The sequence below is a fragment of the Haliotis rufescens genome, unplaced genomic scaffold (assembly GCF_023055435.1).
Source record: "Haliotis rufescens isolate VD_foot unplaced genomic scaffold, xgHalRufe1.0.p SCAF_9, whole genome shotgun sequence".
Taxonomy (NCBI): domain Eukaryota; kingdom Metazoa; phylum Mollusca; class Gastropoda; order Lepetellida; family Haliotidae; genus Haliotis; species Haliotis rufescens.
In genome coordinates this window covers 35,704,133-35,921,454 of record NW_025964383.1, presented here as the reverse complement: position 1 = coordinate 35,921,454, position 217,322 = coordinate 35,704,133, and the positions used below count along the sequence as shown (strand labels likewise).

Below are 217,322 nucleotides of genomic sequence, written 5' to 3'. Positions count from 1 at the left end.
ACCCTACGCCTCATACTCATTACCAGTCGTTGAATGCTTCTCTGAGGCAAACGGATACATTTTCCATGAAGTGCGGCTTCAAGTCCAACGAGATTTTGAACTGGGAGATCACGATGTCTAATTTTCCGGCCAAGAATGTCCCAGAGATGCTCAATCGGATTAAGATCCTGACTACAGGCCGGCCAAGGAAGAGTGTTACGTTGCCTCCAAACACGTATTCGACCATCAACAGTTCGTAGCAGCATTCGACACTCGTCAGACCAATTGATCCTTCTACAGTTGGCCAAGTTCCATTGACTACGGGCACGACACCATATCAGACAATTAGCGTGTGCCTCTCAATCAGTTGAGGACGTTTTACTGGTCTTCTGGCGTTATAACCAGCCACTCGGAGGCGACGCCTTACGGTCATCGTCGAGAGTCTCTGATGGGTAATCCACTGCAGTCTTACATCTGTTGAAGTGGCAAATGGATTTCGTCTGACTATCCTGAAAAGACGTCTATCCTCTCTGTTAGAGGTCTTTCTTGGCCTACCAGACCTATGCCTGTCATTGACATCATTGGTTTGACCATGTTTGACAATCAAACGAGTGATAACACTGTGATGACGACCCATTTGTCTTGCAATGGCCCTGCATGACATGCCAGCATTTTTCATGCCTATCACTTGCCATCTTTCAGCGTTCGTTAATTTTCTCCTCACCATGGCTGATTTTCAACCTCTATTGGAAGGGGAATCTCACACAGGAGCAAAATGCAACCACATGTCTGAAACTTGAATTTCACTATTTATAGGGTAGGGGAACTGCAGCAACACGTAAGGCATGCTTTCCTTGTGGTATCTGGACAAATTTGGGTTCATGAAACTATGGAAGCCTAATTCAGTCATACATCATCATATTTCGTATTTCTGATTCCCACACGTGAAATCAAGAGACTATGAATATGGTGGCGCTTAACTTTAGTGCATGTGTATACATCCAAATACTTACAAAATACATATACCGCCAGTTTGACAAACTGTCACATGGAACTTGACCAATAATAATTGAAGACTGCAAATGTTACTTTTGCGAAGATGAACTATTTACTTTCAAAAACAGCTTGAACTGCCGCTGGATGTGGTGAAGATTATTTTGGAGAAACTTGTATGCATCTAAAAGACCCATTCACTGTGCACAGACAGCAAAATCGAGATCCAAATGTATGTTGTAAAAATGTAACATTTAGCAAAATTCATGCATATTCATTGTCCAAACAACTCTCATAGACCGAAGGCCGAGAAGGAATGAAACAGCAAACGTGCAGGCTCGCTCGCCTGTTTTTTTCCTGCTCGCCTGGTTCCACAACTTCCATGTCTTCGGGTTTCATTTCTAACGTCACCTTCTCTCTGATATACAACTGTGTCACCTTTGGCATGCTCATCTACACGTTGAATGTCAGATGGTATGTCATCCCCAGTTTGGATATATCTTACTTCTGCATCTTTGGCATATACAGATATGCTTTCTTGACCTGGTGATATTTCATCACAACAGTGATCACATAGTAACATGGCATCAGAACAGGCTGTGATTTACATGGCATCTGAACAGGTTGTGATTTACATGGCATCTGAATAGGTTGTGATTTACATGGCATCTGAATAGGCTGTGATTTACATGGCATCTGAATAGGCTGTGATTTACATGGCATCTGAACAGGCTGTGATTTACATGGCATCTGAATAGGCTGTGATTTACATGGCATCTGAATAGGCTGTGATTTACACGGCACACTTCAATGTGAGTTGAGTGCACGGCCTTGTATGGCGCAGAGTTGTGTCAAACTGTGTTATACTTCAACTCGTATGAACAGTTATACACATTAAGCAGCGCTCGACTAATCACGTGATTCACAAGTCACGCATGTTATACACACACTAGAAAACACCGAATGAACCACCCAACACCCGCTGAATGTAATGGATACACCTTATTCCAATGCGTAGTGTTCAAGGCGTTTCGTTTCAATAAATTTAAGAGAGGGAGTATCTCCCCTCTGGCAGTTTTCTGTGTAGGCTGTCATACATAAATGTACGAGTATCTCTAGCTGGCAAACAGTCCTTGAAGGTTTAGTTGATGTTTATATCTCAGAGCGACGTTTAGTAACCGTGATATTTTCTCTTCCAAACTTGTACCGTTCCTACACCCACTTGATAAACACCAATGCGATAATATTGCCACGAGAACAATAGATCATCAGATGAACTTGACTGTTAAATGCTCAAGCTCGTCGAGCATTTAAACAAAATAAACGCAATCATGGCAAAGTTATGTCTCTAAAATAAATTCCCGTACTCCAATATCTAAGGTTTGGAATATGGTGCAAAGGATAAAGAGTAAAGGATCGAAATCTGGTGTTCATCATCTTAAGGAGGGTGATACACTATTAACCGATAAATGTGACATAGCAAACAAACTAGGAGAAACTTTAGCTAAACATTCTTCCTCATCAAATTATACAACAAAATTTCTAAAATTTAAACACCAGCAAGAAAAAAAAGACATTTTTCATTCTGATAATGGTGAGGATTATAACGAAATTTTCTCCATCCATGAGCTGCATACCGCCCTAGGGCAAGCTCATGATAACATTTACCCGAGTCATGCTTAGAAACATTATTAAATATTTTCGACCATATCTGGACAACTGGGAATTTCCCTCCATCATGGCGAATTGCTGTTGTAATACCTATACCAAAACCTGGCCGTGATCATACTGATCCTTCGAATTATAGGCCGATATTGCTTAATAGCGGTGTATGCAAGACCATGGAAAGAATGGTAAATAACAGACTTATATGGTATTTAGAAACCAATGAATCTTTTAACAAATATTCAATGTGGTTTTAGAAAAAATAGAAGTACCGTTGACCATTTGGTTAGACTGGAAACTTTTGTGAAAAATGCTGTCATTAATAAACAACATGCGGTATCAATATTTTTCGATTTAGAAAAAGCGTACGATACCACCTGGAAACATGGAATTTTAAAAGATCTTTATGAAATGGGATTGAGAGGGCTTTTGCCAAATTTTGTATCTCAATTTTTAACAGATAGAAATTTCCAGGTTCGGGTGGGATCAACCACCTTGTCTGATTTTTACGATCAGGATCAAGGTGTCCCACAAGGTAGCATATTATCGGTAACGTTGTTTAGCATAAAAATTAACAGTTTAGCTAAGGTTTTAAATGACTCTATTGACGGGTCTTTGTTTGTTGACGATTTTAATGTATCATTTCGAGGTAAAAATATGCACACGATTGTGCAACTTTGTTTGAATAAAATCAGTGTTTGGGCAGAGCAAAACGGCTTTAAGTTTAAGTCTAAAACTAATTGCATTCATTTCTGTCGTAAATATAAACCACATAAGGACCCAGATTTACATCTACACTAGATTTATTAAAGGTTGTTTCTAATTCCAAGTGGGGAGGAGATCAAACGACACTCCTTCACTTATATAGATCACTTGTCCGTTCTAAGCTCGATTATGGCTCCATCATCTATGGGGGAACCTGTAAAAGTAATCTTAAATTACTCGATCCCATACATGACCAGGGTCTAAGACTTTGTCTTGGATCTTTCAGAACTTCTCCCATTGACAGTCTGTACGTTGAGGCTGATGAGCCGCCACTTAAACTCCGCCGAACTAAACTATCTTTGCAGTTTATCACAAAGGTATATTCTAATCCATCTAACCCCGCTCACAACTGTGTGTTTAATCCTCTTTATGAGGACCTGTATAGTAAGAAGCCCTCTCTTATTCCGCCTCTTGGAATAAGAATAAAACCTTTTATTTCAGCTGCTGGTATTAAACTGGAAAATATCTCTCCTTTCCGCCTGCTTTCTTCACCTCCTTGGCAATTGGTAATGCCACGGGTGGATCTTACATTATCTAAACTAAAAAAATCGGACACTAATCAACTACAATATCAACAGGAATATAATCGGTTAAGGTGTGAATATGATACCTATAAATCTATCTTTACTGATGGATCCAAGGATGATGATGCTGTTGCCAGCGCCACCGTCATTGGATCCAGAACTATATCAACTAGATTACCGGATGACTCTTCAATTTTTACAGCAGAATCAAAGACCATTTTAACTGCTTTAGAATATTTTAATAAACAATCTAAACATAAACAATTCATAATTTTTTCAGACTCTCTCTCTCTCTCTCTCTTCAGGCTATTAATAACACTTCGTGTCATCATCCGATTTTACTTGACATCATAGAATTACATAATAACCTTGCTACTGGCCAACACGACATCGTCTTTTGTTGGTTACCAAGCCATGTTGGAATTGTTAGCAATACAATGGCTGATGCTGCTGCAAAAGCACCACTCGACAAATCTGTGACAGTACTTCTTATACCATACAGTGATTATAAACCTGTCATTAGATCTTACATCAGAGATCTAATGCAGAAGAAGTGGGACACCCAAGTGGGTATAAATAAATTACATGCAATAAAAGCAAATATTGGTTATACCTTCTTGGGTTGTCAGTCCAGATTTGAAGAGGTTGTATTAAGACGATGTCGTATTGGCCATTCTCGCTATACTCATGAACATTTGTTAAAAGGTGAGGATCCTCCATTTTGTATCCCTTGTGATGAAAGAATCACGGTCAAGCATGTCCTGCTTGACTGCATTCATTTTTCCATCACAAGGGATAAATATTTCAAAGTATCATGTATCTTTTTTATCAGTTAAGTAGTCATTTAATTAGTTTTTTTTAAGGAAATAGAATTACTTCATAAATTTTGATTGTTATATTTTGCAAATGAATAAATAACTTTTATAATTGGTAGAATTAATCAGTAACTGAGATTGTTATTGGCTATATCCTCGAAGGGGGTTAAAGTAGTGTAAAATATTGTCCCCCTGAAAGGGTATGTAAGACCACGTCTTTCAAAGTATGTTTATTACTGCTCGTTTTTAGACGTAGTATATATGTTCGTTTATTCGGCTAGATTTGTCCTTAATCGCCAACAGCGGAAGGGATGATGTAAATCCCGCTGGGGGTCCATGCAGGTACAAAAGTACTGTAAGTCCCCATGGACCGTAGCACGGTGATCTACCTTCAGCTGCTGGCGATCTATAGCCCTTTTTTATATTGTACCGTTATATATAGTGATATCTTCTATAGTTGTATGCTAGTTTTAAATATTAATCTGTGATATTCTAGTAATTTTACTGTCCATCGATGACAGGTTTTAATTTCGTTAAGATATATGTATTAATAAGTGAAGTTTCTCGTCACGATATGGCTGACATATTGCCGATGTGACGTAAAGCTTTTTAACCCACTCACTCACCCAAAGTGAAATTAACTGTGTGAAAAAATGTATAAAAGATATGCAAGAGCAACACGAGATTTTTTGATTTTTTTTTTTGGGGGGGGGTCCAACTGAGGGAAGGGGATCAGGGAGAATATTTAATATTTACCTCAGAGCGTCAATCCAAGACACGTACTGTAGCCAAACCTAGCGACATGGATCCAGTGACATGCTATATACGATCAATCGGGAAAATCGTCCTACTTCATGTCCAACCAGACAGTCCTTTTTTCCTCGCCATCAACCATGGAGGAAAGGCAGAATCACTTTGGTACAAGAACTCTGCAATGGGCCTAAATAAATTGTACAGCATAATGAATGTTTGTTTGTTTGTTGCTAAACCCCGCACTAAGCAATATTCACGCTATATGGCGGCGGTCTGTAAATAAATCGAGTCTGGACCAGACAATCTAGTGATTACTATCATGAGCATCGATCCACGCAATTAGGATCGATGACATGCACCAACCAAGTCAGCGAGCCTGACCACCCCATACGGTTAGTCGCCTTTCACGGCATGCATGCCTTTGTGTTGCTGAAGACCTATTCTACCCCGGATCTTAACGGGCCGGTTATGTGCAATAAAATCATTTTAAGTTTTCTTTCATTGCCCATTAATCAAATGGCTAATAATTTGAATAAGTATAAAAACTTGCCATATTAAGTTATTTCTTCCCAGAATAGTATACTTGATAAGAAAATAATACTTGATGAATATATGTGTTACTATTCAGCATGAGAAAGCACCGTGTACAGAAACTGGTGAAAGAAGGTGTTTCTCCTAATCAGATCATGAAACATACAATTGAAAAAAGGCCCTATCAATATGAACATAACATATATTAAAACATAAGCACACGTTATGTATTTTTCTACCATAATAAAAATGTATACTTGTACACATGAACATTATAGCAAATTGGGGTGATAATTAGCAAAAATGTCATTTTTCAAAGAATTATATATCGAACAGTATCTGATAATTTCCAAAAATGTCATTTTTCAAAGAATAATATTTATCTAACAGTATCTATTCCGGGGTAGAATAGGTCTTCAGCAACCCATGCTTGCCGTAAAAGGCGACTATACTTGTCGTAAGAGGCGACTAACGGGATCGGGTGGTCAGGCTCGCTGACTTGGTTTGATGCATGTCATTGATCCCAATTGCGTGGATCGATTGCTCATGATATTAATCACTAGATTGTCTGGTCCAGACTCGATTATTTACAGGCCGCCGTCATATAGCTGGAGTATTGCTGATTGCGGCGTAAACCAACCAATCTAACACAGTATCTAATATAGCTAAAATAAATGTATCTAATATAGCTAAAATAAATGAATGATAAACTGTTCTCCCCTTAGGGCACGAGAACACAAACTCCATCCCGAATTACTCCAATCTGAAACCTGATAAGCAGCGTAAAAACTCCCACTTGTCGAATGTTCAACTGTCGCCGCCTGCCTCGTCCGCCGTCACATCAGCCTCACGAATGTCAACATCCGCTGCAACCGCTTCAATGAACATCACATCAAATCAACTTGAGCATCAAGGATTGGTTTGTTGTTTTACGCCGCACTCAGCAATATTCCAGCTATATGACGGCGGTCTGTAAATAATCGAGTCTCCTTTACAGCATTCTGTCAAATAATTCAATCACTGGAACTATCAATATCTGTATCTCTCAAAGTGCATATGGTTTTGCAAGCAATGACCAAACTATTGCTAAGCGAAGCCGCAATCATCAGTCGACCGACTAGGCTTGTGTCAAGTTGATCTTGTGACTGACGAAGCACGTAGGCCAACACGAGACAGCTCGTACACAAACTGTTATTTGGTTGGTTGGTTTTTTTCAGCCGCCCACAGCAATATTACAGCAATATTTCAGCAAGTGCAGTTTTCCGACCTCCGCGATCGTTTTCAAACATATATTTTGCTTTATTTCATCTAGACGCTGTATGTATATTTCTCAGCTGAGTTTAAACGTACGTAATGTTACAGGCATCTCATAACCTGTATACCTGAAACGTAAACACTATCCAATATGGCGGGAAAGTTCTCTTCGGCGTTCGTGATCGCGTATTTTCCAAAACATTCTAAACGATTCTTGGGTTTTCGGCGACGTTTTGGAATGGACATTGTTGATTTGATCAAAGACAGATACATGTGATCACTAATATGCTATTTTTGAAATTCATTTCTCCAAGTAAATATTCCCCTGGATGCCAGAGGGACATATATAGCTGACGTGTGTAGTTCATGTGTCGAGTTAAATATCATGTTTCCCTAATCGAGTGAAATCGGGGGAAAGGGGATATTTTCACGAGTGGCGTAGCCACTTATTACATTACAAATGAAAAGGATTCTCCCTACCTAACACACAGAGACGGTTTACCACCCCCTGCAATTACGACTTGTGGTTTCCATCTTAGCCAAATATTTGATATCACTATAATTCTTTTCATACATTTGGATATGACTATATACAAAATCAACTTCATCAAAAAATAAATTTTAAATCGGTTGTTGGAAGCGAAAGACAAGTAACAAAATGGCACTTAGCGAACCGAAATTTCTCGGCTGACAAATTAGTTGAGAACTTTACAGTAATTACGAATCAATTTCAACAAAATAACAAACGGCTGGTCAGGCTCGCTGACTTGGTTGAAGCATGTCTTTGTGATACCAATTGCGTGGATAGATGCTCATGATGTCAATCACTAGATTGTCTGGTCCAGACTCGTTTATTTATACAGACCGCTGTCATATGGCTGGAATATTGCCGAGTGCGGCGTTAAACAACAAACAAAACCAAAAATACACTTAACTAGTGCTAAGAATAGCGGAGTAATGCCCTCTTTTCCTTGTACGTGTGTAACCTCTTTGTTGTCTTTTAAAGTCATAAAAGAAAATCAGTTTATGTCATTTACGGCAGGCTATGTTTGGTATTAAAGCGTAAAGCTGCTAAATAAAACAAAACATCGCACAGTACAAGTAGTGAAATTTGCTGTTTTTCAACGCAGAAAACACTTCGTATATTTTTTTTTCAAACCATATTAATATTAGCAGTAAAATTTACATCATGCGTACTTTTACAGCTGGAGAGGTCCTGGGACGCGAGAGCGCAATTCTCGCACAACACCCTCATGGTGCCTGGGCGTCAGCTGGGGCGCGTTGCTAGCCACGAATCGTTCAGAGTAAGTTTTGGTTTGGATTGTTGTGTAACGCCGCACTCAGCAATATTCCAGCTATATGACGGCGGTCTGTAAATAATCGAGTCTCGACCAGACAATCCAGTGATTGACAACATGAGCATCGATACACGCAATTGGGACCGATGACATGCATCAACCAAGTCAGCGAGCCTGACCACCCGATCCCGTTAGTCGCCTTTTATGACAAGCTGCTGAAGACCTATTCTACCCCGGATCTTCACGGGTCTAAAAACTGATTGACTAATATAGGTCACATGACAAAGCAAGGGTAAGCAACAATTGTTAAGAATGTTGGTGAAGGAAACTATCTGTGTAGACTGGATGGAATTGACTACGAAATGGAGCTAATGGAGACTAGGATCAAGCTCATCGGCACATCAAAGAGATCAGGTGGGCGGCCGTCAGCGTTAACGTCATCAAGGTCAAGTTCAAGATGCACAACTACTTGGTCGAGTGAGTCCCGTACACTCCCTAAAGCCAATCCCAATCCACGCTTTATCGAAGTCGTTGACAATGATATAGACAAAATCATTGATATGCAGGAAAATCAAAACACTGCTAGAGAGACCCTTCATGACATGAAATTGTTGAACCAGTTTTTATTGTCTATCGGCGAAGGTCGTCTTATTAATATGAAATTCCACCCAAACATCGAAATAAAATAATCTGCAAATTCATAATTTCTGTGCGGAAAGAGGATGGGAGTGAATTTGAAACTAACAATGCTTGGTATAGGATCATCACTTGCGAGATACCTGCGTCGACACAATTACGCCTACTCGCTGCGAGATGACACTGAGTTTACTCGAGCTCAGTATAGAGACATCGTGAAAGAAAAACAAAAACAATTGAAGTCAATGGGTAAAGGTAACATACCAAACAGGTGTTACGCTATATCCGACAATGAAATTGAAATGTTGTGGGAGACCAAACAATTAGGAAATTCGTCCCCAGATGCCATAATTAACACTCTTTGGTTTAAAATTAAACAACACCTAACATTTTGGTCTCCGTGGATCCGACGAACACTAAAAAGGTGTTGTGGGGGAGATGTTGAGCTTTGCGTTGACACAAATGGTCTGAAGTATCTCGATTTCACAGAGAGGGTATCCAAATCAAGACAAGGCTCCGATCCCAACGGCACTAGGGATGTTACTCCTAAAATGTTGGCAATTCCAAAAAATATAGCTCGTTGTCCCATCATTGAAATGTACAAGCTCTACCGTACTTTGAGATCTGACGATTATTCCACTCCAGATAGTCCTTTCTACATTCCAAGCTGCACTGTCAAAAATCAAGGTTCATTATCAAACGCCCCGCCGTCTCATGTTATGCAGATATTAGGCCACAAAAACGCACACAGCATCAATAATTATTCCCACATTAACTCTGAACAACACAGGGAAATATCCTCCATTCTTTCAGGATCAAAGTCCAGAGCATTTGTACCGCGTTCTTCTGAGGTGAACAGGGAGGTAAACAAATTGCCAGCTATTCGCGGTATAGCCAGGTGTGTCCGGTTGCTACCACGACGCCTGCTTCATACGTTACATGCGCTTCTTCAAAGAAACGCGACCCAGTGAACTGTGTCTTTAGTGCCGATAACGGAAATTTCATTGCGCACTATTTGTATCCCCCCCCGGCATATAATGCGGGGGGATATACCGATCAGCCAGTCTGTATTTCTGTCCGTCCGTCCGTAGGTAATTATTTCCTTTTCCGGGGCATAATTCGAAAACCATTCAGTGTATTTGATCGAAACTTGGCACATACTGAAGTGGTGCATTTTGATATTTTGGGATTTTTCTAATTTTTATTTTTTTAAATTTGTATGGAATGAAGTTGGACATAGACTCAATTGGGGATGGGGTTCGTTTCCGGGGCAGAATTCGAAAACCATTCAGTGTATTTGATCGAAACTTAGCAAAGCTATCAGGCACATACTGCAGTGATGCCTTTTGATATTTATTTTTTTACGAATTTTTATTTTTTACAATTTTTATGGAAAGAAGTTGGACCTAGACTCCATTGGGGAACGGGTTCGTTTCCGGGCCAGAATTCGAAAATCATTCAGTGGGTAAACAATGTATGCTTCTAAAAGAACATTCAACTGTTGACTCATTACATACAGAATTGCACATTTACCAGTTGTTACTTTACAGACAGCTGCCGGGGGGATATGGCAGATATGTCATCTTTCTGATGACTCTTGTTTTTATAAATGAAGGTACACACAAAAAGTCGTTTATTTTTCACATGACTTTGAGAAATGTATTCATACGGCAATAATATATGAAGTTCGCTCCCGATTTAAGAATGATAATGGATGATAAATAAAATCTCACCCTCGTGTCTTTTGATGTCAAATATATCAACACTCCATCACTCATCCCGGGATCTGCAACAGTTCTAAGCGCTTGCGCACTCTTCCAAATTGGCGACGCAACTATACCGCTAGGTTGCCTTGTCCTAATGAAGAACGTAATGAAAGAGGCTCGGTGACGAACTAATGAAATTTATGACTACTTTGAAGATGTGAAGCAGACTGAGGATGATGGTTGGTTTGTTGTTTAACGCCGCACTCATCTATATGACGGCGGTCCGTAAATAATCGAGTGTGGACCAGACAATCCAGTCATGAATATCATGAGAATCAATCCACGCAATTGGGATGATGGGTTGGTACCCGCCTTGGCTCATTTCCCCGTTGATCCAGGGGAGAATTTCTTGTTCCGCTGTCAAACTCGGCCGCCATTTTGGTTTGAGAATGTAGCGACCTCAGCCAGCGATTGTTGGTTGCTTAACGCCACACTCAGCAATATACCAGCTCTATGACGGCGGTCTGTAAATAAAGGAGTCTGGACCAGACAATCCAGTGATGAATATCATGAGCATAGATACACGCAATTGGGATCGATGACATGCATCAACCAAGTCAGCGAGCCTGACCACCCGATCCCGTTAGTCGCCTTTTACGTCAAGCATGGGTTGCTGAAGACCAATTCTACCCCGGAATCTTCACGGGTCCCGGTGCGCAACAATCGCTGGAGACCTGTGAGGAACCCGGGGTAGAATGTCTTCAGCAACCCATGTTTGCCGTAAAAGGTGACTATGCTTGTCGTATAAGGCGACTAACGGGATCGGATCGTCAGGCTCGCTGACTTGGTTGATGCATGTAATGCTCATGATATTAATCACTGGATTGTCTGATCCGGATTCGATTATTTATACAGATCTAGACCGACAAACCAACCAATGTTGCGCACCGTTGTAAGGCGAATCGCTGTGCATCACTTTGAACAACGCTCAGTGCCTTTTATGGCGGTATATTCTCTACACCGGTAAATAATCGAGTCTGGACCAGACAATCCTGTGATTAATATCATGAATATTGATGTGCAACCTCCAAAGAAGTTAACTACAGGGGAGGAGCTCTAGAGAATTCAGGACAGCAGGATACTGACAAAAGAGCAGACAAAACTGGCTTAACTGAAACAGAAATTAACAATTTTAAGCTTTGACAACTTGACCATTTTTTTATTGTTTGTTGTTTAACATTAGACATTACTAAGTAGTTGACGGATGAAAAAGAAGAGACAATTTATGAAAAACAACTTATCGTGTGTTCTTTGGCCATCATGTTCTTACAGTATAATTCTGTTGTCGTTTTGGCGGTCTGTTTAATAATCGAGTCTGGACCAGACAATCCTGTTGTCATTGTTTAACCTTCTCATGTTAATCTCTCTGACATGCAATTGTTGTTAAACTGTTAATCCTCCGTCTACTATAAGTATTCTGTACCATGTACATTATTACCAAGGATCTATTCCTAAACTTCGCCATTACAGTAAATAAAGGAGTTGTTAGCCATATAATATTTCTACTTTGCCAACCTGTCAGACTGATTTGGGTTTGGTTTTTTTCTAACTGAAGTAGCTCTGGGCAATGTGGTCTCTGATGCTAAATCCATCATTTCTCTATAACTGCTGCTGTTGCTGAACTGTCACCTCACCTACTTGATTAATTACTATATCCTGTTTGAAAATTCCTACATATTTACATGCTCTGATTGGATTGGTTTTCAATCTAATAGATAGACAAGGAAAGTGTTTCAGCAACCCATGCCTGCCTTAAAAGATGACTATGCTTGTCGTAAAAGGCGACTAACGGGATCGGGGTATTCAGGCTCGCTGACTTGGTTGATGCATGTCATCGATCCCAATTGCGTGGATCGATGCTCATGATATCAATCACTGGATTGTCTGGTCCAGATTCGATTTTTTTTTTTACAGACCGCCGTCATATAGCTGGATGCGGCGTTAAACAACAAACCAACCAACTTTAAAATACTTACAGATGGATCCACAGTTGCTAGTGCCACCATCATTGGATCCAGGACTATATTATCTAGAATTCCGAATAGCCTAATAAAAAGCCATATTAACAGCACTAGAATACATCAGTAAACAATCAAAACATAAACAATTGATTCTATTTCCTGATTCTATTTCCTGTCTTCAGGCAATTACATATCAGTCCACTAAACATCCACTTTTAATCGAAATTGTTGAATTATATAATGAACTTGCTACTGGCCAATACGCCATCGTTTTCTGTTGGTAACCCAGCCATGTTGGACTTACTGGGAACACAATGGCTGCTGCTGCTGCAAATGCAGCACTCAACAAATCTGTGACACCACTTCTCATTCCATACACAGATTATAAGCCAGTGATTGGATCATATATCCGAGATCTGATGCAGATAAAGTGGGACACCCAAGTAGGTATCAATAAATTAAATTAAATAAAACAAACTATCGGCTACACCTACTTGGGTTGTCAGTCCAGATTTGAACAGGTCATAATACGACGATGTCGTATTGGCCATTGCAGGTATAGAAATGAATATTTATTGAAAGGCGAGGATCCTCCATTTTGTATCCCTTGTGAAGAGAGAATCACAGTCAAGCATGCCCTGCTTGACTGTGTAGATTTTTCAATCACAAGGGATACTTATTTCAAATCATCATCTCTTAAGGATCTTGTTAATAAAATATGTTCTCATTTAATTATTGCTTTTTTAAAAGAAATTGAACTAATTGATAAATTTTGAGATGTGTAGATAGTTATATTTTATAATATTGGTAGCGTGTAATTTGTAACTAAGATGGTTAGTGGCTGTATCCTCAAATGGGGTTGAAGTAGCGTAAAATTATTGTCCCCCGAGAGGATATGTAAGACCACATCCTTCTAAGTACCTTTATTCATGCCACAGTTTTAATCGTAGTATCTTTGTTATTTAAATTGATGGCTAAAATCCGGATCATCGCCAGCAGCTAAAGGGATGGTGTAAATCCTGCTGGGGAACCGTGCAGGTAAAAGAAGTATCGTAAGTCCCCACGGTCCCTAGTAAGGTGGCCTAACTTTGGTTGCTGGTGATCTATAGCCCATTTTTATATTGTATTATTGAATGATAATATATTCTTTTAAAAATATTCTAATCTAGTTAAAAATCGAAACTGTGATACTCTAGTTATTATACTGTCCATCGTTGAAAGCTTTTTATACATCTAAGTTTAAATTGTATTAATGTTCTCGTCACTGTATGGCTGAAATATTGCCGATGTGACGTAAAATTTAAACTCACTCACTCACTTTAAAATACCAAAAGTTTGTTCAATAAGAACATGTGTTCTGCAGAGAGAATAATTGTATCTGTCTCTGTGTCTGATATTGCCAGTGTTGTGGTAGGGAGTCATCAGGTATCGCTCGTCTACAGGGGTATCCAGAGTCACCCAGCAGGAATCCATCATGAAGGCCTGAAACATATGTGTTCAATTTGTTTTGATGTGTTTTCAAACTTTGGTTCAGAAAGGATAACTATGATAAGGGACCTCTTTTACCCAAAACTTCTAAATAAGAAGAGAAATTGACATGAACTTGGTGCTGTAGTTATCAAAATGTTCACGTTAATAGTAATTAGTCTTTGGATGTTTTGGACTTGAATCAACACTGGATATAGATGCTTATATCCAAAGAAATCCTTTCAGTATTGTTGACATTTCAGGGAAACCTTTACTGATTTTCTAAGGATATGGATAAAGAATTCATCTTGGGTCACATAATATCTTGTAATGTTGGATATCATTGACCACATGTATTACCGTTTGCAAAATGTCGATTGGAAACATATTTACATTCTAATTTGCAGGGATATTGTTTATTGTGTGTTCAGGATTTGTTAAATTTCAGTGCTCCCATATTGATCATAAATCATGATATCTGGCATTGAGACATATCTTAATTTGAAATCAACATGCAAAAACATCATATCCTGATTTATGAAATTTATGTAAAATATATTTGTGAAACTTACAGGTTTCAGAAGCAAAATCTGATGATTTGGAGCGAAAGAAGCTCATACTAAATACAACAGTTATTGAATACATCCAGGGTTGGTTGGTTAGTTTGTTGATTAACGCCGCACTCAGCAATATCCAGCTATATGACGGCGGTCTGTAAATAATCTAGTCTGGACCAGACAATCCAGTGATTAATATCACGATCATCGATCCACTCAATTGGGATTGATGACATGAATCAACCAAGTTAGCGAGCCTGACCACCCGATCCCGTTAGTCGCCTTTTACGACAAGCATAGTCCCCTTTTACGGCAAGCATGGGTTGCTGAAGACCTATTCTACCCCGGAATCTTCACGGGTCCCATTCATGATTTTAGCAAATAATAAGAATATTGTATCATAGATAGTAACCTGGAAATGAACTTCATACATCTGAGTCAATTTTAGGGGGCATGTTCATTGTTCATAGCTATGTTTATCCATCACTGAATGTTCGCGCCAGCAGCACTTGTCAGATGTTTGTTTGTTGTTTAACGCCGCACCAGCTATATGACGGCGGTCTGTAAAATAATCGAGTCTGGACCAGACAATCCAGTGATTGAAATCATGAGCATCGATCCACCGATTGAGATACGATGACATGCATCAACCAAGTCAGCGAGCCTGACCACCCGATCCTTAAACGACAAGCATGGGTTGCTGAAGACCTATTCTACCCCGGCATCTTCATTGGTCGCAAGCATATATTTAAAAATGTTAGATGCTTTTTGCACTGGCACAATATTTATAACACAGCCGTTATGGCACGTAGAAAATATACTTCTAAGAATAAAAATAGAAATGTTCAATACACACACACATATTTTGTGTAATCTAATGATAGTCAAAATTATTCCCAATGTGGCCTTAATAACATATTTACTTTTATAACAGTATATAACTAAGAGATATGTAAGTATATGACCTCATCTTACCCCTCTTCCTCTCTGCCCTTGTCTTCGGTTGGTTTGTTGTTTAACGCCGCACTCCGCAATATTCCAGCTATATGACGTCGGTCTGTAAATTGTCTGGACCAGACAATCAAGTGATTAATATCATGAGCATCGGTCCATCCAATTGGGATCGATGTCATGCAATGCATCAACCATGTGACCCGATATATTTGGTAGGAAACAGTTCCTCCATTAAGACTTTGTTAACAAACTCAAACTCTGCATGCATCGCGCATGAGTAGTTCTCGTTAACTGTGTTCGGATGATGCTGTATGTAGTTATGATGACTGAAAATACTGAAAATACTTCGAATTGGCCTCAGCCAAAGAGAGTGAGTAAGTTGGGTTTTACGCCGCTTTTAGTATTATTCCAGTTATATCACGGCGTGTCATCTTAATGTGGGAGGAAAGCCCGAAGTGATGCTTAGTTGATACATGCCATCGATCCCAAATGCGTGGATCGATGGTCATGATGTCGATCACTGTATTGTCTGGTCGAGACTCGATTATTTTACAGACCGCCGTCATATAGCTTGGATATTGCTGAGTGCGGCGTGAAACAACAAACCAACCAATCACTCTGTGAAGATCCTTAGTAGAATAGGTCTTCAGCAACCCATGCTTGCCGTAAATGGCGACTATGCATGCTTGTCGTAAGAGGCGTCTAACGGGGTCGGGTGGTCACTCTTGCGTCCCTTTGCACGCCAGAAACGTATGATTGTGGGTTCGAATCCCGGTTCGCCCCAGTTATTATTCTAAGTTTGTCAGCACCATACCCGTGCTCGTGGGTTTCACCGAAGTGGCAAACGACATGCATCACTTCGGGCTTTCCTCCCACAGCTGACACGCCGTGATACAACTGGAATACTGTTAAAAGCGGCGTTCAACCCGACTCGGTTGATGCATGTCATCTATCCTAATTGCGTGGGACCCGTGAAGATTCCGGGGTAGATAAGGTCTTCAGCAACCCATGCTTGCCGTAATAGGCGACTTTGCTTGTCGTAAAAGGCGACTAACGGGATCGGGTGGTCAGGCTAGCTGACTTGGTTGATCATGTCATCGATCCATATTGCGTGGATCGTTGCTCATGATATTAATCACTGGATTGTCTGGTCCAGACTCGATTATTTACATACCGCCGTCATATAGCTGGAATATTGCTGAGTGCGGCGTTAAACAACACACCAACCAACCAGAATATCCAAACATGTTCAAGGGGGTTTCAAATCTGGGCTCATTGCTGGCCAGGGTAGAGTCGCTATTGCAATGGCCCTCATGTAATCCACAACTGCATGCGAACGATGAGGCCTGGCATTGTCATCCATGTACTGAGGTCGAGTAGCAAAAGGTTGGTTGTCAAAATGAGGAACGACGACTGACCAAAAACGTCTCGGATGTAATGAGCCCCTGTTACGTTGCCCCGTATGATGACCAAATCCAACCTGCAATCATGAGCGCTACACCCCCTAACCATTACCGAGCCCCCGCCGGTTTAATGTTCCTGGGGATGTAGGCCGTGTTCTTGTGCCTCCAAACTCTTGTTTTTCCATCAGTGACGTGGAGCAGAAAGCGACTTTCGTCTGACCAATGGATCCGTCTCTAAATTCTCAGATTCCAGTTCTGTCGCGCAATACACCATGATAAACGAGCAGTTTTGTGGTGATCTCTCAACAAGGGATGCTTTATGACTCGTCTAGCTGCTTTCAGCCGATTCCTGACGGTTCTGGTGCTGAAACGACGATTGGGCAACCACAGCTGTTTCACAAGAGTACTTCTTAAAAAGGGTTCTAGGCGTATGAGACGAAGAAGGTCCCTGTCTTCGCGATGCGTCGTCACAGGAGGTCTCCCGGATCTGGGACGGTCCTGTACATCACCGGTCTGAGCATGTTTCACGACTAAACGGCAGTGTGAGGATACCCCAAATTCCGACAAATGGCATTACAAGACATTCCTGCGTAATGCATGCCGAATATTTGCCATCTTGTGGCGTTTGATAATCGCCTTCGTGCCATGGTCAGACAACGTCATGGAATAACTGTTTAAAACCGAGCAATTTTAACGTTTGGATATACCGCTTTTAGAGATACTGGAGGGTAGCATGCGGCACGGGCAGTAATGAAATATATTGGGGTGTGCTTAACTTTTTTTTCTTTTTGTATATCATACAATGTGCATAATGTTACCTTATGTTAAAGGAACGCGATAGTGTGTTAGTGAGTGAGTTGGGTTTAACGCCGCTTTTAACAGTATTCCAGTTATATCACGGCGTGTCAGCTTAATGTGGGAGGAAAGCCCGAAGTGATGCATGTCTCAGACGTTTACAACTTCGGTAAAACCCCCGAGCACGGGTATGGTGCTGACAAACCTAGAAACATATTTCGAACCCACAATCATAGGTTTCTGGCGTGCCCAAGGGACGCAACTCTGCAGTGCGAATCGTGGCGCCTTAGACGAATGGGCCACCCGGCCACCCGCACCCTCTAGGAACGCGATAGGCGCCACCCCAACTGGGCAACACCTGTTAAAGGAACGATTCCTTGTCTAAATTGTTGTGTGGGGTCTGGCATTGTCGTGTTGGAAGATTAAACAGGGTCCATGTGCTGCCATAAAAGGCAGAAGTTCTGGTGCCAGTACCTGGTCGCGGTAAGCAGCAGCGTTGAGGTTGCCACGGATGACAAAAAGCCTGGAACGTGCATTGCCACAGAAAGCACCCCACACCATGACACTTCCGCCTCGAAATCTGTCCGCTTCCTGTGCACAACACTGGGCGTAACGTTCATGACGGCGCCTCCACACCCTCGCCCTACCATCAGCAAATCGAAGATAAAATCGGGATTCATCACTGAAGACGACTTGATTCCATTTCCATCGTAAGTGTCGCTGTGCCCACAATTGACGTTGACGTCTGTGTAATTGAGTCAGAATCGGCCCGCAGTTTTGGCCGTCGTGCTTAAAGGTGAGCAGTTTTCAGACGGTTTCGAACAGTTTGCGCACTCAGTCTACCCCTAAACAGTTCATTTCTGGTTGATGTAGCCGTCAAAAATCGGTTACGGAGGTGACGTAAGACATTCTTACGATCCTCTGCATGTGACGTCACACGTGGTCGACCTGGCCGAGGGCGATCAGCGGTGGTACACGTTTGCTGTAGACGCATCTGTAAATCATAAACAGTCCATCGACTACAACCCATCGTCCTTGCGACTTTAGCTACGGACGTTCCCGTCTGCAACATGCCGATGGCACGTTCACGTTGCACATTTGAAAGGCGTGGCATGACAAATGACCGTAAAGACTTTTGTTTTCTTGTGTTTTTCTTTTTTTGTTAATGACTGCTAAAAAGTATGCCTGAAAACACGTGCGGTATTATGGCCACGTGACCAGTTGCACGTGAAAAAACTCTTTTGCCACTTAGTGCTGTGCACGGGATTTTGATCGATTCAGCCGCACAAAAACGGGTGTTATCTGAAGACAATACGTGGCCATTACTGTTTAAATACACAATAAGGGCCCACAATGATAACTGGTCAAAATGTTAAAATTTTAGGATTGTGAAGTTTTTAATTTGGTTCAGTATACATATCAATGTCCCGCATATTTACAGGCTATAAACAGTGAGAAATATTGGTATGGTTACCACACGTTGTTTAGAATATGTTTAATTTGATATAAATACTTTGAGAATTCAATAATTGTGAAATGCCACGTTATTTCATCATTGTCATTGTTATCTGCACCAAGAAAGAATGCTAACATATCATGGTCTTCCATCGTCTCTATTTTAACATACATTTCAACATCAAGATTATCAATTAGAGTTGAAAAGAATACATCTCTCTCTGAAAGTAGACATTCACAGTTTAAGATGACATGGTGATAAAAATCATGAGCAAAAGTATTACATTTTGTACATTCTTTTGATAATTTGCTTCTGGATCCAATCCTTATTACATACTGTATTTCTTCTCTCAATTCTGGATATAACATTACAATGCTGTATAACACATGAGGAGTAAGTGTTGTGTGAATTTTAGAATATCGAGATAGGTCAGCTCTACATGATAGTTTATATTTCCATACTTCTTCCTCGTGGGTAGTTATTTCATTTAGCACAATCTTTCTCCACTTAGTCTTCGCGGGGAATTCCCCTGTGCGAACGTAGTGAAATACATGATGAAGTATGTTATATTTCTTGGCTGTTGAAAGTAACACTCCACATAAACTGTGTAAATTATTGTTATGAAAGAAATAGAGTGAAGTTGATAGGCAGAAAACAGTTTTACAAATTGAGACACATGAGCAGAGACGCCCCAGCAGCTGTAGTCTACATTTATCTATATAGCCAACCATGCTCCAAGGTCCCAGATTAGCAATAGTGGCATCAGTGGGGGAACGTTTGTCAAAACCTTGTACAATCCTTGCAAAGTAACGCTGTGTGCTTTCAGCTAATTCAAGATCTTTACCATGCAAAGGAGGTAGTAATTCACATCCATAAAAACTTGTTGTTAAGATCATTCTTTTCCATATCTCAATACTGTCATACTGATGTAAGTCACTACTATTTAGACCAACAGAGAGGAGAGAAATAATAGTACGCCTTGCTTTTGCGCAGCTCTCGTTAATATATAATTTGAAAGAAAGATTATTTTGTAGAACAACACCCGCATATTTTACATTATCAAACATAGGTATGTCATAGTCCCCAAAGTGATAAGCATCCGTACACAATAATTCCTTCTTTTTATGAAACACAACAATTTTACTTTTCGATGCATTATAAGTTAATCGCCATTTGAATGCGTAATTAACAACTGTATCTGAGGCTGTTTGTAGACCTTTAGGGCTGTAACTGATAAGAGTAGTATCATCAGCAAGTACCACGCATGGTAAACTAACATTATATATACATGTTCCTGCATCTAACTGCCGAAGCTCAGTTATAAGGTCAGACAGCAAATGTATCAGATTGTTCGCCCTTAAACTGAACACACGCATACATGGAAGTATAACAGTGATGTAACAGAGACCACATTTTACCTGTAATACCAAGATGATAGAGTTTTACAAAGAGAGTGCCATATTCGATCAAAAGCTTTCTCGTTATCTAGGAATTCTGTGTAGATACATGATCCTCTGTTAACATAACTTTGTACACATTCGATGAGGGTAAATAGCGAAATGACAGCACCATGCTCTTTCCTAAAGCCAAACTGCAACATATCGGGAAAATTACAGGCATTTCGGGATGTCCACGTTTCTAATCTTTCTGGGAGAATTTTCTCAAAAAGCTTACTAAGGCAAGATGTTAGCGTAATACCTCTATAATTGACAGGGTTTGATTTATCTTTTTTACCCTTATAAATAGGTATAATTAACCCGTGTCTATAGGCTGCTGGTGTGTACTGAAGTTTAAGTGAGTGAGTGAGTGAGTTTGGTTTAACGCCGCTTTTAACAGTATTCCAGTTATATCGCGGCGTGTCAGCTTAATGTGGGAGGAAGGCCCGAAGTGATGCAGGTCTCAGACGTTTACCACTTCGGTGAAACCCATGAGCACGGGTATGGTGCTGGTGTTGTATATAGTACCTTTCACACATTGTAAGTGCATTCAGTTAAATTTTGCATCCCCTGTGTAATATATTCCGTATTTTCAAGGGTGTAAGTAAATACATGTTGAGTGGCTCGTCCACGGTCTAAAGGGAAATCACTCTGTCAGTCCTCTGGAAGTTGTGCCGCTTAGCGCACTGTCAAATTGAATGCGCTTACGTCATTTGCTGACGTCATTGACTGACGTATCTTTGTCAGCCATGTTTTATGGAACATAAAACAAACGTGACCCAAATTCTTTGTTGTTTTCAGGTATGTATGATAATTAACGGTAGAGATAAGACCACAACGTAGGTATTTATGTAGATAAGAACATGTAGATTTTAAATAACCATATTTGGCTGTATAGATAATGTTGTAATTAGATAATTACTTGCGTAACGATAACGCTTCGCCCAGTCAGTGTCCACGGACGACATGGTAGCGAAGGACAGTCAAGGTCATTTGTCGTTTGAGTACTCACACAAATATGTATGATGTGTATCGCTGTCAAACATGTACACACACTCCTCAGGCAATGTTTTCAAGCAAAAGTTAGGATAAAAAACTATATTTGTTGTATATTTTGTAAGAACACACTTCAAGCATATAGCATAATCATTGTAAATATAACTTTACTGCATTAAAACATTATAACTGAGCTGAACCAAAATAAGTTACAGCACATCCCATTTCATAGCATAGCATCTGTCTCAGTTAAAGGGAGGTAATTCTTGTTGTCTTGTTTACACACTGATTTTACGACACTTCACAATGTAATGCAGTTTGACTCAATACTCATTTATAAGATAATCTGTAATTTCTTAGTTTTCATTTGTAATAACAAACTATTGGAAGTATAATTCGTTAAGGTATTATTTTCACACATAACATATGCCAAGTATATAATTAGTTCACTTTTATAGAGTATTTGATATTTATGCAATGTTGTAATACAGTATGGAAATTTAGCATCTTACTGGTGTTATGGTTACCATGAATGCATGGATTTATCTTTTATGGTTTCTTGAAAGTTGATATTAATGTTATCAACTACATTGTAGTTCCATAGCAAGTTGTGTTGATGGGTCTTGTCATCTAATGTTGACATTGAAAATATAAGTAACCAAGAACTAGTTGGGTATTATAATACTTTATTGTATGCCTAGTATAGTTAATGAGTGTTGATATTTTATCCGTTGCGCCACACCAAGTTGAAAACTTGAAGTATAAACATGTATAAACATGACGTATCTTTGTCAGCCATGTTTTATCGAACATAAAACAAACGTGACCCAAATTCTTTGTTGTTTTCAGTTTTAAGTCATTCTGAGTGAATGTGACCTGGGTTACACTGACAAACCTAGAAACATAATCGGGGCGAACGGGGATTCGAACCCACGATCATAGGTTTCTGGCGTGCTCAAGGGACGCAACTCTGCACAGCGAATCGCGGCGCCTTAGACGACTGGGCCACCCGTGCCCCATGAAGTTTAAGAATAGCGTTAAATAATAGTGCTAACTTCCCTACTAACAGCTCACCACCAAACATCACATGTTCATTATTAATCTTGTCAGGGCCAGGTGATTTGTTCCTCCTCAGTGTCTGTACATATCTAGTCACTTTCTGAACCGATATTTCAGCACATAGTACATTATCAACACATGAGTTAGATTCGTTACTGGAGGCTAATTTCTCAATTTCATAGTCAATACCATCTTTAAAGTCTTGATCGAACTGGTCGGAGTCATATGGTTTTGCTAAATCCGCATAGTACCTACCCCAAGGCTGACATATGTCAGTGGGGGTTGTTACATTACGGTCATCATATGTAAGTTTTTCAACTCCGATTTTCTGCTTACGTAGTTTTCTCACAGATTTATAAAACGTATTCACATCAGTATCACAAGTTTTTTTTCTAATTCCAAACAAAATGTCTTTGAATAGGCCTGCTTTGACTGTCTGTGACGACGTCGGAATTCTCGCTTAGCTTGCTTGTATGATGTATAAGAATGGAAATAACAGCGGCACGTGGGTGCGTTAACTGAACAGCAATACTACTGTCAGAAGAGACGAATGTAAACATTGCGTCCTCCATTTAGAGTGAATGTTCTGTCGAAGAGCTATACCACCGGACCCTCTCGTGGAGGTACATGCATCGTCACATATGTAGGACAGAAGTTTAAGATCTTTGAATCTTTGAATATTGCATGTTTTTAGCCAGTGTTCTTGTACAGCAATGATATCGACATAGTCCGGTAAAATAGAGTTGATATGTTCCGTCTGATGAGACACACCACGCACAGTCCAGGTCAGCACACTTAGTATCGTCACAGTAGACAACAAAGTCAATATGAACCTAGTCATTTTGTTAGTAGATGTTCCTTCTGTATTCTTGCTGTTGTTGTTGTTTCGGATCAGTTTGAAGCTGCCTTGGCACATAGTCTCGACACATGTCCTCAGGTCAGAAGTAATCGTCATTCACCATGACGTCATAATCATCTAGTGGCAAGTTTACCTGTACAGTGTAAGTTTCAGACTTATCAAAGTGAATCCGTTTCTTCATGAGTCGGACATATGTTACACGGACGTGACGTTCATGGGCATAGCTGGATACGATGTTCTTCAGTTCTTCGAACGACTTGTCCGCCTTGATGTTAGGCATAACAATCCGTCTGATACGTAGACGGGAGACACCTTCTAGCTATAGAGTGTTATACGATTTGCTGAGGGATCGTATTGGATAACCTTTGTTCTGAGGGTTACTCTGATTATTCCGCTGGGCAGATTCCTTCCGTGGTCCACATATATCACTGTTAGTGTTCACATGAGTATTTCCACTGAATTCAAGGCCATGGGAATTATCTGTGTAGTGGGAATAGTTATAAGGGCATTGCCGGTAGATGCTCTGTCATCAGTGATGATGTATTCTAACTAAAGATACATATTCCAGTTTATCATTGTCCCTTTCCTATGTTTACAAGCAATGTAATTGTGCATAAAATTACTTGTCCCCAATACTTTCCTGCTATTTTTTGCATACAAGTGTTTGTAATATGTACATACCTTTGTATTTGAAATATTAATGATAAACGTTTATTTGCACTTTTGGTTTACAGTGATATAATCTACATATATATGGTATCATATAATATCATATAATAAATGAAATCTGTTGTGTGGTAACCAGACTTCACAGGATCTGTACAATATTATGTCAATATGGGGATTTTCTCACTGCTTTTCAATGGATGCCTATGGCTATTAAAGTGAAACTATTATTTCTGCTACATGGCTCCAGATAAGGACTGTGTGTACAAATGCAAATATGCGAGATAAGATGTTAAGGACATGTGTGAAGCTTTGACGTTGTCGTTAAGGACACATGTGAGGTTGGGGCATTGTAGTTATGGACGTGTGTGGAGCTGTGACATTGTCGTTAAGGCCATGTGTGAGAGTAAGACAAAGGTCATGTGTGAGAGTAAGACAAAGGTCATGTTTGAGAGTAAGACAAAGGTCATGTTTGAGAGTAAGACAAAGGTCATGTGTGAGAGTAAGACAAAGGTCATGTGTAAGAGTGAGACAAAGGTCATGTGTGAGAGTAAGACAAAGGTCATGTGTGAGAGTGAGACAAAGGTCATGTGTGAGAGTAAGACAAAGGTCATGTGTGAGAGTAAGACAAAGGTCATGTGTGAGAGTGAGACAAAGGTCATGTGTGAGAGTAAGACAAAGGTCATGTGTGAGAGTGAGACAAAGGTCATGTGTGAGAGTGAGACAAAGGTCATGTGTGAGAGTAAGACAAAGGTCATGTGTGAGAGTGAGACAAAGGTCATGTGTGAGAGTGAGACAAAGGTCATGTGTGAGAGTGAGTCAAAGGTCATGTGTGAGAGTGAGACATTGTCGTGAAGGCCATGTGTGAGAGTAAGACAAAGGTCATGTGTGAGAGTGAGTCAATGGTCATGTGTGAGAGTGAGACATTGTCGTTAAGGCCATGTGTGAGAGTAAGACAAAGGTCAAGTGTGAGACTGAGACATTGTCGTTAAAGATACGTGTAAAACTGACAGAATTTCGATTACGCAATGCATAAAACTGTGACATTGTCATACGCTAAGCTGTGGTTTTGTTAAGAAAGCCATGTGTGAGACAGGCATTGTCAAAATGGTCATGTGTGAAGCTGCGAAACTGTCTATTTAAGCAGGGTAATCAGAAACTGCATAACTAATAATTGAAGTAAGTTGTGCTAGAGGAACTTATCCAAATTTTAATTGGACGAGCACTATCATAGTGTGTTATGGTAAACATGTGGATGACATTTCAAAGTTTGGTGGCCAAAATGCAATTCCTTATTTTGACTACAATATGTTCTCATGACTGTTCAGGTGAAAACTTCCCATATTTGTGCATGTGATTGTGGCGGGTGCACACTTTTCGCGAACACCTGTTATAATCACTGATCACCATTTATGCATTGCATAGAGGAAAACATTAGTATGGCGTATTCTTTTTCAGACAACTGCTATAACTTTGTTACTTTTAGGATTAGGGGGAACTGAAAGTGCTTGAATATCAATTGGATTATGACTGGATTATTTAGGAAATTGACCTGTTGGCATCATTTTTGGCGTTTTGCGACGTCTCTCTGCATAGGTAACCAAGATAAAACCATGGATTGTATCGGCTGTTCTTTCCAGAAAATAACTGGATTTGAACCCGAGGCTTGACTCTAGATGACGGGAGATACATTGAGTATATAACCTGCTGATCTGTGTTCATTAAACGTTGTTTCAACAACATTTTTACTGTATTCATATAGTCCCCGGTATACTTGTGTAACACTTCAGGAGTTCCCAGAAACATGGCCCCGCCCACCCATACACTGTTCCCTTTGATTACGCTTTCTATTGTAGCTTTATCGTTAAAACCATACACACGGCTATAAGCGACTCTGTCTCTGTCCCATTCGTGTGGTATTTGAAGCTTGAACACCGAGTTATCATCAGCAAGATCACGAAAGAGTCCAATATCCAACCAACAGAAATATTTGGTAGGAAACAGTTCCTCCATTAAGACTTTGTTAACTAACTCAAACTTTGCATGCATCGCGCATGAGTAGTTCTCGTTAACTGTGTTCGGATGATGATGTGGATAGTTAGGCTGACTGTAAATACTTCGAATTTCCCCAGCCAAAGAGAAGGACCAGAGATTGGCCCTGTCTATAAGGAAAACCTTTGTCATGTTGCTGGGGAACTTCCGTCTGAGGTTAGTAAGTAAATTAAAGGCATCTCTAGAATCGGTATATGCGACAAGGTTGTTCCTGATTCTGCCAAAAACCTTCATCCAGTGCATATAACGGCTTGGTGTGTGCACGTTGGATGTTTGACCCTTGGCGAATGAGCCAATGTTAAAATATGCTGTAACGACTGTGATTTCAGGTTTCAGAAGGGATGGATCGTCGATGCTCTGTGACAGGATCTGAAAGAAAGTTACTCGGGATAGACTTGGAGGAAAATACTCAATAAACAGTACCAATGGCTGCTTGTGTGTTGTGATCTTCTGTCAACTTCCAGGTCTTCATGAACACAAGTGAGTTGACTATATATGAACATATATGAATAGTTAGAACATCAAGAATTATATTGTAAGGAGACCAGAGTAATCAAATTGGAAGTAAGACATTTTTTTAAATAATTATTATTTTAAGACATGGTAACACATGAGCGTATCTACTCACTTTGTTGGTTTTGTTGTCTATGTTGAAGGTCACTTGCAGCCCAGATGGGAGGATTTGTGTTCTTGACAAAGTCTTGATATGAAACATTATAAAACAATGTTAGATTGTTCCTACAAAATACGCCACACAACTGAAACAAAAAACAGTTGTAAGTGGTAAAATCTCCAATTAATGACACATAGAAATGTTGTTAGTGTATATTCGACCATGAATGCTAAGCGTCACTTGTTAATCTCGCCCCGATTTGCTTGTTTACAGGCGGCTGTGACGTAGTTGTATGAACTCAAACAGTTTTAAACTGATGTGTTCAAACAGAAGAGAGTTAGATAATACTCACTAACATTATAATTATAATATACATTCTGACAATAGAGTACAAATGAACATAACATCCATCCATCCACACCCATACAATCATCTATGGATGTATGTTTACATGCAGTGCACGCGCACACACACACACAGACACACACACACATGCATACTTGCATACATACATACAAATTACAATCGTGCCGAAATCTGAAAATAGAATACCTCGATAGTCATTTTAACTTGGGCGTGATGACCCGTGAAGATATTCGGGGTAGAATAGGTCTTCAGCAACCCATGCTTGCTGCAAAAGGCGTAAGAGGTGACTAACGGGATCGGGTGGTCAGGCTCGCTGACGTGGCTGATGCATGTCATCGTAACCCAATTGCGTGGATCGATGTGCATGTCGTCAATCACTGGATTGTCTGGTCCAGACTCGATTATTTACAGACCGCCTTCAAATAGCTGGAATATTGCTGACTACGGCGTTAAACAGCAAATAAACAAACAAAACAAAACTTGATAATAACGTTAGAATAAACACAAGACTAATAATCATAATGTGTTTTTTGTACTTTGCACTTACCGTTAAGCTCAGGAACTCCGACCTTTTCAACCAAACTGTCACTGAAGAAAGGTGATGTACAAAACATTAACTGTAGGAACTGAATTTAATCAGTAAATTATGGCACTAAGAATTTTTACATTTCTGTATGGTTAAGGATTCTATGGATAGTGTGGTTGGTAATAAAGTGGCATTTGGTGACGTTCCGAGTAGAACCATGCAACTGTTCAAGCAAATGGACTGCCATATTTTATTCAAATACATCGTCACGATATGGCTGAAATATTGCCGATGTGACGTAAAGCATTAACTCACTCACTCACTATTCAAATACAAGAGGATGGAGCATACAAAACGCATGTTGATTGATAATGACGAACCACGCTAGGATAGTAACACTGTAGACTGTCTCACATTAAGTAACAGATAAGTTCCTTCTCGCAGTTACATACATAATCGCGTCGACATAAGAAAATATCATCACAAGCATTTTCGTTGCTTCAGTGACCAGTTCAACCGTTTGCTTTAGTTTGGGTTGAGGTGATGAGGTGGTTTTAGTGACAGGTTGGGGGTCAGGCAGGTTTATCATCCGACAAAATATACTTAACAGGTGATTGACAAGAGGGATGACTTCAGCTTTTCAAACGTCAACTTTCACTTAATGTGCAGCTCCAGCCTTTGGTGTCTACACTTCACAACTTTTGAGATACAATCAAGCATGCCCTTTCTACCAAGATTTCAAAGTCAAAGTCATACACCTTTTGCTGAGAAGTTTGATCAATGTTACACCATTCATGGCCTCGGGGCGGTCGGGTAGCCTAGTGGTTAAAGCGTTCGCTCGTCACGCCGAAGACCCGGGTTCGATTCCCGACATTGGTACAAAGTGTGAAGCCCATTTCTGGTGTCCCCCGCCGTGTTATTGCTGGAATATTGCTAAAAGCGGCGTAACTAAAGATCATAACTTATGACACCATATAAACATGCCAAAACGTCAACACTTTATCTGTTGTTGGAATAAACAGTTTAAGTTACAATGTATTCAGCAACATAGCTGGAAAACTTACATTGCAAGGAGAACAAACAAGGTATACAAGCTTCTATAAATCTCGAGAATGGGGAAGTCAAAAGCATTTATTCACTTATTTGGGGATTATAAATATGGTAACACTAATAACGGGAAGCGGAATGGCCTGTAGTAAATACATCGTACTAATAATGACACAATTAGTATGTTTACGTAGACACAAACACACGTGGTGTGGTGTGGTCTGGTCAGTAACTGACAACCTGCTGATGACAAATGTCAATACACCTGGTCAGTAAACTGACCACTACAATGATCGAACGATGTGTGACGTCTACTACTCATCTAACAGTTGAAACATTTGTACATCAACGCATTCGTTTTCTCTTTGTTTGAGAGGCATTACTTAGAAGTTGACGGATGACAAGGTAGACACAATTTTATGGATAAACTTATCCACACAATTGTGTTTACCTTGTCCTCCGTTTTCTACCAAGGATTTAAGATTGGGAGGCCTCTAAACGTGTAAGTTATTTTCTTTTACAAAAGAATAGGATTTCGATCAAAAGGCTACAGTTAAAATGACAAATACAACGTTTATATCTATAAGGTTATGGTGAATTTCAGGCGAAACAACCACTACTTTGAGAATGGATGTTGAGAGTACGCGATAAAGTGCTTCACCTTGTATACATGTAAATACATTTGATGATACATCTGTTGATTTTGACAGACCAGGCCAAGTCGGACCCAACACAAGCCACTTCTGATAGAGACTATGTTGAGAATGTAGAGGGAAAAGGGCTTCACTTTGAGCAGCTTGTTGTCTTTATATACCGCGATCTGAGACACTATTACGTGGTATTTAGGTAGATATAACAATAGTCTATAGATCTAAACACATTTGAAGATACATCTGTGCGGTTTAAGTTGATTTTGACAGCCCGGGCCAAGTCGGACCGAACACTTCTAACAGGGATTTTCTTAAGGAAATACAGTAAAAATGCTTCACTTTGAGCATCTTGTTTTCTTTAAATACGATGTACCGTGACATTATAAAGTGGTATATAGGTAGATTTAATACTAATGGGGATGTAAACACATTTGAAGATACATCTGTTTGTTAATAGAAGACTTTGACAGCCCAGACCAAGTCGGACCCAACACAAGCCAAACACTTCTGATAGAGAGAATGTAGAGGGAAAAGGGTTTCACTTTGAGCACCGTGTTTGCTACCGCAATATGAGACACTAAAGTTACTTACTTACTTACTTATATTAGAGATTTTACGTGCCCTTTCCGACTCCAGCGTATTTCGCACACGGGCCCGGCCAGGCAATTTAATGTGTTTCCGAAAAGGGAAAAGTTGTTTGGCAACCCAGCAGGGTGGTTTTAGTGAGAATTTTTGGAAATTTTGAGATTTGGAATAAATGCCGAGAGGGTTTGGGAGGAGAACTAAGGGAGCTGGGTATGGTAGTATGTTTGTTTATGTGATTTGGATTTGGTAGTCTATGTCTAAGGCTTTGAATTTTTCTAGTTTATTTTGTGGGTTTAGGATTGCTTCTAGAGTAAGATCCTTATTTAGATTGAGGGTGGTTTGTAGTATACATGTAGTTCTGTAGTGGGCGCAGTGTACGAGTGCGTGTTCTGGGGTTTCTAGTTGTTTGCAGTGTGGGCAGTTTCCTGTTGCGTGTTGTTTTTTTTATTTTGAGGTGGTTATTTAGGTTGGTGTGTCCTGTTTGGAGTTTAGTGATTATTCTGTCGATTTGTTTTGACGGATGTAGACTTTTTTGGTTTGGTAGTGGTATTTTGAGAACTTTTTTTATTTGGCCATTTGAGTTTAGATATAAGTTATGCTATTTTTTGGTGATTTTTTGCTTGTTGACACTTTTAATTTCTGATTTTGAGATTGGTAAGTTTAAGCTTATTTCTAGGATTTAAGGGATAGTTTAGCTGCTTTATCGGCGTTTTCATTGCCGTACATTCCTACGTGGGTGGGGATCCAAATGAATACTATTTGTTTGCCTGCCTTAGATAAGTCGTTTGAGCTTTTTAGTATTTGATTTATGAGTTTAGGGCGGTTTTTGGTGTTTTTGTTGTTTTTAGGGCTTGCAGTCCACTGAGCGAGTCGGTAAGTATTAAGATTTTTTGGTGTTTTTTAGATTGTTGAATATGAAGGGCTGAGGCCATGTCCATTAGTTCGGCCGTGAATATGCATTGATTGTTTGGGAGTCGGAAGGATTGTGTGGCTTTAGTTCGTTGTGTTGTGTGATGTGGACTCCGAAACCTGTGTGTTTTGAGATCGGATCTGATGACCCGTCTGTGTAAATGTGACACCAATTTGGCCAATTTTCGTGTATGTATGATAGTATGATAGTGATGTTTGGGTCGGTTTGTTTATTTATTGTGCTAGCTAGTGTTATGCCTATTTTGGGTGTTTTAAGTTTTGGGGTGAAGATGTTTGATTGTTAACAGTTTTGTTTAAGATTGTTTATTTGGTGTTCATTTAAGTAATTGATTATTCTTTAAGTAGAGGGTGTTTTCGAGCTACGGCTTAGTTTTTTGGGCTGATATTTTTGTTTATTAGATTTTGGATTAGGGGGTTTGATTGAGACGCGGCCCAGAAATTTAGGGTGAATTGTTCCCTACGTAGAGTGGCAATTCTCCTCTTAAGGCCTGGAGTGAAGCGTAGGAGGTGCCATGTTGAGTTCGTGTTATTAGTTTTAGAGCCTGATATTGGATTGAGTCTGAGGGATTTGTTTAGGGTGTCGTATATGGCACAGCCGTAGTCTAGTTTGGATCTGTTTAGTGATATATATAGTGAGAGGAGGGTGTCTTTAGAGGCCCCCCAGTTTGAGCCAGTTGGGCATCTTAGCGTATTTAGATCTTTGCTACATATTAGGTTGTTTATGTGAGTGTCCCAGGAGAGATGTTCATCGAAAATTAGTCCTAAGAATTTGGTTTGTTTTAGGAAATGGATTGGTTTGTTGTTTAGCTGGAGTTTTGGGGAGGCGGGTTTCATGTTTTTTGTATAAATACTATTCCTGTTGTTTTTTCCGGGTTAAGGGAGAAGCCCCATTTGTCAGCCCATTGCTGTATTTTGTTTAGAGATTTTTTAAGTAGATTTGGGGCCATTTTTATTCCTACACAATCGTAAAATAACCGAGTGAGTGAGTGAGGAAGTAAGTAAGTAGATATAATACTAGTCTATAAATTTATAGTATGTGTTGTAATTTTAGAAGCGCTTTGACAGTTTTAACACGTGTCGTGTCAGTCCTATGACATTCACTTGCAGGAAACAACCTGTGTTGGTTTAACATGAATTAGTAAAGGTTAATTAGGGATGCCAAACACGTTAGTTAATTAAAGAAGAGTACTCAAAACACTGTCATTTCCTGCCCAGGACATCACATCCCTACACGCTAAGGTCGGTGAGAAACCCTCTCATCAAAGAAAAGACACTGACGTTTCGTTATGAACTCTCGGTATGTAGCTATAATTATCAGTTTATTAGCCTCAGCCTCATAGTGTGTATTTCTAACACAGGATATGTACCAACGCAAAACACTATTAAATGATAACTTCTGCGTGTGTACATGTTACTGTGCAAACATATTCGTCTACGGACATATTGACGTTGATGTATGGACATATTGGCGTATTACATGTTGGTGTATGAATATAATGATGTATGGACATGTTCATGTATGGGCATTATCATGTATGGGCATGTTCAGGTATAGATATACTGATGTATGGGCATGTTCATGTATAGATATACTGATGTATGGGCATGTTCATGTATAGATATACTGATGTATGGACATCTTCATGTATGGGTATACCGATGTATGAACATGTTCGTGTATGGATATGTTCATGTATGGGTATACTGATGTATGGAAATGTTCATGTATGGATATGTTCATGTATGGGTATACTGATGTATGGACATGTTCATGTATAGATATAATGATGTATGGACATGTTCATGTATAGATATACTGATGTATAGACATGCTCATGTATGGACATGTTCATGTATGGATATACTGATGTATGGCCATGCTCATGTATGGAGTGAGTGAGTGAGTATGGTTTTACGCCGCTTTTAGCAATATTCCAGCAATATCACGGCGGGGGACACCAGAAATGGGCTTCACACATTGTACCCATTTCGGGAATCGAACCCGAGTCTTTGGCGTGATGAGCGAACGCTTTAACCACTAGGCTACCCGACCTCCCTCATGTATGGACATGTTCATGTATGGATATACTGACGTATGGGCATGTTCATATATGGATATACTGATGTATGGACATGTTCATCTATGGGCATGTTCATGTATAGATATACTGATGTATGGACATGTTCATGTATGAATATACTGATGTATTGACATGTTCATATATGGATAAACTGATGTATGGACATGTTCATGTATGGATATACTGATGTATTGACATGTTCATATATGGATATACTAATGTATGGACATGTTCATGTATGAATATACTGATGTATGGACATGTTCATGTATGAATATATTGATGTATGGGCATGATCATGTATGGATATACTGATGTTTGGGCAAGTTTATGTAGGGATATACTGATGTATTGACATGTTCATGTACGGATATACTGATGTATGGACACGTTCATGTATGGATAGACTGATGTATGGACATGTTCATGTATGGATAGACTGATGTATGGACATCTTCATGTGTGGATATACTGATGTATGGACATCTTCATGTTTGGATATACTGACGTATGGGCATGTTCATGTGTGGATATACTGATATATGGGCATGTTCATGTATGGGTAGACTGATGTATGGACATCTTCATGTATGGATAGACTGATGTATGGACATGTTCATGTATAGATATACTGACGTATGGGCATGTTCATGTATGGATATACTGATGTATGGACATCTTCATGTGTTGATATACTGATGTATGGACATCTTCATGTATGGATATACTGTCGTATGGGCAAGTTTATGTATAGATATACTGACGTATTGGCATGTTCATGTGTGGATATACTGATGTATGGACATCTTCATGTATGGATATACTGATGTATGGACATGTTCATGTATGGATAGACTGATGTATGGACATGTTCATGTATAGATATACTGACGTATGGGCATGTTCATGTATGGATATACTGACGTATGGACATGTTCATGTATGGATATACTGATGTATGGACATGTTCATGTGTGGATATACTGATGTATGGACATGTTCATGTATGGATATACTGTCGAATGGGCATGTTCATGTATGGATATACTGATGTATGGACATCTTCATGTGTGGATATACTGATGTATGGACATCTTCATGTATGGATATTCTGTCGAATGGGCAAGTTTATGTAGGGATATACTGATGTATGGGCATGATCATGTATTGAAATACTGATGTATTGACATGTTCATATATGGAAATATTGATGTATTGGCATTTTCATGTGTGGATGTACTGATGCATGGGCATATTCATGTATGGATATACTGATGAATAGAAATCTTCATGTACGGATATAGTGATCTTTCATAAAATGGGTAGGTTGCCCGGCAGGGTAAAGCCAACGGATAAAAACTATATCCGTTTGGATAAAAACTATATCCGTTTGGGTCATGAAATTGAAAATCAATAGAAATCGACAAATATTAATCTGTTAACGAGTTAACCATGTTTTCTAAATGTCATTATGTACCATCGATTATACCAAATACACCGTTTGTAGTGCTTTCAATCTCAAGCTACTATCGTTTAATTGTATCTAAATGTTATCGAGTAAAAAGGTGTTGACATCTGTCATATAGTCAAACGTATTTACATTTAGCTTCTTACGCTGGGCTTTATGTGTGAATATTCATGTCGTTTAATGTTGAAATGTTGTATAGCACTTGTATAAGAAACACATTCTTGAGAAAAAATAATTAAGCATTAAGAAGCCAGACACATTGTTAAGATGTTCACTACGTACTCTCTGGGGTTGTTAACTTAATATCCATGGGTAGTGCACTGCACCTCTAATCTGTTCAATCTTACCCGACTGCAGTAAGATATTCTACACATCAATGGTCACATCTAAATTAATAACACAATCGTTTATAAAATTCATAATTTGAAGAATGCCATGCTACAGTTGACTTACTTACTTACTTACTTTGGAGATTTAACGTGCGCTTTCCGACTGATGCGTATTTCGTATTTCGCCCGGCCAGGCCATTTAATGTGTTTCCGAAAGGGGCGAAAGTGGTGTGTGCAACCCAAGAGGGGGCTTTAGGGGTTGCTTATATAGAATTTGGGAATTTTGAGATTTGGAATAGATGCCGATGGGGTTGGGGAGGAGAACTAAGGAAGCTGGGTATGGTGGATGTTTGTTTGTTTATGTGATTTTGATTTGGTAGATTATTTTGTTTTTAGATGCGTTTTATTTGTTCCGTTTTGATTAAGAATACGCCTAAGGCCTTGAAGTTTTCTAGTTTATTTTGTGGGTTTAGTATTGCTTCTAGAGTGAGAGCCTTGACTGAGGGTAGTTTGTAATGCGGTTCGATGTGTGGTGGTTATTTAGGTTGGTGTGTCCTGTTTGGAGTTTAGTGATTACTTTTTTTTGATGGATGGAAAATTTTTGGTTAGGTTAGTGGTTTCCTGAGTAGTTTTTGGATTTGGCTATTTGAGTTTTTGTGATTTTTTGCATGTTTACACTTTTAATTTCTGATTTTGAGATGGCTACAGTTGAACCACTGATTGCTATATACTAGTATACCATACGCCATCTTCCGAACACACACATTGAAGGCAGGGACAGAGGGCTAAAACCACTAATTACACCTTAAAGCAATACACTGATGATCAGGGGAATGAGGACATAAAGCTGTTACATAAGTACTTGTTGCATAATAACATGTTGAAATTAACATCTGCTCGTTCATGTTAAACAAACATTTAATGTTTTTTATTCGGGAAGTGGATACTTTCGAATGTCAAATGGACTGACACGACACGTGTTAATAACTGTTAAAGCGCTTCCAGCCCTGATAAAATTACTACAAGTACAATTAAAAAGAAATGTGCATCCTTAGAAGTGTCTATGTGCATAACATTAACTGAATAACATCTAAAGTGTCTATATACTCTCAATACAAGCATGTATTTAAAGACATCCCACTAAAGACATACATATTCTTCTTCTAATGTCTTGATTGACACAGGGCACTATTATGCCTTATAGTTTATAATATTGCAATAAATATTCGTGACAATACGCTAATTGGCGTGAAGCATTATATTTTCAAAAAACTCAACACCCTATAATTAGAAATACTCGTACGTTTGTACAGGATTTATCCAGTCAAACAAAAGACACATGTGTATGTGGAAATGCGTTTAGATTGATAAAATATATGTACCAACCTACCACATTACAGAGTCACATCACGTGGTTCCATAAAAAAATTCCTTACAGTAGAGCCACTTTTCCTATCTATCAGAAGTGTTTGGTTAGGCTTAGTCAAAACCAACTAAAACATCACATACGTATCAATGAAAACGTAAAGATATTTAGAAAAATATGTCATCTACCTAAATGCCACCTTTTCGTCACAGATCTTTGTATTTAATCCAAACACGTTGCTTTAAGTGAAGGGATGGCAAAAATGAATGAAAAGAGATGATTCTTCCCACTTGAAGATAATATAGAGCCATAATGAGTGAGTGAGTTGGGTTTAACGCCGCTTTTAACAGTATTCCAGTTATATCGCGGCGTGTCAGCTTAATGTGGGAGGAAAGCCCGAAGTGTTGCAGGTCTCAGACGTTTACCACTACGGTGAAACCCACGAGCACGGGTATGGTGCTGACAAACCTAGAAACATAATCGGGGCGAACCAGGATTCGAACCCACAATCATAGGTTTCTGGCGTGCCCAAGGGACGCAACTGCACAGTGAATCGCGGCGCCTCAGACGACTGGGCCACCCGTGTCCCCTACAGAGCCATAACGGAGTCCGTGCGCCAAAGTGAATATTTTACCATAAGTTTGTTTTGTCTTTCCTTTATTGTTCTCAGAAAATTAGCTTTGTTCATGTTCAATTATTTGAAATACTGTTCTTGTAAACCTCTAGAATCAAACCTTTTGTAGTCCAAAGCGGCGTTTGCATTACTTGTAATTACACAGTAGTTTTGCATGGGCACACATACTACTTAGAACGGTCGTAAATGTTCAGGCCCACTTCAATATGATCTGGGCTGGGAAAAGGGTCCTAACTGGGTAGCCCTTTGTAGACCCTTTCGTATTGGTCCATAGGCTCTGAGTTGGTCCTGAGTGGGCATATATGTATAGCATATATGGGACATAGATGGGTTGTGTCTGTGAATGAATTTTGCATGTATGTTTATCATTGGCAATCCTTTTGTGGCATCACTATATATTTCACATATATTTACTTGTATGTGAAATTTGAGGCATATATTCCATATTTCATGTTTATACGTGTACCATTTTCTATAACACATTCTATTAATACTGCGCAGGTCTCTTTTAAAGTATATATAATATGTAACTTTTTTTTCGAGCAAATGTTATGATTCAAATTCAAAATTTTCAATACTTAGTAATCTTTTCTCTTTTCTAATTAAAACGGTCTACTTACAGCGGTCCTCTTATTTATCCCATCTCTTTGATGAACAATATAGTTGTGTACGAACAAAATGAATAAACTTCAACATATTTTACAAATGAAATCAATGATCATGAATTCACCACTGTAAATTGGTCGAAATTGTTTGTTATATATGAATAAAACACCCCGTTCTTCACTCTAATAACACAAACATACATGGTAACATTTGTTTCAGTCAGTACAAAGAACAGATACATGTTTGGGTTGTAATTTGTTACTTTACCAACATCATTCATGCATATTGTGACCGTCTTGTTATTTTTTTATACTTAAAGATAATCCATGAAGGATATGATTAAGAAATCAACTCGTAACAGTAGGTCTTAGCTGTTTGAATAAAGGTTTCTCTGAAATAGTAACTGTATCATTTCATGCAAACTCAATTTATATGTATGATGTTACTATACAGTCTCAGTTTTATTGACTTTCTGTTACAAATATGTCACTAGTTTAATGGTTTGGTTGTGTGCTGTATACCGATAACACTAATCTTTCAAGATCTACTTGATCCTAGATCACCGTTATTAATACTTTAGTCTTATAATGCGTGTACCAGCTGTGCACATCAAATCTAACAATCAGGGTGGCTACACAGTAGACCACGTAAAGTTCTCGATTTATTGTTGACTCCGTATTGCCACTGTGGCTAAGGTATGCGTAAACGCTGAAAATTCGCTCATGAGATTGTGCTTATTACTTAAAATAGCACACAAAATAAGTACCTTTTGCAAAAATAGAGCCACAAGGCTCTGTAGCTCACCTGAATAATGAAGTAATTATTTGATAACACATCAACCTTAGTTTGGTTCAAATATACTCTCCCAAAAAAGAAACGCAAAGCCAGATTTGTGCTAGATAGGAAAAAATAATTATACGAGGAACCGTACAAGGTATTGAGACAAAATGTTGTTGAGAGACGACTTGGTGATTGTAGTCATCTCAGTTATCGGTACATAGGAAAAGTCCAAGGTGAAGGTCAGCGTATGTCCCTCGTTGGAATCCATAGCGGCCTGACAATGTCCTGCCCATGGAAGACGAGTATGCGAGTCACATCCTGGGGAATGGTAGCCAACTCGGCCTGCTACGCAAAAACCAACTGTTTCAACGTCTAGGGTTGTGGTTGACGTCGGTGTAGCCGTCTATCCATTTCATCCCACAGGTGCTCTATCGGGAGACCCAGAGGGTCAGGGAAGAACATCAACGTTGTCGTTGTGTCAACAGGCTCTTGTGATCCGTGTTGTATGCGGTCGAGCGTTGTCCTGCTGGAATACACCGTTGCCGTTTGTTACAATTGGGAGGACGCATGGTAGGAGAATTTCGTTGATATGGACCAAACATGTCCTGCCATGATGAGAGATAGCCGCCCACATCATAATGCTACCCCAACCAAACCTGTCCACTTCCTGTACACAGTTTCCGGCCTAACGTCCTCCCCGACGTCTGTAAACCCATGCTCTTCCATTCCCTCGACGGAGGAGAAATCTTGATTCGTCGCTAAACCAACTGATCGGGATTCCCCTGCCTGCAAGCGGCCTATGACGTTGTTTCTTTTCACTTCTGTTATCTTGGTCCGCCATTTTTTCTTTTTTGGCCAAAAATATCCGTTTTGCGTTTCTTTTTTTTAAGAGTATATCTTTATAGCTACAATGGATAAAATTATCATTAAACCGCCCGCATGTTATCAGAAATGAGCGGGCCACTGTAAGTCAATTATATTAGCTATGGTGTCTTTTTACTTGCTGCATACAGTTTCATATTAGGTTAGCAGAAAAATATTAGGCGAGGCGTATACGGCAACTAAAGACGCCATAACGAATTTATTATGCCGAAAAGTTTACATTATTTGGTGTCTTTAGCGCACAGGAAAACTTTACACTTACAACCGGTCCAAACGACAGGGCCAGTACATACCTTTCCGATACAACTCTTCAATGTAAACATAAATGCTAACAATGGAATAAAAAATATGAACGTTTAAACAAGTATTGCCAGCATTTTATCTGAAATCTGCGGGCAACTGTTACTTGATAGCCTTACCCTTACGGTCTGCTATCTATTCTATTGCTGTGTGACGTCATTCGCGGCCATCTTGGATTTTTACTGACGGTATACGTGCTCATATAGGGTTAGTAATTCTACTCTCTGATTGGTCAATCTCACCTTCAAGCATAATAATGCATGATATTGCTTGACAAGAGGCCATTATCACGCTCGTTGTTAGGTGACGTCATATTGATGTTCAATAGTGACGTCATCTGGTTTGTTCTACGACGTTTTCACATTTGTAAAAGTGGGGTAGTGATATTTGTTGTGTGTTGATTACAGTAAATGTTTTAAAAGCGATATTGTTCTTTATTCTTATTTGATAACAAATTCTATCCATTTTAGCTATAATAACGGCAGCGCTTTGTGTCAGAGCATAATCATTTGCAGACGTTAATGGCAGAACTATATTAAATACTGGATTCTCTGAAAATGTTGGTTTTCATTTTGTTTGGATAAATATATCAGCATGCAAGAGTCTTGGATTCTAGTGAGGTACTTATTTGATCTGACAAGTTTTTACTCTGGCGCCCTTGGTTTTGAAGCTGTCCTATTGTAACGATCGCAAAACAAAATATTTCAGGCAAATGTCTCAGCAAAACTGACAGAAATTTACATCATGAATATTAATATTCGTAACACAATTTGGTTGTGAACACGTTTAGATAATGAACATGTTTGGGCTTTAAACAATTCCAAACATGTGTAGGACATAGACATATGTGGTGATCACAACACGCTGTAATTATCGGATAAGGGAATAAACACGTCTTAACAACAGTGTGACCTATTAAACGTCTTCTGATAAAATTACATTAAGTATCTTGGGGCCAAATCGGACTGAACACAGCCCGCACACATCTGATGGAGACTATGTTAAGAATGTAGAGGGAAAAGGGCTTCACTTTGAGCAACGTGCTTGCTTTAAATAGCAAGATCTGTGACACTTTAAAGTGGTATATAGGTTGATATAATACTAGTCTATATATCTTGCCACGGAGATAACGAATCGCAAATGGGGTGTACCATTGGATAACGAAATGTTATCCATCTTGTTATACGCGGATCATATTGCGTCGTAAGCTCCAAAGGATACATATCTCCAAAATATGTTAGATATTGTAAGTACTTGGTGTTTAAAATGGCGTATTAGTATTAATGATGACAAAACCAAAGTTGTCCATTTTCGGAGGAAATCTGTTGCTAGATCTTGTTATCACTTTTCGTGTGGCATTACTCACATTTCTTATGCTAGCACTCATGGTTATCTATGATTGTGTTTAAACGAATATTTAGACAAACATAAGACCGTGAAAGAATAGTGTAGGTCCTATAGAACAGTGCTATCTCCTCTCTACACTAAGTATATTTATTCTGATGGAACGTCATATGATGTTTTTACGAAGTTGGTTGAACCAGTTTTGTTTACTGGTTCCAGTATATGGGGCTTACATAGTTTGAAAGAAGTTGTTGGGCAAAATAAGGCTGCCAGGATGTTTAAATCAATATACTCCTGTTCTTGCAAGTAGAGGTGATATGGGCTGGTGCTCAGGTTTGGTTACTCAGAAAATAGAATGTTTCAGATATCTTTTTAGACTTAAATCTATGCAGCAAGAGCGTCTGTCTAATATATTTCACCGATGGTCTGGATGTTTTACAACATCTTTGGATAGTAAAATAATGAACCTTTTAAACCAATATAATTGTACTCACTTCCTATATTAAAAACTTTTTCTTTCAGGAAGACGCGGTTAATTGGCACACTTCGCTTTGGACTGATACGGGTAACGTAAATTGAAATAAGTTACGTACTTACAGAAAATATAAGTGTGCACTTTCTGTTGATTTCTATGTTCAAAATATTATGTATAGAGACCACCACCGTTTATTAGCCAAGTTTCGATGTGGAATTTTACCTTTGTTTGTTGAGACAGGCAGTTATTCCAAGCCTTATATACCACTATCGGAAAGGTTATGTAAATATTGCGATTGTGATTTGGTGGAAGATGAATGTCACTTTTTTCTACAATTTAGTTTTTATGAAGATTTACGGTATGATTTATTTTGTGGAGCTGAAGAAAACAACCAAAATTTTATTGTGATATACGAAGAAGAGAAATATATTTACTTACTACTGCTGCTGCTGCTACTACTACTACTACTACTACTACTACTACTACTACTACTACTACTACTACTACTGTAAACACATTTGGTGATACACATGGGAGGTTTAAGTTGATTGTAACTGCCCGGGCCAAGTCGGACCGAACACTTGTGATGTGACTATGTTGAGGGTAGGTATGGCGAAATGAGATTCACTTTAACCAACATGTCTGTTTTAAATACGATGAACAGTGACATTTTAAAGTTGTATTTACTTAGATATAGTACTATGCTAAAGATGTAAGTGCTGTGCCGGACAGATGAAAATTTGTATCATGATAGTTGGAAGCATTGGATACATTTCAAATCCTATTTCGTTTAACGATTACTGCTTTACATATTGTATGGACATGTTGATGTATGGCCTTACTGGTGTATGGACATATTCATGTATGGATGTATTGGTGTATGGACATATTCATGTATGGATGTATTGGTGTATGGACATATTGAAGTATGGACATTCTGATGTATCGACGTACTGGTGTATGGACATATTGATGTATGGATGTATTGGTGTAAGGACATATTGATGTATGGGTGTACTGGTGTATGGACATATTGATGTATGGATGTACGGGTGTATGGACAAATTGAAGCATAGATGTACTGGTGTATGGACATATTAAAGTATGGACGTACTGATGTATGGACATATTGATCTATGGACTAACTGGTGTATGGACATATTGATGTATGGGCCTACTGGTGTATGGACATATTGATGTATGGATGTATTGGTGTATGGACATATTCATGTATGGATGTATTGGTGTATGGACATATTGAAGTATGGACATTCTGATGTATCGACGTACTGGTGTATGGACATATTGATGTATGGATGTATTGGTGTAAGGACATATTGATGTATGGGTGTACTGGTGTATGGACATATTGATGTATGGATGTACGGGTGTATGGACATATTGAAGCATAGATGTACTGGTGTATGGACATATTAAAGTATGGACGTACTGATGTATGGACATATTGATCTATGGACTAACTGGTGTATGGACATATTGATGTATGGGCCTACTGGTGTATGGACATATTGATGTATGGATGTATTGGTGTATGGACATATTCATGTATGGATGTATTGGTGTATGGACATATTGAAGTATGGACATTCTGATGTATCGACGTACTGGTGTATGGACATATTGATGTATGGATGTATTGGTGTAAGGATATATTGATGTATGGGTGTACTGGTGTATGGGCATATTGATGTATGGATGTACTGGTATATGGACAGATTGATGTATGGACGTGCTGGTGTATGGACATATTGGTGTATGGATGTATTGATGTATGCACATATTCATGTATGGATGTATTGGTGTATGGACATATTCAAGTCAATCTTTATTTCAAGTACTGAAAAGGCCATAGGCCTATAGTACATATATACATACAGTAGCAATGGGTGCAATAGGAATTACATATATCGTAACAAAATACCACATCTATAGTGCAGAGGATCTGATGTTCATTGCATGATATATACACATTGAAAGATATTTTGTGACTGTTTCATTTTGGGATGACATGAGGATATAAAATTTGTCTATTCTAGGATTCAGATAAAAATATTTATGTATGTATTCTTTTCTGATATTTGCAAACAATGGACAGACTAGCAAAAAATGGTATTCATCTTCTATCTCTTGGCAAGTACAATATTTACACAATCTGTTTTCCCTTGGTATCGCTAAATGTCTACCTTTTTCTATTAGAAGGTCATGAGAACTACATCTGAAACGGGATAGTGCTGTTCGGAATTTCTTAACATTTATATCCAAAAGATATTTTTCGGTCAGAATGAATGGTTTAAAACAGGTGTAATGCTTTAACTTATTATGTAAGTTTAGTGAAGAGTACCACTTTTGAAAATACATATCTTTTAGCCTTTGTCTTAAATTATATATAAAACGATCTGGTACTGTTACATGTTGCTCTCTCCAAATGTACTCATACCCGCAAGATTGGAGTATCTTTTTGACACCCGAGGCCCAGTTATTTTTACCTCTGCTATCGTAAAGAATCATCATGTTATAGCATTTCTTTGGGAATCTGGTATTTGGCATTTTAAGCAATTTTATCCAATATTTTATTACTTTTATGTAACTGAATATATACATTGGGTATCTCCCAGATTCCCCGTAAACTGTAACATTTGGAGTGTTGGAATTTACTCCTAGAAATCTTTTATACGCAAATAGATGTACCTTCTCTATTGTATCATAGTTCTCTAGGCCCCAGACTTCAGCACCATAGAGTAAAATAGGACTGATCTTAGTGTCGAAAATCTTAGAGAATGTTTCAAAGCTAATATTTCCAAGGGGTTTTAGGTTTTGTAAAATGCCAATTAAAATCTTTTTGGCTTGTAGTGCAGCTTTGTTGCAATGCAGTGACCAAGTAAGTCGATTTGTAAAATGTACCCCCAAATATTTGTAACTTCTTACAACCTCAAGTTTTTCACCTTTATATAGCCATTTTTCTCGTTTTGATAATTTCCCTCCATTTTTGAAAACTACAACCTTTGTCTTATCGATATTGACCTTCAATTTCCATTTGTTACAATAATACTCAAGTTCATTTATTAACTTTTGAAGTCCAGGTACTGTGCTCGAGAACATAACTATATCATCAGCAAAAAGGAGTAGGAAAAGTTTAATAGTTTCTGGATGGAGTTGGATACCCTCGTTACAATTTTCAGATATTTGTATCGAAAGTTCATTTATGAAAAACGAAAAAAGAAATGGACTTAGAATACATCCTTGTCTAACCCCAATATTACAGTAGAAGGAATCAGATAAGGTGTTATTGTTTCGAACACAGACCTTCACATTGTGATATATACAACATAGTAATTTACAAATTTTAGTACTGATACCTTGAGATTTGCAAAGGGACCACTACATGTTTCTGTTAATTGAGTCAAACGCCTTAGCATATTCATATATGGATGAATTGGTGTATGGGCGTATTGATGTATGGATGTATTGGTGTATGGGCATATTTAAGCATGGATGTACTGGTGTATGGAAATTTTGATGTATGAATGTACTGGTGTATGGACATATTGATATAAGGATGTATTAGTGTATGGACATATTGATGTATGGACGTACTGGTGTATGGACATATTGATGTATGGATGTATTGATGTATGCACATATTTATGTATGGATGTATTGGTGTATGGACATATTGAAGTATGGACATTCTGATGTATCGACGTACTGGTGTATGGACATATTGATGTATGGATGTATTGGTGTAAGGACATATTGATGTATGGGTGTACTGGTGTATGGACATATTGATGTATGGATGTACGGGTGTATGGACAAATTGATGTATGGACGTACTGGTGTATTGACATATTGATGTATGGATGTACTGGTGTATGGACATATTGATGTATGGATGTATTGGTGTATGGACATATTGATGTATTGTTTGTTTTTCAGTTTGAGTTTGATATAAAGGCTGGATTCCATCACATTTGTTAAAATGTATAAATAATGAGAGGGAGACATCTATTTCTGAGACGGTTATGGGACTTACGGATAATTGAATATAAATTACATCATTTGTATCTTTTTAAACAATAGTTTGTAACGTGTCATCTTTGATCTACTAGTTAAATATCTCGATATGTTATTTGTTCAGTTATATTTGTATTTAAATCCTGAAATGCATAACATTATTTTTGAACATTTACCGAAACAATGAGATGGAGACAGTGGCTTCGTGACGGTTCATAACAAGCGGCTTCATCTAGTTTCTGCCTGAATAGGCTTCTACGCTCATCTTCAGTGGAAAGACATTTTTTATTAAATCCAGTAGTCGCATAGTAGTCAAAAACGTTGTTTTAGATATAAAACACGAAAATACACTGTTCATTTTGTTTTAAACATGCCATTGTTGTTGAAATATTTGCGTAATATTTTGTATTGTAAATTTAATCTCATGAGCAAAAGAATATTCTTTTGTTTGTACATCTTAATGTATGTATTTTGGACAAAATAATTAACTGAGCATTGTTACGATCGTTACACCTGCACATTAATGTTACAAAACATGCACTTTTTGTGATACATGACTTGCGAATGTAATTATTCCAGAAAAAGAATACAGTTGGCCAATCATTCTGTGTAGTATTCGAAATAACTATAATATTTGAAAATAACTAACTGAGAAGAGTATGTAATTAGTCCATTTTAACATATCCATTTTCCGATGGTTAATAAGCGACTTCACACAATATCACCCTTTGACTGTACACACTCACGCAAGTCATCAGGGGCTACTTTCCCACACGGTTACAACAATGCAGTTTTGTTTGAATTTTCTGAAAGTATGTATTGATTTCAAGAAAGTGAATATTAGAACTGTTGATAATTTCTTTCACTTTTTATTGCTTACAAAAACAATTTTCATTTCTGCGGATTAACCAAATGGTGTAGGATAAACTACAACAACCAAAATGCCTTATGATAGTGAGGTATTATGGATACGATTACTGGCGTCTGTCAATAGAAAAAAGTTGTCCTAATATTACCACCGACTCGACCTGGAATCCTCATCCACAGACTCAAAGGCTTAACTAAGGATAATTTGTGCATTATTTGTAACATATAATATCAATTATCTAAATAAAGTGTCATTCGTGCATAATGCCGTTTTTTTATGAAGTATGACACTGAATTTGACAAATGTTTCCACGCGCATGTACACATTGTTGTAATTCTATTATATATCTCATAATTTTAATTATTATTCTGCTTAAACACAAATCTTCCCGATGGCAGTCAATGTATATTTAATGATTTCTACCTTTAATCAGCAAACGTACCGATAGCGGCCAGCAACCAGCTCCGCACAATTCTCATTCCGAGTGAGGAAAAGCATCTATGTAGGTGAGTGAGTGAGTATGGTTTTACGCCGCTTTTAACAATATTCCAGCAATATCACGGCGGGGGACACCAGAAATGGGCTTCACACATTGTCAAACATTGTACCCATGTTGGGAATCAAACCCGGGCCTTCGGCGTGACGAGCGAACGCGTATAACCATCAGAAAACCACACCGCCCCCTTTCATTTAAGAGCACGTACATGACTGAGTAATGAATAATACATTTTCTACGTTTGCAAATAAGTGTAATATTCTGTGATAAACACCAGCTTCAGTACATACTTACAGCAAGTAGTACACCTACCAATGATAGACGCCACTACCAACAAATACTTCCAGTAGGTGTTAAATCCAATGATTGACAGTAACAACAACAAATACAATAGGTTAAAATCCGTGATTAACGCCAGCACCAACTTATATTTACAGTGGGAGTAACATCGAGTGATTAACACTAGCATCCATAAATACTTACAGTAAGCGTAATATCCAATGATAAACACCAGTGCCAGCATCAGACCAAACCTCAGCGAAGCCATTGCTGTAAAAATAATGTGAATTATTTTCAGTAATATATTGATATTTGCTGAGGTGAGTCGGTGATTGTTCTTTTAGGCCGCATTTAACGGCATAATATAGGGCCAGTCAAACCAGTAAGGTCCAACACTAAGGGGTACAATGACAGAGAGACTGACCACCCAATGCAATGTAATGCTTCTTAAGACAACAAAACCCTGGTTACAAATAGTTACCCTGGTCCCCAGAGGAATTTAATAAGTATGATTCTAGGATGGTTGTATTCTGAAGAACTTTACTAAGTCTATTGATTTTCTAAATATGGAAACCAAGGTCAAAAGAAGAATGATTTTAATATTAACTTTAAACATACGTCCTTACAGTCACAGTTGTCATATATGTGCTCCTTGTTTCTAATGGGTACACAAGTGAGTGAGCATGTTGTTTTTACGCTGCTGTAGCTATATTTCAGTTATATCACGCCAGGGGACACCAGATATAGGCTTCACACATTGTACCCACGTGGGAAGTGACAAGCAAACACTTTAATCACTAGGCCATCCCATCGCCCTCGGCGTACATGGGGTGTGCCTCTATTTATCACACAGGACTCCCTGAACATCTTTCTGAATCGAAATGTACCACAGAGTACGGGGTACGTGAGCGCAGGATGGACAGAAGAGGAATGAATGCATTGTGTGCACCAACCCTCCATCTTGAAAGGCTACTCATGTTTGACGTTAATTTGCATACTATTACCAGGGAAAGTCTCTATTTTTCCATAAACGTTCTTGTTCATATCCAGTCTAAGAATTAAAAACATTTACTTATTAGAATTAGGGGGAACTACATGAAGATATATACATCCTGATATTGTCTTTGAGGCATTCCCACTAATAAAGAATAATTTCCTGAATTGAATAAGCCTTTGCCATTTTCATAATGTGTCCTGTCCAAATTTCCTATTTCAAAATAGTGTAAGGAAGGGAGAATGTGTCTTCGTGTGATTTAATATGGCAATGTGCACCGAAAAACTGGAAAGTACCCCGCCATGAAATAATTCCTATCGGCTAACAATTGCCTTAACTGCATCTGTATTATCCACATTTTGTAAAATTATAATGCTGCAATTTAACCCTTTCAATATGTCTCGTAACTGAACCCAGTCCTGTATCACTATTTACTGAAGCCACAGATATATATAGTATATTTGTGAATAGTGATGTATACACTATTGCCTAGAAGTTCATTCCCTTTAACGGCATGGGCAACGCGTGACGCCATCCGTGGGCAACCCGTTGAACACGGGTGTGCACCCCGTTCGCCACTCGGGTGCAACGCGCAACACACTCATTAGAGAGAGAACAAACATTTGACCCAAGGAGGACCCACATTAAGCGGAGATTGGAAGTTGTAACAAGGAGAGCATTTTTTTATATTGTCATTTTTTAAATTTTTTATATGATTTACGGCAACCATTGTCTGAATGAACATTTAAAGGCGTATTACTCTGGAGCCATGTCATCTATATGTCTTGAAACATTTAATTGGCCTTATTTATAAGATGCTAATCTTTATTGTTAATCCCTATTTTACTGTACATCGACTGTCTGCCACCCAGAACGAGTTGTGCAATTATGTCACTGATGAATTATTGTTTACATTTACTTACTAAATGTCAATTGACCTTTGCTATATAAGCCTTGATCCAGCACCATCAATGAAAAGACAGAAAAGGAGAGGGAGAGAGAGAGAAAGGTCTTACCCTTAGCTAGCCTAGCTAGGGTTAGGCTGGGTGCTCCGGGGCACCAAGACAACAACCACTACCACCATGTGCTGACCTGGCACATAGTGTCTTTTATATGTATATATCTACCTGTATAAAGTAAAATTGTATATACTGCAAGCCATCGTCTCCAAGTTGTCACTTCCTACTGAGAACCATACGTCAGCCCCTTGCATATACGAGTATGCAAATTTTTCATTAGCAACGTCACGTGTGTCTGCAACGCACGTGCACCAGCGCGTTGTTAATTTCCTGACGATTTATGATATGTACTTGATGATGTCTCATTTTCAGATGTGATTTTGTTGGAAAATATGAGTACCGTTGTGATCACTTTCTTCCAGCTTATTTATACGACCATTGGCTTCTGCGTGATCTTTTGCGATGGTGTTAAGAGAATACATGATCCTGGAAAATTCTAATGTCATCGTCAAGTTTGTGTAAATTGAGACTCTAGGGAATGTAATTCTCACAATTTGTGATATATCAAAAACTACATTTGATTTTTAAAATATTACAAATGCTATATAAATATCAATAAATATAACATGATGTCATAAATCAAATTTGAGATATAAATTCATTCTTTGGAATCAATAAATGATTTACCGATATCATAAGATAAGAAATAAATAGTTACAAACGGCGTCTGATATAGTGTTACTTTTGGTTTTATTGAGTAACGCGATTGCATCACGGTTATAGTGTTAATTGCTAGTCTGTTCCTTCACCAATATTTCTTTCATCTTGTTAAAAACTGTTTAAAAATGTCAACTTATAATTAACCATTATCTATAACCAAGTAACAAATACCAACCCGACCTGCGTTTATTTATCTCTCGAGCGTTATCATTATTAACATCTGTCTAAGTGGATATGCTTATACTAGAACATCGCACTAATTACGGAATGACACATCATCTCAACGCATTTACAAGCTAATCGCTTGATAATCAGGAAGTCTAGCTGTCTGTGAGCGAGGCTGAGTTAGGTTACATGTAAAATAGGAATCGTTAAACGAAATAGGATTTGAAATGTATCCAATACTTCCAACTATCAGGATACAAGTTTCCATCTGTCCGGCATAGGACTTACATCTATAGCATAGTACTATAGCTAAGTAAATACCACTTTAAAATGTCACTGTTCATCGTATTTAAAGCAGACACGGTGGTTAAAGTGAATCTCATTTCCCCATACCTACCCTCAACATAGTCACATCACAAGTGTTCGGTCCGACTTGCCGTCAAAAACATCTAAAACCTCACGGATGTATCATGAAATGTGTTCACATGTATAGACTTGTATCATATCTACCTAAATACCACTTCATAGTGTCACAGATCTTGCTATTTAAAGCAAGCACGTTGCTCAAAGTGGAGCCATTTCCCCTCTACATTCTTAACATAGTCTCCATCAGATTGGTTTGGTCTGTGTTCAGTCCGATTTGGCCCCAAGATAATTAATGTAATTTCATCAGAAGACGTTTAATAGGTCACACTGTTGTAAAAAAAACGTGTTTATTACCTTATCCGATAATTACAGCGTGTTATGATCACTACATATGTCTATATCCTAAACATGTTTGGAATTGTTTAAAACCCAAACATGTTCATAATCTAAACGTGTTCTCAACCAAATTGTGTTACGAATATTAATAATCATGATGTTAATTTCTGTCAGTTTTGCTGAGACATTTGCCTGAAATATTTTGCTTTGCGATCGTTACAATAGGACAGCTTCAAAACCAAGGGCTCCCAAGTTAAAATTTGTCAGATCAAATACGTACCTCTCAACAATCAAGGACTCCTGCACGCTGATGTATTTATCAAAGCAAAATGAAAACCAACACTTTTCAGAGATTTCAGTATTTAATATATTAATATGTTTAGATTTGAAGATATTAGCAATATAAGGTTGTGTGACTGATCATTTCAGACTAATTATTGATTTCATTGCCCTAAGAAATGTCCCCATAAACCTTTGTAAATTGAATATACCAATTGTAACGACAGTTGACTGTTGCTGTTAAGTCGCGTAAGAGTTGGGTATGGAAATACCAATATTCAGTAAATTAGTGGCATCACTATTTGCACTCAACATCGTTGTCCAAAATGTTTCTTTTTAACATAATCATTTGCATCATTTTTTCCTTAACTCACTTGTATTTTTCAGGGCATTATCAATTGCAGAAGCCCGAGTTCTTCCATCAACTGCCCGGCAAAGGAGGGCAGTGTAAAAGACAGAGGGCTTCTGCAAATGATAAATCTCTGTCAAAAAGCGTTGCCGTTATTATAACTAAAAAGGGTAGAATTTGTTATCAAATAAGAATAAACGACAATATCGCTTTTAAAACATTTACTGTACACATTTACACACAACGAATATCACTGCCCCTCTTTTACAAATGTGAAAACGTCATAGAACAAACCAGATGACGTCACTATTGAACATCAATATGACGTCACCTAACAACGAGCGTGATAATGGCCTCTCGTCAAGCAATCGTATGCATTATTATGCTTGAAAGTGAGATTGACCAATCAGAGAGTAGAACTACTAACCCTATACATCGAAGATGATTGTTGCTGACCAAATATGAATCGGTGTACCGTCAGTGACCAAAACCCACCTCACATATTTCACATAACAATTCTGGTACAGAAATTCGTCATTCGACACTGTTTTGTGTTTTAATATCTTTAATTGTGATGTGCAAAGACATTAATTTTCAAAGAAACCACGTTCATGACTTTATTAATAATTAAAGAGAAAAAAAACTTACAACGGATGTAACTGATTTACAAATAGCAACGTCAAAGAATATAATATAGGATGACGTCACAAACAAGAAATTAACATGCAATTCACGTCACATTGTTATGAAAATGCTATCCATTTTACCTATAATACTTGTTTAAACGTTCACATTTAGTGCATTATATATTCAGTTGTTACATTAAAGCGTTGTTTCGGAAAGATATGTACTGGTCCTGTCGTTTATACCAGTTGTAAGTGTCAAGTTTTCATGTGCGATAAAGACACCAAATAATGTAATTTTCGGCATAATAAATTCGTTATTGTGTCTTTAGTTGCCGTATACGCCTCGCCCAATATTTTTCAGCTAACCTAATATGACACCGTATACGGCAACTAAAGACACCATAACTACTATTATGAAGTTGCAGTAGGCCGCTCATTTCTGACAACATGCGGGCGGTTTAATGATAAGTATATCCATTGTAGCTATAATAAAGACATTTGAACTAAAATAAGATTGAAATGTTATGAAATTATTACTTCATAATTCAGGTGCGCTACAGAGCAAAGGGTACTCTTTTGTCTATTTTCTTTAGCAATAAGCACAATCTCATAAACGAATTTGCAACATTCGCATACGCATACCTTGTCCACAGTGGTAATACGTACTCAACATTAAATCGAGAACTTAACGTGGTCTATTGTGTAGAAATCGTGATTGTTAGATTATATGTGCACAGCTGGTACACGCCTCATAAGACTAAAGTATTAAGAAGGAGGTTTATTTTTTACATAAATATCCAACTGATTATACAGAAACGTAAAATGTATGGATCTACGATCTGAAGGTTTACAAATTAATATTGATATTTCAGAGAGGCCTTTTTCAAAGTGGAACAGTTAGTAGATGGTATTATACAGACAGTAGTACAATCATGGCTTTTGGTGTTGGAAATTATGGAATGATATTGCAGAATGTTGGGGAATAGGGAATGGTATAGTAGTATGTTGGAGAATATGGAATGGTATTGTAGTATGTTTGAGAAAATGCAATGGTATAGTAGTATGTTGGAGAATATGTAATGGTATTGTAGTATGTTGGAGAATATGGAATGGGTATTGTAGTATGTTTGAGAATATGGAATGGTATTGTAGTATGTTGGAGAATATGGAATGGTATTGTTATATATTGGAGAATATGGAATGGTATTGTAGTATGTTTGAGAATATGGAATGGTATTGCAGTATGTTTGAGAATATGGAATGGAATTGCAGTATGTTGGAGAATATGGAATGGTATTGTAATAAATTGGAGAATATGGAATGGTATTGTAGTATGTTGGAGAATATGGAATGGTATTGTAGTATGTTGGAGAATATGTAATGGTATTGTAGTATGTTGGAGAATATGGAATGGTATTGTAGTATGTTGGAGAATATGGAATGGTATTGTAGTATATTGGAGAATATGGAATGGTATTGTAGTATATTGGAGAATATGGAATGGTATTGTAGTATGTTGGAGAATATGGAATGGTATTGCAGTATGTATGAGTATATGGAATGGTTTTGTAATATGTTGGAGAATATGGAATGGTATTGTAGTATGTTGGAGAATATGGAATGGTATTGTAGTATGATGGAGAATATGGAATGGTATTGTAGTATGTTGGAGAATATCTAATGGTATTGTAGTATGTTGGAGAATATGGAATGGTATTGTATTTTTTTGGAGAATATGGAATGGTATTGTAGTTTAGCTTCCTATGGTTGATAATACAGAACGACTTGCTGTGTACATCATTTGCTTGTCTTTATTTGTTACATTCTGTGTTCCAAGGGTAGTAATAAAAACAGTCAAAGCGGTCAGTCACTGATTGGTAACGACTTTTTTATCAACGGCTATAAGTCAAATGACGATGTGTGTACACACATCTAAAGGTAGCACACCAACTAAATCATAAAGTACAAAACCTCGTCAAAACTGCGAATGCCAAAACTGCAAATAAATTTGCGAAGAAATAAATCCAGATCAGATGAGACCCTATTGTCACTTTACAAATCACTGATTACATCCAAAATAGACTATGGATGCCAAATATACAACGCCCTCAACTCATTATTAAACGATAAACTAAACGCAGTCCAATACCAAGCACTAAGGTTAATTACACGCACACAACGGGGCACACCGACCACATCACTGCAGGCACTAACAGGCGAAATCCTCCTGGATCTATGCCGAGAACTTACAATAAATTACTGGGCCTCCACCCAAGATAATCCAACAAATGCTTAAAAACAGCCTTAGCCCAAAAGGGCTCGAAGCGGTAGCTCGAAATAACCATCAATTAGTACCAATTTCTCACCACATACGAGGACCGCCTATGTGGTCGAGAGGTAGAGCGTCCGCCCGGAGAGCGGAAGGTCCGGGGTTCGATCCCCAAAAGACGTTAATAGATGGTACTTGTTGTTACCCTGTCGGGCACGTGCATGCACGTCGCTTTATAAGTGCAATAATCTTGGACGCGACGTTAAACCCCATTTCACCTCACCTCAACACATACTAAACTACTCAAATACTCACAACCTAAATGATTTAAACTAAACACAGCACCAAACGACTCTTTCATACCCAAACTACAAACCCACACATTCGACATATCTCTCTCCACCAAACTAAATAAAGAAACCGACCCAAACACCTCTAAATCCACCACACAAGCATACATACACGAACAATGGCCAAATTGGTGTCACATATACACAGACGGGTCCTTTGACCCGGACTTAAAACGCACGGCATCAACATCAACACACCTACAAAAGAAACAAACTCATGTAGGCTTCCCACTAACCAATCAATCTTCACAGCCGAACTAATGGGGATAGTAACAGCCCTACACAGCGCCCAAATGAAAAAAAAACACCCCAAAAAACTAATACTAACAGATTCATTAAGTGAGCTCCAGGCTATAAAAAAACAAAAACACAAAAAACGTCCTAAGCTAATACTTCTACAGATACTTAAAAGCGACGACAATCTCCGTAAACTAGGCAAATATATAGAAATAGTTTGAATCCCTGTCCACATCGGTGTGTTTGGTAACAAACATGCCGACGAAGCAGCTAAATCAGCACTAAAATTGGAAGAAGTAAGCATCAACCTTTCAATATCTAAAAACGAAATTTGAAATATCACAAATGAAAATATCTTCCATTAGTGGCAAAACAACTATCAGAAATCAAACTGCAAACTAAATCACCTGCTACAAAGGCCACTCAAAAAACCCCAAATCCTTCCTAAAACCAAAAATATCGACAGGGCAATAACCAAATTACAAACAGGCCACACTAATCTCAACTCACACCTACACCAAATTAAAAAAAAACATTAAACCGGTTACTGCCCAAATGGCAACCAAATAGAAACTCCTGAACAGGTAATACTACATTGCACACATTACAAACAACAAAGCACAACACTAAACTACAACAACCAAATGACACTAGCAACTCCATTAAACCCCTTAAAAGCTTACAGACCTATAAAGCACTAGGCATTTATCTGATCAAAACAGGCCTACTCGGTCGCATTTAGGAGAGAGAGAAAAAAAGACCCCAAAAGACACAACAAACAAGCTACCAATAAAACATAAATAATAAATCTATAACAACACACAACCTCAAAATCTCCTTTAGATCCTCCACCTTATTAGCATGGCATATTACAAAATTCAGAATTTCCGCCACAATTAATTAAGCGACCATAGAGCCCCTCCAGGTTGCCTTACCTTTCGGACATACCCTTGTCGACCACATCACTGAACGGTTTGTCGGGTCCGTGTGCGAACTGCAAAATATACGCATATGTCGGAAAGCGCTGGTTAAAACCAAAACTAAGTAAGTAAGTCAATTGACGATAAATTACATTTCAACGAATACAGCTTAACGTCCCAAACCATGGACGTGACAGCTGGCGTACGTGTTGGAACTCGTGTTCAGAATCCATCTTTCACTCGTGTTACAAATTAACCTATTGCATATATAGGTTCATGATTTATTTCGTTTATTTAGTGCAATTCTGTCTATTTTTTCTTAATTTCAATATCATTTTTGTATTCCCATGAACAGTAATACCATCATAAAATAATAAATACATGTACATGTGGGTTGTCGAGGAGCTTACATATATCTAACTGAGAATGTCAAATTAGTTTGCAAATAGTATTGTGTAAAATAAATACACACATGTTTAGCTCTGGCTGTGAGGTAGGTTTGTATATTTGACATTGTTTTCCAGGGTTACCAGCAATCGGACATACACCCACGTGTATGCCGGAAAAGACAGTTGAAGAGATAACTATAAATGCCGCTTCATCAATACCCTACAGTTATATTTTAGTACATTTACGTTTTTAATACCTTTCGAGAATATTTGACAACTTCACCTTACAATTAATATTTTTCTATCTGTATCTAGACGGAAGTTCTTGCACGTGCTAATGATTAATCTTTCTTTCAGGTTGAACGCTTTCAACAAGTAACACCTTTATTTCAAGTTAGAGACCACATGCCCACAGAACATAACATTACAGGAATACAATTACTGATAAAGTGACTTATCCAATTCCATTGTATTCAATATGAATTTTGATAGCTGTACAATAGTAGGTTTATGATTAGAAGACATCAGGCGAACAAAGGATTCCAGTGACGGATTAACAAAGTATTTAGGATCAATGTATCGATTTCTTAAATCATTAAAAGCAACTAGACTAATGTTTAATCGAAGACAATATCTTCACAAGCGTCATTCTTGCGTCTGCCCATTTCGATCATAAACTGATGATAGCCACATCTAAATCTTGACAGCGCCTGTTTCAATAGTGTACAGTCGACTTGTGTAAGATATACTTCTGTCTTTAAAACTGGTTGTAGGTTGAATGTGCCATAAGCATTGGATTTGATGATACTGATGAATGCCATCGTTGGATGCTGTAATCGGATACACGTTGTTTAAACTGAGACATAAAAAGATAAAAATGTCCAACATCTTGCATAATCCAGGCGTAGCCAAAGCCAAACTGGAATAAGGTATGATCATGATTTATCTTAGTTGCCCAGGAAGTTCTGTTTACGCAATCCAATCCATACAGCATCAAATACGTTTGCTTCGGTTGTCGGCAATTGTTCATAATGACTAGTTTACCCAATATATTCTGAACCGCAAAAGAAACGTCACCATGGATAGATAATGAGAAACTTTATTTGTCCAAACACTGTAAACATACTTTGAGACATATTAAAAAGGTTGAAACTTGGCAAAACTGGGTTGAAATTAAAGTGTCAAATGTTCTTAAAATAAAACACAACACTAGTCTCTGAGAAAAGGGCATCACAAGTCAGTATCTCGTGTGTCCGCCATGTTCATTGATGACTGCCGTGCAACGTCGATACATGGAATGGATGAGGGGGTTGATGAAGGCCACAGGCACTTCAGCCCACACTCTGATGAACGCCTGACGCAGTTCAGCTGCAGTTGTCGGCCTTGGTCGGACGTCATTCAGCCGTCTTTGAATTTCGTCCCACAGGTGCTCAATGGGATTTAAATCGGGACTGAGGGAAGGCCACTGCATTGGTCTGATGCCATTCTGCTGGAGGAAGTCTCTTGTTGCTCTCGCAGTGTGGGCACGGGCGTTATCATGCTGAAACTCGTGATTGCGGCGACGTGCCAAATGAGTTATGGCGTGGGGTCTCAAGACTTGATCAATGTACCGAGCTGCTGTGACACCATTGCCTCTCCCTGGACCGATGTTCAGGAAGACCACAGGGCCGACCCTCTGTACAATACCAATTCCACCCCACATCATGATGCTCGGACCACCCCATGAGTCTCTCTCAACAACACAAGCATCCGAATAACGTTCCCCACAGCGTCGCCAGACTCTCTCTCTCTCTCTCTCTCTCTTTCTCTCTCTCTCTCTCTCTCTCTCTCTCTCTGCCATCTACAGTTGAGATACAGTGACGGCTCTCGTTTAAGAAGAGGACTCTTCTCCACTGCTGGCGGCGCCAATGCTGGTGCTGTGTTGCCCACTAAAGACGGTCCCGGCGATGACGTGGTGTCAGAATGGGTCCTCGATGTGGCCTGTGACAGTGGAGGTGTCTGCTCGTCAATCGTCGACGCACGGTGCCCGCAGTAATGTGTCGCTGGTGTGTACCCAGATATTTAAATGACAACTTTTCATGCAATGTTACTTGGGGTGACGTTTCTTTTGCGGTTCAGAATATTACACATTTTGTTACATAGGTGAGAAATAATAAAGGTCGACCACATTCTCCAAGAACAGCATCATTACAAGCACTCAGAGGCAGATACAGAATTATTTTTATATACTAAGTCTGAACTCTCAATTTGATCCACGACTTCGTATCCCCAATGTTCAGAGCCGTAGGTTAGGATCGGCAGAACCATGCTGTCGAAAATCTTTGCAGTCATAAATTGGTAAGCCGTCACCCATAAAGTGCAATCTGTATATGAGTAAGCATACTCTCTCCGCCTGCTTTGCCAACACCTGTCTCGATCTCGACCAAACAGGTTTAGGTGTAAACAAAATACCAAGATATTTATAAAAGGAGACGGTTTCGATCTGAGAGACCCTGCAATACCATTTTTCATACTGCCGTAGATATCCACCATTTCGGAATACAACAATCTTCGATTTTTCACAGAAGTTGCTAACGCAATTTATTTTTTCTTGTAGTTTGCCTGTGGAATCTGCAGCGTTAGCGACATCATCAGCATAGAGAAGTGAACATATATTCAGATAATCTTCAATTATTAACATGCCTCTTCAGTTTGAAGTAGTCATCTCAGTAACCAATTCGTTGATGTATAATGAAAATAAAAGTGGGCTGATCACACATCTTTGGCGAGTACCAACCCAGGACTGAAAAAAGTCTTTGAGACCTTGATCTGTCCGTACACAAGTATATAGTTTGAAATACATAATTCTTAAAACAGTTCCATGTATTCCATAGCTAATAAGTTGATGCCAAAGTAAAGTGTGATTTACGCAATCCAAGGTTTTTGAGAAGTCTATGAAGAAAACAAAATCTCCCACCTGTTGATTTAGAGAGGTATTTCTAATCATCCCATAAAGTGAAATTATTTTATCCACCGTCGAATAACCTTTCCTGAATCCAGCTTGATTTTCATAAATAACTTTATTTTCATGAGACCAATTTTGGAGTCGGGGGGGGAGGGGGGGGGGGGGTGTTAGTGTTATAGAAAACAGTTTTAATGAATCAAGTTGGGGTCAAGTGATAGTTGTACAAATATTTGCCCCCCTGTCAAAAAAGTTAACTACGGCCTTGCAGTGCCACTGATGATTAAATAGATTTCCACAGTTCATCAGGGTTGTCACGAATACATTAAATTTTATCTCTGATTCCTTTTACTATCATGACACACTGATTTAAATATTCGCGTCTTTTGTTTACAACTTTGCAAGTCAAGTAAAGCGTCAGTCAGTCAATCTAAATTTGTCCAAGGCCCAATACGTTTCACGCTTGGCTGTCTCACACTGCATGTTCCACCACGCGGGCTGTCACGTGACCTATGTCGTCTGCTCATTGAAGCTGCTGCCCGCTCGAAAAGATGGGATATCTTATTGACGGCGTTATCAATATCAGTGATTTGGAAACATCATCAGGGATTATATATCCCCGCCTTTCATCCCTATGGTTTAAACTCCCCAAAAGCCACCCCCGCCGAAAGCTTTCAACTGTGTCTCAGTGAGAGCGGAAATGAAAGCGATACAGGCCGTGATCCAACATGGATACTCCCTCACAAGTCTCCACCAGAGCTTGATGTCACTTCCACAATGGTAATTATTATATGACGGTACGTTACATAGCAATAACTGCGTGATAATGTAAATTAATGTAATTTGTTAGCGTCTATTCTCTTCCAAAACCTCGTCAAGCCAGATATAAACAACAAACACACAATCTGGCTTCCCCTGTGGCACACGCCGAGGCATTTACTCTGCATGAGAAACAAAGAAAGGGAATACAGGAAAACAACCTATATTACAAACCCAACGATTTGGACACACTTAATCTGGCTTTAACACTGTCTTTGATATACCCATCTTTGGCATTCTCGCTCTTCCAGCGCCCGTGTCTCTTAAAAAGACGGTCAGGTACACCATTGTTTGCTGCCGCTGTAGCACCACCCGACCTCAAACTGTGGACGCCATATCTTGACACATCACTGACAAAAGGGGACAAAGTTACACGAAATATTTCACGGAGTCTTGTATAAGTCAGTGGCTTGTTTTCTTTCCTCAGCACATATTTGCCATTAACAGGACTTAGTGCTCTGAACACATATTCCTGAGAATCCTCGGCAATCTCTGCCATCGTTAAATAACGTTGTAAGTGCATAACAGGACATAGCAGTGAATCGGATACACCTATGACTACCCATGCACCATCTCGGTACACGTCCGTCTTGGACTGTTCAATAAATATAGACATATAATGTTCAAAAAACATGATATCTGAACGTGCAATGTGCAATAATTCAACTGATCGAAGAAAACCTGCAAAAGAAACTAAAATCATTGCAGCAACTCTGCTGTCTTTTAAACATCTCACACATTCGAGAGACGATACCATACAACTAAGTTGCGATATTGTTATCGGTTCCTTTTTGTGTACTGGTTTAGCCAATCTCCGCTTACCAGCCTCCAATACATTTCGTACCAGTGTATTATCTGTGGGACTGCATAACCCAACAAGAACATGAGCATATCGAATGCTGTAAAAAGCTGTATTGACAGGAGAAATACTTTCACAACTTTGTATTAAAGATAACAAATAAAGTGCGCAGTGCATAGGAGCAATTGGCAATAAAGTCGGCAAACCATGAGAATCTGCCCAATCAGAAAATCTCTTGAATCCCAAGTTGTATGATCTCACTGTAGAGGCAGATCTAGCCTCATTTAATAATATGCTCAAACCTTGTACGTTCGGTTTTAAACTTTCTGGGAGGGTAGATATAACATCATGATATACACTGTCTAACACATCTGAAACAGAAGAAAGCATTTCAATAACCGAAATCGATTTTCAACGCTAACATTGAAAAGTTTAAATCTGTTTCACCAAAAAAACGTCCCCCAATACGACTGGGAACATAAGCTTCTTTGCAAGACGGCAAATAAACAAAGTCTCTTACTTCTTTGAAAAATGTACCTTGTTTGCATAGCAAAGGCCAGAAACTTGCCGAGTACCACTGAGGTACAACCAACGTACCCTTTGCTCTGTATTTGCGCATATGGCACAACACACGCGAGACCAAATACACTGGTGGTACTATCCAGTTCACCTCATTACTCCAATCTGAAGTAAAAGTATCCACATTCTCAGAATTAGGGTTCCAGTACCTAGAATCGAAACGGTTTATCTTCTTGTTGTAGTAAGAAGCAAAACGATCTATTGAATGTGGTCCCCATGTTTCATCGAGTACATGAAAAACTGCAACTGCCCAGTCATCTCTATCAGTGAGCTTGCTCAGAAAATCGGCTTGATCATTTTGTTCTCGGGGAACCCAGTCAACTTCCAAACGTATACAGGATCTCAAACACAACTGCCAGATAACCAATGCAAGATTTTGTAAATGTGTCTTCATGCTACCCTTTTTAATAAAAGCACATACATTGGTATTATCCGTAAACCACTTGACTGAGTGAGAACCAAGAAAAGACAAAAAACTTGTCAGTACCATAGATACAGCCTTCAACTCCCGCCATGTTGAACTTTGATTCATTTCGCTTTCGGACCACTGACCATGTGCAAACCTTCCACCAAACTGAACACAATAGCCACCGTAACCTACACCACTTGCATCGCTATAAACAACCCTGGTAGGGGAACTGTCAGAACACAACGATCGTGACTTGAAATGTTGAATATTGTCCCGCCAGAACACTAACTGATCCTTACTTTGACCTGATAAAACAATCCAGTCATTCCATGAGTTAGCCGTCAGACAATCTATACTGAGTGACCTCGTCATAAGTTGACTAAGTGAACCAACAACTGGTGACATAGCAATAATTTGACCAACTAGTGGAGATACATCACGAACATACACAGACCTAGTGTTAGGGACTAAGAGAGATCTGATGCAAATGAAAAGCTTCTCCAACTTCCTTTCCGGTATAGCTAAAGTAAAATGTAAAGTGTTCACGTGAAATCCTAGCCATTCCAAACTTTGTGAAGGCGTCCATAAAGACTTTTCAACTTTAGGCACAAATCCAGAACTGATGAGGTCATCCTCAACCCTATCTGATACAACAGCACAAGTTGACATAGAATTTTCAACAATAATTCCATCATCAAGAAACATAACGTTCTTGTAACCGAGGTAACGCCACCATTTTACCAATTGTCGAGTTACCTTTGTAAAGACATAGGGCGCAGATGACAAACCAAATGGGTAAAACCACAAACTTGTAATACCTCCTGCACCATGGCCAAATCCATGAAAAGCCGAGAAAAGTTGTATGAGGAGTATGCATTTCAATATGATGGTACGCGGAATGTATATCGTATTTAACTAACCAATCACCAGCATTGATATACATAAGAGCGGTTTTCCAGTCTTCGTATTTGACTGAAAGTTTAAACACATGTTTGTTCACCACAGATAAATCAAGAATTAATCTTTTCTTTCCAGAAGAAGCAATAGACACAGACAACGGATTAACAACACGAGGCCTCTCCTCACATTCCTCCACTAAATTTTTCCGCACAAGATCTGAAATAGCTTCACAAACAAAATCAGAATGCCGCAACGCCGACATGTTGTTTTTTAATTCCATAGGTGTCGGAGTAGAATAAAATGGTATCTTGTATCCACTTACAATTACATCAATCACAAATTGAGTAGAACCAATGTCACGCCAAAACTGTATGCAGCGTCTTAGACGACCCCTCACTAAGATTTCAGCATTTCCACGCTCATATTCATAATAATCGTTTGTAAGTTCAACTTTACCCTGTTTACTCTGAGACTGTGGTCTTGCTTCCCGGTCGACTTGGCGTGACTGTGTTAGAGTTGACATACGGGCAGTCTCGTCTCCAGTGGCTGAGTTCTCCGCACGCAAAACACGTGCCGTTTCTAAGTCTCGGGCGAAATGAACGACCTTGAGATGGTCCCACTGGATGAGCCCCGCCCCCAACTGTAGCCTGCGTGACAGTCGCTGTCGGTCTAGAAAACTTAAATGGGGCATATCTTGACGATTTTGATTTCTTTTTGTCAATTTTCTTGATAGCTCTGGATTCCGCTCTGGAGATATGCCGATCATCGCCAGAATCATCAGCAAGATCATAACAGTCATATTGGCGAACAGTCTCCCAACCTCCATCTGATGAGTCGGCAAGCTTAATCAGCTTATTTCTACGCTCAATGCGCGAAACCTCCGCGCAAAGTAGATCTTGCAAATAGTCCAATTTTGAGTAAGAAATAGCAAATTTCATTTGTTTCAGATTTTCAAGGGTCTCTGAATTGAAATTATACTGAAGGCGGTGCCCTTCCCGTTTCCATACGAAATCTTTTTCAGTTTTGAGTTTCTAAATATCAGCTGCTGTTCGAGCCACGTTATCTTGTAAATTAACAAGTTTATCTTCAACAGACCTGTCAACTTCTTCTCGACATGTAGATAACTGCTGTAGAATATTATCAAGTTTCTTGTTAATATCTTCAGATAGCTCCATAACAAAATGGCGATAGAACACGTGGCAAAGTAAATAACGATATAAACAGACCACACTGTAACGGCGACACCACAGGAGAGATTGAACTACCCGGGCTTTACAATTCCTATATATACCCCTCACGGTTGCGCCCTCTACCGGGAATAACCTCCCTTTATATCCGGCTTTACCTTCAAGAGAAATCAATTTCAGTCTAATTCACTCTGTTCAACCGAATGAAATTTCATGAAAGTAATGTGAAGTTTACACGATATACGGCTTTTCCATAGGACGAGAGGTGGGTCACATGACGTTTTTCAAGTGACTGTATTCTTAAAATTACGTAAGCACTGACTACTTCCACATTCCTGGAGAAAGCCCTGGGAATTCCCTAGTACGAATTCATACAGAAGCGTTGTTTCTCATCATTTAGACCCTTTAATTTTGAACGTAGCGTCTTAGCATACTCTGAGATTATTCATAGAGTTTGGTTGCATGCCCGTTCAAGGATACCCTCGCTACAACCCATCCTAGAGAAATAAATCCCCAAAATCCAAACTATCGTAGTGACAATCTACAGCAATCTATGAAATTACCTTAGTATCTTTTTGACACATCTTTACAATCACCTTTCAATGATCGGCCAATTGATCAGTGTTTGATCACAAAGGCTTGAAATCGCCACAGGCTAATTAACAACTTCGGAAGTATCTCCCGTCATGTTTATCGTGTCGGCCATTTTGACGTCTTGTACTTGATGTAAATATAATGTATTACGACGCTCTGTCATTGTGATTGACTTACTGAGGTAGTTCTTAACAGACCTTCTCATCTAATGAGGATATTTTTTGGAATATATTTCTTGTAAACAAACTAAAACAGATGTTCCTCGCTTTTGGGGGAACTATTTTATTCCGGAATGGCCTATTAAAGCTAATAGTAAGTCAAGGCACCATGCGCGTATATGATCTGTTATTATATGTGTTTAACAAACACGGTTTTGGGAGTTCATAGAATACACTGACGCAAGTATATTCTAATCAATTGGATAATTGAATATGCTTTATTTTACATATTACAGAACATCACCACACAAAATTTGGAAAGTTGCAGTAACACACTACGGTGATCGCATTAAACACCTCTTTAAAAAGTATTTCAGTTATATCACGGTGTATCAGACTGATGTGGGATAAAAATCCGAAGTGGTTCAGGCCATCCAACGGGTGTTCGCGAAAAGGTGAGCGTATTCTGCCAGACGGGTGGCATCCATCACAAACACATGCAAGGACAAGTCAATTGTTCACCTGAACAAAGCACGGAAACACACAATGATGCCCGTTCTCACTATTACCGAGCATGTAAATTATATATATTAAACATGGACGAGTATAAACAATATGTTCCTACAGGTAGTTATGTAATACTGACAGGGACATTCTCGCGATCTCGCATTCTCGCGATCTCGACCTTTGGAAACGAGCTAAATATGCCAAAAACACGAGAATGCGTGTTTTTGATACATAACACTTTTTGTCGAAAATCGACAACGCGGGAATGCGACATTTGAACATGATGAAAAATTTATTTTCTCGCGATCTCGCGTTCTCGTGTTCTAGTTTTTTAGACGCTGTCCGTGCGCATGCGTGATATCATAAGGTCAAGGCGCATGCGCACATTAGTAGTCCTGCACAGTGGTCATGCTTCTATCATGCTCTTCATTCTCCAAGTAGCATTTAGAAAATGTATGACTTGAGCTTGAAAATGCTATCATGTAATTTACATAGACAAAGGGGGCGGTCGGGTAGCCTAGTGGTTAAAGCGTTCGCTCGTCATGCCGAAAACCCGGGTTCGATTCCCGACATGGGTACAATGTGTGAAGCCCATTTCTGGTGTCCCCCACCGTGATATTGCTGGAATATTGCTAAAAGCGGCGTAAAACCATACTCACTCCCTCACATAGACAAAGACCCATGTAGAGTAGAGTAGACTCCTCTCCCTTTGGTGCTGTTTTCTGTGTACTTTAATTTAAAACCCTCAAAATGCTAAACATAATTTAACAAAAGAAATTGTGTACATGAATGTTCATGGATAGTGAAAACATTAAAGTGTGAGGAAGCTGGAAACAATATATATCACTGTCAGTTTAATATTGCTTAAAACCACATCAGCAGTATTGCTGTATCAGTTACAGAAATAATCACATTATTATTCATTAAAACAAAATTCTCAAAGACCAATTTGTAGCATTCTGCTAAAATGAGCTTGTCCGATGTTTTTACACGACACCATAATCACTACTTTAGGCCATACAAAATTAATTAATAGATTATCATCCTTTCCCACCTGACTACAAAACATCCCGCCTTACATTATTCTATTGCCTCAAACTTCCTAGAAAAGAAATATCGCTAATATGTGTGTTCCTACTCTGTGCACGTAGCCCCATTGAACACGCATGTTGCATGTGAATCGCATCCTTCGACAGCAATTGTACACAGATGCCTTAAATGGTTCGACAAGAAAACAATAACATCTTTATCATGAGTAAGTACCCCCAATATCCAGCCTGAGGGACCGGCATGGCTCTGAATAAGTGAGTGACTTTGGCTCAACACCGCTTTGAACAGTATTTATATTTCAGTTATTCCCTGGCTTGTCAGCTTTAAATGGGACGAAACCCACCATCATAGGTTTCTGCCACGCCCAAGGGACGCAACTTTACGTACACAGCGAATAGCGACGCCTCAGAGGACTGAGCCACTAGGTCACTGTCCTGGTAATTGGCAGAAAAACGCGAGAACGCGAGATCGCGACATTGGTCAAGTTTCGCAATCTCGCGTTCTCCTAACTGTATAAGCAATTGACACAAAAGCACAAGATCGCGAGATGGCGACATTGGTCAAGTGTCGCAAACTCGCGTTCTCGCGTTTTTGAAAATAGTTACATATAACTGCATAGCCAATTGGCACAAAAGCACGAGAACGCAAGATCGCGACATTGGTCAAGGGTCGCAATCTCGCGTTCTCGCGTTTTTGAAAAGAGTTGCATATGACTGAAAAGGCAATTGACACAAAAGCACGAGAACGCGAGATAGCAACATTGGTTAGGTGTCGCGATCTCGCATTCTCGCGTTTATTACGGTTTGAGTCGAAACATGTAGCGCTTGCCAATCAGAATTCGCATAAACACACAATGACATGTTATAATAAACATTCTTCATTTGCACTGGTAGTTACACTGATTAATTAATTGAATTGATTGTCTCTGAAAAGTTTTTGTGTACTCCAACCCTGCATTGAAGTCTGCAGCAAAGTCGGTGAAGAACACGTTCCCTTCAAACAAACATAGGCATATTTTGATAAATGAAACATCTTCGTGTGCATAAATGGAATCCCAAATGTCTACTTCGTTTGCAGAATTCGTTCAAGATAATAATACTCTCTGTCAATGCGTTCAACATGTACATACATTTCATACATGATGTATTGACATGGTCCCAGCTGGCAAACAAGAGTTCTAAGAGCTTACTGTTTCGGCATAACTTCATCCTTCATCTGAGGCAACAGCTTCCTTTTGCAAACAACTGGGTCATCACTGATCCATGAATATATTCTTACCGCTATTGTCAACGTTGTCAGGAATTTGTTCTGTTTGCAAATCGAAGTTGGTTATTCACTAGCATTCTCAAGCATTGATGTTTCATATTTCTATACAGGAGTATTGGTTGATAACAACATCTTGTGTCACATGACACCAAAACATAAGAGGTATATCTGAAGTAAATACTATTTTATTCAGGAAACAATAGTCAGAGTTAGTAACCCGAACAGACTAAATGTTTATATTTCCCTTTAAAATAATACGTGTTTCAACACACAACAATGTTAAATAAACACACGTTTGTGTTTACCGTTATGCTTGCCCATGTAGCCGTCGTACACATGTAAAATATATAAATGTTGTGTACAGCCATGTGTGGAACTGAATACAATATTGAAATCAGGAACGTGTTCATGAGGCGAGACATTTCAAAACAGTTTACAATTATAAGGTGTTGAAGATCTTCTTTGGTTGACAGCAAAATACAGTTTTTAAACGTGCACGTACCTTAGCTACATCATAAATTATACATATATATATATATATATATATATATCCTACACCACGAGATCTGACTTGGTTGTGGTTCAGGGAAAGTTGACAGCAAATTGCTACATGAATCAAATTCTTCAACCTCACCTTCTTCCAATCATTGACCGCCAGAGGGAGCTGTTTCAACAGGACAATGCTCCACTTCACTCAGCTTGTGTCACGGTAGACTACCCCCTTATGCCAACATCAACGCCTTGCCCTGGCCGTCGAGATCTCCAGATCTCAACCCAATGGAACAACTCTGGGATGAACTCGATCGACGTGTACGTCAACGTCAGAACCGCCGCAGACACTCCACAACTGGCCAACGCGTTACAAGCAAAATGGCGCCGAATTCCGCAGGACAGAATTCGTACGCTTAACCAGTCAGTGCAGAGGAGATGCAGAACCGTGATTGCTGCCCCGGGCGGTCACACGAGATACTGATTTTAGTGCAACGTTGTGGCCTTATGTGACATGTCAATGAACAATTTTCAATGCCTTTGTACAACGACAATATGTGACTATCGAGGTCCAAAATTTCATATTTGTATCTATGATATTCAATTAAATATATCGACTTTATCCAGTCACAGGATTGTAACCGATGGCACCCGTCACAAACACATGCAAAGACATGTCAATCCTCGGAAATATGATGGTACTATTAACACGAGAGTTGGGGAATCAGAATGATATGTGACTGTCTGTCGTCAGTATTTATACCTATTCTAGCAACTACAGATAATCTCATTGACTGATTAAACTGACGATAAAGTTGTTATTGCGTACTTTGGTGACGTTCTCGTGCTTTTGTGTCAATTGCCTATACAGTCATATGCATCTATTTTCAAAAACGCGAGAACGCGAGATTGCGACACTTGACCAATGTCGCGATCCCGCGTTCTCGTGCTTTTGTGTCAGTTGCCTTTACAGTTATATACAACTATTTTCAAAAACGCGAGAACGCGAGATTGCGTTTATTGTTTTCTTATCGAACCATTTAGGGCATCTGTGTACAATTGCTGTCAAAGGGTGCGATTCAGATGCATCATGCGTGTTCAGTAGGGCTACGTGTAGGGAGTAGGAACACACATATTAGCGATATTTTTTATTTCTAGGAAGTTTGAGGCAATAGAATAATGTAAGGCAGGATGTTTTGTAGTTAGGTGGGAGACGATGATAATCTATTAATTAATTTTGTACGGCCTAAAGTAACGACTATGGTGTCGTGTAAAAACATCGGACAATCTCATTTTAGCCGAATGCTACAAATTGGTCTTTGAGAATTTTGTTTCGGCGAATATGCTAGCCGTGTATAATATTGCCTCACTGGCCTGTGATTATTCCTGTAACTGACAGTGCAGACGCGAATAGCTGCAATACTGCTGATGTGGCTTTTAGCAATATTTACACTCTCACTGACAGTGATATATATTGTTTCCAGCTTCCTCAAACTTTAATGTTTTCACTATCACTGGACATTCATGTGCACAATTTCTTTTGTTTAATTATAATGAGCAAGTTGAGGGTTTTAATTTAAAGTACATTGGAAACTGAACCAAAGGGAAAGGACTCTACGATACATGGGACTTTGTGTTTGTAAATTACATGATAGCATTTTCAAGCTTAAGTCATAAGTTTGCTAAATGCTGCTTGGAGAATGAAGAGCATGAAAGAAGCATGACCACCGGACTGCTAACGTGCGCATGCGCCTTGACCTTATGATATATCGCATGCGCACGGACAGCGTCTAAAAAACGATAACACGAGAACGCAATAATAAGTAAGTATGTCAATCTCGCGTTCTCGCGTTTTCGAAAAGAGTTGCATATGACTGAAAAGGCAATTGACACAAAAGCACGAGAACGCGAGATAGCAACATTGGTTAGGTGTCGCGATCTCGCATTCTCGCGTTTATTACGGTTTGAGTCGAAACATGTAGCGCTTGCCAATCAGAATTCGCATAAACACACAATGACATGTTATAATAAACATTCTTCATTTGCACTGGTAGTTACACTGATTAATTAATTGAATTGATTGTCTCTGAAAAGTTTTTGTGTACTCCAACCCTGCATTGAAGTCTGCAGCAAAGTCGGTGAAGAACACGTTCCCTTCGAGCAAACATAGGCATATTTTGATAAATGAAACATCTTCGTGTGCATAAATGGAATCCCAAATGTCTACTTCGTTTGCAGAATTCGTTCAAGATAATAATACTCTCTGTCAATGCGTTCAACATGTACATACATTTCATACATGATGTATTGACATGGTCCCAGCTGGCAAACAAGAGTTCTAAGAGCTTACTGTTTCGGCATAACTTCATCTTTTCATCTGAGGCAACAGCTTCCTTTTGCAAACAACTGGGTCATCACTGATCCATGAATATGGCAAGCAAAATGGCGCCGAATTCCGCAGGACAGAATTCGTACGCTTAATCAGTCAGTGCAGAGGAGATGCAGAACCGTGATTGCTGCCCCGGGCGGTCACACGAGATACTGATTTTAGTGCAACGTTGTGGCCTTATGTGACATGTCAATAAACAATTTTCAATGCCTTTATACAACGACAATATGTGACTATCGAGGTCCAAAATTTCATATTTGCATCTATGATATTCAATTAAATATATCGACTTTATCCAGTCACAGGATTGTAACCGATGGCACCCGTCACAAACACATGCAAAGACATGTCAATCCTCGGAAACATGATGGTACTATTAACACGAGAGTTGGGGAATCAGAATGATATGTGACTGTCTGTCGTCAGTATTTATACCTATTCTAGCAACTACAGATAATCTCATTGACTGATTAAACTGACGATAAAGTTGTTACAGCGTACTTTGGTGACGTTCTCGTGCTTTTGTGTCAATTGCCTATACAGTCATATGCATCTATTTTCAAAAACGCGAGAACGCGAGATTGCGACACTTGACCAATGTCGCGATCCCGCGTTCTCGTGCTTTTGTGTCAGTTGCCTTTACAGTTATATACAACTATTTTCAAAAACGCGAGAACGCGAGATTGCGTTTATTGTTTTCTTATCGAACCATTTAGGGCATCTGTGTACAATTGCTGTCAAAGGGTGCGATTCAGATGCATCATGCGTGTTCAGTAGGGCTACGTGTACGGAGTAGGAACACACATATTAGCGATATTTTTTATTTCTAGGAAGTTTGAGGCAATAGAATAATGTAAGGCAGGATGTTTTGTAGTTAGGTGGGAGACGATGATAATCTATTAATTAATTTTGTACGGCCTAAAGTAACGACTATGGTATCGTGTAAAAACATCGGACAATCTCATTTTAGCAGAATGCTACAAATTGGTCTTTGAGAATTTTGTTTCGGCGAATATGCTAGCCGTGTATAATATTGCCTCACTGGCCTGTGATTATTCCTGTAACTGACAGTGCAGACGCGAATAGCTGCAATACTGCTGATGTGGCTTTAAGCAATATTTACTCTCTCACTGACAGTGATATATATTGTTTCCAGCTTCCTCAAACTTTAATGTTTTCACTATCACTGGACATTCATGTACACAATTTCTTTTATTTAATTATAATGAGCAAGTTGAGGGTTTTAATTTAAAGTACATTGGAAACCGAACCAAAGGGAAAGGACTCTACGATACATGGGACTTTGTGTTTGTAAATTACATGATAGCATTTTCAAGCTTAAGTCATAAGTTTGCTAAATGCTGCTTGGAGAATGAAGAGCATGAAAGAAGCATGACCACCGGACTGCTAACGTGCGCATGCGCCTTGACCTTATGATATATCGCATGCGCACGGACAGCGTCTAAAAAACGATAACACGAGAACGCAATAATAAGTAAGTATGTCACTCACGGACAATTATAATCTGGAGGTACAGTGAAGCTCTGGTAGAATACCAGTAGATTCGACTGCGCAAAACATACTTTATGCACAAAATTCTTTTGGAATTTGATATATAATGCATATATGGGGATCATTTACCCTAACATCTGGTTCCATCTGCATCGGATTACCATGGATTACCACCGCAAACACGAAAACGTCGTTTTTTTCCGTATATGGTCATTGGACGGAAAAACGAATAAACATTCATTAAACTTGATTAATTGGTTAGCGTCTAGAAAGTGTCCGGAAAAGCGTCGAGTTTTTCAAGCGTAAAATGGACGGAAAAACGATGCTTTTTGCTCCGCCTTGTACAACTGTTAACGGCCAATCAGATGGCGCTGGACCCCCGACGCACGTGATGCAGAAGGCTTCCTTTCGGAAGCATTAGGTTTCGTATTTCTGGCATGCCTTGCTCTAGTATCTGTCGCGCGCAGCGAGATTTGCTGATTAGTCAGTTTTAGGATATGTAACATGTTAATGGAATTCAGACACGCGCCAAGAAGTCAAACCAAACCATGTACCAAGTTTATTGAGATAACACATCCCTCCGCTATGCACAGTTACCTCTATCGGATAATGGGTTGTGTTTCATTTGGTTATAACAGTAACTAATTTTGTAATGTGAAGTTTACACGATATACGGCTTTTCCATAGGACGAGAGGTGGGTCACATGACGTTTTTCACGTGACTGTATTCTTGAAATTACGTAAGCACTGACTACTTCCACATTCCTGGGGAAAGCCCTGGGAATTCCCTAGTACGAATTCATACAGAAGCGTTGTTTCTCATCATTTAGACCCTTTAATTTTGAACGTAGCGTCTTAGCATACTCTGAGATTATTCATAGAGTTTGGTTGCATGCCCGTTCAAGGATACCCTCGCTACAACCCATCCTAGAGAAATAAATCCCCAAAATCCAAACTATCGTAGTGACAATCTACAGCAATCTATGAAATAACCTTAGCATCTATTTGACACATCTTTCAATGATCGGCCAATTGATCAGTGTTTGATCACAAAGGCTTGAAATCGCCACAGGCTAATTAACAACTTCGGAAGTATCTCCCGTCATGTTTATCGTGTCGGCCATTTTGACGTCTTGTACTTGATGTAAATATAATGTATTACGACGCTCTATCATTGTGATTGACTTACTGAGGTAGTTCTTAACAGACCTTCTCATCTAATGAGGATATTTTTTGGAATATATTTCTTGTAAACAAACTAAAACAGATGTTCCTCGCTTTTGGGGGAACTATTTTATTCCGGAATGGCCTATTAAAGCTAATAGTAAGTCAAGGCACCATGCGCGTATATGATCTGTTATTATATGTGTTTAACAAACACGGTTTTGGGAGTTCATAAAATACACTGACGCAAATATATTCTAATCAATTGGATAATTGAATATGCTTTATTTTACATATTACAGAACATCACCACACAAAATTTGGAAAGTTGCAGTAACACACAACGGTGATCGCATTAAACACCTCTTTGAATAGTATTTCAGTTATATCACGGTGTATCAGACTGATGTGGGATAAAAATCCGAAGTGGTTCAGGCCATCCAACGGGTGTTCGCGAAAAGGTGAGCGTATTCTGCCAGACGGGTGGCATCCATCACAAACACCTGCAAGGACAAGTCAATTGTTCACCTAAACAAAGCACGGAAACACACAATGATGCCCGTTCTCACTATTACCGAGCATGTAAATTATATATATTAAACATGGACGAGTATAAACAATATGTTCCTACAGGTAGTTATGTAATACTGACAGGGACATTCTCGCGATCTCGCATTCTCGCGATCTCGCATTCTCGCGATCTCGACCTTTGGAAACGAGCTAAATATGCCAAAAACACGAGAATGCGTGTTTTTGATACATAACACTTTTTGTCGAAAATCGACAACGCGAGAATGCGACATTTGGACATGATGAAAAATTTATTTTCTCGCGATCTCGCGTTCTCGAGTTCTAGTTTTTTAGACGCTGTCCGTGCGCATGCGTGATATCATAAGGTCAAGGCGCATGCGCACATTAGTAGTCCTGCACAGTGGTCATGCTTCTATCATGCTCTTCATTCTCCAAGTAGCATTTAGAAAATGTATGACTTGAGCTTGAAAATGCTATCACGTAATTTACATAGACAAAGACCCATGTAGAGTAGAGTAGACTCCTCTCCCTTTGGTGCTGTTTTCTGTGTACTTTAATTTAAAACCCTCAACATGCTAAACATAATTTAACAAAAGAAATTGTGTACATGAATGTTCATGGATAGTGAAAACATTAAAGTGTGAGGAAGCTGGAAACAATATATATCACTGTCAGTTTAATATTGCTTAAAGCCACATCAGCAGTATTGCTGTATCAGTTACAGAAATAATCACATTATTATTCATTAAAACAAAATTCTCAAAGACCAATTTGTAGCATTCTGCTAAAATGAGCTTGTCCGATGTTTTTACACGACACCATAATCACTTCTTTAGGCCATACAAAATTAATTAATAGATTATCATCCTTTCCCACCTGACTACAAAACATCCCGCCTTACATTATTCTATTGCCTCAAACTTCCTAGAAAAGAAATATCGCTAATATGTGTGTTCCTACTCTGTGCACGTAGCCCCATTGAACACGCATGTTGCATGTGAATCGCATCCTTCGACAGCAATTGTACACAGATGCCTTAAATGATTCGACAAGAAAACAATAACATCTTTATACTGAGTAAGTACCCCCAATATCCAGCCTGAGGGACCGGCATGGCTCTGAATAAGTGAGTGACTTTGGCTCAACACCGCTTTGAACAGTATTTATATTTCAGTTATTCCCTGGCTTGTCAGCTTTAAATGGGACGAACCCACCATCATAGGTTTCTGCCACGCCCACGGGACGCAACTTTACGTACACAGCGAATAGCGACGCCTCAGAGGACTGAGCCACTAGGTCAGTGTCCTGGTAATTGGCAGAAAAACGCGAGAACGCGAGATCGTGACATTGGTCAAGTTTCGCAATCTCGCGTTCTCCTAACTGTATAAGCAATTGACACAAAAGCACAAGATCGCGAGATGGCGACATTGGTCAAGTGTCGCAAACTCGCGTTCTCGCGGTTTTGAAAATAGTTACATATAACTGCATAGCCAATTGGCACAAAAGCACGAGAACGCAAGATCGCGACATTGGTCAAGGGTCGCAATCTCGCGTTCTCGCGTTTTTGAAAAGAGTTGCATATGACTGAAAAGGCAATTGACACAAAAGCACGAGAACGCGAGATAGCAACATTGGTTAGGTGTCGCGATCTCGCATTCTCGCGTTTATTACGGTTTGAGTCGAAACATGTAGCGCTTGCCAATCAGAATTCGCATAAACACACAATGACATGTTATAATAAACATTCTTCATTTGCACTGGTAGTTACACTGATTAATTAATTGAATTGATTGTCTCTGAAAAGTTTTTGTGTACTCCAACCCTGCATTGAAGTCTGCAGCAAAGTCGGTGAAGAACACGTTCCCTTCAAACAAACATAGGCATATTTTGATAAATGAAACATCTTCGTGTGCATAAATGGAATCCCAAATGTCTACTTCGTTTGCAGAATTCGTTCAAGATAATAATACTCTCTGTCAATGCGTTCAACATGTACATACATTTCATACATGATGTATTGACATGGTCCCAGCTGGCAAACAAGAGTTCTAAGAGCTTACTGTTTCGGCATAACTTCATCTTTTCATCTGAGGCAACAGCTTCCTTTTGCACACAACTGGGTCATCACTGATCCATGAATATATTCTTACCGCTATTGTCAACGTTGTCAGGAATTTGTTCTGTTGGCAAATCGAAATTGGTTATTCACTAGCATTCTCAAGCATTGATGTTTCATATTTCTATACAGGAGTATTGGTTGATAACAACATCTTGTGTCACATGACACCAAAACATAAGAGGTATATCTGAAGTAAATACTATTTTATTCAGGAAACAATAGTCAGAGTTAGTAACCCGAACAGACTAAATGTTTATATTTCCCTTTAAAATAATACGTGTTTCAACACACAACAATGTTAAATAAACACACGTTTGTGTTTACCGTTATGCTTGCCCATGTAGCCGTCGTATACATGTAAAATATATAAATGTTGTGTACAGCCATGTGTGGAACTGAATACAATATTGAAATCAGGAACGTGTTCATGAGGCGAGACATTTCAAAACAGTTTACAATTATAAGGTGTTGAAGATCTCCTTTGGTTGACAGCAAAATACAGTTTTTAAACGTGCACGTACCTTAGCTACATCATAAATTATACATATATATATATATATATCCTACACCACGAGATCTGACTTGGTTGTGGTTCAGGGAAAGTTGACAGCAAATTGCTACATGAATCAAATTCTTCAACCTCACCTTCTTCCAATCATTGACCGCCAGAGGGAGCTGTTTCAACAGGACAACGCTCCACTTCACTCAGCTTGTGTCACGGTAGACTACCTCGTTATGCCAACATCAACGCCTTGCCCTGGCCTTTGAGATCGCCAACGCGTTACAAGCAAAATGGCGCCGAATTCCGCAGGACAGAATTCGTACGCTTAACCAGTCAGTGCAGAGGAGATGCAGAACCGTGATTGCTGCCCCGGGCGGTCACACGAGATACTGATTTTAGTGCAACGTTGTGGCCTTATGTGACATGTCAATGAACAATTTTCAATGCCTTTATACAACGACAATATGTGACTATCGAGGTCCAAAATTTCATATTTGCATCTATGATATTCAATTAAATATATCGACTTTATCCAGTCACAGGATTGTAACCGATGGCACCCGTCACAAACACATGCAAAGACATGTCAATCCTCGGAAATATGATGGTACTATTAACACGAGAGTTGGGGAATCAGAATGATATGTGACTGTCTGTCGTCAGTATATATACCTATTCTAGCAACTACAGATAATCTCGTTGACCGATTAAACTGACGATAAAGTTGTTATTGCGTACTTTGGTGACGTTCTCGTGCTTTTGTGTCAATTGCCTATACAGTCATATGCATCTATTTTCAAAAACGCGAGAACGCGAGATTGCGACACTTGACCAATGTCGCGATCCCGCGTTCTCGTGCTTTTGTGTCAGTTGCCTTTACAGTTATATGCAACTATTTTCAAAAACGCCAGAACGCGAGATTGCGTTTATTGTTTTCTTATCGAACCATTATCGAAATAATAAAGGTCGACCACATTCTCCAAGAACAGCATCATTACAAGCACTCCAAAGTTCAGAGCCGTATGTTAGGATCGGCAGAACCATGCTGTCGAAAATCTTTACGGTCATAAATTGGTAAGCCGTCACACATAAAGTGCAATCTGTATATGAGTAAGCATACTCTCTCCGCCTGCTTTGCCAACATCTGTCTCGATCTCGACCAAACAGGTTTAGGTGTAAACAAAATACCAAGATATTTATAAAAGGAGACGGTTTCGATCTGAGAGACCCTGTAATACCATTTTTCATACTGCCGTAGATATCCACCATTTCGGAATACAACAATCTTCGATTTTTCACAGAAGTTGCTAACGCAATTTATTTGTTCTTGTAGTTTGCCTGTGGAATCTGCAGCGTTAGCGACATCATCAGCATAGAGAAGTGAACATATATTCAGATAATCTTCAATTATTAACATGCCTCTTCTGTTTGAAGTAGTCATCTCAGTAACCAATTCGTTGATGTATAATGAAAATAACAGTGGGCTGATCACACATCTTTGGCGAGTACCAACCCAGGACTGAAAAAAATCTTTTAAACCTTGATCTGTCCGTACACAAGTATATAGTTTGAAATACATATTTCTTAAAACAGTTCCATGTATTCCATAGCTAATAAGTTGATGCCAAAGTAAAGTGTGATTTACGCAATCCAAGGTTTTTGAAAACAGTTTTAATGAATCAAGTTGGGGTCAAGTGATAGTTGTACAAATATTTGCCCCCCTGTCAAAAAAGTTAACTACGGCCTTGCAGTGCCACTGATGATTTAATATATTTCCACAGTTCATCAGGGTTGTCACGAATACATTAAATTTTATCTCTGATTCCTTTTACTATCATGACACACTGATTTAAATATTCGCGTCTTTTGTTTACAACTTTGCAAATCAAGTAAAGCGTCAGTCAGTCAATCTAAATTTGTCCAAGGCCCAATACGTTTCACGCTTGGCTGTCTCACACTGCATGTTCCACCACGCGGGCTGTCACGTGACCTATGTCGTCTGCTCATTGAAGCTGCTATCGCTTGAAAAGATGTGATATCTTATTGACGGCGTTATCAATATCCTTATACATTTCAGCATTAACATCCTCAATCAGTGACTTTGAAACATCATCAGGGATTATATATCCCCGCCTTTCATCCCTATGGTTTAAACTCCCCAAAAGCCACCCCCGCCGAAAGCTTTCAACTGTGTCTCAGTGAGAGCGGAAATGAAAGCGATACAGGCCGTGATCCAACTTGGATACTCCCTCACAAGTCTCCACCAGAGCTTGATGTCACCTCCACAATGGTAATTATTATATGACGGCACGTTACATAGCAATAACTGCGTGATAATGTACATGTTCTACGTACATTCGTCGCTTAATTACAAGTGAATGAGATAGAAATGAAAGATGTCGATAATAAGTAAGTATGTCACTCACGGAGAATTATAATCTGGAGGTACAGTGAAGCTCTGGTAGAATACCAGTAGATTCGACTGCGCAAAACATACTTAATGCACAAAATTCGTTTGGAATTTGATATATAATGCATAGTTCGGGATCATTTACACTAACATCTGGTTCCATCTGCATCGGATTACCATGGATTATCATCGTAATTACATAAAAAACGGCCTGTATATACGCTCTTCAAAACAAGAAACGCGCAGGTAGATTTTTAGTAAATTTATTGTACCTAATAAAATCGATATATTTAAATTAATATCATAGATACATATATGAAATTTTGGAGCTCGATAGTCACATGTTGTCGTTGTATAAAGGCATTGAAAACTGTTCATTGTCATGTCACATAAGGCCATAAGGTTGCGCAGAACTCATTATCTCGTGTGACTGACCCGGGCAGCAATCACGGCTCTGCATCTCCTCGGCACTGACTGGATAAGTGTCCGAATTCTGTCCTGCGGAATTCTGCCTCTAACGCGTTGGCCGGTTGTGGGAGTGTCTGCGGCGTGATCAGACGTTGACGTTCACGTCGATCGAGTTCATCCCAGAGGTGTTCGATTGTGTTGAGATCTGGAGATTTCGACGGCCAGGGCAAGACGTTGATGTTGGCATTATCAGGTAGTCTACCGTGACACGAGCTGTGTTCGGTGGAGCGTTGTCCTGTTGAAATTTGATTCACGTACACAATGTGGGGCAAAACGCTCATTTCGACGACAATAAACACGTTGTCTTCCATCTCGCCGATGAAGAAGAAATCGTGATTCATCGCTAAACCACACTCATCCCCAGCTTCTCAAATTGCAAGGCTGTAAGGTATGTCACCAACTCAAGCGTCACTGTCGATGGATCTGTTGCAAAACAGGGACGATAACTGGTCTTCTGGGTCCGATTCCAGCCTCGCGAAGATGGTTCCTGACAGTCTAGTCTGATATCCTCCTCAAACCAGGGATGCGTCCTGCAGTCTCCATAGCTGTGGCATTGCGATGACGTAGGTGGAACAGTCGAATGTAGCGATCCTGTGCAGGGATGGTAACTCTTGTTCGGCAGGTTCTCGGGCGGTCTGCAGTGGAATTGAACTGTGTGTATCGCTCACAAAGGCGGAAAATGGTGCTGTGGTGGGCGTTGAAGTGGCGTGCGACAGAATACTGCGATTCCCCTCTTTGGATACGTCCCATGGCGATGTTCCGATCGGCAGTGCTGAGTCTCGACATTTTCGAACTTGAAAAATGTTGACAATTGAATGACAAATTATTGGCTTATGTTTGCCTTTTATAGCCACTACCACGAGTTACAAATGCCATAACTTGCACGTGCATTTGCTTTAATGTTTTCCTCCATGATATTTTTGAACACGTGTGAAAACAAAGCCGTTTAAGACATTGCAAATCGACAATGGCTGCGTTTTGACGCACCGTGTGTCGAATATCAGGCCACCAACATTTTCCAGTAACATATATCCAATTTATATACCGGATTTTTTGTGTAGTCAGGGTTCAATACTACATACTACTTGTGCGTTTCTTTTTTTGAAGAGTGTATCTTCATATATTGGCCAACTAAACAAAGAAACAAGTGATCACTTACAGACATCTATGGAAATATGACAATAAATTTATAGAGGTGTTTTTTTTCTCTTTAATTTCAGGGGATTCGCGCGTCCAGTGTGAGAAAGAGAAAACGAGAGGTTTGTAGCGTACACGTTACTCTTTTTTAAAGATAAATGCATGGTTGTAAGTATTATACTTGGTAACTGTTTTTTATTGAATTTACACTTTCCTCGTTTATCTGCAAATGATGTTCTAACCATATTTCATCATTAATGTTTATATCTGAGCGAACAAAGAAAAGGACAAATGCTGCAAAGAAGGTGAATTTAGGTTTCCTTTCACATTATTGTCATGAATAGTTATTGCAGTAAAGAACTGATCTCGTCTTATCAACCAGACTACACAGATAACTGTAAAGTGCATGACAGTATCAGAAAGCCTGTCGCTTAGTTATAACCAGTGCTTGTATGTTGTATGACCTAAAACAATCTTCATCACATTGTTATAGTTCCTGATTCTTGGAAGAGGGCAAGCCAGTCTATGAATGAATCGTCTCCTCCTACCTCCCCACTTCTGATTCATCTCCACCTTCTGAAACGACTCCCTCCACATTGTCACCACGCCATGTCTCAACCACAACAGGACTGTCTGACCATACCAGTGACGCAGATATCGACACACTGAAGCTTGAAGTCGCCAGCCTCAAGAAGGAAATGCAGGCATTGCGACTGTCAGTGGAGTCGATGGTTTCTGACACCACATCATCATCACCAATACCAGCACTCCCGTGTCGGACTCCCCCTCCCTCCCTCAACGACACTCACTGCTGTATTGCCATCCGCTACGTCATTGACATCACCGAACGCCAACATCATCACAGAAAGCAGATATGGGGGATTGCCTAAAAGTCGGGCCAGGAAAAGTAGGGCCGGGCCGGGCCAGCGGCTAATACTAAAAATGGATTGCAGAATAATAAAACAAAACATGCATATCTTGGTAAATCTGAAATGTCCACAACGTATAGTTTTGTTCAATTTATTGAGCTTGAATCAAAATTTATATTCAACAATGTAATCAAGTGATAATTACGACTACATTCCGAGAGTCCTCGTAGAAAAATCAGTGCCTTGACTGTGTGTTTTCTTTGATGAGAAGGTTTCTCGTCGACCGTAGTATGTACACTACATTTCATAAGTAACTTCCCCTATTTTCGCGAAAATTTCGCGAAATTTTCTCGCCACTATTGCGGCACTTACGCGAAATTATCGCGCCACCTTTGAGCCATTAACGCGAAACTATTGCGCCACTTTCGAGACACTTTCGCGCCATTTTCGCGATAACATTTTACAAGATCGCGGCACTTTCGCGCCACTTTCACGGCACTATCGCGCCACTTTCACGCCACTTTCGCGCCACTTTCACGCCACTTTCGCGCCACTTTCACGCCACTTTCGCGCCACTATCGCGACACTTTCGAGACAGAATAGTCACGCTATCTTGTGACAGTTGTGCTAAATGTACGGTACAATTTATTGTATTACTTTTTTCCTTGACTGATTTTGAGTTACGTTTTCCATGACATGCTACTCTGCATTATTTAAGATCATAGTGTAAAGCTTCTTTTCCTTTTACCAATACCGATAGCTATACTTTATTTAGACTTCAAATGTAAGGTGATCTTGTGGTCATGACTCCAATCACAAATACTCGTACACACATTAGCTGAGGTGATTTTCACGGCAACAAATAAGATAGAACAGAATCAAACACTATCATGTGTCGGCCAAAATGACCGTCAGGAAACCTCATAACCAACTAATGTTTTGTGCATGTCTAGTATCCCATAATGTTTCGTGATAAGTTTCATTCTGAATATAATGTGAATTAGTCTGGACAAAATCGTTCGGTTTTTAAAGATTTCCTATGGTAAACGAAGTCCTTCACAAATATTACGTCGTTAGGTATTTGTATTACACAGTTCTTGATGTGTGGACGACTATTAACATTGTAAAAGAATACGCTTTTTATAGGAAACAAAATAAACAAAACCATTTCCATAATTTACTTCTTTTCCATTCCATTCCGACTATATCATAAGCATGTGTTAATGAATCATACTCATGAATCAGGTCAGAGCGTATCCACCACAAACACATGCAAATGCAAGTCAGGTATTTGCAAGTCAAAGACACACATGTACAGTTACCACATTGAAATAACACAACTTTATATGAAGCTTCTGAAATAAACTTAGGGAAGAGCTGGTTTCGTGTTTTAGAGGAAGACACTAGAATATACATGTATGTATTTACATAGACTTATCAGGCTGATTATACACTACTGCCTAAAAGTTCATTCCCCTAACACGCGTTGAGAACGCGTGTAACAAGCATGTGACACGGGTGCTCAACAGGTTGCACACGGGGTGAGCACCCGTTGGACACGGGTGTGCAACGGGTGTGCAGCGCGTGTGAAACCCGTTGCACACGCGTGTGCCACGCGTGTAACACGGGACCGGGTTACAGGTGAAGTTGACAAAATTATCAAATGAATAGTGAGATAAAACAAAACAGTGAGATGTGAAATTTGAGTTAATGAGCGGTCATTGTGCTGTGTTCACCAGACCGTAAATACAAGGTCGGCCCGTCTTAATTACTGTTCGGTTGTTAGACTTTTATGGCATGAACCATTCCACTAGGGTCCCGTCTAGCCATTGCGGCCAGCCGACAGTAGAACAGTAGTGAATTTAGATGCGTGTTTATTGCTAGGGGAACCCCCGTGTTGACACGATTGTCGCGGGTTGGTAAATGTTCGCCATTAATAAAATGATTGTTTGTGGATTGCGAACATATTCATTTGCCCACACGAGTCATTCCATTTGATTGCAAATATAACGTTTTTCGTTCCCCAAATTTATGCTTTAGACAGTACAATTATGATATAGCCGTCACCACTACTAATGTCTCATTATTTCACGTAGGAATATGTCCCATTTCCCCACACCCCACTTTCTGTTTTGTATTTTGAAAGAATAAATAAAAGAAGGTTTTGTGTGGGACACTTTTATACTAATTATAAGAGGATGTTGTAAATGAATATGAACAGCCATGTTGTCTGACTTGATAGAATTTGAGATCTTCACAATCACCGGGTGTGACCATGTAGACAGAATCTCGTTAGGGTTTGTGATTTTTACATTTGCCCAATGACCATAGTGAGTATTCCTGGGGATACCAAACGTAACAGTTTATTATTAGAGGTTGTGAGTACCTATACCACGTAGATAGGATATCTTTAGGATTTTAATCCTTCTTTGAGAGGCATTTAGAAGTTGGAGTACTACGTTAGGATAAGATTTATGGGTGACTTTAATCCTTTCTTTCTCTGTGGGTAATCCTTTCACGTTGATTGGAGAAAATCACTCAACCAGGTCATGACAGGTCGTGAGTTTACTCACTAACTACTGTGAGCGTTTTTGGCATAACATCTTTTCTTGTATAAACATAGAAACGATGCTCACTCACTCACTGTTAATCTTCTGCAGTTTGCTGGCAATTTGGGATAAACCTCAGTGTCAAAGACGATCAAACTTAGTTCGAATCCTTGTTTATATGTGACATCTCCCAAATAGGGACATTTTCATAAACTTGGCAAGTGATGATGAATTTTAATATTAATATTATTATAGTTTATGAAATTGTTAATAAAACTTTAATAAAACTGTGCTTCACTCTCACGAAAAATATATTGTCTGTGAGTACATTTATATGTCACGTTTCATCGGCATTTTTCAGTGATATTGGGACTACATGAAACATGGCTGGTTTTACATTTCTGATACAGGTGCTTGACTGACTGAGTAGTTCATGATCAATAAGATATGTTAAATCAGTCAAGTTTGCAACATTTGGACCGCAGTTACCGATTAACAACTTAAGACATAGAGACAGGGAAGAGATATATAACCAAACCTATGGTCCTGTTGAGACAGTTGACAGTTAGAACGTTGGATTAAATGACAGTAACTAATTTGAACATTCCCCAGTAATATCATAAAATACATCATAACTCATAACAGTCCGAGAAACAGCTTCCAGCCATATACTAGTATTGAAGGGACAATCGCTTTTGACAGTTTAAAAATAAACTCACCTTAAGGTGCTTGGCGAGTCAAAACTGACCTCCCTGAATATGTTTTTTAGGTTTGACAGCAACTATGCTTGTGGATTTCAGAGATAGACATGATTTGTTAGCTAGATGTTATTACAATAAGCGAAAATGTCTTAAAACTCCACAGTTTGTTTAATAGTACAAAAAGTGTGTTATAGATCTATCAACGTTTTCTTTTATTAAACATAATATTTGCACTATACTGCTGTTAGCTGTAAATAATCTAGCCTCCCCATGTACGTAACTTACATATATTTATGTATGACCAGAACAGCAAATAAAGTACTAGTAGATAGGTACCTCGGAGATTTAACGTGCGCTTTCCGACTTAAGCCTATCTCGCACACGGGGAAGCACTTATACTATTATTATACTATAGCTGTCAAAAAATACGATAATATCAGAAACACAAATGAAGGTTGATTCTTCAGGTAATACGACCTTTGGATTTCCGCTTGGGCTTTCTAGCTGCCGTGAGTCAATTTGCTCGTTAACGCAACCGAGCGTGACAAGAGACTGGGCTACCAGTCTGCAGGGACAGCTAAATAAGCTTACGCATTTTTGAAAACTGATTGGTTACCCGTGATCTATGAAGATTTCAACAAAGGGCGCATGGTAATTAATTTCTTCAGCCTAAACAAACAGACAAATAACGGCGAAAGCTCATCGGATGTCGTTATTTGGAAATACCCCTGATGGTTACAGTTTAATAATAAAAAAGTATCCCTGAGTGAAAGCATTTGCGGATTTCGGATTGCGTGGATGATACAATTACTACTCCCTTGTTGTCATCCACATTTTCTGGTATAACCCTACACTTGTGTATTTGTCGTAATTCACTTGCTGCTCAGTTAATGAATTTATAACATGTATACTTAGTTGTAGCACCACTCATATTATAAAGGTTCAAATTTGGTCTTTCTTGTACCTGGGGTAATTATTCAATCTAAATCCAGGTTTGAAGTGAGATGGAATGTGAGTTATGTGATACGCACGTGGCAGCCCAGCAAGAGATGTATGGTCAGTTGCTTTACTTTTTTTGTAAATCAACTGATCATTCCCAGACATCAAAGGATCAACAGGAAATACGTTGATTGATTAATTACTGTTATCTTGCACAGTGGATATGTCAAAAGTAAGTGTTTACATGTGAAGGTATGTTTACTAAACCTAGGCAATACACTCATATCATGGCGTGAAGTACAGATTAAAAACAACGTACTTTGTTCAAAGGGTAACCGATAATACACTGACTGGTTGTTCATTGTTATCTAACTCAATGTATGTTTTTAAGAACCGAGGACATTATAAAAATAGTTGTCACGTGGGCTTTCTCAGCTAACTTGGCAGCTATGTGAAACAATTGAAACAAACTAAGTGATCAGCTAAGAAACAAACACGGGTTATAATATTCGATACATTTAAATAACGTTTAAAACGATATATTTAAATATTTTAATATATTTCATATATATTCCAAATATTGTTTCCAAATAATTATTATTAAAGTATTTGATTCTCACATAGACATTTGACATCGAATCAGTATTTTTGTACAGCTGCAGACGCAATGGATATTGTTCCTTTATGTTGATATTCCCGGATACATTATAACTTTGGTAGGTTGTAATAATTATATTTGCATTTTGTTTTCATTCATTCGCTGCAGCTTTGAACAGAATCATTCTTGTTCCTTTCCGTTTGTTTGGGAAGTTTTTCGATGCGCGATAGACGTTGTTTTCACAAGTATTTTCTTTTGTAAGCGTGTGTATGTTACAGTCAATGTGTAAAATATGATTCACTCAGGCAATTTATTAAATATCTAAATATTTCAGTCATTTTACAAATTGACTGAATAATCCATTCATTTATTTAACCGACAGGCTAAAAATGATAAAGACGATCAAAAGAGCTTAAACACATCACAATATATTAATTATGCTAAGAAAAGAAGCCCAACAATACAGAACTGTACTTGGTGATGATATTAAACATAAACAAATATTTGGAATTCATTATCATATTAATAAAGATGGACATATTTTTCAGTTAATTTGTAAAATAAACTGAATATTTAGGCGTTTAATAAATTTCCTTAGTGAAATATGTTTACATTTTGAATGTAAACATATACACACGGTAAAATAAGCAATGTTCAGATGAAATATTTACTTTGTGTTGCAAGTCAAAATAGTGTACACAAAGATCGCACAATTACCAAGCAAGTGACTTACCAAAACTGCATCACCATTACCGATGCTCCCCACAAATATACCTACATTTCCAAAACTGTATTTCATTTTTGTTGATCAATGTGACCATACGTCCTTCTACGTTCAATAAAAATGCGCTTACGAATGGCGAGCACAGGTCGCGAACAAGTCTAGATTTCTGCTATATCATCCGGGTACTCACTGGGAAAATACAGTAATGCACAGGTAACAACTACTCCCGCGGAATTGCTTTAGATCAGTGCTCCTTTGTACGTTGAATTACTATATATTGTGAATGCCAAAGTGATGTATCAAGGATCAAATAGAAGATACATTGACCGTAGCGCTGGGAGTTTATTCAACAGACCCGTGAAAATAACACTGCTGTTTCTTACTATTTATTTTAGATGACGCAGTCAAAGCTCACTTCTCCTGGCGGCCATTATCGAACGGCCAGCTAAAACACAACCCCGCGCTTACGTCTACAGGTCTCTTCCTGTAGTACGGTAATTAGTATTCTCTCCCTCAAGTGTATCCTCAATGATATAACCCACCCTCATTAATTACATGCTGCTCTTTCCCAGCCTCACTGCTATGGAGCTGAGATAAAGAGTCCAAGTCATCATAAAGTAATTAGGGTCCAATAAAAACAATGCGCCGCCAAACCTCATACATATTATCACTGAAAGTCGTACTACAGACGGTTAATGTCAAATCACAATAAAAGCATTTCAATTGCAATAACATGTTCCAGGACCATGTATTCTCTTAACACCATCGGATTTAGAAGCAATGGTCGTATAAAACAAGACAGATCTATTTAAACACAACAGTTTTCATGTTATTCCCACAAAATCACATAAAGAAAGGAGACATTAGCAAATACATGTGTATTATCATTTTTCGTCGGGATAACAAAATTTTCTCTCCTTGTTACCACCTCCAGGTTCAGCTTAAGACGGGTCCTCCTTTGGTCAAAAGTTTGTTCCCCCTCTAATGAGTGTGTCACGCGTTGCACACGAGTGGCGGACGGGGTGCACACCCGTGTGCAACGCGTTGCACACGGGTATCACACGCGTGACCAACCCGATGCACACTGGGTGCGTAACGCGTTGCCCATGCGTGTAAGGGGAATGAACTTCTAGGCAGTAGTGTAAGTAAATATATTTCTCTTCTTCGTATTTCACAATAAAATTTTGGTTGTTTTCTTCAGCTCCACAAAATAAATCATACCGTAAATCTTCATAAAAACTAAATTGTAGAAAAAAGTGACATTCATCTTCCACCAAATCACAATCGCAATATTTACATAACCTTTCCGATAGTGGTATATAAGGCTTGGAATAACTGCCTGTCTCAACAAACAAAGGTAAAATTCCACATCGAAACTTGGCTAATAAACGGTGGTGGTCTCTATACATAATATTTTGAACATAGAAATCAACAGAAAGTGCACACTTATATTTTCTGTAAGTACGTAACTTATTTCAATTTACGTTACCCGTATCAGTCCAAAGCGAAGTGTGCCAATTAACCGCGTCATCCTGAAAGAAAAAGTTTTAATATAGGATGTGAGTACAATTATATTGGTTTAAAAGGTTCATTATTTTACTATCCAAAGATGTTGTAAAACATCCAGACCATCGGTGAAATATATTAGACAGACGCTCTTGCTGCATAGATTTAAGTCTAAAAAGATATCTGAAACATTCTATTTTCTGAGTAACCAAACCTGAGCACCAGCCCATATCACCTCTACTTGCAAGAACAGGAGTATATTGATTTAAACATCCTGGCAGCCTTATTTTGCCCAACAACTTCTTTCAAACTATGTAAGCCCCATATACTGGAACCAGTAAACAAAACTGGTTCAACCAACTTCGTAAAAACATCATATGACGTTCCATCAGAATAAATATACTTAGTGTAGAGAGGAGATAGCACTGTTCTATGGGACCTACACTATTCTTTCACGGTCTTATGTTTGTCTAAATATTCGTTTAAACACAATCATAGATAACCATGAGTGCTAGCATAAGAAATGTGAGTAATGCCACACGAAAAGTGATAACAAGATCTAGCAACAGATTTCCTCCGAAAATGGACAACTTTGGTTTTGTCATCATTAATACTAATACGCCATTTTAAACACCAAGTACTTACAATATCTAACATATTTTGGAGATATGTATCCTTTGGAGCTTACGACGCAATATGATCCGCGTATAACAAGATGGATAACATTTCGTTATCCAATGGTACACCCCATTTGCGATTCGTTATCTCCGTGGCAAGATATATAGACTAGTATTATATCAACCTATATACCACTTTAAAGTGTCACAGATCTTGCTATTTAAAGCAAGCACGTTGCTCAAAGTGAAGCCCTTTTCCCTCTACATTCTTAACATAGTCTCCATCAGATGTGTGCGGGCTGTGTTCAGTCCGATTTGGCCCCAAGATACTTAATGTAATTTTATCAGAAGACGTTTAATAGGTCACACTGTTGTTAAGACGTGTTTATTCCCTTATCCGATAATTACAGCGTGTTGTGATCACCACATATGTCTATGTCCTACACATGTTTGGAATTGTTTAAGGCCCAAACATGTTCATTATCTAAACGTGTTCACAACCAAATTGTGTTACGAATATTAATATTCATGATGTAAATTTCTGTCAGTTTTGCTGAGACATTTGCCTGAAATATTTTGTTTTGCGATCGTTACAATAGGAGCAGCTTCAAAACCAAGGGCGCCAGAGTAAAAACTTGTCAGATCAAATAAGTACCTCACTAGAATCCAAGACTCTTGCATGCTGATATATTTATCCAAACAAAATGAAAACCAACATTTTCAGAGAATCCAGTATTTAATATAGTTCTGCCATTAACGTCTGCAAATGATTATGCTCTGACACAAAGCGCTGCCGTTATTATAGCTAAAATGGATAGAATTTGTTATCAAATAAGAATAAAGAACAATATCGCTTTTAAAACATTTACTGTAATCAACACACAACAAATATCACTACCCCACTTTTACAAATGTGAAAACGTCGTAGAACAAACCAGATGACGTCACTATTGAACATCAATATGACGTCACCTAACAACGAGCGTGATAATGGCCTCTTGTCAAGCAATATCATGCATTATTATGCTTGAAGGTGAGATTGACCAATCAGAGAGTAGAATTACTAACCCTATATGAGCACGTATACCGTCAGTAAAAATCCAAGATGGCCGCGAATGACGTCACACAGCAATAGAATAGATAGCAGACCGTAAGTGTAAGGCTATCAAGTAACAGTTGCCCGCAGATTTCAGATAAAATGCTGGCAATACTTGTTTAAACGTTCATATTTTTTATTCCATTGTTAGCATTTATGTTTACATTGAAGAGTTGTATCGGAAAGGTATGTACTGGCCCTGTCGTTTGGACCGGTTGTAAGTGTAAAGTTTTCCTGTGCGCTAAAGACACCAAATAATGTAAACTTTTCGGCATAATAAATTCGTTATGGCGTCTTTAGTTGCCGTATACGCCTCGCCTAATTTTTTTCTGCTAACCTAATATGAAACTGTATGCGGCAAGTAAAAAGACACCATAGCTAATATAATTAACTTACAGTGGCCCGCTCATTTCTGATAACATGCGGGCGGTTTAATGATAATTTTATCCATTGTAGCTATAAAGATATACTCTTAAAAAAAAGAAACGCAAAACGGATATTTTTGGCCAAAAAAGAAAAAATGGCGGACCAAGATAACAGAAGTGAAAAGAAACAACGTCATAGGCCGCTTGCAGGCAGGGGAATCCCGATCAGTTGGTTTAGCGACGAATCAAGATTTCTCCTCCGTCGAGGGAATGGAAGAGCATGGGTTTACAGACGTCGGGGAGGACGTTAGGCCGGAAACTGTGTACAGGAAGTGGACAGGTTTGGTTGGGGTAGCATTATGATGTGGGCGGCTATCTCTCATCATGGCAGGACATGTTTGGTCCATATCAACGAAATTCTCCTACCATGCGTCCTCCCAATTGTAGCAAACGGCAACGGTGTATTCCAGCAGGACAACGCTCGACCGCATACAACACGGATCACAAGAGCCTGTTGACACAACGACAACGTTGATGTTCTTCCCTGACCCTCTGGGTCTCCCGATAGAGCACCTGTGGGATGAAATGGATAGACGGCTACACCGACGTCAACCACAACCCTAGACGTTGAAACAGTTGGTTTTTGCGTAGCAGGCCGAGTTGGCTACCATTCCCCAGGATGTGACTCGCATACTCGTCTTCCATGGGCAGGACATTGTCAGGCCGCTATGGATTCCAACGAGGGACATACGCTGACCTTCACCTTGGACTTTTCCTATGTACCGATAACTGAGATGACTACAATCACCAAGTCGTCTCTCAACAACATTTTGTCTCAATACCTTGTACGGTTCCTCGTATAATTATTTTTTCCTATCTAGCACAAATCTGGCTTTGCGTTTCTTTTTTGGGAGAGTATATTTGAACCAAACTAAGGTTGATGTGTTATCAAATAATTACTTCATTATTCAGGTGAGCTACAGAGCCTTGTGGCTCTATTTTTGCAAAAGGTACTTATTTTGTGTGCTATTTTAAGTAATAAGCACAATCTCATGAGCGAATTTTCAGCGTTTACGCATACCTTAGCCACAGTGGCAATACGGAGTCAACATTAAATCGAGAACTTTACGTGGTCTACTGTGTAGCCACCCTGATTGTTAGATTTGATGTGCACAGCTGGTACACGCATTATAAGACTAAAGTATTAAGAACGAGGGTTTTTTAACATAAGAGAGGCCTATTTCAAGGTGGAACAATTAGAAGAAGGTATTATATAGGCAGTACTATAATCATGGCTTTTGATGTTGGAAATTATGGAATGATATTGATAATGGATGAATGATAAGCAGAGATGACACCGCAACAAGTCATATACAGCTGTTACATGCGGGACATATGTAATAACGTTGATCTAGGATCAAGTAGATCTTGAAAGATTAGTGTTATCGGTATACAGCACACAACCAAACCATTAAACTAGTGACATATTTGTAACAGAAAGTCAATAAAACTGAGACTGTATAGTAACATCATACATATAAATTGAGTTTGCATGAAATGATACAGTTACTATTTCAGAGAAACCTTTATTCAAACAGCTAAGACCTACTGTTACGAGTTGATTTCTTAATCATATCCTTCATGGATTATCTTTAAGTATAAAAAAATAACAAGACGGTCACAATATGCATGAATGATGTTGGTAAAGTAACAAATTACAACCCAAACATGTATCTGTTCTTTGTACTGACTGAAACAAATGTTACCATGTATGTTTGTGTTATTAGAGTGAAGAACGGGGTGTTTTATTCATATATAACAAACAATTTCGACCAATTTACAGTGGTGAATTCATGATCATTGATTTCATTTGTAAAATATGTTGAAGTTTATTCATTTTGTTCGTACACAACTATATTGTTCATCAAAGAGATGGGATAAATAAGAGGACCGCTGTAAGTAGACCGTTTTAATTAGAAAAGAGAAAAGATTACTAAGTATTGAAAATTTTGAATTTGAATCATAACATTTGCTCGAAAAAAAAGTTACATATTATATATACTTTAAAAGAGACCTGCGCAGTATTAATAGAATGGGTTATAGAAAATGGTACACGTATAAACATGAAATATGGAATATATGCCTCAAATTTCACATACAAGTAAATATATGTGAAATATATAGTGATGCCACAAAAGGATTGCCAATGATAAACATACATGCAAAATTCATTCACAGACACAACCCATCTATGTCCCATATATGCTATACATATATGCCCACTCAGGACCAACTCAGAGCCTATGGACCAATACGAAAGGGTCTACAAAGGGCTACCCAGTTAGGACCCTTTTCCCAGCCCAGATCATATTGAAGTGGGCCTGAACATTTACGACCGTTCTAAGTAGTATGTGTGCCCATGCAAAACTACTGTGTAATTACAAGTAATGCAAACGCCGCTTTGGACTACAAAAGGTTTGATTCTAGAGGTTTACAAGAACAGTATTTCAAATAATTGAACATGAACAAAGCTAATTTTCTCAGAACAATAAAGGAAAGACAAAACAAACTTATGGTAAAATATTCACTTTGGCGCACGGACTCCGTTATGGCTCTGTAGGGGACACGGGTGGCCCAGTCGTCTGAGGCGCCGCGATTCACTGTGCAGTTGCGTCCCTTGGGCACGCCAGAAACCTATGATTGTGGGTTCGAATCCCGGTTCGCCCCGATTATGTTTCTAGGTTTGTCAGCACCATACCCGTGCTCGTGGGTTTCACCGTAGTGGTAAACGTCTGAGACCTGCAACACTTCGGGCTTTCCTCCCACATTAAGCTGACACGCCGCGATATAACTGGAATACTGTTAAAAGCGGCGTTAAACCCAACTCACTCACTCATTATGGCTCTATATTATCTTCAAGTGGGAAGAATCATCTCTTTTCATTAATTTTTGCCATCCCTTCACTTAAAGCAACGTGTTTGGATTAAATACAAAGATCTGTGACGAAAAGGTGGCATTAAGGTAGATGACATATTTTTCTAAATATCTTTACGTTTTCATTGATACGTATGTGATGTTTTAGTTGGTTTTGACTAAGCCTAACCAAACACTTCTGATAGATAGGAAAAGTGGCTCTACTGTACGGAATTTTTTTATGGAACCACGTGATGTGACTCTGTAATGTGTTAGGTTGGTACATATATTTTATCAATCTAAACGCATTTCCACATACACATGTGTCTTTTGTTTGACTGGATAAATCCTGTACAAACGTACGAGTATTTCTAATTATAGGGTGTTGAGTTTTTTGAAAATATAATGCTTCACGCCAATTAGCGTATTGTCACGAATATTTATTGCAATATTATAAACTATAAGGCATAATAGTGCCCTGTGTCAATCAAGACATTAGACGAAGAATATGTATGTCTTTAGTTGGATGTCTTTAAATACATGCTTGTATTGAGAGTATATAGACACTTTAGATGTTATTCAGTTAATGTTATGCACATAGACACTTCTAAGGATGCACATTTCTTTTTAATTGTACTTGTAGTAATTTTATCAGGGCTGGAAGCGCTTTAACAGTTATTAACACGTGTCGTGTCAGTCCATTTGACATTCGAAAGTATCCACTTCCCGAATAAAAAACATTAAATGTTTGTTTAACATGAACGAGCAGATGTTAATTTCAACATGTTATTATGCAACAAGTACTTATGTAACAGCTTTATGTCCTCATTCCCCTGATCATCAGTGTATTGCTTTAAGGTGTAATTAGTGGTTTTAGCCCTCTGTCCCTGCCTTCAATGTGTGTGTTCGGAAGATGGCGTATGGTATACTAGTATATAGCAATCAGTGGTTCAACTGTAGCCATCTCAAAATCAGAAATTAAAAGTGTAAACATGCAAAAAATCACAAAAACTCAAATAGCCAAATCCAAAAACTACTCAGGAAACCACTAACCTAACCAAAAATTCTCCATCCATCAAAAAAAAGTAATCACTAAACTCCAAACAGGACACACCAACCTAAATAACCACCACACATCGAACCGCATTACAAACTACCCTCAGTCAAGGCTCTAACTCTAGAAGCAATACTAAACCCACAAAATAAACTAGAAAACTTCAAGGCCTTAGGCGTATTCTTAATCAAAACGGAACAAATAAAACGCATCTAAAAACAAAATAATCTACCAAATCAAAATCACATAAACAAACAAACATCCACCATACCCAGCTTCCTTAGTTCTCCTCCCCAACCCCATCGGCATCTATTCCAAATCTCAAAATTCCCAAATTCTATATAAGCAACCCCTAAAGCCCCCTCTTGGGTTGCACACACCACTTTCGCCCCTTTCGGAAACACATTAAATGGCCGGGCGAAATACGAAATACGCATCAGTCGGAAAGCGCACGTTAAATCTCCAAAGTAAGTAAGTAAGTAAGTCAACTGTAGCATGGCATTCTTCAAATTATGAATTTTATAAACGATTGTGTTATTAATTTAGATGTGACCATTGATGTGTAGAATATCTTACTGCAGTCGGGTAAGATTGAACAGATTAGAGGTGCAGTGCACTACCCATGGATATTAAGTTAACAACCCCAGAGAGTACGTAGTGAACATCTTAACAATGTGTCTGGCTTCTTAATGCTTAATTATTTTTTCTCAAGAATGTGTTTCTTATACAAGTGCTATACAACATTTCAACATTAAACGACATGAATATTCACACATAAAGCCCAGCGTAAGAAGCTAAATGTAAATACGTTTGACTATATGACAGATGTCAACACCTTTTTACTCGATAACATTTAGATACAATTAAACGATAGTATCTTGAGATTGAAAGCACTACAAACGGTGTATTTGGTATAATCGATGGTACATAATGACATTTAGAAAACATGGTTAACTCGTTAACAGATGTTTATTTGTCGATTTCTATTGATTTTCAATTTCATGACCCAAACGGATATAGTTTTTATCCAAACGGATATAGTTTTTATCCGTTGGCTTTACCCTGCCGGGCAACCTACCCATTTTATGAAAGATCACTATATCCGTACATGAAGATTTCTATTCATCAGTATATCCATACATGAATATGCCCATGCATCAGTACATCCACACATGAAAATGCCAATACATCAATATTTCCATATATGAACATGTCAATGCATCAGTATTTCAATACATGATCATGCCCATACATCAGTATATCCCTACATAAACTTGCCCATTCGACAGAATATCCATACATGAAGATGTCCATACATCAGTATATCCACACATGAAGATGTCCATACATCAGTATATCCATACATGAACATGCCCATTCGACAGTATATCCATACATGAACATGTCCATACATCACTATATCCACACATGAACATGTCCATACATCAGTATATCCATACATGAACATGTCCATACGTCAGTATATCCATACATGAACATGTCCATACATCTGTCTATCCATACATGAAGGTGCCCATACGTCAGTATATCTATACATGAACATGTCCATATATCAGTCTATCCATACAGGAAGATGTCCATACATCAGTATATCCATACATGAACATGCCCATACGTCAGTATATCTATACATGAACATGTCCATACATCAGTCTATCCATACATGAACATGTCCATACATCAGTATATCCATACATGAAGATGTCCATACATCAGTATATCCACACATCAACATGCCAATACGTCAGTATATCTATACATAAACTTGCCCATACGACAGTATATCCATACATGAAGATGTCCATACATCAGTATATCAACACATGAAGATGTCCATACATCAGTATATCCATACATGAACATGCCCATACGTCAGTATATCTATACATGAACATGTCCATACATCAGTCTATCCATACATGAAGATGTCCATACATCAGTCTATCCATACATGAACATGACCATACATCAGTATATCCACACATGAACATGCCCATACGTCAGTATATCCACACATGAAGATGTCCATACATCAGTATATCCACACATGAACATGCCCATACATCAGTCTATCCACACATGAAGATGTCCATACATCAGTATATCCACACATGAACATGCCCATACATCAGTATATCCACACATGAAGATGTCCATACATCAGTCTATCCATACATGAACATGTCCATACATCAGTATATCCGTACATGAACATGTCAATACATCAGTATATCCCTACATAAACTTGCCCAAACATCAGTATATCCATACATGATCATGGCCATACATCAATATATTCATACATGAACATGTCCATACATCAGTATATTCATACATGAACATGTCCATACATTAGTATATCCATATATGAACATGTCAATACATCAGTATATCCATACATGAACATGTCCATACGTCAGTATATCCACACATGAAGATGTCCATACATCAGTCTATCCATACATGAAGATGTCCATACATCAGTATATCCACACATGAAGATGTCCATACATCAGTATATCCACACATGAAGATGTCCATACATCAGTCTATCCATACATGAACATGTCCATACATCAGTCTATCCATACATGAACGTGTCCATACATCAGTATATCCCTACATGAACATGGTAATACATCAGTATATCCCTACATAAACTTGCCCAAACATCAGTATATCCATACATGATCATGCCCATACATCAATATATTCATACATGAACATGTCCATACATCAGTATATTCATACATGAACATGTCCATACATTAGTATATCCATATATGAACATGTCAATACATCAGTATATCCATACATGAACATGTCCATACATCAGTTTATCCATATATGAACATGTCAATACATCAGTATATTCATACATGAACATGTCCATACATCAGTATATCTATACATGAACATGCCCATAGATGAACATGTCCATACATCAGTATATCCATATATGAACATGCCCATACGTCAGTATATCCATACATGAACATGTCCATACATGAGGGAGGTCGGGTAGCCTAGTGGTTAAAGCGTTCGCTCATCACGCCAAAGACTCGGGTTCGATTCCCGAAATGGGTACAATGTGTGAAGCCCATTTCTGGTGTCCCCCGCCGTGATATTGCTGGAATATTGCTAAAAGCGGCGTAAAACCATACTCACTCACTCACTCCATACATGAGCATGGCCATACATCAGTATATCCATACATGAACATGTCCATACATGAGCATGTCTATACATCAGTATGTTTATACATGAACATGTCCATACATCAGTATACCCATACATGAACATGCCCATACATCAGTATATCTATACATGAACATGTCCATACATCAGTATATCCACACATGAAGATGTCCATACATCAGTATATCCACACATGAACATGCCCATACATCAGTCTATCCACACATGAAGATGTCCATACATCAGTATATCCACACATGAACATGCCCATACATCAGTATATCCACACATGAAGATGTCCATACATCAGTCTATCCATACATGAACATGTCCATACATCAGTATATCCGTACATGAACATGTCAATACATCAGTATATCCCTACATAAACTTGCCCAAACATCAGTATATCCATACATGATCATGCCCATACATCAATATATTCATACATGAACATGTCCATATATCAGTTTATTCATACATGAACATGTCCATACATTAGTATATCCATATATGAACATGTCCATACATCAGTATATCCATACATGAACATGTCCATACGTCAGTATATCCACACATGAAGATGTCCATACATCAGTCTATCCATACATGAAGATGTCCATACATCAGTATATCCACACATGAAGATGTCCATACATCAGTATATCCACACATGAAGATGTCCATACATCAGTCTATCCATACATGAACATGTCCATACATCAGTCTATCCATACATGAACGTGTCCATACATCAGTATATCCGTACATGAACATGTCAATACATCAGTATATCCCTACATAAACTTGCCCAAACATCAGTATATCCATACATGACCATGCCCATACATCAATATATTCATACATGAACATGTCCATACATCAGTTTATTCATACATGAACATGTCCATACATTAGTATATCCATATATGAACATGTCAATACATCAGTATATCCATACATGAACATGTCCATACATCAGTTTATCCATATATGAACATGTCAATACATCAGTATATTCATACAAGAACGTGTCCATACATCAGTATATCTATACATGAACATGCCCATAGATGAACATGTCCATACATCAGTATATCCATATATGAACATGCCCATACGTCAGTATATCCATACATGAACATGTCCATACATGAGGGAGGTCGGGTAGCCTAATGGTTAAAGCGTTCGCTCATCATGCCAAAGACTCGGGTTCGATTCCCGAAATGGGTAAAATGTGTGAAGCCCATTTCTGGTGTCCCCCGCCGTGATATTGCTGGAATATTGCTAAAAGCGGCGTAAAACCATACTCACTCACTCACTCCATACATGAGCATGGCCATACATCAGTATATCCATACATGAACATATCCATACATGAGCATGACTATACATCAGTATGTTTATACATGAACATGTCCATACATCAGTATACCCATACATGAACATGCCTATACATCAGTATATCTATACATGAACATGTCCATACATCAGTATATCTATACATGAACATGCCCATAGATGAACATGTCCATACATCAGTATATCCATATATGAACATGCCCATACATCAGTATATCCCTACATAAACTTGCCCATACATCAGTATATCCACACATGAACATGCCCATACGTCAGTATATCTATACATGAACATGTCCATACATCAGTCTATCCATACATGAAGATGTCCATACATCAGTATGGATGCCCATGCATCAGTATATCCCTACATAAACTTGCCCATACATCAGTATGTCCCTACATAAACATGTCCATACATGAGGGAGGTCGGGTAGCCTAGTGGGTAAAGCGTTCGCTCATCACGCCGAAGACCCGGGTTCGATTCTCGACATGGGTACAATGTGTGAAGCCCATTTCTGGTGTCCCCCGCCGTGATATTGCTGGAATATTGCAAAAAGCGGCGTAAAACCATACTCACTCACTCACTCCATACATGAGCATGCCCATACATCAGTATATCCATACATGAACATATCCATACATGAGCATGTCTATACATCAGTATATCTATACATGAACATGTCCATACATCATTATATCTATACATGAACATGTCCATACATCAGTATACCCATACATGAACATATCCATACATGAACATTTCCATACATCAGTATACCCATACATGAACATATCCATACACGAACATGTTCATACATCGGTATACCCATACATGAAGATGTCCATACATCAGTATATCTATACATGAACATGCCCATACATCAGTATATCTATACATGAACATGCCCATACATCAGTATATCTATACCTGAACATGCCCATACATGAAAATGCCCATACATGAACATGTCCATACATCATTATATTCATACACCAACATGTAATACGCCAATATGTCCATACATCAACGTCAATATGTCCGTAGACGAATATGTTTGCACAGTAACATGTACACACGCAGAAGTTATCATTTAATAGTGTTTTGCGTTGGTACATATCCTGTGTTAGAAATACACACTATGAGGCTGAGGCTAATAAACTGATAATTATAGCTACATACCGAGAGTTCATAACGAAACGTCAGTGTCTTTTCCTTGATGAGAGGGTTTCTCACCGACCTTAGCGTGTAGGGATGTGATGTCCTGGGCAGGAAATGACAGTGTTTTGAGTACTCTTCTTTAATTAACTAACGTGTTTGGCATCCCTAATTAACCTTTACTAATTCATGTTAAACCAACACAGGTTGTTTCCTGCAAGTGAATGTCATAGGACTGACACGACACGTGTTAAAACTGTCAAAGCGCTTCTAAAATTACAACACATACTATAAATTTATAGACTAGTATTATATCTACTTACTTACTTCCTCACTCACTCACTCGGTTATTTTACGATTGTGTAGGAATTAAAATGGCCCCAAATCTACTTAAAAAATCTCTAAACAAAATACAGCAATGGGCTGACAAATGGGGCTTCTCCCTTAACCCGGAAAAAACAACAGGAATAGTATTTATACAAAAAACATGAAACCCGCCTCCCCAAAACTCCAGCTAAACAACAAACCAATCCATTTCCTAAAACAAACCAAATTCTTAGGACTAATTTTCGATGAACATCTCTCCTGGGACACTCACATAAACAACCTAATATGTAGCAAAGATCTAAATACGCTAAGATGCCCAACTGGCTCAAACTGGGGGGCCTCTAAAGACACCCTCCTCTCACTATATATATCACTAAACAGATCCAAACTAGACTACGGCTGTGCCATATACGACACCCTAAACAAATCCCTCAGACTCAATCCAATATCAGGCTCTAAAACTAATAACACGAACTCAACATGGCACCTCCTACGCTTCACTCCAGGCCTTAAGAGGAGAATTGCCACTCTACGTAGGGAACAATTCACCCTAAATTTCTGAGCCGCGTCTCAATCAAACCCCCTAATCCAAAACCTAATAAACAAAAATATCAGCCCAAAAAACTAAGCCGTAGCTCGAAAACACCCTCTACTTAAAGAATAATCAATTACTTAAATGAACACCAAATAAACAATCTTAAACAAAACTGTTAACAATCAAACATCTTCACCCCAAAACTTAAAACACCCAAAATAGGCATAACACTAGCTAGCACAATAAATAAACAAACCGACCCAAACATCACTATCATACTATCATACATACACGAAAATTGGCCAAATTGGTGTCACATTTACACAGACGGGTCATCAGATCCGATCTCAAAACACACAGGTTTCGGAGTCCACATCACACAACGAACTAAAGCCACACAATCCTTCCGACTCCCAAACAATCAATCAATATTCACGGCCGAACTAATGGACATGGCCTCAGCCCTTCATATTCAACAATCTAAAAAACACCAAAAAATCTTAATACTTACCGACTCGCTCAGTGGACTGCAAGCCCTAAAAACAACAAAAACACCAAAAACCGCCCTAAACTAATAAATCAAATACTAAAAAGCTCAAACGACTTATCTAAGGCAGGCAAACAAATAGTATTCATTTGGATCCCCACCCACGTAGGAATGTACGGCAATGAAAACGCCGATAAAGCAGCTAAACTATCCCTTAAATCCTAGAAATAAGCTTAAACTTACCAATCTCAAAATCAGAAATTAAAAGTGTCAACAAGCAAAAAATCACCAAAAAATAGCATAACTTATATCTAAACTCAAATGGCCAAATAAAAAAAGTTCTCAAAATACCCCTACCAAACCAAAAAATTCTACATCCGTCAAAACAAATCGACAGAATAATCACTAAACTCCAGACAGGACACACCAACCTAAATAACCACCTCAAAATAAAAAAAACAACACGCAACAGGAAACTTCCCACACTGCAAACAACTAGAAACCCCAGAACACGCACTCGTACACTGCGCCCACTACCGAACTACATGTATACTACAAACCACCCTCAATCTAAATAAGGATCTTACTCTAGAAGCAATCCTAAACCCACAAAATAAACTAGAAAAATTCAAAGCCTTAGACATAGACTACCAAATCCAAATCACATAAACAAACATACTACCATACCCAGCTCCCTTAGTTTTCCTCCCAAACCCTCTCGGCATTTATTCCAAATCTCAAAATTTCCAAAAATTCTCACTAAAACCACCCTGCTGGGTTGCCAAACAACTTTTCCCTTTTCGGAAACACATTAAATGGCCTGGCCGGGCCCGTGTGCGAAATACGCTGGAGTCGGAAAGGGCACGTAAAATCTCTAATATAAGTAAGTAAGTAAGTAACTTTAGTGTCTCATATTGCGGTAGCAAACACGGTGCTCAAAGTGAAACCCTTTTCCCTCTACATTCTCTCTATCAGAAGTGTTTGGCTTGTGTTGGGTCCGACTTGGTTTGGGCTGTCAAAGTCTTCTATTAACAAACAGATGTATCTTCAAATGTGTTTACATCCCCATTAGTATTAAATCTACCTATATACCACTTTATAATGTCACGGTACATCGTATTTAAAGAAAACAAGATGCTCAAAGTGAAGCATTTTTACTGTATTTCCTTAAGAAAATCCCTGTTAGAAGTGTTCGGTCCGACTTGGCCCGGGCTGTCAAAATCAACTTAAACCGCACAGATGTATCTTCAAATGTGTTTAGATCTATAGACTATTGTTATATCTACCTAAATACCACGTAATAGTGTCTCAGATCGCGGTATATAAAGACAACAAGCTGCTCAAAGTGAAGCCCTTTTCCCTCTACATTCTCAACATAGTCTCTATCAGAAGTGGCTTGTGTTGGGTCCGACTTGGCCTGGTCTGTCAAAATCAACAGATGTATCATTAAATGTATTTACATGTATACAAGGTGAAGCACTTTATCGCGTACTCTCAACATCCATTCTCAAAGTAGTGGTTGTTTCGCCTGAAATTCACCATAACCTTATAGATATAAACGTTGTATTTGTCATTTTAACTGTAGCCTTTTGATCGAAATCCTATTCTTTTGTAAAAGAAAATAACTTACACGTTTAGAGGCCTCCCAATCTTAAATCCTTGGTAGAAAACGGAGGACAAGGTAAACACAATTGTGTGGATAAGTTTATCCATAAAATTGTGTCTACCTTGTCATCCGTCAACTTCTAAGTAATGCCTCTCAAACAAAGAGAAAACGAATGCGTTGATGTACAAATGTTTCAACTGTTAGATGAGTAGTAGACGTCACACATCGTTCGATCATTGTAGTGGTCAGTTTACTGACCAGGTGTATTGACATTTGTCATCAGCAGGTTGTCAGTTACTGACCAGACCACACCACACCACGTGTGTTTGTGTCTACGTAAACATACTAATTGTGTCATTATTAGTACGATGTATTTACTACAGGCCATTCCGCTTCCCGTTATTAGTGTTACCATATTTATAATCCCCAAATAAGTGAATAAATGCTTTTGACTTCCCCATTCTCGAGATTTATAGAAGCTTGTATACCTTGTTTGATCTCCTTGCAATGTAAGTTTTCCAGCTATGTTGCTGAATACATTGTAACTTAAACTGTTTATTCCAACAACAGATAAAGTGTTGACGTTTTGGCATGTTTATATGGTGTCATAAGTTATGATCTTTAGTTACGCCGCTTTTAGCAATATTCCAGCAATAACACGGCGGGGGACACCAGAAATGGGCTTCACACTTTGTACCAATGTCGGGAATCGAACCCGGGTCTTCGGCGTGACGAGCGAACGCTTTAACCACTAGGCTACCCGACCGCCCCGAGGCCATGAATGGTGTAACATTGATCAAACTTCTCAGCAAAAGTTGTATGACTTTGACTTTGAAATCTTGGTAGAAAGGGCATGCTTGATTGTATCTCAAAAGTTGTGAAGTGTAGACACCAAAGGCTGGAGCTGCACATTAAGTGAAAGTTGACGTTTGAAAAGCTGAAGTCATCCCTCTTGTCAATCACCTGTTAAGTATATTTTGTCGGATGATAAACCTGCCTGACCCCCAACCTGTCACTAAAACCACCTCATCACCTCAACCCAAACTAAAGCAAACGGTTGAACTGGTCACTGAAGCAACGCAAATGCTTGTGATGATATTTTCTTATGTCGACGCGATTATGTATGTAACTGCGAGAAGGAACTTATCTGTTACTTAATGTGAGACAGTCTACAGTGTTACTATCCTAGCGTGGTTCGTCATTATCAATCAACATGCGTTTTGTATGCTCCATCCTCTTGTATTTGAATAGTGAGTGAGTGAGTTAATGCTTTACGTCACATCGGCAATATTTCAGCCATATCGTGACGATGTATTTGAATAAAATATGGCAGTCCATTTGCTTGAACAGTTGCATGGTTCTACTCGGAACGTCACCAAATGCCACTTTATTACCAACCACACTATCCATAGAATCCTTAACCATACAGAAATGTAAAAATTCTTAGTGCCATAATTTACTGATTAAATTCAGTTCCTACAGTTAATGTTTTGTACATCACCTTTCTTCAGTGACAGTTTGGTTGAAAAGGTCGGAGTTCCTGAGCTTAACGGTAAGTGCAAAGTACAAAAAACACATTATTATTATTAGTCTTGTGTTTATTCTAACGTTATTATCAAGTTTTGTTTTGTTTGTTTATTTGCTGTTTAACGCCGTAGTCAGCAATATTCCAGCTATTTGAAGGCGGTCTGTAAATAATCGAATCTGGACCAGACAATCCAGTGATTGACGACATGCACATCGATCCACGCAATTGGGTTACGATGACATGCATCAGCCACGTCAGCGAGCCTGACCACCCGATCCCGTTAGTCACCTCTTACGACAAGCAGAGTCGCCTTTTGCAGCAAGCATGGGTTGCTGAAGACCTATTCTACCCCGAATATCTTCACGGGTCATCACGCCCAAGTTAAAATGACTATCGAGGTATTCTATTTTCAGATTTCGGCACGATTGTAATTTGTATGTATGTATGCAAGTATGCATGTGTGTGTGTGTCTGTGTGTGTGTGTGCGCGTGCACTGCATGTAAACATACATCCATAGATGATTGTATGGGTGTGGATGGATGGATGTTATGTTCATTTGTACTCTATTGTCAGAATGTATATGATAATTATAATGTTAGTGAGTATTATCTAACTCTCTTCTGTTTGAACACATCAGTTTAAAACTGTTTGAGTTCATACAACTACGTCACAGCCGCCTGTAAACAAGCAAATCGGGGCGAGATTAACAAGTGACTCTTAGCATTCATGGTCGAATATACACTAACAACATTTCTATGTGTCATTAATTGGAGATTTTACCACTTACAACTGTTTTTTGTTTCAGTTGTGTGGCGTATTTTGTAGGAACAATCTAACATTGTTTTATAATGTTTCATATCAAGACTTTGTCAAGAACACAAATCCTCCCATCTGGGCTGCAAGTGACCTTCAACATAGACAACAAAACCAACAAAGTGAGTAGATACGCTCATGTGTTACCATGTCTTAAAATAATAATTATTTTAAAAAATGTCTTACTTCCAATTTGATTACTCTGGTCTCCTTACAATATAATTCTTGATGTTCTAACTATTCATATATGTTCATATATAGTCAACTCACTTGTGTTCATGAAGACCTGGAAGTTGACAGAAGATCACAACACACAAGCAGCCATTGGTACTGTTTATTGAGTATTTTCCTCCAAGTCTATCCCGAGTAACTTTCTTTCAGATCCTGTCACAGAGCATCGACGATCCATCCCTTCTGAAACCTGAAATCACAGTCGTTACAGCATATTTTAACATTGGCTCATTCGCCAAGGGTCAAACATCCAACGTGCACACACCAAGCCGTTATATGCACTGGATGAAGGTTTTTGGCAGAATCAGGAACAACCTTGTCGCATATACCGATTCTAGAGATGCCTTTAATTTACTTACTAACCTCAGACGGAAGTTTCCCAGCAACATGACAAAGGTTTTCCTTATAGACAGGGCCAATCTCTGGTCCTTCTCTTTGGCTGGGGAAATTCGAAGTATTTACAGTCAGCCTAACTATCCACATCATCATCCGAACACAGTTAACGAGAACTACTCATGCGCGATGCATGCAAAGTTTGAGTTAGTTAACAAAGTCTTAATGGAGGAACTGTTTCCTACCAAATATTTCTGTTGGTTGGATATTGGACTCTTTCGTGATCTTGCTGATGATAACTCGGTGTTCAAGCTTCAAATACCACACGAATGGGACAGAGACAGAGTCGCTTATAGCCGTGTGTATGGTTTTAACGATAAAGCTACAATAGAAAGCGTAATCAAAGGGAACAGTGTATGGGTGGGCGGGGCCATGTTTCTGGGAACTCCTGAAGTGTTACACAAGTATACCGGGGACTATATGAATACAGTAAAAATGTTGTTGAAACAACGTTTAATGAACACAGATCAGCAGGTTATATACTCAATGTATCTCCCGTCATCTAGAGTCAAGCCTCGGGTTCAAATCCAGTTATTTTCTGGAAAGAACAGCCGATACAATCCATGGTTTTATCTTGGTTACCTATGCAGAGAGACGTCGCAAAACGCCAAAAATGATGCCAACAGGTCAATTTCCTAAATAATCCAGTCATAATCCAATTGATATTCAAGCACTTTCAGTTCCCCCTAATCCTAAAAGTAACAAAGTTATAGCAGTTGTCTGAAAAAGAATACGCCATACTAATGTTTTCCTCTATGCAATGCATAAATGGTGATCAGTGATTATAACAGGTGTTCGCGAAAAGTGTGCACCCGCCACAATCACATGCACAAATATGGGAAGTTTTCACCTGAACAGTCATGAGAACACATTTTAGTCAAAATAAGGAATTGCATTTTGGCCACCAAACTTTGAAATGTCATCCACATGTTTACCATAACACACTATGATAGTGCTCGTCCAATTAAAATTTGGATAAGTTCCTCAAGCACAACTTACTTCAATTATTAGTTATACAGTTTCTGATTACCCTGCTTAAATAGACAGTTTCGCAGCTTCACACATGACCATTTTGACAATGCCTGTCTCACACATGGCTTTCTTAACAAAACCACAGCTTAGCGTATGACAATGTCACAGTTTTATGCATTGCGTAATCGAAATTCTGTCAGTTTTACACGTATCTTTAACGACAATGTCTCAGTCTCACACTTGACCTTTGTCTTACTCTCACACATGGCCTTAACGACAATGTCTCACTCTCACACATGACCATTGACTCACTCTCACACATGACCTTTGTCTTACTCTCACACATGGCCTTCACGACAATGTCTCACTCTCACACATGACCTTTGACTCACTCTCACACATGACCTTTGTCTCACTCTCACACATGACCTTTGTCTCACTCTCACACATGACCTTTGTCTTACTCTCACACATGACCTTTGTCTCACTCTCACACATGACCTTTGTCTCACTCTCACACATGACCTTTGTCTTACTCTCACACATGACCTTTGTCTCACTCTCACACATGACCTTTGTCTTACTCTCACACATGACCTTTGTCTTACTCTCACACATGACCTTTGTCTCACTCTCACACATGACCTTTGTCTTACTCTCACACATGACCTTTGTCTCACTCTTACACATGACCTTTGTCTTACTCTCACACATGACCTTTGTCTTACTCTCACACATGACCTTTGTCTTACTCTCACACATGACCTTTGTCTTACTCTCACACATGACCTTTGTCTTACTCTCACACATGGCCTTAACGACAATGTCACAGCTCCACACACGTCCATAACTACAATGCCCCAACCTCACATGTGTCCTTAACGACAACGTCAAAGCTTCACACATGTCCTTAACATCTTATCTCGCATATTTGCATTTGTACATACAGTCCTTATCTGGAGCCATGTAGCAGAAATAATAGTTTCACTTTAATAGCCATAGCCATCCATTGAAAAGCAGTGAGAAAATCCCCATATTGACATAATATTGTACAGATCCTGTGAAGTCTGGTTACCACACAACAGATTTCATTTATTATATGATACCATATATATGTAGATTATATCACGGTAAACCAAAAGTGCAAATAAACGTTTATCATTAATATTTCAAATACAAAGGTATGTACATATTACAAACACTTGTATGCAAAAAATAGCAGGAAAGTATTGGGGACAAGTAATTTTATGCACAATTACATTGCTTGTAAACATAGGAAAGGGACAATGATAAACTGGAATATGTATCTTTAGTTAGAATACATCATCACTGATGACAGAGCATCTACCGGCAATGCCCTTATAACTATTCCCACTACACAGATAATTCCCATGGCCTTGAATTCAGTGGAAATACTCATGTGAACACTAACAGTGATATATGTGGACCACGGAAGGAATCTGCCCAGCGGAATAATCAGAGTAACCCTCAGAACAAAGGTTATCCAATACGATCCCTCAGCAAATCGTATAACACTCTATAGCTAGAAGGTGTCTCCCGTCTACGTATCAAACGGATTGTTATGTCTAACATCAAGGCGGACAAGTCGTTCGAAGAACTGAAGAACATCGTATCCAGCTATGCCCATGAACGTCACGTCCGTGTAACATATGTCCGACTCATGAAGAAACGGATTAACTTTGATAAGTCTGAAACTTACACTGTACAGGTAAACTTGCCACTAGATGATTATGACGTCATGGTGAATGACGATTACTTCTGACCTGAGGACATGTGTCGAGACTATGTGCCAAGGCAGCTTCAAACTGATCCGAAACAACAACAACAGCAAGAATACAGAAGGAACATCTACTAACAAAATGACTAGGTTCATATTGACTTTGTTGTCTACTGTGACGATACTAAGTGTGCTGACCTGGACTGTGCGTGGTGTGTCTCATCAGACGGAACATATCAACTCTATTTTACCGGACTATGTCGATATCATTGCTGTACAAGAACACTGGCTAAAAACATGCAATATTCAAAGATTCAAAGATCTTAAACTTCTGTCCTACATATGTGACGATGCATGTACCTCCACGAGAGGGTCCGGTGGTATAGCTCTTCGACAGAACATTCACTCTAAATGGAGGACGCAATGTTTACATTCGTCTCTTCTGACAGTAGTATTGCTGTTCAGTTAACGCACCCACGTGCCGCTGTTATTTCCATTCTTATACATCATACAAGCAAGCTAAGCGAGAATTCCGACGTCGTCACAGACAGTCAAAGCAGGCCTATTCAAAGACATTTTGTTTGGAATTAGAAAAAAAACTTGTGATACTGATGTGAATACGTTTTATAAATCTGTGAGAAAACTACGTAAGCAAAAAATCGGAGTTGAAAAACTTACATATGATGACCGTAATGTAACAAACCCCACTGACATATGTCCACTGACATATGTCAGCCTTGGGGTAGGTACTATGCGGATTTAGCAAAACCATATGACTCCGACCAGTTCGATCAAGACTTTAAAGATGGTATTGACTATGAAATTGAGAAATTAGCCTCCAGTGACGAATCTAACTCATGTGTTGATAATGTACTATGTGCTGAAATATCGGTTCAGGATGTGACTAGATATGTACAGACACTGAGGAGGAACAAATCACCTGGCCCTGACAAGATTAATAATGACATGTGATGTTTGGTGCTGAGCTGTTAGTAGGGAAGTTAGCACTATTATTTAACGCTATTCTTAAACTTCAGGGGGCACGGGTGGCCCAGTCGTCTAAGGCGCCGCGATTCGCTGTGCAGAGTTGCGTCCCTTGAGCACGCCAGAAACCTATGATCGTGGGTTCGAATCCCGGTTCGCCCCGATTATGTTTCTAGGTTTGTCAGCACCATACCCGTGCTCGTGGGTTTCACCGAAGTGGTAAACGTCTGAGACCTGCATCACTTCGGGCTTTCCTCCCACATTAAGCTGAGACGCCGCGATATAACTGGAATACTGTTAAAAGCGGCGATAAACCAAACTCACTCACTCACTCACTTAAACTTCAGTACACACCAGCAGCCTATAGACACGGGTTAATTATACCTACTTATAAGGGTAAAAAAGATAAATCAAACCCTGTCAATTATAGAGGTATTACGCTAACATCTTGCCTTAGTAAGCTTTTTGAGAAAATTCTCCTAGAAAGATTAGAAACGTGGACATCCCGAAATGCCTGTAATTTTCCCGATATGTTGCAGTTTGGCTTTAGGAAAGAGCATGGTGCTGTCATTTCGCTATTTACCCTCATCGAATGTGTACAAAGTTATGTTAACAGAGGATCATGTATCTACACAGCATTCCTAGATAACGAGAAAGCTTTTGATCGAATATGGCACTCTCTTTGTAAAACTCTATCATCTTGGTATTACAGGTAAAATGTGGTCTCGGTTACATCACTTTTATACTTCCATGTATGCGTGTGTTCAGTATAAGGGCGAACAATCTGATACATTTGCTGTCTGACCTCATAACTGAGCTTCGGCAGTTAGATGCAGGAACATGTATATATAATGTTAGTTTACCATGCGTGTTACTTGCTGATGATACTACTCTTATCAGTTACAGCCCTAAAGGTCTACAAACAGCCTTAGATACAGTTGTTAATTACGCATTCAAATGGCGATTAACTTATAATGCATCGAAAAGTAAAATTGTTGTGATTCATAAAAAGAAGGAATTATTGTGTACGGATGCTTATCACTTTGGGGACTATGACATACCTATGTTTGATAATGTAAAATATGCGGGTGTTGTTCTACAAAGTAATCTTTCTTTCAAATTATATATTTAAGAGAGCTGCGCAAAAGCAAGGCGTACTATTATTTCTCTCCTCTCTGTTGGTCTAAATAGTAGTGACTTACATCAGTATGCGAGTATTGAGATATGGAAAAGAATGATCTTAACAACAAGTTTTTATGGATGTGAATTACTACCTCCTTTGCATGGTAAAGATCTTGAATTAGTTGAAAGCACACAGCGTTACTTTGCAAGGATTGTACAAGGTTTTGACAAACGTTCCCCCACTGATGCCACTACCTGGGACCTTGGAGCATGGTTGGCTATATAGATAAATGTAGACTACAGCTGCTGGGGCGTCTCTGCTCATGTGTCTCAATTTGTAAAACTGTTTTCTGCCCATTAACTTCACTCTATTTCTTTCATAACAATAATTTACACAGTTTATGTGGAGTGTTGCTTTCAACAGCCAAGAAATATAAGCTACTCCATAATGTATTTCACTACGTTCGCACAGGGGAATTCCCCGCGAAGACTAAGTGGAGAAAGATTGTGTTAAATGAAATAACTTCCCACGAGGAAGAAGTATGGAAATATAAACTATCATGTAGAGCTGACCTATCTCGATATTCTAAAATTCACACAACACTTACTCCTCATGTGTTATACAGCATTGTAATGTTATATCCAGAATTGAGAGAAGAAATAGAGTATGTAATAAGGATTGGATCCAGAAGCAAATTATCAAAAGAATGTACAAAATGTAATACTTTTGCTCATGATTTTTATCACCATGTCATCTTAAACTGTGAATGTCTACTTTCAGAAAGAGATGTATTCTTTTCAACTCTAATTGATAATCTTGATGTTGAAATGTATGTTAAAATAGAGACGATGGAAGACCATGATATGTTAGCATTCTTTCTTGGTGCAGATAACAATGACATTGATGAAATAACGTGGCATTTCACAATTATTGAATTCTCAAAGTATTTATATCAAATTAAACATATTCTAAACAACGTGTGGTAACCATACCAATATTTCTCACTGTTTATAGCCTGTAAATATGCGGGACATTGATATGTATACTGAACCAAATTAAAAACTTCACAATCCTAAAATTTTAACATTTTGACCAGTTATCATTGTGGACCCTTATTGTGTATTTAAACAGTAATGGCCACGTATTGTCTTCAGATAACACCCGTTTTTGTGCGGCTGAATCGATCAAAATCCCGTGCACAGCACTTAGTGGCAAAAGAGGTTTTTCACGTGCAACTGGTCACGTGGCCATAATACCGCACGTGTTTTTAGGCATACTTTTTAGCAGTCATTAACAAAAAAAAGAAAAACACAAGAAAACAAAAGTCTTTACGGTCATTTGTCATGCCACGCCTTTCAAATGTGCAACGTGAACGTGCCATCGGCATGTTGCAGACAGGAACGTCCGTAGCTAAAGTCGCAAGGACGATGGGTTGTAGTCGACGGACTGGTTATGATTTACAGATGCGTCTACAGCAAACGTGTACCACCGCTGATCGCCCTCGGCCAGGTCGACCACGTGTGACGTCACATGCAGAGGATCGTAAGAATGTCTTACGTCACCTCCGTAACCGATTTTTGACGGCTACATCAACCAGAAATTAACTGTTTAGGGGTAGACTGAGTGCGCAAACTGTTCGAAACCGTCTGAAAACTGCTCACCTTTAAGCACGACGGCCTTACTGCGGGCCGATTCTGACTCAATTACACAGACGTCAACGTCAATTGTGGGCACAGCGACACTTACGATGGACTCAGAGGAATTGGAATCAAGTCGTCTTCAGTGATGAATCCCGATTTTATCTTCGATTTGCTGATGGTAGGGCGAGGGTGTGGAGGCGCCGTCATGAACGTTACGCCCAGTGTTGTGTACAGGAAGTTGACAGATTTTGAGGCGGAAGTGTCATGGTGTGGGGGGCTTTCTGTGGCAATGTACGTTCCAGGCTTTTTGTCATCCGTGGCAACCTCAACGCTGCTGCTGCCCACCGCGACCAGGTGCTGGCACCAGAACTTCTGCCTTTTATGGCAGCACATGGACCCGGTTTGATCTTCATGTCATGTTTCACGTCATGGACTGGCCGTCAAGGTCTCCCGACCTCAATCCCATCGAGCACGTCTGGGATGCTCTTGGCAGAAGTCTGCACACTCTGCAGAACCAACCACAGAATTTGCAAGATCTTGGCACCATTTTGCAGCAACAATGGCGTCGTTTCCCAATCATGTGTTCACAAGCATCACAAGGTTCATGCAGAGGCGTTGTGTGGCAGTTGTCAACGCCCATGGTGGCCATACACCCTACTGAACTTGTGTGCCATCAGATTCTCGTGCTTGGGACTTATGATTTAAACTGTTCATGTTATTACCCAATACCGTAGGTGCTTGGAACAAATTATGGTTACCACCGTTAATTAAAATCCTTCTTTGAACATTAATGATTAAAAATTACCTTCTCTGATACATTTGTCCGTTGTGTATCATATATGGGATTACTTTAAAAAATGTGAAGTTTTTAATTTGACTCAGTATATATATATATATGTATATATGTTTGAATACTGTGTTTTTTGATTATTTAATTACATAATCTTGATGTTTTGAGAATCTTCGGATTTATCTGGAGGAAATAAAGACATTCATTCATTCATTCATTCATTCATTCATTCATTGCTTGTAAACATAGGAAAAGGGACAATGATAAACTGGAATAATATATCTTTTGTTAGAATACATCAAATGTGGATGTTTTTTCTACAATGGATAATGTCCTGAAAAATCTGTACTGCAGTATCTATTTTTCCTCATCAAAGTTTTACCATTAATTTGAATTTTAAATAACTATATTGCATGTTAAATTGTCTTGTAAAATATATTTAAGATCAATTACCTTTGAAATAGTACTTTTAAAAAAATATTTAATTCATCATTTCAATATAAATGTACATAAATGTCTTAAACACAACCCCCCCACACACACACACACTCACACACACACACACTCCAAGTCGGGGAAAAACTATACGGTAGCTATAGAGGCCTTTCCCGTATTAACCTTAAAATTAAGAATATTAATTACTATGTTTTACTTTTACTCTCTTGTAGTTTATATCTGCTAAAGATAAACTAGTAATCGATTCTGAAATAGCCATATCTCAAAATGAAACTGCGTGATTACACCTTAATCGATCAATACAGATACCATACATCGGTATAAGATTTCTGATCGATATATAGGCCTAGGTCTATGTAAGGTATCTAGGTAGATCTAGATAAAGTTGCCCACACCTGTAATTCATAGTGATCGTTTACAAAAACAGCTGTCCTTTCATTTCGCCCTTTATCCAGAAAATGTTCAAAATTCGCAAGTAACTATGACATTAAAAAAACCATCAATTTTAAAACAATTTTTCATTTCAACTGTTTGGTGATCGAAAACCGAACTCAGCAGTGTAGCTCCGTTCATCGACCAGTAGGAATGTTAGCTAGACCGCATGACATGCACACGCAATGCTGAAAGTTTCCGAAAGCCTCGTTACGAATTTCATGAACACTGCTTTTTGTGCTGACAGCAATCACGAAATTAACTTGTAAATTCCAGCTTGTAATTAATTTCCTAACCTAATCCATCCCCACACTTAACAAATACGACAATGACAAATGAAGCAATGTTCATTCAAAAATACTAATGTAGTAAGATATATATGTACCTGTAAGAATAACAAAAGTAAAAAGATAGCAAAGGTGGAAACGTATCTTATGAAATATTGGTAATGGGCAATGGACAATGGGCAAACGGGAGGCCGGGGTAATTAGCGCCAATTACCTGTTGGCTTCCCTTGTTACGTTTCCACCTTTGCTATCTTTTTACTTTTGTTGTTCTTACAGGTACATATATATCTTCTCTGCCTCATAGCGTTAATTCACCTGATGAAGGAGTAAGTTTTTACTCCGAAACGTTGTGTTCCTCATAATAAAGACGTTGACATCCATACATTTTTTTCCTTATGTGTTTCACTTCTTAATGCCTTCAAAGCCTCAACCTAGCTTTGTTTTTAAATGTGGAGATATTTGCGTGGAATATAATATGGTCATGCCTATAAACATTTGGGTCTTTGTCTACATGAGCATTTAGATATAAATTTCATAGCTAAGGAAATTGCTAAATCCACCAAATCTATTGCGTTATAATACTCTCTGTTTGCTGATATTTAATATGTACATATTGTAAAATATTTACGATATTTTAAACGTATAATTCGATGCATGCAATGCAATCTGAACATGAGTGCGGATGCATGGAGGCGGTTATAGTTATAGTTATAGTGCGATGGATGTAGGGGAATGGTAGGAGGGTGTATGTATGTAAGCACGAATACCGATACATGAAGGCGGATATAGTTATAGTTCGATGGATGTTGGGGAATGGTGGGAGGGTGGATTATGTATGTAACCATGCGCATGTATCCATGATGGCTGACGTAGACATAATGAGATGGTTGTAGGGATAAAGGGGAAAGATGAATGCGATGTGTGTGGGCGTGTGTGCGTGCGTGCGTGCGTGCGTGCGTGCGTGCGTGCGTGCGTGCGTGCGTTGTGATACGAGGGTTGGCGAACATGTAGTGAGATGATTGTGTAAGTAAGTTTAGTGGTTGAGGATGTTGCAGGTATGAGTATTGATACATGCAGACTTGGGGTTGGGTGACTGGATGTGCCTGTACTGATGTCTCTCACACACACACACTCACACACACACACACACACACACACACACACACACACACACACACACACACACACACACACACACACACATTAATTGTTTTATTAAATGTATCCTCGAGAGTCAGTAAAAAACTAGAAATAACTGCCTTTGTTCTGTAAATCTCACCAAGTTTCAGCTTTCGCCTCTTCCTTTGTGGAATGAGGTTTCACATTTGTAAAATGATCTCTGTTATCTGTCTGTACCATCAACTTAACTGCCCTCAACCCCTGCAGTTTTCCCGTCCCATATTGCCAAGCAGGTGACCCACAAGGAGGAATACGGCCCTCCCTCAGTCCAGAAGCATGAGTTATACTGTGCCTACCACAATAAGTTGTGAATACGTAGTCTTGCTGTGGCCAAACATTTTACAACAATTTGGCAAACTTTGATATGTAAACAGCACATATAATTCAGTTTTGTTTCATCTTAATATATCAGTTGAATCCCACTTGACCTTTGAAGATCCAGGTTAGAATAGGTCTTCAGCAACCCATTCTTGCCGTTATATGCGACTATGCTTGTCCAAAAACCAAGACAGCTACGCGATAAATCGCAAAGAACAGAGAAGAAGGAAGCCATATATATTTCTCGATAAAACCTTGTTCTATCATTTATGGAGATTCGAACATGCACTCGCAACTTGAGGACGTTGTAGATTTGACGTTATTTGTGAGAGGGAAGTGTCTAGTGAGTTGTTCCCAATAGATGTAGCTGGGGAAGGTAGATAAATTCAATGCCGGAACAATCGCATCCGAAAGTGAGACCGATATGACAATCGGTATTGGGAGAAAAGGTACAAATAATCGACGAGAAAAGTGTGAGAATATGCGGGAAAGACCAAATTTAAACCCTCCTGTTCATAAAATGGATTTATCTGGCAATGACGCGGTCGGAATCTATTCAGGGAGTCATCATAATTTAAGTACGGGTAAATATTTTTAAAGCATCTACTTTTTCCTAATATAACACTCTTAAAGAGGCTGTACGAAATGTTGATATCTCATATAAGAAATAAACGAGTCGTGGTCGTTGTTTATCGTACAACTGTTGTTTCTTAATTACATGACCATATACACTGACATTATATCACATGTTTATCAGTTGACGAAAACGACATAAGCCGTTCCATCATCACAAGAAACCCTTGCCAAAAGTAGCGCCAACTGCACGATTCCGACAACACCAGGAGCATGTTTCATTATTCACCATAAAAAATGATGACACTGGGTGATCGCATAAAGGCGAGCTCATCCCGATCCACTAGTGGCACCCGCCACAAACACACGCAAAGGCAAGCCAATTGATTCACCCGAAAAGGCACGGAAACACACGGTACAAGTCAAAATAGAGAATTGCATCAGACATAATTTTGGTCATTGATACGTCAAACCTAGAAATGCCGTCTACACGTCCAACACAAGGCCGAAGGCAGGACCCGAATCCTTTGAACCCGCCCAAATAACCCCCTGAGCACTAAGCTTGCCGTAATCCAAAGTTCTGTTAATAAAATACATTTTCCCCTAACCTAAAGTAATCTATACTAGTTCTGAAGTAAATCGTATTTACCCGCATGAATCGCCTCATGTCATTTATTGCCGATAAACAGAATATGCACACTTTCTGACAGTAATGTGTGATAAGTCACGCACCAAACCTTTACTCTCGATATACATGTTGCTCTTACTTTAAACACTATTGGGCTAACAACGTATATTAAAGTGCCATGTTTTCCTGATGTGCTGTCATTCTAATTTGAAATGATGACATAAATAGTTACCACTCATCCTTCAATATTTTTCAAGGTCGGTTTAATCACAAACATATTTGAATATATACAACAGCTATACTTACTTATCTTTATACTTAAAAGCATTAGGTTTGTCTGTCATACACACACCGAAAGAAATATGTCCAATACAGCCCAAAATTTGACAAAATGAAGAAAGTCTCTTGTCTCCTTTTTATTATATTTTATAACTATTGTTTAACAACTGTTTTTTTTCTGTAAAATATGTTCATTTCAGAGATTAGATGTTATTCTAGCATCAGGTCTGTGGTACGTTCACTGCATCAGCGTTGACATAACAACGATATTTACATATATAGATACATACAGAGGAAATGCTTAGCATTTATCTTTTAAGGAAAAATGTGGGACTTTCTTAATACATATGTATGTGGACATATATGTATGGACATTTAGATGAATATAGATATACCTCCTTATAGATAGTGATCGTAGATGATTGTAGAAAGTGCATGAAGAAAATGGAATAATTATGTGAGTAATCGGGTAAATACCACGTTTAGCAATATTCAGCAATATTGCGATATTGGTTTCCAACATACAAGACTGACCATGAAATTATAACTTGAATTTGGACCTGGCTTTCTGGTGTGATGTAACACCCCATAATCTCCTGTAGAAAAAGAGCTAAAACACGAATATAGATCACGAGATGAAACTGATGTATACATCTGGACATATATTTGCGTAGTATTACAATGTTAATTCATCAGTATACATGTATTTTGCGCAAAAGGATATTGTAGATCGACGCTGACATGCGCATTTAACCTATTCACCAGGGCTGTAATATTTAATTTATCTGTCTTTTGATACATATCGATAGGAACATGGAGAGTCCGTCTGAAGAAATTTAGACATGCTTTGGATCTTTTGGATAGTTGTACTTCACGGTTAGACTAACGCTTAGTCTCTGAAAATATATTATTTTGGTTAAAACGAGAAACTATATTTAAATTTAAAAGGAGCCTAAGTGAGATGGAAATTTCAGCCTGAACCTGTTGAACATCTAGGCTTGTTTCATTTGGGGCTATAGCATTGCAGTGAGGCCTGGGCGGAAGGGAAAATAATATGGATCAGGGACTGTACTCATGGTGCCAGTACACATTTCAGGCCCTCGGTGAACGGGATCATCACCGGCCTCGCACGGCTTGGCGAGGTAATTGAGAGATAATTGCTCCTGGCAAATCTTGAAGAAAACATTTCCCAATGTAATTCCCCGAACTCAATTGCGCTAAATAGTGCCAATGACATTATTGACATAAAACAACAAATGCTTGAGCCATTTACTTACTTCTTACAAGTGGTCAGGCATCTAACGGCTATAATTGGTCAAAACATGGATGATTTTATCAGGGATCTAGTTCTTAGAAATGCATCTCAGAATGTAAAAATATTTGTGATTACTAAAGGATATTCTACACTTGCTAAAGTTATTAAGAACACAGCTTACGCTGCCGGGTCCCCTCAGTTTGAGTCAAAAGTAAGCATGCAATTCACTTACTGAGTGAACAGGTGGACTAGCCACTAATTCGTGACAATCTTCACTCCAACCAGTAAATGTTATTAATTTGAGCTAGTACCTTCGTGCCCAAACACCACAAGACTCACACACCTACCTAGAGCCCTAGAGACACATACACAGTCAACATTTTACTGTCCTCAGAATAAGTCATAATCCAGGGAAAACCACAATGGCAGTGGTGGCCGTTTAACCCAACAGGGACATTTTACAAATAGAGCAGAAGGTTTCCACTATCCCCCGGGCGACCATATACGTGGGGAGGAGGTATACTACACTCCAATGCAGGGTTTCGCAAGTTGCTCACAGCACACTTTGTGGCGTTTGTGGCACAAGCCTAACCTCTCCCGGCCAGCAATCCCCCCCCCCCCCCCCCCCCCCCATTTTCTCACTGAACCTGATACCCAGAAATCACGGTCTTATCAGTTGTTCTCCTGCTCCAGTAAAACAGGCAGGGGCGAGCTGGTCCGAGTTGTTTACATTATGGCACTGATGGTATGGGCCAGTGTCTATTCACTAAACAAACAGTCATCCCTTGAATTACGATCAATATGGTAACCATCTATATACATTTTGGGCTTCAGCCCATTTAGGCAATTCATTAAACATTATAAATGATGGCAGTTATGGGTTAGGCGCATACTGAGGTATGTTAGTACAAGAAACCCTTAGTAAAAACAAACAAACAAACAAACAAAAACAAAAAAAACAACAACATAATTTTTATAGAAACCAATAACTCAAAAAAAATTGAAAAAAGATCCAAACTGAGATGACAGATTCAGCTTCGGAAAATTGTAGACTTGCTTCAAATTTTAGGGCTATATCGTTACAGTAAGGGCCAGGCGGAAGAAAAATAAGGTTCAGGTTCAGTGAGGCAGACTAGTAATCTAGTAGCATTGTGGTACTTACAGGTAAGGAAAACCAAAATAAAAATATTCCTATATAGTTCGTTTTAACTGAACTTCTCGCCTTTATATAAATATCACCAGAAGACCACGAGCATCAATAGCACTGGGCAGAAACATGATGTCCATAGCACCTGCGGGGGTATGAACAGGGTTGTAGGACTCTTAAGATATTTCTTATTATGTCAAATGTTGAATCCAGTTTATTGGTTCTACTTCATGTAAAAACAAAAACAACAAAACAAAACAAAAAAGACCCCAAAACACAAACAAAACCTACTTGATTCGTTAATTAAAAACATTTGTTTATTTTATTCATCAATGTCTACTGTGTGGTACGTCTGATATTTTCGTACAAAATTGACTTGATAAACGTTTCACGATAAAAGAGTTATATTTTGTAATATGTGATTCCGCTTTGAAAAGCATTAAAAAGGCAATGAACCCAATGAACGAAAATCCGAATGGTTCAGCTGCAAGTGGATCAATATCTTTTTAATCTGCAGAACATAAATAAGATAAGATAGATAAGATAATATTTATTGCAGAAACATTCCATTATGGGACTGATGCAATTTTGTAAAGATGAAACATTATGATTCATATATACATGTATACAGACATACATAATTTACATTCCTGTAGACACAAAAACCAATCAATATGACATATTTGATGATATTATTATACATAAAATGTCAACGGTTGGGCTGTTCGTCACGCTGAAGACCCGGGTTCGATTCCCGACAGGGGTACAATGTGTGAAGCCGATTTCTGGTGTCCCCCGCCGTGATATTGCTGGAATATTGCATAAAGCGGCGTTAAACCATACTCACTCACTCAACGGTTGATTAGGTTGAAGGGGTATTTATTGTTTAAAATAATAGACATGGAAACAAATGCTGTTACCCCATATTCATCAACAGTGAGAACCTTGCAAACTTTGCACACTTGGCACTTCCGGTGGCCTGGCACTGGCCTCAGTGTAAACTATCGACATGGATGCTAGGTCAAATAACCCCAAACACCCTGTCCCCACTGGTGATATGTCACCAACCTATGAGTCAATTATGGTAGCGTTTAAAGGATCTCATGGTGGATAGTACTTCAGGAGAGAATAGTACAACAACACAAACTACCGAAATTCAAGCATAGCTGTAGCATCTGACACACGACACATACCAAGAATGGTGGCAGGCACACCTCAAAACCAAAGGGGTGTTCACCTGAAGATGTACATATATTGATCCATTTGAATGAAGTGAATATGACGACGAGATTGTTCTTGTTGAGGAGATAATGCCGACGAGATGGTTCTTGTCGAGGAAGTAATGCCGACCAGATGGTTTCTTGTTGAGGAGATAATGCCAACAAGATGGTTCTTGTCGAGGAAATAATGACGACGAGATCGTTTCTTGTGGAGGAAGTAATGCCGACGAGATGGTTTCTGTCGAGGAAGTAATGCCGACGAGATGGTTTCTGTCGAGGAAGTAATGCCGACGAGATGGTTTCTGTCGAGGAAGTTATGCCGACGAGATGGTTTCTTGTCGAGGAAGTGATGCCGACGAGATGGTTTCTGTCGAGGAAGTAATGCCGACGAGATGGTTTCTGTCGAGGAAGTAATGCCGAAGAGATGGTTTCTGTCGAGGAAGTAATGCCGACGAGATCGTTTCTTGTCGAGGAAGTTATGCCGACGAGATGGTTTCTTGTCGAGGAAGTAATGCCGACGAGATGGTTTCTTGTCGAGGAAGTAATGCCGACGAGATGGTTATTTACACATATCATAAACTCATCAATTTACTTACTGGGATTCCGATAATTCTAGGGTGGGGCCTTCTGCTTTTAGCCCCTGAATTTGGAAAAAGGCCCACATTTCCAAATACAATGGGGCATTTTAACAATGTACTGTATGGGCAAGTGTGGGTGTACCTAGGGAACATATGAAATGGTCACATAAAGGGCCCATGTCAGAAAATCCCTTGAGTGAACTCTGTATTTATTAACAGGTGTTAAGACTTGAAATAATATATAGACTGAGTTTTAAAACTGGTTTGGAGAATGTATGTTTCACATCCGCCTTGTTTGCAGGTAGTTACACTGTTTTCTTGTAAATAATAATAAATTAATAATAAAGTTTAGTATTCTATTTTGCTCTTTGTGTTTAATTATAAGTATTAACTACACATGTATTAGGGTACACACAAAAAGGACTGTAACTAGTGTAAGCATTTCGATTGTTTTGTACAGCTAGAAGTATTCATATTACTTACAGTTGGTTTTCAAAGTATTAACTATGATAAAAAATTATTATCTTTTTAAAAATTCAATATTTTATTAGTTTTACCTTTAATCTTTGTAACTTTAACATCAGAGCTAGCTGCAGCTTTTAGAAATGTTTAGCTTTATGTACCCTTACACTACACTTTAAAAAGTTATATTGTGGCATCATTTACATGAAATTTTAAGATGAGATCTTGTCAGTAATGACTTCTGCAGGCAACTACTTTAGATGACATCAGCCTATTTAAGACAATAGCAGATGAAAAAATTAACGAAGCGTTAAAAATTTAAGTTTGGATGTTTTGGATGACTATTTTTGAAGATATCGATAATTCTAAATGATTATTGCAAATTGTTAGCCATTTGTTTCATACTTTTGCATTTATTCGGAGGAAAATCAAGAACTGCCATCAAATATTATGAAAGGTTAAAATACTGAACATCCCAGCTGCCATTGTAAATCAGCAAAGAAGAGAAAGGGTGATGAAGTCTGAATGACTAATGCTTGGATGGTGATAGGACTTAAGGTTGGACAAGGCTGATTCTAAACCTATAATCACTGTCAAGCCAATGTCAACCCAGTGCTGCGCCGATAATTATTGTCCATCCGATGCTGAGTCGATAACAATTGCCTATGTCTGGCGGATGGCTGGCCAGATAACTATTTACGACGTTTGGCCGATGTCGATCCGATGAGCAAAACTTCATCGGCCCGACAATGTTTGCCGACGCTGGGCCAATGCTTGGCCGGTGCAGTGCCGATGCAGGGCCGATGACGTTTGCCGACGTTGGGCTGATGTCGATCCGATGAGCAAAACTTCATCGGCCCGACGATGTCCGCCGACGCTGGGCCGATGCTGGGCCGGTGCAGTGCCGATGCATTGCCGATGCAGGGCCGATGAAGTTTGCCGACGTTGGGCCAATGTCGATCCCATGAGCAAAACGTCATCGGGCCGATGATGGCATGCTACCTAGGGACAATGTCATCAAGGACATGTGTGGAGCTGTGACAGTGTTGTTAAGGACACGTGTGGAGCTGTGACAGTGTTGTTGAGGGCATGTATGAAAGTGTGACATTGTAGTTATGCACATGTATGAAGCAGTGACATTGTCGTTAAGGACATGTACGATGCTGTGATATTGTCGTAAAAGACCTCTGCCAAGCTGTAACATTGTTGATAAGAACATGTGAAACTATGACATTGCTGTTAAGGACATCTGTGAAGCTGTGCCATTGTATCTGAAGACATGTGTAAAGCTGTGCCATTGTCGTTAAGGACATGTGTGAAGCTTTGGCATTGTCGTTAAGGACTTATGTGAAGTTGTGGCATTGTAGTTATGGACGTGTGTGGAGCTGTGACATTGTCGTTAAGGACATGTGTGAAGCTGTGACAGTGTCATTAAGGTTGGTTGGTTGGTTGGCACTCAGCAATATTCCAGCTATATGACGGCGGTCTGTAAATAATCGAGTCTAGACCGGACAATCCAGTGATTAATATCATGAGCATCGACCCACGCAATTGGGATCGATGACATGCATCAACCAAGTCAGCGAGCCTGACTACCCGATCCCGTTAGTCCCCTTTACGGCAAGTATGGGTTGCTGAAGGCCTATTCTACCCCGGCGTCTTCACGGGCCAACAGTAATGGAATATATCAGGGTGTGCTTATATTTAATGGAATATATCAGGGTGTGCTTATCTTTTTTTTTCTTTTTGTATATCATTCAATGTGCCAAGTCAAAGTCAGCGAGCCAGACCGCCTGATCCCGTTAGTCGCCTTTTACAACAAGCAAAGTCACCTTTTACGGCAAGCATGGGTTGCTGAAGACCTATTCTACCCCGGATCTTCACGAGTCAGTGCCGTTAAGGACATGTGTGGAGCTGTGGCGTTGTCGTAAAGGACATGAGCGAAGCTGTGATGTTGTCGTTAAGGCCATGTGTGGAGCAGTGACATTGTCGTAAAGGACATGAGCGAAGCTGTGATGTTGTCGTTAAGGCCATGTGTGGAGCAGTGACATTGTCGTAAAGGACATGAGCGAAGCTGTGATGTTGTCGTTAAGGACATGTGTGGAGCTGTGACATTGTTGTTAAGGACATGTGTGGAGCAGTGACATTGTCGTAAAGGACATGAGCGAAGCTGTGATGTTGTCGTTAAGGACATGTGTGGAGCTGTGACATTGTTGTTAAGGACATGTGTGGAGCAGTGACATTGTCGTAAAGGACATGAGCGAAGCTGTGATGTTGTCGTTAAGGACATGTGTGGAGCTGTGACATTGTTGTTAAGGACATGTGTGGAGCAGTGACATTGTCGTTAAGGATATGTGTGAAGCTGTGACATTGTCGTTAAGGACATGTGTGGAGCAGTGACATTGTCGTATAGGACATGAGCGAAGCTGTGATGTTGTCGTTAAGGACATGTGTTGAGCTGTGAGATTGTTAGAAAATGTGTGAAGCTGTGATATTGTCGTTAAGGCCATGTGTGTATGTGAGACATTATCGTTAAGGACATGTTTGAAACTGAGACTCTTTTCTATGAGCCCATGTGTGAAAATGCGACATTGTTGTTTAGGTCATGTGTGAGAGGGGACAAAGGTCATGTGCGAAACTGAGACATGGTCGTTAAGAACCTGTGTAAGTGTGAGACAAAGGTCATGTGTGAGACTGACACATTGTCGTAAAAGCCATGTGTAAGAGTGAGACAAAGATGATGTGCGAGACTGTGACATGGTCGTTAAGGCCATGTGTGAGAGTGAGACAAAAGTCATGTACGAGACTGAGACATTGTCGTTAAGGTCATGCGCGAGAGTGAGACAAAGGTCAGGTGTCAGAGTGAGATATTGTGGTTAAGGCCATGTGTGTTAGTGAGACAAAGGTCATGTGTGAGACTGATACAAAGGTCATGTATGAGAGTGAGACAAAGGTCATGTGTGAGACTGAGATATTGTCGTTAAAGCCATGTGTGTTAGTGAGACAAAGGTCATGTGTGAGAGTGAGACAAAGGTCATGTGTGAGACTGATACAAAGGTCATGTATGAGAGTGAGACAAAGGTCATGTGTGAGACTGAGATATTGTCGTTAAGGCAATGTGTGTTAGTGAGACAAAGGTCATGTGTGAGAGTGAGACAAAGGTCATGTGTGAGACTGAGACATCGTTGTTTAGGCCACGTGTGTTAGTGAGACAAAGGTCATGTGTGAGACTGAGACATTGCCGTTAAGGATACGTGTAAAACTGACAGAATTTCGATTACGCAATGCATAAAACTGTGACATTGTCATACGCTAAGTTGTGGTTTTGTTAAGAAAGCCATGGGTGAGACAGGCATTGTCAAAATGGTCATGTGTGAAGCTGCGAAACTCTCTATTTAAGCAGGGTAATCAGAAACTGCAAAACTAATAATTGAAGTAAGTTGTGTTTGAGGAACTTATCCAAATTTTAATTGGACGAGCACTTTCATAATATGTTATGGTAAACATGTGGATGACATTTCAAAGTTTGGTGGCCAAAATGCAATTCCTTATTTTGGCTACAATATGTTCTCATGACTGTTCAGGTGAAAACTTCCCATATCGGTGTATGTGATTATGACGGGTGCACACTTTTCGCGAACACCTGTTATAATCACTGATCACCATTTATGCATTGCATAGAGGACTACATTAGTGTGGCGTATTCTTTTTCAGACAATTGCTATAACTTTGTTACTTTTAGGATTAGGGGGAACTGAAAGTGCTTGAATACCAATTGGATTATGACTGGATTATTTACGAAATTGACCTGTTGTCTCTCTGCATAGGTAACCAAGATAAAACCATGGATTGTATCGGCTGTTCTTTCCAGAAAATAACTGGATTTGAACCCGAGGCTTGACTCTAGATGACGGGAGATACATTGAATATATAACCTGCTGATCTGTGTTCATTAAACGTTGTTTCAACAACATTTTTACTGTATTCATATAGTCCTCGGTATACTTGTGTAACACTTCAGGAGTTCCCAGAAACATGGCCCCGCCCACCCATACACTGTTCCCTTTGATTACGCTTTCTATTGTAGCTTTATCGTTAAAACCATACACACGGCTATAAGCGACTCTTTCTCTGTCCCATTCGTGTGGTATTTGAAGCTTGAACACCGAGTTATCATCAGCAAGAGCACGAAAGAGTCCAATATCCAACCAACAGAAATATTTGGTAGGAAACAGTTCCTCCATTAAGACTTTGTTAACTAACTCAAACTTTGCATGCATCGCACATGAGTAGTTCTCGTTAACTGTGTTCGGATGATGATGTGGATAGTTAGGCTGACTGTAAATACTTCGAATTTCCCCAGCCAAAGAGAAGGACCAGAGATTGGCCCTGTCTATAAGGAAAACCTTTGTCATGTTGCTAGGGAACTTCCGTCTGAGGTTAGTAAGTAAATTAAAGGCATCTCTAGAATCGGTATATGCGACAAGGTTGTTCCTGATTCTGCCAAACACCTTCATCCATTGCATATAACGGCTTGGTGTGTGCACGTTGGATGTTTGACCCTTGGCGAATGAGCCAATGTTAAAATATGCTGTAACGACTGTGATTTCAGGTTTCAGAAGGGATGGATCGTCGATGCTCTGCGACAGGATCTGAAAGAAAGTTACTCGGGATAGACTTTGAGGAAAATATTCAATAAACAGTACCAATGGCTGCTTGTGTGTTATAATCTTCTGTTAACTTCAAGGTCTTCATGAACACAAGTGAGTTGACTATATATGAACATATATGAATAGTTAGAACATCAAGAATTATATTGTAAGGAGAGTAATCAAATTGGAAGTAAGACATTTTTTAAATAATTGTTATTTTAAGACATGGTAACACATGAGCGTATCTACTCACTTTGTTGGTTTTGTTGTCTATGTTGAAGGTCACTTGCAGCCCAGATGGGAGGATTTGTTTTCTTGACAAAGCCTTGATATAAAACATTATAAAACAATGTTAGATTGTTCCTACAAAATACGCCACACAACTGAAACAAAAAACACAGTTGTAAGTGGTAAAATCTCCAATTACTGACACATAGAAATGTTCTTAGTGTAGCATCGACCATGAATGCTAAGAGTCACTTGTTAATCTCGCCCCGATTTGCTTCTTTACAGGCGGCTGTGACGTGGTTGTATGAACTCAAACAGTTTCAAGTCCTTCATGACATATGTGTCATGGGTTTGCTCATAATAAACTGATGGGTTCAAACAGAAGAGAGTTAGATAATACTCACTAACATTATAATTATCATATACATTCTGACAATAGAGTACAAATGAACATAACATCCATCTATCCACACCCATCCAATTATCCATGGATGTATGTATACATGCAGTGCACGCACGCACTCACGCACGCACACACACACACAGAGACACACACACACGCGCACGCACGCACACAAACACACACACACACACACACACACACATGCATGCATACTTGCATACATACATACAAATTAAAAATCATGCCGAAATCTGAAAATAGAATACCTCGATAGTCATTTTAACTTGGGCGTGATGAGATATTCGGGGTAGAATAGGTCTTCAGCAACCCATGCTTGCTGCAAAAGACGACTCTGCTTGTCGTAAGAGGTGACTAACGGGATCGGGTGGTCAGGCTCGCTGACGTGGCTGATGCATGTTATCGTAACACAATTGCGATGGATCGATGTGCATGTCGTCAATCACTGGATTGTCTGGTCCAGACTCGATTATTTACAGACCGCCTTCAAATAGCTTGAATATTGCTGACTACGGCGTTAAACGGCAAATAAACAACAACAACAAAAACAAAACTTGATAATAACGTGAGAATAAACACAAGACTTATAATCATAATGTGTTTTTGTACTTTGCACTTACCGTTGAGTTCAGGAACTCCGATCTTTTCAACCAAACTGTCGCTGAAGAAAGGTGATGTACAAAACATTAACTGTAGGAACTGAACTGCACAAATACTGTAATCAACAGTAATCAGTAAATTATGGCACTTAGAATTTTTAAATTTCTGTATGGTTGAGGATTCTATGGATAGTGTGGTTTGTACTAAAGTGGCATTTGGTGACGTTCCAAGTAGAACCATGCAACTGTTCAAGCAAATTGACCGCCATATTTTATTCAAATACAAGAATAGAGCATACAAAACGCATGTTGATTGATAATGACGAAACACGCTAGGATAGTAACACTATACACTGTCTCACATTAAGTAACAGATAAGTTCCTTCTCGCAGTTACATACATAATCTCGTCCACATAAGAAAATATCCTCGCAATGCCCCAGAATGTCGTTGCTTCAGTGACCAGTTCAACCGTTTGCTTTAGTTTGGGTTGAGTTGAGGTGATGAGGTGGTTTTAGTGACAGGTTGGGGGTCAGGCAAGTTTATCATCCGACAAAATATACTTAACAGGTGATTGACAAGAGGGATGACTTCAGCTTTTCAATCGTCAACATTCACTGAATGTGCAGCTCCAGCCTTTGGTGTCTACATTTCACAACTTTTGAGATACAATCAAGCATGCCCTTTCTACCAAGATTTCAAAGTCAAAGTCACACAACTTTTGCTGAGAAGTTGTTTAATCAATGTTACACCATTAATGGCCTCGGGGCGGTCGGGTAGTCTAGTCGTTAAAGCGTTCGCTCGTCACCCCGAAGACCCGGGTTCGATTCCCGACATGGGTACAATGTGTGAAGCCCATTTCTGGTGTCCCCCGCCGTAATATTGCTGGAATATTGCTAAAAACGGCGCAAGACCACACTCACGCACTCACCCATTCATGGCCTCAGTAAAACTTTAAAAAAGGTTTATTGTGAACATTTGAAAGAGATTTCCAAATTTGAGATATCAGTGACGAAAATGATGCAATAACCTATTTTAACTTGTACTATATATCCCCTTGTTTTGTCAGATAAACAATTGACTTGCCTTTGCAATTGTTTGTGACGGGTGGGGCTTAACGTTTCGCGAACACCTAGTGTCTTCACTATGTGATAGTGATTCACAAAACATGTGTTCATTATGTGGCCGGAATCGTACACTCGACTCGACTCGACTCGTACACTAAGATTTCTTATGAACGAATTGAAAAGACTTTGTCACTTTTATGTAGAGGGGAATGTCTGAGTAATTCTCCATCCCTTTAAAATAATGGAGCAGGGGTCCCGCTGGGGCCGAGGCCCATTATTGTTAAGGAATTGAGAGTTACGAGGATATTCCCCTACTTAAAACACATCACTACTCTTACACTTGACAAAACATTATAAAGAGTCATAAAACATACATTGTAAAGATAAGCGGACTGATTCATAAATCAAATACTTAAAAGCTCCAACGACCTATCTGAGGCAGGCAAACAAATAACCTTCTTGTGGATACCCGCCCACGTAGGAATATACGGTAATGAAAACGCCGATAAAGCAGCTAAACTATCCCTCAAAATCCCAGAAATAAGCTTAAACTTACCCATCTCAAAATCAGAAATTAAAAGTGTAAACAAGCAAAAAATCACAAAAAATGGCATAACCTATATCTAAACTCAAATAGCCAAATCAAAAAAATGCTCAGCAAACCACTAACCAAAAATTCTCCATCCATCAAAATAAATCGACAGAGTAATCACTAAACTCCAAAAAGGACACACTAACCTAAATAACCACCTAAAAAAACACACACACACACACTACAGGTAACTGCCCACACTGCAAACAACCAGAAACCCCAGAACACGCACTCATCCACTGCACACACTACCTAACACATCGAACCGCATTACAAACCAACCTCAATCTAAACAAGGCTCTCACTCTAGAAGCAATACTAAACCCACAAAATAAACTAGAAAACTTCAAGGCCCTAGGCGTATTCTTAATAAAAACGGAACTAATAAAACGCATCTAAAAACACAATAACCTACCAAATCAAAATCATATAAACAAACAAACATCCACCATACCCAGCTCCCTTATTTCTCCTCCCCCACCCCATCGGCATCTATTCCAAATCTTAAAATTCCCAAATTCTATATAAGCAACCCCTAAACCCCCCTCTTGGGTTGCACAGACCACTTTCGCCCCTTTCGGAAACACATTAAATGGCCTGGCCGGGCCCGTGTGCGAAATACGCATCAGTCGGAAAGCGCACGTTAAATCTCCCAAGTAAGTAAGTAAGTATATAGGTATAAGTTCGTTCGTTGGTTCAGTTCACAAGTTATTCATTCATTGTCCTTGTTGGAGGAAGCATCGCTAACATGCAGCGGATTACTAAATAGAGTATATAGAGTTCATAGAGTATATCTATCTCACTTCCATCTCTACTGGGATCTCGAACAAACCAAAATCCAGTGGGGTCGGACACTTACCAAGCCGGCAGCCATCTTGCCGAACGCCTCACCCCAAAGAGCCACCCCACGGACAATACGGGTCTCATCTCACGAGTCGCTAAGTCTCCTTTTCTATCTCCCTCTCCCCTCTAATTTACTTATAGTCTCACATTATATTTTTATTGATTATATAAGCTTAACTTCTCACTTACTAGTGTATCTTATCTATTGTTTATTCACCACCCAGTGTTATATCACCCATTCATTGTTGTCATCTACCCAAACTGACATCCACAACCCCTACACCCACGTCCCCTCATACAGACTCCATTTTCACAACACCCATACATTCAGATACCCATTTCCCAGGACTTCCGCCCAGACACAGCCAAAACCCTGTTCCCTTCGTCATAAAACATACATTGTAAAGATAACCTCGTGACGGAGCACGTGCAACAGTGGCAGAGAACACAATCAACTCTCCATTCCCCCACAAAATATTGGAGAGCTAAAACAATAGAATGATGTCACAGGTGTGTTTTAATTGCAAGTAAATGACAATGAAAAGGAACTATATCTCCACTGTTGGTGAGTCAGTGAATGCGTTGTGTTTAACGCCGCTTGGAACAGTATTTCAACTGATATACCACGGCTTGTCAGCTTGATATTTGAGTAAAGCTTTTCACAAAGTGATGAAGGCCTCAGGTTTTTACTGCTTCAGTGAAATCCACGAGCACGAGTATGGTGCTGATGAAGATAAATACACAACCTTTTGGAACCGTGATTCGAACCCACAATCATACGTATCTGGCGTGCCCAATGGAGGGCTGAGATGACAAGGTCGCCCGTGACCTCTATTGTTGCATGCATGAAAGGTCATAAGGTCGCTCCACAATATACTGTGCATTATACTTAACACGCTGATAACATTATAATAAATTAATTTGTATGGCCATGTTTTTTTCTGAAAATGTCAACATTCTTCGAATTATGTTTTTGTGTTAGATTGGACGGTCAGGGACAGACTATAATACCCGCGCCCCAATCTTCTTAATGCTCCCTAATTGACAATGGACAATTTATGGACAATGGAAGTGTGTGTGTACGTGTGTGTTTGTGTGCGTGTGTGCGTGCGTGCGTGCGTGCGTGTGTGTGTGTGTGTACTTGTACTTGTATTTTGCGGAGATTAGTTAATTAAGTGAACTGTTTACAGGCCGTTGTAAATCATAAACAGTCCGTCGACTACAACCCATCGTCCTTGCGACTTCAGCTACGGACGTTCCCGTCTGCAACATGCCGATGGCACGTTCACGTTGCACATTTGAAAGGCGTGGCATGACAAATGGCCGTAAAGACTTTTGTTTTCTTGTGTTTTTCTTTTTTTGTTAATGACTGCTAAAAAGTATGGCTGAACACATGTGGGGTGTTATGGCCACGTGACCAGTTGCACGTGAAAAAACACTTTTGCCACTATAGTGCTGTGCACATGATTGTGATCGATTCACCTGCACAAAAACGGGTGTTACCTGAAGACAATACGTGGCCATTACTGTTTAAATACACAATAAGGGCCCACAATCATTACTGGTCAAAATGTTAAAATTTTCGGATTGTAAAGTTTTTAATTTGGTTCAGTATATATACAAAAAACTACATCGGCCACACAAATGTCAAAACATGATAAGATGTGTTTTATTATCATGTAGATTCTACGATGTACAACCCACGAGTCGCAATCTCGGGGTGAGAGGATGACAGCGGCAAGCAAAATATGAATAGCCAAACAATTACATTAGTATTTTTGAATGAACATTGCTTCATTTGTCATTGTCGCAGTCGTATTTGTTAAGAGTGGGGATGGATTAGGTTAGGAAATTAATTACAAACTCGAATTTACAAGTCAATTTGGTGATTGCTGTCAGCATAAAAAGCAGTGTCCTCATGAAATTCATAACGAGGCTTTCGGACACTTTCAGCAATGCGTGTGCATGTCATGCGGTCTAGCTAACATTCCTATTGATCGATGAGGAGCTACACTGCTGAGTTCGGTTTTCGATCACCAAACAGTTGAAATGAAAAATTGTTTGAAATTTATCATGAAATACTGCATAAATTTTATTTTTTTTAAAGTACTATTTCAAAGGTAATTGATGCTAAATATATATCACAAGACAATCAAAATTCAAATTAATGGCAAAACTTTGATGAGGAAAAATAGATACTGCAGTACAGATTTTTCAGGATTATCCATTATCCATTGTAGAAAAAAACATCTAGAGCCTTGTTTCAAATTTGATGTATTCGAACTAAAGATATATTATTCCAGTTTATCATTGTCCCTTTCCTATGTTTACAAGCAATGTAATTGTACATAAAACTACTTGTCCCCAATACTTTCCTGCTATTTTTTACATACAAGTGTTTGTAATATGCACCTACCTTTGTATTTGAACTATTAATGACAAACGTTTATTTGCACTTTTGGTTTACCGTGATATAATCTACACATATATGGTATCACATAATAAATGAAATCTGTTTTGTGGTAACCAGACTTCACAGGATCTGTTCAATATTATGTCAATATGAGGATTTTCTCACTGCTTTTCAATGGATGGCTATGGCTATTAAAGTGAAACTACTTTCCCTGGGAAATTATTTCTGCTACATGGCTCCAGACAAGGACTGTATGTACAAATGCAAATATGCGAGATAAGATGTATGAATTAAGGAAAGTACCTGATATCTGTGTATGGCCAAAGCTTTATTGAAATGTTACTTTTATGTTTTGAGCAACCTCTTGACATCATCATCATCATATCTAAGTGCTCACTGCTGCTACACAAACTTAATACATAATGTTCTTATATTTCTATTTAAAAAAACCAGACGTTCAGCCATTGCCTGTTGGCAAACAAGGATGAGCTGAATTAACTCTTAGCAGCTTTTCGAAAATCGAGCAACTGAGAGAGTGGATTAAATTTATTTAGGTGTATTAAGTATGGGAAATTTACTCCAAGTCTGATACATGTACATGTTTCTGAATGAAATATTTATAAGCATATATTTAATATCATGTTTGCGTGCTATCTTATTTTTGATGGACATACAAGATTGATTGCACACATAAAACTGTTCTCCAGCAAGATTGGGGGAGGGGGTTATTATGTGGTTATTGGGGCTAAACCTTTTTCCAATTTCTAATGCTATGTAATGTAAAATCTGAACATTAATGGAAATAAAATACTGTTTAAATCAGATTTCTGGATCATTATTTCCTATATCGTTTAAGTTAGCCTGATTGCAGATCTCTTGAAATTGGTCCCAGTTAGCTTGGTTATAACGGAATTTTGGTTCTTGATTTTCTGTTTGGATTGGTACGTTTGTATCACCTGTGGTTTTGTTTATGGGGAAGTGGGACATCGTGTACTTCCCATTGAGTACTTTGGGCTAGATCTGCGGTGCATATAGTTAGGTCGATAGCCGACATTTTTTGGTTACCCTTATCGTATCTCGTGGGTTGGTTGCTATTTAGGAGTACTAGGTCGTTAGTTTCTATCCATTCGGAAATTAGTTTGCCATGATTATCCATTTTATCATCTATGCTCCAGGTAGGATGGTGAGCGTTTAGGTCTCCTAGGAATATAGTGGATTTATTGCTTATCTTGAGTAGCTTATTTAGATCCTCAGATTGGATTTTTTGTTCTACCCAGTGGTATATATTAATGATGTTTATTTTTTGTTATTTAATGTGATTTGAATGCCGTTTGCTTCTAGGTTTGGCGTGTCTATCTTTATTTCTTCGTAGTTTATATCTTCCCTGATATATATTATTAGTCCTCCTGCGGCTCTACCTGTTTTGGGTTTGGCTCGATCAGTTCTAACTAAGTTATAGTTTGGTAGTGTGAATTTGGATTTTTTGGAGAATTTAGTTTCCTGAATACAAGCAATATGTGGTCCTTTATCTCGTTTAAATTTAGTTTTTAGTTCATGGCCGTGGGAGGTAGGTCCGTTGGCGTTCCACTGAAAAATATTTAGTCCTTCCATTATTGGGGTCGGGTGGTTGGTAATTTTGTTTTAGTTTTGTTTTACTTGGTGACTTCTTTTAGGTGGAGGTTAAAGAGGAAGAAGGGGAAGTTGGTTAAGTTTAGATTGAATGTTAGTTTGTGGAAGGATTTCATGCTAGCTTTAGGTGAGTTTTGACTATGCATGTAGGCTAGGAGTAAAGTGAGACTATTTAGGTTTTTGATGTTGGTTAATTGGGTTTTTTTGCGGTTTAGTTTTTTGTTTCTTTTAGGGGCTGAGAAGGTAGTTTCATTTGTTTTAGTTGGAGTAGTTTCGATTGTTTCTTCAGTTGTGGAGAACTCTTCGTCATCGGTTAAGTTAGATTTAGCTGTTTGGGTTTCAATAGGGGTGGCTCGCGGTATGGAGGGTATATTATTCCAGTTTATCATTGTCCCTTTCCTATGTTTACAAGCAATGTAATTGTACATAAAACTACTTGTCCCCAATACTTTCCTGCTATTTTTTACATACAAGTGTTTGTAATATGCACCTACCTTTGTATTTGAACTATTAATGACAAACGTTTATTTGCACTTTTGGTTTACCGTGATATAATCTACATATATATGGTATCACATAATAAATGAAATCTGTTTTGTGGTAACCAGACTTCACAGGATCTGTTCAATATTATGTCAATATGAGGATTTTCTCACTGCTTTTCAATGGATGGCTATGGCTATTAAAGTGAAACTACTTTCCCTGGGAAATTATTTCCGCTACATGGCTCCAGACAAGGACTGTATGTACAAATGCAAATATGCGAGATAAGATGTATGAATTAAGGAAAGTACCTGATATCTGTGTATGGCCAAAGCTTTATTGAAATGTTACTTTTATGTTTTGAGCAACCTCTTGACATCATCATCATCATATCTAAGTGCTCACTGCTGCTACACAAACTTAATACATAATGTTCTTATATTTCTATTTAAAAAAACCAGACGTTCAGCCATTGCCTGTTGGCAAACAAGGATGAGCTGAATTAACTCTTAGCAGCTTTTCGAAAATCGAGCAACTGAGAGAGTGGATTAAATTTATTTAGGTGTATTAAGTATGGGAAATTTACTCCAAGTCTGATACATGTACATGTTTCTGAATGAAATATTTATATGGAGGGTTGTGTTTGTGCTTGAGGGTTGGGTGTAGCTGTGGACTCCTTAGCGTTTGTGTTTTTTTGTTGTGCTTGCTTGTGGGGGAGTGTTGTTGCCATGTGGGCTGTAGAGTGTTTGGATAAGGGTTGTGTTGTGGTAGTCGTTTTGTGGTTTGTTTTGCATGCGGGTGTTGATGTTGTGGCTATGTGAGGTATGGGAGAGTTGGTGGGTGGTTGTGTGGCTGCATGTGTGTGTGAGGTGGGTGCGGTTTCTCGGTAGGGGCCCCAGCCGGAGCTGTCGGTTATGGGTGTGGTGTTTGTTTGAGGGATGGTGTTTGGGTGCGGTGTAGGGAGATGTGGTTTGGATGCGGGTGATGCAAATTTTCGTGTTTGGATTTTGGCCGTTTCTATGTTTATGTGTTTGTTGGCCTGCTGGGAGGGGGTGTATCTGTGAGGGCATTGGTTTGATAGTGAGGTGTGCTTAAAGAACTTGCAGTAGATGCACCAGGGTGAGCATGTGCCTGGGCAGTCTGTTTGTGCGCATTTTTTACATTTATTTTTTTATTTTTAAATGTGCATTGGGAGGCAGTGTGATTATATTTGAGGCAGTTGGAACATTGTTTGACCTGTTTTATGTTGGGTTTGACTTCTAAGTTAGTGTGGGCTCCGAAACATATGTGTTTAGGGGCTTCGGGAAATTTAGCGGGTTTTTTTAAGTTTATGATTACAATTGATTTAAACAGTATTTTATTTCCATTAATGTTCAGATTTTACATTACATAGCATTACAAAATGGAAAAAGGATTAGCAAACAGGCCAAAAAGGCCTATATTAATGCTTCTCCTAATATTGTACATTATACATGTAGATTGTAATGAAGTCTATAGAGCAGACATTAATGAGTGACACAACATGAAATAAAATGGAAAGCAAGATACCAAATGCATTTTATATTCTTAAGTTGACACATAACTTACGTTAAGCGGTTTGTTTCAATAAAGTAATTGTGAACTGATTTTATAATGTGTTCATTGTCTGAGGAAGATGAATCTTCATTGCCCTGTATGTATAGTATGTATGCTGAGCTGGTTAACAAAAAAGTATTTATCAATTCTAAACTTGGCATAGCGTGGATAGAAAAAAGTGGAAAGCATCTTCTCTATTTAGGCCAGATGGACAGATGGGATTATCAATCAGAAATCTGTCAAATAAATGTGATTTTAAATCACTACAACCTAGCCTAAATCTAGATAAAATCACCTGACATTGCCGCTGGCCATAACTAGCAAAAGATGTAAAATTTGAAGTAAGCTTAGTTTCTCTAGAAATTAATTGCTTAAACCGAGATAAGGAATCTACATTTCTAATATTAATATCAAGTGCATTCCAAGCTTGTATAACAGATGACAAAAAAGATCGATTATACTGGGATAAGCGTCCTGCACTGGTCTGGAAGTCATTAGAAGTACGAAGGTTATATCCAGTTATGCTGGATATATTAGGTGGGACCCATAAAGATAGATATTTAGGAGTTAGCCCATTGACCATTTTGTAAAATATACATAATTTATGGTAATGTCGTCTTTCGGACAGTGAGCATAAACCCGTTTCCCAATAAAGTTTTTTGTGACTGGTTCCTCGTACTGCTCCAAATATTGTTCGTAGAGCATCCAAGTGTAAATTTTCTAATAGTTTTACTTGTTCATTATTACAATTATCCCAAATATTATCACAATAATCAAAATAGGTAAAATAAAAGATTTGTACATGGTTTCGAGCGTTCTTCGATTTAGACGGTATTTCAGGCTACGCAAACAATTAATTAATGGGCTCACTTTACGTACAATATATTCAATGTGTTTGTGCCTAGATGTTTATGATCACTTACTTCGGGTATTAGAATATCATTCATTCGCAGAGGTAATTTAGGACTAGGATTAATTTTAATAGAAAATAACATGGCTTCCGTTTTGGAAGGACTAAATTTCACCTGCCATTTACTTGCCCAGTTTGATATACATTCTAAATCACTATTCAATATAGCTGCTGTGGATTCGGGATCTTCAATAGTTAGAAATAAAGATGTATCATCAGCAAAAAGTTTAATATTACTCGTTATCCCATGATTACAATTGAGGTTGGAACCGTTTTTCAGTTTCTAGTTGAGGTGATTCTGCGGGTACTTGAGATTTGAGGTTGAGAGTTTAGGTCTTGGTTTATGTTTGCTTCTAGGGAGAGTTCTAAATTGTTTCTCTTGGATTGACTCTAATTACGCCTCGTGTGTATTGCTGCCAATTTTGGTATTTGTTTGATTACGGTAACGTGGAATATTTGAGTTAATTTATTGGCTTCATTGTGGGATTCTTGGTTAGGGAAAATTATTTGGTATCCTTTGTTGGCTTTTTTAAGGTTGCTGTAGTTTATCTTTTCTCGTTTGAACCAGAGTCCTATTTTGTGTATTGAAATTTCATGTGTGAGTGAGGTGCCTGAACCTGTGGAGAAGAAGTAGAGGGTGAAGGTGGTGAGGAAGGCAGCCGAGGAGGGTAAGGGCGATGGAGGTGTCGAGTTTGTGTTTTTTCGGGTTGGTGTTTTGAGGTGGCGAGATGGATGGCTTGGTGGGGGTGGTGTGTTTCGTGTTTTCGCCATACTCGTACGGGACGATGTTTTCGAGTGACCTCTCGGAAGTGTGTTGTGCGCTTCCGCAGGCGTGGGTGAGTCAGGAGCTGGGATGTCTGCGACTGTGACACTGCGGGTGTCAGTCATGTTTGTTTGGGTGTTGTTGTTTGAGTGTTTAAGAGCGTGAGTTGTGGTGAGTGGTAATGGAGTGGAAGTGGAGAGTGGTGTTTTGGGGAGGTGAGTTGTTTTGAGTGGAGTTTGTTGTTTTAACTGGGTGAGTTGTGTTTAGGAGGTTGAGGAGGGCTTGGGTATTAAGGGTGTTGGTTTGCGGTTTTTGTGTTGTGTTTTTAGAGGGTTTTAAGGCTTATACCTATTTAAGAGGTGGCTTGGGTATGAGTGTTGTTTGTATGGAGTTCGCTTGGTGTAGAACAATGGATGAGTGTTTTTATAATTACCTTTGAAGTTCTCATTGGGCTGGCTATTAGGCGAAGCTGTGCTGGCTTGGGAGGCTTTGAGGCTAGAGATGTGTTGGGTTGGGGTATAAACTGCAACTGAAGTATACTAAACTTAAAATACCCAAAATAGACACAACACTAGCTAGCCAAATAAATAAACAAACCGACCCAAACATAGCTAAAACTACCACACTAGCATACATACACGAAAATTGGCCAAATTGGTGTCACATTTACACGGACGGATCCTCAGATCCGACCTCCAAACACACAGGTTTCGGAGTCCATACCACACAACCAACTAAAACCACACAATCCTTCCGACTCCCAAACAACCAATCAATATTCACGGCAGAACTAATGGGCATGGCCTCAGCCCTCCATAATCAAAAATCCAAAAACCACAAAAAAAATCCTAATACTTACCGACTCCCTAAGTGGACTGCAAGCCCTCCAAAACAAAAATACCAAAAACCGACCTAAATTCATAAATCAAATACTTAAAAGCTCCAACGACCTATCTGAGGCAGGCAAACAAATAACCTTCTTGTGGATCCCCGCCCACGTAGGAATATACGGTAATGAAAACGCCGATAAAGCAGCTAAACTATCCCTCAAAATCCCAGAAATAAGCTTAAACTTACCCATCTCAAAATCAGAAATTAAAAGTGTAAACAAGCAAAAAATCACACAAAAATGGCATAACCTATATCTAAACTCAAATAGCCAAATCAAAAAAGTGCTCAGCAAACCACTAACCAAACCAAAAATTCTCCATCCATCCAAAAAAATCGACAGAGTAATCACTAAACTCCAAACAGGACACACCAACCTAAATAACAACCTAAAAAATTTTAAAAAACACACTACAGGTAACTGCCCACACTGCAAACAACCAGAAACACCAGAACACGCACTCATCCACTGCACACACTACCTAACACATCGAACCGCATTACAAACCCCCCTCAATCTAAACAAGGCTCTAAATCTAGAAGCAATACTAAACCCACAAAATAAACTAGAAAACTTCAAGGCCTTAGGCGTATTCTTAATAAAAACGGAACTAATAAAACGCATCTAAAAACACAATAACCTACCAAATCAAAATCATATAAACAAACAAACATCCACCATACCCAGCTCCCTTAGTTCTCCTCCCCAATCCCATCGGCATCTATTCCAAATCTCAAAATTCCCAAATTCTATATAAGCAACCCCTAAAACCCCCCTCTTGGGTTGCACAGACCACCTTTGCCCCTTTCGGAAACACATTAAATGGCCTGGCCGGGCCCGTGTGCGAAATACGCATCAGTCGGAAAGCGCACGTTAAATCTCCAAAGTAAGTAAGTAAGTATATAGTATAGAATCCAAAAACCACCAAAAAAAATCCTAATACTTACCGACTCCCTAAGTGGACTGCAAGCCCTCCAAAACAAAAATACCAAAAACCGACCTAAATTCATAAATCAAATACTTAAAAGCTCCAACGACCTATCTGAGGCAGGCAAACAAATAACCTTCTTGTGGATACCCGCCCACGTAGGAATATACGGTAATGAAAACGCCGATAAAGCAGCTAAACTATCCCTCAAAATCCCAGAAATAAGCTTAAACTTACCCATCTCAAAATCAGAAATTAAAAGTGTAAACAAAGAAATCACAAAAAATGGCATAACCTATATCTAAACTCAAATAGCCAAATCAAAAAAGTGCTCAGCAAACCACTAACCAAAAATTCTCCATCCATCAAAAAAAAACGATAGAGTAATCACTAAACTCCGAAAAGGACACACTAACCTAAATAACCACCTAAAAAAAAAACACACACACTACATGTACAGGTAACTGCCCACACTGCAAACAACCAGAAACCCCAGAACACGCACTCATCCACTGCACACACTACCTAACACATCGAACCGCATTACAAACCACCCTCAATCTAAACAAGGCTCTAACTCTAGAAGCAATACTAAACCCACAAAATAAACTAGAAAACTTCAAGGCCTTAAGCGTATTCTTAATAAAAACGGAACTAATAAAACGCATCTAAAAACACAATAACCTACCAAATCAAAATCATATAAACAAACAAACATCCGCCATACCCAGCTCCCTTATTTCTCCTCCCCAACCCCATCGGCATCTATTCCAAATCTCAAAATTCCCAAATTCTATATAAGCAACCCCTAAACCCCCCTCTTGGGTTGCACAGACCACTTTCGCCCCTTTCGGAAACACATTAAATGGCCTGGCCGGGCCCGTGTGCGAAATACGCATCAGTCGGAAAGCGCACGTTAAATCTCCAAAGTAAGTAAGTAAGTAAGTATATAGGTATAAGTTCGTTCGTTGGTTCAGTTCACAAGTTATTCATTCATACAGACTCCATTTTCACAACACCCATACATTCAGATACCCATTTCCCAGGACTTACGCCCACACATAGACGGTCTAAACATCACATGGCAAACTCCAAAATGGCTTACATCAATACAAGGGGTTATATACATAGATCACATGGACACACAGGAAGATATAATGGAATACATACACACAGCAAACTGCAATAAAAAACAAAAACACAGCCCCAGCCACTGGATTAGACAACATCAGTTACAAAATTCTCAATCATATCCCCATCAAAATTCAAAAATTATTACTGCAACTTTACAACCAAATTTGGACCTCTGGCTACCTCCCGAAAACCTGGAAAAATGCACTGGTGGTGCCAGTTCTGAAACCAGGGAAACCCCCAAATGACCCAGACTCTTATCGCCCCATCTCACTCACATTACATTTATCTAAAATCATGGAATCAATAATTAATAACAGACTAAAGCATAAAATCCAAAACAATGGCCTTATTAAAGAGGACCAGAGCGGCTTCACAGCCAATAGACAGACTTTAGACCATATTTTAAATCTAGAACATGATGTTAAGACAGCCCAAATACAAAAACAATACACTGTGGCCATTTTTATTGATTTTTCTAAAGCATTTGACATGGTTTGGCAACAAGGCCTAATTCAAAAATACTAGACAAAGCCATTGATGGAAGAATTTTAAATTTCATTCACTCTTTCTTAACTAACAGAAACATAACAGTAAAATCAAACAACACACTATCAGAACCCCACCAACTAGAAAATGCCCCCCCCCCCCCCCCCCCCCCCCCCATTTTCCCAAATCTACCTAAAAACATAACTACAGCAAAATTCGCCGACGATATCTCATTGTGGACGTCATCAACATCAATAAAAAAAATCGAAAAAAGAATTAAACCAACCCTTTCGGACCTAGAGCACTGGGCTTCCCAATGGGGGTTCAAAATTAATACCAAAAAAACCATCAGCATAGTATTCACAAAACCCTTCATGCCAAATTTATCACCCAAACTCACACTTAATAAAGAAGCTATCAAATTTCAGAAGATACAAAATTTCTAGGAGTCACATTTGACCAACACCTGACATGGGCTCCCCACATTAATAACGTGGTCAATTCCTGTCAAAAACACATCAACCTAATGAGAGCCATCAGCGGCTCTCACTGGGGAGCTGACAAACAAACACTCATAAATATATACAAAACACTTATTCAAGCCAAAATAGACTATGCCGCTCCGGTCTTCCATTCCTTAACAGAAAACCTGGAAAAAAAGCTTAACTCAATCCAATATAAAGCCCTCAAGATAGCCCTGGGGACCAGAAATGGCACCTCCCTTAACACACTACAAATCCTCACAGGCATCACATCAATACAACTTAAACGTCACCAATCAATACTTAACTACTGGGCTGGGGCCCAACAAAACCCCATATACAAAGAAATAACACTGAAATACCAAAACTCTAGACCAGCCACCATCAAAAAATTCAAAAACAACAAAAACAAAGCCCCCTTCATTACCCACCTTCACAACCTCATCAAAACCTACAATCTAGAACATATAACTCGCACACCCCCAAACAATTCATACATCCTTGATCCCCCCCGAAACAGACACATCCTTAACCATAACATTCAGAAAACATAACAAACTCACAAATATAGTAAAAGGCACAATATCACTAAACTACATCCAAGATAACTGGCCGGAACACACACACATCTATACAGATGCATCATATAATACAAACAACAACAAAACAGGGCTGGGGATCCATACAACACAGCCTACACCAGTCACCAAAAAATACCACTACTCAAACTATTCCCTTACAAATACAGCAGAATTACTAGCCATACTCCAAGCATACCATCAAGCCGAAACAACAAACCACAACAAAATCATCATTATCTCTGACTCACTAAATTCAATAAAACAAATTGCAGACAAACACTCAAAAACCAGACCCGACCTTATCAAACAAATAGTAAATATTCACTCAAAACTTAATATGGCAAACAAAACAATAGCACTAGTATGGATACCCAGCCAAACAGGCATACCAGGCAATGAAATCGCAGACCAAACAGCAAAAACAACAACAATCGACCAATCACCCACAATACAATTCCATACAAGCAAAGCCGAAACAAAAACATTAATAAAACACACTATAAGACAACAAAGCTTCCATAACAACATACAAAAATGCAAATCACAATGGATTAAAACACTGTTTACCACCCTAATTACTAAGTGCAAGAACTACACAAACTCCATATTAGCAGATAAAATTATAAACAGAATACAAAGTAATCAAACAAATTTAAACGAAACACTCCATAAACAAAACAGACATCCAAACCCTAACTGCATCCACTGTAACACCACTGAAGACATAAACCACATATTCAACACATGTAGAAAATATAAACAACAACAACAAGCACTATACAACTCTCTTCCGCCCAACTACAAAAACAACGTCACCATGTTATTCAAACCAAACAACCCCCCAGCCACCTACCTGCAAATAGCCACTTTCCTTAAAGAAACAATTTTATCAGCAAAAATTTAGTCCATCCCAATCAAATTCTCTATGTAAATAAATCTCCCTCTACTCAGCAATACTTCAGATTCGGATCGGGATCCAAATTCTCAGCGCGGACTGTCTTCTACGACGTCCGCGCTCCAAAATCTCAGTGCGGATTGTCTACTATGACGCCCGCGCTCCAAATTCCCAGCGCGGATTGTCCCCTACGACGTCCGCGCCCCAAACTCTGCCATATCCATACTCACTAATAATATAGTCGTTTAACCAGCCACCCGCCCAATATCAAGGACATCACTCTCACTGCCACACTCACCGGCCCATTAGCCATAATGAGAGACATCGCCTTGTCACTCCCGAGGGAACTTGTCTCCATCCTAGAGCCCTTGCTGGCCTTTCGGGTTGGGGACTACTCCCTCAAGACTTCTTACAAGTCTAACTCCTCCACGCTCTTGACCTAGGTCAAAGGAAGAGGCCTCTGGTCAAGGCTCTGGCCAAGACCAAGGCCTCAGGTGGTACTCACCCCGGCCCCAGCTCATCCTGCACCCCGCCCGGCGCAGAAGAACAGGCCCCCACGGGAAAAGAAGACCCCTCCTCCAGTCCTCAACATGGAGAAAGAGGCTTCCCTCCCTACCACCCCGCCTTCCCCGGCAGCTGCGTTGGAACTCGCTCCCCTCGAATCCAGAGGGGAGGAACCCTTCCGCTCGCCCGAGGGCACCGGCCACGGTAGATAAAAGAGGAAGAGGAGAGACATCCCCTCACCTCAACCTTCCCCCCCGACCAACCACCACCACCACGGCAACAGAGTCCCAGACCACGGAGCCAACCCTAAACGACTCCAGCGCCCAGACCACAGCGCCACAGCCCACAGCGCCACAGCCCACATCCCTCAGCGAAGCACAGACCCAGACCACCCCGGTCGAGCCTCCCCCCCCCCCCCCCCCCCCCCCCCCCCTCCTAAGGTCAAAATCAGATATCCTGATCAACCACTACAAGACTCACCCGGAACTCCGTGCGGAGCTCGTCTCCACCCAAATGGATCATCTCTACGCCAAGAAAGGAGTTCCGTTCGCCATGGTGCACAAGAACGGAGGACGGGAGTTAGAGTACGACATAACAAGCTTCACAGACTTGTTCCACTTCTTCCAAAGTAACTGCGCTCCATCCTCCGAACATTTCATAGCCAACACCGCCGCCCTCCTTGCCAAGAGTCTCTACCAGAATCCCGACCCCAAGGAAGAGAAGCTGACCAAGAGACTCCTCCAAGGACACCGCTGCTAGACTTCTAGCCACACGCTCGCCAGCCACTCAGCTGGACCTCTACAAATCTCTTATCAGATCAAAAATTGACTATGGTTGTGGGGGTTTTCATTCAGCATCAAATACTGTCTTGAGGCGCCTAGACAGAATACAAAATTGAATACAAAGCCCTAATGCTGGCCACAGGCGCAGCAACAGGCACCTCACTAGAAGCACTACAAGTAGAAACGGGAGAACTCCCATTGAAACTAAGAAGAGAGCAGGCAATATTATCGTTCTGGGGACGAACATCAAACCCTTTGGTTAAAAAGATATGGCAAGACAAAAACACTCGAGATGAAGCCCTAGCTCGAAAAAATCCCTCACTAAAGCCATCTGGGATATTAGTACGTGAACTCATTCGAAGTCACAATTGTGATGACATTCAGCCTCCAGAAAGTCACTACAAAGGGTTACACCCTCCCTGGACTTTAAAAACTCCCAAAGTTGACACTGCTTTAACATCAGAAGTCACTAAAAAAGAAAACCCAACCCTACTACGATCAGTAGCTATCACTAAAATTCAAACTACCTGGGACAGCTGGGCCCATATACACACTGAAGGATCCAAGAATCCTATCAACAACAGTGCTGGTTACGGGATCCATATCCACAGCTCCAAACCCCAAGCACATTCAGTTCGCTTGCCTGATGGTCAGTCAGTATTCACGGCTGAATTGGAGGCAATTCATCATGCACTCAAACTCATACCGGAACTTCCGGAAGCAAAGACAGTCGTCCTATCAGACTCGCTAAGTGCACTTCAGGCCATCAGTAGCAGAAACTCAAACTCCAGGCTAAATACAGTCAACAATATTCTATACGAATATACAAAACTATCGGACCAAGGGCAACAGGTGGAGCTGTGTTGGATCCCCTCTCACATAGATATTCATGGAAATGAAAAAGCAGACTCACTGGCGAAGCTAGCTCTAGACAAAGCGGATATACAGCCTATTCCCTTTAGTAAACTAGAGATAAAAAGCAAAATCAAGGCCTCCTTAGCAGAAAGATGGCAAGCCCAATGGGACGCAAGTAAGATCGGCAGATGGCTATACAAAATTCAACCGTAGGTCCAACAACAGCAAAACTCATACTCAAATACTTAAAAGCTCCAACGACCTATCTGAGGCAGGCAAACAAATAACCTTCTTGTGGATACCCGCCCACGTAGGAATATACGGTAATGAAAACGCCGATAAAGCAGCTAAACTATCCCTCAAAATCCCAGAAATAAGCTTAAACTTACCCATCTCAAAATCAGAAATTAAAAGTGTAAACAAAGAAATCACAAAAAATGGCATAACCTATATCTAAACTCAAATAGCCAAATCAAAAAAGTGCTCAGCAAACCACTAACCAAAAATTCTCCATCCATCAAAAAAAAACGATAGAGTAATCACTAAACTCCGAAAAGGACACACTAACCTAAATAACCACCTAAAAAAAAAACACACACACTACATGTACAGGTAACTGCCCACACTGCAAACAACCAGAAACCCCAGAACACGCACTCATCCACTGCACACACTACCTAACACATCGAACCGCATTACAAACCACCCTCAATCTAAACAAGGCTCTAACTCTAGAAGCAATACTAAACCCACAAAATAAACTAGAAAACTTCAAGGCCTTAAGCGTATTCTTAATAAAAACGGAACTAATAAAACGCATCTAAAAACACAATAACCTACCAAATCAAAATCATATAAACAAACAAACATCCACCATACCCAGCTCCCTTATTTCTCCTCCCCAACCCCATCGGCATCTATTCCAAATCTCAAAATTCCCAAATTCTATATAAGCAACCCCTAAACCCCCCTCTTGGGTTGCACAGACCACTTTCGCCCCTTTCGGAAACACATTAAATGGCCTGGCCGGGCCCGTGTGCGAAATACGCATCAGTCGGAAAGCGCACGTTAAATCTCCAAAGTAAGTAAGTAAGTAAGTATATAGGTATAAGTTCGTTCGTTGGTTCAGTTCACAAGTTATTCATTCATACAGACTCCATTTTCACAACACCCATACATTCAGATACCCATTTCCCAGGACTTACGCCCACACATAGACGGTCTAAACATCACATGGCAAACTCCAAAATGGCTTACATCAATACAAGGGGTTATATACATAGATCACATGGACACACAGGAAGATATAATGGAATACATACACACAGCAAACTGCAATAAAAAACAAAAACACAGCCCCAGCCACTGGATTAGACAACATCAGTTACAAAATTCTCAATCATATCCCCATCAAAATTCAAAAATTATTACTGCAACTTTACAACCAAATTTGGACCTCTGGCTACCTCCCGAAAACCTGGAAAAATGCACTGGTGGTGCCAGTTCTGAAACCAGGGAAACCCCCAAATGACCCAGACTCTTATCGCCCCATCTCACTCACATTACATTTATCTAAAATCATGGAATCAATAATTAATAACAGACTAAAGCATAAAATCCAAAACAATGGCCTTATTAAAGAGGACCAGAGCGGCTTCACAGCCAATAGACAGACTTTAGACCATATTTTAAATCTAGAACATGATGTTAAGACAGCCCAAATACAAAAACAATACACTGTGGCCATTTTTATTGATTTTTCTAAAGCATTTGACATGGTTTGGCAACAAGGCCTAATTCAAAAATACTAGACAAAGCCATTGATGGAAGAATTTTAAATTTCATTCACTCTTTCTTAACTAACAGAAACATAACAGTAAAATCAAACAACACACTATCAGAACCCAACCAACTAGAAAATGCCCCCCCCCCCCCATTTTCCCAAATCTACCTAAAAACATAACTACAGCAAAATTCGCCGACGATATCTCATTGTGGACGTCATCAACATCAATAAAAAAAATCGAAAAAAGAATTAAACCAACCCTTTCGGACCTAGAGCACTGGGCTTCCCAATGGGGGTTCAAAATTAATACCAAAAAAACCATCAGCATAGTATTCACAAAACCCTTCATGCCAAATTTATCACCCAAACTCACACTTAATAAAGAAGCTATCAAATTTCAGAAGATACAAAATTTCTAGGAGTCACATTTGACCAACACCTGACATGGGCTCCCCACATTAATAACGTGGTCAATTCCTGTCAAAAACACATCAACCTAATGAGAGCCATCAGCGGCTCTCACTGGGGAGCTGACAAACAAACACTCATAAATATATACAAAACACTTATTCAAGCCAAAATAGACTATGCCGCTCCGGTCTTCCATTCCTTAACAGAAAACCTGGAAAAAAAGCTTAACTCAATCCAATATAAAGCCCTCAAGATAGCCCTGGGGACCAGAAATGGCACCTCCCTTAACACACTACAAATCCTCACAGGCATCACATCAATACAACTTAAACGTCACCAATCAATACTTAACTACTGGGCTGGGGCCCAACAAAACCCCATATACAAAGAAATAACACTGAAATACCAAAACTCTAGACCAGCCACCATCAAAAAATTCAAAAACAACAAAAACAAAGCCCCCTTCATTACCCACCTTCACAACCTCATCAAAACCTACAATCTAGAACATATAACTCGCACACCCCCAAACAATTCATACATCCTTGATCCCCCCCGAAACAGACACATCCTTAACCATAACATTCAGAAAACATAACAAACTCACAAATATAGTAAAAGGCACAATATCACTAAACTACATCCAAGATAACTGGCCGGAACACACACACATCTATACAGATGCATCATATAATACAAACAACAACAAAACAGGGCTGGGGATCCATACAACACAGCCTACACCAGTCACCAAAAAATACCACTACTCAAACTATTCCCTTACAAATACAGCAGAATTACTAGCCATACTCCAAGCATACCATCAAGCCGAAACAACAAACCACAACAAAATCATCATTATCTCTGACTCACTAAATTCAATAAAACAAATTGCAGACAAACACTCAAAAACCAGACCCGACCTTATCAAACAAATAGTAAATATTCACTCAAAACTTAATATGGCAAACAAAACAATAGCACTAGTATGGATACCCAGCCAAACAGGCATACCAGGCAATGAAATCGCAGACCAAACAGCAAAAACAACAACAATCGACCAATCACCCACAATACAATTCCATACAAGCAAAGCCGAAACAAAAACATTAATAAAACACACTATAAGACAACAAAGCTTCCATAACAACATACAAAAATGCAAATCACAATGGATTAAAACACTGTTTACCACCCTAATTACTAAGTGCAAGAACTACACAAACTCCATATTAGCAGATAAAATTATAAACAGAATACAAAGTAATCAAACAAATTTAAACGAAACAGTCCATAAACAAAACAGACATCCAAACCCTAACTGCATCCACTGTAACACCACTGAAGACATAAACCACATATTCAACACATGTAGAAAATATAAACAACAACAACAAGCACTATACAACTCTCTTCCGCCCAACTACAAAAACAACGTCACCATGTTATTCAAACCAAACAACCCCCCAGCCACCTACCTGCAAATAGCCACTTTCCTTAAAGAAACAATTTTATCAGCAAAAATTTAGTCCATCCCAATCAAATTCTCTATGTAAATAAATCTCCCTCTACTCAGCAATACTTCAGATTCGGATCGGGATCCAAATTCTCAGCGCGGACTGTCTTCTACGACGTCCGCGCTCCAAAATCTCAGTGCGGATTGTCTACTATGACGCCCGCGCTCCAAATTCCCAGCGCGGATTGTCCCCTACGACGTCCGCGCGCCCCAAACTCTGCCATATCAATACTCACTAATAATATAGTCGTTTAACCAGCCACCCGCCCAATATCAAGGACATCACTCTCACTGCCACACTCACCGGCCCATTAGCCATAATGAGAGACATCGCCTTGTCACTCCCGAGGGAACTTGTCTCCATCCTAGAGCCCTTGCTGGCCTTTCGGGTTGGGGACTACTCCCTCAAGACTTCTTACAAGTCTAACTCCTCCACGCTCTTGACCTAGGTCAAAGGAAGAGGCCTCTGGTCAAGGCTCTGGCCAAGACCAAGCCTCAGGTGGTACTCACCCCGGCCCCAGCTCATCCTGCACCCCGCCCGGCGCAGAAGAACAGGCCCCCACGGGAAAAGAAGACCCCTCCTCCAGTCCTCAACATGGAGAAAGAGGCTTCCCTCCCTACCACCCCGCCTTCCCCGGCAGCTGCGTTGGAACTCGCTCCCCTCGAATCCAGAGGGGAGGAACCCTTCCGCTCGCCCGAGGGCACCGGCCACGGTAGATAAAAGAGGAAGAGGAGAGACATCCCCTCACCTCAACCTTCCCCCCCGACCAACCACCACCACCACGGCAACAGAGTCCCAGACCACGGAGCCAACCCTAAACGACTCCAGCGTCCAGACCACAGCGCCACAGCCCACAGCGCCACAGCCCACATCCCTCAGCGAAGCACAGACCCAGACCACCCCGGTCGAGCCTCCCCCCCCCCCCCCCCCCTCCTAAGGTCAAAATCAGATATCCTGATCAACCACTACAAGACTCACCCGGAACTCCGTGCGGAGCTCGTCTCCACCCAAATGGATCATCTCTACGCCAAGAAAGGAGTTCCGTTCGCCATGGTGCACAAGAACGGAGGACGGGAGTTAGAGTACGACATAACAAGCTTCACAGACTTGTTCCACTTCTTCCAAAGTAACTGCGCTCCATCCTCCGAACATTTCATAGCCAACACCGCCGCCCTCCTTGCCAAGAGTCTCTACCAGAATCCCGACCCCAAGGAAGAGAAGCTGACCAAGAGACTCCTCCAAGGACACCGCCGCTAGACTTCTAGCCACACGCTCGCCAGCCACTCAGCTGGACCTCTACAAATCTCTTATCAGATCAAAAATTGACTATGGTTGTGGGGGTTTTCATTCAGCATCAAATACTGTCTTGAGGCGCCTAGACAGAATACAAAATTGAATACAAAGCCCTAATGCTGGCCACAGGCGCAGCAACAGGCACCTCACTAGAAGCACTACAAGTAGAAACGGGAGAACTCCCATTGAAACTAAGAAGAGAGCAGGCAATATTATCGTTCTGGGGACGAACATCAAACCCTTTGGTTAAAAAGATATGGCAAGACAAAAACACTCGAGATGAAGCCCTAGCTCGAAAAAATCCCTCACTAAAGCCATCTGGGATATTAGTACGTGAACTCATTCGAAGTCACAATTGTGATGACATTCAGCCTCCAGAAAGTCACTACAAAGGGTTACACCCTCCCTGGACTTTAAAAACTCCCAAAGTTGACACTGCTTTAACATCAGAAGTCACTAAAAAAGAAAACCCAACCCTACTACGATCAGTAGCTATCACTAAAATTCAAACTACCTGGGACAGCTGGGCCCATATACACACTGATGGATCCAAGAATCCTATCAACAACAGTGCTGGTTACGGGATCCATATCCACAGCTCCAAACCCCAAGCACATTCAGTTCGCTTGCCTGATGGTCAGTCAGTATTCACGGCTGAATTGGAGGCAATTCATCATGCACTCAAACTCATACCGGAACTTCCGGAAGCAAAGACAGTCGTCCTATCAGACTCGCTAAGTGCACTTCAGGCCATCAGTAGCAGAAACTCAAACTCCAGGCTAAATACAGTCAACAATATTCTATACGAATATACAAAACTATCGGACCAAGGGCAACAGGTGGAGCTGTGTTGGATCCCCTCTCACATAGATATTCATGGAAATGAAAAAGCAGACTCACTGGCGAAGCTAGCTCTAGACAAAGCGGATATACAGCCTATTCCCTTTAGTAAACTAGAGATAAAAAGCAAAATCAAGGCCTCCTTAGCAGAAAGATGGCAAGCCCAATGGGACGCAAGTAAGATCGGCAGATGGCTATACAAAATTCAACCGTAGGTCCAACAAAAGCAAAACTCATACTCAAATGAAAGGAAAATTGAAATTGCTATCTCACGCCTCAGACTCGGTCACAAAAAGCACTATGACAAGGTTTGTTCATCTTGCAATCAGGCTGAAACCATTGATCACGTGTTACTAGAATGTCAAGACCATGCCCCAGCCCGGGCTAGGTTAAAACAAGAATTGCAGTTAGATCCGCTATCTGTCATAGATCTCCTAAAGCCAAGAGATGCAATAGCGAAGGCCAAACTAACTCTATTTCTGAGAGATGGACAGCTACTCGAATGTATATAAACAGAGCAGCCAAGGAAAAAAATGAAATCATATCAATATAAGAAAATAGAAATCATATCAATACAAAAACAGAAATTATGTGAACACCAAACTCACAATAGATATGTGTACATCTCTCACACACAGGAGTCCCAAAGAGGGACAGGTCAGCCGAAATTGCCTAGGCAGAAGGCGGCCTCTTAAACACTTAATGCAACAACAACAACAACAACAACGATAGAATTGAAATCATATCAATGTAAGAAAATAGAAATCATATCAATACAAAAACAGAAATTATGTGAACACCAAACTCACAATAGATATGTGTACCCTACTCACACACAGGAGTCCCAAAGAGGGACAGGTCAGCCGAAATTGCCTAGGCAGAAGGCGACCTCTTAAACACTTAATGCAACAACAACAAAATAGACTACGGATGTGCCATATACGACACCCTAAACCAATCCCTAAGCAAAAAACTAGACTCAATCCAATATCAGGCTCTAAAAATAATAACACGCACTCAACATGGCACCTCCTACACTTCACTCCAGGCCTTAACAGGAGAAATGCCACTAAATCTACGTAGTGAACAATTAACCCTAAATTTCTGGGCCGCGTCTCAATCCAACCCCCTAATCCAAAACTTAATAAACAAAAATATCAGAGCAAAAACCCAGCCCTAGCTCGAAAACACCCTCTACTTACTCCAATATCCCAAAGAATAACCAATTACTAAAAATGAACACCAAATAAACAATCTTAAACAAAACTGTAAAAAGTCATATATCCTCACCTCAAAACTTAAAACACCCAAAATAGACATAACACTAGCTATCACAATAAATAAACAAACCGACCCAAACATAGCAAAAACCACCACACTAGCATACATACACGAAAATTGGCCAAATTGGTGTCACATTTACACAGACGGATCCTCAGATCCGAACTCCAAACACACAGGTTTCGGAGTCCACATCACACAACCAACTAAAGCCACACAATCCTACCGACTCCCAAACAATCAATCAATATTCACGGCCGAACTAATGGGCATGGCCTCAGCCCTTCATAACCAACAATCTAAAAAACAACTAAAAATCCTAATACTTACCGACTCGCTCAGTGGACTACAAGCCCTCCAAAAGAAAAACACCAAAAACCGCCCTGAACTTATAAATCAAATACTAAAAAGCTCAAACGATTTAACTAAGGCAGGCAAACAAATAGTTTTCATATGGATCCCCGCCCACGTAGGAATATACGGCAATGAAAACGCCGATAAAGCAGCTAAACTATCCCTTAAAATCCCAGAAATAAGCTTAAACCTACCCATCTCCCAATCAGAACTTAAAAGTATCAACAAACAAAAAATCACCAAAAAATAACTTATATCTAAACTCAAATAGCCAAATCAAAAAGGTTCTGAAAAAAACACTAACCAAACCAAAAATTCTACATCCGTCCAAAATAATCGACAGAGTAATCACTAAACTCCAAACAGGACATACCAACCTAAATAACCACCTCAAAATAAAAATAAAAAAAAGGGCAACAGGAACCTGCCCACATTGCAAACAACAAGAAACCTCAGAACACGCACTCATACACTGCACCCACTACCTAACACACCGAACTACACTACAAACCACCCTAAATCTAAATAAGGCTCTTACTCTAGAAGCAATCCTAGAAGCAATAAAATAGAAAAATTCAAAGCCTTAGGCGTATACTTAATCAAAACAGGACTTATAAATCGCATTTAAAACCCCAATAAACTACCAAAACCAAACCTAATCAAACTAACAAACTTCCATACTCAGCTCCCTTAGTTCGCCCCCCAAACCCTCATGGCATTTTTTTCCAAATCTCAAAATTTCCAAAATTCTATATAAGCAACCACTTAAACACCCCTATTGGATTTCCAAACAACTTTTTCCTCTTTTCGGTAAAAACATTAAATGGCCTGGCCGGGCACGTGTGCGAAATACGCTGCAGTCGGAAAGCGCACGTAAAATCTCCAATATAAGTCAGTAAGTATATAGGTAGATATAATACTAGTCTATAGATGTAAAAATGTGTTGTAATTTCAGAAGCGCTTTGACAGTTATTAACACGTGTCGTGTCAGCCCTATGACATTCGCGAATATCCACTTGCAGAAAACATCCTGTGTTGGTTAAACATGAATTAGTAAAGGTTAAAGGGATGCCAAACACGTTAATTAATGAAAGAAGAGAAGTCAAAACACTGTCATTTCCTGCCCAGGACATCACAACCCTACACGCTAAGGTCGGTGAGAAACCTTCTCATCAAAGAAAAGACACAGTCAAGACACTGACTTTTCGGTATATAGCTATAATTATCAGTTTATTACAATGCTGAAGATGCATTTTGATTCAAACTCAATATATGAGCAAAACTATACGTTTCTGGACAATTGAGATCTGCCTAGATATGCAAGTTTCGTTTTATTATTCTGCAATCCATTTTTAGTATTACCCGCTTGCCCGGCCCGGCCCGACTTTTCTTGGCCCGACTTTTCGGCAATCCCCTCAGCCTCAGCCTCATGGTGTGTATTTCTAACAGGATATGTACCAACGCAAAACACAACTCAATGATAACCTCTGCGTGTGTACATGTTACTGTGCAAACATATTCGTCTACGGACATATTGACGGAAGGACATATTCATGCCTGGACAGGTCCTTGTATTAACTTATTGATGTATGGACATATTGGCGTATTAGATGAAGGTAAGGAAGTTAGAGCTGTATTTTGGGACGTAAGTAAAGCTTTTGATAAAGTTTGGCTCAAAGGAATAATTTATAAGCCACACCATTATGGTATTTGTGGAAATGAATTGAGATGGTTTGATAGTTACTTAGAAAATCGATATCCAAAAGCTGTCTTGGCAGGTGTGCCACGGGGCTCGGTCCTAGGACCATTATTGTTTATTATCTATATCAAGACATTGTTGAAGGAATAAATAGTAATATAAGACTTCTTGCTGATGACACATCTTTGTATGTGATCATAGAAGATCCTGATATAGCGGCTCGTGATCTCAATAATGACTAGGACAGGATTTCAGAATGGACTGCCAGATGGCAAGTTAAATTTAGTCCCGAAAAAACTGAATCTATTCAATTTACCCGTAAAGTAAACCCTAGTCGCAAACCTAACTTATATATGAATGGTACAGAAATCAAAGATGTACAAAGTCATAAGCACCTTGGTATGACTTTACAAAGTAATTGTACATGGAAAATGCACATTGATGATATTGTAAGGAGATGTTGTCCTCTGGTTAACTGTTTAAGGAGTTATAAATATCGTCTATCCCGAACTACCTTAGAAACTATGTACAAATCATTTATTTTACCATTTTTGATTATTGTTGTCATATTTGGGACAACTGTACTAATGAACAAGCTAACTCATTGGAAAAAATACACTTAGATGCTCTTAGAACCGTATGTGGCGCTATCCGGGGTACGAGTCATCTGAAGATTTACAATGAAACAAATTGTAGGTCATTAAAAGACAGAAGATACAACTTAAAACTGGTAATGTTTTACAAAATGAATAACCATTTATCCCCGGAATATCTTTGTAGGCTTATTCCTAATACAGTTTCAGGAAAACACAAATTATGACTTAAGGGATAAAACTAATCTTCAAACAGTGAAGTGTAAAACAAAAGCTTATGCAGATTCATTTATACCAGCCACCACACAACTTTGGAAAATGTTACCAGAAAACCTAACGGGGTCAGAGACCGGTACACAATTTAAGAATTTGCTTCACGTAAAGGGAGATAATGCTATACACTGGGATTTAAATTATGGAAGCAGATTATGCCAAATCATTTACAGTCGCCTGAGGCTTGGCTGCAGTACTGGTGTATGGACATATTGATGTATTGACGTACTGGTGTATGGACATATTCATGTATGGATGTATTGGTGTATGGACATGTTGATATATGGATGTATTGGTGTATGGAGATATTGATGTATGGACGTACTGGTGTATGGACATATTGATGTATGGACGTACTGGTGTATGGACATATTGATGTATGGACGTACTGGTGTATGGACATATTGATGTATGGATGTACTGGTGTATGGACATATTGAGTTATGGATGTATTGGTGTATGGACATATTGATGTATTGTTTGTTTTTCAGTTTTAGTTTGATATAAAGGCTGGATTCCATCACATTTGTTAAAATGTATATATAATGAGAGGGACACATCTATTTCTGAGACGGTTATGGGACTTACGGATAATTGAATATAAATTACATCATTTGTATCTTTTTAAACAATAGTTTGTAACGTGTCATCTTTGATCTACTAGTTAAATGTCTCGATATGTTATTTGTTCAGTTATATTTGTATTTAAATCCTGAAATGCATAACATTATTTTTGAACATTTACCGAAATAATGAGATGGAGACAGTGGCTTCGTGACGGTTCATAACAAGCGGCTTCATCTAGTTTCTGCCTGAATAGGCTTCTACGCTCATTTACAGTGGAAAGACATTTTTTATTAAATCCAGTAGTCGCATAGTAGTCAAAAACGTTATTTTAGATATAAAACGCGAAAGTAAACTGTTCATTTTGTTTTAAACATGCCATTGTTGTTGAAATATTTGCGTAATATTTTGTATTGTAAATTTAATCTCATGAGCAAAAAATATTCTTTTGTGTGTACATCTTAATGTATGTATTTTGGACAAAATAATTAACTGAACATTGTTACGATCGTTACACCTGCACATTAATGTTACAAAACATGCACTTTTTGTGATACATGACTTGCGAATGTAATTATTCCAGAAAAAGAATACAGTTGGCCAATCATTCTGTGTAGTATTCGAAATAACTATAATATTTGAAAATAACTAACAGAGAACAGAGTATGTAATAAGTCCATTTTAACAGTTCCATTTTCCGATGGTTAGTAAGCGACTTCACACAGTATCACCCTTTGACTGTACACACTCACGCAAGTCATCAGGGGCTACTTTCCCACACGTTCACAACAATGCAGTTTTGTTTTAATTTTCTGAAAGTATATATTGATTTCAAGAAAGTGAATATTAGAACTGTTGATAATTTCTTTCACTTTTTATTGCTTACAAAAACAATCTCATTTCTGCAGATTAACCAAATGGTGTAGGATAAACTACAACAACCAAAGTGTCTTATGATAGTGAGGTATTACGGATACGATTACTGGCGTCTGTCAATAGAAAAAAGTTGTCCTAATATTACCACCGACTCGACCTGGAATACTCATCCACATACTCAAAGGCTTAACTAAGGATAATTTGTGCATTATTTGTAACATATAATATCAATTATCTAAATAAAGTGTCATTCGTGCATAATACAGTCTACGAAATCCGGTTTTTTATGAAGTATGACACTGAATTTCACAAATTTTTCCACGCGCATGTACACATTGTTGTAATTCTATTATATATCTCATAATTTTAATTATTATTCTGCTTAAACACAAATCTTCCCGGTGGCAGACAATGTATATTTTATTATTTCTAACTTTAATAAGCAAACGTACCGATAGCGGCCAGCAACCAGCTCCGCACAATTCTCATTCCGAGTGAGGAAAAGCATCTATTTAGGTGAGTGAGTGAGTATGGTTTTACGCCGCTTTTAACAATATTCCAGCAATATCACGGCGGGGGACACCAGAAATGGGCTTCACACATTGTCAAACATTGTACCCATGTTGGGAATCAAACCCGGGCCTTCGGCGTGACGAGCGAACGCTTATAACCATCAGAAAACCACACCGCCCCTTTTCATTTAAGAGCACGTACATGACTGAGTAATGAATAATACATTTCCTGCGTTTGCAAATAAGTGTAATATTCTGTGATAAACACCAGCGTCAGTACATACTTGCAGCAAGTAGTACACCTACCAATGATAGACGCCACTACCAACAAATACTTCCAGTAGGTGTTAAATCCAATGATTGACAGTAACAACAACAAATACAATAGGTTAAAATCCGTGATTAACGCCAGCACCAACTTATATTTACAGTGGGAGTAACATCCAGTGATTAACACTAGCATCCATAAATACTTACAGTAAGCGTAATATCCAATGATAAACACCAGTGCCAGCATCAGACCAAACCTCAGCGAAGCCATTGCTGTAAGAATAATGTGAATTATTTTCAGTAATATATTGATATTTGCTGAAGTGAGTCGGTGATTGTTCTTTTAGGCCGCATTTAACGGCATAATATAGGGCCACTCAAACCAGTAAGGTCCAACGCTAAGGGGTACAATGACAGAGAGACTGACCACCCAATGCAATGTCATGCTTCTTAAGACAACAAAACCCTGGTTACAAATAGTTACCCTGGTCCCCAGAGGAATTTAATAAGTATGATTCTAGGATGGTTGTATTCTGAAGAACTTTACTATTGATTTTCTAAATATGGAAACCAAGGTCAAAAGAAGAATGATTTTAATATTAACTTTAAACATACGTCCTTACAGTCACAGTTGTCATATATGTGCTCCTTGTTTCTAATGGGTACACAAGTGAGTGAGCATGTTGTTTTTACGCCGCTGTAGCTATATTTCAGTTATATCACGCCAGGGGACACCAGATATAGGCTTCACACATTGTACCCACGTGGGAAGTGACAAGCAAACACTTTAATCACTAGGCTATCCCATCGCCCTCGGCGTACATGGGGTGTGCCTCTATTTATCACACAGGACTCCCTGAACATCTTTCTGAATCGAAATGTACCACAGAGTACGGGGTACGTGAGCGCAGGATGGACAGAAAAGGAATGAATACATTGTGTGCACCAACCCTCCATCTTGAAAGGCTACTCATGTTTGACGTTAATTTGCATACTATTACCAGGGACAGTCTCTATTTTTCCATAAACGTTCTTGTTCATATCTAGTCTAAGAATTAAAAACATTTACTTTTTAGAATTTAGGTGGAACAACATGAAGATATATACATCCTGATATTGTCTTTGAGGCATTTCCACTAATAAAGAATAATTTCCTGAATTGAATAAGCCTTTGTCATTTTCATAATGTGTCCTGTCCAAATTTCCTATTTCAAAATAGTGTAAGGAAGGGAGAATGTGTCTTCGTGTGATTTAATATGGCAATGTGCACCGAAAAACTGGAAAGTACCCCGCCATGATATAATTCCTATCGGCTAACAATTGCCTTAACTGCATCTGTATTATCCACATTTTGTAAAATTATAATGCTGCTATTTAACCCTTTCAATATGTCTCGTAACTGAACTCAGTCCTGTATCACTATTTACTGAAGCCACAGATATATATAGTATATTTGTGAATAGTGATGTATACACTATTGCCTAGAAGTTCATTCCCTTTAACGGCATGGGCAACGCGTGACGCCAGCCGTGGGCAACCCGTTGAACACGGGTGTGCACCCCGTTCGCCACTCGTGTGCAACGCGCAACACACTCATTAGAGAGAGAACAAACATTTGACCAAAGGAGGACCCACATTTAGCTGAGATTGGAAGTAGTAACAAGGAGAGCATTTTTTTATATTGTCATTTTTTTTTTTTTTTTATATGATTTACGGCAACCATTGTCTGAAAGAACATTTAAAGGCGTATTACTCTGGAGCCATGTCATCTATATGTCTTGAAACATTTAATTGGCCTTATTTATAAGATGCTAATCCTTATTGTTAATCCCTATTTTATTGTACATCGACTGTCTGCCACCCAGAACGAGTTGTTCAATTATGTCACTGATGAATTATTGTTTACATTTACTTACTAAATGTCAATTGACCTTTGCTATATAAGCCTTGATCCAGCACCATGGATGAAAATACAGAAAAGGAGAGGGAGAGAGAGAGAGAAAGGTCTTACCCTTAGCTAGCCTAGCTAGGATTAGGCTGGGTGCTCCGGGGCACCAAGAAAACAACCACTACTACCATGTGCTGACCTGGCACATAGTGTCTTTTGTATGTATATATCTAGCTGTATAAAGTAAAATTGTATATACTGCAAGCCATCGTCTCCAAGTTGTCACTTCCTACTGAGAACCATACGTCAGCCCCTTGCATATACGAGTATGCAATTTTTTCATTAGCAACGTCACGTGTGTCTGCAACGCACGTGCACCAGCGCGTTGTTAATTTCCTGACGATTTATGATATGTATTTGATGATGTCTCATTTTCAGATGTGATTTTGTTGGAAAATATGAGTACCGTTGTGATCACTTTCTTCCAGCTTATTTATACGACCATTGGCTTCTACGTGATCTTTTGCGATGGTGTTAAGATAATACATGATCCTGGAAAATTTTAATGTCATCGTCAAGTTTGTGTAAATTGAGACTCTAGGGAATGTAATTCTCACAATTTGTGATATCAATAACTACATTTGATTTTTAAAATATTACAAATGCTATATAAATATCAATAAATATAACATGATGTCATAAATCAAATTTGAGATATAAATTCATTCTTTGGAATCAATAAATGATTTACCGATATCATAAGATAAGAAATAAATAGTTACAAACGGCGTCTGATATAGTGTTACTTTTGGTTTTATTGAGTAACGCGATTGCATCACGGTTATAGTGTTAATTGCTAGTCTGTTCCTTCACCAATATTTCTTTCATCTTGTTAAAAACTGTTTAAAAATGTCAACTTATAATTAACTATTATCTATAACCAAGTAACAAATACCAACCCGACCTGCGTTTATTTATCTCTCGAGCGTTATCATTATTAACAACTGTCTAAGTGGATATGCTTATACTAGAACATCGTACTAATTACGGAATGACACATCATCTCAACGCATTTACAAGTTAATCGCTTGATAATCAGGAAGTCTAGCTGTCTGTGAGCGTGGCTGAGTTAGGTTACATGTAAAATAGGAATCGTTAAACGAAATAGGATTTGAAATGTATCCAATACTTCCAACTATCAGGATACAAGTTTCAATCTGTCCGGCATAGCACTTACATCTATAGCATAGTACTATAGCTAAGTAAATACCACTTTAAAATGTCACTGTTCATCGTATTTAAAGCAGACACGGTGGTTAAAGTGAATCTCATTTCCCCATACCTACCCTCAACATAGTCACATCACAAGTGTTCGGTCCGACTTGCCGTCAAAAACCTCTAAAACCTCACGGATGTATCATGAAATGTGTTTACATATATAGACTTGTATCATATCTACCTAAATACCACTTCATAGTGTCACAGATCTTGCTATTTAAAGCAAGCACGTTGCTCAAAGTGGAGCCATTTCCCCTCTACATTCTTAACATAGTCTCCATCAGATGGGTTTGGTCTGTGTTCAGTCCGATTTGGCCCCAAGATAATTAATGTAATTTCATCAGAAGACGTTTAATAGGTCACACTGTTGTAAAAAAACGTGTTTATTCCCTTATCCGATAATTACAGCGTGTTGTGATCACTACATATGTCTATATCCTAAACATGTTTGGAATTGTTTAAAACCCAAACATGTTCATAATCTAAACGTGTTCTCAACCAAATTGTGTTACGAATATTAATAATCATGATGTTAATTTCTGTCAGTTTTGCTGAGACATTTGCCTGAAATATTTTGCTTTGCGATCGTGACAATAGGACAGCTTCAAAACCAAGGGCTCCCAAGTTAAAATTTGTCAGATCAAATACGTACCTCTCAACAATCAAGGACTCCTGCACGCTGATGTATTTATCAAAGCAAAATGAAAACCAACACTTTTCAGAGATTTCAGTATTTAATATATTAATATGTTTAGATTTGAAGATATTAGCAATATAAGGTTGTGTGACTGATCATTTCAGACTAATTATTGATTTCATTGCCCTAAGAAATGTCCCCATAAACCTTTGTAAATTGAATATATCAATTGTAACGACAGTTGACTGTTGCTGTTAAGTCGCGTAAGAGTTGGGTATGGAAATACCAATATTCAGTAAATTAGTGGCATCACTATTTGCACTCAACATCGTTGTCCAAAATGATGGTGCAAAACTACCTTTGTTTCTTTTTAACATAATCATTTGCACCATTTTTTCCTTAACTCACTTGTATTTTTCAGGGCATTATCAATTGCAGAAGCCCGAGTTCTTCCATCAACTGCCCGGCAAAGGAGGGCAGTGGAAAAGACAGAGGGCTTCTGCAAATGATAATGCTCTGTCAAAAAGCGTTGCCGTTATTATAACTAAAAAGGGTAGAACTTGTTATCAAATAGGAATAAACAACAATATCGCTTTTAAAACATTTACTGTACACATTTACACACAACGAATATCACTGCCCCTCTTTTACAAATGTGAAAACGTCATAGAACAAACCAGATGACGTCACTATTGAACATCAATATGACGTCACCTAACAACGAGCCGGATAATGGCCTCTCGTCAAGCAATATCATGCATTATTATGCCTCAAAGTGAGATTGACCAATCAGAGAGTAGAACTACTAACCCTATACATCAAAGATGATTGTTGCTGACCAAATATGAATCGGTGTACCGTCAGTGACCAAAACCCACCTCACATATTTCACATAACAATTCTGGTACAGAAATTCGTCATTCGACACTGTTTTGTGTTTTAATATCTTTAATTGCGATGTGCAAAGACATTAATTTTCAAAGAAACCACGTTCATGACTTTATTAATAATTATAGAGAGAAAAAACTTACAACGGATGTAACTGATTTACAAATAGCAACGTCATAGAATATAATATAGGATGACGTCACAAACAAGAAATTAACATGCAATTAACGTCACATTGTTATGAAAATGCTATCCATTTTACCTATAATACTTGTTTAAACGTTCACATTTAGCGCATTATGTATTCAGTTGTTACATTAAATCGTTGTATCGGAAAGATATGTACTGGCCCTGTCGTTTATACCAGTTGTAAGTGTCAAGTTTTCATGTGCGATAAAGACACCAAATAATGTAAATTTTCGGCATAATAAATTCGTTATTGTGTCTTTAGTTGCCGTATACACCTCGCCCAATATTTTTCAGCTAACCTAATATGACACCGTAAACGGCAACTAAAGACACCATAACTACTATTATGAAGTTGCAGTAGGCCGCTCATTTCTGACAACATGCGGGCGGTTTAATGATAATTATATCCATTGTAGCTATAATAAAGACATTTGAACTAAAATAAGATTGAAGTGTTATCAAATTATTACTTCATAATTCAGGTGAGCTACAGAGCAAAGGGTACTTTTTTGTCTATTCTTTTAAGCAATAAGCACAATCTCATAAACGAATTTGCAACATTCGCATACGCATACCTTGTCCACAGTGGTAATACGTACTCAACATTAAATCGAGAACTTAACGTGGTCTACTGTGTAGCAATCGTGATTGTTCGATTATATGTGCACAGCTGGTACACGCCTCATAAGACTAAAGTATTAAGAAGGACGTTTATTTTTTCCATAAATATCCAACTGATTATACAGAAACGTAAAATGTATGGATCTAGGATCTGAAGGACTACAAATTAATATTAATATTTCAGAGAGGCCTATTTCAAAGTGGACAGTTAGTAGATGGTATTAAACAGACAGTAGTAAAATCATGGCTTTTGGTGTTGGAAATTATGGAATGATATTGCAGAATGTTGGGGAATAGGGAATGGTATAGTAGTATGTTGGAGAATATGGAATGGTATTGTAGTATGTTTGAGAATAAAGAATGGTATTGCAGTATGTTTGAGAATATGGAATGGTATTGTAATATGTTGGAGAATATAGAATGGTATTGTAGTTTGTTTGAGAATATGCAATGGTATAGTAGTATGTTTGAGAATATGGAATGGTATTGTAGTATGTTGGAGAATATGGAATGGGTATTGTAGTATGTTTGAGAATAAGGAATGGTATTGTAGTATGTTTGAGAATATGGAATGGCATTGCAGAATGTTTGAGAATATGGAATGGGATTGTAGTATGTTTGAGAATATGGTATGGTATTGTAAAGTATTGGAGAATATGGAATGGCATTGCAGTATGTTTGAGAATATGGAATGGTATTGTAGTATGTTGGAGAACATGGAATGGTATTGTAAAGTATTGGAGAATATGGAATGGTATTGTAGTATGTTTGAGAATATGGAATGGTATGCAGTATGTTTGAGAAGATGGAATGGTATTGCAGTATGTTGGAGAATATAGAATGGTATTGTAATAAATTGGAGAATATGGAATGGTATTGTAGTATGTTGGAGAATATGGAATGGTATTGTAGTATGTTGGAGAATATGGAATGGTATTGTAGTATGTTGGAGAATATGGAATGGTGTTGTAGTATATTGGAGAATATGTAATGGTATTGTAGTATGTTGGAGAATATGTAATGGTATTGTGATGTATTGGAAATTATGGAATGATATTGCAGAATGTTGGGGAATAGGGAATGGTATAGTAGTATGTTGGAGAATATGGAATGGTATTGTAGTATGTTGGAGAATATAGAATGGTATTGCAGTATGTTTGAGTGTATGGAATGGTATTGTAATATGTTGGAGAATATAGAATGGTATTGTAGTATGTTGGAGAATATGGAATGGTATTGTAGTATGTTGGAGAATATGGAATGGGTATTGTAGTATGTTTGAGAATAAGGAATGGTATTGTAGTATGTTTGAGAATATGGAATGGTATTGCAGTATGTTTGAGAATATGGAATGGTATTGTAGTATGTTTGGAGAATATGGAATGGTATTGTAATATATTGGAGAATATGGAATGGTATTGTAGTATGTTGGAGAATATAGAATAGTATTGTAGTATGTTGGAGAATATGGAATGGTTTTGTAGTATGTTGGAGAATATAGAATGGTATTGCAGTATGTTTGAGTGTATGGAATGGTATTGTAATATGTTGGAGAATATAGAATGGTATTGTAGTATGTTGGAGAATATGGAATGGTATTGTAGTATGTTGGAGAATATGGAATGGGTATTGTAGTATGTTTGAGAATAAGGAATGGTATTGTAGTATGTTTGAGAATATGGAATGGTATTGCAGTATGTTTGAGAATATGGAATGGTATTGTAGTATGTTTGGAGAATATGGAATGGTATTGTAATATATTGGAGAATATGGAATGGTATTGTAGTATGTTGGAGAATATAGAATAGTATTGTAGTATGTTGGAGAATATGGAATGGTTTTGTAATATGTTTGAGAATATGGAACGGTATTGCAGTATGTTGGAGAATATAGAATGGTATTGTAATAAATTGGAGAATATGGAATGGTATTGTAATATGTTGGAGAATATGGAATGGTATTGGAGTATGTTTGAGAATATGGAATGGTATTGTAGTATGTTGGAGAATATGGAATGGTATTGTAATATATTGGAGAATATGGAATGGTATTGTAGTATGTTGGAGAATATAGAATGGTATTGTAATATATTGGAGAATATGGAATGGTATTGTAGTATGCTTGAGAATATGGAATGGTATTGTAGTATGTTAGAGAATATGGAATGGTATTGTAGTATGTTAGAGAATATGGAATGGTATTGTAATATATTGGAGACTATGGAATAGTATTGTAGTATGTCGGAGAATATGGAATGGTATTGGAGTATGTTTGAGAATATGGAATGGTATTGTAGTATGTTGGAGAATATGGAATGGTATTGTAATATATTGGAGAATATGGAATGGTATTGTAGTATGTTGGAGAATATAGAATGGTATTGTAATATATTGGAGAATATGGAATGGTATTGTAGTATGCTTGAGAATATGGAATGGTATTGTAGTATGTTAGAGAATATGGAATGGTATTGTAGTATGTTAGAGAATATGGAATGGTATTGTAATATATTGGAGACTATGGAATAGTATTGTAGTATGTCGGAGAATATGGAATGGTATTGTAGTATGTTGGAGAATATGGAATGGTATTGGAAAGCATTGGAGAATATGGAATGGTATTGTAGTATGTTTGAGAATATGGAATGGTATGCAGTATGTTTGAGAAGATGGAATGGTATTGCAGTATGTTGGAGAATATAGAATGGTATTGTAATAAATTGGAGAATATGGAATGGTATTGTAGTATGTTGGAGAATATGGAATGGTATTGTAATATGTTGGAGAATATGGAATGGTATTGTAGTATGTTGGAGAATATGGAATGGTGTTGTAGTATATTGGAGAATATGTAATGGTATTGTAGTATGTTTGAGAATATGTAATGGTATTGTGATGTATTGGAAATTATGGAATGATATTACAGAATGTTGGGGAACAGGGAATGGTATAGTAGTATGTTGGAGAATATGGAATGGTATTGTAGTATGTTGGAGAATATAGAATGGTATTGCAGTATGTTTGAGTGTATGGAATGGTATTGTAATATGTTGGAGAATATAGAATGGTATTGTAATATGTTGGAGAATATAGAATGGTATTTGCAGTATGTTTAAGAATATTGAATGGTATTGTAGTATGTTTGAGAAAATGGAATGGTATAGTAGTATGTTGGAGAATATGGAATGGTATTGTAGTATGTTGGAGAATATGGAATGGTATTGTAGTATGTTGGAGAATATGGAATGGTATTGTAGTATGTTGGAGAATATGGAATGGTATTGTAGTATGTTGGAGAATATGGAATGGGTATTGTAGTATGTTTGAGAATAAGGAATGGTATTGTAGTATGTTTGAGAATATAGAATGGTATTGCAGTATGTTTGAGTGTATGGAATGGTATTGTAATATGTTGGAGAATATAGAATGGTATTGTAGTATGTTGGAGAATATGGAATGGTATTGTAGTATGTTGGAGAATATGGAATGGGTATTGTAGTATGTTTGAGAATAAGGAATGGTATTGTAGTATGTTTGAGAATATGGAATGGTATTGCAGTATGTTTGAGAATATGGAATGGTATTGTAGTATGTTGGAGAATATGGAATGGTATTGTAATATATTGGAGAATATGGAATGGTATTGTAGTATGTTGGAGAATATAGAATGGTATTGTAATATGTTGGAGAATATGGAATGGTTTTGTAATATGTTGGAGAATATGGAATGGTATTGTAGTATGTTTGAGAAAATGGAATGGTATAGTAGTATGTTGGAGAATATGGAATGGTATTGTAGTAATTTGGAGAATATGGAATGGTATTGTAGTATGTTGGAGAATATGGAATGGTATTGTAGTATGTTGGAGAATATGGAATGGTATTGTAATATATTGGAGAATATGGAATGGTATTGTAATATATTGGAGAATATGGAATGGTATTGTAGTATGTTGGAGAATATGGAATGGTATTGTAATATATTGGAGAATATGGAATGGTATTGTAGTATGTTTGAGAATATGGAATGGTATTTTAGTATGTTAGAGAATATGGAATGGTATTGTAATATATTGGAGACTATGGAATAGTATTGTAGTATGTCGGAGAATATAGGATGGTATTTTAATATATATTTATCAACGGCTATAAGTCAAATGACGATGTGTGTACACACATCTAAAGGTAGCACACCAACTAAATCATAAAGTACAAAACCTCGTCAAAACTGCGAAAGCCAAAACTGCAAATGAATTTGCGAAGAAATAAATCCAGATCAGATGAGACCCTACTGTCACTTTACAAATCACTGATTACATCCAAAATAGACTATGGATGCCAAATATACAACCCCCTCAACTCATTATTAAACGATAAACTAAACTCAGTCCAATACCAAGCACTAAGGTTAATTACACGCACACAACGGGGCACACCGCGCACATCACTGCAGGCACTAACAGGCGAAATCCTCCTGGATCTATGCCGAGAACTTACAATAAATTACTGGGCCTCCACCCAAGATAATCCAACAAATGCTTAAAAACAGCCTTAGCCCAAAAGGGCTCGAAGCAGTAGCTCGAAATAACCCACAATTAGTACCAATTTCTCACCACATACGAGGACCGCCTATGTGGTCGAGGGGTAGAGCGTCCGCCCGGAGAGCGGAAGGTCCGGGGTTCGATCCCCAAAAGACGTTAAAAGATGGTACTTGTTGTTACCCTGTCTGGCGCTCGGCATTAAGGGGCTAAAACATGGACTGGTCGGCTCAGAGTTAGTATACTGTGTCTGAGTGGGGTATTCATGTTAAACTGCGGCATGGTATCTCAGTGAGCTAGCACTATAAATAGGCATCGTCCGTACAAGCAGCCACACACATACACGTGCATGCACGTCGCTATATAAGTGCAATAATCTTGGACGCGACGTTAAACCCCATTTCACCTCACCTCAACACATACTAAACTACTCAAATACTCACAACCTAAATGATTTAAACTAAACACAGCACCAAACGACTCTTTCATACCCAAACTACAAACCCACACATTCGACATATCTCTCTCCACCAAACTAAATAAAGAAACCGACCCAAACACCGCTAAATCCACCACACAAGCATACATACACGAACAATGGCCAAATTGGTGTCACATATACACAGACGGGTCCTTTGACCCGGACTCAAAACGCACGGCATCAACATCAACACACCTACAAAAGAAACAAACTCATGTAGGCTTCCCACTAACCAATCAATCTTCACAGCCGAACTAATGGGGATAGTAACAGCCCTACACAGCGCCCAAATGAAAAAAAACACCAAAAAAAACTAATACTAACAGATTCATTAAGTGAGCTCCAGGCTATAAAAAAACAAAAACACAAAAAACGTCCTAAGCTAATACTTCAGATACTTAAAAGCTACGACAATCTCCGTAAACTAGGCAAATATATAGAAATAGTTTGAATCCCTGTCCACATCGGTGTGTTTGGTAACAAACATGCCGACGAAGCAGCTAAATCAGCACTAAAATTGGAAGAAGTAAGCATCAACTTTTCAATATCTAAAAAACGAAATTTGAAATATTACAAAGGAAAAAATCTTCCATAGGTGGCAAAACAACTATCAGAAATCAAACTGCAAACTAAATCACCTGCTACAAAGGCCACTCAAAAAACCCAAAATCCTTCCTAAAACAAAAAATATCGACAGGGCAATAACCAAATTACAAACAGGCCACACTAATCTCAACTCACACCTACACCAAATTAAAAAAAACATTAAACCGGTTACTGCCCAAATGGCAACCAAATAGAAACTCCTGAACACGTAATACTACATTGCACACATTACAAACAACACAGCACAACACTAAACTACAACAACCAAATGACACTAGCAACTCCATTAAACCCCTTAAAAGCTTACAGACCTATAAAGCACTAGGCATTTATCTAATCAAAACAGGCCTACTCGGCCGCATTTAGGAGAGAGAGAAAAAAAGACCCCAAAAACCACAACAAACAAGCTACCAATAAAACATAAATAATAAATCTATAACAACACACAACCTCACAATCTCCTTTAGATCCTCCACCTTATTAGCATGGCATATTTCAAAATTCAAAATTTCCGCCAAAATTAATTAAGCGACCATAGAGCCCCTCCAGGTTGCCTTACCTTTCGGACATACCTTTCTCGACCACATCACTGAACGGCTTGTCGGGTCCGTGTGCGAACTGCAAAATATACGCATATGTCGGAAAGCGCTGGTTAAAACCAAAACTAAGTAAGTAAGTCAATTGACGATAAATTACATTTCAACGAATACAGCTTAACGTCCCAAACCATGGAAGTGACAGCTAGCGTACGTGTTGGAACTCGTGTTCAGAATCCATCTTTCACTCGTGTTACAAATTAACCTATTGCATATATAGGTTCATGATTTATTTCGTTTATTTAGTGCAATTCTGTCTATTTTTTCTTAATTTCAATATTATTTTTGTATTCCCATGAACAGTAATACCATCATAATATAATAAATACATGTACATGTGGGTTGTCGAGGAGCTTACATATATCTAACTGAGAATGTCAAATTAGTTTGCAAATAGTATTGTGTAAAATAAATACACACATGTTTAGCTCTGGCTGTGAGGTAGGTTTGTATATTTGACATTGTTTTCCAGGGTTACCAGCAATATGAACCCACGTGTATGCCGGAAAAGACAGGTGAAGAGATAACTATAAATGCCGCTTCATCAATACCCTACAGTTATATTTTAGTACATTTACGTGTTTAATACCTTTCGAGAATATTTGACAACTTCACCTTACAATTATTATTTTTCTATCTGGATCTAGACGGAAGTTCTTGCACGTGCTAATGATTAATCTTTCTTTCAGGTTGAACGCTTTCAACAAGTAACACCTTTATTTCAAGTTAGAGGCCACATGCCCACAGAACATAACATTACAGGAATACAATTACTGATAAAGTGACTTATCCAATTCCATTGCATTCAATATGAATTTTGATAGCTGTACAATAGTAGGTTTATGATTAGAAGACATCAGGCGAACAAAGGATTCCAGTGACGGATTAACAAAGTATTTAGGATCAATGTATCGATTTCTTAAATCATTAAAAGCAACTAGACTAATGTTTAATCGAAGACAATATCTTCACAAGCGTCATTCTTGCGTCTGCCCAATTCGATCATAAACTGATGATAGCCACATCTAAATCTTGACAGCGCCTGTTTCAATAGTGTATAGTCTACTTGTGCAAGATATACTTCTGTCTTTAAAACTGGTTGTAGGTTGAATATGCCATAAGCATTGGATTTGATGATATTGATGAATGCCATCGTTGGATGCTGTAATCGGACACACGTTGTTTAAACTGAGACATAAAAAGATAAAAATGTCCAACATCTTGCATAATCCAGGCGTAGCCAAAGCCAAACTGGAATAAGGTATGATCATGATTTATCTTAGTCGCCCAGGAAGTTCTGTTTACGCAATCCAATCCATACAGCATCAAATACGTTTGCTTCGGTTGTCGGCAATTGTTCATAATGACTAGTTTACCCAATATATTCTGAACCGCAAAAGAAACGTCACCATGGAAAGATAATGAGAAATTTTATTTGTCCAAACACTGTAAACATACTTTGAGACATATTAAAAAGATGAAACTTGGCAAAACTGGGTTGAATTTAAAGTGTCAAATGTTCTTATAGTGAAACACAACACTAGTTTCTGAGAAAATGGCATCACAAGTCAGTATCTCGTGTGTCCGCCATGTGCATTGATGACTGCCGTGCAACGTCGATACATGGAATGGATGAGGGGGTTGATGAAGGCCACAGGCACTTCAGCCCACACTCTTATAAACGTCTGACGCAGTTCAGCTGCAGTTGTCGGCCTTGGTCGGACGTCATTCAGCCGTCTTTGAATTTCGTCCCACAGGTGCTCAATGGGATTTAAATCGGTACTGAGGGCAGGCCACTGCATGGTTCTGATGCCATTCCGCTGGAGGAAGTCTTTTGATGCTCTCGCAGTGTGGGCACGGACGTTATCATGCTGAAACTCGTGGTTGCGGTGACGTGCCGAATGAGATATGGCGTGTGGTCTCAAGACTTGATCAATGTACAGAGCTGCTGTGACACCATTGCCTCTCCCTGGACCGATGTTCAGGAAGTCCACAGGGCCGACCCTCTGTACAATACCAATTCCACCCCACATCATGATGCTCGGACCACCCCATGAGTCTCTCTCAACAACACAAGCATCCGAATAACGTTCCCCATAGCGTCGCCAGACTCTCTCTCTCTCTCTCTCTCTCTCTTTCTCTCTCTCTCTCTCTCTCTCTCTCTCTCTCTCTCTCTCTCTCTCTCTCTCTCTCTCTCTCTCTCTCTCTCTGCCATCTACAGTTGAGATACAGTGACGGCTCTCGTTTAAGAAGAGGACTCTTCTCCACTGCTGGCGGCGCCAATGCTGGTGCTGTGTTGCCCACTAAAGACGGCCCCGGCGATGACGTGGTGTCAGAATGGGTCCTCGATGTGGCCTGTGACAGTGGAGGTGTCTGCTCGTCAATCGTCGACGCACGGTGCCCGCAGTAATGTGTCGCTGGTGTGTACCCAGATATTTAAATGACAACTTTTCATGCATTGTTACTTGGGGTGACGTTTCTTTTGCGGTTCAGTATATTACACATTTTGTTACATAGGTGAGAAATAATAATATAAAGATATTTATAAAAGGAGACGGTTTCGATCTGAGAGACCCTGTAATACCATTGTTCATACTGCCGTAGATATCCACCATTTCGGAATACAACAATCTTCGATTTTTCACAGAAGTTGCTAACGCAATTTATTTGTTCTTGGAGTTTGCCTGTGGAATCTGCAGCGTTAGCGACATCATCAGCATAGAGAAGTGAACATATATTCAGATAATCTTCAATTATTAACATGCCTCTTCAGTTTGAAGTAGTCATCTCAGTAACCAATTCGTTGATGTATAATGAAAATAACAGTGGACTGATCACACATCTTTGGCGAGTACCAACCCAGGACTGAAAAGTGTTATAGAAAACAGTTTTAATGAATCAAGTTGGGGTCAAGTGATAGTTGGACAAATATTTGCCCCCCCCCCCTGTCAAAAAAGTTAACTACGGCCTTGCAGTGCCACTGATGATTAAATAGATTTCCACAGTTCATCAGGGTTGTCACGAATACATTAAATTTTATCTCTGATTCCTTTTACTATCATGACACACTGATTAAAATATTCGCGTCTTTTGTTTACAACTTTGCAAATCAAGTGAAGCGTCAGTCAGTCAATCTAAATTTGTCCAAGGCCCAATACGTTTCACGCTTGGCTGTCTCACACTGCATGTTTCACCACGCGGGCTGTCACGTGCACGTGACCTATGTCGTCTGCTCATTGAAGCTGCTGCCCACTCGAAAAGATAGGATATCTTATTGACGGCGTTATCAATATCCTTATACATTTCAGCATTAATATCCTCAATCAGTGATTTTGAAACATCATCAGGGATTATATATCCCCGCCTTTCATCCCTATGGTTTAAACTCCCCAAAAGCCACCCCCGCCGAAAGCTTTCAACTGTGTCTCAGTGAGAGCGGAAATGAAAGCGATACAGGCCGTGATCCAACATGGATACTCCCTCACAAGTCTCCACCAGAGCTTGATGTCACCTCCACAATGGTAATTATTATATGACGGCACGTTACATAGCAATAACTGCGTGATAATGTACATGTTCTACGTACATTCGTCGCTTAATTACAAGTGAATGAGATAGAAATGAAAGATGTCAATAATAAGTAAGTATGTCACTCACGGAGAATTATAATCTGGAGGTACAGTGAAGCTCTGGTAGAATACCAGTAGATTCGACTGCGCAAAACATACTTAATGCACAAAATTCTTTTGGAATCTGATATATAATGCATAGATGGGGATCATTTACACTAACATCTGGTTCCATCTGCATCGGATTACCATGGATTATCATCGTAATTACATAAAAAACGGCCTGTATATACGCTCTTCAAAACAAGAAACGCGCAGGTAGATTTTTAGTAAATTTATTGTACCTGATAAAATCGATATATTTAAATTAATATCATAGATACATATATGAAAATTTGGAGCTCGATAGTCACATGTTGTCGTTGTATAAAGGCATTGAAAACTGTTCATTGTCATGTCACATAAGGCCATAAGGTTGCGCAGAACTCATTATCTCGTGTGACCGACCCGGGCAGCAATCACGGCTCTGCATCTCCTCGGCACTGACTGGATAAATGTACGAATTCTGTCCTGCGGAATTCTGCCTCTAACGCGTTGGCCGGTTGTGGGAGTGTTTGCGGCGTGATCTGACGTTGACGTACACGTCGATCGAGTTCATCCCAGAGGTGTTCGATTGTGTTGAGATCTGTTGGCATTATCAGGTAGTCTACCGTGACACGAGCTGTGTTCGGTGGAGCGTTGTCCTGTTGAAATTTGATTCACGTACACAATGTGGGGCAAAACGCTCATTTCGACGACAATAAACACGTTGTCTTCCATCTCGCCGATGAAGAAGAAATCGTGATTCATTGCTAAACCACACTCATCCCCAGCTTCTCAAATTGCAAGGCTGTAAGGTATGGCACCAACTCAAGCGTCGCTGTCGATGGATCTGTTGCAAAACAGGGACGATAACTGGTCTTCTGGGTCCGATTCCAGCCTCGCGAAGATGGTTCCTGACAGTCTAGTCTGATATCCTCCTCAAACCAGGGATGCGTCCTGCAGTCTCCATAGCTGTGGCATTGCGATGACGTAGGTGGAACAGTCGAATGTAGCGATCCTGTGCAGGGATGGTAACTCTTGTTCGGCAGGTTCTCGGGCGGTCTGCAGTGGAATTGAACTGTGTGTATCGCTCACAAAGGCGGAAAATGGTGCTGTGGTGGGCGTTGAAGTGGCGTGCGACAGAATACTGCGATTCCCCTCTTTGGATACGTCCTATGGCGATGTTCCGATCGGCAGTGCTGAGTCTCGACATTTTCGAACTTGAAAAATGTTGACAATTGAATGACAAATTATTGGCTTTTGTTTGCCTTTTATAGCCACTACCACGAGTTACAAATACCATAACTTGCACGTGCATTTGCTTTAATGTTTTCCTCCATGATATTTTTGAACACGTGTCAAAACAAAGCCGTTTAAGACATTGCAAATCGACAATGGCTGCGTTTTGACGCACCGTGTGTCGAATATCAGGCCACCAACATTTTCCAGTAACATATATCCAATTTATATACCGGATTTTTTGTGTAGTCAGGGTTCAATACTACATACTACTTGTGCGTTTCTTTTTTTGAAGAGTGTATCTTCATATATTGGCCAACTAAACAAAGAAACAAGTGATCACTTACAGACATCTATGGAAATATGACAATAAATTTATAGAGGTGTTTTTTTTCTCTTTAATTTCAGGGGATTCGCGCGTCCAGTGTGAGAAAGAGAAAACGAGAGGTTTGTAGCGTACACGTTACTCTTTTTTAAAGATAAATGCATGGTTGTAAGTATTATACTTGGTAACTGTTTTTTATTGAATTTACACTTTCCTCGTTTATCTGCAAATGATGTTATAACCATATTTCATCATTAATGTTTATATCTGAGCGAACAAAGAAAAGGACAAATGCTGCAAAGAAGGTGAATTTAGGTTTCCTTTACACATTATTGTCATGAATAGTTATTGCAGTAAAAAACTGATCTCGTCTTATCAACCAGACTACACAGATAACTGTAAAGTGCATGACAGTATCAGCAAGCCTGTAGCTTAGTTATAACCAGTGCTTGTATGTTGTATGACCGAAAAAAATCTTCATCACATTGTTATAGTTCCTGATTCTTGGAAGAGGGCAAGCCAGTCTATGAATGAATCGTCTCCTCCTACCTCCCCACTTCTGATTCATCTCCACCTTCTGAAACGACTCCCTCCACATTGTCACCACGCCATGTCTCAACCACAACAGGACTGTCTGACCATACCAGTGACGCAGATATCGACACACTGAAGCTTGAAGTCGCCAGCCTCAAGAAGGAAATGCAGGCATTGCGACTGTCAGTGGAGTCGATGGTTTCTGACACCACATCATCATCACCAATACCAGCACTCCCGTGTCGGACTCCCCCTCCCTCCCTCAACGACACTCACTGCTGTATTGCCATCCGCTACGTCATTGACATCACCGAACGCCAACATCATCACAGAAAGCAGATATGGGGGATTGCCTAAAAGTCGGGCCAGGAAAAGTAGGGCCGGGCCGGGCCAGCGGCTAATACTAAAAATGGATTGTAGAATAATAAAACAAAACATGCATATCTTGGTAAATCTGAAATGTCCACAACGTATAGTTTTGTTCAATTTATTGAGCTTGAATCAAAATTTATATTCAACAATGTAATCAAGTGATAATTACGACTACATTCCGAGAGTCCTCGTAGAAAAATCAGTGCCTTGACTGTGTGTTTTCTTTGATGAGAAGGTTTCTCGTCGACCGTAGTATGTACATTGTAGGAGTGTGAAATGATATGTAGTCTTGGAAATGACTGTGTTTTGACGACTTTTCTTTCTTTGATTAACGTGTTGGGCCTCCCCAAATATCCTTTACTCATTCATGTTAAACCAACACAGGATGTTTTCTGGGAGTGGATAATCGCGAATGTCAAAGGGCTGACACGACATGTGTTAATAACTGTTTAAACGTCTAAAGTTACTAAAAATACTTTACATCTATAGACCAGTATTATATCAACATGTATACAACTTTGTAGTGTCTCAGATCGCGGTATTTAAAGAAAACAAGGTGCTCAAAGTGAAGCCCTTTTCCCTCTACATTCTCAACATAGTCTCTATCAGAAGTGTTCGGTCCGACTTGGCCTAAGCTGTCAAATTCAAATTTCACCTCACAGATGTATCATCAAATTTGTTTACATCTACAGGCTGGTATTATATCTACATATATACCACTTTAAAATGTCACAGTACATCGCATTTAAAGAAAGTTATAAAGCACTTTTAATGTATTTTCTCAAACAATTCTCTGTCACATGTGTTTGTCACGACTTGGCCCTGGCTGTCATAATCAACTTAAACCTCATATACGAGGGGCCTTCAATACGTTTTGCAACTTCAATATAAGCCCAAGTCGCAGAATATCTTTTGCATTTTTAGTTTTCAAAATAATCTCCATTCACCTCAATACACTTATTCCATTTGTCCTTCAAGCTTTTAATACCACCTTTATAGAAATAAGCAGATTGGCCCTCTAACCACGCCTCTGTGTCAGCCTTTCTGTCCTCGTCATCCTGGAAGCGTCTTCCACGTAGTGCAGATTTCATTTACCGAAACAGGAAATAGTCACTGGGGGCTAGGTCTGGGCTGTGGGGTGGATGATTTAACTGTTCGAATCCACATTCACATATTGCGGCCTGTGCAATTTTCGACTTGTGAACCCGAGCGTTGTCGTGCAAAAGTAGAATACCACGTGTTAACATCCAACGGCGTTTCTGGCGAATAGATTTTCGTAATTCTCTTATTACATTAGCATAATACTCTTCATTGGTTGTAGTTTTTGGTGGCATGTAATCAATCAGTAATAATATGCCTCTTGCATCCCAAAATATGGTGGCCATTACCTTGCCAGCCGATGGTTGAGTGCCAAACTTCCTCGGAGGCGGATGGGGTGCTTCCATTGCATGGTTTCCAGTTTAGTTTCTTGGTCCCAGTGGTGGATCCATGTTTCATCACCTGTCACTAGACAAGAAAGAAATCCGGCTTCATCAGCAGAATAGATATCCAGGAGGTCTCAAAAACTTTCAGTTCTGTGGTGGCGATCTTGAGCTCTAAGGTTTCTATGTACCATCTTGCAAATACCTTGGATATACCAAGATGCTTATGAATAATGGTTATAACGGTTCCAACTGATATTTGGAATTCCCTAGAAAGTTCAGATACTTTCACTCGTCGGTCAGACAAAATTTTCTTTCTACAGCAGCAATGGTTTCCGGTTGGGTGGCATCTGAAAACCTGCCTGACTTTGGGTCATCGTCTATGGACTCCCTACCCCTTTTAAACTGTAGAGACCAACGGCAAACTGTGGAATAGTCATTACCCATAACTTCACACATGGGATCATGGATTTCTTTTGCTTTACATCCCTCCTTGGTAAGGAGCTTTATTTCAGCCATTGTTTATGTTTGAGAGAATCCATGATTGTGACCACCCTCAGGTGAATAAGCTATCACATCTAACTTATTGTTGTGTCCGGAACTTGTTATGACACGTGTCAACCTGATGTTATGACTAGTCTCACACCTGCCACAAGTTGACATTGTTTGTGTAAACACAAATGCCCAAGTCGCGAAACTTATTGCACGCCCCTTGTATGTATCATCAAATGTGTGTACATCTGAAGACTGGTATTATATCTACCTATATACCACTCCTGGTTGGTTTATCAACGTTGGTTTAAATCCTTTCACACAGTGGCTTCCAAACTATATCTTACTAGTCTCTCCTTTGAAAACTTTGATAACACATTAAAAGAAATCTCAAAATAGAAACCACAACAACCTACACCTAAACAAAGCTTAAACCCCAAAACTCGAAACCCTCTAAATAATGGAAGGTCTAAACATATTACAGTGGAATGCCAATGGACTGGCCGCCCACGGCCAAGAATTAAAAATTATGTTTCGGAAAAACCTAGGTCCTCATATCATATGCGTTCAGGAAACCCACTTCTCCCAAGAATATAAATTCACCCTACCTAATTATAACTCGGTAAGACTCGACAGAGTTAAATCTCGCCCAGGTAGAGCATGCGGTGGCCTAATCATATATATCAGGGAGGACATAAACCATAAAGAAATACCAATTAAAACTCCAAATCTAGAAGCTAATGGTATACAAATAACTCATCACAACCAAAAAATAAACATTGTAAACATGTACAACTGGACAGTGAAACAAATTAAACATGAAAACTTAGAAACCCTAAATCAGCTAAGCCATATATCCACCATCTTTTTGGGGGACTTCAACGCCCACCACCCCTCCTGTTAAATATAAAACAGACCAAAACGGCAAACTCATCGCCGAATGGATAGAACAAAAAACCTAATACTACTAAATAACAACCAACCAACTAGATATGATAAAATTAATCAAAATATGTCGGCTATAGACCTAACAATCTGTACCCCTGATATCGCCCAAAGCACTTTGTGGGAAGTGCATTAGGAGCCACTCGGCAGCGACCAGGAAGCATAAATATCCAAACCCCAAATGAACCACAAGAACCAAAATTCAATTACAACAAGGCAGACTGGGACAAATGCAAAGCACTATGCAAACAGATCAACCAAGCGGATCCCGAAAATAAAGACCCCGAATAATACTGCCAAACCTTAACAGAATGCATAATCAACATAGCAAAAAAAACTATCCCACAACACCAATAATAGGCAAAACCACAGTACCCTGGTGGACCGAGGAAATAAAATAAACTAGGAAAAAACGCAAAAGCGCATTTAATAAAGCTAAACGAGACTACACATATCTAAAGATAGCACATCAATTAAACCATGAAGTACAAAGCTTAGTCAAAACGGCAAACCAAAAACTGAAAAAAAAATTCTGCGAAGAAATATACCATCACACAGACGCAAGAACAGTATGGCGCAAAATACACGCAATCCGAGGCATTAAACGAACCAAAAAAACACCAAACATAAATAACTCGACAAACCCTAAACAAAAAACAAATAACCTCGCAGACCACTTCTCGGCCATTAGTAGTAATAGTAACTTCCCTGAGGAATTCCAAAAACAATTAAAAAATCAAAATAAATTCTTCAAATGACCCAAAGATGTTAACCTAGAAATTAACCAACAATATACACTAGAGGAACTACTCCATGTACTAAATAATAGAAAAAGGAACTGCCCCAGGACTTGACCTTACCTCATACCAAATAATGAAACAGCTTCCCCAAAATCTTCTGGAATCACTACTTAACTATACAATCTCATCTACCAAAACGGTCAGGGTCCTACTTCATGGAAAGCCGAACAAACCAGCAAACGAAGCAAACTCCTATCGACCAATCTCCCTAACCCCAAACTTATGTAAGCGATTCCGTTTTGGTGACCCTTTGTCAGATGATGAAGTTGCTAAAAAACTGCAACAGGTTTTACAATTGCTCCCCAATTGCGATTGTAAAACCTGGGGAGCAATTGTAAAACCTGAGGAGCAATTGTAAAACCCGCTGAGTGGTCTTACTACAAAAGAAAGGTCGTCTGGGAGATGGTTACAACAACATGATCGATCATATCATGTCCAACTTATAAACCGCTATCCATTAATCTATGTCATTTTTGGAGGGGGGCACGGGTGGCCCAGTCGTCTAAGGCGCCGCGATTCGCTGTGCAGAGTTGCGTCCCTTGGGCACGCCAGAAACCTATGATTGTGGGTTCGAATCCCGGTTCGCCCCGATTATGTTTCTAGGTTTGTCAGCACCATACCCGTGCTCGTGGGTTTCACCGAAGTTGTAATCGTCTGAGACCTGCATCACTTCGGGCTTTCCTCCCACATTAAGCTGACACGCCGTGATATGACTGGAATACTGTTAAAAGCGGCGTTAAACCAAACTAACTCACTCACTCACTCATTTTTGGAGCTTATATTTACGCGGTATACGGGTCGCAAATAAGCGCGGTATAACGAGACACGCTTTATAACAGTTGTTATCGCGGGCCGCTGCGCGGACTGCACGTGCAGAAGAGGGCTGTACGTGCAGAAAGAACCGCGTGTTCACAAGAGAGGATTCCTGACGATGACGATATTTTCCTTACTCAAAGTAAGTTAATTGATGAAAATTCTGCAGAAAAGGATGAGGATGACTTTTGTTTCCGTTTTGGTGACCCTTTGTCAGATGATGAAGTTGCTAAAAAACTGCAACAGGTTTTACAATTGCTCCCCAATTGCAATTGTAAAACCTGGGGAGCAATTGTAAAACCTGAGGAGCAATTGTAAAACCCGCTGAGTGGTCTTACTACAAAAGAAAGGTCGTCTGGGAGATGGTTACAACACCATGATAGGTTTATAAGAGGATGTATGCTTCCCTTGATCAGTGTATGGTTTGTTGGATTGCAATCTGCCATACTTAGAGGGCCAGGGCAGCAATATAGCAAACCCTTCCTCCACCATATGTATATGGCCCCCATTTGAAATGGCGACAGCGCTGCAGTTTTAAACAGTGTATGTGTGTGTGTGATGTTTAACTTCGCACTCGGCAATATTCCAGTTATAAGACGGCGGTCAGTAAATAATCCACGTTTTATATTCAAAAGCAAATTTGTATTTAATTCACTGAAACATGTAGACTGAATGTATACATGTACATAAAAATATTAAGTAAACAAGAACCTAATCAGTGAGGGGTCCTTTATCCTTCCTATTCGACTGCTTGTAAAACATCTGATATCTCAACTCACAGCTGGTTAATATATATTTTCTGCTGAATATTCGAAACAGTGTAAGTGAGATGGTTTGAACGACATTTATCACACTTACAGTTTGGTGTTCAAGCGTTGATGGGCTATAACAACACAAGTTCAACAACCGTTTTTTTCATACTATGGCACTGACGTGTTCAGGACAAGTCAAGTCTTAACTAAACACCCCCAGACCTATTGCCTGGTCAATTCTACTGAGTTGTCACGGCCTACATTTTTCTCACAACAACGTGTAACTAATATTATTGAACAGGTTCGGATTTCCAGCTATGGAGAGCTTTACCATCGCCGTCTGTTCATACTGAACTATTGACGGGGATGTATCGAGTGTTTGCCTGATGTTACCATTTGTTCATGAGTTAATATTGCTTCTCTGATGAAAAAAACATTGAAAATAGACTCGGGACACGCCACTAAACTTCTAATGCCACGTTGGCGTGTTGTCAACGTACAACTGCGCCCCTGTCCCATCTGTTGGTAGGATTTATGTAATGGAGAAACCATGACACCAAAGGAATGGTATGATTGTATAACCGAGGCTTTTCTGTGCCTACCCGGTTATACGATCATATCATGTCCAACTTATAAACCGCTATCCATTAATCTATGTCATTTTTGGAGGGGGGCACGGGTGGCCCAGTCGTCTAAGGCGCCGCGATTCGCTGTGCAGAGTTGCGTCCCTTGGGCACGCCAGAAACCTATGATTGTGGGTTCGAATCCCGGTTCGCCCCGATTATGTTTCTAGGTTTGTCAGCACCATACCCGTGCTCGTGGGTTTCACCGAAGTTGTAATCGTCTGAGACCTGCATCACTTCGGGCTTTCCTCCCACATTAAGCTGACACGCCGTGATATGACTGGAATACTGTTAAAAGCGGCGTTAAACCAAACTAACTCACTCACTCACTCATTTTTGGAGCTTATATTTACGCGGTATACGGGTCGCAAATAAGCGCGGTATAACGAGACACGCTGCACGTGCAGAAGAGGGCTGTACGTGCAGAAAGAACCGCGTGCGTCGTACCACATGGCATTGTGTCGTTGACTGTTCACAAGAGAGGATTCCTGACGATGACGATATTTTCCTTACTCAAAGTAAGTTAATTGATGAAAATTCTGCAGAAAAGGATGAGGATGACTTTTGTTTCCGTTTTGGTGACCCTTTGTCAGATGATGAAGTTGCTAAAAAACTGCAACAGGTTTTACAATTGCTCCCCAATTGCAATTGTAAAACCTGGGGAGCAATTGTAAAACCTGAGGAGCAATTGTAAAACCCGCTGAGTGGTCTTACTACAAAAGAAAGGTCGTCTGGGAGATGGTTACAACACCATGATAGGTTTATAAGAGGATGTATGCTTCCCTTGATCAGTGTATGGTTTGTTGGATTGCAATCTGCCATACTTAGAGGGCCGGGGCAGCAATATAGCAAACCCTTCCTCCACCATATGTATATGGCCCCTATTTGAAATGGCGACAGCGCTGCAGTTTTAAACAGTGTATGTGTGTGTGTGATGTTTAACTTCGCACTCGGCAATATTCCAGTTATAAGACGGCGGTCAGTAAATAATCGAGACCAGATCATACAATCCAGTAATTGATACTGGGACCAACGATTCACGCCAATAATCCGATCCATTCAATCATGAGTTTTGGCTGCTAGGGACCACTTCTAGCCAAGATTCGTCGCCGATATACCACAATACATATTGACAGACTGACAACGGATGCGGTCACAATTATTCCATGACATTAAACATTTCCATATTGATCATCATTCAATTCAGGTATACATTGTTTTAAGCTGTATTTTTCTTCACACTTAAAATGTGTGTAATTGCGAACATGCATGAAGGTTCAAATGTCCCATGTAGTGTATTTGTTGTTTTTAACACGAATGGATGCGGGCGTCCACATACATATACAATGATAATGTGCTCATACAGCATATGAGTGAGTGAGTATGGATTACGCCGCTTTTAGCAATATTCGAGCAATATCACGGCGGGGGACACCAGAAATGGGCTTCACACATTGTACCCATGTCAGGAATCGAACCCGGGTCATCGGCGTGACGAGCGAACGCTTTAACCACTAGGCTACCCGACCGACCCTACAGTATGAGTTTCACTACAGGAGGCGTAGGGTTTACCAGACAAGACGGAGAGGATAGGCATCGACGAATTACAGATACAAAATAATTAATTTGCTACAGGACGAAACAGAAAACCGGTTTATCTGGTAGAGAACACAGACTTGTTGCATATTTAATTGTGATATTATGGTTTGAGTTAACAAGAAAGAAATCTGTATGTTAAATAATCGTTTTTGCTAAGAATTGATTAAGAAATTACATGTAAGTTTTAAATACATTCATCACGTAGTTCACATGCATTCGACTAGACCCGTGAAGATTCCGGGGTAGAATAGGTCTTCAGCAACCCATACTTGCCGTAAAAGGCGACTATGCTTGTCGTAAAAGGCGACTAACGGTATCGGGTGGTCAGGCTCGCTGACTTGGTTGATGCATGCCATCGATCCCAATTGCGTGGATCGATGCTCATGATATCAATCACTGGATTGTCTGGTCCAGACTCGATTATTTACAGACTGCCGTCATATAGCTGGAACATTGATGAGTGCGGCGTTAAACAACAAACCAACCAAACCAATCATTCGACTATGACACATTCGCTGACTCTTAGCAAGGAACAAAATATCGCAATGCAGAGTTTTCGGACTTATCATTCAGTACAGCCTTGGAGCAAGGCTAGCTACAGAGATAGGGTTGAGGCTTCCGATTTGGAGACGGTCAGCAGGAGCAGGCTCCCACTTTTAGCACAGTGTTTTCTTTAAACAGCGCGATCTGAGACGTTTTAAAGTGGTATATAGGTAGATATACTACTAGTCTATCGACCGTGTGCGACATACGCTTGCAGTCGGAAAGCGCACGTTAAATCTCCAATAAAAGAAGTAGTCTATCGATGTAAATACATTTGATGATGCATCTGTGAGTTTAAAGTTGATTTTGACTGCCCGGGCCAAGTCGGGGCAAACGCATGTGATACAGAATATCTTGAGAAAATATATACATTATAAGTGCTTGACTTTAACGGACCAGTTGTCTTTAAATGCGATGTTCTATGACATTATAAAGTGGTATATAGGTAGATATAATGCCAGTCTATATATCTAAACACATTTGATGATACATTTGTGAGTTTAAGTTGATTTGACTTCCTCGGCCAAGTCGGACCGAACAAAAACCAAACACTTCTGATAGAGACTGTGTTGAGAATGTAGAGGGAAAGTCCTTTACTTTGAGCACCGTGTATGCTTTAAATCACGCGATCTGGCAAATGCTAAGTCGGACCTAACACAAGCATCATCATAATCATCATTTATTTCTCAGAAAAGAACCACCCACGGTGGTACAGGAGAAAAAAGTTTCTTAACATAACAATTCATATTAAACAAAATGTCGGTTATACTGTACAAATATTTGGTGATAAACATTTTGCTTGAAAATTTCTACGAACATTTAAACAGAAACACTTCCATAAACAAACACACATGTACACAGTTACACTCAAAGGTACTTATCTATTATAATATGAATTTTGCAAGGTTCTTAATTTCTTTTACGTTTCTGGTACATTTTTTTGTATTTTATTATATTCGGAAATTGCGTATATTTATTCGAGATAAGTTTAGATCTAGATTCACGGAACGCTTCACATTTAAACAGGTTGTGGAATTCATCGGCTTTTGCTGGCGACATACAGTTTACATGTCCTAAATTCTCTATACCAAGCCAACGCCCAACTTCGACAGGTAGATTATGGTTACTGGTCCTGTTTAAGAATAGGATAATAAATTTGTTTAGATGGGAGAAGAAAATTTCAAATGACGGGATATCTTTTAAATATTTGTAATAATACCCTTTTGAACTTCTCTCGACGTCAGATTTCCAATTTTGATAAAACCGATCTTTTACAATTTTTTCTATCTGCGCAGTTAGCCACGGGCTGGAAACGCTTTGTAGGTCATAAAATACATAGCACAGACCACACTTATTAAGTATTTGCCTCACATTTCTTATCCAGGCATTTTGTTCATTATTAGATAAAAAATGTAAATGAGCAAACTTATAGATAATGTGCGATAGTTTCGGTGCAGGTCCGGGTTTACAAAGTTTATGCCAAAAGTTAACATCCCGTTTAGCTGCATATACTGAACCAAATTTGTGCAGGTGAATCGATCAAAATCATGTGCACAGCACTATAGTGGCAAAAGTGGTTTTTCACGTGCAACTGGTCACGTGGCCATAATACCGCACGTGTTTTCAGCCGTACTTGTTAGCAGTCATTAACAAAAAAAAGAAAAACACAAGAAAAGAAAAGTCTTCACGGCCATTTGTCATGCCACGCCTTTCAAATGTGCAACGTGAACGTGCCATAGGCATGTTGCAGACGGGAACGTCCGTAGCTGAAGTCGCAAGGACGATGGGTTGTAGTCGACGGACTGTTTATGATTTACAGACCCGTCTACAGCAAACGGGTACCACCGTTGATCGCCCTCGGCCAGGTCGACCACGTGTGACGTCACATGCAGAGGATCGTCAGATTGTCTTACTTCACCTCCGTAACCGATTTTTGACGGCTACATCAACCAGAAATGATCTGTTTAGGGGTAAACTGAGTGCGCAAACTGTTCGAAACCGTCTGAGAACTGCTCACCTTCAAGCACAACGGCCATACTGCGGGCCGATTCTGACCCAATTACACGAACGTCAACGTCAATTGTGGGCACAGCGACACTTACGATGGACTCAGAGGAATTGGAATCAAGTCGTCTTCAGTGATGAATCCCGATTTAATCTTCGTTTTGCTGATGGTAGGGCGAGGGTGTGGAGGCGCCGTCATGAACGTTACGCCCAGTGTTGTGTACAGGAAGTTGACAGATTTCGAGGCGGAAGTGTCATGGTGTGTGGTGCTTTCTGTGGCAATGCACGTTCCAGGCTTCTTGTCATCCGTGGCAACCTCAATGCTGCTGCTTACCGCGACCAGGTACTGGCACCAGAAATTCTGCCTTTTATGGCAGCACATGGACCCGGTTTGATCTTCCAACACGACAATGCCAGACCCCACACAGCAATTTTTACAAGGAATTTCCTTCAGAATGCGGGAGTCAACGTCATGGACTGGCCGTCAAGGTCTCCCGACCTAAATCCCATCGAACACGCCTGGGATGCTCTTGGCAGAAGTCTGCGCACGCTCCAGAACCAACCACAGAATTTGCAAGATCTTGGCACCATTTTGCAGCAACAATGGCGTCGTCTTCCCAATCATGTGTTCACAAGCATCACAAGGTCCATGCGGAGGCGTTGTGTGGCAGTTGTCAACGCACATGGTGGCCATACACGCTACTGAACTTGTGTGCCATCAGATTCTCGTGCTTGGGACTTATGATTTAAACTGTTGATGTTATTACCGAATACCGTAGGTGCTTGGAACAAATTATCGTTACCACCGTTAATTAAAATCGTTCTTTGGACATTAATGATTAAAAATTACCTTCTCTGACACAATTCTCCGTTGTATATCATATATGGGATTACTTTTAAAAATGAGAAGTTTTTAATTTGACTCAGTATATTTATATATGTATATTTATTATAGTTATAACTTATATAGAGTTATACCTATTTCCTTAAATGCCACATTACCGGTTGCATGAAGCATGTCAATGTGTAATACGTCAGTTATTTCAAGTATCCAAGTGTACGTGTAGTTCTTGCTAAAATTAACCCTTTCAGTTTTATTCATCAATAGTGTCTGCGGAATCGTGTGTAAACATCATCCAGAAGTATCTCAAGCAACGCCCGGTAGAGAGCAGTCATGAGAAAATGAACGTCATTGTCGGTGGTTGGTTGGTTTGTTGTTTAACGCCGCACTCAGCAATATTCCAGCTATATGACGGCGGTCTGTAAAATAATCGAGTCTGGACCAGACTATCAAGTGATTGATATCATGAGCATCGATTCACGCAATTGGGATCGATGACATGTATCAACCAAGTCAGCGAGCCTGACCACCCGATACCGTTAGTCGCCTTTTACGACAAGCATAGTCGCCTTTTACGGCAAGTATGGGTTGCTGAAGACCTATTCTACCCCGGAATGTTCACGGGTCTCGACCCTAGGTGGCTAATGTGTACTTAAAAACCGAACTTAAACTGAATATTAAAATGTCTAGTATTTTTATCTGCATATGCAATTTAGTTTTGTATCGTCGCATGTGCGTCGCTGTACTATATTGTTTATGCATGCAACACTTTCTCCAATATACAAGCGTCTCTCTGACATTATGATTACAACTTGCCGAAAGGAGCGTCATACCAAAAGACGTTAAAAGATGGTACTTGTTGTTACCCTGTCTGGCTCCCGGCATTAAGGGGCTAAAACAAGGACTGGTCGGCTCGGAGTCAGTATACTGTGTCTGAGTGGGGTATTCATGTTAAACTGCAGCATGGTATCTCAGTGAGCTAGCACTATAAATCGGCATCAGTCCGGACTGGTACAAACAGCCACACACACACAAACACACGTACATGCACGTCGCTATATAAGTGCAACAAGAGTTTGCCACTAACGTGGCTATATCCCCCGCCCCTGTTGCAGAATTTATGACATAATTAAATCTAAACAAACCCTAACCTTTTTTAACCGAGGTGGAACTTGTCATGGAAATTGTTAAAAAAAGAAGAGTTTGGAACCTAAGTCCATCTTGCTGCCATGGAATCGTAAAAAAATAAACATTTCTAAAATTTCTAAATAGCAAAAGGCACCAGTTCAGCATGTACCTGGCAAAAGCTGCAAAGTTTGATGAACAAATATTGAACGGTTTATGAGTTATGTTCCGGAAACGAAACGTGACGTACGGACGGACGGACGGAACCCGTTTCTATATCCCCCGCCAACATTGTTGGGCGGGGGATAAAAATCTTGGACGCGACGTTAAACCCCATTTCACCTCACCTGCTGGAAGGTGGATTTCACCCTCCACATATCTGATGGTGTATAACCCATGACTCTTACCGTTATTTCGTGCACCTGCTCAGCGTCGTGATTAGACAATATAATTAATTTTCCGAGTTGTCTTGCTACACGTTATCAATAAACGGTGGGTTGCTTGTTATTGAAGTAGAATACGGATTTGGGAACAATCAGATCCTATGTCACATGACACACCATAAGGCAGCATTTTTAAGCCTTAACCTGTTTAACCTCATGATCAATGATCATTTTGACCATGTCAGCTCACCTACTCAAACTTCTAAATTCGCTGACGACGGAGCAATATGGGTAAAGCACAGAGATATTTCACAAATTCGAAAAAAACCTCCAGTCAGCCCTGGACGGAGTAGATCAATGGTGCAATAATTGGGGTTCACACCTTCAAGTGAAAAAAACCGTGGGAGTTCTATTCAAACGCAGGGGGAAAGATGCTACCCTACTCACCCACAGGAGTCCCAACACCGAAATTGCTAAGGCAGAAGGCGACCTCTTAAACACTTAAAGCTACAACATGTTATATCGTGCACCGGCTCAGCGTCGTGAGTAGACAACGTAATTAAATATCCGAGTTGTCTCGCTATAAGTATCAAACGGTGGGTTGCTGGTTATTGGAGTAGAATACAGAGTATATTGTTCATAATGAATAACGATTCAGTCTGATTCAATGTCGAATGTTTTAAGCATTGACGTTTTGTTTTCGGTTCATTGAGGTATGAATCGAAAAACCGATGTGCAAACTGTATGAATCCGCGTAGCAGTCGATGCTTATCAAAATCGACAACGTAACACATGTTTTATCTTCAATAAATCTACAATAGTTTAACCAAAAACAGTTGTATATATCAAAGCAGACAAAAATGACGAGATTGATAAACATTCCAGGTGTAGGAATACATACATCGGCTTTTGCTGGCGACATACACAGTTTACATGTCCTAAATTCTCCATCTATAATACCAAGCCAACGCCCAACTTCGACAGGTAGATTGTGGTTACTGGTCCTGTTTTAGAATAGGATAATAAATTTGTTTAGATAGGAGAAGAAAGTTTCAAATGACGGGATATCTTTTAAATCGTCTTGCCACCTTTAATCCCAGATAATACAACCCAGCGACAATCATCTGTTGGCTTCCCGTGTTAGTTTCTACCCTTTGTTATTTTCCAGCTTTTGTTATCTTATCAATTTTGTTGTCCTTACATATACATATATGCCCTCTGCCTCATGGCATTCATTCACCTGATGAAGGAGAAAGCATTTACTCCGAAACGTTGTGTTCCTCCTAATAAAGAAGTTGACATCTATATAATATACTCAACAACAAAAGTTCCTGTGACATCAATATTTAAGTGTATTTTTCAAACAAGTAAAGTTTGGTTTTCAGTATTGTAGTAGGCACTCGTGAAGAGCAACCTCCTCGTGGTGAGTGCTGGGTAATGCTAATCGCTCTTCCCCCGTGTGGAACCGGGGCAGAATATTTCCACAGCCTCCCATTGCTGGTCGTGTGAGGCGACTAAAATGGGCAACCCGTTTGCCGTGGGTTGTGCGCTTGTGTCGGCGGAGGACGGGATTCTGGTGGTTGAGGGCATTGGAGCCAGGAACCGGTGTTCCTTTTGCCCAACACACCACTTCGACCCTTACTTCGCCTAGACGGGTGGTAGAATGGGCCCGATTCTATCAATCGGCTGGTCACGCCATGCCCTGAGCATGGAAGATATTCACGTTGAATGTATTTTGCTTTTGCAATATTTTGATGCTAATTGTACAACATTTTATATTGACAATACAAATTTTGCCTAGAGTCCTATGCCAGAAGGCGGTGGCTCATGGGCCAATCTGGTTATACGGACCCCTGGATTCCGTGTTTCTTGAGACGCGTGTTATGGGCAGAACCAGCCTGGCACTTGTTCTTTTAGTTATCATAGCTATTCATGTCTTTATGTACTGGAGTATAACACCCCTTTAGCCCTGGTGTCGCAGACTGGCTTCCACTGCAGCATCGTCCTTGTTGACACTCCATGGCGGGTGGGGAGCAGGGTTGTCGAATTTTATTATCACATCATGTCTCTCCACAATCAATCTGGTTCTTCTAAAGCAAACAAACGTAGACATATTGAGTCTGATGAAGAAGTGTCTTCACACAGTTCTGATTCTTGGCCACGGTTTATCGTCATTGCTTCTGCAGACGGTCTTCCATTGAAGCTGAACCCTTTTGCTATCTCCAAGGGCATCCAAGGTGTCTGTGGAGAAGTTAAAAATGTCACTTGCCTCCGTAATGGTTCACTGTTGGTGGAATGTGCTACGAGGCAACAATCTGTCAATCTGCTAGGTCTCAAGCAGTTTGTTAATACTCAGGTTGTTGTCTCGGTGCATAGGACACTGAACTCAAGCAGAGGGATTATTAGAGATAGAGCTTGATGTCTTTCATACATGAGTGAAGAAGAAATTGTAGCTGAACTTACCAGTCAAGGTGTCACGGCTGTAAAGCGTTTCACCAGAAAGCAAGAAAACATTATTATCAACACAAATACGTACCTGTTTACGTTTGACTGTCCAACTGTTCCGAAATCCATTAAAGCGGGATATTTCAATATTGTAGTGGAGGTATACATACCGAACCCTCTCCGATGTTTTAAGTGCCAAAACTTTGGTCATGGGGCAAAGTCCTGTCGTAGGAATAAGACCATTTGCTTCCGTTGCAGTTGAGCTCATGAGAGTTCCGAGTGCACATCTGAATCTCTCAAGTGTGCTAACTGTAGCGGGGAGCATGTAGCCTCTTCCAAGTCATGCCCTGTCTTTGAGCGTGAATCAAAGATCCTGAAAATTAAACACACTAATAACATTCCATATCACGAAGCCAAAAAACTAGTTCCTATCTCTTCTTCAGCTACTTCAACAGTTACCTATTCAGCCGCAGTTTCCTCTCCTCATCGACCCGTTGTTAAGCCGACCAGTGTCTCTATGTCTTGCCAAACGTCAATCAGTTGGGTAAATGATGATCAGATCATTCTTGAACCAGTTGTCTCTGTACCATCAACTTCAGTATCAGAAACACAAACAGATGTCCAACTGACACAACAACCAGACATAACATCTGAACCAGAATCTGTTACGGAAAATGAAGTAGTCCAGGGCGTTGCCCATAAAACCAGACATGAAAAGAGACAGATGAGGAAAAAGACCAGGGCCCTCCAACACTTGGAGGTGCCTTCTTCCCTCTCAGCCCCTGTCCAGGTTCACAATCAGTTGGAACCTTTGGACATGGAGGTCAGCCCTACACTCCCTGTTCTTAGGAGTGGCCCTCCATCACACTCGCGTTCACCGGTTGAACCACCATGAATGGTCACAGCCATGTACTACAGTGAAATTGCAGAGGACTGAAGAATAATTATCATGATTTGCAGTTATTGACTCAAGATTTGGAGCCATCAGCATTTTGTTTACAAGAAACATTCTTGAAACTACCGATCAACTCAATATCAGAAAATATGATTCATATCATTTCTTTTCTCCTCCAGGAGCTAAGGCAACTGGGGGTTCTTCCATCTTTGTGAGGCAAGGCGTTATTCATAGTCCGGTTCTTCTCACTACCCCTCTTCAAGCTGTTGCAGCACGCATCACCTTGCACATCGTTTTTACTTTGTGCTCCCTTTACATTCCTCCGTCTTCTTCACTTCAACAAAGTGATCTTCAAGCTCTTTATGACCAGCTTCCTAAGCCCTGTATCATAATGGGCGATTTGAACGGGCATAATCCACTCTGGGGTAGTGTCCATACAAGTAGTAAGGGGAATAATCTAGAAGATTTTATTTCCAATAATGATTTATGCATTTTTAATGACAGTTCGAAAACTTATCTACATCCTGGTACAGGTACTTACTCATCACTTGATTTGTCCATTACAGACCCAGATCTGCTGAATGAATTTGAGTGGTCAGTCCACGATGACCTCTGTGGAAGTGACCACTTTCCAACCATTCTAAAACCTGTTATACCAACTGATGTTCCGCCATCCTCCAGATGGAATTTTTCGAAAGCAAACTGGCCTTTGTTTGAAGTACTGTCTTCAAGCAAATTAACACCCGATATGTTTATCGACGTTCCTGACCCCGTTCAATTATTCTCTGATGAACTCAACAAAATTGCTGATGAATGTATTCCGAAGTCCTCTGCAAATCCACACATCCGTAAACCATGGTTTAACACTGACTGCAAGCAAGCAAGGAAGGCACGGAAAAAGGCTGAGAATTATTTCCGTCGCCATCCTATGGTGCATAATTTGAATAAATTTAAAATGTTAACTGCTAAAGCGAGACGTACTTTTAAGCAAAATAAACGCCAGTCTTGGCAAACGTATGTCTCAAAAATCAATTCACGTACGCCCATGTCTAAAGTTTGGAACATGATTCAGAAAATTAAAGGTAAGGGTTCCAAATCCAGTATCCACCATCTACAAAATGGGGATGTACTACTAACTGATAAATCTGATATTGCAAACAAGCTTGGTGAAACTTTGGATAAACATTCTTCCTCGTCTAACTATGATCCTAAATTCCAAAAATATCAAAAACAGCAAGAAAAGAAAACTATTAATTTTAAATAAGATAACGGGGAAGATTATAATGAACTTTTCTCTATTCATGAACTCCTCACAGCACTTGAACAAGCTCACGATACGGCTGCCGGAGCTGATAATATTCATTATCAACTCCTGAAACACTTACCAGAATCATCTTTAGTAACATTATTGACTATTTTTGATCAAATTTGGACATCTGGGAAATTTCCACCTTCATGGCGTGATGCTGTAGTTATCCCGATACCCAAACCTGGGCGAGATCATACAGACCCTTCAAATTATCGACCGATATCACTAACAAGCTGCGTTTGCAAAAAAACATGGAACGCATGATTAATAATCGCTTAGTTTGGTACTTAGAGACCAACAATCTCATAACAAACATACAATGTGGTTTCCGGAAAAATATAAGTACCATCGATCATTTGGTTCGATTAGAATCATTTGTTAAAAATGCAATAATAAATAAACAACATGCAGTGTCTATCTTTTTTCGAACCGCGTGGGTTCTACCCTGTCTGACCATTATAATCAGGATCAGGGTGTCCCACAAGGCAGTATTTTGTCTGTCACACTATTTAGCATTAAGATCAATAGTTTATCAAAGGTTTTAACTGATTCAATTGATGGATCGCTTTTTGTGGATGATTTTAACATTTCTTGTCGTGGTAAAAACATGCGTACTATTGAAAGGCAACTCCAATTATGTTTAAATAAGATTCATAAATGGTGTCTCGAAAATGGTTTTAAGTTTTCCAAAGCTAAAACCAACTGCATTCATTTTTGTAGGAAATATAGGACACATAATGACCCTGATTTAGTTTTAGATGGATCTCCGATCAAAGTTGTCAAGGAGGCCAAGTTTCTTGGTATTATTTTTGACCATCACTTGACCTTTCTACCGCATATTAACTATTTAAAGACCAAATACCTGAAGGCTCTTGATTTATTAAAAGTAGTTTCGAATTCCAAATGGGGAGAGGATCAGAAACCCTCCTCCAACTGTACAGAGCCCTCATTCGTTCTAAACTTGATTACGGCTCCATCATCTATGGTGGAGCCTGTAAAAGCAATTTAAAAAAATTAGATACAATTCATCATCAAGGCCTAAGGCTCTGCCTTGGAGCCTTTCGAACTTCTCCGATTCAAAGTCTATATGCAGAGGCAGATGAACCGTCACTAAAGCAACGTCGCATTAAATTTTCTTTACAGTACATTTCCAAATTACAGTCTAATAACTCCAATCCAGCTTTCCATTGTGTTTTTAATTCTCTCTATTCCGATCTCTATAATACAAAATCATCTCTTACTCCACCCCTTGGTATAAGAATCAAACATGATATTTCTGCTGCTAACATAACACTTGAAAATATAGCCCCAACTCGTCTTTTGTCGTCTCCATCGTGGCAGTTAGTTAAGCCAGAGGTGGATCTATCATTAACTAAATTGAAGAAATCTGAAACAAATCAACTTATTTATCAACAAGAGTATAATCAGTTAAGAGCCAAATATGATTGTTATAAATCTATATTTACCGATGGATCTAAGGATGGTGCCGCAGTTGCCAGCGCCACCATCATTGGATCCAGGACTATATCTTCAAGACTTCCAGATAACTGTTCCATTTTTACGGCCGAATCCAAGGCCATAGTAACAGCATTAGAGTACATAAGTAAACATTCCAAACATAAGCAATATATTATATTTTCAGATTCTCTTTCTTGTCTTCAGGCAATTAAAAATCAGTCTTGTAAACATCCACTTTTAATTGACATTATTGAATTATTAAATGTTCTTGCTACTGGCCAGTGCGACATCGTTTTTTGTTGGTTACCCAGCCATGTTGGAATTGTTGGGAACACAATGGCCGATACTGCTGCAAAGCAGCTCTCAACAAATCTGTGACACCACTTCTTTGACCTTATAGTGATTATAAACCTGTCATTGGATCTTACATCAGAGATCTAATGCAGAAGAAGTGGGACGCCCAAGTAGACAATAAATTACATGAAATTAAACCCACTATTGGTTATACCTACTTGGGTTGTCAGTCCAGATTTGAGGAGGTCATAATACGACGATGTCGTATTGGCCATAGCAGGTATACAAATGAATTTTTATTGAAAGGTGAGGATCCTCCATTTTGTATCCCTTGTGATGAAAGAATCACTGTCAAGCATGTCCTGCTTGACTGTATTGATTTTTCCATCACAAGGGATAACTAACTTGTTTGATAGGCATTACTTAGAAGACTTGCTTGACAACGGTATAAGGATCTATACCGAAACGTCGCTTTTTACAGTATTAAAGAAGTTGTTATCCATAAAATTGTGTCTATCTTGTCAAGGGATAACTATTTCAAAGTGTCCTCTATAAAGGATCTTTTTAATCAAATCAGTGCTCATTTAATCATCGGTTTTTTAAAAGAAATAGAATTAATAGATAAATTTTGATAATAATATGTATAGTATAAAGTAAATGAATTTTAATTTGGTGAAATGAAATCATAACTGAGATTGTTGGTGGCTGTATCTTCACAGGGGGTTGAAGGATCGTAAAACAATTGTCCCCCTGGGAAGGTACGTAAGTCCAGTATCATTCAACGTATCATTTCCTTTCTCTGTGCTTTTAATCGTAGTATTTTTGTTGATTTTAACTCTTTGGCTAATCTGTCTGATAATCGCCAGTGGCCAGAGGGATGGTGTAAATCCTGCTGGGGTACCATGTAGGTAGCAGAAGTACCGTAAGTCCCCATGGTCCCTAGTATGGTGGCCTAACTTTGGTTGCTGGCGATCTGCAGCCCGTTTTTATATTGTATCGTTTGTATTGTATCTGATTATTTTATTGCTCTAAAACTAGTTTTGAAATTAAAATCTGTGATATATTGCTGGTTGTTGTACTGTCCTTCGATGACAGCTTTTAATATATAATATAAATGCCTAACTTGTTCAACCTAGTTCACATCGCTATATGGCTGAAATATTGCCGATGCGATGTAAAATTTAACTCACTCACTCAGTATTGTAGTACATGTATGGAATCAAGTCACAAGAGCGCAACTGCTACAGAAAAGCATGCATTCCATGCAAAAGTTGACTTTTATGCAAGCCCTGTGCATTTATCTACCCAAGAATGGGTATAAAAACATGTGCGTTAGTAAGATTACATATGCATTGTTAAGCATCGTGCTGACAACAACCACTCAGAAAAACAACACAATTACGCAATTATTCAACATTACGAAATGCCAAGCCTGTCCGAAAATGAGCGTCTGCGAGCCATTGGTATGCTTGAAGCAGGATCGAGGTCAACGTGATGTTGCAAGACAATTTAACGTCCCAAGAAACACCATTTGGTGTCTATGGCAACGTTGGCAACAGACGAATGCAGTCAGAGACCTTCTTCGGAGTGACGACCGCCTCCGTGGTCCTGTGGTGGAGCGTCCGCCCGGAGAGCGGAAGGTCCGGGGATCGATCCCCGGCCGCGTCCTACCAAAAGACGTTAAAAGATGGTACTTGTTGTTACCCTGTCTGGCGCTCGGCATTAAGGGGCTAAAACAAGGACTGGTCGGCTCGGAGTCAGTATACTGTGTCTGAGTGGGGTATTCATGTTAAACTGCGGCATGGTATCTCGGTGAGCTAGCACTATAAATCGGCATCAGTCCGGACTAGTACAAGCAGCCACACAAACACATACTCGCACATGCACGTCGCTATATAAGTGCAATAATCTTGGACGCGACGTTAAACCCGATTTCACCTCACCTTCTCGGAGTGGCAGGCCACGCGTAACCAATAATCGACAAGACAACTGGATTCGAACAACACACCTACGAAATCGATTCCAGCCAGCAACAGTGACTGCAAGAAGCATCCCTGGCCTTCGACGAATATCTTCATAAACCGTACGTCGCCTGCTCAGATGTGCAGGGATTGTCGCCAGAAGACCCGCCAGACGTCCCATTTTGATAGGAAACCACCGTCAAGCACGTCTACAGTAGTGCAGACAGCGTCTACGCTGGACGGCCATGCAGTGGGGACAAGTTCTATTCACTGACGAGTCTCGTTTTTACCTCAGCTAAAGCGATGGACGGATTCGAGTGTACCGACGTCGAGATGAAATTTACGTCAATCATTGTGTCATGGAAGATCGGTTCGGGGGCGGCAGCGTTATGGTATGGGGTTGGATTACAGCAAGACAGAGGACACATTTGATAGTGGTGGAGGGAAATCTCAATGGACAGCGCTACCGCGACGAGATCGGCCCTGTTCTACCGTTTTTGCGTCGTCATGGCCCAGGCATTACCTTTCAACATGACAACGCCCGGCCTCATATTGCTCGAATTGTTCAGGATTCTCTTCAACAAAACAACGTGAATGTCATCCCCTGGTTGTCTCGCTCCCCTTATCTCTCACCAATCGCTCGTCAGATACCACAACTATTCACGAGTTTCATAAAATTGGTTTTACACGGGAGCGAGTTTAGTATTTTATTTATTACTTGCCATTTATAACGTTTTTAGAATTATACTGTTGAGTGTGAATAGGCTGACACCTACACGATCCACGGCATAATCCAATTGAACTTAACAGAATAATACTTCAAACACGTCAAAAGTTGAAACGTATGAATTTGATACCATACAACGGCCCACCTTTAGAATTCAGGCGTCCGTTCCAAAAAATTATCGTAGCGTTAAGGTTATCGCAACTCACATACTTTAACTTAGACCAACGACTGTCGTTGCGCTACAGTACGATCGCCTTGTGGAACGGTGGCCTTGCACCTCAAAGTTTACAATCACGTTACAATACCCGATTACGTAATTTGTGGAATTCTGTTGCAAGATCCTTCGGCGAAACAATGCCATGTGACGTCAGCCTAGCAACAAGGTTGCTGGGGTCATCGAGTGTGCATAAGCTCCTCTTAGTGATCTATCATCTCCACACGCAATGTCGTTGAATACGCCAAGGGATGATGAGAGCTTTCAATATTTGTTCGTGAAACGTGTTCCAAGAGTACATAAGCACGCGTTTTGGTATTACACAATGTGTTTATTAAACGGGTGATCTCTTCACGGGCAAGTAATAATAACAGACATGAAGTAGTAACATATAGTTACGTGACGTCATAACATTTAGGAGAACTATGACGTCACAATACCACGGTGACAATGGACACATAACTAACGCCTTTACATTTAACTTAGGCGAACATTTATGAATGAAATGTTGCTCTTTTTCAAACAATGTAGGTTCATGATCAAAATTTAGCTTATATCACCCTGAATGCCACAGAGACATATATGTCGCTCCTCTACAACCCTCACTTTGAAGTCGAATAAAATTCAAAATACATAACCCACACAAATACACTTCACAGTTTTGAATAAGGTGGGAAATTCCCTGTTCTGTGCACAGGCCGAGCAAAAGTACTATAAATGACCTCTGAAAATTAGGTACATCGTAAATGTCGCCATTTTTTACACATTACTAAATCACCACTCACGGCGTTGTTTACAGCATGTTTTGAAATCTAAATTTCGGATATTTACTCGGAGAAATGAATTTCAAAAATAGCACATTAGTTATCACGGGTATCTGTCTTTTATCAAATCACCAATAATCATTCCAAAATGTCTCCGATAACCCTAGAATCGTTTAGAATGTTTTGGAAAATACGCACACATGAACGCCGAATTGGATAGTGTTTACAAAATCACGTTTCAGGTACACCGGTTATGAGACGCCTGTAACATCACGTATATTTCAAACTTAGCTGCGATACATACATCCTTGAATTCCTCATACATTTTAGATTCAAATGACCAATGGTCTTTGTCACCAATACAAAGTGGCTGGATAGGTGTGAAAACGAACGCTGTGCTCGAAAGACTGCACTTGTTTGAAATGTAAACAAAACAAAATACAGATTTTACACAGTGTAGCATTTTCTCCTATTTTGAGCTATCCATTCGTCTATTTGTTCAAGATATTGGCTCAACATTTTCAGAATGTGCATGGGAAGAGAATCGTAGGAAGAATTAGGGAATTTGAAATAGATACATTGCAATGATTTGATATTTTCGACAGAAATTGTCAAAGCTACTGTCTTGTGTGACGCCATGACTGACGCAAACGACAACGGTATTTATCGGAATTTCCGTTTGTTTGAATGAAAATTATAACAACAAATAACAGTACATAGAGTGTCAGAATGTTTCTGATTACTTACATGTCACATTTATGTATATACGATCCCTGAATCAACGAAAGTCCCCTCGTAAAATCCCGCGTACTGTTGACAGTGAACACGCCATTTGTAAAAGTCGGTCACAGGTAGTGATGCCATACGTCAACATTGTTGTACATATTTGGTAATTTCTTTGAGGTGAAGTTCCTTGAATGTGAGCGCGAACAATCATTGTATCATGCTGTTTACAGTTTCAGTTATGATGTAGATTTTGCATATCTTTTATTCATAAACTGAACCAAATTGTTAGGGCTGAAACGATATCCCGGGACACCGATGCATCGCGATTCACTCCATACGATACGGTGCGCGATTTGTGAGGTGCTGTATCTCGATTTTTCACGATACGTTTTTTCAAAGACGTATGTATTTACGTACGTCTTTTTTTTGTAAATAAACTTTCATCACAGATACGTTTCAAATGTGTTTTAACATTTTTTCAACACCGTAGGCCGGTAGACCGGCCAAGAAGCATCGAGTCCCCAGGCACCGTAGGCCGGTTAACCGGCCAAGCCTTAGTCACGCCAAAATAGTATATATATTTATGGACCTACCTGTCATACCATTCATTTATTACATCTATCACATCTCACAATGTCTGAAATACGTATTTTATTTCCATTTATCATTTTTTTATCGATAGCTTAAAAAGTTATTCACTATTTCCCGCTTATGTTATTGAAGATATAATTCTCGGACACACACTTCGACAACGGGTGCACATCGAACATGTCAAAGAGCATAACAAAGACGTTCAAGCAAATCTTTAAATAAATAATTATACAAAGTGGTAAATAAAATCAACAAAAATATATATAAAAGTGGTCAAACTTACAGCTAAGTTATTATTTCCATCTTTTCGTGCGATCGCGTGTAATGTTAGTCAAATGACATCTCGGCTTTCGTCGCCTCGAATTCCCGGCTCGGACACGATGTTCAATGCCAAAATATATGCATGAAAAATCTTTGTCACTGCTTGTAACCTAGCATGATACATCCACGAAGCTCCATATTTTTAATATAGATCGCGATTTCCTGCTTAAAACGTTCAGAATAACACAACTTCTTCATGTTACTAAGCGGACTGCCGCTGTTATTTGGAAATGAGTGAAAACAGATACTAATCATAATTCTTTTTAAAATAATTTTCCAATTACGTAAACAATGAAAATCTTTAGATCTTTTGAAACTTATATTTGCCCAAAATCGTCAAATTGTCGCTTCCTTGGTCCTTAATCTGGACGTTATGAATGTGTTAGCTTACATTTTTTATTATTTTACAACGAACTTAATTAAGTTGTCAATGCATTATTTAAATAATGTGATAAACATAACTTTCATATTTATAAACACTAGGATAAGACCTTTCAAATGGTGTATAACATGGCTGTTGCTATAGATCGAATTGTTTTTAATTGTTTTTTTGCCTTTATACATGAAAATGGCAAATCATTAGTTACTGGACACTGGTACATTTAGTATTTACTCCTACCATCTAGTCACAACTCACAAATATGTAGGACTGTAACTTTTGTGTTTGCTAGCCATTACATGGAAATGGCAGATGATTCATTAAGTTAAAATACTCATTACAGTATATATTTTATGACTCATGAACATTCGGTCACTTTCATTTAATTTTTCATTTTTAATAAACTAAGTTTAATTCATTCATCTCTGGTCTTCTCTTGTCACTATGTGTATCGTAGCGTATCGAGATACGTATCGAATCGTGATGTAAGTATCGAGGTACGTATCGTATCGTGACCTAGGTCGAGATACAGCACCTCACAAATCGCACACCTTATCGTATGGAGTGAATCGCGATGCATCGGTGTCCCGGGATATCGTTTCAGCCCTACGTGGCAACCTCAACGCTGCTGCTTACCGCGACCAGGTACTGGCACCAGAAATTCTGCCTTTTATGGTAGCACATGGACCCGGTTTGATCTTCCAACACGACAATGCCAGACCCCACACAGGAATTTCCTTCAGAATGCGGGAGTCAACGTCATGGATAGGCCGTCAAGGTCTCTCGACCTCAATCCCATCGAACAGGTCAGGGATGCTCTTGGCAGAAGTCTGCGCACTCTCCAGAACTAACCACAGAATTTGCAAAATCTTGGCACCATTTTGCAGCAACAATGGCGTCGTCTTCCCAATCATGTGTTCACAAGCATCACAAGGTCCATGCGGAGGCGTTGTGTGGCAGTTGTCAACGCACATGGTGGCCATACACGCTACTGAACTTGTGTGCCATCAGATTCTCGTGCTTGGGACTTATGATTTAAACTGTTGATGTTATTACCGAATACCATAGGTGCTTGGAACAAATTATCGTTACCACCGTTTGACTCAGTATATTTTCACACAATAAATTTCACTTTGGATATTTGTCAATGTTCAAAATGATATCATCAGTAGGTAGAGAGTTGCCGCGTCGTGAAGACAAAGGGAACAATACCCAAGAACAATAGTGAACAATAGAAGTAGGTCAACCCAACCCTCAACCCTCATGACCTTGTACCCGATGACCTTGACCTTGACCTTGTACCTAGATGAACTGAGCATCATCTTGTATGTCGCAACACCAAGTGAATGAATGGAACAGATGTTCCTTTTGCTCGTCATTGTGCAATGAAATGAAAGGCCTTTTGTGAACAAACGCTCACGATTATGTTGCGTATTATGTTTTGAACCTTTCGCGCTTTATTCACAAGCATGAATAAGTGCTAGATCTACCCAATTGTAATCGCTTACACTTTACTTAGACGCTGCTACTACATTCTCAAAATTACTGTTAATTGTTAATTATATATACATGTATATGTATATATAGCCATGCTATTTTTGGCATTGAATGTATGTCGTTATACATACGCATATAACTCTATTTGATATGTAGCTATGTCGTTCAGATATTAGGCAGTATTTTGTTCGCTCACAGTTTCCGTAAAGCTTCTAAATAAAAAAAATCGTCGCACAGTACTTTTTTACTGTTTTTCCTTGCAGAATAAATTCTCGGACAACATTTAGAAATGTCTTTATTTGAAAACCGGTTTAATATTTGCAGTAAAATTTCCACAATCAAATAGGAAATTTAATGCCTCTGCGTAATTTTATAGCCAGACGTAGATCCAGTGCCGCGTGAGCGCAATTCTCGCACAACCTTCACTTTTCCGATCTTATGAAAATGTGCGTCAGAAAAAAACCTCGGCATTCAGAGGGTTAAAGCGGGAAAACTAAAAAGCTGCCGCTGTATATAAATGTTCACTGAGTGGAATCGTGCGGTTGTGTGGCTGCTTTATTTGTGAACGGTGAAGATTCATTCTTCTTTTTAATTTAAGTTCAGGCACTCGTGAAGAGCAACCTCCTCGTGGTGAGTGCTGTGAAGCGCTAATAGCTCTTCCCCCGTGTGGAACCGGGGTAGAATATTTCCACAGCACCCCATTGCTGGTCGTAAGAGGCGACCAAAGTGGGCAGCCCGTTTGCCGTGGGTTGCGTCCCTGTGTCGGCGGAGGACGGGAGTCTGGTAGTTGAGGGCACTGGTTCCTGGAACTGTGTTCCTTTGCCCAACACACTACTTCGACCCTTACTTCGCCTAGACGGGTGGTAAGATGGGCCCGGTCTTATCAATCGGCTGGTCATGCCAGGCCCTGTGCATAATATTGTATTTGCACAAATGTGATTGATATTAATGTATTATTTGGTCTTGGTCATGTATTACGTGTTTGACATCCCAAATTATTATGTAAACGTTTGCCTAGAGTCTTATGCCAGAAGGCGGTGGCTCATGGGCCAATCTGGTGATATGGACCTCTGTATTCTGGGTTTCTCAAGAAAAATGTTGAAGGTCGAACCAGCCTAGCGTTTCTTCTTTCAGATCTCCTTGCTATACAAGTCTGTGTTTCTGGAGTATAACATCCCTGTAGCCCTGGTGTTGCAGCCTGGCTTCCACTGTGGCACCGTCCCTGTTGACCCTCCATGGTGGGTGGGGAGCAGGGGTGTTGAAACTTTTTTCTCTCATTATGGATACCCCACAAAACACTGGTTCTCGTAGCAAAAACAAGAGAAGACATGTTGACGTAGATAATATTTCATCTTCTGATGATGAATCTTCTACAACCAACAGTGACTCATGGCCAAGATTTCTAGTTGTTGAAGGCATTGATGGTCTACCTCTTAAGATCAACCCTTTTGTAGTTTCAAAGGCTATTCAAGGAATTTGTGGTGACGTTCAAAACGTCACTCGTCTTCGATCTGGTTCTCTCTTGATAGAATGCTCCAAGAGACAACAATCAATAAATTTGTTGAATGCTCATCATTTTGCCAATACTGCAGTTACAGTATCTATCCATAAATCTTTGAATTCATGCAGGGGCATTGTCCGCGACCGAGCGAAATGCCTGTCTGACATGTCAGAAGGGGAGATTGCTGAGGAACTAAAATCTCAAGGTGTTACAGCTGTAAAACGCTTTACACGAAAAGATCATGATAGTGTTGTAAACACTAACACTTATTTATATACTTTTGCTCTTTCGAGGCTCCCAACCTCAATCAAAGCCGGTTATTTTAACATCAGCGTGGATGTGTATATACCACATGTCCTCCTCCAAACAGTGTCCAGTCTTTGAAAGTGAGTGAGTGAGTGAGTGAGTATGGTTTTACGCCGCTTTTAGCAATATTCCAGCAATATCACGGCGGGGGACACCAGAAATGGGCTTCACACATTGTACCCATCAGTCTTTGAAAGAGAAACACAGATAATAAAGATCAAATACACAAACAATATTTCCTTTTCTGATGCAAAGAAATTGGTAAAGGAACAACCTCATAACAGTTTACAATCCAGATCTTACTCTGCCATAGTCTCCTCTCCTAAGCAAACTGTTGATCATCCTTGTCAAACAGATATTTCCTGGGTCTCGGATCAACAGACAATGTTATGTTCCACTACAGAGGAATTAACGTCGTCGTCTGAAACTCAGACTGATAGCCAATTCACCCCTCCCTCTCTGGAGCCTGAACCTGAACCACAGCCTAAGCCTGAGATTCAACCACACCCTGAGTCTGAGACTGAGCTTGAACCTCACCTTTTAACAAGGAAAGAGAGAAAACAAATGAAAAAAAAGGATTTAAGGACCCTGAAACATCTGAAGGCGCCTTCAACAATCCCTGTCGAGGTTCACAACACCTTTGAACCTCTCGATATGGAAGTGTCTCCATCGTTGTCGTTACAGCGTATGGGACCTTCACCCCGTTCCCGTTCTCCAATTGAGCCTCCATGAGTTGCTCTCAAAACTTTATACAATGGAATTGCAGAGGACTTCGTAAGAATTTTTTATGAGATACAAGTACTAGTTCAAGATTTTAAGCCGTCAGCTATATGTCTCCAAGAGACATGTCTTAAACATACGGATACATTTGATCTGAGGCAGTATAATTGTCATCATTCTTTTTCTCCTCCGGGTGACAAAGCCACTGGAGGCTCTACTATTTTAGTCAGGCATGACATCATACATAGTGATGTTCCTTTAAATACAACTCTTCAAGCTGTTGCTATCCGCCTTACCTTGCACATTGCATTCACTTTGTGCTCTTTATATATTCCACCTTCGTCTACACTTCGACTGTCTGATCTTCAGCATTTGTATGATCAGCTCCCTAAGCCGTGCATCATCATGGGCGATTTAAATGGCCACAACCCTTTATGGGGAGGTACAACTACAAACAATAAGGGGAAAGTTATTGAGGATTTTCTATCTGATAATAATTTATGTTTATTTAATGACGATTCCAGCACCTATTTACATCCTGCCACAGGAACTTACTCTGCACTCGATCTGTCCGTCACTGATTCAAATATTTACAATGAGTTCAAATGGTCTGTACATGATGACCTTTGTGGAAGTGATCACTTTCCTACTGTCCTACAAGCAATGACACCGAATGATGACCCACCTTCGTCACGGTGGAATTTTACAAAGGCAAATTGGTCCTTGTATGAAACATTATGTGCTGAAAAATTAAAACCGGATCATTTCACTAATGTACCAGATCCCATCCAGTTGTTTTCGAGTCAACTCAATGACATTGCTGACCAAACAATTCCAAAGTCCTCTGCAAATCCTCACATTCGTAAACCATGGTTTACCAATGAATGCAAACAAGCAAGAAAGTGTAGGAAGAAAGCGGAAACATATTTCCGTAAACATCCTACAGTACATAACTTGAATACTGTTAAAATAACTAGTGCCAAGGCACGACGTGCTTATAAACATAATAAGCGTCAATCTTGGAGGAATTATGTCTCCAGAATTAATTCACGCACACCCATGTCCAAGGTGTGGAACATGGTTAAAAAAATAAAAGGTAAAGGTTCTAAATCGTCTGTACACCACCTAAAAGACCGTGACAAATTAATAACTGATAAATCTGCCATTGTAAATAAACTTTGCGAGACTCTTGCCAAAAATTCTTCATCATCAAATTATGTTCCCGAGTTTCAGAGATATCAGAAACAACAGGAAAAGAAAAAGGTTAATTTCGATTCAAATAATGGTGAAGACTACAATGAAGTATTTTCATTGCATGAGCTACATACTGCTCTTGAGCAAGCTCATGATACTGCAGCTTGTGATGATAATATCCATTATCAGTTATTAAAGCATTTGCCTAAATCATGTCTTGAGACACTTTTAGACATTTTTGAACAAATATGGACTTCAGGGAATTTTCCTCCTTCGTGGCATAATGCCATTGTAGTCCCCATACCAAAACCTGGCCGGGATCATACAGATCCATCAAATTATCGCCCTATATCGTTAACCAGTTGTGTTTGCAAAACCATGGAACGAATAGTAAATAATAGATTAGTATGGTATTTGGAAACCAACAATCTTCTTAGCAATATTCAATGTGGTTTCCGAAAAAATCGAAGTACTATCGACCATTTGGTACGATTAGAATCCTTTGTGAAAAATGCTATTGTAAATAAGCAACACGTAGTATCAGTTTTCTTTGATCTTGAGAAAGCATACGATACTACTTGGAAACATGGCATTCTAAAGGATTTACATGATTTTGGTTTGAGAGGCAGGTTGCCTCATTTTATATCACAATTTTTAACAGACAGACAATTTCATGTCCGAGTGGGTTCCACCCTGTCTGACCATTATAATCAGGATCAGGGTGTCCCACAAGGCAGTATTTTGTCTGTCACCTTGTTTAGTATTAAAATTAATAGTCTGTCCAAGGTTTTAAGTAATTCAGTGGATGGTTCACTGTTCGTGGATGATTTTAATGCATCTTGTTGTGGTAAAAATATGCATACCATAGAGAGGCAGTTACAAATCTGTCTCAATAAAATTCATAAGTGGTCTCTCGAAAACGGGTTCAAATTTTCTATGTCTAAAACGAACTGTATACACTTCTGCAGAAAATATAAGCCGCATAAAGACCCTGAATTATTTTTGAATGGCACCCCTATCAAAGTTGTAAAGGAGGCCAAATTCTTGGGACTCATCTTTGATAGCCATTTAACTTTCTTACCACACATTAAATCACTTAAAGCTAAATGCCTGAAGGCGCTTGATTTATTGAAAGTTGTATCAAATTCCAAGTGGGGAGGGGATCAGACAACCCTCCTACACTTATACAGGTCACTGATCCGTTCAAAACTTGATTACAGCTCCATCGTCTATGGTGGAGCCTGTAAAAGTAATTTAAAAAAACTTGATACTATCCATCACCAAGGACTGAGGCTTTGCTTTGGAGCCTTTCGCACTTCTCCTATTCCAAGTCTGTCTGTTGAAGCGGATGAGCCTTCTCTTAAACAACGCCGTCTGAAACTATCTTTACAATACATCACTAAATTATATTCTAATCAGTCAAATCCAGCCTTTAATTGCGTATTTAATCCTCTGTACGAAGATATTAACAATAAGAAAACATCTCTTGTTCCACCACTAGGAATAAGAATAAAATCAGTCGTTTCTGCTGCGAACATTAACTTTCAGGATATAGCTCCAACAAAACTTTTTTCATCGCCTCCTTGGCAGATGGTAAGACCAACTGTAGACCTCACATTAACTAGTCTTAAGAAATCTGATACAAACCCACTAATTTATCAACAAGAATACAATCAATTACGAAACAATTATGACACTTATAAATCTATATTTACAGATGGATCCAAGGATGGTGGCGCAGTTGCTAGTGCCACTGTCATTGGATCCAGAACAGTATCTTCAAGATTACCCGATAATAGTTCCATATTCACAGCAGAAGCACACGCCATTTTAACGGCACTAAAATATATCAAGAACAAATCAAAATATAAAGAATTCATTATTTTTTCAGACTCACTTTCGTGCCTTCAGGCTATTAAAAATATGTCATGTAAACATCCATTTTTAATTGAAATTCTTGAGTTATTTAATGATCTTGCGACTGGCCAATATGACATCGTCTTTTGTTGGTTACCAAGCCATGTTGGGATTGTTGGTAACACACTGGCTGATGCTGCCGCAAAAGCAGCACTCGACAAATCTGTGACACCACTTCTTTTACCATACAGTGATTATAAACCTATAATTAGATCTTACATCCGTGATCTGATGCAAAAGAAGTGGGACACCCAAGTAGGTATCAATAAATTACATGAAATAAAACCAAATACTGGTTACACCTACTTGGGCTGTCAGTCCAGATTTGAAGAGGTTGTACTAAGACGATGTCGTATTGGTCACTCACGTTATACTCATGAATATTTACTTAAAGGTGAGGATCCTCCATTCTGTATCCCTTGTGATGAAAGAATCACAGTCAAGCATGTCCTGCTTGACTGTATTGATTTTTCCATCACAAGGGATAAATATTTCAAAGTATCATGTATCAAGGATCTTTTTTATCAGGTAAGTAGTCATTTAATTATTGGTTTTTTAAAGGAAATCGAATTACTACATGTAGTGTAAAATTATTGTCCCCCTGAGAGGGTATGTAAGACCACGTCTTTCAAAGTATGTTTATTTCTGCTTGTTTTTAGACGTAGCATATATGTTCATTTATTCTGGCTAGATTTGTCATTAATCGCCAACAGCGGAAGGGATGATGTAAATCCGGCTGGGGTCCATGCAGGTAGCAAAAGTACTGTAAGTCCCCATGGACCCTAGCATGGTGATCTACCTTCCGCTGCTGGCGATCCATAGCCCTTTTTTATATTGTACCGTTATATATATTGATATCTTTTATAGTTGTATGCTAGTTTTAAATATTAATCTGTGATATTCTAGTAATTTTACTGTCCATCGATGACAGGTTTTAATTTAGTTAAAACATATGACTTATTAAATGAAATTTCTCGTCACGATATGGCTGAAATATTGCCGATGTGACGTAAAGCTTAACTCACTCACTCACTCACTAATTTAAGTTCTGTCTTCCCGATATACTCTTCACTGCATCCACCACAAACAATCAAGTAAATATCATTTCTAGTATCACAAGTCATATTTTGTTTTACAGTAAATTAAGTGTCCTTTGTAATTTGGACTGAACAGCCTTCAGTTAAATTGCTGCAAGTAAGGCAATGTTTGTCACCGCACTCAGAAACCTGTGGAGTGATGACAATAGAATCAAAACGGGAAGTTGAACTTGTCACAATCTTCAAATTCTAGCTAGCACTATAAATCGGCACCAGTCCGGGCTAGTACAAGCTCACACACACACACACTCACACACACTCACACACACACACACACTCACACACACACACACACACACACACACACACACACACACACACACACACACACACACACACACACACACACACACACACACACACACACACACACACACACACACACACACACACACGTACATGCACGTCGCTATAGAAGTGCAACGTTACACCCCAATTCACCTAACTGATTCTGAAACGGCATCTAAAATCTTTGACATGAATTGTGAACATGAACAAAGGCGTTTCCCAAATTGAACAGCTGCTGTATACATAAACGTTTATTGTATTGCATGGCTTCTTGCATGCAGTGACATCTGCGAGCTTCGTGTCATCAATATATCAATCTTTTGGCGCAGTCAATTTACACCCAAGGGCATCTTTAGAATTCAGCACTTCTGGTGAGGACGATGTTTGCCAAAGGACACATGTCAAGGAGACAGTTGCCAGGTTTTGGGAGAATCCATAAATAAACTGAAGGTACAAAGTGGTGACGTCACTTTCGATAATCTGCTTACTCAAAAGTGTCAAATGTTCTTAAAGTGAAACACAACAGTAGTCTGAGAAAATGGCATCACAAGTCAGTATCTCGTGTGCCCGCCATGTGTATTGATGACTGCCGTGCAACGTCGATACATGGAATGGATGAGGCGGTTGATGAAGGCCATAGGCACTTGAGCCCACACTCTGAGGAACGCGTCTTTGCAGTCTTTGAATCTCGTCCCACAGGTGCTCAATGGGATTTAAATCGGGACTGAGGGCAGGCCACTGCATGGTTCTGATGCCATTCTGCTGGAGGAAGTCTTTTGATGCTCTCGCAGTGTGGGCACGGACGTTATCATGCTGAAACTCGTGGTTGCGGTGACGTGCCGAATGAGATATGGCGTGTGGTCTCAAGACTTGATCAATGTACCGAGCTGCTGTGACACCATTGCCTCTCCCTGGACCGATGTTCTGGAAGTCCACAGGGCCGACCCTCTATGCAAGACCAATTCCACCCAACACCATGATGCTCGGACCACCCCACGAGTCTCTCTCAACAGCACAAGCATCCGAATAACGTTCCCCACGGTCGTCGCCAGAATCTCTCTGCCATCTACTGTTGAGATACAGTAACAGCTCTCGTCTGAGAAGAGGACTCTTCTCCACTGCTGGTGGCACCAATGCTGGTGCTGTGTTGCCCACTGAAGACGGTCCCGGCGATGACGTGGTGTCAGAATGGGTCCTCGGTGTGGCCTGTGACAGTGGAGGTGTCTGCTCGTCAATCGCCAACGCACGGTGTCCGCAGTTACAAGGCCGTAGTTAACCTTTTTTGACACAGGGGGCCAAATATTTGTACAAGTTTCACCTGTCCCCAACTTGATTCAAATAAAACTGTTTTGCCCCCCTGCTTCCCCGGCTGGCTACGGTACTGAGTGATGTGTCGCTGGTGTGTCCCCATGGGCTGCCGAGCAGTTTCGGCAGCAGTAACAAAGCGATCTTGAAGATGCTGTCGCACAATCTGACGATTCTGAAGTCGGGCGGTGACCCTTGGTCTTCCACTACGTGGTCGGTCATGGGTAGTGTTGGTGGTCTGGTACCTTGCTGGAGCGTGTATATGGTCCTTACGTGGACTTGAAATGCATTGGCTACTTGCCAGGCGGTTTGTCCAGCTTGCAATCGACCAAAGGCTTGGTGTCGCTGATTTCTTGTCAATCTTGGCATGTGGTAGCAATTCAATAACGAATGAATGTTATCCGATCTGGGAGGATTTTTATAGGGCAAGAAATGGGGGAATGCATGTGTATTTCAATTTGCACAGAACTCACGTGCATCGGGTTACCATGGCCGTTGCAGTGATTCATTTCGGCGATCGGTTTTATTGTCATCTGATTTTTTGTTTTTTTATCATCAAATTTCATTTTTCCGAACAAGGAAATGTTACATTTTAGAAACTGACATAAATACCCAGACATATAAATGACAACTTTTCAAGCAATGTAGGCACTCGTGAAGAGCAACCTCCTCGTGGTGAGTGCTGGGTAATGCTAATCGCTCTTCCCCCGTGTGGAACCGGGGCAGAATATTTCCACAGCCTCCCATTGCTGGTCGTATGAGGCGACTAAAATGGGCAACCTGTTTGCCGTGGGTTGCGCCCCTGTGTCGGTGGAGGAAGGTAGTCTGGTGGTTGAGGGCACTGGTTCCAGGAATAGCGTTCCTTTGCCCAATACACCACTTTGACCCTGACTTCACCTAGACGGGTGGTAGAATGGGCCCGGTTCTATCAATCGGCAGGTCACGCCAAGCCCTGTGCATTAACATTGTCTTGCACAAAATTGAACAAACTACAATCTGTTAACAGTTGCAGTTAATCTGTTTTCAACTTGGACAAGTTCATTGAATTTATCATAGTTCATTACAATGTGAAGTTTCTTTGTTTTGCACATATATGTTCTATTTAAATGTATAGTTTTTGGTCTTGGTCACTCAGTTCATTTAATCTCAATACATGTTGAAAAAAATGAATACTAATCATTGCCTAGAGTCAAATATGCCCAGAAGGCGGTGGCTCATGGGCCAATACGGTGGATCTATTAATCTTGCATTAATACTTCTGCTTGAGTATATCGCCCCAGTATCCTTGGTGCTGTCAGTTGGAGACCCGCTGGCATATAGCATTGTCTTATTGATACTCCGTGGTGGGTGGGGACCTGGGCCGATGAATCTCTATACACTTACCATGATACCCCCAAAACAACTAAAACGTACGTTAGATGATAGTTCATCTGATGATGATCCTGTTTCCAGGAAAAAGTCTGACTTTTGGTCTCGATTTTTGGTAATCTCAGCATCTGATGATGGTCCTTTGAAGATAAATCCCTTTGCTCTTTCCAAAGCAATTGATGGTATTGCTGGAGACGTCGTGACCATGAAAAATATACGATCTGGCTGTATCCTGGTTGAATGTAAATCTGCTTCACAATCAGCTACGCTGTTGGCTGTTAAACATCTCGTTTCTGTGCCAGTTACTGTATCAGCACACAAATCACTCAACAGTTCTAAAGGCATTGTCAGGGATCGGGAACGGTGTCTCTCAGACATGTCTGAAGATGATATAGCCTTTGAACTGAAAGAACAGGGTGTTTTAGGTGTCAAACGATTTACCAAGAGACAGAATGATCAAATTGAAAAGCTAAACACGTATCTCTTTACCTTTTCTCTTCCGGTTCCACCAAAATCCATCAGAGCAGGTTATTGTAATATTGGTGTGGACAAATACATTCCGAATCCACCCCGGTGTTACTCATGTCAAAAGTTTGGGCATGGTGCCCAATCATGTACCAACAGAAAAAAGTGTCACCGATGTGGACAAACTGACCATGATACATTAGATTGCTCAAACGATCCGAAATGTGCTAACTTCTCTGGAGATCATGTTGCATCTTCTAAATCCTGTCCTGTCTGGCAACAACAACACCAGATAGTAAAATTGAAACATGAGAGGAATATTTCTTTTTCAGATGCCAAACATTTGGTAATGTCATCTACCACTCCAACTGCAGTTGTATCATATTCAGCAGCCGTTGCACGTACACCTAAACAAAACTCCAAATCTGTTCACTCTGTTGAATGCCAGACGGACATCACCTGGGTTAAGACCAAGGAGTATTCACTTCTCGATACTCAGTCTGTTGCATCTACCCAAACAAACTCTCCATCTAAATCACTGTCTCGTTCAACATCTCGTTCACCATCTCCCTCTGTGGTAAATGCCAGCAAGACATTCAACTATTCACAGAAATCTGATCGAATACCAAAAGGTCAACGTGATCCTGTCCAACTTTTCAACAAATTTCAGATACTAGAGGACATGGATGTCACACCTCATCCCCGAACGCGAAAGCATAGTCATTCGCCTCGGGCTAGAAACAGATCTCCTGTAATGCCACCTCCTGTAACATGAACACTAACTACCCACTAATTCAGTGGAACTGCAGAGGTCTTAGGACCAATTTTAATGAAGTACAGTTATTGGTACAAGATGTTAAACCTTCTGTTTTCTGTCTTCAAGAAACATATTTAAAGCAGACAGATAAATTTGATTTGCGTCAGTATAATGCTTACCATTCCTTTTCTCCACCAGGCGACAAAGCCACTGGCGGTTCCTCTATCTTGGTGAGGCAGGGTATTATACATAGCCCTGTTCATCTTAACACTACTCTTCAGGCTGTTGCCGTCCGTCTAACTTTGCACCTTGCATTTACTCTGTGCTCTTTGTACATACCTCCATCTTCTACGCTTCAGCGTTCTGTGCTGCAATCCTTATATGACCAGCTGCCTCAGCCCTGCATAATCATGGGTGATTTGAACGGACATAACCCTTTATGGGGTAGTAGCACCACTAACACCAAGGGACACACGCTAGAGGATTTCATATCTGACAATAGTCTATGTGTTTTTAATGATGGTTCCAACACATATTTACACCCTGCAACAGGTAGTTATTCCGCCTTGGACCTTTCACTCACAGATGCAACACTTTTGGATGAATTTTCGTGGTCAGTTCATGATGATCTATGTGGTAGTGACCACTTTCCTACTATTCTGACAGTCAATAATCCATCTGACGTCCCACCGTCAACAAGATGGAATTTTTCAAAGGCCAATTGGGCTCAATTCTCAACTCTATGTACCAATAACCTAAAACCTGAAATGTTCAGGAATATTGCTGACCCCATTCAGTTTTTTTCAGATGAACTGAATGCAATTGCCAATGATACCATTCCTAAGTCCTCTGCAAATCCACACATTCGCAAGCCATGGTTCGATAATGATTGCAAACAGGCAAGAAAATGTAGGAAGAAAGCGGAGAAGTATTTCCGAAAACATCCTACTGTACATAATTTGAATACTGTTAAGATTACTAGTGCCAAGGCACGACGAACTTTCAAACAAAATAAACGTCATTCGTGGAGAAACTACGTTTCCAAGATTAATTCACGTACACCTATATCAAAGGTGTGGAATATGGTCCAAAGAATTAAGGGCAAAGGCTCAAAGTCAAGTGTTCATCATCTTCAGGAAGGTGATCACTTCTTGGAAGATCATTCAGATATTGCAAATAAACTTGGCGAAACGTTAGCTAAACACTCTTCTTCATCAAACTATCATCCAGAATTTCAAAAATATCAGAAATTTCAGGAAAAGAAGAGGATTAATTTCAACTCTGAAAATGGCGAAGACTATAATGAAGTCTTTTCACTACATGAGCTACAAACAGCCCTTGGGCAAGCTCATGACACAGCAACAGGAGCTGATAATATTCACTATCAGCTTTTGAAGCATTTGCCCGAATCTGGTCTTGCCATACTTTTAGAAATATTTGATGAAATTTGGACGTCAGGAAATTTCCCTCCTTCTTGGCATAATGCAATAGTTATCCCTATACCTAAGCCTGGCAAGGATCATTCAGATCCTACTAATTACCGACCTATATCATTAACTAGCTGTGTTTGCAAAACTATGGAACGAATGGTTAATAATCGGTTAGTGTGGTTTTTGGAAACTAATAATCTGATTACAAATATTCAATGTGGTTTCCGTAAAAAACGCAGTACTATTGATCATCTAGTACGTTTAGAATCTTTCATAAAAAATGCGTTTGTTTCTAAACAACATGCTGTATCTATCTTTTTGGATTTAGAAAAAGCGTATGATACCACATGGAAGCATGGCATTTTGAAAGATCTACATGACTTTGGTTTGAGAGGCCGCTTGCCTTGTTTTATATCCCAGTTTTTAACAGACAGACAATTTCAAGTTCGTGTGGGGTCTACCCTGTCTGACCATTACAATCAGGATCAGGGTGTCCCACAAGGCAGTATTTTGTCTGTCACCTTATTTAGTATTAAAATAAATAGTCTTTCGAAGGTTTTAAATAATTCAGTTGATGGATCACTTTTTGTGGATGATTTCAATTTATCATGTCGTGGTAAAAATATGCATACCATTGAGAGACAACTGCAACTGTGTCTCAATAAAATTCAGAAATGGTGTCTTGAAAATGGTTTTAGGTTTTCCAAATCCAAGACAAACTGTATACATTTCTGTCGTCAATATAAACCTCATAAGGATCCGGAGCTGTATTTAGATGGTACTGCAATTAAAATGGTAGAGGAAGCCAAATTTATGGGGTTAATATTTGACAGACATTTAACCTTTCTACCACACATTAAATATCTTAAAGCTAAATGCCTGAAGGCCCATGATCTGCTAAAAGTTGTCTCAAATACAAATTGGGGTGGGGATCAAACAACTCTCCTTCATTTGTATCATTCACTTATCCGGTCAAAACTTGATTATGGCTCCATTGTATATGGTGGAGCCTGTAAAAGTAATTTAGAAAAGTTAAATACAATACACCATCAAGGACTACGGCTCTGCCTAGGAGCATTTAGAACATCTCCTGTTGACAGCTTATACACAGAGGCTGATGAACCTTCTCTTCAACAACGCCGTATAAAATTATCACTATAATATATCACAAAATTGGCTTCCAATCCTTCAAACCCAGCATATGACTGTGTATTCAATCCCCCTTTTGGGGACCTGTTCAATCGTAAGCCGCATCTCGTTCCACCACTCGGGATTCGTATACAACCGCATGTCATTGCTGCTAATATAGATTTCGATTTAATCACTTCTTATCGACTACTCTCTACTCCTCCTTGGCAGTTGGTCAGACCAGAAGTGGACCTTTCACTCACTCAATTCAAAAAATCTGACACAAATGATTTAGAATACCAACAGGAATATTTACAATTACGCCGCAAATATGATTCCCATCGTTCAATCTTCACGGATGGATCCAAGGATAGTGGTAAAGTTTCCAGTGCCACTGTCATTGGATCAAAAACCATATCTACTAGAATCCCAGACAATAGCTCCATTTTAACTGCTGAGGCAAACGCTATAAAAACAGCCTTGGACTTTATTCAACATCAATCTAACAGTAAACAATTTATCATTTTTTCTGATTCTCTTTCCTGCCTTCAAGCACTAAACAATGTCTCTCTCAATCATCCATATATTCTTGACATTTTAGAATTATACAATGATCTGTCTACTAGCCAATGCGACATCATATTTTGTTGGTTACCAAGCCATGTTGGAATCGTGGGCAATACAAAAGCTGACGCTGCAGCTAAAGCTGCCCTTGAAAAGTCTGTCTCTAATATTCTGATTCCACACTCTGATTTTAAATCTTGTATAAAAGATTATATCAGACATTTAAGGCAAACAAAGTGGAATACCCAGTTAGGTATGAACAAACTGCATGCAATAAAACCTACTCTTGGATATACCTACTTGGGTTGCCAGTCACGACACGATGAAGTTGTTTTACGACGATGTCGCATTGGCCATAGCCGTTATACCCATGAATATTTGCTTAAAGGTGAAGATCCTCCGTTTTGCATCCCTTGTGATGAGAGAATTACAATCAAGCATATTTTGCTTGATTGTATAGACTTTTCTCTCACAAGGGATTCTTATTATCATTCGTCTTTAAAGGATCTTTTTAATAATATCAACGTTCATATAATTCTCGGATTTTTAAAAGAAATAGAGTTATTTGATAAATTTTGAATTTTGAATTGTTTTAAATTAGTGTGATATTATTAACAACTGATATTATTGAAGGCGGTGCTACTCAGGGGGTTAAAGTAGCATAAAATTATTGTCCTCTTGACTCTGGCACGCAAGTCCATCTAAATAAAAGTGTGTAATATCAACTAGTGTTTTAACTACTTGACTATGGTTTGATCTTTTAATATTGGTTAGCATTGAAGATGACCACTTGTGACCAAAGTGATGACATAAATCCTGCTGGGAATCATGCAGGTAGCAAAGGCACTGTAAGTCCCCATGATCCCCAGTTAGGTGGTCTAGCTTTGGTTGCCAGAGGTATATAGCCCAGTTTTAACTTGTACCAAATCTACTGAAGAATTCTTTGTTTTTATTGTGAACTGGTTTGTTTTATACCTTAACTGTGATACATGACTTACTGTTTTACTGTCCTTTGTCGACGGATATATAATCATAATTAACTTGTTTTCATCGCAATATGGCTGCAATATTGCCGATGCGATGTAAAATTTTAACTCACTCACTCACTCAAGCAATGTTACTTGGGGTGACGTTTCTTTTGCGGTTCAGTATATATTACGTCAGAGGGTAAGTAATGTGTCAGAAACAGAAACCTGTTTCATATACAGTGGCGTTATTACATATATGCATAAAAAACAATTGCCTTCACAAATTGTTTTTACTTGCCTTTCCCGGCAATCCATCGGTCTGTCCCATAGAGTAAGATATTTTTCGGACAAATCCAACTGTTTTAATTTGTGGAAAAGGTTCCAAGCCGCAGAGGTCTACAAAAACAGTTATCGAAAGTGATCCCGCTTGGCTAGTGCCCTCACTAAATTGTTTCGCAATTTATATCTTCAAAGTTGCAAAAAACTTGTAAAATGCCTTAGCTACGTCACAGTTAGACACTGATTTTCAGTATATTTGATAGCAATTATCCCAGTAGTTTCTCCAGATTCACAATGGTTAATTCTGACTCGATTGCCAAATGACAAGGGCTACGCCATGTTTGTTTTTAAACAGTGAAAGTAGTCCCTTCTTGACCTTTGATATTTGCATCTCTATCAGAATATGACCCCAACGGATATCGTTTTTATCCGTTGGCTTTGTCCTGCCGAGA

At 39.3% G+C, this 217,322-nt stretch overlaps 2 protein-coding genes across 12 annotated transcripts; one reads left to right on the top strand and one right to left on the bottom strand.

Annotated features, from left to right (window-relative positions):
- Positions 1-22,670: 22,670 nt before the first annotated feature.
- Positions 22,671-188,591, bottom strand: LOC124147819. 11 transcript variants are annotated; one of them, XM_048391516.1, is made up of 8 exons: positions 188,450-188,579; positions 177,050-177,167; positions 169,518-169,563; positions 158,028-158,093; positions 138,449-138,544; positions 127,763-127,803; positions 126,747-126,818; positions 120,354-126,493 (listed from the first exon to the last, which is right to left on the bottom strand). In XM_048391516.1, the coding sequence occupies exons 2-8, from the start codon at positions 177,104-177,106 to the stop codon at positions 125,633-125,635; spliced, it is 1,239 nt and encodes a 412-aa protein (XP_048247473.1). In that variant the 5' UTR covers positions 177,107-177,167; positions 188,450-188,579; the 3' UTR covers positions 120,354-125,632. The 11 variants fall into 11 exon arrangements, with proteins under 11 accessions (XP_048247478.1, XP_048247476.1, XP_048247473.1 ...); XM_048391515.1 differs by having other exon boundaries at positions 169,505-169,563; positions 188,450-188,578; XM_046518607.2 differs by lacking the exon at positions 177,050-177,167 and having other exon boundaries at positions 169,505-169,563; positions 188,450-188,590.
- On the top strand, positions 78,571-109,407 carry LOC124147820. The gene is made up of 6 exons (XM_046518612.2): positions 78,571-78,583; positions 80,273-80,311; positions 80,817-81,002; positions 104,327-104,367; positions 105,207-105,278; positions 105,538-109,407. The coding sequence occupies exons 1-6, from the start codon at positions 78,571-78,573 to the stop codon at positions 106,417-106,419; spliced, it is 1,233 nt and encodes a 410-aa protein (XP_046374568.2). The 3' UTR covers positions 106,420-109,407.
- Positions 188,592-217,322: the final 28,731 nt, after the last annotated feature.

What these genes read in the sequence shown, in the direction of transcription:
- LOC124147820 (XM_046518612.2), top strand. An exon ending in TGAGAAAGAGAAAACGAGAG is followed by an intron (nt 80,312 to 80,816) that starts GTTTGTAGCGTA and finishes CAACCACAACAG; the next exon opens with GACTGTCTGACCATACCAGT. An exon ending in CGGAGTTCCTGAGCTTAACG is followed by an intron (nt 104,368 to 105,206) that starts GTAAGTGCAAAG and finishes TTTCATATCAAG; the next exon opens with ACTTTGTCAAGAACACAAAT.
- LOC124147819 (XM_048391515.1), bottom strand. Translation starts at nt 177,111, where the DNA reads ATGCAATGGAAGCACCCCATCCGCCTCCGAGGAAGTTTGGCACTCAAC. An exon ending in GCCCAATGAGAACTTCAAAG is followed by an intron (nt 127,804 to 138,448) that starts GTAATTATAAAA and finishes ACCTTTCTTCAG; the next exon opens with CGACAGTTTGGTTGAAAAGA. An exon ending in TAGACAACAAAACCAACAAA is followed by an intron (nt 126,494 to 126,746) that starts GTGAGTAGATAC and finishes ACTTTCTTTCAG; the next exon opens with ATCCTGTCGCAGAGCATCGA.